This window comes from Lygodium microphyllum, chromosome 22 (genome assembly GCF_053477565.2).
Source record: "Lygodium microphyllum isolate KBCC chromosome 22, Lygodium_microphyllum_v1.1.10, whole genome shotgun sequence".
Taxonomy (NCBI): Eukaryota; Viridiplantae; Streptophyta; class Polypodiopsida; order Schizaeales; family Lygodiaceae; genus Lygodium; species Lygodium microphyllum.
The window spans coordinates 96,914,347-97,202,704 of NC_141156.1; the positions used below are offsets into that span (position 1 = coordinate 96,914,347).

At 41.6% G+C, this 288,358-nt stretch overlaps 1 protein-coding gene across 1 annotated transcript; it reads left to right on the forward strand.

Moving 5' to 3' along the window:
- Positions 1–16,675: 16,675 nt before the first annotated feature.
- LOC148017425 (callose synthase 9-like) lies at positions 16,676–218,876 on the forward strand. Its single transcript, XM_087662494.1, has 51 exons — positions 16,676–17,199; positions 54,251–54,348; positions 54,622–54,779; positions 87,142–87,268; positions 87,674–87,781; positions 93,865–93,987; positions 94,066–94,155; positions 124,879–124,976; positions 125,085–125,196; positions 135,401–135,523; positions 135,613–135,689; positions 135,834–135,912; positions 150,022–150,144; positions 150,270–150,372; positions 150,516–150,639; positions 150,934–151,123; positions 151,201–151,253; positions 151,548–151,608; positions 151,771–151,852; positions 153,475–153,524; positions 153,686–153,772; positions 155,446–155,519; positions 155,633–155,657; positions 157,367–157,467; positions 165,549–165,648; positions 165,729–165,889; positions 166,059–166,179; positions 168,099–168,196; positions 168,413–168,503; positions 168,988–169,148; positions 180,395–180,504; positions 181,349–181,489; positions 181,645–181,704; positions 181,811–181,982; positions 182,060–182,174; positions 182,327–182,446; positions 214,697–214,824; positions 214,920–215,003; positions 215,171–215,283; positions 215,383–215,435; positions 215,593–215,769; positions 215,852–215,899; positions 215,986–216,144; positions 216,230–216,343; positions 216,438–216,526; positions 216,672–216,827; positions 216,938–217,040; positions 217,138–217,257; positions 217,346–217,396; positions 217,476–217,658; positions 218,284–218,876. The coding sequence occupies exons 1-51, from the start codon at positions 16,971–16,973 to the stop codon at positions 218,518–218,520; spliced, it is 5,760 nt and encodes a 1,919-aa protein (XP_087518620.1). The 5' UTR covers positions 16,676–16,970; the 3' UTR covers positions 218,521–218,876.
- The last annotated feature ends 69,482 nt before the right edge of the window (positions 218,877–288,358 follow it).

The window sequence follows — 288,358 nt, forward strand, 5'->3', positions numbered from 1 at the left end:
GGTTTTATGCATTTAGTAGTTTAGAATCAACTTTGTGGCTATATGTGCTTGAGTTTCATGCTAGCTCAACAATAGGTTGCTTGGCCTTCCTGTGTGCATTGACAAGGTTGCCTCTACCAAAAGTCATGATGATTATCTTAACACCAAGCAAGGTCGTGTTTATTCGATGTGCTCAGTAGTCCACAACGCACTTTGTGGCATGCTTGAATGGTTGTTCAAGTAGAATTTCCTTTCCCACATCCTTTGTATTAGGAAGCACATGGAACATAGTTGGCAAAATCTCAGTCTCGAGGGTCATTATAAATTTGCATTTACCTAAGAGAGAGTATGGTGATCCTATGTAAGGATTGACTATAATATCAGTAAGCACAAGCTCAGGTTTTCCTATGTAAGTACAAGCATCATAACTGAGGATATTGTAATTAGCTCCTTCATCAATGAGAGCTTTAGTGATGTATTCTCACTTGTAACTAATTTGACCCTAAGGTAGGCAAGTGGGATTATCTCATCATATTCCGGGTCAATTGTGACAACCTTAGCCATGCAAGTGGAGATATCATGCCTAACATGTATGTGAGAATCACTCTTGGGCCTCCTGCATTCAGAACAATTATACATATATGAGTGGATTTGCATTCAATACACAGAGGGTCATTTGCAATGGGTCAAGGCATAGGGTAGTAGTGATTGTCGTGACCTAATTGATAGCAATTCTAACAAGCTTTAAGCTTACAAGGTTGTGGGAGGGGTGATTTATGGAGTAACTTTTGATATGATTTTGTGGCATCTTCAGTTTGTATTGTGTCCCTAAATTAGTCACATATATTTTGGATTTGGCATTGTAGTCATTTCTAAGCATGTGTTTCCTTTCCAAGTTTCAATCAACTCAAGAATTAAGGGTTCCTTGTTCTATGTCAAAAGCATTGGTGGATTCCACTATGGCAATATTAGAGCACTCCATCTTCTCACTTCTTGCAATATCTACTAGCCGATTTGTGCCGTGATCATTCTACTTTATGAATTTTGGGTTCATTGTGGAGAGGTTTGATTTCATAGTGTGTTGAGAAGAATTCATGATCACTAGGAAATCATCCAATACTTTTTACTAGCACAACAGTTTCTTTCTTGATGGGGAGTAGAATAGACGAAGAGAGTTGGAAGTCCTAGGTTTTGGTCATATGTTGACTATCTTAAGCAAAGATCGCACCTTTTCTTGATTTTAATCACATGCAAGTGCGTAGTGCGCAAGTAGGCTTTCCTTCCTTGCAAGCACTTCTGAAGAACTTGTAGCCCTTTTAAATAAGCTATATGTAGTCAAAAATGATGTCAATGATTGTATTTTTGCTTTTGCTTTACTTGGATCCTTGCATTCATGCTTTTGGTTTAGTGTTCATGTCTTAAAGTTCACTTGCACAACAAAGTTTATATGTGTGATGGTGCAATTCGACCTATGTGCCCTAGAGCTATATATGTGTGTGGATATGAGATGCCAGAAGCTAGGTGAAATCTAGGATGGATGCATGGGTTAGCATGTGTGTGTGCACTTGCCAATGTCGGAGTGTGTGGGCCACATTATACAAACATGTGTGATAGTAGTGCACTAAGGAGTTGGCTACATGTGAGAGAGTGTGTATCTATGTATGATGTATCAAGATGAGAGGGTGGTGCATTAATGCACAAGGCATATGCAATGGACTATTGTACTACTCTAGTATATGTGTGCCTTAGATGTTGCGTACTTAAGTTGTGCACTTATTCATTGAGGTAATACCTTAGGGGATTGCATGGGTGCACCGAAAGATATTTTAGGGTTGGGAATGTGTGCCCTAGAGTTTTAATCCCAAAGCACAGTGATGATAAGCAAGGATGGTGCCTCTCTTGCAATGTGCATGCATGCGTGACTCATAATGCAAGGTAAATGCAAGTTACTTATGATGGTTGTGGCATATGATGGGTGGATGGTAGTGTACACTCTAAGGGTGACTACATGGATAGTGCAAAAAGTGCACTAATTAGGTATTCTTACTCTAGATGCAACATGAGCTACATGTGACTACAAGAGCTTGCGCACATGTGAGTGCGAGTGCTTAATGCAAATGCATGATGCACAACTAGGTTTAAACAAGTAGTGGAATGGGTGTATATGAGTGCAACACTTATGTGCACAAAGGTATGATTGCATGTTTATGTGTGCCTAAGATGGAAAGAAGCTTAGGTTAGTGCAATGCACATACCCTTAATGCATGTGCACCCTAGGTGTACTAAGTAATTCGGTGTGCTATGAAAGTGCGAGTACATGCAATTGTATAATCCATTCTAAGGGAAAAAAGTGCACTAACCTAAGGTGCAATGGTAAGGTGTTTCGTGCGTGGTTACGCTAGGTACCCCATGATGTGGCTAAATGCCGATGTACTTGTGCCTAGCCTATGTGTAGTAAAGTGGGATGTGCCTAAGCGTGTACATGGTCAACTATGAACGTAAATGCACTAGTCGTGTTGCTTTTGTGCACATGTGCACTCGTGAGCTCTTAAGGTGTATTGAACTTGTGCACCAATATATGTAGGTGTGAACGATCACGAAAGCTTAGTGTGTCTGAATGCATTCACAGGGGCACTTTAATGTGTGTGGTGTGCCTTAATGGGTGTAGTAATGAGGTATCAAGTTCATGTGAAAGATATAATGCATAAGGTGCCTCTAGGTGGGCCCATAGTGCATTAATGCATTAGGTATAGTTAGTGCATATGTGCACTATGTGAGTGCATGTGAATGGATCATATGTGCAAAGAGATGTGGTAGCACATAGTGTACACTAGTGTAATGCACCCGCACCCATGCGCTTATGTGCACTTGAATGCACACGCATATCTTAGTGTGTGTATGAATGCACCCAAAGCTAGAGTGAGTGCACTAGGTGTAGTGTGCTTGGTTAAAGGCTTAGGCACACATGTGATAAGAGAGTGTTGCATTTTGTGGGTTCTAGGATGGACGTAAATGCAATTGTGTGTGTAACTAGGGTGCAAGGGTGCATGTAGGGGTATTGTGTCTATATGTGTATGCACAATGCACCATGTAGTGCTCTAAAAATGCAATGTGTGTACATGTGTGAGGTTAACATGTAGTGATGCGAGTGTAGCATGTGCTGCACACGTGTGTGCATAAATGTGTCTATGAGTAGGGCTATTGTGTGCCTACACAAAGATCCACGTGCATGTGTGCACATGTCTATATGCATGGATGTGTGCATGTGCACGTGCATGTGTGGGGGTCTACATGCAAGGGTACTATGCATGTGCCAGGGTATTGTGCAATGTCCTAAGTGCTAGTACCTATGTGTGATGACCTATGTGCATGTGCACGGGTGCACGCGTGTGCACATATGGGAGACTTGTGTATAGGGGTCCTAGGTGCAAGGAGTTGTGCACGGGTGTACATGTGCATGTCTGCACATGTGATAGTTTATGTACATGTGTGATTGTGCAAGTGCACAAAGGCTATGTGCAGGGTATCTTATGTGTGTGCCTAAGCATGTGCACATGGGTCTTGAGCAAGTGCACAAAAGTTGTGTGTACATACACATATGCATGTGTGTGCCTCTGGGTATAAGTGACTATGGGTAGATATGAAAGTGTAAGAATCTTAGGATTTGTGTGCACAAATGTAGGGGTCTTGTGTATGTGCACATGCATGTGCCAATGCGTGCAGGTCTATGTGTACATGTGCATGTGCATGTGCAAGGATGCATAGTTGTCTAAGTGCAAGACATGGGTTGTGTGCACATGTGTAGGTCTATGTGCACATGTCAAGGTGTGTGTGCAAGGTTAGTGCATGCATGGGTATGTGTGCATAGTTCTATGCATGTGTGCACATAAATGAACAATGGTGTGTAAGTGTCCTGGTGCATTTGCACATGCATATGTGCATGGGTCATCACAGTGCAAGTGTACAAGGATTGTGAGCACGTGCACGTGTGTGCATGTGCATGTAAGGATCTACATGTAGGGATATTAAGGGTCCTATGTGCAATTGCATTAGTGTGAATGCGAGAATCTATGTGCCTAGGGATGTGTGTGTGCGCACAATGTTCTTTGTGGTCTAGTGTCATGTATTGTGGTGTGTGCATGTGTATCATGCATGTGTGTCTAGATGTGTTTTGTGTGCATAGTGTGTGTAGGTGGTGTACGGTATGTGCATAGTTTGTGTATGGGTGTGTGTCCACGTGTATGTCTATGAAGATATGTGTGGGGTTTGAGCATGTGCATACAATGTGTGCATGCATGTGTGGATGGTGTGCCATGTGTGTGTTTAATGTAACGTGTGTGGTATATATCTATGAAGTATGTGTGGGATGTGAGCATGTGCATATGGTATGTGTGCATCCATGTGTTGGTGGTGTGTCATGTGTGTGTTTAATGTGAGGTGTGTGTGAAAGAAGGTGTGTAACTAGGGTGTGAATGCATTGTGTGTGTGGATGCACAGTCCATGTCTAGGTAGATGTACAAGGGGATGCACTATGTATGTAGGCAGATGGACACAGTGGATGCACTAGGAGTTGTGTGTGTGTACAATGTAAAGGTTTGAATCATGTTGAATTAAAGAAAAAGTAATCAAAAAGCCAAATTTTTAAAAATTAACCCATTAATGGCGTTAAAGAGAGTCCACCACCACCGCTTGAACTTCCCTCTCCCCTTCCCCTTGTACAAGTGAATTGAGAAGGTGCTAGGGTGGAAGAAGCCCCCCCTCCCCACTTGATTGACAAATGTAGCCAATCAACCCTAAATGTTATGCACCATCTCTTAATAGGTTCTCACCTCCTTGATCTTGCAAGTGATGGATGCTCTTCTTACCTCTACTTATGGTGGTTTTGCTCTTTCTTCTTGGTGGTCTTCCCACTTTATGTTGGCTCTTTCTTCTTTTACTTTGGTGATTCTTGGCTCCCTTGAAGGTGGCGGTGGTGATAGAAGGGGCATAGAAAGTGGTAGAGGAGGGAGAGATAGTGGATGTGGTGAGTAGAGGGAGTTCAAATAAAAATCGAGAAGGGAATGGAGATAGTGGAGAGGTTGGTCATGATTATAGTAGTGGAGGTGGGATTGTATAGAGAGAGAAAAGAGTTTTGGGGTTAGTGGAAGGGGCAGAGGCAGAAATACTTCTCCCAATATCAATTCTAGTATCATCAATGTATCCGATGCCAACACACCAATGATATTGATGACTCTCGCCTTGATCTACTATTACATTATTCGGTGCCCTCTCTACTTGTAACCATGGTTTCTTAACCCGAGTAATTGGTATCATCATGCTTAAAAGTGAAGCCGTCTGCCTCCTGGGGATTAGTGGCAAAATTCTGTCATCCCTCTTGCTCAGTTTATGTAGTATATAGTAAGGGGGTTATGCTATAAATAGGTGTTACACGACTTGCTCATGTAGACAAAGGCTTGACACAAATTTCGACAAGTTATTTCTTAGTTTTAGGGGTAGAAGTATTGGCTTGATGATGGTGTAGGTAGGGCAGTTGCAATCTAGAATTCATAAAGGCACTTGGTTGGGGCGAGGGGAGAAAGTCGAGGCCCGAGGGCCAACTTGGCAGAGTAGATCGGTGTTGGGGCGGCCTAGGTGGCTGCTGGGGGTGGAGGCCGATTGGTGGTAGCAAACTAGTGGTAGAAGGCTGGTGGTTGGTGGTGGCGGCGGATTGTTGCTGTTGGGAGGGATTGTAATAAGGGGCGTAGATGGCCAACGAAGGCGGAGATGAGCAAGCCTGGTGCAGGCAACACTCGAGCAGTTGGGATGAGCTGGAGAAGTGGGCAATCGTAGAAATGGGGGGTGCAAGCGGCGCCCAAGAGGCGAAGGTAGCAAGGGGTAGGGGATGAAGGTGGGGGCATGTTAAGACAGGTGGGCCGAGGTGATTGGCGACACAAAGCCGATGGGAAAGGAGGAGATGGAGGTGGAAGAGTGGGGGTGGAGATGGAGATGGAGATGGAGGCTCCCCCCAGTTCGTCTTCTCCTCCTCCTCCTTCTGTTTCTCCTCTAACCTAACCCTAACCCTATTCCTTTTCTTATCTTTCTTTTCTCTCTCTCCTCCTCCTCCAATTCTTCTTCTTTCTTTTCTTCATCTCCTTCTTTTCCTTCTTCTTCTTCTTTTCTCTCTTCTTCTTTCTTTGTCTTCTCTTCTTCTTCTATTTTGTCTCTTCTACTTTTTTCTCTCTCCCCCTTTAAAAAAGAAAAAAAATTCTTCTCTTCTTTTTATTTTCCTTTTCCTTTTTCTTCTCTTCTACTTCTTTCTCTCTTCCACTTTTTTCTTTGTCTTTTTCTCCTTTTCTTTTTATTTCTTCTATTTTCTCTCTTCTACTTATACTTGCTTGTTGCAAGCATTTTCAAGTTCGCACATTTGTGCCCCTCCTATTCCACATTTTAAAAAAAAGAAAAACCTAAACTATCCCTCACATACATTTCAAAGCCAATGCATAAGCATCTCTCCTATTCAAGATAGTTGGCCTTCTTTTCCAAGAAGAAGGTTGGTGGACTTTGGTTGAAGTTAGTTTAATACTAAAGATGTTATCATAGCTAAGTTGTGCACCCTCCAAGTAAATCGCAAAGAGGATAGGATACTAAAGATGCATGGCTTTTGGAGCAAGTATTATAGAAGCTTAGTGCTAAAGGCTTGGAAAGCCACACCATTTCCTCGTATCATTTTTAATGCAGAGAGTATTGATGCTAAAGTTACCAACAAGATAAAGAATTAGCAAATGGAAGCAGATTGATCCCCATTATCCCTTGTGTGGATGCTTTGAAGAGAATCCATTTCATTTGTTTTGGTCATGCAAAGTGATTAGAAGATCTTGGAAGAAAATCCAAGAATGGCTTGTCAAGGCTCAACTATATGACATTGTCACTTGGAAGTTGGCTTTGCTAGGAGGTATGGCAAATCATTAGGAGTATGGGACTGTCCAAAATTTGGTTGGCTCATAATTCCATGCTCTTTCAAAGAAAATCTCGGGTCTCAATTGAGCCAACTTTTTTTTTTGAAAGATTTTATATTTGGATAATAGCTTTCCTGAAATGAAAGAAAGGAGATGCTAACTAGAAGATTATAGTTGCTAGGTTGAAGCCTCCCCTAGGAGGATACAAGCCAAAAACAAGTTTGTGAAATGCCATATGACGCCTAGGGTAAAGGAGGTAATAAATTGATACCCCCCAAAAGCAAAACACACGCCACTCCAATTTAGTTTGTAAAAACAATGCACCTTTTTTAGCTACTTACATTTATGATACAAAATTTTCATATTATATATAACTTTGATTTAGTTTGCAAAAACAAGGCAACTTTTTTAGCTACTTAGATTTATGATATAAAATTTTCATATTACATACAAGCTTAATGTGAGTCGGACAATTACAGCATGGAAAGTTTACTATATTTTGGATTTTGTAAAAACCTTAAAAAAGTACATATTGCATGTCACTCTATTGGTCCCTCTCATTGTTACTCTTTAGTGAACCCTCCATTATAAGTAGGTCTACTTGAGAGAAATATCAAAAATGCCTCAAGATGAAATGTAAGAAGTTGGGAATAAGGATTTAGTGTAAAAATAATATTGATGTTATATCATGTCACACTGACATTGATATGAAAGAAGAGGACATGTAATTTTTCATATCTTTTGACACATTAATACAATTACTGTCATTCTCTCCCATCTTGCTCATAGCTTCTATGGTTTCTCTCTCTTTCCTATCTTTCTCTATCAAATTGTAGTCTTTCTCTCTCCTCGTCACTCTCGTTCTCTCTTCTACAGTCTTCTCTCTCCTCTCTCTCTCTCTCTCTCTCTCTCTCTCTCTCTCTCTCTCTCTCTCTCTCTCTCTCTCTCTCTCGTTCTCTCTTTGACAAGTGGTATTAGAGCATTGGTCTTCGATCCATTTTTCCTTTCTATTTTCAGTCATATTTTCCTCCATCAAAATCAATTTCATATAAGTATTGTACAATATAGTGACTACTGGAGTATTATAGATCATCTACAGTTAGTAAGAGACTACATCTGGAGATCTCTAAGGTCAGATATGGTGGAGGAGGGCTAAAATGGCAGGTCGTCATTAAATTTCATGCAAAACTGAAGGTAACTAGGGTAAAAGAGAGTTAACTAGGCTTAGTTTGGGAATAAACTGTGGTTACTTTAAAAAGAGGGAGTCCTCTTTCCCCTTTCTTGGAGTTTCTTGTAGGTTTCATCGAAGTTCATCAGCAAGATATACTCATATCTCTCAAATCCTTGATCTTCTTGGCCAAGCACCATCTGGAATAGATTCCTTGCTTCAATACCTACATGATGATTACTTATTTGCTCAAAATTGGCTCAGCAATAGAGCCAAGAGCAGCCCCGAAAATTGCGACGCAATTTTTGGGCTGATTCCAGCCTGTTTCCTGCATCAGATGCTTCATCTCTAGCCCTTGGCACTCTCTCTGATCATTGATAAGTGTAAATTATCAGTGATCTTTGAAGATTGAACTCTATTCAAGAACTTTCAGTCCTCTTATAAACCCTAAATGAACAGTCCATGTGGCAACCATGAAAGCTTCAGTCCAAGCTTCCATTTCTCATGAATTTTTTGAAGATTCTTCATCAATCCAGCTCGTGGGATCAAGGCAGTAAGGATTATTCAATAAATTGCAAAGATTTCAGCCAATGGAAGACATTGGAGCTCATATTGAAGGTTTATTTTGGGGATTTTCTTCAAGACACTTGAATTTTTGGTATTCAAGTGTTCAAGCAAGCTCGAGGCATTAATTCTTCACGGATTTGAGCATATTGGAGCTCATATGGACTGATTTAGTGGATATTTCAAACTTCATGGTGGATTTTGAAGAATTCTTCCATCAATGGGATTGGTGCTGACATTTATCATTTTCTTCAAGCTTAATCAAGGTATTTCTCTCGCTTAATCTCTAAAATCTCTCAATAATCCACTTGCTAATGCTTTTCCACTTGTTGATGAGAGATTATTGATCAATTAATTCTCTGAATTGATCATAGATCATAGATTAGTGTTATTTCCCATTAATCTTAGCCCATTCCATTGAATTTCAGTATTGATTCAATCATAGCCTCATCATAGATATCATTTGCCAAGTTTGATGTATAACTTTGACTTGTTTTGGTTGAATTCTCTTGCCTAAGCTGAAATATTGTAAAAGGGTAAGTACTAAAGCAATCAGTGAGTCATTGAATTACATTGGTAAGACCCTTTCCCTATCCAAATTTTTTAGATTTCATTCAATTGCATCTAATGAAAAGGGTTGAATGAATATTCCAGCAATGCATTTCATACTGGTTGATTAGAATAGAATGCCATTGCCATGTTGATATACCCACCGAGGAAAAAGGTGGCTGCCAGGGGGGAGATAATGGGACAAAAGAGAGGTGATCCTCCCTCACTATCAAAGATCCCGAAGGGGTGCAACCGATCGACCTGGGGGGAACTTTGCCCACCTCCCGATGATTCGGAGCCCGTGTAGAGAGCCCGTCATGCCATTTTATCCCTCACATAGGTACAACGAGTGGAGAATTGAAGATTGAAGAGTTTCCAAAGACACAAGTATCTTTAGGATCAAAACTGGGTAAAATAGGGATTTTACAGGACACTACAAGGCATTTACAGGTTGTTACAGGTATACCCTTCATTACTGAAATACAGGTGCATGTACTACATGGTACCCACAGGTATTATCAGCCTTCTACAGGGTTTGGTAACCATTTGGGGTTACTATTTTACCTTACATGGTCAAAACATGGCATTTACAGGTCAAAACAAGGTGCAAGCCTGGACAATGCAGACTCAAAGATTAAGTTGTATAATTTTTTTTCCTAAATTTATTATAGCGTGCTATAGCTCATCTCGAAGAGGCCATTCTTGGCTTCAATTTGAACTAAAAAATTTTGAAATCGGAGTTCCCTAGCAAAAGTTATAGCCATTTTTCTGACATGGGGTACTGCAGGACTGGACTATTATGGCAGGGCATAAGGGTAAAAATAAGGTCAAGGATGATTATACTCACCAAATTAGAGATTCCATGTTGGATAATGTACCTCAAGAGAGCCCTGAAGAGCCAGTATGCTCAATGATACCTTGTGTGTACATGAATAAAGGCATAGAGAACGTCATGAGGTCCTATTATCAAGAATGAAGCAAATGGTTTTGTCTACTGATCAAACGAAGTCTTCCATTGAGAGGTTGGTAGATTCAACGACTCAAACAAAGGATTCTATTGACAAGTTGGTAGAATCTAATACTCAAATTGTGGCTCAATTCTCCCAATGGATGTAGATGTAAATGGGATCTAAAAAAGCCAAGGAGAAAGCCGATTCAAACTGTGAGCCTTCAGTCCCACTTCAGCCATCTAACCAAAATGGTCATGGTCATGGAATTATTGGACGAAGAGGTATTCCAAATAGCCAATATGAAGTATGTCAGATTTCACAAAGGCATGATGACTATTTGGGCAGTTTGAATGGAGCCAACTCTCAAGCTTTCGGGTTGAATACTCAACTTCCTAGGGATTCTCTACCAATAGGAAGATTGCATAGTGATTCTCAGCCACCTATTAGGAGATTTCCATCTCAATTTGGGGGTTCAATGCATGGTACTCATGATCAGTCTATTTTGGGATAGCAACCATTCCATAAAAGAGAGCTGAAGGATAAGATCATTTTAGCCAAGTTTAATGGTCAGTCATCTTCACCATCTGATTTAGAGGAGTGGACCTCTAAGATGGAATCTTACTTTGACACATTTCCCAAAACTAATGACATAAAGATTCATTTTGCTTCGTTGCATTTGGAGGGATTTGCCCATACTTAGTGGAGATATATAAAAAGGGAAAACATACTTGTAGAGAATTGGGAAGCTTTCAAGGTACGTATGGCTGAAGTATTTGTCTTCTCTCTTGAAAAAGAGAAATTGGCACGGAGATGGTATGGTTTGGAACAAAAAGGCTTAAGTGTAAGAGAGTACATTAACCAATTTCTCAACCTAACCATGTATGTAGAAAGCATCGGTGATGAGGCTAAGCTCCACAAGTACATGTATGGTTTAGAGCCATCTTTATCAGCTGATGTCATGGCACAAAACCCTATTTCTCTCCTTAAGGCTATTGAGCTTGCAGAGCGCTATGGAAGAAAATATAGAAGAGAATCTTTATTTCAGCCTGATTTTGGACAGCCAAGGACTGTTTTTAAATAGGGGCAAGTTGGTAATACTTATGGCAACAATCGTGTGCCAAATGGGAGCTTAAGGGTGCCAACTTATTCACCATTCAATGCTTCTAGACATCAAAGTAATTTCAGGACAGCAAACAGTCCTAGAGTTGACTTCAAACAAGGGGACAACAAGCCTAAATCCATTTCAGCCAACATGAATCCTAAGTCTATTCCTATGGATATTTACAAAGACAAAAAAGAGAAATGCTTATGTTTCAAGTGTGGAGAAAAGTATACACCTGATCATGTCTCAAAGTGTGTATATAAAAATGTCAAACCCAAGCTTCAAAGTATGTTAGTCTTTGAGGATCTTGAAGATGAGATGGATGAAGCTAATGCAATTGCACTTAATGTTGAAAATAAAGATTTACAACAGCCCATTAGAGTTCAAGTGGCCAATGGCGAAGAAGAAATCAGCACACAAATATGCCCACAGGTTTCTTTATAGCTGGCTGAAAATTTTGAAGCAAAAGTAAACCTGATTACTTTGGAAATGGGGCCTATAGACATTGTACTCGGTTGTGATTGGTTGATGACATTAGACAGGATCACTATGGATTTCTCACAGTTGTATATGGAGTTTATCTTCAATGGACAATTCATCCATTTACAGGGGATTCCTAGTAGATCAGATTTTCAGCTTATTACCATTCAACAACTCAAAAGGGAGTACAAGAGGCGCTCACAAACATTTGTTTTGCATTTGAATAAAGAGATACAAGATCAGCCGCCCAATAATTCAACAAACCATCCAGCCTTGACAGCTCTTCTTGAGGAGTATAGGGATTTGTTTGAGATGCCTACTTCATTGCTTTCCAAGAGAGCAGTAGATCACCCTATTGATTTGGAGCCCAACTCAAAGACAATCAATAAGACACCTTACAGATCATCTAAGTGTGAACGAGAGGAAGTAGCCAAGCAAATCAAGGAACTTCTTGAGATGGGATTCATTGAACCAAGTTCTTCATCTTATGCATCTCCAGTTCCGTTAGTTAAAAAGAAAGATGGATCTTTCAAAACGTACATTGACTACAGGGATCTTAATAAGATCACAGTGAAGAACAGGTATCCGATACCCAGGATTGATGATTTGCTTGATGAGCTTAAGGGGGCTCGATTCTTTACGAAAATTGATTTGAGGTCAGGATATCATCAGATTTGCATGCGAGAGGGTAATGAAGTCAAGACTACTTTCAGGATTGATCGAGGGATCTATCATTTCTTAGTGATGCTACTTGGGCTTACAAATGCTCAAGCTACTTTCCAGAGCCTGATGAATAAGATTTTGCAGCCCTTCCTCTTTCAGTTTGTCTTGGTGTTCTTTGATGACATTTTGATCTACAGTAAGACTTTACAAGATCACTTAGCACATATGAGGAAGGTTTTTGATGTATTTAGACATCACATGCTTTTTGCTAAGGAGAAGAAATGTTCTTTCATGTAGATTGAAGTGGAATACTTGGGATATATTGTCAGTGAAAAATAAATACAGACTGATCCCAACACCCACTACTACTACCTCTCTTAGAGGATTCCTTGGTTTATATTCATTCTATCGCTAATTCATCAAGCATTATACGGCTATTGCAGCTTCTTTAACTGACATGTTGAAAAAGGAGGCTTTTTTTGGGATGCTCTTGCAGATAGTAGCTTCAACCAGTTAAAGAGATTCTTTACCTCTGCTCCTATTTTAGTATGCCTAGACTTCTCCAAAGAATTTACCATACATTGTGATGCTAGTGGCCATGGTATTGGGATTGTTTTGTTACAGGAGTATGGAGTGATTGCCTTTGAAAGCCATAAGCTTACATATAAAGAAATGGCCATGAATGTTTATGACTAAGAGATGTTGGCTATCTTGCATGCAATTAAGAAATGACACCATTACTTGTATGGCATCCGATTTAGAGTCTAGAGTGATCACAAGGTTCTTAAGTATTTTAGAGTCCAGAGTGATCACATGGTTCTTAAGTATTTCCTTACTCAGTTCAATCTTACTCCTAAGCAGCATCGGTGGGAAGCTACACTACAGAATTATGATTTTGACATCATTCATATGAGGGGCAAAGATAATATAATGGCTGATTCTCTTTCTTGTATATGGGCTTGCAAAGTTTCAGCTATGATTGAATTACATAATGATTAGATTGAAAAACTACAGGAGACTTATCTTTTGGATGAAGAATTCAACCATATTTTTCAGAAATGACAGCAAGATCTTATAGAAGAAAACTCGCATTATCAGTTTAAAAATGGCCTTATTTGGTTGAAAGGCAAGATTGTCATTCATTCTATATCTTCTTTTACATGGAAATTTATGGAGGAACTACATTCTTTGCACTTAGCTAGATATCTAGGAGTTTTCAAGACCTATGACAGGATCAATAAAAGCTTCTATTGGAAAGGATTGTTAAAAGATGTCAAGGACTTTGTCATGAGGTGTATGCCTTGTCAGCAGAATAAGGACAACACCCATAAGCCAGGAGTTTTGTTACAGCCATTACCTATTCCTACAGGTAAATGGACTCACATTACTATGGATTTTATTACTGGCTTGCCTACTACCAAGAAGGGATGGAATAGTAAACATGTGGTGGTAGATAGACTCACCAAGGCAGCCCATTTTATTCCAACCAAGATCTAGTTTATTGCCTCTAAAGTGGCCGGTCAGTTTATGGAGCAGATTTTTAGACTACACGGATTACTGCAGGTGATTGTTCATGATAGAGTCTCAAAGTTTATAAGTAACTTTTGGCAGGTGGTATTTATATCTATGGACACTAAATTGGCTCTATCTACGGCCTATTATCCACAAACTGATGGACAGACAGAAAGAGTTAATAAATGATTGGAGACTTATATTCGCCATTTTTGCTATGATGTCAAAACTTCATGGGATTCTTGGTTACACTTGGCTGAGTTTGCTAACAACAACTCTACCTATACTAGTATTGAAGTTTCACCCTTTGAGGCAGCCTACTACCAAGAAGGGATGGAATAGTAAACATGTGGTGGTAGATAGACTCACCAAGGCAGCCCATTTTATTCCAACCAAGATCTAGTTTATTGCCTCTAAAGTGGCCAGTCAGTTTATGGAGCAGATTTTTAGACTACACGGATTACTGCAGGTGATTGTTCATGATAGAGTCTCAAAGTTTATAAGTAACTTTTGGCAGGTGGTATTTATATCTATGGACACTAAATTGGCTCTATCTATGGCCTATTATCCACAAACTGATGGACAAACAGAAAGAGTTAATAAATGATTGGAGACTTATATTCACCATTTTTGCTATGATGTCAAAACTTCATGGGATTCTTGGTTACACTTGGCTGAGTTTGCTAACAACAACTCTACCTATACTAGTATTGAAGTTTCACCCTTTGAGGCTCTGTATGGCTATAAGGTGCCCTTACCCACAGTCATCTTTAATGAAAGGATCAACCCTCATGGGAAGGAAGAGTTAGAAAGAATACAAACCCTTCTTCAGCAATGTAAGATGAATCTTAGGAAAGCTCAAGACCAAATGAAGATATATGCTAATGAAAAGAGGCGGCCTTTAGAGTTTCAAGAAGGAGAGTTGGTCTTACTGAAGGTGCCCAAGTCTAGATACTCTACATTAAAAGATGGATCTAGTAATAAGCTTGCTCACAGGTTTTATGGCCCCTACCGGATCGTAAAGCACATTGGAAACTTGGCATATAGATTAGAGCTTCCTTCTTCCACAAAGATTCACAATGTTTTTCATGTCAGTCAGCTTAAGCCTTTTTATGGTGATCCAGTGGATATAATTGATGAGCTGCCACCTATTGATGAAGATCTTATTCAGTACATCCCAGAGGCTGTTATATGTCAGTGTGAGAAGAAGCTCCGATCTTATTCTATCATGGAATATTTGATGAAATGGAGAGGTTTACTACTCGAGGAAGCTTCTTGAAGACTTGATTCTATAGTGGATGAGTTTCCTTTTTTAAGGAATACAATAGTGGGGCTGAAGCCTATTGATTATGGAGCTAGTTATGGTGCAAACAGGATCAGGACAGCACGCTGTTTTAGAATAGTTTTTATTGTGTCCAATTTTTAGAATCAAGCCATCTACATAGGCTTAAAGCACTCTTCAAGAGCTACGTTTTGATATATGGCATGCCTCATTTGGACACTTCTACTAGAAGTTACGACAGATTTGGTCTAGCAAGGTGTGTTTACACAACAAGTTGTCTACTTCATTTTGAGATTATCTGTTGAAGATTTTACGGCTTCATATACTTTTTAAGTATTTCAGATCATGTATATTGAGGCCTACTCTTGTTCTTCAATTTTAGTCCATATGTTGAATATTTTTAATTCATTTTTTCATTTTTAAAATTGTAAAAACAGAGTGGTACTCTGTTCTGTCCACCCTTTTCTAGTCTTTCAAGTTTGTTTTTGAGTACAAAAACTTTTGGGAAGGGATGGATTGTAAGAAGCTGGGAATAAGGATTTAGTGAAAAAATAATATTGATGCTATGCCATGTCACACTGATATTGGTATAAAAGGAGATGACATGTAATTTTTCATATCTTTTGACACACTAATATCATTACTGTCATTCTCTCCCATCTTGCTCACAGCTTCTATGGCTTCTCTCTCTTTCTAGTCTTTCTCTCTCCTCGTCACTCTTTTTCTCTCTCATCTGCAGTCTTCTCTCTCTGACATGAAAAAAAAAGAAGCTTGATAGAGTACATATAGTTTGACTATTAAAAAACATTTATGTAACTCACTTAGGGGAAAAAAAATTATAATGAAAAAATGCTAGATGACACTTTATCAGTGGCCCTTTACCCTAGGCCCTAGGAAAAAATCATGCAAAGTGTCAAGTTGTAGGTTATGTTAGAGTAAAGGGGCCAATAAAGTGATGCCTCCCCAAAATAAAACCACATCCACCCTAATTGAGTGACAATTTTGTTTTAAAAAAAAGGGTTTTTAAACTACTTAATATTATGATATAAAATTTTTAAATTAGAAAGATGAGCTTAATATGAGTCAAGCAATTGAGTCACACAAATATTTTTTATATTTTGAATTTTGTAAAATCTTAAAACAAGTATCTTTGAGTGTCACTCTATTGGCCCCTCACTCTCGCTCTTCTTTGAACCCTCTGTTTATAACTACGACTACTTGATAAAAATATCAAAATGTCCTAATATTTTTTCTTTGAACTCCATATAATTTAAATAGTTTGACCATTAAAAAACATTTATAAAACTCACCTAGGAAAATAAATATTATAATGGAAGATTGTTAAAGGACATACAATCGACCCTTTTTACTCGATGGGTTCTCGAAAATGTTTGTGAAAAGGAGATAAGGACTAATGTGAGTTTTCTATAGAAGGGACGTCGCGTTTAAAGTGTTTTCTTGTAAAGCAACAGAGAGCCTTTACGTATTGTGACAAGCACTGGGCGGAGGGGAGTTACAAGTAGGACGGGATATTGTTCCGAAGGTCCGCGTAGGCAATGCGCGTGTGAAGGCGCGCGCTTACGGGATCGTGCGTCGGGATTCGTACTTCCTCCCGATGTGTGTCTCTCTCTCTCATTCACAGGTTCATCCTTAGTCTTCCCTCCTCTCACGAGCTCTAGGACTCCACATCAGTGCGCACAGATTTCTGCCTTTTCCAGTCCCTCCATTGTGCCCCCGCGAATGGTCTCCGGGTGAAGAAGAAACCCTAGCGCCCCCCGCCATCGACATGCCCGGCCGTCAGGCCTCCCGCCGGGCCGTTGCCAACTGGGAGCGGGTCCTCAATGCGATCCAGCGTCGCGACCAGCTCCATGGTCCCGCTTCCTCCTTCTCTCGATACGACAGCAATGAACTCGGCGGCTTCGTTCCCCCGTCTCTCGGGCAGGCCACTAACATCGACGCCATCCTCCAAGTCGCGAATGAGATCCAATCGGAGAATCCGACCGTTGCTCGTATACGTGAGTTTCTGCTCTCTCTCTCTCTCTCTCTCTCTGTGTATGTGTGTACGGTGCGTGCGTGCGTGCGTGTTTATCGAGGAGCTCAACTGCAATCTGTCGATACAAAGATAGCGCCAATGGCTGCCTGTTCGAAAAGATACAAAGATAGTACCAATGGCTGCCTGTTCTAAAAGGCTGCTGTGCAGTTTTTCCTTGTTAAGATAGTGCCACTGGCTGCCTCTCCATTGCTATTGTATAATCGTTGGATAGCTTTAGAAAAAAAATAAAGGTACTTGTCACCGATTCAGATAGGGTCTTTCGAGGAGCTCAACTGCAATCTGTGAGCCAGTGGTTGACGGTTTGAAAAGCCTTCTTCTCAATACGTAGTTCCTACGATAGGGCCAATGGCTGTCTGTTTGGAAAGACTTCCACGTTTTGTCATTCCTATCATAGCACCTATGGCTATCTTTCCATTGCACTGTGTAATAACTGAGTAGCTTAAGAAGAATCATAATCATTTCATCAGCACCTATGGCTATCTTTCCATTGCACTGTGTAGTAATTGAGTAGCTTAAGAAGAAAAGTGGATATGCAACCGATCATAATCATTTCATTAGGACAATGGAAAATCAATAATATGCAAACTATGTAGACGGCAGGATGGTGATGTACATGGATATGAATTTCAATCGACTGCTAAGAGGACTCCTCTAGGTCTTGGAGGAGGCACCTCGCATCTTTTTTATATCAAGGTTCGGTTGTATGGTCTCATTTACAACCGGACATCCTTGTTTTCCTCCTCGAGGATGGTTGCAACAAGTCTTGGGTTTCTTGCCCTCTTATTTGGGCAATTTAGGGCAATGTGACCAAGGTTTCCACAATAGAACACTGCAAAAGAATAAAACTCAGAGATATGCTCGAGAAATGGAATCCATATACCAAACACAAGAATGATGCATACAACAGTTAGTCATTGATTGCATGGACACTGGCATCGAGATGCTTTAATATTGTTGATAACATTTGATTAAGTTATTAATCAAATCTGCAAGGTTATTTAGTATGTGCTGCCTATGGGAGTTATTTCATGGTAACAAGCCAAGGACTCCAGGATGCAGTGGGTGTTAAAGGCAAAAGTTGTGATAAGTTATGCCAGTTGGGTTTTGGGGGTCAATTGGTATCAACTTTGACCCTAGGAGAGTTACTTGGTCAATAAGTGTTGGTGGTGACACTAGGGACTAGCATTAATTAATTAATTAATTAATGCGAGTCTAAGGGTCAACAGAGGTTAAGGATCACTCTAGGTTACAAATGGCCTAGCCAATTTAATTATGGATGGGCACGTTTAATTTTGGGTAGGATTAGAAGGGTTGAAATTAACTTTCAAGATGATTAATTTTTTAAAATTAATTAAATGATTGGATAATGCTATAAAATGGTTTTAAAAGGTTGTCACTTGGTAAAAATACCCATACAAACTGAGAAAACGTTTTTGGAGGTTGGGTCTCAGGCATTCAATTAGTTTTATAGCTTGGGAGAGGGAGAGAGAGAGCTGTTGGTTCATTTTCTGATTAGAGAACATCAATTTGCTATAGAAGATAGCCATTTGGGGGTCTTAATAAGCAGCGGACAGCACAGAGTTACCTTCTAGGGATTGATAACAACATTGCTAATTAGGTGGCAGTATTTTGGAGGTATTTGACAATAGATGATTGCATTAAATACATGCTGGAGCAGACAACAGGTGGATTTTAGAGTTTCCTTGTGAAGAAAATCAGATTTCTCTCTTATCTTGGCTTTCTCTTACTTTCTCTGACCCATTCTTAGGAGACCTTAGCATTTCTTAATCATTTTGAGTAGATCTCAGCCAAATTTGGTGGACAACAGAGAGATTTTTATTGTAAGCTCTAATTTTTTGCAGAAATTAGGATTTGACAGCCATCTTAGGACTTGTGCCAATTAGTAAAGGCATTGTATGCTAAATTTAGTACCTAAAATTTGTATAATGGTCAGAAAATTCAGATCCGGGTCCATTCATTGTAATTTGGGACAGTATTTGGCCAATTGGAGGTTTCATTTGTGCAAGTCTTGGGTGGAAAATCAAGGGTCAATTTGCTTGAATCGATTGTTGATTATTGGTACAGCAAAGAGGCTTTTGGAACATCAAAGGAGATTGTAAATCTTAGCTTGTACTCATTCCATTAACAATTAAGTTAAAGAAATACCGAAAGAAGTGTTTATTTTGGGGCCAATAAGGTGTCCAATGTCTGAGATTATTAATGTAATTTCTGCATTTTAAGTTATGTTCATTTGTTGATTGATATAATTAAGTGCTTAATCATGGTATTACCACCCTTTCCAAGAAGGAAGGTTGGTTGCACAGACACAGAGAGAGAGAGAGAGAGAGAGAGAGAGAGAGAGAGAGAGAGAGTGTGTGTGTGTGGAAAGTCATAACAATTACAATGTAATATTGGCCATCTTATTTAATAATCACTAAAAAAATAAAGAATAAAGTGATAGTGATGGAAGCCCGCCACTTGTAATGTACAGGTGTTTGGTCATGGTGTGTAAAGTAAATAGAGGGAGACATGGTTATAAGTGTCTTTATCTCCAACAATCTTCCGCTTAAAGGTGAATGTGTCTCTAGTGAGAAGAGAATAAAAAAAGTGACAAAATACAAATGTACATAAAGTACAATAAGATGAGAAAAAAAAGATGTTATCTCATCCTACGTCCATCATCTTTCAAAGGAAGGCAAGGCATTCTGTTGAGAAACTTTTAGTGAGTAGATTTGCAAGATTCTCGTCAGTTGAGATTTTGACAAGCTCAATAGAGCTGTCTTGTATCACCTCCTCGATGGAGTAATAGCGCACCTTAATGTGCTTTGTGTTCTATGGAAGATTGGATTCTTGGCTAACTGAATAGCACTTATAGATTTGAATGCAGTGTAGGAGTAATAGTAATATCAAGGTTTGTCACTAAATGGCCTAACCATATGGCCTCCTTGTAAGCCTCAGTGATTGCAACATACTCTGTCTTAGTAGTAGATAAGGTTGTGTATAACAAAGAACTGAAAACCATATCGAATTAACTCTATGATTACTTAGATCTGTAGTTCTCATTGCGCGCTCCATTTCTAGCTATCAAACCTCTGAATTCAATATCATAGTTAAAAGCTATGCCCAAAATATGAAACTTGTGTCAAGTTGCCATAGCTGTCTACGACTTCTATAGTATACTTTGTATCCACTCAAAATGGATAGAATGTCCTGTTATAAATACAAGGCAGTGTAGGCACTTGTGCCACTATCCCCAGCAAGGAGAATAAGCAAAGAACCAATGGGTCATCAATAATACTCAAAATGGACAGAATGTCTTGTTGTAAATACAGGGCAATGTAGACACTTGTGCCATTATCCCCAGCAAGGAGAATAAGCAAAGAACCAATGGGTCAGTAATAATGCCAAATAGCAATAAATAAGCTAGTCATTATAGTCAAATGACTATAAATCCTATGCTTTGAAAAGGTGTCTAGACTCTGGGATATAGGTGTATTATAGTCATAGTGATATTCATAAAGTTAGAAATAGTGATTGAGTATCCCTTGTAAGTGTGAATGGGGTTTGGATCAATGTAATGCTAAAGCCTAAGAGAAGAGAGAGAATATCTCAGTCATGCCAATAGCAAATGAGCAAAAGGGGATAGCTATATAAACAAATGTGATGGGTAGGTTGAGTGAAATAAGATGGTACACAAGAGGGTGTATCTTTATAAGCAAAAGTGATTGATAGGTTGTGAGTGAAATAAGATGGATTTTCATTTTTGTGATGCATAGGACCACCATGGCAATCAAATTCAGCAACAAAATATAGTGCATGTCTTTGTCATCTTTAAAAGTGACCTTGTTCCCATGCAATTGCAATTCAGCTTTGCACCTCTCATAGGGTGGAGTTTGTGATTGCACTTGTAAATTTGGTTGAGGTTGATGTGATAATCGTGATTCCACCAAGTTTGTTTCCAAATGTGATTGGCAATCATGAAGTTGGGTTTGCAATCGTGAGTGGGGTTAGCTTGTGGGAATTTGTGTTTGCAATTGTACAAACCACTCTATCTTGGCAACATAAACTTTAATTCGCACTCACAACAAGCTGGGCCTAAAGTGTAAACTTGATTTGATAATGCAAGGAGAAGACAACCTCTCTCTCTCTCTCTGTGTGTGCCTTTTCTATACTACATACAAACTTGTAAGATGCCTGACCTTGGGACTCAAGAATGTGGAGCAAGTAAAATTAAAGGCCTTAATTATTGGAAAATTACCATGCCCTTTGGTCTCATTTAACTCCATAAGAATGCCCCAAAAAAAGTATTTTATTTGATGATAGGGAAAAGGTCAAAAGATTGCCTACTAAAAAGGATATGTTTTGCGCATTCCATCCCATCCCTCACCATGATCTATTAGTAGGTAGTTCATGAGTGAGTCTGTGTATGTATTTGTGGGCTAGGTACAAGACTATACTTTATGCACTTTTCTTTGTCTATTTTTTGTGATTTTATGCCATTATTTTATGGCTGACCAACATTTATGATTATTTTATTGTTGGTCAACCTGATCTAGATTTAGGCATGTTTTTGCCTATTTACTGTGGATCTCCCTCTATCAAGCTAAGTGATGAGACAGTATGCACTCATGCCATATCACCAGACAGTAGGGTTTGTGGGGAGAGGTAAACACGGAAAGAAGAATGAACTTAGAAGAAGAGTGAAGAATGATGAATACTGAATCATTTGATACAATGGAGCAAAGCTCGAAGATGAATGCACTTTCTTGGTTGATTAGGCAATAGCACTTGTATGGAATCTACACAGAGAAGGGAGCGAAATGCAGTCTCTGTATGCTATGCTTTTGCTACTCGATCGAAGTCTTCTTCGTCAAGCTCTTACTTAAAGGACTATGTTTTGTTGCCCGTGTTGTTGACATCATTGTCATTTATGATAGATTGCTACTATTTTTGGGATCTATCTTGGGATTAATATACTATTGGGGTAGTTGTTTGTATCTTCAATACCTTTCTTAGCTCATATTTACCTAGAGTTGTCCACATATGATGGATGGGGCTATAAAAAATACTTAAGGATAGAAGATAATCAAAAGTGTATGACAAAACACAAAGTCATAACAATAGAACTCAAAGGTGAAGAGTAATTTATAGATAATGAAGAATGAATGAATGCTAAATGTAGTAAACACACTATACAAGAGTGAATACAAAGACCTTGATCCTCCATCTAAATCAAAATCAACGGGTCATCCGAGCATTTTGATCATTAATGATCTACTCTGGCATACCATGATACTTAAAGATGTGTTGCAAAAACAAGCGTGCTATATGATCTTTCTTTATTTTCTTCGAATAAAATGGGCTTGTTTATTGAACTTGCAAATAATAGTACATATTTCATCATTTCCTATAGGTATACTAGGAAGCTCTAAAATTAAAATCCATAGCAATTCTTTGCCAAGGCTTGTGTAGAATAGGTAAGAGTTGTAATGTTTGGATAAAGGCCCGGTTTAACCTCCGTGTATAATACACGCACATTGTACATATAAATGCATCCTTACGTTCCCTAAGTATAAATACATTTTATTCTTTGTGTACCAATACATTGTTGGTATACTCTTATCGAATCATACTTGACTTTGCTCTCTCTCTCTCTCTCTCTCTCTCTCTCTCTCTCTCTCTCTCTCTCTCTCTCCAGCCGTTACACTCACGCTCACTCCTCGACCTCTTGTCACTCTCAACTGAGCTCCCCAACAACTGGTATCAGAGCATCAGGTTTCGCGCGCTTCTCGAGATCTGATGGGATCAGTTGACAATGCTGATGACCAGTAGGCAGTTGGAGTGCTTGTGCCCATCGGTGATTTTGAAGTCAAGAATTGTAGACATTGCATGTGGTGACCTCAATTAATATGGGGATTTTGCCAAATTAGTCAGAATTTTACTCCTTTGAGCAAAATTTCTTGACATTGGATCCCAAAAATTTGGGGCTTTTCATGTATTGGCCAAGTTTTGCTCAGTTGGGTTTGATTGGTTGATATCTATGCAATTTTGGACTTGAAATTTTGGGTATTTGGGCAGAATTTGATAAATTTCTGCATTTTTGCTTGTGTGGTGGCTCGTTCATGTACAAATAGCAGAGATTTATTCTTGGTTGAGAAAGAGCAGCAGTGTATTTTGCTTGTTCAGCTTGTGCTTTTGCAGTTTAGTGCATTTACTTTTGTGTTCGTGATAAAATGGCTGCAACTTCTTCCAGTTCAGACATCAAGAGTTTGATGGAGATCAAACGGTTTGATGGTTCTGGCTTTGACCTTTGGAAAGACCATATGCAGGGCATCTTGTTCCTAAAGGATTGTGAGGATGCTTTGCAGGAAGATAAACCCGCACTAATGTATGATGCAGATTAGGCCAGAGTAAATAAAAAAGCTGTGGCTTACATAAAGATGGGTGTCATTGATGATATCTTGACAGACATTAAGGGTTTAGATACAGGTTATGCAATATGGGAAAAATTGAAAACTACCTATGAGATCACCACACTTGTTAATCAGGTGCATTTAATGCGCAAGTTGGTGAATATGTGATTGGATGAGTCAAAGCTTGCAGCTGAGCACTTGAGTGGATTTATAGGGATTCTAAATCAGTTCAAAGATACAAATTTGGACTTTGATGATATGTTGAGGGCGATCTTCTTGGTCATGACATTGCCTGACTCTTGAGAGACCTTGGTGGTTTCACTAAGCAACAACCCCAATCTCTCATATGATGGGGTGAGGGGTTCTATCTTGAATGAAGAAATTAGAGGTATGTCTAGTGGAGAAGGCAGTAACTCAGCTTATAATAGTATGCTTGTGAAATCATTGGGTGGTGCTGCATATTTTGTCTCCTTTATTGATGACTTTTCCAAGAAGATTTGGGTATACTTGTTGAAAAAGAAAAGTGAAGTGTTTGTTGTTTAAAGCTTTTCATGCATTCGTGACAACTCAGACAAGTAGAAAGCTGAAATGCTTGAGAACTCATAATGGGGATGAGTTCACATCGACTGAATTCAAGTTCTTTTGTGACTTTCATGGTATTAAGAGGGAGCTTGCAGCTCGTTAGAACCCTTCTTCAAATGGGGTGGCTGAAAGATATAACAAGACTTTATGTGAAAGAGTGCGGTGCATGCTGTCCACTGCTAATCTCCCTCATGAATTTTGGGGAGAGGCACTCAAAACTGTGGTTCACATTTGCAAACGCTCTCCAAAGAGGTCCTTAAATAATGGCATCCCTGAGGAGGTTTGGTCTAGCAAATCGGCTTTATATAAACATTTACGCATATTTGGTTGTGATGATTTTGTGCATGTTAGGGATGAGTTGAGGAACAAGCTTGATCCAAAATCCACCAAATGCATTTTCATGGGCTATGGTGATGAGGGTGAATTTGGCTATAGAGTGTGGTTACCTTAGTCCAAGAAAATTATTCGCAACCGTAATGTTGTGTTTAATGAGGCAAAATTGCTGAAAGACACTTTAGCTTCTAATGAAGATCTGAAAAAGATGAAGTTTCAGAGTTTGTAGCCACCTATTACTTCAGAAAATGAGCCTCATGGTGCTGTACCACAGGCTGAAACTGATGATGAGCCGGTTATTTGTCTGATTTGTAAAATCAGCCCCTAACAAATAGTGTTTCCACGTAGACAATGCATGAATTACAGCCAAGAGCTCTTTCTCATAGACCTACAAATTCTTTTCTGCACCGTGGAGAATTTGGTTCTCATAAGCCATAACTTGGCATTTCTTTATAAGAATAGCCCTAATACTGTTACTATATGCATCGCATTCAACTACGAATGACTTCCTTAAATTTGGCAACACAAGCATAGGATTTGAAGTCATCTTTTTCTTTAACTTTTCAAATGCTGAAATTTCCACTGCTATCCATCTAGATGGCATATTTTTCTTTTGGAAAGCATACAATGGATATGCGATTTCAGTAAACTTGAGTCCATACTTCTTATAGTAAGAACATAAACCCAAGAAGCTCTGGATCTCATGCACATTCTTCAATGGTGGCCATGAACGTATTGCCTTAACCTTTGTGGGGTCTATACGTATACCATCAGCCAATACAATGTGCCACGAAAAGTGGATTTCATGCAAAAAGAATTCACTTTTCTTGTCATTAATGACTAGCCTATGCTTATACAGCTCATTGAACACAATGTCCAAGTGCTTTCTATCCTTTGTCTCATCCTTTGAATAGACAATCATGAAAGTGTCCACAAATCCCCTAGGTGGTTTGAAAATGTGATTTATCATCCGAATAAAAGTGGCAGAAGTATTCATAAGTCCAAAAGACATGACAAGAAACTCATACAACCCAAAAGATCTCTTGAAAGCTTTCTTAGGCACATCCTTCTGTCTAATGCGTATCTGGTGATACCCAGTTTTCAAATCTATATGGGTAAAAAATATGGCTGGCCCTTGCAATCTATCATATCATCAATCCGAGGTATTAGAAACCGGTTCTTTATCATGATTTTACTTAGACACGATAGTCAATATAGATATGCCATAAACCATTTTTTTCTGCACAAAAGCACTTGATAATAAAAGGGGGATGAACTGGGGTGAATTAACGCTTTTTCTAATAGCTCATTCACTTGACTCATAATCACCTCTTGTTGGGCTGCATCAACTTTGTAGGGTGGCTTATTAGGTCCTTCCATTCATGGATATGTGGCTGAATTTTTGCTTCAATTGTGTCTTTCTCACATGAGTGACATGACCATAATTCTTCATCAATAAGTCCCAAGCAATTTTTGGTGAAGTACAATTTGCAATTTGCATAGCTTATGTGTCTGACATACATAAGGACAGCCAATGCAAGACCTTGCTAGCCTTTTCCAACCATGTCCTATGTGCCTTTAATTGATCCTGTGTTGGAGGTTTATCCTCTGGTAACTTGGGCTCATCTTCAAGACCTGTGACTAGGTCCCAATAGCCTCTTTCAATTAAGAAATTTAACATCCCGAACTTCCATAAAACAAAGTTATTGTAGTCCAGCTTCTCACCTACTATCTGGGTGATTATGCTTATGAGCATCCACTTATTTAGCAACATGGTCATGATTATGCTTATGAGAATTCATTGATTTAGCATCCTAGTCATTATGAACATTGTGATAATGGACATGCTTCAACTTTACATCAAGTGTGAGAGTCTTTCCCTTATGCTGAACAGTGATCAATCATTGAATGCATACGGTGACAACATGGCATACCAAGTAGCATATCACAACCCTCAAGTGGAGCAATTAAGATCCCTTCATTGTTCACATATCCTTGAATGTGCAACTGAAGCTTTTCAATGAGCGGTGTGACAGGCTTTGTATGGCTTTTACATGCCATTTTAACCTTTTCCACGGGTCCCATCTCATCCCCTTTGATGCCTAGATAGGCTGTCATGCCTACAAAGATGAAGTTGGCTCGTGCATCATTATCAAAGAATATCAATGCATGCTGATTACTAACAACAGTGGGCACCAATCCCATTGATGTTTTGAGCTTCTTTCCCTTAGGATCTCTCTGACTTTTTGATTTTCTAGCTTCTTGACTATTAGGATAGTCCTTTGCAATGCGACTCTCTTGTTCACAAATAAAGCATTTGTTTGGAGCCATTAATTCTCTATGTTGTGCCAATGATTTCTAGCACTTTCTTTGCTGTTTTGGCCTCTTTTTAGGCCGATTTTCAGATCTTCCCTTTTTCTCAACCTTAAATAACTTTTTATTCGGCTTCTCCCTACTTTCTTGGAAGCTCTAAACCTTCCCAAATAACAAAGCATTGGTTGTAGCAATAGTCTCTATGAGTTGAGATATTCTAGACATGGTGGATTTTATGCAAATAACCCGATTCTTTTGGACAACCCACATACATGTTTTTTCACTTGATCACGAGGGGGTATGTGGCGATAAGAAGTAATGGGCAGCAATGCATCCCAAAACTTCTTATTGTCTTGCTCTAAATTCTTGCATTCGTTGGCATGAAGCTTATTCCAAGCTATCATGATGTCCACCTCAAAAGTACTTGTCAAGCAATTTGATGCAAACATTTACGTGAATTGTACCCATGTTGATGGTGCTCTACCTTGTATCAAAAGTGTGGACCACCATTGTAATGCATTGTCCTTCAAGAAAGTGGTTGTCTTTCGAATCTTAGAGGATTCGTTTTTGTTTCCCCTTGAATAGGTTGCATCAAATTGTTGAATGAACGTCAAAGCTTTTAGTGTATCTTGTGTATCACTGAAGAACTCAAAGTTCACTGCTTTACTATTCTCATCATAGTCTTTTGCTGCCATTTTGAGAGTCAACCACATTCCTTGACCACCATTAGCATTTAGGAGTGCAGATACATTAGCAAACATGTCACTTTGTGCCTTAGGCATTAGACCAATGCTGCCATACATTGGATTATGGACATTGTCATTCATACCCGAATACATTGGGCCTTGCATACCATGCATTAGTTGCTGCATATCATAGGGAGTTGTGCCATACATTCTTGTATGCGGTCCTTGTCTAACCATTGCATGAAAAATTGTGCTGCCGCCAAAGTATCTTTGGCTGTCCTATCATTGCATGCTTGCTCGGCTGTCCAAAATCCATTGGATTGGCACTTCCATGATGGCCTTGCATTTGCATACCTTGCCCCATAGGTACCAACTTTTTCTCAGCTTCTTTGAGTGCTTTAAGTGAAGGCTTTGGCACTATCTTCAGTGCACCTTACTCTCTCGAGGTGTAGAATATGACTTCTTCTTCTTGCCCTTGTTGTCCTTCTTCGGAGCAGTTAAGAATTAAACAAATTGAGGATCCTTTGCCAATTCAATAAAGAGATCTGCTACTGTTCTCATCCGATTGAATTGGTAATCAAATTCCTCTTCCTATTTTTGGTCATTAGTCTCATTTTGCATTGAAGACCTTGTATCTTGCCTAACAGCAACGTTTTCAGCTGCTTGTGCATCATGAGAGCCTTGTCCAAGATCAAGCATTGCATTTCCTTCTTTACCATGTGAATGTCCATATTGAGAGGCATTATCTTTGTTTTATTCCATCTCACTGTATGAAGACATCTTGTTGTAATTTCTCAGCTGAGCACAAAAATCAGCACCGGCACAAAGCTTTGGCGTGCAATTAGGTGTCTCAGGTGTACCAAATCAAGGGATTGAGTGATATCTCGGCAATGGAACCATGAAACTGGCCTTTCTTCTCGGATAGGGTGGTAATACTAGACTAAGCACTTAATTACAACAATGAATTAATGAGCGTAAAATTGAAATACACACTTTACCTCAATAATCTTGGACAATAGACACCTTGTTGGTCCCAAAATTGGCCCCCCTTTTGGTATTTCTTTAACTATATTGGCTAATGGTTTGAATATAAGCTGAGATTTCACAATCTCCTTGACTGATTCAAAAGCCCCTTGCCGTACCAACACACAACAAACAATTTGGGCCAATTGCCCCTTGAATTTCACCGAAGACTTGCCCTAATGGAACCCCAACTGGCCAAATATTGCCCTAAATTCAAAATGGATGGGCTAGCATTTGAAATCCTTAACAATTCTATGAATCTCAATTGTTGATTTCAGTGTATGATGCCTTTGACTAATGGCATGGGTCTCGAGGTGGTTGCTAAACCCTAATTACTACTGTAAATTAGGGGTTACAGCAGAATTTCTCTTGCTGTCCACCAAATTTGGTGATCTTCTCCAAATAGCTAAGATTTGCTGGGATAACTTGAGAATGGGTTGGAGAAGGTAAGAGAATGCCAAAGGCAAGAGAAATTCTTGATAGGTGCCATGTGCAATAGATAGGCCACTAGTAGCAAACACAAAATTTGGAATTGGTTGACAAGTGACATTTGATGTGGATAGCAGAGTGCGAAGGAAGGTTGGTAGACACTCATCACCACAAGGTAAGAGATGGTGATGGGTTGTCTGGCTGAGATATCCTTTGCGAACAAGGTGTGGATAGCGAAGCTACAACACTTGCAAACTATCAAAACATTATTGGACTGATTGGGAGGGCAGATTGTTTATTTAGAGAAAGTTTGGAGCCTCCCAAATTAGGGTTTACATGTGGGGCATTGAATCTCTCTCAAACCGCATTTGCTTAAAAGAAATGGGTAAAATTCATTAATTAACTTGATTTCTAGGGCTGTTTAATCAAGGCTAATGAGAATTTAGCTCAACATGATGGTAAGTTTCTATGTGAATGAGGGACTTGGGGATATTAAAAATTAATGTTAAGTCTTAGTAAGGCTCTAATTGAATGAAATGACCGCTTGGAAGGTGTGAGATGACGGGAGCTGCTGAAATAAGCCGAAAAATCATTGCCACGTATAGGATTAGCAAGTCTATCATCTTGGATGTTTGGTGAAACCAAATTGATGGGCATAAGAGGATTTGACAGGTGGATCAAGGTTGGGAGCTGTGCACGGAGGACAGTTGGTGATGCCATTTTGAAGCAGCTAAGAGCTGCAAACATGATCTAAAAATTATTTAAAGGCCTTGGAAGGCTTTCCTTTTTTGGGAGGGAGGGGAAATGGTCCCCATAGTCAACATGATGATAAGTTTTTATTTGAATGGGTGGCTTGGGGACATTGAAAGTTAAATGTTAAGTCTTAATAAGGCTCTAATTGAATGGAATGGCTACTTGGAAGATGTGAGATGAAATGAGCCGTCGAAATAAGTCGAAAGATTGTCGCCATGTATAGAATTAGCAAGTCTATCTATCAATGGAGTGTGCGAGGATCGAGACACGCGATGCTGTGGTTCACACACACACACACACACACAGGATGTGGGTGCAATCTCAAAAGTATCACGTTAGGTTATATGTATGTATGTATGTATGTATGTATGTATAGTATGTGTAAGGGTGCGTGCACACCTGAATACCGTAAAAGGCACGGTGATCCTTTATTCCTAGCAACTGTTAGCAGAGTATTTGTCAGCTCGTGTGAGTTTGAGCTTGATCTGGGCTGGGCATTTTTATTAGGTATTGTAGGTATTTTTCTGGTGTGGCATTTTATGCTAGTGGAGTATTTTTATGCACCAGTCGGCCAACATTAATGCTGTCCGACCAGCATTATTGCTCCCCACTTTTTCAGCCTATTTATACTCAGTGCTCCCTCCTCAGTCATCATCATCATCATCATCTTCTTCACCATCTGCAGACTCTGTGGAGAGAGGAGCCAGAGCCAGTGCCAGTGCCCACACAGCTAGTGACTCACTGTTGTATGCGACTGTCTTAGCATTAATGCTGTCCGACCAGCATTATTGCTCCCCACTTTTTCAGCCTATTTATACTCAGTGCTCCTCCTTAGTCGTCATCATCATCATCATCATCATCATCATCATCTTCACCATCTGCAGACTCTGTGGAGAGAGGAGCCAGAGCGAGTGCCAGTGCCCACACAGCCAGTGACTCACTGTTGTATGCGACTGTCTCGTGTTCAGATATATGGATTCCATTTCCCGTGCATACATCTGAGTTCTCATCTGTATCGTGTTCTTTTCTTTTCTCTTTTTGTCTTGTGTTTCAGCAGTTTATTTCAGCACATGTTTATGCTTCCACCGCTGCTCCACTTCTGACATGGTATCAGTTTTCAGGATGTGTGTTTCTGCTGTGTTTTATTGCTGATTTCCAGACTGTTTTGTACCCCTGCTGATCAGACGACTGCTGTCGCAGCCAGGCGACCTGTTTTGGGGCTGTTTTCAGCCTGCGTTTTTTGCAGTTTTGCCATCGCCTGCTGCCTACGCACCCTCTAGTGCCTGCGTTTTTCATCTGCAGCTGTTGGCGACAGTTTTCTACCTGTTTTTCTCCCATTTACAGCCTGCGTTTTGTTGATTCAGCGTCTCTCGTGGCTGGGTGACTGTTAATTCAGGCCGTTTTTGCTATCTTAGGCAGTTTTTGACTGATTTTTTGACTTTCTGCAGCAGATTTTGTCTTCTATTGATCAGATTTTGGGTTGTATTGCATGTGAACTCTCATTTTCTGCAGTCTGCGCTTGTGGTTTGGCTGTGTTTCCTCTCTAAATTCCATCTGTTCTCTACTTCTCTTCTTATCCTCTCCATATGGGTCCTCCGTGCACTTCCACTGATGATAAGTTACATGGACCTGATTATCTCACATGGAGTGCTGTCATGAAAGCTTAGTTTGTGCAGAAGCGGTTATGGTACATCATCTGTGGAGCTCTTCCTCGACCTCTCCGTCCTTTTCCTCTTCCTCAAGACTTTGATAAGGACAACCATGAGGAAGCGGTGCTCACATGGGACTTGGACGATGCCCGTGCTTACTTGGCGTTGCTTCGGTGTATTTCTAAAGCGGTCTTACCGGCGGTTACCTCCTGTAGGACATCTCCTGAAGTATGGCAGAAGTTGCAGCAGATGTACGAGGCACCTTCCACCATGCGGGTCATCACACTTGGCCAGCTCCAGCAGATGGAGTTTGAACCGAAAGATACTATTCATTCTTTTCTTCTTCGTGTTACGCAGGTACAGGACCAGCTTCGGCACATGCAATCTGCTCTTCCCGAGGCGCATCTCGTCGGGACGGTCCTCTACAAGCTCCCCTCGGAGTTTGATGGGGTGGCCAATGCTTTGCGGGCGCAGATGTCATCGTCTCCTGTCAGTTTTACACATATGACCTCGATGCTTCTTGAGCATGAGACATCCTTGAGATTACAGGGGCGGCTTCTGGCACATTATGGAGGCGAGGCTTATGTAGCTTCAGACAGGGGTGACGGGAAGAAGAAGTCGAAGGCCCAGTGTTACCACTGTGGCAAGAAGGGACACTTGCGGAAGGACTGCAAGACATTAGCGGCTTCCAGGAAGAAGGCGCAGCAGACGAAGCGGGATATTGACTCTACCGATGTGTCCTTTCCTTCATCAGACTCCGACTCCAATCCTCCGACCAAGGTGAAGTCCAAGGCGCGGAAGGGATCCTCTTCTTCGGATTGTGGGAAGGGCTTGGTGGCCTCTTCCTCAGCTACTTTCTAGTGGTGGTGATGAGGTCATCCCTCACGACTCTCTTGTGCCAGAGAGGGAGTGTGAGCGGGTGTTCAGATGGGGCAATCGCGCCTCATCTCTATTTTTCTACAGGTGCACAGGTTCCAGAGAGGGACGTCCCTGACGCATCGACTTCAGTCTGGCGGAATCAAATCCTGGAGCTGGGATTTACATCCAGGTTCATGATGAGCTGGTGATCTGACAGAGAGCGGGAGGCTTTCGTTTGGAGCTCACATGAGGGGACACTTTGGCGGTCTGGCCAAAGGCAGGGAATCCATGGTCACCTATGTTCAGGGGCATTTTTGACAGGACGGTCTTGTATGCTACTGCGAGACATTGGTGATGGACACAGAGACATGCTATGATCTTCTCTATTTTTAGGTGTTTGGTACGATCGACATCGACATCAGGTTCTCTCCGAGGCACCTTGGTGGTGGCTTGATCACCCACTTCTTGGGTATCCATGGTTCTACTTGGTGGTTCTATGTTGTATAGTTTCTGATCCCTTTTCATTGTACTATTGTTTTGTATCAGATCACTCATGATCTGAGAGAGGGTGTTAGGAGAGTATTTGTCAGCTCATGTGTGAGTCTGAGCTTGATTTGGGCTGGGCATTTTTACTAGGTATTTTTCTGGTGTGGCATTTTATGCCAGTGGAGCATTTTTATGCACCAGTCGGCCAGCATTAATGCTGTCCGACCAGCATTATTGCTCCCCACTTTTTCAGCCTATTTATACTCAGTGCTCCTCCTCAGTCGTCATCATCATCATCATCATCATCATCATCATCATCATCTTCACCATCTGTAGACTCTGTGGAGAGAGGAGCCAGAGCCAGTGCCAGTGCCCACACAGCCAGTGACTGACTGTTGTATGCGACTATCTCGTGTTCAGATATATGGATTCCATTTCCCGTGCATACATCTGAGTTCTCATCTGTATCGTGTTCTTTTCTTTTTTCTTTTTGTCTTGTGTTTCAGCAGTTTATTTCAGCACATGTTTATGCTTCCACTGTTGCTCCACTTTTGACAGCAACCTCCCACCTAAAAGCAACATGCTTGAAGGTAGAGGAAAGAATGAGCTAAGTTTATGTATGTACAAAGCTGAAATACACATATACTATTCAATCCCCATAATCTGGCGGCAATGAGCAAACCGCTCTATTGGAAGACCCTTCGTGAGAAGGTTTGCAAGGTTATCATGGGCATGTACCTTGACAAGCTCAATGCTCTTGCTATGAAGGACATTCTTGATAAAATGATACTTCACTTGTATATGCATTGTCTTTGCATGAAAGACAGGTTTTTGTGTTGCATGATAGCACTCTGACTATCACAGTGGATGATAAGAACCTTTGTAATGCCAAGCTCTCTCACCAGACGTGAAACCCATAAAGCCTCCTTCTATGCCTCAGTGGCAGCTATATACCCTGCCTTTGTAGTAGACAATGCAATACACTTCTGTAGCTTGGATATCCAAGAGATTGTTCCCTTGTGAAGGTGAATATATATCCTGAAGTAGACTCTTACTGTCAGGATGACCAACATAGTCTGCATTTGTGAAGCCAACAATAGATGACTTCTACTTCCCAAAGCAGATGCACAAGTCCTTTGTGCCCTTAAGGTATCTCATGATACCCTTCACTGCTTCCCAATACTTTTTGCCAAGACATGCCATGAGCTTGCCAACCCCTCCCATTGCAAATTCAATGTTAAGACGTGTAGCAACCATAGCATACATCAAGCTATGAACAACTAAAGCACAAGGAATCTTGGCCATCTCAGCCTTTCCATCATTAGATATAGGGCTGTCATCTACACTAAGTTTCACATATGGAGGCAATGGTATATCAATGGCTTTTCCCCCTCCATATTGAAACGTTGCAAAACCTTAGTAACATACTCATGTTGTGATAGATAGAGAAGACCTTGCTATCTGTCCTTGAGTATACACATGCCAAGAATATGATTGGCCTCACCAAGATCCTTTATATCAAAGTTACTGTGTAGGCTTTGTTTCAAGGAGTCCAAAGCATGAACATCCTTGCCTACAATCAACATGTCATCCACATACAAAACCAAGAGAATAAGGCTGCCATCTGCTGTCTTCTTGGTGTATAAGCAGTGATCAACTTGAGATCTATGGAATCCTTGAGATGACATAAATGTATCAACTTTATGGTACCATTCTTGTGGAGGCTGTTTCAGCCCATACAAACTCTTGTTGAGTTTACATACCATGTGTCCTTTTCCCTTTGCAGCAAAACTCTTAGGTTGCTGCATATAGATCTTCTCATATAGATCACCATATAAGAAAGCTGTTTTTATATCCATTTGTATGAGTTCCATATCTTCACATGCAACCAAGCCCAAAATGGTTTTCAAAGTAGTCATTTTGACTACAAGAGAACAAATTTCATCAAAATCAATTCCATGTTTGTGCTTGTATCCTTTAGCAACTAGTTGCGCTTTGTACCTTGGCAAAGAACGAGAAGTGACTTTCATTTTGTAAACCCATTTGCATGGTAGCAATTTTCGCCCTTTAGGCAAATGCACCAAATCCCAATTGCTATTTTTCATAAGAGATTCCATCTCTGACAGCATAGCCTTATGCCATTTCTTGCTGTCTTTTCTGTCCATTGCTTCCTTGAAGCACGATGGCTCACCACAATCTGTCAACATGACATAATTAGCATTTAATTTACACTAGGAACAAACATATCTGGTTGTCTTTGCATTTTGGTCGACCTATGGACCCAATGATTAAGATTTGATGGCTGTTCAACTTGCAAATCTGCATTAACAGCTTGTTGTTTTGCAGGTTTAGCATGTTGTATAGTTGGTTCTGGTTGTTCCAAAGGCATCTGTTCTTACTGAAATTGTGGTACATCATGGATAGTATCTTGCTGATCATTTTTAGCATCATTTCTTGCATTTTCAGGGCCATTTACGACAAGTATCAGCGGGCATTTCTTATTATCCTATTGGTACATGTTCCTAGAATACAACCCTTTTGACTTCCTTAGTCTTTTCAGGCTGTTTGTGTATGCGATCTTCTCAGAAGATAACATCATTGCTGTGTACAATTTTCCTTTTTTCGGGATCCCATAACCTATACCCCATTTCATCCTCATCACCATATCCTAGGAAAATACATTTGCAAGTTTGTTGTATTTTTCCTTGCGAATGTGCACAAACTCCTCGCAACCAAACATTCTCAAGTGAGCATACGAAGGTGGCTTGCTCGACCATGCATCTTGAAGGACCGCCCCCCCCCATTCTTAGACCTGTTTGGAAACCGATTAATCAAGTGTACGCCTGTCATAATAGTCTCTTTCTAGAATCCACGAGGCAGAGCAATATGTGATAGCATTGTACGGATCCTGTCTTAAATGGTCATGTTCATATTGCAACACCATTTTGGGGTGGGTTGTGAGGGGTGGTGAGTTTCCTTTTCAACCCTTTGCTGTCACAAAAGTCTTGAAAGGCTTTGATATATATTCCCCACCATTATCAGAGCGAAGAAAATTTAATGTCTTGTTGATTTGATTTTCAGCAACAACTGCTACAAATTTTTTAAATTTATCCAAGATCTCTTCTTTACGATAGATTGGATAAACCCATACTTTGCGTGTGGCATTATGAACAAAAGTAATGGAATACTTCTTTCCCCCTAGAGATAACCTTGGCATCTCATATACATCTGAATGTACCAACTCTAAGGGTGAAGACTTTAGAGAAAGAGATTTTTTATGTGACGTTTGAGTATGCTTACCATAAATACAATGATCACATTGTTCAAAATGCGCATACCTCAAATTTGGCAAATAACCCAAACAAGAAAGCACTTTCATTCGAGTTTGACTTATGTGTCCCAACTGGCTATGCCACTGAGAAACACTTGGCTGCTTGGTTATGGCGATTACATAGTCATGGACGCTAGATACATACAAAGGATACAAAGTATCACTTTTGGAACCCTTGGCAACAATGCAAGAGCCCTTACAAATTTTCCATTTGCTATCCCCAAAGATGGTATGATAGCTTTCGTCCTCTAGCTACCCTGTGCTTATCAAGCTCTTCTTGAGTTAAGCTACATGCCTCACATTATGCAAGTCAAACATGGAGCCATGTTGAAATTCCAATTTTACCCTGCTAATACCTGCAATTTGACATGCATAGTTATCCCTCAAGTGGACAATACCATGTGCATCACCATTATAGTCAGAAAACCACTCATGATGTGGTGTGACATGAAAAGACACACTTGAATCAAGTATCCAAGTGTGCATGTTAGAATCTGCAATCAATGCATGCGCACTCAAAGAAGAAGAAAGGAGTACATAGCCATCACTATCATCCACAATCAATTACAATCAGATTTATAGGCCAATGCACTAATTGCATGTGAAATTCCCAAAATTTTGTTGCAATTTCTTTTCCAAATGCATTCTCATGCACAAATTTGATGATTGCGGTTAAAATCCCCAAATTTTCAAAGGCAAATCTGCCCACATTGCATCAATACATGTACCCAAGTGCATATACCAGGCAATTCTTGCAAATTTGATGAAATTCTGCAAAGCCCCAGTTTTCTTGGGTTTGGTGTGCACAAATTTCAGTGAAATTGACAAAAATTCACTAAAATGTGAAAAGCCCCAAATTTCCTGGGCAAATGTGTACCAAATTTGCAAATTTTGAATCAAATTGTGTTGTTCTACATCAAAATAACCAAATTTGGGAAAAGCCCCAATTTTTCGGCTCAAAATTTCACATTGTGCTTACACATGCGAAGGCGTGTTGGTGGGCCAAAGGTTTAATTGAGAAAACCTTTGAAATTGTGAAAAATAATGAAAAATCTGTCCCATTACCTTGATTGTCTACCGCATGCATCTTGAGCTGTCTGACAGATTGACGCGGTCTGACGAGTTGTCTGACATGGCTTGACGGATTGATGCAGTGTGATGGAGCATCTATGCAGCGTGAGAGATTGACGGAGTGCAACGCACTGTTTGATGCAGCTTGAGGACCGTCTTGATGTAGCTCTGATGATTGTCTTGACGCAACTCCAGCAACCTAAGCTCTGATACCAGTTTGTCAGCAGAGTGCGCGAGGATCGAGACACGCGATGCTATGGTTCGCATAGAGAGAGAGAGAGAGAGAGAGAGAGAGAGAGAGAGAGAGAGAGAGAGAGAGAGAGAGAGAGAGAGAGAGAGCACAAGACTTGATGTGGGTAATATATATATATATATAGATAGATAGATAGATAGATAGATAGATAGATAGATAGATAGATAGATAGAGAGAGAGAGAGAGAGAGAGAGAGAGAGAGAGAGAGAGAGGGAGGGAGAAAGGGAGGGAGGGAGGGAGGGAGGGAGGGAGGGAGGGAGGGAGAGAGAGAGAGATCCAGATCCAAAAGGCGCGTTGGCATCCAGCGGAGGACCGCGTGCATACTAACTCCTTTCAACTGGAATTATTGGCAGTCTCGAGATTACTTTCGTGGGAAGACAAACATGAGCTTAGACCAAAATTTAACCACATGGCCCGTCTGGGTGTGACTTCAGTTGCAGATGCAACCCTTGCCAGTCGTAATGTCTTCGTATCGTTTCGTACGGCCAGGAGACTTTTCAGAATCCCGCGTGGATACCATGACTTATGGGAGCAGCTTTTGTTGGTGCTTCAGGGTAGGCAACCCTTTCCTACCCTTGCTGTGGATCGTCCTTGGCAGGACTGGGACCTTGCAGGTCGGTTGAGTCTGGAAAAGGCCTCTGCTAATCAAGTGTATCATCTTCTGATTAAAGACCATCAATGGCTGGGTGTTAAAGCTAATACTGTATGGGGATTGCGGAAATCTCTGTCATGGTGGAAGGCAACTGTGATGGAGAGCTGGTTGAATAAGACTCCCTTCAAATATAAGGTCTTTCTTTGGCGGATGATGATTGGTGGTCTTCCTCTTGCCTCGGCCCTTTCCAAGCGTTGAATTTCGAATGGCAATTGTTTCTTTTGTATCACTACTATGGAATCGGCCCGACATCGATTTATTTCTTGCCCGCTTGCCAAGAAGATCTGGTCGCTCTTGTCACAGGTTTGGCGTACAGTGGTGGGGTCCTCTCTAACCCCTTTCAATTGGGTTTTTGTGAGGCCAAAATACCCCACACCACCACAGTTGCATATGAAGATCTTATTCCACTTTTTCAGATACTGGGGATGCTGGCACAATTGGACCACTCGGAATGCCTTCCTTTTTGATTCGGCCTCTAATGTACCGATACACATTGCCCGGCTCACAGGCCTCTTGCATTGGCAGATAGATCTCATTCGGCTCTCCAACTTGCTCCCTCGGGAGGACTTGCTTCCCTGCATATGGCAATTTCCTCTGGGTCTTTGTCATGACTTGTGTACCTTTTTGGTGGCTTAGTCCTGGGATCTTACACACGATTGGCTTAGAGCCCTCGTGTATCTTGTAATCATGTAAACTTGTACCTTTTTTTCGTAATTAATACAATTACCTTAGAGAGAGAGAGAGAGAGAGAGAGAGAGAGAGTACATGTGTAAGGGTGTGTGCACTCTTGAACACCGTAAAAGGCACAATGACCCTTTATTCCCAACACTATCTCTATCATCTTGGATGCTTGATGAAACCAAATTAATGGGCATAAGAGGATTTGACAAGTAGATCTGGGTTGGGAGCCTTGCATGAAGGACAGTTGGTGATGCCATTTTGATGTAGCTGAGAGTTGCAAACATTATCTAGAAATTATTTAAAGGCGTTGGTAGGGTTGCTTTTTTTGGGGGGGGGAGGGGCGCACAGTGGGGGGGGGGGGGGGTGATGGGCCCTCGTATTGCATCATCACCTTCTTCTAATCCCTCTCAGAGTAGCCGATTGTTTGAAGCCTCTTTTCCTCTTACTTCTCAATCTTTATAATAGACCTTTAACAAAATAATAATCCTTGAGGCCTTTTCATGTGGCCAAGCACCCTTATGGATGGAAATTGATCATATGAGAGCAATAAGTGTGGTTCGAAGCCTATGCTTTGCAAGCTCCTTTTTGTTCTTACTCATAATTGGAAATTTCTTTTGATGACTAGTTTACTTGTTTTCATGGGTGAAGCAAGAGATTGCAGCTAAACCTCAACTTGCAAATTCAACCGTGGCTATCAAAGTCTCAAGTTCCTCTTACAAAGGGAAACTCAAAGGCTTATTCCATCACTGTAGGACTTGAAACACTGATCCCAAGGCAACATGTTGGTCTTGAAAAAGCAAAGTTCATGTTCTATGTTGTGTGTCTAGAACCATGGGTCTAGAGAATGTGTGAAAGGTGTCTCTTTTGAGATTTTGTTTGAAACTTGTTCTCCTTATGAAAGGTTTATTGTAATATGAACTCTTACTCACATAGTAAACCCTTGGAGTCTCCTTGGTGGCATAATTAATATCATACCCTATGTTGGATAAGTTTGAAAAATAGGTTATCTTCTATCTCCCACTCTAAGCTCATGACTTTATATCTCAACTTGGATCTTGTTCCCATGGTTTCAAGTGTGATTGTGTATGGATGTCCTTGCATGGAGGTAATTTCTTGGCCTTTTTCAAATGAGTGGACACTCATCTTGGAGTCACATGTGTCAAGAGTGTTAGGGTTTTAGAAGAATTGCCAGATCTGGTTCTAGAAGAGGAGTTTGCCCTCTAAGCGACTCATGTTGAAGATAAGTTTCCCTTGTACAAGTTTATGAAGATGTGAAAAGGCTGTACACTCCAATGTACATGTATGCACTTTAAAAAGAATAAGGTGTTTGTAAAGAAGGTTCCATATCTTTTGTGCACATTTTTTAGCTTCAGGTAAATTATGAGCTTTTGTTTATGTTTTCTTGTGTTGGTAAACAACTATAGAGGCTTGTGTTATTTGTCTCTACCAACTCCCAATGTTGTCGGCATGTCAACTCATTACTCAAACTTATAGCTTGGAGGGAGGTGCAAAATGGATGAGGCTAATTATTGATGAGAATTTGGAGCTCCCAATTGAAAGAGGACACATTGACATCAACACAATGAGCTATCCAATGTCTATGCTTTTATGAATGTTGGTGCAAGTTGTGTATGGTTTACATTTTGCTAGTCCTTTTATTATTCTCATTGAGGTGCAAGCTATTGGTACAAGTCACCATGGAGACCAAGACTCATACCAATATGTAAATATGAGAAGGGGCGGTTCTAGAGGTGAAATGATAGGTAATACTCCTTAGAAAATTGCATTTTGTGACGAGTTTGCTTGTGGTGCATCACCTTCTCACACTCAAATTCCATGTATCCCATTGTCTGATTCTCTCATTTTGTTTTTTGTTGATTTTATTTAAGATCCATCTCTCCATTCTCACACTACATTCATGCACTCGGAAGCTCATATTCCTTTAGACACAAACCCAATTGGTCAAACTCCTATCTATCAATTAATCAATGAAGGTGCAACAATGGTGGGAGTTCCATTTCCAAGCCATGTGCTCTTGGGAGCTCAAACACGAGGGTATCCATCTCGAGCATATCAAGGTGCGAATAGCACTCATGTGGCAACACAGTCTGCATGTATGCTAATGCTTAACAAGCCATCTTCTACTTTTTAGGCAAGCCCTCTTTCATTGGTCATCCAATTGGAGGATACACTCTAGGCCCTCTGGTGTCGCATGTAGTACCACCTCAACTATATTTTAATGTCCTTGCTATCCACTTATCCTTTATGTCACTCCTCTTCCCACTCTACCTACATTTAGTGATAAGACATGCTTCAATGGGTCGAATTGCATGATGTAATCTAACCATATGCGGCATGAGTTGGATTATGAAGATTTATGGGACTTCATCCAAGAAAAGGAACCCCAACTTGATCAATGATGGTCTTCATTTGAGGTGGTTTGCTCTTGGAGAAGAATAGTAATGCCACATCTATGGTTGGGTTAATGATGGGTCCCATGCCCGAAAATGATCTTTAATTACAAGTTACAACATTGTCATTTGAGTATTGGGCATGTGTGATTGGCTGCTATGCAGCTCATGATTGTACCCATGTGAAGATATGCTAGGCTTTGCATAAAGAAACACAATGTACTAACACAACAAAAATATAGTGAACTTAGATGAGAACATGAATGGAAAGAACAAGAAAGTAATGAACTAATGTGTGTTGATAATTAAATGAAGAAGGTATAGATGTGGGTGCTCAAGGAGCGGACTTGTCCTACAGCCATGGACCCTCACATAAATGTGTTGGAGAGTGTTGTTCTTCGTATATGGATCCCATGTGCGACAATACCACCAAGAATGAAGTAGATGTAGTTGATTGCAAGTGAGGGTGATGAAACGTGGGTGTCATGTAACCAGCCTTCCTCTTTGGATAGGGTGGTAAATAACCCGATTAAGCACTATTTACAGCAATTAGCAAATTCACAAAACTGAAAAGTACACTTTACCATATAATCTTGGACATTGGACATCCTGTTGGCCCCAATACTGGCGCCCCTTTCGGCATCTATTTAACTTAATTGAAGAAGAAGTTGATCTACAATGGGATTCTCCCAATCCCTTTTGGTATTCCAACTCCCCTTGCTGTTCAAAATGACCAGCAAGTCTTTAATCTGATTTGCCCCTTGATTCGGGCAATCAATTGGTCTTCGCCCTCTTTGATGGAGATGGAAAATGCCCCAAATTCAATTATTTGTTGGTCCCTCCACTTGAATAGGCTAAAATCAGCTTCAGCCTTGTTGAATCCAAGTGTTGGAGCTTCCAATTTTAGGCACGCTTCCTGAGGTTGTTGCTAAACCCTAGTTTCTATTGCAGATTAGGGTGTAGCAACATAAATTAGGGTTTACAGTAGAGAAATTTGAAATTTCTCAGCCTTTGGTGATCTTAATGCTACATTCTTTGGAGCAAGACTGTAGAAAGGTTGGGCGATGAGAGAGAATACTGAGGAGAGAGGAAATTCAGACTTTCTTTGTGAAGAACTTAAGAAAATCTGTCATTTACTGCTGTTGCCTTGTCTCAACAGCTTGTAGATGCAAAGAATTGAAGAAAATCAGTCATTTACTGCTGCTATCTTGTCTCAACAGCCTATAGATGCTGCTGTCACCTACTGTTAATTAGTCTTCTCGTGCCCCTGGTTGCCTCATAAGGTCCTCCAATGGCTGCAAATCAGACCAGTAGCATCTCCTCCCTCTCTCTTGTAAGTTGAATACACTAAAAATGCCTCTCTCCAGCCTCTAAAGACGTTTTTCAGACTTGTATGGGCATTTTTGACAAATGACAGCCTTCCCAAATGGTTTTTCCAGTATTATCCATAATTAAATATTAATTTTCAGTCATTAAATACTGAAAATTAATCTAAATTTTATTTCAGTGCACTGAAAAATAATTAGATTGACCAATAATTAAATTGCCTAGGCAACTTCCATTCCTGAGTGTCTCTATGTCATCTTTGACCATCATTTTGGCGTTAGCTACCATTAAATGCCACTTTCTTAGTGTCACCAAAACTGACACTCATGGCCAAATGAACGACCTAGGCCAACAACTGGCACCGGATGCCACCAAGTACCGGTGCGGCATAACCTATAGCAACTCTTGCCTTTAACATCTTGTGATTTCCTTGGGTCTTGGGCTTATAAATTTATTCTAACCTCAGTTTCACCTCACATGTGCAACATTTATTTAACCATGTGATTAAAAATTAATCCACATGTTGAGTGAGGTTTCAAAAATACATGTTCTCATGACATGTCAAGCCTTAGTCGGTGAAGAGGATGCTGAATATGAAGTTGTGGATGGAGGAGCAGCAGAAACACAGATCTGTAGATGGTTCCTGCTCAAGGTAATCGCGAAGCTGTTTCACCCTTGAAGCATAGTGTTGTGTTTCAGCATGAAACATTTCACCTCTAGGCAAATCTTAGTGAAATACCACTTGAAACAATAGAATAACACATTTAGAATGCATATATTCAACAATTTCTTAATAGAATTGTCTTTTTTTTCTTGGAGTGCAACACTCAGGTGAAATGTTGATATTGAAACATATATTTGTGAAACAAGTTTCATGTTTCACTACTGGTGAAACACATTTCATGGTTACTATGTTTCCAGTAGTTTGAATCAATTCTACGTGATGAAAATGAAACGGATTGAGTGTCATGGGATAGGCTGAATAGTCAACTACAAGCTGAAGCAAAAATGCAGCTGACCTTGTAATGTCCAGGGGCTGGTGACAGTAGAGGGAACCTCTGAAGAGGCTAATGGTAGCCAAACAACAATGGAGGACAGGTTGGGAGCATGGGCACTACCTCCAAGACAGTGGGCGGTAGCACTGAGAGCAGGGTGGCAGCCTATAGGAGTGGTCAAAGCTTGTCTAGTGGAAATAAGGAAGGGATGAAAGTGATGAGCACTGAATTCCTATGTTAGAGCATGTCGGAGCTAGAAAAAGTCTTGAGTGTTTTACAAAAAAGCTAAAAAATCCTTTTTGGGACTGTTCATTGAATTCAAGATATGCCAACATCATAATCTAGGAGGCAACTCTGCTCAACAACTTGTTGCTGCTTGCATCAACTTCACCCTTGATCTGGAATTCAAGATCACTGAGAGGGACAACTTGAAAATGCAAATGTTACTACTAATCTTGGATAATGGACACCTTGTTGGCCCCAAAACTAGAGCCCCTTGCGGTATTTACCTCCTAATCTTGGATAATGAACACCTTGTTGACCCCAAAACTGGAGCCCCTTGCGGTGTTTAGTGACAAAGCTTGATCTTCTTCAATCTTCAATACATCTTGTTGTCCATAACAATTAGCAAGTCTTCAAACCAAATTGTCTCTTGGTTTGCTTGGGAATTGGCTTTCAATTTGCTCCTTGGGTAACAAATGTTGTCCCAAACTTAATATTGATTGGTTGGCCTCTTGAAATTCTTTGAAATCCCCAAATTTCAATTGTTGAATTTCAAGCACTAGGCCTTGAATTCTAAGCACTGTTCCTAGGGTAGTTGTTAAATTCCAAATTTTGTTGTAAATTATATGGTTTAGTAGTAGAAATTGCACATTGGGATTGAATTTGGTTGAGATCTTTGGTGGGAAGCTATGAATTTGTTGAGAGAATAGAGAGGAATTTGGAGATAGATAAATTTTAGAGTTTCATCACCAAAATTGGCTGAAATTTAATGTTGCCTTGATGTGAATGGCAGATTGACTAGAACCTACCATCAATAGAACATCCACATGCAGTCACTTGCCCTTATGGGCCCCAAATTTGCTGTTACTTGCCCATAGATAGCCGATAGGGGCTGTCACCTGCCTCCAATTGTCTCTTGATCAGTTGAGGGCAGCTCTTTTTGATAGCCTCCAATGGTTGGAAAATTGCAGCAACATCTCTCTCTCTCTCTCTCTCTTCCTCTTTTAACCTCCACAATGCTGAAATGAGACTCGAACAGCCTTTAATAGCCTTTTCCTTGCTTACACTGGCAAGTTTTGCCAAGTCAGCCTTCTAATTACATTTTTCAGCCCAATTAGATTAGTTTTTAGAAGATTAATCTAGAAAATTATTTTAATAATTATTTCTTGCTCAGAAAAAAAAAAACCAACCAACAATTAGATTAACTAGGCCAAATTTCCATGCAAGCATTTTTGAGCATGATTCTATTAGCCATTAATGTCAATGGTGACATTAGGAACTAGGCATTAATTTTTTTTTTCAAAGAGAAAAGTAAAAATTCTATTAACACACTTTAGAACAAAGTGTCTCAATGTTGGGATATAAAGGCCCGGTGACCTCCGTGTATACAGTACATGCACATTGTACATGTGAACGCACCCTTTACGTGCCCTAAGTATAAATACATTTTATTCTTTGTGTTCCAACACATTGTTGGTACACTCTTATCGTCTCGGACTTTCACTCTGCTCACACTCTCTCTAGCCGTCACACTCATACGCTCACTCTTACTCGATCTCAAACTCTCTCAGTTGTGTCCTTCCAGCTCCAACAACTGGTATCAAAGCCAAAGGTCCTGCACGCTTCCTAAGATTGGCAAGTCTGGTCTGACCTGACGGGATCAGCTGACAAGAGTTGGGCATAGCTGTCAGGTTGACGTGAAGGACCAGGCGGGACTAGGACCAGTCGAGGTGCTGAGCGTGTAGTTGACGACAGGCAACAACAGCGTGACAACTGGGCGAACTAGGAACGAGGTAGCGTCTTGTCCAGGCGGTGTGTGACTAGGAACGAGGCGGTGACTTGTCCGGGTGGTGTGTGACTGGGAACGAGGCAACGTGCAGGCGACCTCTACAGGCGGTTCGCGATTGGACAAGCGGGCGATGTCTGAGGGTGACGTGATGCAACAGGGGTCAATCGGACACCACACCCCCCCTTGGTTAGTTCCTTTATTTTTTAAAAAACAAATCAAAATTTTTCTCTAATCCCCTCATTACCACTTGCCACTGACGGGAGTTCACGCGCCAGAAGCACATATCACAGATTTGTGAGGATTCTAGCCAGAAATTGGGGGCTTTTCCCAGATTTGATATAGTTCATGCCTGTCAGTGACTTTTGAGTTAGAAATTGCAGACATCGCGAGGAGTGACCTCAATTAAATTGGGGATTTTGCCAATTTTGTCGAAATTTTGCATTTTTGGGTAAAATTTCTTGACATTGGATCCTAGAAATTCGGGGCTTTTCATGTATTGGCAAAGCTTTACTTAGCTGGGTCAGATTGACTGACATTCATGCAATTTTAAACTTGAAAATTTGGGAATTTGCGCAGAATTTTGGTAAACTTCTGCATCTTTTGCCCGTGCAGTGGTTGGTTAATGTATAAACAGCAGAGATTTATTTCTGGTTGAGGAAAAACAGTAGGGTACTTTGCTGGTTCAGCTTGTGCTTCCGCAGATTAGTGCATTTACTCTTGTGTTCGTGATAAAATGGCTACAACTTCTTCCAATTCAGACATCAAGAGTTTGATGGAGATCAAACGGTTTGATGGTTATGGCTTTGACCTTTGGAAAGACCGTATGCAGGGCATTTTGTTCTTGAAGGATTGTGAGGATGCTTTATAGGAAGATAAACCCGCACTAATGTCTGATTCAGATTGGGCCAGAGTAAATACATAAAGATGGGTATCACTGATGACATTCTGATAGACATTAAGGGTTTAGACACAGGTTATGCAATATGGGAGAAGTTGAAGACATTAAGGGTTATGCAATATGGGAGACTACTTATGAGATCACCACACCTGTTAATCAGGTGCATCTAATGCGTAAGTTGGTGAATATGCAACTGGATGAGTCAAAGCCTGCAACTGAGCACTTGAGTGCATTTATAGGGATTCTAAATCAGCTTAAAGATGCAAACTTGGATTTTGATGATAAGTTGAGAGCGATCTTTTTGATTACGACACTGTCTGACTCTTGGGAGACCTTGGTGGTTTCACTCAGCAATAACCCCAATCTCTCGTATGATGGGGTGAAGGGTTCTATCTTAAATGAAGAAATTAGACATATGTCTAGTGGAGAAGTCAACAACTCAGCTTATAATGTAAGAGGCAAGTCTAAAAAGAAAAATGCATATGCAGGGTAGAGAAACAGGAGCAAGAGCAAAGGAAAGAAAAAGAGTGACATGTGGTCGGAAGGGCCACAAGAAACCTGATTGCAGGTACTACAAGAAGGAACAAGAGAGAAAGAAGAATGCAGGAGATAAAAAGAAGGAAGAAAATACGGATGCATTGGAGACATCCAAAGGCAAAGAAAAGGCCAATGTGGCCTCTAGTGTGGTCATAGAGGAGCTTTCAGATACAGAGGCTGATGTATTATGTGCAGTTGATTATGATGCCCTTGTATGTCACATGCAGGATATGCAGATTACGAAGGTTGATGTGATTGATGCACTCTTGTTAGTTGATGATGGTGTCACTCAGACTTGGATTGTAGACTCTGGTGCCTCTTTCCATGTAACTCCTTGCTTGGAGTGTTTTGCTATGTTCAATGCAAGCAGTTATGGAAAGGTGTACCTTGGAAATAACCATGCTTGCAGCATTGATGGGATTGGCACAGTACACTTGTCTTTAGACAATGGTCAAGAGATTGTGTTGAAAGATGTCAGATATGTGCTTGGCATTAAAAAGAGTTTACTATCTGTTGGTCAGCTTGAATTGCATGGCTGCACCACATTGTTTGGTCGTGGTTTCTGGAAAGTAAAAAAGGGTTCCATGGTGATTGCAAAAGAAACCACGAAGGGCACATTGTATTGTTTGCATTGTAAATCCTTGAATGGCAAGTTTCTTGCAGTTGCTGAAATTTGCAGCCACTTGGAGTTATGGCATAAGGGATTAGGCCATATGAGCCAAAAAGGACTTGATGTTCTTACCTCTCTGAAGAGGGTTGATGGAAAAGGCTCTAAACTTAATTTTTGTAATGAGTGTTAGTTTGGAAAGCAAATAAAAAATTCCTTTTACTTTGGTGTCTCTCGTAAGTCCAATGTCTTGGACTTAGTGCATTTTGATGTATGTAGTATGCTTGTGAAATCAATGGGTGGTGCTGCATATTTTGTCTCCTTTATTGATGACTTTTCCAAGAAGATTTGGGTGTACTTGCTGAAAAAGAAAAGTGAAGTGTTTGCTGTTTTTAAAACTTTTCATGCATTTGTGACCACTCAGATAGATAGAAAGCTGAAATACTTGAGAACTGATAATGGGGGTGAGTTCACATCGACTAAATTCAAGTCATTTTGTGACTTACATGGTATTAAGAGGGAGCTTACATCTCCTTACAGTCCTTCTTCAAATGGGGTGGCTGAAAGAGATAACAGGACTTTATGTGAAAGAATGCGGTGCATGCTGTCCACTGCCAATCTCCCTCATTCATTTTGGGGAGAGGCACTCAAAATCACGGTTCAAATTTGCAACCGCTCTCCAAATAGGTCCTTAAATAATGGCATCCGTGAGGAGGTTTGTTCTGGCAAATCGGCCTCATATGACCATTTACGTATATTTGGCTGTGATGCTTTTGTACATATTAGGGATGAGCTGAGGAACAAACTTGACCCAAAATCCACCAAAGGCATTTTCATGGGCTATGGTGATGAGGGTGAATTTGGCTACAAAGTGTGGTTATCTTTGTCCAAGAAAATTATTCGCAACTGTAATGTTGTGTTTAATGAGGCAAAATTGCTGAAAGGCTCTTTAGCCTCTAATGAAGATTTGAAAAAAGTGAAATTTCAAAGTTTGCAGCCACCCATAACTTCAGAAAATGAGCCTCAAGGTGCTGTACCACAAGTTGAAACTGATGATCAGCGGGTTACTTTTGAGCCAGATGATGATGGACAGCAAATAGAAGCACAAGGAGGTCATGGACATCAAGATGGGCTTGCTGATTATGAAAATGCAAGTGTTGGAAATGAAAATGAAGGTGCTGTACAGCATGAACAGCATGCTGAAAATGTTTTACAGCAACAAATGAATGCTGAAAATAATATACCTCCTGATGTAGACCCAATTCCTGAAAATGTTGATCATTGGGTACGCAGGTCTACATGCGTAAGAAGGCAATCACATAGGTTTGACCCCTCCTTGCTTTATGTGATGCTTACAGATGAGGGTGAGCCTCTTACATACAAAGAGGCGAAGTCATGTGAGTTCAGCAGTAAGTGGGAGCTAGCTATGCAGGAAGGGATTAAATCTCTATATGCAAATGATACTTGGGACCTTGTGTCATTACCAAAGGAAAGGAAGCCACTTCCAAACAAATGGGTGTACAAAGTTAAGACAGTTGATGGGAAACCCAAGTACAAGGCAAGGCTAGTTGCCAAAGGTTATGCACAAAAAGAAGGGATTGACTTCCAAGAGGTCTTTTCACTTATTGTGAAGATGATCACTTTACGTGTGCTTTTTGCTCTTATTGCTATTTTGGATTTAGAGCTGTATCAAATGGATGTAAAAACAACTTTCTTGCATGGTGACATTGATGAGGAAATCTACATGAAACAGGCCGAGGGCTTTGTAGTTCTTCGAAAAGAGCAGATGGTTTGTAAGCTAAAACGCAGCCTGTATGGGCTGAAGCAAGCACCACGGCAGTGGTACAAAAAGTTTGATACTTTTATGCTATCTCATGAGTTTACACACAGCCATGTAGATCATTGCTTGTACATGAAAATGGATATAGATGGCAGCCCCATAATACTTGTTTTGTATGTGGATGATATGTTACTAGCTGGGAAAAGAAAGACTAGCTTGGATGCTCTAAAAAATCAGCTGAAATCAGCTTTCTCCATGAAAGATTTGGGGAATGCAGAGCATATTTTGGGCATGAGGATTCGTAGAGATAGAATGCAGAAATTGTTGTATTTATCTCAAGAAAAGTACATTGGAAAGGTATTGGACAGATTTAACACGGCTGAAGCTAAGCTTTTTGGGGTACCCTTACTTCCTTATCTCAAGCTTTGCAAAGCCAACACCCCGAAAGATGACGTGGAAGCAAATGCTATGAAGGGAGTTCCTTATGCATCAGCTTGTGGCTCTCTTATGTATGCTATGGTTGCTACTCGTCCAGACATTGCTCATGCAGTGGGAGTTGTTAGCAGGTTTATGTCAAATCTTGGCAAAGCACATTGGGAGGCTGTCAAGTGTATTCTTCGATACCTTAAGGGTACACAAAGAAAAAGTATTTGCTATGCGCAGGGTGCACTTAGTTTGCAAGGTTATTGTGATGCAGACACTCGTAGATCCACCAGCGGGTATGTCTTTACAGTTGCTGGTGGGGCTGTTTCTTGGTGTTCCAGGTTGCAAAACATTGTTGCACTGAGTACCACTGAAGCTGAATACATATTAGCTACTGAAGCTTCTAAGGAAGCTTTATGGTTGAGCAGACTTGCAGATGATCTCGGCATGTCTATGGGTACTGCAATTTTAGGATGTGATAGCCAGAGTGCTGTGTATCTGGCTAAAAACGCCATGTATCATTCACGCACAAAGCATATAGATGTGCAATATCACTTCATCAGACAAATTCTGGAAGATGGTCAAATCACATTGACCAAGATTAAAACACAAGATAACCCTACAGATGTTCTCACTAAAAGTCCAAGCAGAGCTCAGCACGAGCATTGCATTCGCCTAGTGGGAGTTGGTTAGCTAGAGGTTCATATCGGACCTTTAAGTGGGAGGTTGTTGGGATATAAAGGCCCAGTGATCTCCGTGTATATAGTACACGCACATTGTACATGCGAACGCACCCTTTACGTGCCCCAAGTATAAATACATTTTATTCTTTGTGTAGCAACACATTGTTAGTACACTCTTATCGTCTCGGACTTTCACTCTACTCACACTCTCTCCAGCCGTCACACTCATACGCTCGCTCTTGCTCGATCTCAAACTCTCTCAGCTGTGTCCTTCCAGTTGCAACACTCAAGGCCAAAAAACAAGTACATAGCAGCCCTATAAGGGACTTCCATATCAAGAATTATATAACAAGGGGAAGTTTGTTAGAAAGCTTGAGTAAATAGACAATCGGGAGGTCTCTAATGCCAAACCATGTTGTTCTGGAAGAAGAAAAAGATGCTAGAATCGCAAGTCTTGAGGAAAGCATCTCTTCTCTTCCTCATAGTCTCGGAGCTGTCGTGTATTCTCTCCCATCTCCCTTAAAGGGTATGCACAGTCTCTGTCCAGATCTTGGAGAGAGTCTCTGCAGTAGATATGTCCAAAAAATCAATAGCTTAGCTACTATATGGTTGCCCAGATGTATCAAGCAATAATGCTAGTTATGTGCTCCCATTTGTGACAATGCCCCTGAGTATATATCGTTTGTGAGAAATCTGGCATGAAAGTCCTGCTCGCAAGCTACTCCGAGATGAGATAAGCATGACACCCCTGTACATCCTCATACCCACAAGCTCGGCCTCTCTTAGTGACCCATGCAAGTGTCCCCCATGTAGCAATCATAGAATCTGTAGTGCCATGAAACACCATCATAAGGGCTCTCCTTCAGACATCTTGAGCTTGTGGGAAATCCCATAAGCAATGCCTTTGAGTCTTCTCATGCTCCCCACATGTAGCGCAAGGAATAGGGTCTTTGCCATAGCCAAGCCATGTACTAACTGCTAAACTCTTGTGTGCTAATAATCAAAGAAAGAGTGAAATCTTCCTTGGTCTAAAGCTGATCGCCAATTTCCTCGAGAAATTTGCAAGGAAAGGCTATGATATACATTGGATAGTCCAATGTTTAGTTGCATTCTTCTTTCTAACCTAGTGGTATAGCTAAATGAGGGGATGCTACAGATGGATCTCTCCATACCCACTTCTTGAGATCCCACTAAAGCCTTTGTAGGGGCCTTCTCCTATATGCTCAATGTCTCCATCCATCTTCCATACAAGTCCCAACGTCGGGGTCTAAGTACCAAGTCCTATCATAATGAGCCACAACTCTAATCCTTTGTCGAGAGCATCCTGTGAACTCTAACTGATCCAGATTCTCTTGCCTAAGTTTGTCGTCCATCTCTACTAAAAAAGTAAGCATGCTCTCTCCATTGGTGGCTTCCATTGTAAGAAGGATCTCTCCTCTAGTAAAGAGCCCTACCCTTGTCTGATTTGTCATTGTGTCATTTCTCCACTTGAGTAACCACCTCCCTGATGCTCTCCATTATGAATTTGATCCCCTTGATACCTCGAAGTCTTTGTCTTTGTATATGAGCCGTTGGAGATGAAGGATATGTTGAAATCTCTCCGGATGATGGTTGCTATCAAATAGATTGCTCGCAGCTCTTTGGGAGTGAAGAAAGCACAAAAATGTAGGTATTTGACACAAGCTTGGTAAAGAGGGCATAACCTACTGTAGATGGCCTAAATTTGCTGCAAATGAAGCCTCCATAAAGTGGCTAATGGCTGGGAATTGTCGTTTGGGTGTTGGGGTGTTATGAAACCACTCTTTCAGTTTAGTTGCTTCTATAAGGGTTTCATCACGGACAGCCCCAAAAAGGGCTAGGCAGCCACATTCTAGGGCACCGTCCTAAGAGTGATCGGTGGGGCGCCACCCTAGATAGACTGGTGCTTATATATAGGCCACCCCTTACCTAGTTCATTCCATCTCTTGGTCACTTTTCCTCTCTCTAGCCCTTTCATTGCCCTCACACCCCTTGAGGAGGATATTACGGTTTGTGGCTTGTGGCTCTTCTCTATCACCATCTTCTCCCTCAACTTTAGGCCATCACCCTTCCATTGCCCTCACACCCCTTCAGGAGGATATTGCAATTCATGGCTTGTGGCTCTTCTCCCTCACCTTTAGGCGCAATCACCCTTTGTGTTTGGAGCATCTTCCACCTGGCATCACGATCCCTCTACTTGGGGTCAGCACCCTTCTCCTTTTAGCTCCGCCTTCACTTGCATTTTTCGGCCTGGAGGCCGCCTCCACATCTGATGTCACCTTCCCTAGCTAGGCGTCAGCATCTTCTTTCCTTGCGTCACCCCTACACTTGGCGTCAGTTTTTGCAGCCCTAGGTACCTGCGTTTTTGGGTTGATAGGCCTTCATGGGCTGTATTTACCCTCTAGGTGGTTGCCTCTTCATGTGGCAACCTACATCTCATCAAGTATCAGCTCATATAGGCTTCTGGCATCTGCGCTTGCAGCCTTGGCCCACCTCCTAGCATTCGAGGACTGATCTTTGACAGTTGGTGATCATTTCCTTTCTCCTTGATGACATCAGAGGACCGCGGTTCACTCATGCTCAATAGTGTTTCTTCATCTTCCAGTGATTACTTCGATAGTCCATTGCTTGGAGGATGCGTTTCACTCCCTTCACCGTGCAGATTCCCACAAGTGCTGTCGCCTGATTCAGATATGGCAGTGCAATCATCTTTTGAGCTTTGGCTTTGCTGTATCAACTTTTCTTCACATAGCATGATTCAATGCTTCGTCATCTTGTTCTCTTGTGTTTTTGAGTTTGTCTTCTCTCTTAGTGTTTGCCATACACACTGTGTTTCTCCCTGCAAACCCTACTGTCTTGATATTTTGACATGGTATCGGAGCATACCTATTATTCTAACATAGGGTGCCAAGAGGAGCTGGAAACACACAATAATGATGAAGATGATTTGTTGTACGAGTTGAGGGAGGAGGGAAACCAATGAATGCAACAAAGGAGATGATGAAGAAAAAGCCGGTACGGTGTGTGGATTCCAAATGCAGCAATTTGGAGTGTCTGGAGCTGATGCCGATGTGAAGAAGACCTCTAGAATGAAAGCACTCGTTGGTATGACACCATGATCATGTGGAGGGCACTATGAACTGAGATATTTGCTAGGATAGGGGTGTGGACAGCAGTGGTAGAGGGCTGAGGCTGAAGGTGTGATGGGGTAATGATGAAGCATGAATGAGAGAGTAAGCGTGGAGGGAAGATGGATTAATGCCCGCGCTTTGTTTATAGGCACGGGTCATTGATCTCTCTAGGGTGGTGCCGCGACACTAAAAAATGATACTAATAAAGCCATTTTGGGGCAGTGGATGGAAACCAAAGCAGGAATTAATGGAATACAATGCACTTAGTGACTTTGGTATCTCAACAAACCATGGCATCGATTGATGCTGTGGTGGACAATGTTTATTTTGGCATCTCGATGGCAGAGTACCAACTAGAGAACACGCAGACAAAAAATGGCCAACAAGAGCATATGAAAAAGGGCTTTATTTTTTTTGCCACAACATAAATTAGAGCAATGCTCACAATTGAGCAAATACAACAATAAGCTATCCTGCTCAATGTAAACACTTGTTATAAAGATATGACTTACTGTTAGAATATTGATGTACTTAGCCTCATAAAGCAACATTCTGTGTACATGTCTGACCTATTCTACTCTGATTGCAGTGTTATGAACAAACTTTTATAAGAACTTCTGTTTGCATGTTTCACAATATTCTGATGTTCTGATTTGGAGTTTTGTTCTGGTTTGTGGCAGTTTGCGAGCATGCATACTACCTATCCCAAGATTTGGATCCCAACAGTGAGGGTAGGGGAGTGTTGCAGTTCAAAACAGGGCTTCTATCAGTTATCAAGGTGTGCCAACTCTAAGTAACTTGCTAGTTTAAGGGCATTTCTTGATAAGTTTATGTAAAGGTAGTCCTGAATGTGTCTCAAGTGAAAATGTGTTGTCTTACATTATTTATCGATGATACAAAGTGATCAAATTTCTCTCGCATTTGTATGTAAATGTGTTTGCCATTAGAAGCAATTTTCAGATTTATTGTATATATACTGCTTTTTCTGAGAACTTCTCTTAGACTTGGTTGGCCTGCTTTTTTTGTGTGGACCTTTCTTAACTTGCTGCAGCAAAAACTTGCAAAGAAGGATGGTGAAAAGATTGATAGAACAAGAGACATTGCATTATTAGAAGAATTCTACAAGGAATATAGGAAGAGAATAGATGAGATCTGGAAAGCAGAAGGTTCATGGAAGGCATCCAGTCTTAATCGAGTGGATTTAAATGAGTAAGTCCTGTTTTTCTTGTACCTTTGCTTATTATATCTGAGTGTTCATCTTCAACTGTGTAACTTTTCTTGGCTTAAAACCTTGTATATGGGGTTTAAAAGACTCCTTTTAAAATTCTGTATAAAACCTGCATGGGAACATTAATTTATACACTCATACCCATGCGGCTGCACGGATGTGCTCAATGTAACACTTATTTTCTATGGAAAATCAATGCTTATCCTTTTTGCATATTTTATGGGGAAACTTGACACATACATGCATGTGTACCACCCGAAAGAAACCCCAGCGACCCACCTCCTACCATCCAGACACCACCATTGCCCCCACCCAAAAAAAAAAAAAAAACTGCAAAAGAGGTGAAAATCTAGTTGAGGCAAGAGGCAATGAAAATTGGCCAAGTGTGCACAATACCCTCTAGATACCCAGCCAGCTGCCCACGCATCGCATCCACCAAATCAACCCCTACAAACCCACCATCACCAGCAGACACCACAAATCCCTTCCCCCCCCCCCAAAAAAAACGCCACACACACACACACTTCTTGAACACCCACAAAAAAAACACCCCACAAAAGAGGTGGAAATCTAGTTGAGGCAAGAGGCAATGAAAATTGGCTGGGTGTGCACAATACCCTCTAGATACCTAGTCAACAACCAACCCCAATAAACCCACCACCACATATTAAAATGGGCACAATTTTTTTATAGTGCAACCATATTATTGTATAATAATATCATACAAAGATAGTTGTTAGTCATTAACAACACAAGCAAGGTCAAAAACATTGAAGCTTATAGCAACCGTGGAGTCAACTTCTAAATCACCAAAGACCATGTGATTGCGAGATTTCCAAATGGTTAGAAAGCTTGTAACTTGCACCAAGCAAAGAATTGAGAGAACCCCTCAAAGGAGCTCTGAAAAATCACAAACTCTTCACAAACCTGTAAGAAGATGTTTATGAAGTTTTTCCGATATCACTGTCAAATATTTTCCGTTATACTAATGATGTATATGCCTGGGTTTTGTAACAGTCTTCTAAGTGGATTATACAACCACAATAGAGGACTACACATATCCTACTAGAGAGGCTCTACTCATCATTTCTTTGTGTGGCTCACTTCATTGCGCAAGGCTTTGGGTAAGGCATAATTTATCTCATTAGGTGTATCTACTTTTGATAAAGAATTTGACACCGTGACATGCAAGAGTTCGAGTCATGGCTGTTCCAACCATCCACTGGGCTATACCAAGTGTTAGCCATGGCTTGATGCATGATCTTTACCCTTAGGATGGTTATATAGGCAGTTCTCAAGCGTGACCTGAAGAGGTATCATTGGTGTCTTTCACGTTTTGGTCATTGTTCATGATCACGCCTAGATGTATGACGGAGATTTCTGATTATCTATGAGATCTGACAATTGGTGCCATGTCTTTCTTTGTGTTTCTAATCTATTTTCAGCATACTCTCTGATTTCTCTGATTTGCTGTTATGAGTGTTGTGGGATGTATTCTCATGCTCCTATGCCATTATTTCTAGGTTTTTCTATTAGTTGCATAATACAATATGACGTATTTACCATATTGCCTATAGCAGAGTGCTATGTTCCTGTATGAGGCATTGCAGTTCTCTTAAGCATTCCACATAGATTAGGGGCTCAACAAAGGTGTTGGAGTCCAAGTCTGTAGATAGAATGCATTCGTGGACCCCCCATCCCCGAAACAATTGTTCCGTTCCATGGCCCACTTCACATTGTTTCTTGCCCATTCCCTTCTAGTTCCCCACTCTTTCTTAACTATTCCTTGATCACTCACAAGTATACTAGACCATATTATACTCTGCTCTCCTCTCTCGCACTCTTTGATTCCTGAATTCTCACCTCTCTCTCTCGGTCTCTCTTCAAACTTTCTTTGTTCTTTATACTTCTTTCTCTTATTGACACCATGACTTTCCACGGGGTCTCTCCTTTTGATGCTTTTGCTTCTACTGAACCTCAATACATGGAGAATGCCCGTTCGGCTTGTCTCAAACCTGAACATACACATGAGCAATGTCTTGAAGTGTTTTTTTCCATTGCCATGAAGTTGGTATAGAAATTACAACTCCACCCGGTATCCCCTAATCGAGTTTATTATCTGTTATGAGAGGGTCCTATAGTGGATTGTTATGAGAGGGACCAGATTGTGCTGACTTTGGATCTTTTGATCCAGCAATGCCATTAGCTCTTGGACTTCTGATTGATGAGCCTTAACCATGTCAATGTCATGCTTGGCATACCATGATATTTTGGTAAATATTCCTCTTTGTATATTGGGTATAAAACTCATATACTATTTTTTGAACTTGATGGTTGTTGCTATGTGATCGAGGGTTGTTTATTCTGTGGGATCAAAGAAACTAATGTACATGTGATTTTAGCTTTGGAATTTACTAGATATTTTTGTGACCTAGATATTATTATTTTTGTTTGTTTCATCAAAAAAGTTCAATCACTTGATTTGCAATGTAATTTAATTTCTTTTAATAATAGTGCTAATTTGAATTCAAGTGTAAGCAAATATTTAGATTCAATTCGAATCAAATACGTAGATGTTTTCTTGTTCGAATTACTTACGACAGACTTTTGTCATCTCATGATACATTAGACCATAGGATCGAGACGTTGCTTGATAGTCATCCTATCTCTTGATAGCCTTATAGGTTTAGCTTGAAAGAGGAGGAGAAAATAGCCAGGCAACTTTACGATTACCTAGCTAAGGGTTTTATTGAACCAAGTAAATCTCCACGGGGTACGCTTGTGCTTCTTGCTAAAAAGAAGGATGGCATGATGTGGTCTTGTGTTGATTATAAAGGTCTCAATAAAGTGACCATCAAGAACAAGTATTGGTTACTACGGATTGATGACCTTATAGATTGACTTTGTGGTGCGTAATATTTCACCAAGATTGATCTTAGGTCTGGTTACCATCATATATGGATGGCTTCAGAGGATGTGGAAACTATGCTTCAAATGCAGTGTTGACACTTTCAATGTTTGGTCCTACCTTTTTGATTAACTAATGCTCCCAAAACTTTTCAAAACAGATATTGAATGATTTGTTTTGTTCACATCTTGGAAAGTGCATTGTCATTTTCTTCAACGATAGATTTATCTATATCAAAATGTTGGAGGAGCACACGATTCATTTGTGTATCGTCTCATGTCTCTTAAGATAAGAGCAATTGTTTGCAAAACTATCGAAGTGTGATTTTTTTCGTATTGAGCCCTATAGCTTGGACATGTCATTTCAATTAATAGCATTTGGATTGATTCCAAAAAGGTTGGAGCAGTGCTTGATTAGTCTATTTTGGGGAACATAAGGCAAGTAAAATATTTTTTAGGTTTTATTGGATTTTTCAAAAGTTAAGTTTATAAAGGACTATGTGTTAGCTTGCCACTTTTAGTATTGTTTGTTTGTCATCTCCCGGTTGTGAGCTCTTGTCAGATTTTGATGGAGACATGGGAGCTTTGGCATTTAGTATGCATTTCTCTTGTTTTGGGCCCTTTCCCTATGTTTGTTAGTTGGTTTAGGCCTCTTGCCAGTGCCTGTTTGCTTCTAGACTGTCTAGGATGCCATGGCATTATTTGTTGCATTTTTCCATGCAGTCGGACTACATTTATTGCAGTTCTACGGTCTTTTTCAGCAGGTTGGCCATATATAGGCCCTCTTTATGCAAGTTGGTCAAATTTAGGGGACTTGAGCTATTTATAGCTGGTCCCTCCTCACCTTCACAATCATCTTCTGTTGGCTGCTCCTCCGTCTTTGGGCATACTCCTCTGTCTCCAATGCTGCTACTGTTGCCAATAATCTGATGTGTAATGTGCAAGTACAAAGTACAACACTTAAACCTTAGGGTTGTAAGAGGGTGTTTACATGGGAAGAGTGTAAAACACGATAAGTGCCCAAAACTTTGAACATAGGCACATAAAATAAAAGATATAAATGTGGGGGAAAAAACCTCTCCTATAGAGAGTAAAAAGTGCTCCAGTGTCCTACCGAAGATCATCGACATGAAGTGACAGGTTAGGCCCGAAGATCGAGACAGCAGGTGTTTGTTGCGCGGAGAGACAGAGAGAGTGAGAGAGAGCAGAGCAGAGAGTGAGCATGTTTGTAGGTACAAAGAGGAGAGTGTACCTTTAGGTTTTTAGATAGATATATATGTGTAAGTACAAGAGTACAAGTGCTAAGGGTGTGTTCACACCCGAGCATATTTAAAGGCACAAGGGCCTTTATTCCCAACAACCGCCCACCTAAAGGCAATGTGCCTTGAGAGGAGAAAAGAATCAGCTAAGTAGTCTATCCAACTCCCATCATCTGTCGGCAATGAGTAAACTGCTTTGCTGAAAGACCCTTCGTGAGAAGGTCTGCAGGATTATCATCTATATACACTTTGACAAGCTCAATGCTCTTGCTGTCAAGTACATCTCTAATGAAGTGATACTTCACCTGTATGTGCTTTGTCTTTGCATGAAAGACAAGATTCTGTGCTAGCATGATAGCACTCTAACTATCACAATGGAGAATAGGTAACTTTGTGATACCAAGCTCTCCTACCAAACGCGAAAGCCATAAAGCCTCCTTGCATGCCTCAGTGGCAGCCACATACTCTGCCTCTGCAGTAGACAATGTAACACACTTTTGTAGTGTGGAGATCCAAGAGACTGCTCCCCTGTGAAAGTAAACAGAGCATAGTCTGTATCCGTAAAGCCAACAACAGATGTCTTCTGCTTTCCAAAGCAGATGCACAACTTCTTTGTGCCTTTGAGGTATCTCATAATACCTTTCACTGCTTACCAATACTTCTTGCCAGGGATTGCTATGTATTTACTAACCACTTCCACTGCAAAGGCAATGTTAGGATGTGTAGCAACCATAGCATATATTAAACTGCCGATAGTTGAAGCACATGGTATCTTAGCCATTTCAGCCTTATCATCATCAGGTGTAGGGCTGTTCTTTGCACTGAGTTTCACATATGGAGGCAATGGAATCCCAATTGTTTTTTCCTCCTCCATATTGAAACGCTGCAAAACCTTGGAGATATACTCCTGCTGAGATAGATAGAGTAATCCTTTTGACCTATCTCTGAGTATTCGCATGCCAAGAATGTGATTTGCATCACCAAGATCCTTCATGTCAAAGTTGCCATGAAGACTTTGCTTCAGTGAGTCTAAGACATGAGCATCCCTGCAAGTAATCAGCATGTCATCTACATACAAAACCAAGATAATCAGGTTGCCATTTGCTGCCTTCTTGGTGTACAAGCAGGAATCCACTTGACTTCTATGAAAGCCTTGGGACTGCATGAATGTATCAAACTTATGATACTAGTCTCTTGGTGCTTGTTTCAGCCCATACAAGCTCCTTTTGAGTTTACGTACCATCTTTTCTTTCCCTTTTTCCACAAACCCTTCAGGCTGTTGCATATATATGTTTTCATGCTGATCACCATGTAAAAATGTAGTCTTTACATCCATCTGTATGAGTTCCATATCTTCAACTGCAACCAAGCCCAAAATGGTTCTCAATGTAGTCATCTTGACTACAGGAGAGAAAATCTCATGAAAGTCAATTCCATGCTCCTGTTTGTACCCCTTTGCAACCAATCTTGCTTTGTACTTTGGTGAGGAACCAGAAGTGACCTTTATCTTGTAAACCCATTTGCATGGAAGTGTTTTTTGCCCTTTAGGCAACTGCACCAAGTCCCAAGTGCCATTTTTCTCAAGAGATTCCATCTTTGACAACATGGCTTTATACCATTTCTTGCTGTTCTGTTTGTCCATTGCTTCCTTGAAGCAAGACGGGTTCACCACAGTCTGTCATCATGACATAATCAACCACATAATTTGCAAAGGACAAATCTATTAGGTTGTCTAGTAGCTCTAGACGATCTCCTAACCCAATGATCATTGTTTGTTGGTTGTTCTTGCAAATTTCTATTTTCAGCATGCTGTCCTGGCATTTCAGCCTGCAAATCAGCATTAACAGCTTGTTGTTGTGGCTGTTCTTGCACATGTGGTGGTTCATTATCATGGGCAATAGCTGGCTGATCATTTTCAGCATTATTTTTTGCATTTACAGGTTCATTTACAGCAGGTATTTGCTGTTGTACAACGGGCACATTTTGCTGTCCAAAAGATATCTATTCTCGGAATACAACCCTATGGACCTCCTCAGTCTTTTCGGGCTGTTTATGCATGCAATCCTCTCAGAAGATAACGTCATTGTTGCGTACTACTTTTCTTTTCTCGGGATCCCACAATTTATTCCCCATTTCACCCTCGTCACCATATCCTAGGAAAATGCATTTACAGGACTTTGGCTCAAGTTTGTTGCGTTTTTCTTTACGAATATGCACAAAAGCCTTGTAAACACTTTTAGATGAGCATATGAAGGTGGCTTTCCTAACCACACTTCTTGGGGAAAACAACATACCTGGTGACCGATTAATTAAGTGAATAGTTGTCATAATAGCCTCTGCCCAAAAACCATGGGGTAATGCAGCATGAGACAACATCGTACGGACCTTATCCTGTATGGTCCGATTCATAGGCTCAGCAACTCCATTTTGGGGTGGATTATGAGAGGCAGTGGGCTCCCTCTTTATCCCTTTGCTGTCACAATATGCCTAAAAGGCCTTGGACACATATTCCCCACTATTGTCAGAGCGAAGACACTTAAGTGTCTTATCAGTCTAAATTTCAGCCAATGCCAAGAATTTTTTAAACTTGTCAAGCACTTCATCCTTGCTACGAAAAGGATAAACCCATACCTTCCTTGTAACATCATCAACAAAGGTGACAAAATATTTCTTTTCCCCTAAAGATAGTCCTGGCATCTGACATACATTTGAATGTACTAACTCTAGAGGAGAAGATTTCAAAGAAAGAAACTTTTTGTGAGACGTCTGCACATGTTTACCATAAATACAATGATCACAATGCTCAAAATCAGCATAATGAAGGAAGGCAAGTAACCCAAACGAGAAAGCACTTTCATTTCTGTTTGACTCATGTGTCCCAACCAGCCATGCCACAAAGAAACGCTTGGCTGTTCGGTCACGATAACAACATGGTCACGCACACTAGATACATAAGTGGATACAAAGTATCACTCTTGCAACCTCTGGCAATAACTCTAGATCCCTTACAGATATTCCATTTTCCATCACCAAAGGCGGTATGAAAACCATCATCATCTAGCTGCCCTGTGCTAATCAAGCTCTTCTTGAGTTGAGGTACATGCCGTACATGCTGAAGTGTGAAGACAGAGCTATGCTGAAACTGTAACTGCACACTGCCAATACTTGCAATGCCACATGCATAGTTGTCCCCAAGATGGACAACACCATGTCGACCCCCTGAATAGTAGAGAATCACTCACAATGAGGGGTGACATGAAAGGAAGCACCTGAATTGAGAATCCAGGTATACTTGTCATCGTCTGTATCTGCAAGTAAAGCATGTGCACCAAAGTGTGAAGAGACAAAGAGTATGCCACTCCCACTATCACTGTCATGAGTGACTACATTTACCACTTCAATTTTGACATTGCTTTTCTTAGGCTCACTATCTTTCTTCTCTTCCTTGCTATCATCTGTCTTCCTGCCTTTTCCTTTCTCTTTCTTCCATTTGTAGCAGTCACGTTTAAAGTGATCTTTCTTGCCACAATGATGATATTCAACATCTTCGCCACGTGTTTTACTGCATCCCTTGCTATCATATTTGCCTTTTTGCTGTGATCTGCCCCTAGTATGCAAAGCACTGGAAGACTTATTGGATGCATTGTTTTGCCGATTCATTTCTTCCATGAGTAGAGCACTCTCTACATCAACATACAAAAGGATCACATTAGAATTGCTCATAGCAGTCCTGAATGTATCCCAACTCTCTGGTAGAGTGCAAAGCAAGAAAGTAGCCTTAAATTCCTCATCAATCATGAACTTCAAGGCAACCAGTTGGCTGAAAATAGAGTTAAACTCACTCAGATGAGTAGACATTGTTGTACCCTCTTTCATACACGAATCCATAAGCTTTTTCAGCCAATATGCTTTGCTTGCGGCACTTTTTTGTGCATACAGTTCTTCTAGTCGAGTCCATATAGCATATGTAGAATCCGAACCTTCAATGTTAAATAGCAAGGCATCAGAAATCGATAGCTTGATGGTTGAGCATGCAAGCTCATTTAACTCATCCCAATTGTCCTGTTCCATATCCACGAGCTTATGCCCCTTTGGTTTTGATCGGCTTTGCTTGCTTCTTTTGCAGCAGGATATTGTAGTACTGTTTTTGCCAAACTGCAAAGTTGTGTGCTCCTTCAAGCTTCTTTATGTGCATTAGATTAATGTTGTCATTGCTGCCAGCCGTGATTCTCAGCCCAAATGTGACAAAAAAACAGCAAATGCAGGCCCAAAACTGTCACCCAAGTGACCAAGGTACAAACAAGTACCAACTAGTAATAAATAACCACATAGAAGCACAGATTTCAGATCTATAATTAAATTTTCAAAAGCACCAAACCATGTGCTACAGCATTCTACAACTGATTACAGCTGTTCCAAGGGCATATACATCACATTACATGAGAAATCCCAAGTTTTAGCTGCAATTTTTGTTGTACATGTACCCACGGGCATAAAATTTGACACGCACGGTGAAGAGAAGCCCAAAATTTTGTGCTCAAAGCATCAAACACATATTTGCATTTTCTCTATCATGCATAGAACAGGTCAATTTTGCCAAAATAGAGCAATTTCAGCAAAACCCCCAAATTTTACCAAGTGTTGATGTCCAAATTGCGTGGAATTAAACCTGCATGTACATAAACTGACCAAATGCTGCACAGATTTTGCCCGAACTGTGAAAGCCCCAAATTGCACGGGGTTCAATGTGCATCAATGTCGAGAAATTGGGTAAATTTTAGCCCAATTTGTGCTTGTACATGAAAAGCCCCAAATGTCGGGGAGAAAATGTCACAAATTCTTGCAATTTCTGAGACAAATATTTATGTTGCATCTTGCTCGCACCAAATTTGGATAAATCCCCAAATTTTCCAAGTTATGTATGCATTAATTTTAGTGAAATTGAAAGAATTTCACTAAAATGTGAAAAGCCCCAAAATTCTTGGGCAAATGTGCACCGACTTTGCAATTTCTGAGTTAGATTGTCCAATTTTGTGTAAGATCCCCAAATTCGGTAAAAGCCCCAAATTTTCGGGCCTAAAAATCTTCACAGATTTGCACAGTGTGCGTGCGCGCGCGAACATCCGGAGGAGAGGAGGCAAATTCAAAGGGGATTTTTAAGAAATAGAATTTCTGATTTAAAAAAAATGATTGGGGGGGCCGTTGACCTGTGGGGTGGGTCGCGTGACGTGCCATCATCACGTCGCCTGTTCGACCGCCGTCTTGTGATGCCACGCGTTGGCGCTTGGTCGCTGGCGTGGTGTGTCTGGTGCCTGCGTGCCTTGTCGTCGTCAACTCATCTACAACGTCGCCTTTTGCATGCTGTCAGCTGTGGCCAGTCTGCCGCCTTTTATCTGTGACTCGTTTGCCAATTGTTGGCCCACTCGCTAGTCAACAGTCGTCCGTGTGTTAGACGTCCATTACGCCTGTACCTGACTAGTCACTTGGCACGTCGTGACTGGTGCTGTCCTTTGAATTTTTGTATCAGTCGATTGTCTCCTTTGCTCACGAGCCTGCTTGCCGCAACCAACTGCTCGACTGTGACAACTCCTGCTCGTCGAGTCCACTTGGGACTCTTGCAACACTTGAGCTCTCTTGCTAGCTTTGATACTAGTTTGAAGTGACGGGTCAGGCACGAAGATCGAGACAACAGGTGTTCGTTGTGCGGAGAGACAAAGAGAGAGAGAGAGCAGAGCAGAGTGTGAGTACGTTTGTAGGTACAAAGAGGAGAGTGTACCTTTAGGTTTTTAGATAGATATATATGTGTAAGCACAAGTGCTAAGAGTGTGTTTACACCCGAGTACACGTAAAGGCACAAGGGCCTTTATTCCCAACACGGCACTCCTCTGTGAGTGTATGCGTGAGTCAAACCCAACAAACCCCCCTGCAGTGAAGAGTGATCAAGATACAAGGGTCATCCACCACCAAAGGAGATCAAATTTAAAGCATTGTGAAATGCTTCAAATTTGTCACGAGAAAGAGCTTTGGTGAAGATGTTTGCCACAGTACTCGTGCTAGGACAGTAGACAAGGTTGATATCACTTACATGTAGCCTCTCTCTGACAAAGCGATAGTGGATCTCAATGTGTTTTGTGTGTGCAGGAAACATTGGGTTCCGTGCCACTACAATGGCACTTTGATTGTTAGTAAACAAAGGAGTAGGCTCTGTGACAGATACATCCAAATCAGCCAACAAGCGTTTAAGCCATACGCATTCAACTGTGGTAGTGAAAGCTACATTGTATTCAGCTTCACATGACAATGTGGCAATAGTGGATTGTTTCTTGCTGAGCCAAGAGATGCAAGGTGCACCAAGAAAGAAACAATTGCCACTAGTGGAGTGATGAGAATCATAATCACCAGCCCAATGAGAATCACTATAAGCATGTAAGTGCAGTGGTCCCCCCTTGGCATAAAGCAATCAAAGAGTCCTAGTGCCTTGTAAGTAATGGAAAAATGCTTAACAGCTTGCCAATGTGATATGTGTGGCTTATGCATATATTGGCTCATGACTGAAATTGCAAACTGTTTGTCTGGACTTGTGTTGCAAAAGTAAATAAGATATCCAACTTCTGGAGCATATGTATGGGTATCAAACAAGTCATTGTCATCATACAATGATAGCTTTAGTCCACGTTCCATTGGTGTACAAACTGGCTTGCAATCTTGTAAGCCAAACCTCTCAAGAAGTTTACCAATGTATCTAGACTGTGACAATCCAATGCCTGTAGCATCATGAATGAACCCAATGCCCAAGTAATAGTGTAATGGCCCCAAATTTGACATCTCAAAAGTTTGCTACAAATTTTGTTTGAATGCTGAAATTTGATCAGCATGTGTCCTTGTAAGTGTTGGGTGTAAATGGCAATTTATGCTCTCTAGTGGATCTCCCGTGTATATACTGCTTCACACACGTGAACTCACCCTAGCGGGTGTAAGTGTACTGTACCCTAAGTATAAATACATTCTTTTATACTTTGTGTGTACCACATGGGTATACACCTATCCGTTGATCCACTCTCACACTCTCAGTGTTCAGCACTATTCAGCACCTCGATTAATGTGTGCTCCCTCTCTCTCTCTCTCTCCCCCCTTCCGCTTCTACTTGACAAATTGGTATCAGAGCATGGTTCACGCAAGCAGCTGCAACACTGACAGTGACAAACAGTAGTCGTGAGCCATAGTTGACAGCCACGGTTGGCGCACATGCACTAGCTGTGATCAGAAACAGTTGTTAGGCTAGGTTGCAGAGGCAACAGTACTGCTGCAGGTGTAATAAGCAGCGCGGGCTGCGGGGAGCAGGTTAGACGGATGGCACGACAAGACCAGCGTGGGCTGCGGGGAGCACAGGTTAAACGGACAACACAACAGGACCAGCGCGCAATGGGATCTGCATGACGTCCGTTGGGAAACGTGTAACATGCCGATGGGGCCAGGCGGCAGTCGAAAGGACAGTCAACACTCATTTTTTTCCCCTTTAAAATTTGATTTTTTTTCTTAGTTTCCTTTCCCTTCTCTATCGGGAGTTCATGCGTACAAGCACAGAATATAAATCTGTGCAAATCTGCTTCCTGAAATTTGGGGCTTTTTCCAGATTTGGTGCTAGACAAATGTTTTAGTGATTTTTGAACCATAAATTGCAAACATTGAGTGCACGAGTCTCGGAAATTTTGGGGATTTTCTGATTCAAGTGAAACTTTTGCTTGGTTGAGCCAATTTCTTGGAAATTTGGGCACCCTTGGACCCTGAAATTTGGGGCTTTTGCAGAATTCGTGCTTCTTCTCCTACTTCACATCCCATGTCTATGCCTACTTCTATGCCTATGCCTATTCCTGTGGCAATTGTCAGACCATCTGCCAAAGCAACTATCGAAGACACGATGGAAGAAATTTCAAAGAATTTGAAATATCTTCAAATAAAGATGACCAGAAGAGATCAACAACTAGTTAACCCAGCTCCTATTTTCTGTAATCAATACTTGAGACTGAAATTGCAGCTAAACATTTGCTTCTTGGACACCTTGGACGTACAAGAGTGTGTACTTGCTGTTTCAACTCAACAACCTTGCTATTGGCTGAAAGCATTTAGCCTTTTATTGCAATTGTATATTGCTAAAGATGGCTGGCAGTGCATCTACATCTAACACAAATAATCTCTTTGAGATTTGTAAATTCGATGGCAATGGTTTTGATCTTTGGAAAGATCGTATGCACGGTATACTCTTTCTCAAGGATTGTGATGATGCTTTAGCAGAACATAAGCCTGTTGCTTTGTTAGATGAGGATTGGGCTAAAATGAATAAATGGGCATTACTTACATTAAAATGGCTGTCACAGATAATAACTTGGTTGATATAAAGGGGCTTGATACTGCCTATGTAGTTTGGGAGGAACTCAAGGCTACTTATGAGAATACAACTCTTGTCAATCAAGTACATCTCATGTGAAAGTTGGTCAACTTGAAGCTTGATGAGTCTAAGTCTGCCTCAGAGCATTTAAATGCTTTCATTGGTACTTTGAGTCAGTTACAAGATGCATGTTTGCCACAATAACCCCAACTTGACATTTGTGGTGTGCGTGGTTCTATTCTAAATGAAGAGATTAGACTCAATGCAAGTGGGAAAAACAATGGATCAGCCTACAATGTAAGAGGAAGAACTGAAAAAAGATCTAATGTTGCAAATAAAAGCAAAAATAGCAGCAAAAGCAAGGAAAAACAACAAGATGTAATTTGTTATCAATGTGGTCACAAGTGCATAAAAATCTCGATTGCAGATACTTTAAAAGGGAACAGGAACGCAAGAAGTAGGCTAATGCAAAAGGCAAAAAGAATGACAAGGATGGCAACTCTACCCCTAAAGAGACGGAAAAAGCAAATGTGGTATCTAGTGTTGTTATTGAGGAAATAGATGAGGATAAAGATACTGATTTGCTGGTTACATTTATAGATCTGCTTGCTATGACAGTGGAGGATATGTATATCACTAAAACGGACGTGATAGATGCTTTGTTGTCAGCTCATGATGGCTTGTCACAATCGTGGATTGTTGACAACGGTGCTTCATTTCATGTAATTGCATCGTTGGAGTTTTTTTTTCTTATGCAGAAGGTAATCTTGGAAGAGTCTATCTTGGCAACAATCATGCATGTGATATTGAAGATGCATGTGATATTGAAGGAATGGGCACCATACACCTGGCTCTAGAAAATGGTGAGGAATTGATTTTTCATGATGTTAGGTATGTACTCGGCATCAAGAAGAGCTTGCTTTCTGTTGGGCAATTAGACAACAAAGGTTACTTGACTACTTTTAGTGGTGAAATGTGGAAAATACAGAAAGGGTCTATGCTAGTCACTAGAGGTGGTAAAAAGGGGACTTTGTATTATCTCTATTGCAAGGCACTTCTTGGAAAGTTTGTTGCAGTTACTGAAGTACAGTCACACATGGAGTTATGGCACAAGCATCTTGGACACATGAGCCAAAAGGGTTTGCAGATACTTTCTTCACTTAGAAGAGTTGATGTGAAAAACTCAAAGCTTGACTTTTGTGATGATTGTGTTCTTGGTAAACATGTAAAGAGTCCATACTCTCATCGAGCCTCTAGGAAGATATGTATCTTGGATTTAGTCCATTCTGATGTATACACCATGCCAATAAAAACTCATAGTGGTTTCTGTCATTTTGTGTCTTTTATTGATGACCATTCTAGGAAGCTACGGGTTTACTTGTTTAAGCAGAAAAGTGATGCATTGGATGCTTTTAAAAGGTTTTATGCTTTGGTTAGTTATTCTCTCGCAATCGTTTTGGGAAGAGGCACTTAAAATCGCGGTGCATATTTACAATCGATCTCCACATTGTGCACTTAAAAGTGGTATCCCTGAAGAGGTTTGGTCTGGCAAACCTGGTTCATATGACCACTAAGGGTCTTTGGCTGCAAATGCTATGTACATGTACCTGTTGATAGTAGAACCAAACTTGACATGAAATCTCATAAAGGCATCTTCATGGGTTATGGAGATGAAGGTGAAATGGGCTATAGAGTTTCGGTTCCAAGCATGAAAAAGGTGCTACGCAGTCGGGATTTAATGAGTCAAAGCTGCATGAAAAAGGTATTTAATGAGTCAAAGCTGCTGAAAAATGCCACTTCTAAAGACTCAGACAAAAAGAAAGTTAAATTTTAGTATGATCAATACCTTGAGTAGCCATCGGCCATTGAAAATTCAGCTCCTTTTGATGCTGATTATGACAATCGGCATATCATTGTTGAGCCAGATAAAAATGGGCAGCAAGGGGATGCTGAACATTAGCTTGAGCACCAAAATCAGCATGCCGAAAATGAATTACAGCAGCCTAAAATTGTATTACAGCAACCTGAACATGCAGTTCAGCAGCCAAACAATGAGGTCATTGACATTCCCTTGTATGTGGATCCATTACTTGATAACACAGATCATTGAGTAAGGTCTACACATGTCAGATGACCTATACAAGGATTTGATCCTTCTTTGGATTGCATTTTGCTCACAGATGAAGGTGAGCCTCTTACGTATAAAGAGGCCTTATCATGTGAATTAAAGAAAAAGTGAAAGCTAGCTGTGTAGGAAGAAATGAAGTCATTGTATTAGAATGATACTTGGAATTTGGTTACATTGCCCAAGGATAGGAAAGTCATTCCTAACAAATGGGTCTATAAAATCAAATATGTGGATGATAAACCCAAATACAAAGCCAGACTTGTGGCTAAAGGCTATACACAAAAGAAGGGCATTGATTTTCAGGAAGTGTTTTCTCCTGTTGTAAAAATGACCACTCTTAGAGTGTTATTTGCCATTGTAGCATCTATGGATCTTGAACTTGATCAAATAGATGTTAGAATTGCATTCCTGCATGGTGATCTGGAAGAAGAGCTGTCTATGAAATAGCTAAAGGTTTTGTTATACAAGGAAAGGAGCATTTGGTATGTAAGCTTAAGAGAAGCTTGTATGATTTGAAACAGGCTCCTAGACAATGGTATGAAAAATTTGATGCCTTCATACTCTCACATGGATTTAAAAGGAGTAGTGCAGATCATTGCTTATACATTAAGAAGGCTGATGATGGAAGCCTTATTATACTTGTGCTTTATGTGGATGTGATATGCTTATTGTTGGTAAGCATAAAAGCCAGATTAATGCATTGAAAAGACAGTTGAATTCAGCCTTTTCCGTGAAGGATTTGGGTGCAGCTGAACATATTTTGGGCATGCGTGTGACACGAGATAGAGAGCAACAGCTCTTATTTTTCTCACAAGAAAAGTACATCAGCAAAGTACTTGATCATTTATCTATGGTTGATGCTAAGTCCCTTGGTGTACCTTTTCCACCTTATCTTAAGCTTAGCAAGGCAGATTGCCCAAAAGATGATAAGGCAGCCAACTCTATGAAGGGTGTTACTTATGCTTCAGCTTGTGGTTCACTCATGTATGCTATGGTTGCCACTAGACCTGACATTGCATATGCAGTGGGAGTTGTAAGCATGTTTATGTAAAATCTTGGCAAAGCACATTGGGAAGCAGTGAAATGTATCTTACAATACCTTAAGGGCACACAAAGAAAATGTATTTGCTATGGCAAGGGTACGTTAAATCTGCAAGGGTATTGTGATGCATACATGGAAAGTGACTTGGATACTTGCAAGTCTGCTAGTGGGTACATCTTTACCTTGATTGGTGGGGTAGTCTCTTGATGCTCTAGATTGCAAAAAATAGTAGCACTCTCTACCACTGAGGCTGAATATATTTCAGCCACTGAAGCTTCAAAAGAAGCAGAGTTGCCTACCAAAACACTTGTACTTGGATGTCATAGCCAGAGTGCTCTATGCTTGGCTATGAATGCCATGTTTTATGCATGTACCAAACGTATTGATGTTTAGTATCATTTTATTAGACAGGTTTTGGATGATGGTCTAGTCACCCTAAGATTAAATCACAGGATAACCCTGTAGATGTTCTCACTAAAAGTCTTGCAAAAGCTCAACATGAGCATTGCATTAGACTTGTGGGATTTGGTTAAAGGTTCGCTTAGGACCTTTAAGTGGAAGGTTGTTGGGTGTAAATGGCCCTTTACGCTCTCCAGTGGATCTCCTGTGTATATATTACTTCACACACGTGAACTCACCCTAGCGGGTGTAAGTGTACCGTATCCTAAGTATAAATACATTCTTTTATTCTTTGTGCGTACCACACTGATACACACCTATCCGTTGACCCACTCTCTCTCTCTCTCTCTCACAGTTCGGCACTATTCAACACCTTGATTAATGGAAATTTGCAAGAATCACAGAATTTTCTCTGATTTTGGCAGTACAAAGTACAAGCTGAGTGGCTTTGCACACAGAGTGTGTGAGAGATGGATAATGTAGACAAATGCAAGCATCGAACCGTGGAAAATGAATATCTGGGAGACGAATCTGATCAAGAACTAACACTACCGTCCATGGAAGCAATGTTCAACACCCCTTCTAAGAACACATGGTACAAGACGTATGGCTGTAGGGTCCATGATTGGACCGTCTCCCCAGCATCTGACAAGCATGGAAAGACCTCACGCACCATGAATGAAAAGAAATATGAAGAAATTCATCTCATGATTCGCTGTGAACTACGAATTATGAGACAAGAATCGGAGAGAGAAATATGAGAGTAGGTCAAAGCCAAATTGATAGTAAATCAAAGGGTAGAAATGCAAGATATGCAGATAAAGATTAAGAATGACTTACAGGCACAAATGCTGTCCGAAACACACATGCTGAAAATTGAAATGCTGAAAGTGGTAGATGCCTACAAATCTGAAATCTTAGAACTAGAGAAAGAATTGAATACATTTAAGAAAAAAGAAATGAACGTGCAAGAAGAACTACAAAAAGAGAAAGAGGCTTTGAAGGCATGTGAAAGGGAGGTTCACTCATGGGCAGAAGTGGCAAAGATAACACAGAAGCAGATAGAAGAAACCAGCCCATGGATTAAGGTAGTAAAAAAGAATAAGGGAAAACCCGTGAACAAGACTGAAGTAATGAATGCTACCTTGGAAGAAGAGGCTAGAAGACGGGCTAGGGTTTTACACGTACGTGTAGTAGGATGGGAGGAGAAGAGCAGCCCACAAGAAGATGCTACAACACTTGCTGACAAAATTGGGGCTTCAAACGTACCTATCGTCAGTGCTTGGAGAGTGGGGAAGGAGGACTCTAAGTCCAAGGCTCTAATTCTTCGCTTTGGGGACATAGAGGAAAAAAAGTCATTCCTCTCTAAGAGGAGAGCCCTCAAGGGTGAGAAGATTTATTTGGATGAGGACCTTACCTCAGCACAAATAGCGCGTCGCAGAGAACACATGCCCGAGGTATTGGAGGCTCGCAAAGGGGAGAGTGGGTTGTTTATAGGGATGGACGAGTCATCATCATTGACAAAAGGACTTCATGACGGTACGAGGCCTATGAGACACTTTGGATGTCAATATGGAACTGTAATGGAGCCCTACGCTTGGATGCTGGTTATTTTAAAGATTTCTTCCGAAACATAGATATAGCAATGTACACAGAAACACACCAATGTAAAGGTAGCCCACTACTAGACATGCGGGGATACAGGTGGGAAATTGCATTTCGTCCAGCAGCAAGAAAACCAGGAAGCACTAGGGGTTCTGGAGGTGTGGCCATACTAAAATAGGAAGACCTCAAAGGGATAGTGCAAGTAACGAAAATAGATGATGATGCACGATATTTATGGATTAGGATACATGCAGGAAGACCACGAGATATATTCATCGCAATATGCTACTTTCCTCTTGCAAATTCTACCTATGCCACACGTGATGGATCTCCCTTTGATGTACTTTATGAGGATATCATGAGATATGCTAGCATTGGGGACATATTATTAGTAGGTGATTTCAATGCACGCACTGGAGATAGACAGAGTGACTTTTATATGCATGATAATGTCATGTTCAAAGAGATCAACATAGATGAAATAGGCATATGGAGGAAAGCCCAGGATAAAGAAGTGAGTACCTATGGGACACACCTATTGACTTTGGGAAGTTCACACAGACTAGCCATCTTTAATGGTCTACCACAATCGCTAGGATCTGACAATTTGACATGCTGGAATCACAAAGGAGGGGCAAGTACTGTGGACTACATGATGGGCTCACCAGCATTGATACCAGACATCCAAAAATTTAAGATATCTAAGAGACCAATTGGCATAGCAGCAGATCATGCTATTTTGACATTCATGCTCTCTTGTGTACATATGAAACATGAAATACCATGCCTCACTAGACATCCCAAATACTACTTTACAGAAGACACCTCACACATATACATTGGTTCTCTATAGACCAGTTTACATGATTTAGATTTGAGTAGATCGTTGGAAGAATGTACAAGGGATTTAGCAAAGGCCATACATGGATCAGCCATGTATGCATTCCCACATACCTCGCCCCGAGGTAGACCCACACGATCTACTGCTCCCCAAAATAGCTGGTATGATGATGAGTGTAGAGTCACCTGAGCTCGCTTACAGAGAGAAGTGGAGCTAGGCACTTAGACACATCGCCAAGCAAAGGCGTTTTTTAAACGCCTTGTGCGAAAGAAGAAATGAGACTACTTAGTGAAAGCAAAAGTAGAGATATATCAGCTATTTTTGGGGGCGGGATAGCAAGAGCGCATGGAAGATGTTTCATGAAAGACAGCCCTCCCATATAGATTACATCAGCAGATGCTTGGTTTGACTATGGGAGACAACTGTATGACCTGCCAGTACAGCCACCTATGCAGCCGCCACAAGCTTGTAGGCCAACAGAGTGGTCTTTCTTCACATGAATTGTTAGAGATGCAATTTATAGATTACAAAATGGGAGGGCACAAGATGAGGATGGACTAGTAGCAGAACATTTCTCACATGCTTGTGACATATTAGGACCCATATTAGCACATATGTATAATAGAGCAGTATGTGAAGGTTTCCCTATGAGTTGGTCAAACAATACTATAATCCCGCTATTTAACAGTGGGGATCCTTTGATTCCTAGCAACTACAGGACTATCATGATCGGTCATGCTTTGGCCAAGATATACAGATCTATATTGGAGCATGAACTCAGTGAATGGGCTGAAATGCAAGGCCAAAGAGCACAAGGACAGTCAGGTTTCAGACGAGGATATACCACGCTGGACCACATTCTCACACTTAGAGCCATTATTGAGGAGGGTCGAGCGCGAGACAAGAGGATCTATTCTTGCTTTGTAGACTTTCACAAAGCTTTTGATATAGTGTCTCATACATGCATCATGTAGAGATTGCAAGACATTGGAGCACCAGAGGGTATACGATGGGGTGTCTATGCATTATATGAGGCAGTGATAGGTCATGTACGAGCACCTGGGGGCGCTATCAAAGAGGATTGACAATACCATAGGAGTGAAACAAGGATGCCCACTTTCACCCACATTATTTGGTCTATACATAGATGAAGTGTCTGATTACATAGACCGAGGAGGAGGAGCTGGAGCCAGCCTGGCTGGGGTGCTGATACCGATATTATTGTATGCAGATAATATTGTTCTCATTTCAGAATCACCGGAGGGATTGCAGTGCCATCTAGATGCTTTGCACATCTTTTGTAGATACTAGAGACAAAGACCTCATAGTGAACCTTGGGAAGACCAAAACCATGGTTTTCAATACTTCAGCAGCATGGGTGACTAGATCTATGTACCAGATCACATTTGGGGGAGACGTATTGGAGCATGTGAGGGAATATGTCTATTTGGGAGTCACCTCCTCTGGCCCACGTTTTTCGTTGAGAGAGGCATCAGAGGCATGTCTGGCATGTGGATATGCAGCACTAGGGGCACTCGAGAGTCAATATGCTCACATACAATTCTAGGAGCCCTGTACCAAAGTCTGGTTGTTTGACACCCTAGTCACACCTACATTACTATATGGAGCAGAGGTATGGGGTTGCAACTCGTACCACAGGCATCTTAGCCCACTCACTGATCAGATTGGAGTAGAGAGGGATTATTATGATGGTTGGGATAGCATGGAAAGGCCATTGATCATGATGATAGCACGCATGATTAGGAGTAAGCCCTCCACCCCACATTCCATTGTCAGAGCAGAGCTAGGGGCAACCCTATAGTTACGGAGGCACTCCTCAGAGCAGTGAGCTTTTGGCACAGACTATGGGAACTTCCACGCCATAGATACTCTAGGTTTGCACTAACCTCATCTAGACAACTAGCAATAGCAGGCGAGAAAAAGTGTTGGTTTTCACAGATGGCTATTTGGATGAGCCTACATGGTTTGGATATTGACCGTCTTCCACCTTTGGATTATAGCCTTGACTGCCCTACACTTTCTCTTAGCCGATCAGAGCTGAACCAGGTGATTAGAGCTGATATCTTGAGGATTGGGGCAGCAAGGACATGGATCCATCCACCACTCTCTCTAGGATCGAGGACTGAGTTCTAGAGGAGTCATTTATTGTGTCTCTTTGATGATGGTTTCACTATTCGGCCAACATATATGGACACCCATCTCTCCCATAGCGTACGGGTTGCGATCGGACAGATTCACACCTCCTCACATAGGCTTCAGATGGAGACAGGCAGATGGACAAATACCCTAGCAGAGGATAGGACTTTCCAGCTTTGTGGTCGAGAGCTTGAAACGGAGAAGCACTACATATGCAGATGCACAGTATACTATGACATACGAGGACGGTACCATTGCCTCTTCCGTGATGGATTTGGACCTCTTTGTCGCGTCATGGAGTACGAGGACCAGAGATACCTAGGTCTTTACCTCCTAGAGCTCGAGAGGCGCCGAACTGTACTACTACAAGACAAGGGGCCAGCTCATCCAGAAGGACACACATAGAGAGCAATGATAGACTTCTTCTGTAGAGCTGACCCTACTGACTCTAGCAGTCTAGTAGAGACAGAGCCACCCTGCCAGACACCTTCAGGCTATGCCGTGGAGTCACATTGGATAGAGCCATTTCCCTTAGTCGAGCACGATGACCCCGTCTACAAGCACCACGTCCGAGAAAGCCACACCACAATCGGATCAGAGCCATTATCACGAGACACCGAAGACTCACCACCAGGCATATCAGTGAAGCAGCTAGGGACCGCATCATAGCTGAGATCATGTGCAGATCTTGAGATCAACTACAGTCCATAGTCTCCACCACCATTATGTACATGGCTCTATTAGATCTGGTTCTCCTTTCCTTTCCTTTTCTTTTCTATTGATGGAACAACACTACACATGGTTCAACCCTAGTAGAGTCCCACCGTATAGTTATTTTCAGTATTGTTTCATAGGCCACCCATTTATTTGTAATGTTATCTTTACCTTACTAATGAGATGACATTAGACACGAACGTACTCTGGATTTTGTCTCATAGGCCACATTGGCCTTATGTAGATGTTAATATATCTTTCTTTCTTTTATTTCTCTCTCTCTCTCTCTCTGAGAGGAACATTGATGGAGAGACCTCAGGTGATCATGATATCTAGATTGATTCGCAGCAAGGCCTTAGTCCCACATGACATTGTGCGAGCAGAGCTTGCCACACCGCCCATGCTAGTCGAGGCATTATTTCAGACAGTCTGCTTCCTACACAGATTTCAGGATATGGACAGAGATCGCATTGCATATAGAGCATATATGGCATCTCAGGAGATGGCTCGAGCGGGGGATACCACATCATGGTATGCACAGACTAGAGCTTGGCTTGACAGACATGGGCTGGACATTGATAGACTCCCACCTCTTCTATATGATACTCAGGCTCCCACTTACACCCTCTCTCTCTCTGAGAGGAACAGAGTCATCAGATAGGAGATATGGCATATTTATATACAGAGGACATGGGTCAGCCCTGCACAGCCACTGCCATCGAAGATGGCACATTATTATACACAGTTCTTGAGGATATCAGAGCAGGGATTCATAGAGATTCCGAGATATATGCAGATCTATATGCCACATCGATTGAGAGTTCTTATTGGACAGCTCAAGGTATCATCACATCAGCTTATGATTGAGAGTGGCAGAGTCAGTGGCATCCCGCGGGAGGAGAGGATATGTCCCCTTTGCAGATCAGAGGTGGAGAGTGAGGAGCATTTTGTTCTTAGATGCCCGGCATACTCAGAGTTGAGATCTAGATACACATTGAGCAGCTCACTTCAGGGATGTATGACTGATATGGATCAGAGATCATTTGGCCGTTTTCTGGGAGAGGCATGGCACATCAGAGAGCAGAGCACGCAGCGGGTCCCAGTCAGAGAGGGGCCCACCCAGACGACTATTACACAGTTCTTTCAGACAGACAGAGTGAGAGCTACTGTACCAGCCTCGAGCCAGACCTCCGGGCTCACACTACAGCAGGCTGAGGACCAGCGTACCCGACGCCGCACGAGGATTCGTGGGTTTCGGACCCCACAGCCACACCGACAGGAGATCCGGAGGATTCTTGATCTACATCGACAGCAGACTGAGATCCGACGACACTCGACACATTGGATCTCAGATCTCCAGTTTGCTCTTTCTCCACCGCCGATGTACCACATCCTGCATCCAGGAGGGATCACCTGCTATTAGCGACTTCGACGACTGCTACTACATCCCAGGATAGTATATCTCCCTGCATCTGTTACATATACACATCGCACCACTTTATCACAGCCGACAGTTGTTCCCCTATCACAGCCGACATTTGTTCCCCTTTTGTAGCCATTATCTGGAGTACTAGAGCTACATACGCACATACACATACACGACACTTATCACACTCAGCACCGTATTTTCAGTTTCCAGTTTTTAGCTTTTCATTCAGCACTTTTATTTTGGATAGCTGGACCTCATCAGTTGTATCACAGTTTGTCTCATAGGCCAGTTTTGGTCTTTAGAAGACGTTAATGTAACTTTCTTTCTTTCTTTCTTTCTCTCTCTCTCTCTGTGTGCTTCCACTTCTACTCGACAATAAGCAAAAGATTATCAACATATAGACATATGGCCAGCAAGGATCCCCCTCTTTACATACGTAAAGGGTAGACTTTGATGAGCTTTTTATGAACCTTTGGCTGAGTAAAAAGGCATCAATCTTTGCATACCAAGCTCTAAGAGCTTGCTTCAAACCATATAAAGCCTTTTTCAGATTACGCACGAAGTGCTCGGATCCCACAACTGCAAAAACAATGGGCTGCGGTATATACACTTTGTCTTGAAGTTCCCCATGTAAAAATGTAGTCTTTATATCAAGCTGATACACAATCCATCCATAATGGGGAGCGAAAGCAACCATAGACCTAATGGCAGCCATGCGGGATATAGGAGCAAATGTCTCCTCATAGTCAATGCCTTTATTCTGTGCGTAGCCCTTGGCCACAAGCTTGGCCTTATATTTGTCACTAGATCCTTTTGTATTCCTTTTCAGCTAATGGACCCACTTTGTACTAGTGGCTTTGTTCCCAACAGGCAAGGACACTAAATCCCATGTTTGATTCTTTATGATGGAATCAAAATCAGCTTGCATTGCTGCCATCCAATGCACACTTTGTTGTGCATTCTCAAAACATTTAGGCTCCTCATCAAGTGTATAATGCTGCCATAATAAACTCTATGGTATGTGCACCATCGTGCATACAAGCTTGCCTTCTAGTACAACCAGCAATAGGAGCTTCCAAAGGACTATCTTTCATAGTATGCTGATACCATCGTAGTCATTTGCCTAGCCTCTTGACCTTGCTAAGTATTAAGATCAGCCATGGGCTGATTTTCTGCATTACCCAATGGAGCAGCTAGCTGAACATTAAGTTCACTTCTTGAAGTTCCAACGGTATCATCGAAAGAAATAAGCAGCAGCCCTTCAAATACATCATTGGTAGCCTGATATGTCTCAAAACCAGCAAGGGATAATTCTGATTTTTCATCGAAAACCACATCCTTGCTGACAAATACCTTTTTAGAGGCAGGATCATATAATCTATATCCTTTGCTGTCCCTGTTGTACCTCATAAAGATGCATTTAATAGCCTTGTTAACCAACTTCTTCCTGAGTACCTTGGGAATGTGTGCATATGCAAGACACCCAAAAGTACGAAAATGTCCAACGGAAGGTTTTTCGGCAGTTCCAAGCCTCAAAAGGTATGGCATTCGCCTTAGTGGGACACTTTTTCAAGACATGGCGTACACATAATTGCTTCCATCCAAACTGTGTGGCAAGCTCTTTGCTTTCAGTATACATCTGGCCATCTCCATGAGTGATGGATTCTTCCTTTCTGCAACTCCATTCTGTTGTGAAGTGTAAGCAGTAGTATACTGATGAACAATGCCTTTCTGCTTCAAAAATGAATTCAGCATGGAAGACATGTATTTTCCCCCTCAGTCCGAATGCAAAATCTTTACCTTGAACCCAAATTGATTTTCAGCAAGTGCTACAAAAGCCAAAAATGCATCATACACTTGACTTTTTCACCAAAGACTAGACCTAGCAAAAACGAGTAAAGTCATCAATGAAGGTGCAAAATAGTATCAGCCATCCAATGACTTTGTCTACATAGGGCCACATACATTTGAGTGCACAATTTGTAATCCAGCAGTTGCTCTAAAGCAATACGACAAGAAAATGAAAAACGATGCATTTTTTTCAAAATACATACCTCACATATATGGACAAGGGTTCTCTCCAAGAGAGGTAAACCATCAAGCATTTGTGTACGTTGTAGAAGCATCAAGCTACTATAGTTTACATGCCCCATGTGAGTATGACAATACTTTGCTTGTGACATAGCAGGAGTATGAGGAGACGCTAGATAGACCGATTGATGAACTGAAAAAGCATCCAATTCATATAACCCATGACATAGAGTGCCAGTCAAAACCAAAGCGATGTGTTCCTTATCTCTGACCATACATTTGTCATCATCAAAGGTGACCTGCAAACCACACCTTGCCAAAGAATAAATAGATAACAAATTCTTCTTTATGCTTGGCACAAGGAAGGCATCTTGCAAGCGGAGAAGGGAGCTATCAATGGCTGTCAACACAATCTCCCCAATGCCTCTAACAGGGCATGATGCATTGTTGGAACTTGGCACACTGTACAAACTTGCCAACTGGGATTGTAATAACAGAAGCAAACAAATCTTTGCGAGATGTGATGTACCTGGAAGTACCACTTCAAAAGACAATGTGCTCACTTCCTTTGTAGAGGTAAATGCTCTATCAACCCCAGAAGAGTCATAACTGCATGTGTAAAAATAAGTCCCTGTCTGCAACAAAGGATGTGGACTCAGTGGCAGTAGTGGGTGCATCAGAAACAGACATCCAAGACTCCTTTTCCTTGGCTATGTGCTTTCTACATTTAGTTATGGAGTGTCTCAGTTTTTTGCAATAGTGGCGCTTGCCCTTCTTGACTTGCATATCCCTCCTTGTTTCTTGCTACTTTGTGAAGCACCTGATGCCCTAGAGCTCTACGGAGCTTTTTTAGCTTGGCTACTCTTGCTCTTCTGTCATGCCACAAAAGCGTGCTCTCAGAGGCTATGACATCCGCACCGCCATTCTTTCTTGTCTGCTCTTCCTCTAAGAGCAAATTGACCAATTGAAGGAAAGTAAGTGGCTGTGGAGAAATCCACATGGTGAGGTTCAAGGCCGTATGAAAGGCCAAGTATAAGGGCGGCAATGAATTAAAGGTAGTAGATATCAATTGCGCATTTAAGTAATACTTATCTACATTCATAAGCTGCTAACGCAAGTCCTAAATTATATTTAGATGATCCTGCATAGAATCACCTTCATCCGTCTTCACAGTCTCAAGAAAGAGATGTGTGTCTCATTCTTTCCAACAAACATCTGCTCTAAGGTCAGCCATGCTTCTTGTGAAGAAGCTACAAACCAAATGTGAGGGATGATAGACTGCTGAACTGCCAATGCAATCAGCGACAAAGCTTGTGCATGACGTGTGTCCCTTGCCTTTTGTGCTGTTGATCTCTAGGGAAGTGGCTGAGCTAGAGCGGGCTTAATATGCTGAGTTGCTCGTTGTCCACGTCCTCCTGGAGGAGTAGCAGGAACCACGACTCCAGGCCTAACTTCTTCACTGTTGACATAATCCCAAATATTCTTTGCAATCATCACATTCTTCATCATAAAGGACCAGAGGGAATAGTTGTTGCTATCCAACCTATCCTCCTTGGATACATATGTAAATACATCACCTCCTTGATTTGCCATGATAAATGTCACTGATCAGAGAGTAAAAGAGCAATATCTCAAGCTCAATCAACCAAGAAATCTCAAAATTTCCAGAAATTACAGCAGTACTTTGGTATAATTAGCAAATTTAATTACACTACTCTGTTAAAAACTGTTTGAAATGCACGTTGTCCAAGGTGCAATAAATGCTCAACAGCATTGAAAATGCAAAAGCCCCAAAATTTCAGACTGTCACAGATGTACATTTGCCAATCTTTGAGCTGACAACAAAAGCCCCAAATTTTGACCCAAAATTGACAAAATCTCTGCAATAATTGCATCCCAGACACGTGCACGAATAGAGATTGTTTGCACGAGCAAAAGCCCCTTCCAGAGGATTAAAATTGAATAAAAAATTAATAACATTTTATTTTTACCTTTGTTGCAAGTTGTCCAGAGGCAAACTTGGATGGAAACCTAGAGGACCTGGTGGAGCAGGTGGTGGTGCTGGTGGCGAAGATGGCTGACCGGGCGGCTCAGTTGGCAAGTTGGGCAGGCGAAGCACTGCTCAATGGCAGCATTGGCAATCATGCAGGTAGCTGGCAGGCGGCTCTAGCGGCAGCGCCCAGAGCTAATGGGTGCTTGTGCAGGTGCAGGTGCAAGTAGTCATGGGTGGGGTAGTGTTGAGGCGCTACCCGTGGCGCAGGGCATTGGACAGTTGGCCGTGACCCATGGAGGCAGCACACAGAACTTGCAGACACCTGTGGCGTTGGCGAAGGCGGAGGCATTGCCTGCTGGACGTGGTGGTGCAGACTAGTGTGCTGGGCTTACTGGGGCTACTTCGGGTGATTGGGGGCTGGTGGCGGACTTGGTGGTGATGCAGACTGCTGTTGCAGACAGAGGCAGTAGCTCACCAAGCTGAAGCTCGAGTAGGACAATTGAGTGCTGACTGAGCTGAACTCAGCTTTGATACCAAATGTAAGAAGAAAAGATAGATCGAAGCTTGGCTAAGAGTACAGTTGATAGTGAGAAGAGTGTGAGAGTGTGATAGCACGGCACCCAATGCAATAATCTGAAGTGTAATGTACAAGTACAAAGTACAACTCTTAAACCTTAGGGTTGTAAGAGGGTGTTCACTCTTGAAGAGTGTAAAACACATTAAGTGCTCAAAATTGTGTAACATAGACACATAAAATAATTGAAATAAATACGGGGGAAAAAACCTCTCGTACGGAGAGTAAAAAGTGCTTGAGTGTCCTACTGAAGATCACCGATAGTCCTATCTGAGCATAGACGTCAATCAAACCCAATAGTGACTGCATTAAATGCAGTCAGCAAGCTGGCAGTTGGTTGGCCAGTTTGGCATGTTTTTGGCTATTTATAGTAGGCACTTTTGCTCGGCAGATCATCTTTTGCAGACTGCTCCTTCAACTTTGGGTATACACCTCCGTCTCTGGCGCTATTGATGCTGTGATTATTTTCAACCAGATTTGGTGCTCTCATTGATGCCTCAGGCTGTGTGCAGGGATTGATAAGTCCTTCTGTTTGTATTCAGCATTTATTTCTGACAGTGCAGATTTCTTTCTTTCTTCATCTTCTTGGTGTCTCCTTCTCTTTGTATTCATCTTCCTTCTTCCGTTGTACACTCTCACATGGTATCATTGCGTAATGAGAGATCATGGAGTTGATTTTCATTGCGGAGACCACCTTAGATTGCTAGGCGAGCCCTTCCAAATCTGCATTTGCTGCAAACTCAGCCTTCTTGGGATCAGATGACAACATCTGGCTGCAGGCAACTCCATTTACTGCCCAGGTGATAGCTGCCTTCTCGTGGCGATAGCTTTTGGATGTGAAAATGTAGGTTTTCTTGCTCCTTGGCGACTGTTTGGGACCGTTGAAAGTCCTTGACTGTAGGTGACTTCTTTTAGGCGCAGGCAATAGCCTTTCTTGTGTAGCTAGGACATATACATTCTGACTGTAGTTGGCTTTCTCTTGTTTCAATGCTGTTGATTGTCAAAATGCAGCTTCTTTGGGTGTTTGCAGGATTTCAATATGTCTCATCACTAGTCTTTCGGCTTTATTGACTTGGAGGATGAGGTCTCTCATCTTTTCTCTAAGAGACGGCAAGATTATCGATGCTGTGTTCGGACTACTCATTCAGAGAGGCTCTCTTTCCCTCTCTCGCTTCATGTTTTTGTAAGGCTTGGTCTATCGGCCTTATGATGCCTTATATGGCACCTGTTGTATGACTAGGAAGGGCTATCGGCTTTATGACCCAATGACTCGCAAGATCATGGTGAGTAGAATGGGATCTTTGATGAGACTGTGGCCTTTGGAGATCCGACTAGATTAAGAGCTATTTCTTGGAGCCGTAAGAAGCAGCTTGCTGCAGCCATTTTCTCTATAGAGTTGAGCATCATGCCCTTTTTTCTATAGTTATGGAGATAGTTCGACTCCATAGTTGTTAGATAGGAAAGGTATGATACGGTACAATATGATATAATACGGTACTAAATGGTACCTTATGATTTTATAAGGTACAATATGATATTAGTACGATTTTTTAAAAAAACATGATTATGAAAAAACCATAAATAATTAATTGATAGAACACATGTTTAAAGTGGAAGCCATTTCATTACAAAATAAGATGAATACATGAGGATGGGCATTGTGGTTGCATTGGTTGCTCGCAACATGCGATACAACTAGAGTCTAGTGCATACATGGTCCATAGATGATGCATCATAGTGGCATGTGGATACAATGATAGTAGATATAGAAAAGAGAGAGACTTGTGAATGATCATGAGGCATCATTATCATCATCATTATCATCACTAGAATCATCTAAGTGCTCATTAAGAGAGTTTGAAGATGACTCCTCGGCGTCGGATGATGAGACTCTCTCATACTCACCTTCATTGATGAGATTACCGTCATCATCAAATGATGGCTCCCTAGGCATCGATTGTGTAGGCAAGGAGGGGATGTCATTATGAGGCATAGGATGTGAGGTACTAGCGCCGCACCTTACATATGTGTGCAAGCTACTTGAATGACCCCTCACATGTTGACTGCGAGTGTCATGAGTATCTACTGTTATAAGCTCTCTATAGAGCTCTGCAAAGATCATCTCCTTCTCATCCACCTACTGATGTACACTTGAAAGAGTGTAACCTGTCAACTTGAATGTATGAACATTCACCTACACAATACACATAAGATTGTAAATGCTAAATTCTAAATTGTAAAGTATAAACTTTAAAGCTTAAAACAATAAAAATTAAATTTTATGGTTAAGTGTTTATCTACTTTGGACTATCCATGCTTATCATAGCCCTCATCATGCATAAATCAGTGCGGCAATAGACTAGCCGCTTTAACTATTGTGTGCTAAGCCGATCGTGAGTCTTTGTGTGAATGAGAGAACATGCACTCCGGTTTCTCTCACATACACCTTAAGATCCACAAGGAAGGTTGTGCCCATAAGGTACTTGGCCTATCCAAGGGAGGTTGTGCCCATAGATCCACAAAGGTTGGTGTGAACCAACTCATGCGGGATAGATACCCTTCGAGTAGCAACTTGTGGTTGAGCTTGCTTATGTTGCTTGCCCCCTTAAGTAGCTAGGGCATAGTGTGTGAACGGGAGGGAGATTTGGATCTCTCTCCACCATCTTTTGCTGTGAAGGGTACCGAATAGCATCAAGGTTCAATTGTCCATTTCAAAGCAGTCTGTGAAGACCGCGTAGCAAGGGTTGTGAGAGTGTAGAGTCCACCCTTGTATGTACATGTTCAAAGAGTAGGACCTGAAGATGCATCGTTCACTGTGATTGCATCTGGGGTAAAGATGACTCCAGTACCTAGCTATGTAAGACCTTAGACATATAGAAGGCTAAAACCCAAATTTGGTACAGAGAGGACTTTGGCCAAAGAGGAGTGTCGATTGGGCAATAACAGAACGGTCCCCAGTCCACCCACGGAGATGGAAGAGTTGTCACCAATGGTGATGGATCCCCCTCTGAATCTCATGCCCTGAAGCCAATCCTAGCGGTAAGTCATGTGGGAAGAGGCCTCACTATTGAGGAGCCAAGGCTTTTACTTCAAAGAAAAAGTAAGTGTCGTATTCTCCACTCCAAACAAGTGTACGAAGATAGACTTTGTGGTACCAGGTATGGCCTTTGGATCCTTGGACCCCTTCTTAGACTTCAAATGGGGGTACTTTTGTCAACACTTCTCCTCAGGATGAGTGTCCTTCCCATAGTGTGGGGAGTTGGGCTTCAAATGGGGGTACTTTTCTGAACACTTCTCCTCAGGATGAGTGTCCTTCCCATAGTGTGGGGAGTCGGGCTTCTTGTTCTTCTCATCCTTGGGATCATCCTTCTTGTTTCTTGTTTCTTATTGTGGGGATTCTCCTTCTTTCCACCCTTTGAACATGCAACAAAAGCCTTCATGGAGTTGGATCCACTAGTCCCCACCTCTGTGAGATGCTTGTCGTGCTCCAAGACAAACAATCAATACTTCTCTCAAATAAGCGATCTTGGGTCCTTCGTGTCAGAAGGTTGGTGTAGACAACATCGTACTTAGGAGATGGTAGCTGAGGCAGTAGACTTAGCTTGCCTATATCCTCCAAATATAGGCAAGCTCATTTGGTATATGCTCTAGTTTATTGATGTGATCCTTCATGGAAGAAGAGTCATCAACATGGAGTATTCAAAGCTTCTTCTCTAAGGAGATCCTGTGGGCATACATCTTTTGATAGTAAAGAGATGATTATATATATAGAAGGGTTTTTTAAATTACAATTTGGAAAAAAAATTTAAGTTTCGTAAGGAAAAATGGGTCAATTTATTACCTTATAGCATGTAAGGAAAGGGTATTTTCTTACTAAAATGAGTACATTATCCAACCTAAATAATAGAGCATTATTTTTGTTTGTTTGGGACTACATCACTCGTGGATCTAATGCTTGTTAAACCATCCATCATGCAAGCTTCTTCCACACCTTCATCGTAATCTTAAATTTGTGAACATGAACCAAGAGAGAATAGTGTAAACTCATAAAGAGAAATGATCAAGCTCGAGAGTTGAGCCAATCCCAAAGGGCTGCATGATCCATCAATGTCCCGTGTGTAGGATCTTCCATGGGATGGGGAATCGGGAGAGAGGAACTCCCAAAGGTCGAAGGTGTCAAGAATGCACTCCACCTTACACAACCATAGAGAATAGTTGGAATTATCCAACTTGCCTTCTTTGGGCAAAGAAGGAAGTGTGGGCACCTGTACAATGGGTGCCATGTAAGGCATCTTCAAGCCAGAATACTTAGGAGGTGGTTGTGACCTAGAGTATTGCTAGTTTCCTGGCTCAAGGGTGAGCTTGTTTGGCTCTATGGCTAGGAGGTGAGTCTGATGTGTAGTCCCTTATATTCGTGAACTTGTCATGTCTCGTGTGCAAGTTGGGTCCTAAAAGGATGTTTTAGAGCCTTGCTTGATTCATTCAGAGTCGGAAGTTTTAGATCTTTAGTTGCCTTGTGTTATGGACATAAAGAGTCATTATGTTTTCTTCGTTTTATCACCTATAAAGACAATTCTAGTATTTGTTCGTCTTTGCACTTGACATGTTGAGTTTGTTATGTTCTATGATATATCCAGCTTGATATTTTGTATGAGCTGGTAGTTGGTGATGCTTTTTAGGTTGTTATGTTTGCCACGATACACCAAGGCTTGTCTTGCTCTTTTCCAAAGTTGTTTAGGTGATGCATATTTTTGGTGTTCTAGAAATTTGAACGAAATGCCCTTCTAGCAATTAGCGTTTTGAAGGGGTTGGTTGTTATTCAAGTGCTTTGATGTGTTGTCATTTTGACGGATCTTTGGGGTCTGTGCTGTAAAACAGAATGGAAGAGCGAAAAAATAGAGAGCTGAAGAAAATTTATGGAACTTTGAGTGTTTTGAAAGATGTGATAGATGCCCTCACACGAGGATCTGCTGCTGATGGGGGGGACTTGGTCATATCTCAAGAGGTATACAAGAAATCACTTTCTTATAGCTTTGTTCTTGCTCCTCCCTCCCTCAGTGCACATGTTTTTTGTTTCTCGTGATGAACTCCCTCACTCCTTGGTATGCTGATCCAGAAAGGACTACTTGGTTGCACTTATATTTGGGATGGTAAAAGGAGGTGAGATTGAGCTAGGATTATTCAAGATGTTGGAAGAGGTTAATGTTATTAATTAATGGAAAGATGTAGGGAGATGTCTTTCCACTGCATACATTTTTAAAGATGCAAGCTTGCTTTATTTATTTTCTGTCTTTTTACATGATATCAGAAGTGCTGCTGCACAACTTAATTAGTAGCTGAAAAGAAATTACTATTTTGTCATGCTAAGCAAAAGTTTTCTTATTTGGAGAATGTTTTCCATCATGTGCAGCTGAAGGACATGATGAAGAATGATGCAGCTGCTATAGAACAATTCAAAGTTTATAATATCATCCCTTTGGATGCACCTGGCATGTCAGATGATCTATTTTCTGCAGAGGTATGAATGCACACCTCTCAAACAATATCCTTTTCTTTTGGGAACTCTATTGATTCTTATTACTGGTTTCTGCAGAAGTTTAGAACTCTATTTTGACAGGCAACTAGTGGCTGAGGATAGGTTGTCTCACAAGGTTCACTTCTGCATAAGTGCATAGAATGGGTGCTATGTGAGTGAGCACTCTTTTTGTTAGCACTCCCTTATCACCTTCCTTGCTTTTGTCGCAAGTATTGTTAAGCTACCTTAGATTTTAACCTCAAGTTAATCTCAATTATGGGCTAATCTCAAGCTCACAGACAGCTCCAAAATAAAATTCTAGATGAATTATTATAAAGACCAGATTCTAATGTTTCAGTATGATAATTGGCTCAAAATTTTTTATAAAAGGAATTCATAGGCTGGCCTCTCTTTTCACGGAAACCATTTCTTGAATCTATCCTTTGCTAGCTATCGATTTCTTCACCAACATGCCATCATCTCTACCATCGCCATTGGCCTACCTGTGTTTGGCCCTTATCAGTACCCTGCTGCCAACTGTCACTATCCTCATTTCAGCATGCTGCAGATAGGATCAACTACTGTTGCTGCTGAAAATAACATTGCTGTTGCATGTTGCTGATGCGCAAATCGGATGCTGTATGCGCGTGTAGTGAATGTCGGAAGGTCCTAAAAAACAAAGAACTCTACAAAAGCTCATAAAGCAAAAAGAAAGGTTTGCACGACATGAGACAAAAAGACCAATTGGGTACAATCTCCCCCCATGCCTTGTGTGAGCGCTTCACAAGGCATGTATTTATAAATTTATTAATCTTCAAGCTAAAAAATAACCCAATTTACAATTAGCATGCTTTTGGCTTTTGTGTTTGCTTTTGCCCAAATAAAGAATAAAGCGATTGGGCGTTCCAAAAGTCGGGCCCAAATACAATGTCAAATAATGGAATATTTAAACTGAGTGCGTATGCGCATACAAAATAATAAATGTTTGTCAAGCGCTTTAATAAATAAGCGCGCTTAAATAAATATTAGCACCACGTCTTTAATTATAAGGCGCGTGTCCATAAAAAATGATAATTTCTTCTAGGTAATCTGAATACACGCCATTGCCCGGTGCTTCCCAACGCCACCGTTGTTTGCTCTACACATTAACTGAAGCATTCACAATTGTTAGAAAATAATAAGATAAAACACACAAAAGTGAATACCTAGCAGTCTTCAGCTACAAAATAAATGAATAGGTTGGAACTCTGTCCTAACCTTAATTTAATACGAATGCACTTTAAACTCATAAACGTCCATTAATTTAAATATGTATTTTGCGGAATCACTCGCTGTGGAATCATCCACGTGCACATTAAATTAATCTGACGTGCGAAAAGGACAGACGTTCCCATCAACTTCTTGCACAAGAAATCCACCTTGTATACGAGCCTCGGCAAATAAATATAGTTTTACTGAATCCATCGTGGAATATGTCTCCTAGCATTTGTTGCCCCCAAAATGAGCCATCTTGTTGCTAGTATCATCATTTCAGCTTGCATTTTCTCTGCTCCAGCCTTGGCCACACCATCCTAGCTCCTAGAGGTATCCAGACAGCTGCATGTTGAAGGCTGCTCCTGCCATGCTACTGTTTTTATCATCTTGTTGCCGCATTTCAGCCTCAACCACTCGACATCAATGATATGTTGTGTTTTGCCGTCCACACTATGTTCCTCAACCTCAATACCCACTAGTGTGGTAGGACTGTTGTATTCGTCCGTCAGAGTATGACATGCTAAGATTTGCAAGGAGACCAAAAGCATCTCAAAACAGGTAGTTATCTTCATCAGATCTCACAATAAGCTGGTCATATGCAAATGAATTGTTGACTCTCAGTCTTTAGATGGCATAATAGACATGGCTGTCTTCTGACTCCAATGCTATTGTGCTATATCTGGTTGTCTCTACATGCAACTAGTAGGAGGAGATGCTGATGTGACTAATCATAAAATCTGAACTTTGTGATGGGCTCTCCAAGTAAACTCATACAATTTGACATCTCATCAATTTAGATGCCAAAATGGGAAAGCAAGAGAGAAGAAAGAAAGAAACAAAGAATTACAAACGTTTGCAAAAGGCCAAAGTGACCTTTGTGACTTGAACAAATCATACAAGTGAGTAATGATATTGTCATAGAGTTTATGATATGTAAAGAGCAATGGAAAACTAGGTGAAGTGGTAAACTCTCGTGTTTATGAAACGATGAATAGTAGTGTGTTTGGCCTTTAATATCCATCTCATGGACTACAAGTGGAGCTCCATTGCCTCAGCAACTTGTGAGGAATGATGACGACTCTAGGGCCAGAAGATAGATTCTTGGGTCACTATGGCCTTAGTTGCATGACTAGATCGTTGAAGTTTGTCCTCTTCTTGTCACCCTCTCTGCAGCTGCAATAGTGAGATGGCAATTGCCCTTGTGATGTGAGTGTGGACTTATGCACCAATAACATAGATGTCATATGCTGAAAACTCAGTGGATTTGATGGAGTCTGAGTACTTAAGGCATTGGCAACACCACCAAACTTAAAAGGGAGCTTGCACATCACAGTGTTGGGCGTAAAGTCCCTTAATCTCTGTGTATAAACTTATATGGGTGTGAACACATCCTTATTTGTACAGGTGTGAACACACCCTTATTTGTACAGGTATGAACACACCCTTAATCTTTGTGTATAAACTTATACGGGTGTGGATATACCCTTATTTGTACCCTAACATATAAATACATTTTATTCTTTGTGTACCATGACGAGTTGGTATACTTATCTTGGGATTCTCTCACTCACACACTCAACATTGCTCCTGCTCCACTTTTGACTTGCATTCCCATTGCGTACTCATCCCAACAAACTGGTATTAGAGTTGTGGCAAAGGTGTGCAAGAGGTTTTTTCACTAGTGGTGAAGATGACTACGCTTTGTGTTTTGTTTGCTCTCACTGCATCCTTGGATTTAGAGTTGGATCAGATGGATGTGAAGATTGCTTTTCTTCACGGTGACTTGGATGAAGAGCTATACATGAAACAACCTGAAGGTTTTGCTATTCCAGGGAAAGAGCATTTGGTTTGTAAGCTGAAACGCAGCTTATATGGGCTGAAACAAGCCCCTAGATAGTGGTGTAAAAAGTTTGATACCTTAATGCACGGCCATGGATTCAAACGCAATCATGCAGATAATTGCTTATACACTGAAAAGGTTGATGATGGAAGCTTTATTGTGCTGGTCTTATATGCGGATGACATGCTCGTTGCAGGAAAGCATAAGAGTACTTTGAATGCTCTTAAAAGGCAGCTGAGTTCAGCCGTCTTAATGAAAGATTTGGGGGCAGCTGAACACATTTTGGGCATTCGCATTAAACAAGATAGACTGCGACACTTTGTTATTTCTCTCACACATCAAGTACATCAGCAAAGTACTTGACAAGTTTAATATGGCTGATGCTAGGCCTCTTGGTGTGCCTTTAGTGTCACATACAAAGCTTAGCAAAATTGATTGCCCAAAAGATGATGCAGTTGCTAGAGCTATGAAGGGCATACCTTATGCATTAGCTTGTGGATCTTTGATGTATGCCATGGTTGCAACTCGCCCTAACATTGCTCATTCAGTGGGAGTTGTTAGTAGATTCATGTTTAACCCTGGCAAACCACATTGGGAAGCAGTGAAATGTATCTTTAGATACTTAAAAGGTACACAACAGAAGTGTATATGCTATGGAAAGGATACACTAGAGTTGCATGGATCCTATGATTCGGACATGGCAGGAGATCTCGACACTAGGAAATCTACCAGTGCGTATATATTTAGTTTGGCTGGTGGGGCTATCTCTTGGTGTTCAAGGTTGCAGAAAATTGTGGCATTGAGTACTGCAGAGGCTAAATATATTTCAGCCATAGGAGCTTCTAAGGAAGCTATTTGGCTTGGCCATTTTGTCAAGGATTTTGGTCTCTCTTCACATACTCCAGGGCTTGGTTGTGATAGCCAGAGTGAAGTGTGTCTGGCTAAGAGTGCCATGTTTCATGCACGTGCCAAACACATAGATGCTCGGTACCACTTCATTCGCTCTTGAATGATAGTCTTGTCACACTGACTAAGATCAAAACCCAAGATAACTCTACAGATGTTCTTACTAAGAGTCTTGCAAAGGCCAGCATGAGCATTGCATTTGATTAGTGGGAGTTGGTTAGCTTAAAGGTACCACTTCAAGCCCTTAAGTGGGAGGTTGTAGGGTGTAAAGTCCCTTAATCTCTGTGTATAAACTTATACAATTGTGAACACACCCTTATTTGTACCCTAACATATAGATACATTTTATTCTTTGTGTACCGTGACGAGCTGGTACCCTCATCTTGGGATTCTCTCTCTCTCTCTATCTCATACTCAACACTGCTCCTACTCCACTTATGACTCGCATTCCCATTGCGCACTCATCCCACTCATCGTGACACAATCCCTGTATGATGCGCTTTGAGAAGGGCAGCTTGCATGTCGTGAAGTTGGTCTGGGAATTCAGAGAAGAAAAGATTGCCATTGGCTTGATCATGATGGCCTCGAGCTGAAAAGATTGACAGCTTGCATGAGTGATGAAACCATGTAAATTTGAGTAAGCTTCGCCCATGCCTCGGGAGATGTTCCACATGAGGTGACCATGGTAGAACCTCCTTTTATATGCATTGGAGAAGACCTAAGTATGCTGCAGCATCATCTGAGTCGGAATTGTGGATTATTTCCATGAATTCTTCCTCAATCTGACCAAATGGTAATAGTGAAGGTTGTTGAGGACCAGGAGCTGATCCTGAGATGATATACTGCCATCACTTTTGCACAAACCACACCTCCTAACAGCATGCCCTTTAAGGTTATCATCAATATTAGTACACAAAGGTGTCATAGGAGTAAATGCAGGGAGAATGGTGATACCTAGGGAAGTTCCCATCCAACAGCCCAAGCAATCAAGAGTTCAACAGTTCAATCATACACAAGCAGTTGAGAAAGCAGAGAGAATGGCACAATAGTGAAATGTAATGTGGGTGTATTGAGAAATCACAACCACCAACACATGAAACCCTCTTTTACCTCAGAAAAGAAAATGCAAGTGTGAAACTGATTAGACAGTCAAAACACAGCACCCAAAACACAGTTCCAATAGGGTCAAGAACAGTAGATGACACTTGTAGCGGCCCTGGTGATGAGAGTACTAGCCCTCTTGACAATAGCAGCCGTAAGAATGCAGGGTTCAACACTTGATGCAGCAGGAAAACAGGTCATCTGCCACAAGAAATGAGTCACCCAGCTAGTGGAGAGGCTGTCCTGTATGAGATGATGGGCTGAGAGTGAAAATGTGAAAGTATAGCAGCTCTGACAGCAGTAAAACACAGGAGTTGCAGACCGGTAGGAGTCAGTAAACAGCACCAGAATCAAAGATTCTAGCAGTGTGATAACATGAGGATGCACAAATGAACGGCAGCGCGGAAAGGCAAAGCATAAACATTGACACAATGAGCAGTGAGAGATGAAGACGGAAACTTCAATGAACAGGCAATTAAATCTGTAAAGAGAAGCATGAGATGACTAATACAATACCACTGGGGTTCCAACAGAGTGATGACCAATAGTAGTGCTTGTAGTGCCCTTTGCTCCAAGGATACAGTCATGCGAAATGATAATGGAGAGTGATGACCAATAGTAGTGCTTGTAGTGTCCCTTGCTCCAAGGATACAGTCATGCAAGATGATAATGGAGAGTGAAGGGTGTGAATAAAAAGCCCCTCAAGACACCACCCTAGAGGATAGTTTGGCCATATGAGATGGGCTGATCAGCATACAAATTCTAGTGACATGGGATGACCATTTTCTTGTTGTGGTTCTTGTCCCCATCCTAGAAACGTGTCTCATGTCACTATATATGCTGCCTAATTAAAAGCCAAATAAAGTGCCCTATAACTTGAGAAATGTACACTGTGCAGGAGAGAGAGAGAGAGAGAGAGAGAGAGAGAGAGAGAGAGAGAGAGAGAGAGATTTTGGCAAACATTTTTCCATCATGTATGTAATAGATTAAGGCTGCTATGAAGGAGTTAGACAGCTCCAATGAATTTCTGCTCCCAGAAGATTTTGACATGCCTCAACATAGGCCTGTTGACATTTTTGATGTTATGGAGTATATTTTTGGTTTTCAGGTAAGTGTTTGTACTTGGGGTCAACTAAAGAGTAGCTTTCAAGTTGCTGTCTTTCCATAACTTCACTTTTTGTGTCAGAGAGATAATGCAAACAATCAACGGGAGCATCTTGTCCTTTTGCTTGCCAATGCTCAATCACGCCTTGCAACACCTGAAGTGAACAACCCGGTAATTTTTTAGTGTCAGATAATGAAAAACATGATTTCTGAAGTGTACATTAGTTTAGTAGTGTATGGAAGTGTGTGAATACTGTTTGTAGAACTCGCAAGTGTGGAGAAAGCTGTGTATAATAGGTGTGCATTTGATCTTAGCGGTTTGTAAAAGAAGAAAATGGTTATTCATGTTTTAAAAGTCATAATTTATTGCTTTATTTGACCTTATGTTCCATTATATTCAAACTCTTTAGGGTGGTTATACACCACCATGGTCACTCAAATGGGTGTCTATTCCTGTGTAGGGATATATACCAAGTCAATCTCTCATGCATCGAGCCTTTGTTTGACACCATGATAATGCACTCAATGTGCTAGTGCCAACATGAAATACTAGGTTTCTTGTAACTGCCATAGTGCTATGACTGTTAGAAAAGATAGGAACATAGTTGTTTCTAGACGCATTTGAAACCTGAATTAGATGTTTGTAAATGTTGGTAAACCTAGAGTATGCAGTGTGGGTTTTAGAATAGGCACAATTTTGGGGGAAAAATATTTTGGAAAAAAGTGAAAAAATGTGCTGCTAGGTGCTTGAAGTTATTGTTAGCAGTCATGTTTGTCATGCCTTGTCATCTCTTGCTTGTGAGCCTTAGTCTGAGTCAGATGAGGACTTTTGGAGCTTTGACAGGTCTGTCATGTGTTTGATGGGGCAGGCTACTCATTCTAGAGTGGCTATCTGGGTGCATTTCTTTTGTTTGTCGGGTTTCAGTGTGTTTTCGAGGAGCAGTTTCTAGATTTCCTAGGCTGTCCACATGTGTCGGATATTGTCTTTTCGCCAGTCGGATTTTTTGGTAGCTATTTGGCATTTTCTAGGCATTTACTATACCACAACCAGCATTAAATGCTGGTCAGCCAGCATTTATGGCATTTCTAGATTTCACTAGGCTAGTTTAGGGGTTTTGTGGCTATTTATAGCCATTTTCCACTTGGCAGTCATTCACATCATCATCTTCCTTCTTCCTTGGCAGGTGCACACTCTAACCCTGTCATCTTCCTCTGTCTCTGGTGTTGCCGTCACCATCAGCTTGATCTGGTGCCCTTACTATTGCTGTGGGCTGCCTGCAGGGACTGATCAATCTATCATCATTGTATCAACATTGTTCTTCAGTCAGTGCAGTATTCTTTCCTCATCTTTTGCTTCCTCTCTCTCTCTCTCTCTCTCTCTCTCTCTCTACTTCTCTTTGTGTTTATGTTTCTCTTCCTTTGCGTACTCTCACATGGTATCATTGCCTAAGTGAGGATAGAGTCTGAAGATTTCTTGTAGAAGAGCAGGTTTTCATCGCAGACGAGCAGCCCATATTTCCAAAACTTAGATTTTTCAGCTTGCATTTATTGCTTCGATAGCCCGAATAGGTGGTCCACTACCTGTTTTGACTCGCAGGCAGCTAGGCGACAGTCTCCAAGGACCAAGCATAAACTTTTTTGTATCATGCAGCTTTTTGGGAGTCTGTTACTAATCCTATTTCTCGTCCAGTGGAGGACCCCACCGTTGGATCATCGATGGATCGTGCAACCTTATGGGATCGGCTCAACTCTAGAGTTCGATCTTTCCTCTTTATGACCTTATAAGATTCTGTCCTAGTACATGTGTGCGGGCTGCGGAAAGTAACAGAAGGGTGGACAAAGCTTGCTTCTTTGTACGATCAGAAGACATTTGTCCACCAGATTACTCTCAAGAAGAAATTAGTGATGCTCGCTATTGATGATTCTTCTTCCATGAAGGATCATATCAATAGGTTGGAGGACATGAAGGATAATATCAATAGGTTGGAGGGCATGAGGGATGAGCTTGCGTCCCTTGGTAGGATGATCTCTTTAGAGGATATGGCTGTGATTCTTTTGACTCAGCTATTGTTTGATGTCTTCTACACTAGTCTTCTTACACTGAGGATTCATGAGAAGCTTCTATGGGAGAAGCTTGCTCCACTTGTTTTGGAGAATGACGAGCGCACCAAAGAGGTAGCTAGTGGATCAACCTCTACCAAAGCTTGTGTTGCAGGTTCAGGAGGGGGGAAGAAGAAGAAAGGAAAGTCAAAGGCTAAAAGACAGGAGAGTTCTTTAGGCTCTATCGGAGTAGCCTAAATGCTCATACTGTGGGAAGGGGACATATTCATAGGGGAAATGGTGGAAGAAGTATCCTCACCTTTGTCCGAGAGTGAAGGCTAGAGCTAAAATGATAGAGCCTTCTACCTTTACTCGAGTGGTTATTCATGAGTCAGTGTTCATTCATATTGTTGCCTTGGAGGAGCCTTCTTCAGTGGTTGCCTGATCTTCGGAGAGACCTTGGCTGGGTAATAGTGGAGCTTCTAGTCATATGAATCCGTGAGGTGATTTGTTGTAGCATCTATGCGCTTCAGAGGGTTTTGTCACTGTTGATGACATTGTTTCGGTACCTATTTGTGGTGTTGGCACTTTGCCTTTATTTCCCGACTATGCTTAGAGCTCCCTTTCACATGCCCTTTATTTTTGAGACCATAGTACCCCGAAACGGCATTTCGGGGTTGTCGAAACGCAAACGGTAGACCAGCGATTCGGCATCCTGTGGTCCGTTTTGGGGCACTCCAACTCCCGCCTCCTCTTGCTCCTCCTCCAGCTCCCGCCGCTGCCGTTGCGGCTGCCTCCTCCTCCTCTTATTATTATTATTATTATTATTATTATTATTATTCTTCTTCTTCTTCTTCTTCTCCTCGTCATTATCTAAAGGCCGGATCCATGTTGAAGGCACATCACTCCAATCAAGGTATTTGAGGGCTCCAATCTCCTCCTCCTCTTCTTCTTCTTCCCATTATCTAAAGGCCGGATCCATGTTGAAAGCACATCACTCCAATCAAGGTATTTGAGGGCTCCAATGGATCAAAGAAGTAGCGGTGCAACTATTGTGGATTGGAGAAATCAGGGAGCGTAACGCGGGTGAAAGACCACTTGACATGCATTTCCAACAAAGTCCTTGGGCCTTGTTGTCCGAACTACAGTTGCCAGTTGTTCATTAATGTTGATACTTATTAGTCAGTAGTTACTAGAGTCTAGAGACTAGTACACAGTGCTAAGTGCTCACCTGATTTTGGAGTTTTGATAGATTATTCACATGACGTAGTTACATGTATCATTGTATCTTGATTTCACTTATTATGCATCTTGATTCTTGTTCCATTGTTCTTGACGTCAGTCTCCTCTGTTCTTGATGTCACTTTTCACTGCTCTTTAGATCATAGATGATTGATGATATAGTTCATTTTGTTGCCTCAATTGTGTTAAGCTATCTTAAGTTTCAACCATTGAGACTTGACTCTTCAATCTTTACTCGTGAGTCTTGACATGTGTAATGAATCATGATTTCAATCGTATGACATGAAGACTTAAAGTTTTGTATGAAATCTGGGTACATCTTATTGTAGGCATTGATTTATTTACATACCCATATGATACTGTATTTATTTTAGTGTACAATCTGAAATGCCATTTTGTATGAAATTTGGGTACATGTTATTGTAGGCATTGATATATTTACATATTGAGATAATACTGTATTTATTTTAGTGTACAATCCGAAACGCCGTTTCCCTGTTTTCAAAATTTGGCCGAAACTCCGAAACTTTGGTTTTTTTTGTTTCCGTTTCTGAAACTCCCCCATACTATGTTCCGGGCTTGGGCTTTCGCCTTCTCTCACTTTATGACCTTACTAGGGCTGGTACCCAAGTTGTCTTCATTGAGCAAGCCATTTGTATTGAGGATTCTCCTACAAGGGTTGTTATCCCGACAGGTTGGTAGAAGAGTGGGCTTTACAGGCTCCATTCTTCCCCTTCTCTTATGTAGGGTTTTCCGAGGCCGTTGTCTATTGCTATACCTGTTTCTTCTTGTGTACCATCTTTTCGATAGGTTCCTTCCCATCCCCTGCCCTCTTCGATGGTTCCCTCGTACCCCCCATTCCTTTTAGAGGGGGATGATCTCGATGATTTGGCTATGGATTCCCTAGCCCCTAGTGTTTCAGAGGAGGTTTTCCAAGGATAGTGAGGAGCTTCTTCATAGACAGTTTTTATCAATGGACTTCATCGACATTGGCATTCCTCTTGCCACCCTAGGATCCGTTTCTTCCTTGGCCTTGTGCCACATCCAGGATCTGAGAGGGGGTGTTAGCAGTCATGTTTGTCATGCCTTGCCATCTCTTGCCTGTGAGCCTCAGTCCGAGTTAGACGAGGACTTTTGGAGCTTTGACAGGTATGTCATGTGTTTTAATAAGGGAGGTTACTCGTTCTAGTGTGGCTATCTAGGTGCATTTCTTTTGTTTGTCGGATTTCAATGTGCTTTCATTAGCAATTTCTACATTTTCGAGGCTGTCCATATTTGTCGGATATTGTCCTTGCTAGTCGGATTTTTTGTTGACCATTTGGCATTTTCTAGGCATTTATTATGCCATGACCAGCATTCAATGCTGGTTAGTGAGCATTTATGGCATTTTCAGATTTCAGTAGGCGAGTTTAGAGGTTTTGTGGCTATTTATAGCCATCCCCCACTCGGCAGTCATTCACATCATCATCTTCCTTTTTCCTTGGCAAGTGCACACTCGGACTCTGTTATCTTCCTCCGTCTCCGGAGTTGCCATCATCATCATCTTGATTTGGTGCTCTCACTGACACTGTGGGTTGTGTGCAGGGACCGATCAATCCATCATCAGTGTATCAATATTCTTCTTCAGTCAATGTAGTATTATTTCCTCATCTTCTGCTTCCTCACACACACACACATACTCTCTCTCTCTCTCTCTCTCTTTCTGCTTCTCTTTATGTTTGTGTTTCGCTTCCGTTGTACACTTTCAAGTTAGATACTTATTATTTAATACATGGTATCTATTGTTTGATAGTTGCTCATTAGTTTAGTACTCAAATATTGAAGTTATTTGTGTTTTCTAAAAAATTTTCAATATATGTTGAAAAGTTAGGCTCACCTATGATTCAGCTCAAGGGTTCAATCATACTCGAATCATACTTTCATATATGTTTGTGTTTGATATTTGATGAACACATGGAAAACTAAAGATAGGGGTGGATCATAGTATCTGAAAACGTTGTTTTAGGCACCCTAAAATGGAATGAGTGTTTCAAATAGAATTGGAAATACTGAAATAGGTTTCCGCCTATTCTGTGAGAGTGCGCAGCGGAAGAAGAACACGAACACAGAGGAGAGGAGAGAGAAAGGAGAGAATGAAGGAAGAAAGTCTGCACTGACTGAGATGAATGCTGAATACACTGGAATGGACAGAACAGTCCCTGCACGCAGCCCGGAGCGTCAGTGAGGGAACCAGGACAGACTGGAAGCAGTGGCAGCACCAATGCCGGAGACGGAGACGAAGGGAGCAGTGCTGTACCTGCAGAGAGCAATGCTGGACTGACTGGGGGGGCTGATATAAATAGCCCCCAGGCCAGCAAACTGGCCGACCAGCCAAACTGGCCGACCTGGCCAGATTTGGCCGACCAGCCAGATCTGGCCGACTATGGCCAGATCTGGCCGACTGCCCAGAAAAATGGGCAGTCAGGGCAAAAACAGCCCAGTTTGGGCTGGAACAAACCCGGGACTGCATGCTGAACAAAAATGTCCTGACAGAGCTCCTCTGTCTCCTGTCAGACTCTGACAGGAGCTCACAACCAGGAGATGACAGACTGAGACTGAAAGAAGAGCAGGCTAACACCCCCTCTCAACTCCTGGGAGAGTCTGAAGACCCAAGAACCGCATGTGATGAAGCAAAGAAGCCTGAGGCAACGGCTTCGTAAAGAGATCAGCTGCATTGGCCGCCGTAGGATAATAGACCACCAGCAGCTCTTAATCCACGATCCGCTCTCGAACATAGTGATATTGAACCTGAATGTGCTTCGTACGAGCATGAAACACCGGGTTCTTAGCCAGAGCAAGAGCACTCTGGTTATCCACGCGCAGCTCCGTAGGTCCGGTCTGAGAAAAGCCAATCTCCGCGAGTAAGCGACGAAGCCAAACGGCCTCCATAGCGGTCGAACAAAGGGCCCGATACTCAGCCTCTGTAGAAGAAAGTGCCACAGTAGGCTGCTTCTTGCTGCTCCAAGAGACAGCACCAGATCCAAGGGTGAAAGCATAACCTGTAGTGGATCGTCTCGAATCCACATCACCTGCCCAATCAGAATCACTCCATCCAGAAAGGGTAATCCCATCTCCATACATGATCCCGAAGGATCGAGTCCCCTGTAAATAGCGAAGAACCCGCAAGGCCGCCTGCCAGTGATCCTGTGTAGGAGTCTGCATAAAAGAAGACAATAAAGCCACCACAAAAGAGATATCCGGCCGAGTGTGAAGCAGCCAGATAAGAGAGCCGACAAGGCACCTATAACGGATGGGATCGGTAAGAGGAACTCCAGCTGTGAAAAGCTTGGACTCAGGGTCCATGGGGCACGAGATAGGCCGACACGTAGCCATATCAAACTCCGAAAGAAGCTCGGAGATGTACCTGTGCTGTGAGATAAAAATGCCCTGTGCCATCTGATAGATCTCCAGACCTAGAAAGAAGTGAAGGATCCCTAGATCCGTCATGTCAAACTCCTGCTGTAGAATGGACCGTGTAGGCTCCACCTGCTGAGTGTGTCGCTCCCTGTAATGATAAGATAATCCACATACAAGATAAGGAACACCGAAAGAGAATCCACAACCCGTAAGTAGAGGTTGGGATCATAAGCGGAGCGCGCAAAGCCACTCTGTAGAAAGAAGCGGTCAATCCGTTGGTACCAAGCACGAGGAGCCTGCTTTAGGCCATAAAGAGCCTTCCGCAGCCTGTAGACATGATCCTCCTTCCCCTGCACAAGAAAACCAGGAGGCTGTGAAACATAAATCTCCTCCTCTAGAACGCCATTCAGAAAAGCAGACTTGACGTCCATCTGAAAGACAGGCCAACGGTGGTGAGCAGCAAGAGCCAAAAGAACTCGGATGGTAGACATCCTGGCTGTAGGAGCAAAAGTCTCAAAGTAATCCAACCCTGCATGCTGTGCAAAACCCTTGGCAACAAGCCTAGCTTTATGCTTGTCCAAGGAGCCATCTGCAAGATATTTGGTCTTAAAGACCCATTTCACACCAATCACCTTCCGTTTCGCGGGACGCGGTACAAGTTCCCACGTATGGTTTCGCTCGATGGAATCGAGCTCGGCCTACATAGCCTATCTCCAAATATCCTGTGCAAGAGCCTCCTCCACAGTGGAAGGCTCGGAATCCTGAAGAATCTGTGACATAAGAGCATAGTTCACACATAGTGAACTATCCCGCTGGGCCTGTAAACGGGCTGATCGTCGGGGACCTGTAGAAGAAGCAGGAAAGTGAGTAACACCTGAATCTTGCATGAGCCGGCGATACCATAAAGGAATCCTGAGAGACTCCTGCGGCTGTGAGGAAGACTGGGGGGCCTCCGGAACCTGTAAAGCACTCGAATCGGAGAGGGACTTCCCCTCACCGAGGGAAGGTAGATCCTCCGCATCTGAAGAAGGCTGTATATCCCGTGAAGATCCCAAAGTGGCGGTAGAAGAGCTCGTAGTAGACGAAGGCACATCCACCAAAGGGGAATGGGAAGCCGAAGGAGGAGGAATAGGGGGGGTGCTAAGCGGCATCCTGGAAGGAAGTGAAGGGAGAGAAGGTGGGGGGGGGTCCATGGACGATGAAGAAACATCTGTAATAGAACCATCAATCGGATCGTCAGAGGCCGAAGTCTCATCAAAGATCACATCCTTGCTCACCTCAACCGTCCGCGTCGTCGGGTCATAGAGCCGATATCCCTTCGTGGTCGTACTATAACCAACGAAGATAAGCTTTCTCGACTTAGAGTCGAACTTCGTCTTCCTCTTCTTCTTGTCCACATGGACAAAAGCATCGCACCCAAAGATGCGAAAATGGGACACGGAAGGCTTCTTGCCAAAGAAAGCCTCATATGGAGTCATGTCCTGTAACGCCGAAGTCGGAGAGCGGTTGCGTATATGCACCGCTGTAGCCACCGCCTCACCCCAAAGGAAATGAGGAAGACTCCTATGCTCCAGCATAGATCGGGCCATCTCAATCATGGTCCGATTCGCACGCTCCACCACACCATTCTCGGATGGTGTGTTCGGATGGGAATACTCCACCCGAATACCATGATCCCTGCAAAACTGAGAGAAAAGGTGAGAAGTGAACTCTCCACCGTGATCAGCTCGAACACCACGAACCTTGGAAGTTGTTTGGGTCTCCACAAACACCTGCCACTCACAGAAACGGGAGTACGCCTCGCTCTTGTAATCCAAGAAATAAGGCCACACATAACGACGAAAGTTGTCCACAATCAGCATCAAATACTTGGCCTTCCCAAGGGAGGCCGTGCCCATAGGTCCGCAAAGGTCGGTATGAACCAACTCAAGCGGAGAAGTAGCCCGCCGAGAAGCAACCTGTGGGTGAGGCTGCCGGTGCTGCTTGCCCCTCAAGCAGCTAGGGCACAAAGTGTGAAGAGGAGGGAAATCAGGAAGTCCCTCCACCATCTTCCGCCTAGAAGCCCGGCGAAGAGAATCGAGGTTCAAATGACCATACCGAGCATGCCAAAGCAGCCCAAGCTCATGGGAAGTCCGCGCAGCCAAGGCTGTGAGCGTATAAAGCCCACCCTCCTGTGTACCTGTCCAAAGAGCATCACCTGTAGAAGCATCCTCCACTGTGACTGCATCCTGTGTAAAAATGACTCGGGTACCTAACTGAGTAAGACCATGCACGGATAATAGGTTAAAACCCAAATCAGGCACATAGAGAACTTTGGCGGAGGAAGACCGCCTGTCAGAAAACATAGGTAAAGTCCCCACTCCTCGAATAGGAACTGTAGAATTGTCACCAATGGTGACTGTACCCCCTCTGGAACAAAGATCCTGAAGCCAATCCTGACGGAAGGTCATGTGTGAAGATGCTCCACTATCGACGACCCAAGGCTTCTCCTGTGTGGTAGAAGCTAGGGCAGTGTCTTCCTCAACAAAGAGATGCACAAACACAGATTCTGTTGTGGCTGGGGCCGCCTTCGAGTCCTTCTCCTTAGGCTTCCAATGGGGATACTTCTGCCAACACTTCTCCTCGGGATGAGTGCCCTTCCCACAATGGGGACACTTGGGCTTCTTCTCCTTCGCATCCTTCTTGTCCTCCTCCTCCTTGTCCTTCTTGTCCTCCTCCTTCTTGTCCTTGGCCTTCTCCTTCTTTTGTTTCTTCTTCTTGCCGCCACTTGTGCCTGCCGTAAATGCCTTGGTGGAGCCACTGGCGCCCACCTCTTTGAGTCGCTCGTCATGCTCCAAGACAAGCGAGGAAAGCTCCTCCCATAGGAGTGTCTCACGGGTCCTCGAGGTGATGAGGCCGGTGTAGAAGACATCATAACAGGGTGATGGCAGCTGAGTCAACAGAATCATCGCCATATCCTCAGACGATATCAGACGACCAAGAGAGGCTAGCTCGCCTCGCATATCCTCCATCTTCGTGATGTGCTCCTTCATGGAAGAAGAACCATCAAGACTGAGCATCCGCAACTTCTTCTCCAGGGAAATCTTGTGGGCAAATGTCTTGTGCTGATACAAAGACGCAAGCTTTGTCCTTCCGCCGCGGTCTTTAACCTGTGAACATGTACAAGAACAGAAGCATGGAGACTCATAAAAAGAAAGGAACGGGCTCGAGAGTTGAGCCTATCCCATAAGGCTGCACGGTCCATAGAGGTGCCATCGGACGAATCCACGGGGGGTCGGTCGATGGGCGAGGAAACAAGCTCCCACAGGTCAAAGGTATCAAGGATGCAAGCCACCTTGCATGACCATAGGGAGTAGTTGGAACCATCCAACTTGTCTTCCTTCGGAAAGGAAGGGAGAATCGGCACCTGGATAGAGGGAATCAAGGAAGGCATCCGCACATCTGATGCAGTCTTCACTGAAGAAACCTTCGCAGTAGATGGAACCCTCTGAGATGCATGGACTGAAGAAGGACGAGTGCGAGGAGGGTCTTCCCGATGTCGAACTTCACGATAGTCCCGCCTCCGCTCAGAGGAATGATGAGAGAGAAGCTCATCCTCTGAGTCTTCAAAGCCTGAAAACTGGTAAGACATCTTCCAATCTGCAAAATACCAAAGAAAGTTGTGCCGCTGTCGAAATAGGACCAGCAATGGGGTCACCAACCACCAAGACGCAGGCAGGGAGTGCCTACAAACACCTGGATCTGCAAAACGCAAAGAATACTGATGTCGAACACCAGAGAAGAGACCACCAGCACCAGGAAACAACTCAGACAGAGGTCGCCTGCAGAAAAAGAGCCGCCTGAGGTGGAAGCGACCTGCAGAGCAGCAAAATGCAGCCTGCAGGGAGGTCGCCCAGCAGCGGGAGAGGCCGCCTGATGGCAAACGCAGGGATGCTGTGTCGCTGGATGACGTGGCAGCCTCTGCAGTCAGCGTGGACTGCAAACGCAGGCTGAACAGCCTCCTGTAGCAGTCGCTTGGCTGTGATGGATCTGTTGGCAGCAGCAGTAAGGTATTTCTCTCGTCCTCCGTGCTCTCAATCAGGCGATGATACCATGTGAGAGTGCGCAGCGGAAGAAGAACACGAACACAGAGGAGAGGAGAGAGAAAGCAGAGAATGAAGGAAGAAAGTCTGCACTGACTGAGATGAATGCTGAATACACTGGAATGGACAGAACAGTCCCTGCACGCAGCCCGGAGCGTCAGTGAGGGAACCAGGACAGACTGGAAGCAGTGGCAGCACCAATGCCGGAGACGGAGACGGAGGGAGCAGTGCTGTACCTGCAGAGAGCAATGCTGGACTGACTGGGGGGGCTGATATAAATAGCCCCCAGGCCAGCAAACTGGCCGACCAGCCAAACTGGCCGACCTGGCCAGATTTGGCCAACCAGCCAGATCTGGCTGACTATGGCCAGATCTGGCCGACTGCCCAGAAAAATGGGCAGTCAGGGCAAAAACAGCCCAGTTTGGGCTGGAACAAACCCAGGACTGCATGCTGAACAAAAATGTCCTGACAGAGCTCCTCTGTCTCCTGTCAGACTCTGACAGGAGCTCACAACCAGGAGATGACAGACTGAGACTGAGAGAAGAGCAGGCTAACATATTCACCCTTTGGTAAACGTGTGTTTATCTAGAATGTTTTTGAGGACTTCTTTTCTTGTTGCTTGTGCTGTGTTTTTGCTCATCTCGACTCCTCAATTGGGCCATCTCTCATCTATGCAACTGCTAGCTCTTCTCCTCCTCCTCCTGTTGCTCTTCCTTCTCCTTTCTTCTTTGGCTTATTTTTCTCTCGCCTCCTTCTTTGTGGTGCCAGTCTTGTTTTGGAGGCATGTTACTTCACTCTCTGTATATAAAGGCTCCAATGATCTAAGAAATGGTAATATAACTTTTGTGAATTGGAGAAATTGGATAGTGTAACCCATGTAAAGGACCTTTTGGCATGTTTGCCTAATAGTGATATGGGGCCTTTGGCAAATGTGTGTGTGGATGTAATGGAAAATGGGGCTTATGTTGCATGAGGAAGAATTCTCTCTTCATGGTGAGGATGAAACTAATGGAGCTCAAGCTAGTAAAGAAGAGACTAGCCAAATAGGAATATAAAAAAGTACATTTGGATTGGGGTTTGGTCCAAGCATGAGAAAGGCTGCTTTGCCATCGTAATAGTGCAGTAAGTGGCTTCTTGCAAGATGCAAGTATCCATGCAAGATTTCAAAAGCAATGCATTACAGCTATAACTAGATGATATCAAAAGCATGCTGAAATTCAGCCTTTAAGGTTGAAATCTGTTTCTCATAAGGTCGAATTAACATCATATCATCTATATAAAGAATGAAAATCCAAGGATTATCCTCTTTGTAGACATAAAATGTGCTTTTAGTTGTGAATTCTTGAAGCCAAGAGCAATCAAATATGCATGTAATCTTCTTGTTATTATGCGCTAGGTGGTTGTTTCAAACCATAAAGGGCCTTATGCAATAGGCACATGCTATTAGGTATACCCTTTGGCAACAAGATGTGCCTTGTGGTGATCCAATGTTACCATTGGATTTGTGTTTTAACTAGTAAACTACTTTGTGTTTGTGCCATTTTTATGGATAGAATCCAACTCTAATTGCATAGCTGTCATCCAATGCTCATCCTCTATTGCATCATGTAAAGAAACAGGTTCCTCGTGGCATGTAGTAGCTACAAGTGTCTATGCGAAGAAGCTACCATGTGGATAGTGAGTGGTCACTATAGTTCTGTCGGGAAGTTGAATAGATTGTTTCTTGTTCAGTAATGTATCCAACCGTCATATAGGGATTGTTTTAGCTTCTTGAATAGCAGCCCTCTCATGGGCCTCTTCATTATCACCAATGCCTTGATTAATGGGTTGAAAATCAGGCTGCTATTGAGTATGTGTTTGCCATTGTAAACCCTCAATAGGGTGCTGAAATTTACCAAAATTGGCTGCATTTGTCGAAACAATGGCAAAAAACTATCAAACATATCCATAGGTCCCAAATTGGGCTGATTTTTGCAATCAATGAAGGGTTGATGAGTATGTTCGGCGAACACCAAATCTTTACTAACAAAAATCTTATTCTTGGAGGGTTGGTACAAGCAATATCCTTTACTTTATGCATTGTAACAAATGAAACTGCATTTGACAGCCTTGTCTTGCAACTTATGTCTTCATGGTTGTGGCAACAAAGCATATGCCAAACAACCAAAGAGATGAATGTGTGACACCATTGGCTTTTGGTCATTTCAAGCCTCATAAGATGTACATTCAGCCATACTTTAGTGGGGTTGTGATTTAGTACATATTGTACACATAATAGAATCAAGCAAGAAATTAGGGGGCAACTTATTGTGTGAAAGCATACAACTTTCTATCTCCATCAAAGTTAGATTATTTCTTTTAGTCACACCATTTTGTTCAGGTGTATAAGGCATATTACTTTGATGTTTAGTGCCCCTTTTAGCCAAAAAGGAATTAAACGCTAAAAGGGGCATTAAACTTCCATGACATGATGGGTCATGCCGTTAATGAAGTTAACAAAATATGAGTATCCTTTGATGGATTTGGCACGCATGGGTCCATAAACATCACTACAGTCATAGACACTATAGTGATCCATTTGGAATTTAACCACAAAACTAGGGCATCCCCATCACTATAGTCATAGATACTATATTGATTCATGTGGAATTTAACCACAAAACTAGTGCATGCAATGGTTCAAATTGAAAGCAATTTCTTCTCTATGCAAGGCACATAAACCTTTTTAAGCATGGTAGTCTTTCCATCTTTGCAGTAATGGGAATGTATCCATGCCTTGGATTGCATAGGAAGCATTATTTGCACATGCATATGATCTCTCCTTTTTTACATTTGCATATAATACAAACAAGTCATGAAAAGATGTTATGGGCTTGGAGGCACCATTGTCGAAATACTGTGTGTTGTTGTTTTTAGCAATTGTTAAGCCACGTGCATAAAAAGAAGGATCATATGAACAATGCACAACAAAAGCATAAGACTCTGACCAATATCTAGACTTGCTAAATATTTATTGCACAATCATAAGGTCTATGTTCTAGTACATACGTGAATTTTTCTTTTCAAACACATTCTTCAAATCTTTAAAAGATGCTACCCTCTTTCAAAGATCCCTAAACATCCATTGGCTTCTCCATTGAAATTACAAAAATAAACAATGGTGGATTCTTTGATGCATGAATACCTTTGCTCCAATGTATATCCATAAAAAATTCTTCGTTTTATTACTTTATACTAGCCTTGGTTCAACCTCTCTAGACTTTCAATTGATATCAAGGTTATGCAATTCTAGCTATGATAGCCTAAGAAAAATGGAACTATTTGGGAAATGGATGATGTTGAATGCTATATGTGATACAAGACACCTTAGGATAACTTTTATGGGTTGAGTCTCATACTTGATATCTCTTGAAGTAAGAGATCAACAATCAATTACTTTTGCATATGCTAGATTTTCCTTTCTTAGAGGTCGTATACCATGTTGCTCTACAAATTTCTCATCCGTGAAGCATGTTGTGGCTCTAGAGTCTAACAAAGCTTATCTATCTATCCATCCTTCCTCACTAGGTTTATTGGTAATATAAAGCTAAACATTGATTCTATAAATAGAAAGACACCTTGTTTTAGGTTTCTTGAAGTTTTGTCTAGTTGTATGGTGTCTCTTGAGGCTGAATGTCAATGTTTCTTCAGAGAGATAGAGTAGTAGAGTAGGAATGATCATATTTCTTTTGTTAGGACAATGTTTAGGTATGTGCCCTGACTTGTTGCAATACATAAATAATCCATTAATAAGCTTGTTAACCGTTAGATAAACAAGGTGAAAAATTTGAAAAAGCTAAAGTAGAAGAAAAAGGCCAAGGCAAAAGTGAAACGGAAGATGAAGGCGCGCCAAGAAAAATATGGAAGCACAAGAAATGCAGAAAAGTTCTAAATAAAGGAAAAGGGCGCACAAGAAAAAGTGCGAATCAATACTTTTGTAATAGAGCGTAAGCGCATCATGGTTTAATTTAAAGAGCGCCGGGCTCTCACCCGTGCAATTTGTAAAGGTAGATGGGCGGTAGGAAGGAAGCTAGGAAGATAGAAGGACAATGGGAAAAAGGGCCTAGGCCACGGTCGGCCATGTAAAAAAGGGGTTAAGGGGATGACCGCCCAAAAGGGATTTAGGGTTTTGTATATAAAGTTGAAAAGTGAATGAGAAGCTCATTCTTGTGTGTGGCAAAAAGTGGCTCTCCTCTTCTTCTTCTTCCTCTTATTCTTGCTTGCTTGAGCTTGTGCTTGAGAGAGGGAGTGTGAGAATGTGAGGGAGTGAGTGTGTGAGGGTGAGGGACCGTGGGTTGGAGAAGCTCTCCATCTTCTCCTCTCTTATTCTCTTCTCTTCTCTTCTCTTGTCTTGCTCGCGGTGATGGAGCTTGAAGCGTGGAGCTTGAGGATGGAGCTTGCTTGAAGCTTACACTTGGATCGTGGAGCTACCGGAGTGCGTGGGAGAGGAGGTAACTCGAACGGCATGGAGGTAAGCTCACTACATCCGTAGGTATGGATGGCGCGTCGGCTATGTGAGAGGTAGCCATTAGTGCTCGGCTTGGAACGCTTGAAACAATAAGCGGTCCGGGGGTCTTGGCGGTTGAGCGAAAGCTCCCACATTTTTGTTCCATTGCCGGGACCAATGGATTTAAGCCTTGAGCGCTTGCGCGCTACAAATCGAGCATTGAAGTAAGGGTTTTCCCCCCCAAACCGGTGCTTGAGGTAGATAGGTAGGAAGCGAGGGAGTTTGAAGAGGCATTCGATCTTCTTAGCAAGTATGTTTTTGGTTTTTTGGATTTGAAAAAGCATGTTGGAGTAGGGTAGTTATTTGCTTTGTGATTTGGATGCATTAGGGTAGGAAAAAACAAAGAAAAAGAAGAAAAACAAGCATCAGGGTTTCTGTTGTCATAACAGGGCATGAGGGTTTGATTCGTTTGCCGATTTGCATTTTGGAGTTTTTTTGCTATTTCAGGTATATACAACTCTTTCCCTCCATCCATAGCTTTGATCTGGAGGTGTGTATGACAGGCCGTGACCTGAATCGTGTGATTCGGGCGATTTATCGTTGCGCAGACAAAAAACGTGCCGCGCTCGGCGTGTCCGAGTGACGGCGATTTTGGACCGAGTCCCAGAATTGGCCCTCGGCCCACTACCACTCGGACTACTTGACTCTGCCCACTCAACTTGGATACCCGCCGCTCGGCCTGTCCGAATTGATCATTCGGACCAACTTTGAAGTTCGGCCCTCGGTCCACTCGACTTGGCCCTCGGACAACCAGACTCGGACTGGCCGAATTTGACATTTAGATCAGTCACATTCATCCCTTTCTACTCGACCCTCGGACGGGCCGAATCGGGCACTCGGCCCTTGCAATTCAAACTTGTCGGACCAAATTTAAAATTTTTCAAATTTTAGCATGAAGGTAGTGAAACAGACCGAGAAACCATATAGAGTCGAAACCATATCGTAGATCGATCACTGGGCTAGAATTTAGAGCACGTAGTTCAAAATTTGGGTATAAACGGTCCTGCAAATTGCCCGCCCCCCCCCCCCCCCCCCCCCGCAGAGAGGGCTCTGGCCCCTCCGCATCTCCCCCAAGTAGGTTGGAGAGAAAACGTGTGCCGTGACAGGTCGTCGAAATTGGACCCTGGTATAGTAATGGCTGTATACGAGCATGGATTCTCACTTGCAAAAGAGCAACCAAAAGCCCATACCCGAACAGAGAGAAACAGAGACCCTAGAATATCAATGGGCCAATCTAGCCATCAAGGGCAAAAAGGCCATACTACGAGAACACAAAGACATTGTGTTCAGACCATCTCTAGTCAGAGCGAAATGCAACATCAGTAAGCTACAAATGCCAAGATGACTAGACATGACACTCTTGACGAGAGGTACCTTGAGTAACACTGCATAGACGACCCAAGACATTGGTGGAGAATCCACGTCTGGTCATGCAAGTGGGGACTCAAGGGCATCTGTCAGAAGGCTTAAATTTACAAGCCAAGACCCAGAAGATGAAGACATAGTACCACATGCTTATCTTAGGGTCAAACTCACCATGAAAAGAGATCATACTGTCAATGCTCTGATTGATGAAGGAGCAGATTTTAACATCTTGACCTATGAATCATGGACTCTACTAGGCCAACCAGAGCTCACACCGACTAGTGCAACTCTTAGCCCTTATGGGGGACACCCACAAGCACTCATAGGGAAGTGCAAAATCCTTGCAACAATTGAAACGGAAAGCTTGCCTATCCTATTTCATGTTCCTCCAAATAGTGCTAGCTGCGGGAAAGAAACCCTCCTAGGAAGACCCTTCAAAAGGGCGACCAAGTGTGAGGCTGACTATGTAGCACAGAGGATACACTTGACACTACCGGGTGTGAGGATAGTCACAACCTTTAGCAAGGGTGACCTCATCAAACCTTGAGGGAAAGGTAAGGAAGGTGCTGACGTAACAGTCAAGCCTACTAACGAGAGCAAGGACTTGTTGGAAAAACTGATACAAGCACAGGTCGAACAATGAGAACCAGTGAGTGAGGCCATGTCTGAAACAAGAAGGTCAAGAGACAATGCCAAGGACAGGCTTTGGACTTACAAATATCGTAGAAGATCCCAAAAGAAGCCCAAGCCTTATAGACGTAGGCATCTATGGAGGGTCAGCACAACGCTACGATGGATATCCAAAGCGTTGCTACGTACTGAAGGGTATTATGCAGGTAACCGATGGATTTGGGTACCAAAACCCCCTGTTAAACCTTCTTTGTCGACTGAAGGCCAGATTGTATCAAGAGCAAAGAAGCGTAGGACGAGATCTAAACGAAAAACCAAGTCTCAAGTCAGAAACAGTGGAGTGACCGAGCCTCTCATGGTCGAAATCAAGAAACCCACCGGGACCAATTGGAGGGTAGATCCTCAGCCTAGCGTGCTTGACAAGCAGACATCAGATGTAATCATTGAGGATACGCAAAAGCCACTAGTGCCCAAGGAGCGTTTTATTCCCCAATAGGATAGCAGGCATCATAGGCACAACATTGCTCATGGCAAGGTTAAATGCTCAACAAAGCAAATAGCAAAATCATCTAACAGCCACGAGAAAATCTTCCAGCCAGTGTCAAAGCCACTTAGGAGTCCCAAGCATCCTACACCCTCTTCCCCTAAACGGACACAGGAAGCACAACACTCATCAAGTGCGGCTACTCAATCCCAATCTCTACCTACATCAGAGCTTCCAAATGTCCAAGAGGCAGGACACGACACCAGCCCTAAGGACTTGACACCGCAATCCACCAAGGGTAGCCAACCCACTAAACTAGCTGCTCTTACTTCCAATCAGGGATCACAGCAGTCACAGCCCTTGGCCGTGACAATGCCCCTTGTGGAGAGTAGTTTATCTGTGGAGGAGGTGTCGCAACCAACTTCCTCGACAACTCCAACACGTTCAAAGTGCCTAAAGCTTAGGCTAGAGGAGTTAAACACAAGGGAGTTGGCTGAAGAGCTAGACTCTCCGAAAAGGGAGGCAGTTGTGCTCTCACAACCTAGCGAGGCTATTCAGCAGGCCACGGCCATGTCCCATAAGGACACACTAGAGAAAGAGAATGATGAGGCCCAATGTGGAGAGAGGTTGATGGGTAGATCCATCTTTAAAATTGAATATGGTGTTGGACGGATCCCTGTGTAAAGAGAGGCTAATGGGCGGATCCATCTTTAAAATTGAATATCGTGTTGGACGGATCCCTATGTGAAGAGAGGTGAATGGGTAGATCCAAAGTTTAAAATTGAATATTGTGTTGAATGGATCCGTTTCTTGGTCCTTCGCGGTTGCCTTCACTTGCGCTATTCCAAATGAGCTTCGTCATTCACTTTTTGACTGGGGCTATTTCGGTCCTGCCCGTGGTTTGTTGCGCATGCAGTCTCCTCTTTTTCCTCGTCAGTGAAGGTGCATCTCTCAACAACACAGGACCTTGGACTAGGTCAACCGTTGGTTGTGGATCCCAAGATGGATCCCAAGAACATTGACACAAAGAGCATTGGAGAGCTGAGGAATAAAGCATCGAGTCCATCCACCAATGACCCCATTGATGCCTCTCCTAATAGCAGTGAAGCCTTAGACACATTCCGTATGCTCTGAAAAATCAAAGCAGTCGTTACCATCAATGGCTGCTTGCAACACTCTATCCACTGACAATAGAACTTGCATTGACAAATCAGGAGTGGATACAACGCTGTCACAATAGGGTGACAAATTCATACCAGTCACATCCAAGGAGAACCGTGACGCAATAACGAAGCCTCAAGAGAAACATGGAAACCCCAAGAGCATAAGTAATGCTAGCGTTGACCAATCTTGCTCATCTAGGCCTGAGCTTCCAGCTATGCTAAAGCCTAGGAAAACTCCTAGAACCTCGCATGAGATAGCAACCGAGCAAGCCCTCGTTGAGCATAGAAGTGTCGCAGAATGCTTAACTGAGTTGGATACTAAGCTCAAGGTGTTCGCACGTGTCTACTTCCTTGCGGACATGGGCGCGTTCCCTAAGGAGCAGCTTGGAGAATACTTGCCATTTTCCCTATCCTGGGAAGAGCAAGAACATCTTAACGAGCACTATGATAGGCTCCTGCATGAACGCATGCGACTCATCTCTGACGAGGAAGCCGTCGAACTACGCTTAATTGTAACATTCAATGATGCGCTCTACCAACCAAATCTCTTAGAGATAGAGCAACTAAAGCGACAATCGAAGGGTCAAAGTCAATTTGAGAAACGTTGGTTTGAAAACCGTGTTGCAATGGCCGTACTAGGAGCCCAAATCATGACAGTCTCAGAAGAGCGATTGGCCAAATGGCGGTCTCAAAGAGACCCAACCTATGTGGCGCCAACTTCCTTTCGAGTGCTAACTGCCATTCGGGGTACGAACTTAGCTGGAACGAGGCAAGAGAAGTCTTTGGCTGATAAGGTTCTCACTGAGGAGGAGCTACATGTTGCCAGTGGACTTGGACAAGGTTCAATGCTACTCGATGTTGCAAAATATCTATCGATATTGAGTAAGCTGCCAAGAGTACTAGATGCGTGTGCCACACTTTAGTACAATCCGGAGTTCTACAATTAGCTTTTATCCTCGTGAAGTGACATGGATTCATAAATATGTATATAAATAAACAATGATTTTTGTGTGACCCTGTATAGACAATATCAACACACAAGCAATGAAAGTCAAGCGCAGGGCGAAGAGTTGGGTTTGATAGGCTAAGCTCCTTAGGTCCTCCTCTCATCACACATTTAAAAGTCGTGTGACCATCCCCACCTCCAAGTGAAGGGCATGCAACCCTCATTACCGCCATAGGAAGCCTTGACCAACAACTTTGATGGTGTAGACGGGGTACCGTCCCTTTCTATACACCTTTCCCCCTTTCCGGTCTATCCTTCCGAGGATGAGCCTTGCCCCACTCCATGACAACTAGTTCTCACAACTTAGCATAAGCCAATATCTGCTAATGGCTGGAGGCAAAACGAACATCATCATGGGGGCCATCCCTCTACAACAAACACTACATGCTCACCACTCCCCTCCTCATCATATGCGCTTGATAATCCACTATATAATCCCTTCCATGCAAATAGTTTTATCCTGCCTGGAGGCCTAATCCTTGGTTCGCATTTTGTAGGTCCCCCTACAATAGCCGACATGGAGCACCGAGTGCAGTTGGCTTACAAGGACGCTATCTGCCGTCGAAGGAAGCATGTAGCAAAAGTGCCTCCGCCGGAACGCTACGTACCTACCCTTAAAAGGTACGCAAAGAAACGAAGTGATACCGGCTCGGACGTAGGCCAAAAGATCCCCAGGCTAGGGGAATAGAAGCTCAAGGGAGTACACAGGGCATGGCAACACCAGCCGTGCAGGCTCCTACCAGACGCTCGAGCACTAGGTGCTCGAAAGAGGAGAGGGTAGCTTGAGACAAGCAAGAATTTGACACATTGTTTAAAAGCATTCTGGAAACAGTTGCAACTAGGGATTACACCATCCGGGTCCCAGCCGACATTTTCCCCTCGCAGCCTCAGAGGAGCCCCTCACCAGCACAGCCTCAGTCGTCCGACCACCCAGACTCGCCCTGCCTTATACAAATAGACTAGTCCCATGTTGTATAAAAGGCTTATCAAATGCTACCTGGCCATGACTTTTTGTCTTTAAATGGTTAAGTGTTGACATGTTTCCCAATTATACAAACTTTTCATATCTGCGTTTAATATATATCATGACTTTAGCAAGAAAAAAAGCTAATCAAGTGCAGGTGATAAGTATTTAAGTCAACACCATGGAATTCAGATAAGTGATGTCTCCTTCCGTTGCACTGGTTTATTATAGTTGCGGCATATACCATGCATGTACTCTCATGAAGTGACAAGTGGATGCAGGATGATACAGGTTTGTGCGAAAGTGTTCAATGCCCGATCACCGCAAGACCATCGATCCCACAAAGAGCAGCGACAAAGCCACGCTGCCGAAAGCAAAAATCACCCTTACCGACCGCTCACATCGCAGGGCCCAAAGTATATTCATGGGCTACGCTCTCTTTCTGGGTCAAGCTCTATAGTTGGCTCACGACAGTTGTTACCTCAATTGTACCAACATTGCGTGTCGCAAAGAGGTTTGCAATATCTCAAGTGTATCTCCCCATCTCAACAACTGCTTCTCTAACAACGAGGCTAGGGCACAATCATCACTGTAATATCCGTTTCGTGAGCCTTCGAAGCTTGACATTTTCCAATCCATTGAAAGGCTGATAGCCTCAACATATTACAATGGTTGTACTCAGGCAAGTCCCAAAAAAAAAGAAAAAAAAAGAGGAAAAAAGAGAAGAGAAAGAAAGAAAGAAACAAAAAAGCACAAGAAAAAGAAACAGAAAAGAAAAAAAAAGAGAAGAAACGAACGAAAAGATAAGAAGCACCCACGATCACAGCACAGTACCTAGGGGTCCTCAAATTAGGTATGTCCAGTGACCTTGGTTGACTGGCTCCGTCCCTAGTCCCCTAGCCCTTTAGCATCACCCACAATTGTTCAGGGCACATCAAGGGCAGGACATACCTAGGGAGCTTGTTGTCAGAAGTGGAGCAGCGGTGGAAGCATAAACATGTGCTGAAATAAACTGCTGAAACACAAGACAAAAAGAGAAAAGAAAGAACACGATACAGATGAGAACTCAGATGTATGCACGGGAAATGGAATCCATATATCTGAACACGAGACAGTCGCATACAACAGTGAGTCACTGGCTGCGTGGGCACTGGCACTGGCTCCTCTCTCCACAGAGTCTGCAGATGGTGAAGATGAAGTATCTGACTGAGGAGGAGCCACTGAGTATAAATAGGTTGAAAAAGTGGGGAGCAATAATGCTGGTCGGACAGCATTTAATGCTGGCCGACTGGTGCATAAAATGCTCCACTGGCATAAAATGCCACACCAGAAAAATACCTAAAATACCTAATAAAAATGCCCAGCCCAGATCAAGCTCACACTCACACATGAGCTGACAAATACTCTGCTAACACCCTCTCTCAGATCATGAGTGATCTAATACAATACAATAGTACAATGAAAAGGGATCAGAAACTATACAACATAGAACCACCAAGTAGAACCATGGATACCCAAGTAGTGGGTGATCAAGCCACCACCAAGGTGCCTCGGAGAGAACATGATGTCGATGTCGATCGTACCAAACACCTGAAAATAGAGAAGATCATAGCATGTCTCTGCGTCCATCACCAATGTCTCGCAGTAGCATACAAGACCATCCTGTCAAAAATGCCTCTGAACATAGGTGACCATGGATTCCCCGCCTTTGGCCAGACCGCCAAAGTGTCCCCTCATGTGAGCTCCAGACGAAAGCCTCCCGCTCTCTGTCAGATGACCCGCTCATCATGAACTTGGATGTCAATCCCAACTCCAGGATTTGATTCCGCCAGACTGAAGTCGATGCGTCAGGGACGGCCCTCTCTGGAACCTGTGCACCTGTATAAAAGTATAGATGAGGCGCGGCTGCCCCATCTGAATACCCGCTCACACTCCCTCTCTGGCACAAGAGAGTCGTGAGGGATGACCTCATCACCACCACTAGAAAGCAGCCGAGGAAGGGGCCACCAAGCCCTTCCCGCGATCCGAAGAAGAGGATCCCTTCCGCGCCTTGGACTTCACCTTGGTTGGAGGATTGGAGTCGGAGTCTGATGAAGGAGAGGACTCATCGGTAGAGTCAGCATCCCGCTTCGTCTTCTGCTCCTTCCTGGAAGCCGCTAACTTCTTGCAGTCCTTCCGCAAATGTCCCTTCTTGCCACAGTGGTAACACTGGGCCTTCGACTTCTTCTTCCCGTCACCCCTCTCTGAAGCTACATAAGCCTCACCTCCATAATGTGCCGGAAGCCGCCCCTGTAATCTCAAGGATGCCTCATGCTCAAGAAGCATCGAGGTCATATGTAACTTATCATCAGTGGAAGTGCACGGAGGAGCCATATTGAGAGGATAGGAAGAGAAGTAGAGAAGAGATAGAATTAAGAGAGGAAACACAGCCAAAACACAAGCACAGACTGTAGAAAATGAGAGTTCACATGCAATATAACCCAAAATCTGATCAATAGAAGACAAAATCTGTTGCAGAAAGTCAAAAAATCAGTCAAAAACTGCCAAAAACAGCAAAAACGGCCTAAAGTAACAGTCACCCAGCCACGAGAGATGCTGAATCAGCAAAACGCAGGCTGTAAACTGGAGAAAAACAGGTAGAAAATTGTCGCCAGCAGCTGCAGATGAAAAACGCAGGCAGCAGAGGGTGCGGAGGCAGCAGGCGATGGCAAAACTGCAAAAAACGCAGGCTGAAAACAGCCCCAAAACAGGTCGCCTGGCTGCAATAGCAGTCGTCTGATCAGCAGGGATACAAAACAGTCCTGAAATCAGCAAGAAAACACAGCAGAAACACAAATCCTGAAAACTGATACCATGTCAGAAGTGGAGCAGCGGTGGAAGCATAAACATGTGCTGAAATAAACTGCTGAAACACAAGACAAAAAGAGAAAAGAAAGAACACGATACAGATGAGAACTCAGATGTATGCACGGAAATGGAATCCATATATTTGAACACGAGACAGTCGCATACAACAGTGAGTCACTGGCTGCGTGGGCACTGGCACTGGCTCCTCTCTCCACAGAGTCTGCAGATGTTGAAGATGAAGTATCTGACTGAGGAGGAGCCACTGAGTATAAATAGGCTGAAAAAGTGGGGAGCAATAATGCTGGTCGGACAGCATTTAATGCTGGCCGACTGGTGCATAAAATGCTCCACTGGCATAAAATGCCACACCAGAAAAATACCTAAAATACCTAATAAAAATGCCCAGCCCAGATCAAGCTCACACTCACACATGAGCTGACAAATACTCTGCTAACACTTGTCTCGCCTATGGTTAGACCTGTCACTCTGACCCACTTGCACAATTTCCTCTTGCACTCTGCCTTAATACCATTGTAATTAATTGTGGTAAGCTTCGCACGATTGGCCATGAAAAGTACACCGTCCTCATCAAGCAAGTCCAATAGCTTTCAGCTATCGAAAGTGCGGTGTCTCTGTATTCAATTATGCTACGTCGTGTAGTCACAATGCAAAGGATGTCTCATATACCTTCACGTACATTCAATTGTGGGAAGCTTTGCACCATTGGCCATGAAAAGTACACCGTCTTCATCAAGCAAGTCCAATAGCTTCTAGCTATCGAGAGTGCGGTGTCCTTGTATTCAATTATGCTACGTCGTGCAGTCACAATGCAAAGGATGTCTGATATACCTTCACGTGCGCTTCTTCTCAACATGGACAACTTTGCTTCATCCACACATTGTTACGAGAAACTAGCCCGCGGTTCTCTAACTACGTAATATCTAAGTATGCACGAACACTCACATAAGATCTGCACCGAAGTGTATACACAGTTTGGGTCCTCAAGTGTAGGACAATACTCTCAGCTTACTTAGAGTTCGACCTGTCTCCCAAACTAATTGCACTATGCCTTGTGCACAATAGAGAAGACTAGCACTACCCCTAGGGACAATGCAAAGGATGTCTCATATACCTTTACGTGCACTTCTTCTCAACATGAACAACTTTGCTTCATCCACACATTGTTACGAGAAACTAGCCCGCGGTCTTCTAACTACGTAATATCTAAGTGTGCACGAGCACTCACATAATATCTGCACCGAAGTATATACACAATTTGGGTCCTCAAGTGCAGGACAATACTCTCAGCTTGCTTAGAGTTCGACCTGTCTCCCAAACTAATTGCACTATGCCTTGTGCACAATAGAGAAGACTAGCACTACCCCTAGGGAGAGACCACTTATGAGAGGTTTTTAAGTGCAGGCCCGCCAAGAATCGTCATGTGCTGAATCCCCAACAAGAACAGCCCTACCACCAACTCCAACAACCCTACCACCAGCCACCTAGGCCACCAACGTCCCCCCAACAACCTTCCTCCACACCACCACCAACTCTCCTCCATGGCAGCCACCAATGTCCCTGCCACCCACGTCTTCGATGTATGCTAAAGCCTACTACCTACGACGGTGAGTGCCATGGGACTGGCACTCGTCTAGGAAAGGGGTAATGTTAACCGTTAGACAAACAAGGTGAAAAATCTGAAAAAGCTAAAGCGGAAGATAAAGGCCAAGGCAAAAGTGAAACGGAAGATGAAAGCGCGCCAAGAAAAATATGGAAGCACAAGAAATGGAGAAAAGTCCTAAATAAAGGAAAAGGACGCACAAGAAAAAGCGCGAATCAATACTTTTGTAATAGAGTTTAGCGTATCATGGTTTAATTTAAAGAGCGCCGGGTTCTCACCCGTGCAATTTGTAAAGGTAGATGGGCGGTAGGAAGGAAGCTAGGAAGATAGAAGGGCAATGGGAAAAATGGCATAGGCCACGGTCGGCCATGTAAAAAAGGGGATAAGGGGATGACCGCCCAAAAGGGATTTAGGGTTTTGTATATAAAGTTGAAAAGTGAATGAGAAGCTCATTCTTGTGTGTGGCAAAAAGTGGCTCTCCTCTTCTTCTTCTTCTTCTTGTTCTTGCTTGCTTGAGCTTGTGCTTGAGAGAGGGAGTGTGAGAATGTGAGGGAGTGAGTGTGTGAGGGTGAGGGACCGTGGGGTGGAGAAGCTCTCCATCTTCTCCTCTCTTATTCTCTTCTCTTCTCTTATCTTGTCTTGCTCGCGGTGATGGAGCTTGAAGCATGGAGCTTGAGGATGGAGCTTGCTTGAAGCTTACACTTGGATCGTGGAGCTACCAGAGTGCGCGGGAGAGGAGGTAACTCGAACGGCATGGATGAGAGGTAGCCATTAGTACTCGGCTTGGAACGCTTGAAACAATAAGCGGTCCGGGGGTCTTGGCGGTTGAGCGAAAGCTCCCACAAAGCCACCTTTTTTTTCTTGAGCTATCAAGCACATCACATCAATTTGCATCGGCTTTGCCTGAAATACTTTGTCTTCTTAGGCAGTTTGGTCTTCAAAAGTCTTCATCATGCTTGAACTTGCACTTCTAAAGAACACCTCAAAGCAAAGTATAACACCTCAAAGACAAGTACAGTGTATACAATTCATATAGCACTATCTTTGTTATCAGCTGGCTCTTACAACCAAACCTTATCCTCACAAAATGTTGAACTCCCATGATGAAAGTAGGAGAACATAGTTACAAAATGTATGTTGAACTCCCATGATGAAAGTAGGAGAATGCTTTTTTGACACATAGTTATACTAAGAAGTTCTTATGAGCTTCATGTGAACTTTAAGATCATATAAGAAAAGCTTTGAAAACATAAATCCTTCCACATAGGCCAACAAATTTTTGTTAATTGGAAGGACGATAATCACAACCCATAATATAATTGTAAAACCCCATTTAATAAGTTCTATTGGTGGTTCATTATTATTCGGCCAAATCTACAGATGAATTTGTGATCAATTGAGGTTAATTTTGAGAAAAGCCCTAATTTTTTCCAGGTTGTGATTGAAAAGGGGCTCTATGTATGAACATGGCCTTGCTGACCTTAAAAAAAGAGTTGATAGTAATAGGTCTTTTTAATTGAATTGGGCTTGTGTCAAAGGAAAGGAGACAAGGCAGTGAGCAATCTATCCATGAGGAGAGGAGGTAGACTGAGGTGGCATAAAGACGTGTGTAGGTGGTTGGTTGGTAGAGAGGTGGTGAGTCGGTGACCTGTGTGTGGGCAAATGGAGTAAGGTGGTGACGTCGAGGAGTCACAACACTATGCAAATGGCGATTCTAGGAAGCATGGGCTGATGTGGTGCAATAGAGTTGAACATGTATGCTGTCTGCTCACTAGGTGTCATAGCTATAGTTGTTGGCTAGTAGGTGCAACACAAAGTGCAAGAAAGAGGGCGGTAGCAGTACGATAGACTGACTTGGTAAGATGTCGATCAAGATCTACACCTATAATTGAGGGCAGTAGCTAAAAGAAGAAATGCTCTACCATTAAAAACACACAAACACTTGTACGACAAATGCACATACTGATAAAGGGATACAATTAGGGTTAGGGTAATGCAGAGACAATGAACACGGTGAAATAATAATGAGTGAATTTTGAATAGAATACAATGTTCAATGCAGCAAACACACTATGCAGTAAAGAATATTGACCCCCTGAACTTATGTGTCATGAGGATTGGGGTAGAGAGTATGAGTTGGAGAGCGTGTCATACTTTGACAGATCCAAAAATGCACCTTCATCCATCTTCATAGTCTCAAGCTCTTTCTTCAAGAAAGAGATGTGTGTCTCATTTTTTAAGCAAACATTTGCTCTAGGGTTAACTATGCTTCTTGTGAAGAAGCTGTAGACTGAATGTGTGGGATGATGGACCACTGAACTGCCAATGCAATCAATGCGCATTTGAGTAATACCCATCTACATTCATAAGTTGCTCATGGAGGTCCTGAATGTTATTGAGATAATCTTGCATAGAATCACCTTCATCCATCTTCACAGTCTCAAGCTCTTTCTTCAAGAAAGAGATGCGTGTCCTATTTTTTCAGCAAACATTTGCTCTAGGGTCAACTATGCTTCTTGTGAAGAAGTTGCAGACTGAATGTGTGGGATGATGGACCGCTGAACTACCAATGCAATCAACGACTATGCCTGAGCATCTCGTGTGTCCCATGCCTTTTGTGCTATTGATCTCTTGGAAAGTGGTTAAGCTGGAGCGGGCTGAACAGACTGAGTGGGCTGAGTTGGCCTTTGTCCATTGCCCTTTGTCCATGTCCTCTTGGAGGAGGTGTAGCAGGAGCCACAACTCCAAGCCGAACTTCTTCACCGTTGACATAATGCCAAGGATTCTTTCCAATCAGCACATTTTTCATCATAAAAGACCATAGAGAATAGTTGTTGCCATCCAACCCATCCTCCTTGGACACTTATGTGAATACATCACCTCCCTGACTCGCCATGGTAAATGTCACTAAGATCAAGGAGTAATAGAGCAATTCTTTAAATTGGACCAACTTGGAAATCTCAGAATTTCCATAAATTACAGCAAACACTTTGTTGCAATTAGGAAATCTAATCACATTGTCAAAAAAACTTTATGATGTACATGTTGTTCAAGATTCAAATAATGCTCAGTAGCACAAAAAATGCAAAAGTCCCAAAATTTTTTGTCCCAAAATGCACATATTCAATCTATTACAGAGTGTCATATACATTTGCCAATCTTTGAGCTGACATCAAAAGCCCCAAATTTTTGATTTGAAACCCAGACACTTGCAAGAACACAGATACGTTGCATGGGCAAAAGCCCCTTCCAGTAGAACAAACGTGAATTAAAAAATTGAAATTTTTTTTCCCTTTTTACCTCTGTTTTTGGTGATTGAACTAGTGGCACCTTTAGCCAGTGGTGGTGTAGACCAAGTTTTTGGGTGGAAGCTGACTAAGGAGGTGTAGAGAGCTGTGAACTGGTGGGTTGGTGACGCACAGGACCATGTGTTGGTGTTGGTTGCACAGGCAGTTGGTGGGCGTATGTGGTGTCGGCGCACAGGACTAGCGGATGCTTGTGGCGCTGGCGGCGAAGATAGAGGTCGGGTGCAAGAAGAGGCATTGCCTAGGGTAGCTTTGTATGGAGTTGCACGGTGTGGCAAGTGCTAGTGGGCTAACTTGCTAGGCAATACAAGGAGGAACAGCTAGAGGCTTGGGCGGCACTGCTGGTGATAGATAGAAGTTGTCGCAGACAGTTGGAGACTAGTGAGTTGAGTCCTGTGGTGGTGGACTTGGCGGTGTAGGTGGTGGACCTACTATCAAAAGCCGAGGAGCTTAGCTGAAGGTGGTGGGCACAGGTTGAGCTGAGCTGAGGGCCAGCTTTGATACCAAATGTGAGAGGCGAGAGAATGCACAAAGATTGAAGCTCAGTTGAGAGTACACTTGATAGTGAAGAGAGTGTGAGAGTGAAGGCATGACTCCCTTTGCAATAATCAAAGAGTGTAAGTTGCAAGTACAAAGTACAACCCTTAAACCTGAGGGTTGCTAGAGTGTTTTCACACTTGAAAGGTGTAAAACACGATAAGTGCCCAAACTGTGTAACACATACACATGAAATAAAAGAGAAAAAAACTTGGGGAAAAAACCTATGGTAAGGAGAGTAAAAAGTGCCCTAGTGTCCTTTCAAGGATCACCGACACTCCTCTATGAGCGTAGGCATGAGTCAAACCCAACAGGCTGCAAACCTCAAAACGGAGCATTGGGGGTCTCCAAATAGAGTAGACGGCAGCATAGAAGGTAGAATGCGGGACCAAGATAATGTTTCAAGGCATGGAGGTATTTGGAAGGCAAAAAACAGCCAACGAACTCGTGGCCTACTGTTGACGACAGCTGATCAGCCCGAAATGCAAAGTTTCGGATGAAGGTCATTTGTAAACTCTAATTTTGAGGGTAGATTGCAGCTGCCATGATGAATAGCAGGGAGATGAGGGCTGAAAACAGTCCAAATCTGCGGGGAATGAGAGACGGGCACCTGATGGTAGAAGACAATGGTGGATAGCTTCAACTCAGATATCCTCCGCGTATAGGGTGTGAACAACAAGGCTTTGGCACTTGTAAGCCGCCAAAATGAGATTGTACCTGAGTGGAGGGCACCTTGTCTGTGTATAGAAAGTTTGGATGCTCCCAATTAGGGTTTGCGTTTATGGGACAGAGACACTCTAGAAATGTGTTTCTTTCTAATAAAAGGTTTAGTTCATTACTGAATTGAGTTTTGGGGTTGTTTTAATAAAACTAATGCAGTCTTAGCTCAACTGTAAGTGGCTCTAATACCATTGTTGGTTCAGGTGCGGAGTAATTGTGTGATTAATTTAATAGAGAATGAATGAGAATGGAAGAATTAATCGATGGACAACAATACTCAATCACAAATGAGAACCAATGTATTAATGAATGAGAGAGTACAATGCTCAATGCGATCACAATGAAAATGACACCTTTACATGCTATCGTCATAGGAAACCCTAACTAAAACCCTAGCCCAAGTGTCACTTAGTGCCAGAACACGAGGAGCAACAATTGCATTTAATGACAGTTTAAATGCCTAGGTAGCCTGGATCTTGGATCAAGATTTAAAAGGCATCAACATGTAGCCCATGAGATGGCCTACGCAGAGCTCTAAGGCTGAGAACTGAAGGCTTGCATTGGATTTCTTAGTGGGTTCTTTCCTTGAGCATGCCAATTGTAGTATGCAGACCTCTACTTCAGTGAAAGAATGTGTAGGTCTGCAATTACCATCATTTGCTAGCTTATGTTTTAATTGGTAGGGTCCTCGACAAGCTTGTCACTTATTTAATTTGCAATTGTTTTGAAGATCTTTCTTTTCAGAAAATGGGACCTTTAGCAAAGATACATGACCATGTTAGTCATGCAATCCTTGTCGCTGTATGAACTTGTGGATAAGAACAGCAAGCAGGATGAAATGTTTGTTTATGACTTGTTCAGCTTGATCCTCTTCTATCTGTCATGAATTTTTGCAAGTTTGAACAGATTATAGTTTGTAGGCTGTAAACTCATGCTTTCTTATACAGAAACTAGATGAAAGTGCAGTTAACAAAGTTTGTGAAAAAATTCTGGACAATTACAACAAATGGTGCGAATATTTGAGGGAGATTTCAGTTTATAAAAGGTCAGTACAAGGTGTAGATGTACAAAATCTCTGTGGTTAAAATTTACTCAGACAGTTCCTGCACTTACAATGTGTAAATGTATCAAGACTATCTTTTTGTCCTGGCAGTGCTGATACCAAAAAGAAGAAGCTGTTCTTAGCATCTCTGTACCTATTGATCTGGGGTGAAGCTGCAAATGTCCGGTTTCTTCCAGAGTGCCTGTGTTACATCTTCCACAAAGTAATTTCTTTTGGCATGACTACTAAATTTCCTTGTGTTTCATTTGTGAAGAACTTTTTGTGAGTCCAAAATCAAGCAACGAATGCATGATAACATGTTATGATATGGCACTTGCTGTATTCTATTATTAAATAAAACTTAGATGCTCTTTCTCTTTTGTTCTAAAGACGGATTTTGAGAGCTGTGTGTGTGATTGAGCCTCTTCTGGCTCAGCTTGGCAGTAAGATACTTCATTAATTTCAATGACATCAACTCCAAGGAGCTAAATAGGAAGGTGCTCTTGTAACTTACAGGCATTCTGTTCAGATGGTACATGCACTGAGATGGTAAAATGTCAGGTTTTGTGCTTCAGGAGTGCTTTATCTTGCATGCATCTATGGTGTTGTGTTAATCAATGCATGCGTGCATGTATGTGTTTATGGATCCATGCATCATGCATACACACATACATGTATGCATGTGTTGGTATGTGACAAAGAGTGTGTTACACGTGTGGTGGTCATAATATTAGAGAGTACTTGCTGCTTTCCTACACCTAGGATGGGCTTTCACTATCTGACTCTGCCTGATTGTCATGCTTTACCATATTTCTTCCTAGTTTTGTTTTAGTACTGGCTGTCATTTGTTTCACTTGGACATCTGGACTTTATTTACCATCCTTGCTTTGTTCATTGGTTCGAAATTCAAATGGCTGCTCTTCTGCTTTTTATATATATGACATCCACCTTTGTGATAAACCTGCAGAGACTTCTGCCTTAATTGAAGAGGAAACTATTTCACGTTGGAAAAAAATCTGGCTGGCTGAGTGACATGCTGAGAAATCACCCAAACATGATGGTTCCTCATTTCCCCTGCTGATCTTTCTGCTGAATGTATTGCACTTTTTATGTGCCCCCTCAATGTGATAGGCTTCTATGTATGGAGCTACTGAGATAGACTCTATCCAATCTCCATGAAGGAATTACAGGACTCGAGTATGCTTGCTTTTTACATGGGGCACATGGTAACAAAACAACAGTTCAAAGCCTGGGTCAAGCATGTTGCTGCTGAAAATTGGATTCCCTATTGTAACTTCCTTGGCAAAGGTTTGTAGTGTGTCCAAGAAAGTTGATGGATACATATGTGTTGTACAAGCTGGTCAATCAGGGAGTTGCTTGACTCTAGAGTTACGGCGTGACTTAGGACCATACCTTGGTCTGGCTCTGGAGCTTGTGTTTCTGGCCTGTGTGAGTCAGACTCAAGTCCTTGGTAGTTTGTCATGGGCTACCGTAGTCTAAGGCGACACGATTGTTGGGACAAGCAGGTTGTGAGATTGGTTAATCAGGATGGAAAGAAGAGCAAGTTATGGGTTGGATAGGTGATGAAAAGAGAGAGCATGATGATAGCTCGATAAAGAGAGAGAGAAAGAAGAAATATATTTTAATATCTACATAAAGCAAAGGTAGCCTGTGTGACAAAACCAAAGTATATCTATGTCTAATGTCATCTTAGCTGCCTCCCTTAGTGAAAATCTTGGGCTAGAAAAAGTGACTCCGAAGTATACATACTCTCTCATATGCTCCACATCTCCTTGGATTGTGAATTGATAAATAGATTGGGTTACCCATGTTGCTGAAACACTGGATACCATGACCTTGGGCTTTCTAAGATTCACTATGAGATGCTTTTGAAACATTGAACATTGTAATCTTGGGCTTTCGAAGATTTACTACGAGATCTCTTATCTTTGCTAAAGGCATGTAGTGCATCCAAGTGACATTGCAAGCTCTCCGGTGAGTTTTAAACGAGTACAATATCATCGGCATATAGTAGTATAGGTATTAATATTTCAGATAGACTAGCTCAAGTCCATCTCCCTATCAATGTATTTAGAGACCTTGCCTATCTACAATTCTCAAGTAATGTGGGTGAAAGTGAACATCTTTATTTTACTCCTATGGTGTCGACAATCCTCTCATCCCTCTAGGTGTGTGTAACGACACGTCACTTTCTCGTACAATTTAGAAATGCCCCTTTGCATACTCTCTAGCACTCAAGTCTCTTGCAATCTCTACATGGAATGTGCTTGAGGTATTGTTCTACATGCCTTATAGAATTCCACAAAGCAACTATAAATTGTCTTGTGTTGACCTCAGCTCTCCTCAATGATCGCATGGAGTGTGAGGATATGGTTCAATGTGGTGTATCTATGTCTAAAATGAGCGTGTGCTTGTGCTCCTCTATCTTGCATTGAGCTCATGTTTGAATATAGATCTGTATATCTTGGCTATCATGTGGCGGATCATGATGGTCCTATAGCTACTAGGGACCAAAGGGTCTTCACTCTTAAAGAGTGGGGACTATAGTATAGTTTTAAGACATCCATCACATACCTATTTGTTGAACGTACATGCTAATATGGGTGCCTATGTGTTACATACATGTGAGAAGTGCTTTGCTATTAAAGTGTTCTTATCCTATGTCTTGCTGTTTTGTAGTTTGTAGATTACCTCTCTAACCATCATACTCGTGAAGAAGGACCAGTGTGTTGGTTTGCAAGCTTGTGGAGGTGCATGGGTGGCTGTCCAGGCACATCATATGACGTTCTCCCATTATGGAGCAAAGCATTAGGTGATGTAATTTGTATGGGGGGTTGTGTCTCATAAAACATTCTCCATGCTCAGCTATCCCATGCCCAAAATAGTTGGTATAATTTTGTCTCAACTTTTGCCAAGTAGTCTTATTGTTCTTCAATAAAAGGCATTTTGAGTATCCTTGCTTGGCAATGTGTTCAAATGCCCAAAGAGATCTCTCTTTGTAGGCACATGCGAAAGTCCTTGCACTCATTATCATACTAGCCATTTTGAGGGGCTTTAGAGCATGGATGTTTGCATGTGGCCAAGGTGTGTGGAAATGCTAACGTAGCTAAAATATGCAAGGACTTTGCAAAATCTCTCGCGATGTTTTCGTGAAGTCTCCTCTATAAAGTGGTGCTTGGGAAGATATGATATTGTATTTCTCATGTGCATGCAAGAGATTGTAAAAGATAAGATAGTGCAATCCATTGCTATCCCAATTGTGACCATCAATTATGACAGACACATTTGGATGTCATGGGAGGGAAGTACCATATGACAATATACAAGGAGTGTTTCTACTCTTGCACCCTCATTGACATGCATTGGCCTGCTCGTCTTGATGGACTACATGGATCTGCAAGTAGAGTTCCTCCTTAAACAACTTGCTACTGCTCTTAAGCCTCAATTGTCATGCATAGCATGGTACATGCCTCCATCTTGTGTGCTTACTCCCACCTATATTTAGTTAAGTGTGGAAGTGTGCTATATGGTCCTTGGTTTGTCTCCAAATAGAAGATGATATCCCGGTCTCTAAAAGTCTCCTTGAATGCACCTATATCTAGTGGTGATGATCCATTAGAGGTCCATGTTACTAGTTTTAGGTTGGCCACGTAGGTCTTGCACCATCATTTGGTGCGTTTCTATAGGATCACCCCTCTACCTCCCCTATAGAAGGCCATCTTACCTTCCTCCTTGGCTACTTGAATTTTGGGCATACACTCTCTTGTGAGGACTAGCTTAGTGGCAGTGAGGTCATCTCCAAGAACACACTTATTTTCTTTAGTGTCATGTGCTTTGCTAAGAATTTTTTCCTAGCCTCCAATCTGTGGAAATGTATACCAAGGTGCCCTCGCTATCAAAAATTTGTTGATAGTGTACCATCAAATGTGCTGACTTGTGAGGCTCCCGATGATCTCCCACACTTTTTATTGCTTTGTTGTAGGCTTCAGCCAAAGTTGAGGGAAATGAGGAAACGGAAATGGAAACATAAATGACACATTTGGAGGAGGGGGAAATGGAAACACCACACCATTAGGGGGAAGGGTAAAAGGGGGGCAATTTCGGTCTCGTATAGCAAGTGGTGAACTTGTTGGCCGCTTGCTAGTAGAAGATCCCCTAGAATATGCAGTGCATGTTGGGTGCCTTATGAGAGAGAATATGACAAATTTCTCTCCTCACGAATTGGATTGCCTTGCATGACTAAAGGCATTGCGTTAGAGTTTCCTAGCATTGATGTGGAAAATGCTTATGGACTCCGTCTTGCTACAGCTTGGCTAATCAGCTCCCCACTACCACACCCCCATGTGTGAGAAGCTAGATGAGGTAGGACACCCTCCATAGTGTCTAGCTATCTTGAAGGCATCGCTAGAAGCTTTGACAAAAAGCATTTGGGATGCTTTGCTCTACCTAGTGCGAGTTGTGTGTGGACAATGCTTTTGGAATCCATCCTTCTACATCTTGGCTAATCGACTCCCTACTACCATGCTCCCATGTGTGAGAAGCTAGATGAGGTAAGACACCCTCCATAGTGTCTAGCTATCTTAGAGGTGTCGCTGCAACGTTTGACAAAAAGCATCTAGGATGCTTTGCTCTTCCCAATGCTGGTTGCATGAGGGTGGCCAATCCATCTCCTTCTACATAAGAACTTGTTTGTTGATCCTAGTTGTGTAGGCCAAGAAACTTTTTGGCTTCTTGGTGACTCTTGTGGTTGGCCAAAGCTACTTTCCAGGGTCTGAGTCCAGCTCATTTAGAGGCCAACTCTTCCAAAAATTTGAGAGGTGCCACTCTTGGAACTTAGCCTAGGGTACGTACAGGTCTAATTTGCTCAGTCTTCCTATGGAGGCCAGTGACATGGATCCTCCTCCAAGGGATGGTTGTGAGATTGCCATCTTGTTCTCCTTTGTCAATGACTAGCCGACCACTAGCTTGAAGTGTGAAGAAAATGTTGTGGGAGCACCACCCACTTTGCTTGCCACTTGCAGGGGGATGCCCATTAGTGAGAACTGAGGATCCCACACCTCTTCAGGCTGCAAAGGCTCACTAATGGAAGGCTCTAGCCTCTCGTATGGCACATGGGATAGTTGCATCTATGTGTATGGGCATGCCTAGTTTCCCATCCAGCCCACTGGATGCAAGCTTGCTCTTCAAGTTGTAGCTTGTCATGGGCTTGAACGTGAGGGTTCTAGAGAACAAGTTGGCAATCAATCTCCGGAAACCTCTGTACGAGAGCCTTATGCAAGCCTTGCCAAACCCATATTTTAGGCTATGAAGGAAAGACGATCTGGGTGGCGTGATCTATGTTATAGCGAAGATCCAGCTTAGGGATGGTCTCCACTCCCACCTAGTTGAGGTCTGCACTCTTGAAAGTCCTACTAGAGGATTTTCCATGCATGTCCATGTGGGTTGAGTCCTTGGACCACAAGCTGGCCTAGTAGGGCTAGACTTTGATACTTTGGATCAATGATACCCAACTGGCCCTTAGAGCAATGATGGATGATAGTCTCCCAAGTCACCTTGGGATGGGAATTTGTGGACCCATTTGAACAAGCCCAAGGGGAGTTCTGCACTAGGCAGCATAGTTGAACCACATGTGCAGAAGAAACAACAATAGGAAGCAATGGACCACATTGTTACCAAGAGAAATTGGTTGACCATGAGGGTCCATTCATACTAGGGAGAAGTGGATCATGCTCTAATATGTCAGCTTCTGTTTGATGGCATCGAGTATCATGATGAATTGTTGGGTTGGCGTAATGCCATGTCCCACTTGGAATACAAGGTATCTGATTGTCTTGCCCTCGCTCATCAGTTGAAACCCTAGGGAATTCTCCACTTGGGTTGGGGTAATGCCAAGTCCCACTTGGAATCCAAGGTATCTAATTGTTTGACCCCTCCTCACACATTTGAAATCCAAGTGGATGCCCCACTTGGTATTGGAGGTTGGGTCTTTAAGAAAACCAACTAACTTTTGCCACTTGATTATTACACTTGTAGCATGTAGAACACCTCTAGTGCTAGTCTCACTCTCTCTAGCATCATCTCATCATCCTTGATGTAGAGAGCTGTGTCATGAGCATACTTTGAGTCCACTGACACTGTCTTTGTGCTTAGAGGGGGCTTGAGACCTTGTGTGCCGCTCACTCTCAAGAAAAGGGAGTAGGACATCATCTCCGTGAGGAGTAGGAAGAGTTATGGGGCTGGAGGGCAGCCCTAATGGATGGCTCCAATCAAAACTTTGCCCCCCTCTGCGCTATGATCACTCTCCTGGTGGTGCGGATTAGTATAGTATAGACATGCCTTTGATCCACACTTGAGGGAAGCCTAGTAGTGCCATGGTACCCTCTAGGAAGTCCCAATTAGCCCTACCATAAGCATTCTTGAAGTCCAAAAGGAGCATAGCCACCTATTGACAACTATGTTGTGCCCACTCTCTGGCCTCAAAGAAGGTGAAAACATTGTTTGAGATAATCCCATCTTGGATGAAGCTTGTTTGTGTATCATGATAATATCTGGGAGGATGGGATGGCATTTGTTGCCAATCATGTTAGCTAGTGCCATATAGGCAACTAACAACAAGGCGATCGGCTGCCACTAGGAGAGTTCTAAGTGGTCTCCCTCTTTTGAGAGGAGGCTAACTAGAGTTGTTGACATGCTACCCACAGAATGGAAGATCTTGAGAAATGCTCATAGCAAATGGTGCTTCACCGCCTCCTAGTACATAGATAAGAAGGCCATGGATAGCCATCCTCTCTAGGGCATTTTTACCCATCCTGTGAATGGAAAGCCTAGGCCAGCTCCTCCTCGTTGAAAGGGGAAGGGAGCGACCATTCCTTCTTCTTTGTGACATGGGATGGGATGCGGTTCCCATCTTGTTGTTTGTAACGTGTCACTCAAGCTTAGATTGCCTATCGCTAAAAAGGCAATATTGTGAAGTTAGGGGCAAGTTCCATCACTTCCTCCAAGTAGGAGCGGACCCTCCCATATTTGCTTGGAAGGATGGGATGTGGTCCCTTGAGGCGCATGCCTGATGCACTTGGAAGAACAATCTACACATTTTATTCCCTTTTCGCACACTCAAAAAGTACATGAGGTGTGGAAGGACAACTTTGACCTCTTGTCCTCTAAAGCTTGCAAGAGCCATCCATACACATAGCTCTTGGGTGTGGAGAGTAGGATCCTTAGGTGACCCATATAATAATAGCCTCGTCATAGTTGCTAGATCCCTTTAAAGGGTCCTCTCCTCCTCACAACACTATTGACAAGCATGGAGAGCCCCCTCTTGACAAATCTTGCTTGATGGCTCTAGGGCCTTTGCAGCGTCCACCACAATTCGTCCATCTTGTGTCCAGAGTACTTGGTCTAAAGCTATTCTATCTATCTTCTCACCTCGTCACGTCCATAGTTGGAACTTGGGACATGGTGGGAGGGAGGATCCAAGGTTGAAGCAGGGCATCAAGTGTGAGGAGAATTGGGGTATGATCTAATAAGTTGATCCTTGCCTTATGTCCATTACTTGGTCCAAAGCTATTCTCCCTATCTTCTCAGCTCCTCATATCCATAGTTGGAACTTGGGATGTGGTGGGAAGGAGGATCCAAGGTTGAAGCAGGGGAATCAAGTGTGAGGAGAATTGGGGTATGATCTAATAAGGTGATCCTTGCTAGCTACCCCACTTGCCCTCCTCAAGTGCACCCCTAATCCTTATATAGAATCAATCCAATTGCTCCAAAAGTACACCACCTAGTCGCTTGTATTCCCAGGAGAAGTGCAAGGAGCTATCTCATCTATGGAAAGTCGACTCCCTCCAATCATTTGAAGCTTCTTTTGCGATAATGAAGGCTTTTGAGGCCCCCTACTCCTTATCTACCATGCCTTGGAAGTCCATACCTTGGTTTGCTGGTCCTTTAATTCTCCAAATTGTTGAAGTTGCCTCCAACAATGTAGGATTCCACCTCAGGAAAACTGACTAGAATCTCCAACCAAAAGCATGTGCGCACACATGCCTTCATGGGTGTATGGACATTAAGGATCTGAAGGCACTAGTCTCCAATGTCTAGCCTGACCTATATGACTCTCCCAGCCACAATGGCCACCTGGTCCTACACACAAGCTAGCAGCTTGAGCTAATCAAAGTACAAACTGCACCACACTCATTATGGGCGTCAATAGAGTACTCGGAGTATGAGTGTGAACCGCTTGGGAGGATCTTACCCACGGGCCACCATAGTACTGGTTTGGGAGGAAGGGAGCTTATGCTCTCATTATGGGCATCGATAGAGTACTCCCATAATGAGTGTTAACTGCTTGGGAGGATCTTACCCACTATAGTACTGGTTTGGGATGAAGTGAGCTTACACTCTTGTAAGGGGTAGCTATAGCTCGTGCATGCAGCCTAATAAACTACTTCCTAGGATTCAAGCCCATGGTGAAAATCAAGGTTTGCAAAGAAGCACCTACTCAATGTGGTTGAAGATGATGAAGGTGAGGTATGCGGGCTTAGAGGGCAAACTCGACTCGCCCATGGTGGAGTTGGGATGGAGGAGAGTGATGGTTGCTTAGTGAACCACTACAAAGGCCCCGAAGAGCTAGGTTGAAAGGTGCACCTTAGAAGTCCGGTAGAATTGGGCAGCCTAGGCAAAGAATGGCTTGAGCAGATCCATCGGTAATATCCATTATGGCAAGATGCGAAGGATATTGGGGTGTGGGATCTCTACCTTGTGCTACGAGTTAATGTCCATCATGCACCTCCGCCATTGCTCCAGCGATAACTCTAGTTAGACTTTCCCAACTGAGAGATGCATTGATACCTAGTCCCTTAGAACCTCCTCCACATGAGTCTTCATACAGTTGTCATATTGGGAAGTCTCGAGGAAGAAGTCATAGTTTTGTTCATTTGGGGAGCTAGCAAATGTGCCATGCCACTTCGCGACTTGCGAATAGCGAATATTTCCACCTTCAAAGGAAGCAGGAACTTTGCTAGACTTGCAACCCTCTTGTAGGACCGAGGGCCAATGGGAAAGAACTCCTGTGGGAGGAGTTGCGTGTCACGGGGGAAAGTGCGGTGTGCTGTTTGGACCGAGGAGCTAGAGGTGGTGTGGGATGGGTGGGTTGCTTGCAAACGGGGGAAAGATATTGGTGTGTGAGGCTCGTCACTCCTTGTGGATAGAGGTTGAGTGTGGGGGGGATAGGGGTGGTGCATGTGTGAATTTTGAGGGAGGAGTCCAGTGCTGTGGAGAAACGTGCAATGGGGGGTGGGTGGTGTGTTGACTTAGGGGGGTGGTGGCGGGGAAGGGGGTTGGTGGGTCAAGTTAGGAGGTGGGGGTGATGATGAGGGTTTGGGTGGGGGAGGGAAGGTGGGTATGTGAGGGTGGGGTGGGCTGTGCTGGGTGTTTTTTTTTTTCTTTTTCCAGCCGCGGCGGGGGGGGGGGGGGGGGGGGGTAGGGGAGTGCTAGTGATCTTGTGGTGGGGGGTGCTGCTGCTGTGGGGGGGAATATGGTAAGGGGCACCAGAAACACCACCTGCCCTTGGCTGAGGGTGTTGCAGCTGTATGGCCGTTTGAGGTCATGACATTCCCACATGCTTGGACATCTGGATGGGCACTAGCTAGTAGCATTGGTCACAATTGTCATGAAGTGACTTAGGGCGAATGCACAAAGGGCATTTCAGGTTTAGGGCAAGGGAATCCTATCAATAGGACTCAGCTGCCCTAACACTGGAGTGCTGAGTTTACCTCGTTGCATGCTCATACTTTCCTGCATTGTTCTTTGTCCAAGATATTCTTTGAAATTGTAGTGGTGGGAGTAGAGTTTATTTGTTGTTTCTCCCTTGTCACTACTTGTATCTACTATTCAGTTTGCTCCACCTGTTTGTGCATGTTTTTGAGCATCTCTACTCAAGAGTTTGTCTCCCCTTGGGTTTAGGATTTTGCTTCTAATTGACTGAATATGGGCAATTTCATGTACTTGTGAAATGAGGGAGTTTGTTTTTTGTAAGTTTTCTTGTATGAACCGACTACATTGTGCGTGAAAAATCTTTAGGTGACCTTTGCTGTACAGGTGGATTTGTTTGCAAGATTCCTCTCTAAAGTCGTTGCTTACATTATATAAAAAAATTCATAGAGGCCCCTCTGCTTCATTGCTGCATTCTGACAAGGTAAGGGTCTGTTAAATGTACAAGGATTATCTGTCAGTGCAATTGCAAACCACTGTCTCTTTGTTTGTTGCTCGTAATGAATTGTTGAACACTTAACTTTGTACATGTTTTGAAGGCAGGCTTACAAACTTGTCTGAAGTGGTTTTTGATCTTTGTGTATTAAGAGTAGTTAATGTAAATTTATGGGCATTTATCTGAAAATCAAACATACATGCAGATGACAGAGGAAATGCATAATATTCTTGAATCCAGAGTTAGTAGAGCTAGAAGCTGCACAGATGAATATGGTACATCATTTTTGGTCAAAGTGATAACGCCAATATACACTTCCCTTGCGGCAGTAAGCTTGTTTTTTTGGGACCTATTGTATTTAATCTCTTATCTTGTATGTTGAAGTGCATACTATAGCTGGCATTTCATTGCTGGCAGGAAGCTGCCAAGTGCAATCATGGAAAAAACCCACATTCAAAATGGCGCAATTATGATGATTTCAATGAATATTTCTGGTATGACATGCGAGCTTTTGCATCCTTTCATGTTACATTTTTGAAGTGCATCTTCGACCTTTTTTCTTTGTGGCAGTTGGAAATCCATTTGGCATGGTTAGTTCTGATAATTTGCAATTAATTGCTTTGTTGATGGAATTGCAGGTCTTCATCTTGTTTTAATCTTAAGTGGCCATTGGACTTCAGTTTACCGTTCTTCTCCACTGGCAAAGCTGATAAAGAAGTTAGTAGTCTTCTCTTTGTTTATAAAGTTCAACAATTACGTGGATTAGGATTTCAAGTATAATGTTGTTTTGCAAGTTTAGAATAAAGCTCATAATTTTTTAAAAAAGCAAAGAAGTTGATGTTGCAAGAAATGATTTGGTACACACTTAGTAGTTGTATTTATGCATCATCTCAAAATAGTTGGATTGAAGGATCGTGACGTAATGCTAACCACCATCTAACATTCTTTTAGATAAGGTATCTCTTTGCCTTTCTTGGATGATTTTCAGAGAAGAGGTTGTTTCATAGCTTTAGATCAAGGGAGGTTTGACTCTTCTTGTGATTAGTTCTAGGTAAGAGTTTTGTAGTCGGTGCATTGCTTAGCTATGGCAAGCTTCCAATGGCTTGAATAATATGTAAGGAGCTAGCGAAGGTAGAAAGGCAAAGCATATGGGACTGTTATAAAGCCCAAGAAGCCTAGAGAAGAGCCTCTAGGATGCTTTCATTGTATAATTGAGACCATAACATGGATATAGGGGCGTCGAGGATCATAGCTTGTGTCATGGATAGAGGGCCATCATGTGGATATGAGGATTTTTAGGGGAGTCATTTGTTTCTTATTGTTGACCATTGCTTGAGCATAATTCCTGTGCCAAATGTCTTGCAAACATAAAGAATGCGGGGCAATGCTATTTATTGATTGGGAGCTGATAGCTAGTGGAATCAACCTTTTGTATATCAAATTTTACCAAGACGATTGGCTCAATGATTCAAATTAATTGATGCTGCTTATATACTTTTAAAAGCAATTTGTATTATTTGAGTGTTTCAAAATATGATTAAATGTTTATCTTTCTATTGAAGGGCGGCCAATGGCCATAATGCCCTATAATTATACTTGGGTTGTTATTGATGAGATGTCGAAGAGAAATTTAAAATCTAGTCAAATGGTTAGATTGACCAGAAAGTTGAGAAGCCTAAGACTTTTACACTTGGATAGTCACATTGACAAGAAGCCCATATAATGAGTGGTTTTAGAATGTGAAACTAGATACTAATGATCAAAGAAACGACCAGGAACCGATGAACCTATACAGTTAAGCGCTCTAGAATCTAAATTTTTTGGAAGTTACCCAAATGGAAATTCTGTTCGTGTCAAATGATCTAAAATTTTGCAAGGAACCGTATCTTCAATGACTATATTAAATTCTTAACCATTTGAGAGAATTTTAGAGTAGAAGGTTTAGAAGCTTATTTCTTTAGAAAACTGACATGTGGCATTTATAATAGGACGTGCCATTTTTAAGAGACAAGTGCCTCCACACTTGCCATTTTCAGGAAATACTTGTTATTTGTAGCCTCTACTTTACACTTTTGAGCACCTAAGTCATGCACCTATAATTAGAGGTATTTCTCTTCATTTCAAATAATCTCTCATGTTGAAATTTCAGCCACATTCTTTGTACTCTTCTATCCATCACTTATCCATGAATCACTTTCTACTTCGTTGGATCTAGTCCAAGTTGCGCGGAGTATTACGGAAATTAGGATTTCGAAACCCTAACATTTAGAATTGTAGTAAATCAGTCCTTGTTAGGAAATGAGTTATCCTTGATATCATGTTAGGAAAGGACTGTTGTAAAAGCAAACTAGACAGAGAGTAGGATATGTGGGGAGATTCGTAGAGTATATACAATAAACACAGAGAGAAGAGAAATTCAGGAAACATAGAAAAAGAAGATGATGAATCACTGAATCATGCTAATAAACAAAGTTGATACAACAAAGCCAAAGCTTTGAAGATAACTGCATTGTCCTGTTTCAATTAGGTGGTAGCAACTTAAAGGAAAGTTGCATAGTGAAGGGAGTCAAATGATTCCTGCCAGGTATACCGATGCCCATGAGTTGGAGACTCTGTAGTCTCAAACAAAGTGAAACTACAGTCCAGATCTATAGAGATCAGTTTAAGGCCTTGAGAGGATAAATGTCTCCAAACACACAAAGATTGTTGAAATGTTGCACTCTCTATATGTGCAAGGATTTAACCGCGATATTTGTAAAGCTTTGGCTTTGGAAGATCTATTTGTTAGTCCTTTGATAGTCGGATGTCAAAGATGAATGTTGAAGGCGAAGGGTAGCTGTCAAGGGAGTGGAACATAGTCCTTAGATGTTGTCGGAGTCGAGGAAGAAGAACACTAGCTATGAACGCGTATTCTAGAAGATGATGATCAATAGGATGGCCTTCTATATGAGGAAATCCAACCCTTGATGGTGGAGGAATTGCAAAAGTGTAGGTGTTTGAGGTAGGGGATGCTCGTCAGAGCCGTCGGCGAGGTTAGGGAGATGTTAGATTATGAAACATAGCCTAATAGGCTGGTGCCAAGTATAGAGCATTGTCACTAGGCGGAAAGAGGTGATATGGCAGCAAAAGTGCACGTATTTGTTTATGCCAGATGGAGATGATGCTCGCTAGGTAGGAGAAGAGAATTGTGAAGAAATACCCTAATGCAGAAATATAAATGAAAGCATATGACAAAGCATAAATTTAACAGAAGGAATGAAAACTGTACTTTGAACTCTCGTGTCTTGAGGACTAAGGCAGAGGTGATGAGCGGAAGAGTGTGTCATACTCTTGACGGATCGTGAAATGCAACAAGGCAGCCTCCATGTGTTGAACAACTGCAAACGTAGCAAATAGTGATGTTGGATGAGTATTGGATAGGTAGAAAAGAGAGAGAAAATTGCCAATGCAGATTTAACTAATTATGTGGCAGTTGTTTGCATAGTAAATTAAGTAGCAGATGATGTGGTAGTAGCGTGCATAGTAAGTGCATGTAGTCAATTGATGGCAGCAGTTGGGATGAGGTCGTTGATAGCTGGGTGGTAGCTGGGCCTTGCAAGCGCAGCAGTTTGTTGACGTGGATAGGTTGTATGAGAGCAATGTAGCAATCAGCCGCAGTCGCTTGTTTGGAAATAGTGCGAATCAGCAAAGAGGTTTGAAACATGAACTAGACTCATGTAGACAGCAATTGATAGCTTCGGTTGAGATGTCTTCCGTGAATGGGGTATGAGCAACGAACCTGGAGGGTTTGAGACTTGCAAAACGAGATTGAATTGAATGGGGGGATAGCCTACCTATTTATAGAAAGTTTTGGGACCTTGTACCATGTATCATTTTAACACTCTCTTGAACCACACATCATTTTAGGTTTTTCATTAATTAAGCTTTTTTAGGGCTGTTTAAGAGACTAATTCAGCTTGTAGTGCCTATTTTAACTTATCAAGAATTTGCAGAAAACAAAAACAAGTATAATTTCACACTAGATGGTGGACATGGTCACTAGATGCAAGAAGAGAATCTACAGCTGAAACACAGCTTGGAAGGTGTGGAAGATAGAGTACTTGGTTTAGGGAGAGGTGTAGACGACGAATTGCTATATCTTTTGGGTGGGGTGTAAGTAGTAGTGGAGAGGAAGAGAGTGATAGAATACGGGAGGAATGAATATGAAACGGATACATGGGTGGAGTCAATGCCATACATATAGACATAGACTGTCTAGAGTGTCGTCCATGGAAGTCTCTGGAGTGGCACCTCAGCTCTCTTGGAATGCACGTAGAAAGTCTTTTTGGGGCTATAAATGGAAATTAAAAATAGAAATGGAGGAGGGAAACAATACTGAATGATATGGTTTCTCAACAATCGTTTGTATATGGTTCAGGCACTTGGTGCCCGTGGTTTGTTTCAATAAATTCCTATAAAGGGGGAGGGGTCAGTTCCTCTCTCAATGTGGAGTCGACTCTCTTCTTTCTCTTTCTCCCTGTATGTGTACTAATTTTCATTGTGATAATTGATCAAGTTGGTTCAGTTCTGATACAAGGGTACCATAGCACAAAGGAAGCCTTGGAGTGCAAGAAGACTACCGAAGAAGCCTGTGAGATTGAAAACATAGGATGAGGAGGTGTCGCTTGGAGCAGGGAGATTACCCTTGAAGGGTGAGGAGCCTCTGAAACTATAAATGCAAGGATGAAGAGTGGTACTTATGAGCAGGGAGACAGTCGATGATATCTCCGTCGGCAAACGCAAGCTTGATGAGGTGACGCTATAGCTACTGGGAGTGACGCCAGGTGGTGAGAATGACCTAGATGCTGAAAACGTAGATGAAGATAGCCTCTGGGAGTGACACGCCAGCTGTGGAGTGACGTCAGAAGGGTGGGAAACAGCCAGGAACGAAATGCAAGGTGCAATTGCCTCTGAGATGAAGGTGACGCTTGCTCGAGAGAGATGCTGGATGGTGAGGAACCTTCTTGGCAGGCGAACGCAAAAAGGTGGAGCCGCTAGAAGGGTGTAGGATTATGGAAGATAGCATAGATGGTGACGCCAAGACAATGTGGACTCGAAACGCAAGGTATAGGAGTAGAGAAGATATCGTCTCCAATAATGGAGAATGGAGGCTAGCTGAAGAGGAGCACACTGCCACCATAAATGCTACCAACTGGAGATGAAGGTTGGTGCCAGGAGAGTGTGGAGATGGTGGTAGGAGAGAAGAGAGAGAGTGTCAGAAGACTGATGAAGAGAGAGTGGGAGTGACGGATTGAAGGATCAATCGCAAGGAATGAATGAGAGTGGCCTATAAATAGGCACAACTAGTCTAGGGTGGCGCACCTTTTTGGGGCTGCAAACCCTAAATGCAAAAACACAAATTGTGGATGAAGGGTTTCTCAACAAATGCTTAACTTAGCATGAACCAAAGTATCATACTCAAGCTGCATTCTCTTGTCCTAAGAATCCCTCCATGGAGAAGAGCAAGGAGAAAGTAAAAGAACTGGCTATTTTCATGGTGGCTAAATCTCCAAAGATGCTTTCAGCAAAGGAAAATGATGCTAAAGGAGACTTCAAGTCTAGAGAGAGGAGCATCAAGTTTGATGTTTTCAATGGTAAGAAAGATTCTCAAGAAACTGTCTTCTAGTAGACAATTTGACGTTGCTTTGGGGGGTGGTGATTATATAGAAAAATCAAAGATTAGGATGGTTAAAATGCATTTGAAGGATGTTGCTTTAAATTGGTGGCTCAAAGTTATTCAAGAGGGAAAGAAACTTAAGCCTTGGAAAGAGTTTAAGAAGTTCAACAAGAAGTTTTTGCCTTCATTCTTTGAAGCTATTTTGCAACAAGAATGGGATGAGTTGAATCAAATCCAAGGAGACAATGTTGGAACATATATCAAGAGGTTTGCAACTCTTCTCTTAAATTTATATCTCTTAATGAAGTTCCTTGCATTACGGAGATGAGAAAGTTTATCTTGTTGAGAAACCCTTCACCCACAATTTTGCGTTTTGCATTTAGGATTTCGCGTATTGCGTTTAGAGTTTCATAGTGAACAACCCCAAAAAGGGGCTGGGTGTTGACAGTGGGGCGCCAACTTAGACAGCCGGCGCCCTCCCTTTGGGTGCCACCCTAGACAATCTCTTGTCTATTTATAGGTTGCCTCTGTCACTCATTCTTCACGATTGATTCATTGAGTCTGTCAACTCCTCTCTCCAATCTCTCCACTACCCTCACACCCCTTTTGGAAGACATTGCGGTTCATGGTTTGTGGCTGTCTTCATCATCTTCCTTGTGTTACGGCACCCTTGTTCCCTTGTATCACATTCACTTCATGATTCAGATCTTCATCATTTCATTCATAAGAGTTTCTTCTCTCTTCTATTTTGTTCTTAGTGATTATTGAGTTCACTTCGTGTTCCTCCCCGCAAGCTCTATCGTCCCGCTGGTACGTCGTCTTTTGATATGGTATCAGAGTTGGATTTGCTCAAAAAGTGGCAAAGATCCTCTCTCCAGTGAAGGCAAAGACTCGTGGCAGGTTCATCATCCACTTCTCTTCTTCTTCTGCTGCATCAACATCCTAATTGGTGGATGCTCCCTCTTGCGTTTGCTGTTTTTCATCTTGCGTTCAAGGATTCTGTTGCCGCCTCCACCTCTCAGTTTGTTGGTGGATCCTCCTTGCTATCTGGTGCTGGCTGCTGTTCTTTGATGTTGGCGGCTCAGCTAGATTGTTAGCGGCTCTTCCCTGCTATTGGCGGTTGTTCTGTGCTATTGGCGCTTCTTCCTGTTATTGGCGGCTTAGCTAGACTGTTGTCTGGCGACTCCTCCCTACCGCTGGCGGCTCATGGCGGTTGTTCTCTGTTCTTGGCGGCTTAGCCAGACTGTTGGTGGCTGTTTTCTGCAACTTGGCGGCTTAGCTAGTCTGCTGGCAGTTATTCTCTACAACTCGAGAGCTCCACCATATTGTTGTACCTTGCGTTTTCTACTGGTTGCAACCTATTACTGCTGGTGGCATCCTCTTATTGCTGGTAGCATCCTTCTCCCTCTGGTAGTTTACTTTAAGCCCTTGCACTACCCTCACACCCCTTGAGGCAGACATTGCAGTTTATGGTTCATGGCTGATCTCTTTCTTCTTCAATAAGGCACACTGGTACCCATGGCTTCTTTCCCAACAGATGACTAGACTACTGGGTTCTCCTACTATGGGATCACCGGACACACCATCGATGCTTGTCTACTTCGACCTTCACTCCTTGCTCCCCTGGAGTATATGGGTCTCCCACTTGGCACTTCTTGTGCCACTTGTCTTTTTTGGGCCATAGGGATCATTTTGCATGGGCTATCGGAGTATTATGCTCAAGGCAATAAGCCGCAACCAACACGCACTAAGTCCTTTCAAGCACACCGAGGCTCTAAGACGTTACGAGGCGATAAGCTCCGCTAGAGATCACCACACTGTGCGGAGGTTTCCTCCACCCACTTTCGGGTATAGTGGCTTCCACGACCCAGATCTCCTCCATAGTCTATACTCCTGAGAGCTCGCGACTGTTCCCCACCCTTGGTTCATCTTGAGCCTCCTTCCCTACCCTCTTTCACTCAAGTTCGAGAGGCCACTTCTGGGTGCTTTTCGGCTTCTTCTTTGGAGCCTAGATACCTTCTTTTGCATGACCGACGACACTCTTTCGTCATTAGATGCTTTGCAGTCTGCGAGCCATGAATGGTTGGATTCCCTTTCTCTCTCAGAGGGGGCTTCTAGTTCTTCTTCGGCTTTAGAGGGGGACTTCTACTTCTACTCCTTTCAATTCAGAGAGGGACCCTATGTGCCATTAAGTTCTTTACACACCACCACCTTTCACTTTCGAGAAGTAGTTCTCCTTTGAGCAGTCATTTTCTCTACTCATACCCATGATCTAGAGGATCTACCTAGATTAGGACCCTTGGGTCTTTCGCAACGACTTATTGGCTAAGCGTTCATATTCCTTATAGCATGGAGTCACGGAGCTAGTGGCTTCTCTCCTGAGGTTGAGTTTCAGGTTCTATAGCTCATCCAGTCTCTTGACTATCTTCAAAGGTCTTCTTTCAAGTGGTATTCTCAAATTACAGGGTGGATCTTCTTTGTCCCTTGGTTAGCATGGAGCCAAGTCTGGAGATTAGAGTATGCGTATATTCTTATGGTTCTCAGTACCACATAAAGTCCGACATTCCTCCTATGCATTGCATGTTTTCATATTTTTTGTACTAGGGCGCTTGGGTAAGTAAAGAATTTTCCCACGAGGGACATTGTCTAAGTGGCACCTGATGCATGAGCATTCTTCAGCATGTAGCATTTCATCTCCACCTCACTCTTCTCTTGTTTCCGCTTTTGGGCTTGAGAGTAGGTGTTGAGAAACCCTTCACTCGCAGTTTTGCGTTCTACGCGAGACAGTAGGGTTTGCGGGGACGAACACAGAGTGAACTCGGCAAACACAGAGAAGAGAAGAGAGAAGAAACTCTGATCAATGGAATGAATGTGATATAAGGGAACAAGGGTGTCGTAGCACAAGGAAGATGATGAAGATAGCCACAAACCACGAATCACAATGTCCTCATGAAGGAGTGTGAGGGCAGTGGAGAGGTTGGAGAGAAGAGGTGATAGAATAAATGAATCAGCTGTGAAGAATGAGTGATAGAGTCAGCCTATAAATAGGCAAGAGATTGTCTAGGGTGGTGCCCAGAGGGAGGGTATCTTCTGTCTAGGGTGGCGTTCCACTGTGGGTGCCCAACCCCTTTTTGGGGTTGTCCACTATGAAACCCTAAATGCAAGACACAACCCTAAATGCAAAACACAGAACCCAAAACTATGGATGGAGGGTTGCAAAAGATGACGTACCAGCGAGACAGTAGGGTTTGTAGGAAGGAACAGTGAACTCGGTAAACACTGAGAAGAGAAGAGAAGAGAGAAGAAACTCTGATGAATGGAATGATGAAGATCTGAATCATGGAGTGAGTGTGATATAAGGGAACAAGGGTGCCATAGCATAAGGAAGATGATGAAGAGAGCCACGAACCACGAACCACAATGTTCTCCAAAAGGGGTGTGAGGGTAGTGGAGAGGTTGGAGAGAGGATGTGACGGACTGAATGAATCAGCCGTGAACAATGAGTGATAGAGGTAGCCTATAAATAGGCAAGAGATTGTCTAGGGTGGCGCTCGGAAGAGAGAGGGCATTGGCTATGTAGGGTGGCGCTCCACGGTGGGCACGCAGGCCCTTTTTGGGGATGTCCATTGTGAAATCCTAAACGCAAAATGCGAAACTCTAAATGCAAAGCGCGGAACGCAAAATTACGTGTGAAGGGTAACTCAACATATCCATGGATTACATCGAACCGTATGGCGTGCTGTCAAGACAACAAACCTTTGTACTTTGGAAGCAGCCCAAGATACGGTCCTAGAAGCCGAAGGGCTACATATGCCATGGATGCTTGTCAAAGCCTCAAAAGAAGAATCAAAAGCAAGAAGACTGAGATATTTGACCAAAAGTAGCTAGATAAACAAGATCCAAAGCATAAGGATGGAGGTACACCACCTTTGCTATCCAAAAAGAAGCTAACATATGAACAATTAGCAAGATATACAAGAAAAGGGCAATGAAATTGGCTTTCCTTTTAGAATCGGGAAGTAATACCTGATTAAGTACTTAATTACATCAATGAATTAACGAGCTTGAACTGAAATGCACCTTTACTTTAATAATCTTGGATAGTAGATACCTTGTTGGCTGCAAAACTAGCCCCTCTTTCGGTATTTCTTTAACTCTATTGACTAATAGATTGAGTACAAGCTGAGATTCCACAATCTCTTGGGCTGATCCAAAAGCCCTTTGTTGTACCAGCAATTAGCAAACAAATTGGCCCAATTGCCCCTTGAATTTCACGGAGGACTTGCTTTAATGGACCCCAACTAGCTAAATGCTGTCCCAAATTCACGATGAATGGGTGGTATTTTATGTCCCTGACAATTCCATGAATCTCATGTGTTGATTTCAGTGTACAATGCCTTTGATTGATTGCATGAGTCCCCAGGTGGTTGCTAAACCCTAAATACTGCTGTAAATTACGGTTTAGAGCAGAATTTCTCTTGCTATCCACCAAATTTGGCTGTGATATTTTCCAAATGGCTGAGAATTGCTAAGATAACTTGAGAATGGGCTAGAGAAGGTGAGAGAATGCTAGAGGCAAGAGAGATTCTTGATTTGCATGTGGGAAATGGCTGAATTCTGCTTGTTGCATGTCAAATCTGCTCCAAGAGCTGTTGCCTACTGTTAGGAATGCCCGAAATTGCTGTCGCCAGCCATCTATTACTGTCACTAGCTCCTGTACAATTGAAATTGCTGTTGCCTGACCCAAATTGATTTGTTGCTGCTGTCACCAACGTCCAAAATGTTACCGACAGTAGGTAATCAGACCATCAGCTTCTTTTTAAAAATTTTTTTATAAAAAAATTTATACCATCAGCTTCTCTCTCTCTCTCTCTCTCTCTCTCTCTCTCTCTCTCTCTCTCTCAAGGCTGAAAACTGATTGAATGGTTGAAATGAAGCTGAAAAAACGTTTTCACAATTTGCATGGGTACTTGTTCCAAGTGGCAGCCTTCCAAACCCAATTTTCAGCATTATCGAGCCATTAAATTAATTTTCAGATTTAATTAATTCTAAAAATTGATCTCACCCTTCTGATCTTGTCGAAAATTTAATGTGCCCATTCGTAATTAAATTCGCTAGGCCATTTCAAATGTGGAGTGGTTCCCAACCTTTGTTGACTTTTAGATTGACATTAATTAATTAATTAATGTGAGTCCCTAGTGTCACACTGACACTAATTGGCCAAACAACTCTCGTAGGGTCCAAACTAATAGCAATTGACCACCAAAACCTAGTTGGCATAACTTATCACAACTTTTGCCTTTGACATCCATTGCATCCTCAGGGTCCTTGCCCTATTACCATAAAATTACTGCCATGTGCAATACATGTGGTTAAAAACCTTGCACATTGAATAGTAGCTTAATCAAATGTTACTAGCAAAATTAAAGCATCTCAAAAGTTCACATCCCTTTGACGGACCTCCCCCTTGAAATCCGTGTAATTGTGCTCGATCCCATTGCATTGTGCCAAAGCAAAAGTCTACCTCACCGAAATTTCCATAAGGCATCCTAATCTCAACATTGGCCATTGTTGTCCAATCATGCCATATGCCCAAAACTTACTGAAAATTTCTAGCTAGTATAAATATGACATAATTTTGATAAACAGTCTAGGACTATTGCTAGGAATCCATTGTATACATGCATAACTTATGTTCAATTGTTTTGACTTCACAATCATAGAAAATCATAAACTCAGCATTAACCATGGCTGAAATTGTCAATGGCATTTACTAACATGTTGCTATCCATGGAGCCAGCTATAAACCATTGAAAACTTAGCATATATTATTCGTGAATTAATCACTTTGTTGATTAGAGAAGTGATTACAAAGTGTTGCAAATGCGACCCTAAACTGATTACAAACTGATTGTAAAAATTGATAAAAAACTGATGCAAAAACTAATGCAAAAGTGATCCCAAAGTGATCATAAACTATTCTCAAATTGATAAAAAATGAGCTGAGATTGATTAGAAATTGAAAACTCAGGGAAAATCTCATGCCAAATTGTTCATGAATTGATCTCAAATTGATGCAAAAATATAGTCTCAGAGCTACAGTAACAACCATACTCATCTACATACATCTCATAGTGGCTAGCACACTAGATAGTGACCTCATCATTGTTGCCTCGTGTTTTGGAAACGGCAAAAAAAAAAAAGTGTTTCAGAGTTGCAAAATGGAGTTTTGGCCCAAGGGTAAAACAGTGAAACAAGGATATAGATTTTACATCTATTTCTAGGAAGATTTTAATATTAGGTATATATAAATGGGTAATACCATTTATATGTTGAATATTTATACCAAATCACTTAAATTCCTTAGCAATATAGAGTATACATGTAATTGAAGGAGAGATTTGACAAGTATAGATGATTCTACAAAAGATCTAAGACAACAAGACTGCAAAATCATAACCCATGAGTTTAAAAAACTTTCAAGAGCAAGATTTAGAAGTTAGATCCTTGTATAAAAGACTATAGTATGCCATGGCCCATGAATGATGATGACATATGTTAAGATTGAAGATTGAAGAATGAACAACCATAGACTCATATTATGTCATATAAACTCAAGAAATAGGGTGCTCGGTAAAGAGTGCGTGAAAAATAAATATAACTATGTTACAATAGGATGTGCTTTCGTCATGGAGTATCATCCTTATTTGCCACATTGACCACAAGGCGTTGTTGCCTCCAATGCTCTAAACTAGCAAACTTAGCATCAAGCACACTAGGGCAATTATCAGTACCTTGACCACTAATACAAGCAAGATGATCCTTCATTTGTGTAAGGCTCCCCATGCGTATGATATGGTAGTAGTTGCATTTGCATTGCTTTGAGCCACCGCTAGCTCCATAGTTGCTACTGATGTGCATGTGGCTTCAAAATGTATCCTTCACCATGGTTGTTCCTTGCTGAAAATAGAGGAAACCAGCAGAAAAGTTATGGAACACCTGTTTGAACTAGTGTGGACAGTGAAGGACAAAGAGAGGAGAGGAATTGCTAGCTGGAAACACTAAAAATCTGCTCCAAATTTTAGGGAAAATTGTTGTAAATAGTGTGGATAGGAAAGGAAAAGGATTGGGCAGTTGAGGGATGAGGAATGTAGGGTTTCAAGGTCGTAGACAGTACTAGATGTGAAAGGGGGGAAAGCCAACAATAGGTAGAGAGAGTGATCAGCTGATAAAGAGGGTGGAGAGAAAACAAAATAGGGTGGCGAAATCTGCACATAGTAAGGCAAAATAAAGAGTGGGTCACAAAATTGAGCGAGTTACCTTGTCTGTCCCAAAACGGCTGTCTCGAAACACATTTTCCAACCGAAACATTTTGGGCCGAAACATAACTTGTTTGGGCAGCTCAGAATGCCGTTTTGGGCAGCTATGGAGCTCATGGTAGATATATTCTCAGCAGAGTACCTTGGATGCATGCTGAGTACATGATACATCCGAGATCCACTCTAGATGAGAGCTGTCCAAGAATGGCGGAGTGGAAGGGCTACCTTCCCCTTGACCATTAGGCATTGCTTTGGACCCTTGTTTTGCTGAACGTGATTGAGCCCAAACCAATGTTAGCTCCAATTGAAAGGCATCTTGATAAAGTTGCAACGACTAAGGATGGTTTGCCAAGTCATCCTCTTCCATCCACTTAGCATCCATTGATGAATAGTTCTAAAACTTCACCAAATATTTCTTGGAAACTTTATCCTTGAACTTTTTTTCCTTATGTGCCAAAATCTGCTAGGGTACCAAGATCTCATCCAGCTCTTGAACTTGAAGCTGAATTCATTTGTGTGTCCAAAATGTCCTCCTCTGCGTAGGTAGGAATAGCATGATGGTTATGCTCGACGTACTCTTCCAAGAGATTCTTGCAAATTTGAGCAATTGTTTCCAATTTGGTTCTTGCAAATCTTGGGAAGTAGAAACCAGTTGAGGATACCAGTGAGGCAGAGAATCTCCCAATTCAGGGGCCTTAAGAGTAGTGACAGATTCAATATGGAGATGCCCACAGCGTTTTGACAGACAGTTGAACATTGCCCGGGTTTTTGGGGGGTGGGGGGTGGGGAGCCATCTTGTCGGTGCATGGCACCATGTCTTCTTCCACGTCCCTGTCTGGACCCAAGGTTGCAAGTCAAATCCATTCCATCGATAGATAGAGCTGTCAACAGCTCATTCTCTCTCTCTCTCTCTCTCTCTCTCTCTCTCTCGCTCTCTCTCTCTGTTGAGCTGCTTTGCCCCTATACACAGCAGTGCAGAATAGCAGGTGCACAGTCCTGCCGGCATGCCAGACAGGACAGGAGGTGTGCTTGCCTGCAGTGTGGAGGGTTCCTCTCTCTCTCTCTCACTCATTTTCTTCTGTTTCAGCTATATCATTTACATTTGTATCATAGACATACACTTTACATAAGTGTATTGCCTGACATCTCATTTCATAGGCTTGTTGTTTACCACTTTAGATGAGAGACAGACTTCATTGTATTTGATGGCTTGGTCTCATAGGCCACATTAGCCTTTCAGAGATGTTAAGATACTCTGTTTTTCCTTTTTTCTTTTTATCTATCTGTCTCTAATTTGACAACCATTCTGGCTCCCTGTCTATGAGGTTGGATGGAAAAACATGAAAGATAAGTTGTAGTTTTCCAAAGCTTTCATCTTTTCTGCTTTATCCCTGTGTTTCAATATCACATATTTTCCTACATTGATGTTTTGTGCGTGTGTGCATGTGTTTTTTTCTTTGTTTTGTTTTTTTGGACTATTAAGGTTGGAGTGAAGAATAGAGTGCAGTATTTTCAAGCACATACTTAGATCTGCATTATGATGAACATCGGCAATTCTCAATGCCTATGACTTTCCCTGTCCCTGGAGACTTATCTGTTGGAATCAGAGTGTTCTTCTTCCTCCCTTTTTTGAGGGGCTTTACTGCTGTGTTCTCTCAGTGCTTTCTTGCCAACTCCAAAACCTTGCTGCTCCATTTCCTCAAGATGGTCACCAACTTCGTGATTAATGAACTTGATTTGTGCTATGTTTGTGGACATTTGTTTGTTTATTTTGGGAAGCCTGATATGTTCTAGAAGGTTACTAAACCTGGATAAGTTACTTATTGATGAATTGTTTTATTTGAGTTGCAGGCAACAAAGCAGTTATTGAAGGGGAGGAAAGTTGGTAAAAGCTCTTTTGTGGAGCATCGGACATTCTTCCACCTCTATCATAGTTTCCATCGACTCTGGATTTTCCTAGTGATGGCTTTTCAGGTCTTTTGTTTGTGCAATTTTCTCCTTTAGGAATAAACGATTTTCCTTTATTTCTAATGGGGATGTATCTGCTTTTAAATCCTTTCAACCAAGCTTCTTTTGAGAGCTGTCTTACATGTGGGCAGGGGCTGGCAGTTATAGCATTTTCAGAAGAGTTGTGGGACTTACGCACTGTGAAGGGATTGCTTAGCCTTGTTCCGACTTTCCTTGGAATGAAACTCTTGGAGTGTATGGCTCAATTACTCATAGCTGGAACCTCTTAGTTGTGAGCTAGAACTGGATTGATATAGCGAATTGTCTTACCCTTTCTTGTTTTGAGGTTGTTATAGGGATGGCAATTATTCCTAAATGCTGACTGCCTTGCAATGCAGCTGTTCTGGACATTATTCTGATGGTTGGTGCATATAAAGATGCACAATCCAGAGCTGTTGCACGAATTTTTATCCGGTTTCTTTGGTTTACAGTTTGCTCCGGGGTTCTTACCTATCTTTATTTGTGAGTACCCTGAAAAATTATAGCAGAACATCATCCATTCTTGTATATTTGTAAAAATGTTGCATGAATTGAATTGAGCCTGATTGTGGGTGGGCGTACTGCTGTGCAAGTGAGGATTGTCTCCCATTCAGCCTTCTTGTGTGCTTTAAGTTCAAACATGCAGATGAAACAATCAAAATAGCCAACTTCAAATTCTTTTTGAAATGCTGAAGAAATTCAAGCGCTAGAAATTAAAGTTTCATTAGAGTGCATTATGTGCTGATTTATATACCCAAGTTGAAACTTTGACTGTAGGTTGGTTCTCAAGGAAGGCAATTCCAATCTATCCAGTTCTTCATTTTTTAAGTTCTATATGGGCCTTTCAGTGGTTTATTTGGTTGCCCATGTGTTCATAACACTACTTTTACGAGTACCTGCATTTCGTGCCCGCACACGCAAGTGTGGTCAAGCTCGCATCATTGAGTTCCTAAAATGGATGCATGAGGTAGGGTTTACTGAGGAGTTTTGTATCTGCTGAGTTTGTTCCACATTTTGCTAAATGTTGACAGCTTGTTTGTACAGGAGCAATACTATGTGGGACGTGACCTGTATGAAAAAACTCGGGATTACTTAAAGTAAGTTCTAAAACATTAATGCAGGGGTTCAGGAATAGATATTTTGGGGGTTATCTGTTCTGCAATGAAACTCTTTCTGTACGCCATCTGAATTGAGGATTCTTGGCTATCTTTTTGCAAGTTTCATAGTCTCCAAGCTCAGTAAACATATCCATGAGACAGTTTTGATGTTTAAACGCTGTATTTGCATGCTCCACTTTCAAAAATTGTGCAAAATGCTATTTTGTCTCCTTTTTCCCGGATACCCACACTAACCTTTTCATTGTTGACGATGAATTGCTTCATTACAACCAGGTATCTTTCATTCTGGATAGTTGTTTTAGGGTGCAAGATGACATTCAGCTATTTCCTTCAGGTAGTTTTTTTTTTTTTTTTTTTTGTTGGTTGGTTTATTTTTTTTGTGGGGTGCCTAAGTATGAGCTAAGTTTCCCATGTTGATGTATCTGCACAATCTAGAATGCATATTCCACTGTGTTGCTTTCATGGCCTTCAACTCACTTTCAAATTTCTTTTACAGATCCATCCACTGGTGGCTCCAACTAAGACAATCTATGAGTACAGAGACCTCACGTATACTTGGCATGACTTTATATCAAAGGGTATACTTCTTATCAATTCATGATTTAAGAGGGAAAAAAAAAAAACACTAGACTTAGGATGAGACACAACATCCCACCCACACAAAAAACAACAGAAGAAAAAAATAAGAAACGGATCTAAAGTTAATAACATGGCTACCCCTGCAGTCCAAATGAACCAAGCAATGATACTAGCAATCAGCTCTCATCTATGAAAAAAGTAATCCATTACTTTTGCCCCTCAACAAAAGGAAAGGAAAAAGAAACACTGAAGACAAAATCATTTTCATACACTATGTAGTTTTGGAGAAAACGCGTCCTATCTTGGGAGCTTAGTCTTCTTTGTTACAAATTTCGTAGATGCTTGCTGTAACAATCAGTATATGATAGCTGCTATGTTAGTGATATATTCTACTTGTGTGGATGTGTTTCACAATTGTTGTTTTTTTGTGGAGAAAAGAAAGTTCACTCAATAACACCTAGGAGAGAATCTGCTTGAGATGAAATACAAAGTTCAAGGAACTATATAAAGAGTATCTAAGTACATAAAAAATACAATGGTTGTTTGAACCACCAATTCGATGGTCTTAATGCCAGACCATCAGAGGCGTGGTATGGGAAAAGGTGCTTGAGTCCTAGGTGCATAGTAAGGCCACTCTCCTCCTCATCCTCTTAGAGCCACCATGTATTCTCTTCTATCTCCCCCATAGAGTGGGGGCCATCTCTATCCAAATACTTGAAACAGTCTCAATTGTGCATACTACTTGAAGATCTATAATGTGGCTACACTTGGTGGTCAAAATTACCAGGCTACAGTAATAGCATTCAGCTCCCATCTGTGACAATGTCCAAGGGTGAATTGTGCCTTGAGTAATTTGGATTGGGTATCTTGCTCAGATGCTATGCAGCAGTGATGGGGAAAGAAAGGCTCCCCTAAACATCCTCATAGGCTAATTCTCGGCCTGTCTATGTGACCCAAGCTACAGCCTCCCAAGTTGTGACCATGGAGTTCTTTGCTGTGCTGTGAAATATCATTTCATTTGTGGTCTTGATTTTTTTAAATACAATTTGTCATAAAGTCTCTTGGACTTTTAGATTAATTAGGTAATCAACAGTGTTTTACACACAAAAAAAAAGAGGCAGGGAGGGAATGGTTGGTTTGCATGCACTTACGCATGTGTTTTTGTGGAACTTAATGGAAATCTCTATATGATTGCTTTATGTCCATTTTGGGTGAGAGTATCATTACTTTCTTCTGTTGTCCCTTTGTTTCTGATATATGTGTATGTGTACATATACATACATATACACATATGTATACATATACATATATGCATGTCTACATGTGTGTCCACTCTCTCTCTCACTCTCACACACACAAACACACACACACGTACGTGTGTGTAGTCATGCTAGCATTGGCAGCATTACCTATTGAACATTAAGATAATGAGACCGTATGTTTTATAAAAACAAAGAGTGTCTGTCTGTTTTATTTTTCAGAGGGTGTACTTAATGGACTGCCTTTCAAATTGTTTTCCTTCATAGTAGTAAACCCACCCACACACACCAACACCACCCCCACACAGCCTCCAGGGGGGACTCTCTTTTCTCATTGAATTTATTTTTCCCTTTTTACGTAGGTAATCATAATCTCCTTACAATTGCCACCCTTTGGGGTCCAGTAGTTATGGTAACACGTCTCAACTCTCAACCCTTATTGTTTTGTGATTTTCGTGTATTGGAAATCTAAGGCCTCATATAGTGCCTTTTGTCAATATCATGCCAATTGATGCAGATTGGGCCTGTTTGTTTCTGATATTTAAGTGTAAACTTTGAATGGACAATTTGCAGATCTATCTCTTGGACATACAAATATGGTATACCATATTTTCCTCAATTGTGGGTGTCCTTGTTGGAACTCAAGACAGGCTTGGGGAGGTATGCTATCAGCAGTGATGTACATATTGAATATACTGAGGCTCAATGAAGATGTTTTACTTCTGAATAATGAATATGTTAGTTCAAGATGACTGCTCACAAAAATGTACGACTGTGCCAAAGCACGAGTGTTTTGTGGACTGTATTCCACTGGCTTTAAGGTGAGGGGGAGAACTGTAGTAAAGGTAGAGAGGGGGGCGGGGTGTGAGGGATCTCTGAAGGATGTCACAAACATACTCATTTCCGATGATGCATGTGCTGAAGTAGAGGACAAGGTGGTTATTCAGTGTCTATGGACATGGATAGAGCCTTATAGGGATAGGCGAGTTGTACATAGCCTGTACAGTCTGCAGAGTTGGAAGGCTTCTCATGGCAGGAACAGTGCAGCTGGCTAATGGGGTGCCAGTGATATGACAGGCATCTCAGCTGCCACGTGGCAGATTTGGAACATTTGGCAGTGGTGAGAGATGATAGCCTGGATCTTCAGGTAATCTTTTGGATGTCTCAAGGGCAGGGATGAGTGGTAGAGCCGAATAGATCTGTATAACAGTGTATCTCTGTTGATAGACACCCTGGATAGTCTGTTATTGAGTGGAACCATCCGGGTGGTTGAGCCTGTACTGGTGATGCCAGTGTCGTGAGAAGCATATGAGTGTCTGCTGTATAAGTTCTTGCACATCTACTGCTGCTTGGGGTTGATTAGTCAAAGTTGAGTGGCTAGAAATCTTCAAAAGGAAACTTGGGTGGCTACAAATCTTCAAAGGGTAGAGTCCCAGGGATCTTGGGTTTGGGAATGACGAACTGAGAATAGAGTGGTTTTGAGCTCCTTTCAAAGTTATGCACCTGATCTAGGACGACATTCTGATGTAACTGTATAATCATTGGTTATTATGATGCTGACCAGGTGATTCAAAATTTGAAGTACATTATCAAGAATTCGTAGGCCTGACGAGTAGTGAACGTCACAGGCTTCAAAGCAGCAGTTAAAATTTTGCAACATTCAGGACATTGCCACTTGGAAAAAGATGCTGCAATATGATGGCTATACCAAGAAAACCTTCCCAAAATTTTAGATAACTTTAGGCAAAGCTCAGTGTGTCATACGGGACTGGGATGGGAAACAGGCAGGGGTGGACATTCTGTGTGACTATATAGTCACACGTTACGGGAAAGTGCTATCATCCCTAATGTTCCTAAACTCAAAACCAGCCAGTCTTGTGACTATTGTGCTCAGGTTGCTAGGTATCTGTCATTTGCATTGGTAGCTTATATGACCGGTTGGCCGATGTACTGTGTATTTCCGGGTTTTATTGTCATACACATACCCAAAGCTAAAGCTTGTTGAGCACCGCAAATATTGGATCACAGGCTCTTGTCACCCATTGATCAGTGTAAGTGCAAAATAGCCAGGCAGTGGTGACTTAGCTGTTGCATAATGCAATCAAGTTTTTACCAGAAAAAGTTGAACTTTCTATTTTGCTCACGTGGAGCCGAATTTGGGAAGCAGCTATAGTCATATTGAGATCAGGGAGATTTTGTAGAGTGTGACCTTGCTTACTGACTTTGCTTATGTAATTGCTTGGATTTAGTCATGAGAGCTTCTGATGTCTGTCTTTCATTTTCTTATTCCTTCAAATCTGAGGGTTTGGGTCTGCTTTATCTTGAGAGTTCAGGTTCGGTCTCTTGAGATGCTGCGGAATCGATTTGAGAACTATCCAGATGCATTTGTACGAAATATGCACCCCTTGTATGTATTTCAATTTTTGGATGTACATATCTTTTGTTTGAGAAAATAAAGGTGGTGTGGAATTTTAGTTCGAGCTAGTTTTGCATTACTGACACTCCTTTGTAAATTTTCAGGTTGGCTACAGATAATCAGGGGCAGGTATTGTGAATGCAATGACCTCCTTTGTCTAATTGGTTTTTATATTTGTTTGTTGTGCTTCTTTTTGTGTATTGCTGTTTTGATGTTTAAGAATGTTATGGTGACTTCCAACCATGGTCGGTCCAAGGATAATCTCAGATCAATCAGGAAGAGCCTAAACACTGCCACATACTCTTTGTGATCTTAGAAAATTTGGTGGGTGTATGGTTTTAGCAAAGGAGGCTATTCCAACAGGGCTGAAACAAGGGACTGTTTGACCCAGTTGAATGGGCTGCATTTTCCTATGAAGCTAAAACATTAGACTGGTTGACCCAGTTGAATAGAGTAGATTCTCCAGTAGTAGCAGTACAATCTTTTGGAATAATTGAGAGCTTCTGCCCTCAAAAGCAGATGAGGTGAATGCATCTTCCTTTGGGGAGAGCTCGATAGCCCTTGCGAGGGTTGTTTAATGCCAACCTCTTGTGGAGACTTCTTGGGGTATGATCTGGACCACACAGATAGCCTGGCTGTTTAGCCCTAAGTTAGACTGTTCAAACCTAATTGGACCGTTTCTGACATTTTGAATGCCCTTAAGGCCATTAGGTTTCTTTAATTGAGCCTTTGGTTTCAGATGCATTCATGCAAACTTTTATTTCCTTTGTGAAGCTCACCTGTTTGCTCTATTTATTCGACTCAAGCATTTTTTAGGGTTGGTTAAAGAGGAACTTTGCTCTACTAGCTTCAAATTCAAGGATTACAAAGGAGAAGAACAGGATAGACATGAATCCCTCTCTTCATTCTGGTTCCTTGAGAGCTCTCACACACACAAGCATTAATAATAAGGGAACTCTTTAGGCTTTCCTAAATTGTCGGCACCCTTCTAATGAATGGTCATCAACACTCAATCTTTTTAGGTGAATCGATAAGCATTTCATTTTTTGACCAAACATCATGTGCTGAAAATATACAATCTCTCAAATAACACATAAAATAAACAGCATGCCTTTACAGCACCTGGTGTAAGATTCTATGACATGTATAGTGGATACTTTTCATGATACACGAAATGTCCTACTGAAGATTGTTAAGCAGGGTAAAACAGCAGCGAGGAAACACAACAGCCAAGTGTTGGAGTGGGTGAAGAAGTGGTGTTAGGGAGTCAGTATTAAGCAGCAGCAGTGCAGGCAGGAGAGGTTAAAGAATACTCATATCTGTATTATGCAGATGGAAAGAGGTTAAGGAGGGAGAGGTTGATGATGGGCCCTCATCTGCAGCTGATATAATTTCTATGCAGACTTTTCTTATCTATGACAACCTTTGAAGTGTTACAACTAGGGTTTCAATGCGCTTGTTATACACATTATGATGCCAATGCCAGGCCTTAGAAGGAAAAAAATTGATTGTCTTTCAGTGCATAGAGTTAAACGTCATCAAATTTTACCCGAGAACTACGTTTGTAACAGTCCATTTTAAGATGATTACTCTTTCAGTGCATAGAGAGAAAATTCATGAAATTCCACCTGAGAACTAGGTTTGTAACAGTCCACTTTGTTTACGTAGTCAATGATATCATGATGAGCTTTGGTGAGAGCGTCAAAGTAGTTCCTATGGTATGAGTTCATTGTGGTATTCATTCGTTTGAAGACAAAGTGCAAACTAGGACACCATTTATCAGGTGAAAATTAATGAATTTTCTCTCTAAAAATAGCTGAACAATTCGATGGTTGCAGCTCTCAAATCCAGGAATGTCCAAAGCCAATGCCATCAGATTTGCTCCCTATTGGAATCAGATTATAGTTTCACTTAGAGAAGAAGACTACATAAGCAACAGGTACCAAAAGTTCCCCACTCTTAGAGGATGATTATTGTTTAACCGGACTAGATATGAGGATGATTGGTTTTTTGATCCAATAAATAATTTCTGTGAAAGTCCTAGTGCCCAACCAGAAAGGTTATTTATCTTTGATAGTGGATAGCTTGTTACTGTTTTTAAGATTGATTTCGCAGCTGGTAGATTTTGAAAGTTTCTATTGAAGAAATTGTGCAGAATGTTGGCAGATTTCTTTGAGCTTCCTGAGGGGGTTACTCGCACCCTTGAGGCAACAGGGCCACTACCTTGTGGGCAGTGGGCAGATAATTGGCTGATGTGTTCTTTAGTAGGGGGTAGATATGAATGACAATTTCCTATTTAGGGGTTACAGCTTTACTTATATGAGGAGAGTGATCAGCCCAACATCTGTGTTTCAGCCCACACGACTTAACTGTGTGCATTAACTGTCACTACCACTGTTGGTTCCCTTTTTTGTTGGCCATCAGCCTCCATCCCTCTCCCATGCCTCATCTGTGCCTTTTGAGGGCTGCCTCTCTCCCTCTCTTGCCCTGCTGTTCCCTGCTTCCTTCCTCGCAGTCACTGCAGCCAACATCTCTAGCTCTATAGGCAGATTTAGGGTAAGATTGTCAGGCCTTTTGAACCAATCCTCCTCTTGATCCACATTTTGGTTTGGTTGATTGGAGTCTACAGTATAATTTGCCCAACGCATTGGCTTAACTTCTTACATGCTGTAACAGCAAAAGTGGTCTATCAGCTTTATGTACAAATATTCCCGTATAGGAATTCTGTAACTGGATCAATGATGCAGGGATTGTATTTTGGGATATTTTCAAGGCTTCTTTGCTATGTGTCCCTTTTCTATAGAAATATCTTTTAGTTGGAAAGAAGCCTCTGTGATATCAAATGGACAGTTAGGATTGAGGCCATAGCAGCACTGGATGGGTGGAATGGGCCCTTGGAACGTGGGAACACTGTTCTGTAAGAAAATGGGACTCTGGTGGGGCAATTGGTGGCTGTTTTGTTAGGGTTTATCCGTGCATAGTTTGTTTCGACTATCCTATTTGCCTCTTGATTCTCTTGTATATCAACCAGAGAAATCATAAGGGGCCCAAAACCCATTGTATACATTAAGTGCCGCAAAAATGACCAACTAACATGATCAAATGCCTTCTCAATATCCAATTGAAGCAAAACAACCTGTTGGCTAGAAGCTTTGGCATAATCAATTCCCAGCTGCACATTCAAAATGTTGTGCATTATATTCCGACCTTTAATGAAACTGTATTGACGTGGATGAACGAAATGTGGAAATACTTTCTGCAATCTGTTGGCAATAATCTTGGAGAAGATTTTATATAACAATCCCATAACTTAAATGGCTCTCCATTGTTTCAAAGAGGTCGGAGAGGGAACATTGGGCAACAACCTGATGACATCTCTCTCTCTCTCTCTCTCTCTCTCTCTCTCTTTGTGCCTTTTAGGTCCCTCTTTTTTGTTTTTTTCCGTAATGAAGTTGCTACCTTAGTGAGAAGCCACATGCTTTATCAACCCACTAACCGGGGTTCAAATATCTCTTTTTTATTCTTGTACTGAATAATCTTGTGGACATAGGAATTGAATTCAAGACCATTTGGTCACCATGCATTCAACTTAACCAATTGAGCTAGACTTGTTTCAAGTCTATCTCTCTCTCTCTCTCTCTCTCTCTCATAATGGGTAATTTATATTAATTATGAAGGGTGGACTGATCTAGGAACAATGAGAAAATCCTAGAAAATGAATGGAAATATAAGGTCATGGTTGCACAAATTCATTCAAGTGGACATAGCAACCTATGAAAGTACAAAGTATGACAGATCATGGAACAAATGGAATCAAGTTCAAGGCGGTCAAGGAAGAGCCTTCGTGAAAAGATATGCCAAGTTGTCTTCAGCGGGTATGTAAGACAATTCTATTTCTCTAACTGACATTGGCTTAGGAACATAGTGGTAATGAACATCTATATGCTTTGTGTAGGCATGGAACATTGGGTTCTACGCAATGGCCAAAGCACTTTGGCTATTAGTATAGATAAGTATCGGAGCTCTTTGGTGCACACGAAGATATGCAAGTAACTTGCAGAGCCAAACATACTCCATTGTGGTTGTGAATGCTGCATTGTACTCAACTCACAATTGGAAGTGGCATATGTAGTTTGTTTCTTGCTGAACTGGGAAACAAGAGATGTATCCAAGAAGAAGGAGTTGCCACTATAAGAAACGTGAGAATTTGAACATCTAGTCGAGTCAGAATATCCATACAAAGAGAGTGAAGAATCAGCCTTGTAGAAAAGGCCAAGATCTTGGGTACCTTTAAGATACCAAAATACACGCTTCATTGCCTGCCAATGAAGTACTGAAGGGCTCTGCATACGAAGAGAATATCCATACGAAAAGAGAGTAAAGAATGAGCATTGTAGAAAAGGCCAAGATCCTGGGTACCTTTAAGATACCAAAAGACACGCTTCATTACTTGCCAATGAAGTATTGAAGGGCTATGTATAAATCTACTCAATTAGGAGACATAAAATTGAAGATGGGGCTTCATGTGACATAGATAAATAAAGCATCCAATAGCTTGCTGCTATAAAGTAGTATCAAAGGATTCCCTACCATCATCAAAAGTGAATTTGAAACCAGGCTCCAAAGGAGTAGACATGTGCTTGCAATCCTCAAATTGAAAGCATTGAAGAAGCTATCCAATATACTTGGATTGTATCATGGTGATGCCCCCCTCAATGGTGGCAACTTGGATGCCCAAATAATAGTGAAGTAGACCAAGATTTGTCATGGCAAAGGTTTGTTGTAAATCGGCCTTAAATGCTACAATTCGACCAACATTGGTTCTAGTAACAAGCGCGCCATCAACATAAAGCACATGAATAATAAATGAGATCCTTGATGTCAAATGTAAAGAGTAACCTTGCTAGGGCTATTTTGAAATCCAAGTGTTTATTAGGCCAATCTAGTAGCTTCGAAGTGTCCAACACTTTGGCTCTAATGAATTAGTCCTCTTTCCAAGATCAAGGGGATGCCAAGCTGTGAGTTGGAGAATCTCCTGCGAGGAGCCAATGAAATAAGTAAGAAGAAAAGGATTGTGAAATTTCAAGAGACTGTGTTAAATTCAACATGTCACCAAGAAAGCTAGATAACTATGCGACCGTGTGACACACTGGTCTCCTTAGTGAAAAATTTAGCAATATCAGTCAATAGATGACTATTCAAACATAGGGCTTGCAAAAGCGCCATTCCAAATCTATCATATGGAGATTGACATCCAACAAAGCACCTCCCCCAACCATTTTTGAGTAGTGACATGCTGCCAAGATATCCACACTTGACCCAAATGATATTGAGCTAAAAAGTGTTATATGCTGACTAGCCTTTTAAAACAGCCCCAAAACATGCTTAATTAATCAATTACCAAACTTTCATTAAAAAGAAATGTGTTCCTAGATTGTGTTTGTGTCCCATAAGCCAAACCCTAATTTGGGAGGACCCCACTACTTGTCTTAATCCTTTTTTGTAGATTGCTAGTACTCGTCTCTATTGTCCACACCCCATGAGGATATCTGAGTTTGAGCTATTGTTTCTTGCTAATCTACACCTGACACTTGCTATCTAGGCCCTAACTGCTATTGGCGATTGACTCTAGCATTTTGCCATAGCTTGCTTGGGTACATTTAGTGTTGTACTTGCCTTTCCAACTTGTGTTTGGACTTGCACCGTTGTGGCTAGCTGTTGACATCACCATACTAGGTTGCGTTTTGTAGTTGACACTTGACGTACAGTTGCCATGTCATCATTGCGTGTTGCGTTTTGGTGATACCCAGCGAACATGATTGAAAGCCTTTTCAATATCTAACATAAACCATCCCCATCTAAACATTTAAAATATTATCCATGACATTCCGTCCCTTAATGAGACCATATTGACGTAGATGGATGAACTACGGAAACACTTTTGGCAATTTGTTGGCAATGATTTTCGAAATTTTTTGTACAAGGAACCGATAATATAAATGAGTCTCCACTATTTCAAGGTGCTTGGGGAAGGAACCTTAGGCAGCAAATGAGTAATTGCAATCTTGCAACCTGAGGGCATTGAATTGAATCCCGACACGTGTTAAAGGCAAGTGAGAGGGTCCTTAAGTTGTTCAACATGGGTTGAAAACAACTCATTAGGGAGCTTGTCCCAACCAGGGCTTTTCTTGCATGGTAAATGGGATTGCATATCCTTCAGTTCAGCCTTATCAGCTTCCATCAAATCTACCTATTGAGGAGTACCTAGATTTCGGACCAAGTCACAGATGTATCGAGGGGCAATGCGCATAGAATTAATATCCATGTCAGCTTTCCATTCATTAAACACACAATATTTCTTGGGCATATTTTTGGCATAGACGAGCAAAGAAATGATGAGTTTTGCAATTATTATTACGCGAAGCATCTAGATGGGCCAGAAATTTATATTTAGCATATTTCTCCTTTGGAAGAGCTTGAATTTTGCATTTGGACCACTTAGAACATGTGACCAAGTCATTGGAGGTAACATCCATACATCCATTGATTGCATGGATACGGAATGCTCCGACAAGGATTGCCAATGTTGCAATTCAGCTTGAAAAGCAGATGCATGCTGAATGCTATATTGTTGGAACAAAATACATGCATCATCTTGAAAAATGGGCCATACATCGATACATGTGGATAGAACTTGCATGCTAAATAAAGCAATAAGTTGCTGCATGCCCTCGAGAAAGTGATCATGGAGCAAAGAAGACTGATAAAAACAAAGAGATAAGTGAGCAACTAGGGTCTTTAAGGTATGCATTGGCCAATGAATCATTTCCAAAGCCAAAGGTGCCCAAGGATAATGGTTTGAGAGAACATGCTGTCACTCCACCCACATGTCAATCATTGGTGGGAGCAAGGAATCACTTTGGTAAATGTACATCCTATCTATCTAGCTCAAGTATCCAAATGCTGGATGAATTGGTATGCAAATTGAGATAGAGAGGGATGGAGCCAAGACCACATGTCTTGTTTCAATGACGAGGTAGCTAGAGCATCCCATGTCTATGATGCTTGAGACTATCCATAATGGAGTGAGGGGAAGTCACTGGGTTTATAGACACAAACATCAAAATCACCCATTACAAGCCCTTGATGGGGCATAGAAAGACATTGCAAATTTTTCTAGAGATGGCGATGGCGATTTGGGATTGTATTAGAGCATACACACCCACTGACCATAAAAACTTCCCCTGATTGATTATCTCTAGAACTAGGAATGTGCCCCAAATGTCCTAATGGATCAATGTTGGCTGCAAAAAAGAAGGAACAACCAATATAATTGTGGATTTAATCCAGTCACTAAAGAATATTGGATAATCGTTATAAACATAGGTGCAACCAACCAATGAGTGTTGCTTATGCTCCACTGCATAGAAAGCATCCCAAATACTAGGAAAAATAGTCCTTTAGAACTTGTACTGTTTACTTCCGATGCAACAGTCCTCTTGAACCTATACTGTTTACTCTTGATGAAACCTCTTTTAATATTCCAGTAGGCAAGTTGCTTGATGAGCAAAAGGGGGTGGGGTTGGGGAGAAAGACCAAATCACTGCTTTCCCTTTTGCATCCAACAAGATTAATAGCTTGAAATTTCTTTATTTCGCCACAAATCCCATCCACAAGTTCTGTCCTTTACAAATGAGCGATTGATGCATAGGGAGGAAACAACTGTTGTTGAGTATGGAATACATACCGAGAGGGCAACAACCTTGCACAAGCATCAAACTTCAAAGTAGAAGCAGAAGCACCTTTATCAACTAGTTGCAGGAACACGAGACAATTGAGGTTTAGAGTAAAATCCCTTGTGTTGAAAAGTCTAAGTGACCATGTGAGAAGTTGGATGTGTAGGAATCGAACGAGATTCTTGTTGAGCATGGCATTTAACCACAGTATCTGAGGAAGGATCCTTAGATGTGTTCTTGACAAGCAAGACACGGATCACCCTCAATCCTAGTTGGGGTGAATCTTTATTTCCATTTCCATGCAAGCAAGAGGCATAGGGGGCGAGACACCTTGTTGCAGAGAGATATTTTGGGGTTCGCACTGGTACATATCCACCTTAGAATCTAGAGATCGTTGCAAAATCTCATAACTGCAATCACATTCAGATATGAAATGGCCCTAGTGGCCACATCTAAAATAGTGTCTTGCAAATGTCTCCCATTTCAGCTGAAAAATTAATGCAAGCAGCTCTGATGCCTCAAAACGAATTTGATTGGGTTGAGATTTTTTAATATCCTAGAACATACAAGCTCTCTTTCTATTACGGGAAGCCAAACAAGGCTCCACCAAAACTTGACCAAGGGATCTCAAAACCAGTGGAAAGAGTTGCCAAAGATGGGAAGGGAAGTTAACCACTTCCAATTAAACTAGGCACGCCAGCCTAGGAACATCCTAGAATTCAACCATTGGCATTTGTGGGACCACATGAACCAACAAACCATCTAGAAACAAAGGAATACACTGCATTATCTGTGCACGAGCATCTCAAGTATGAAAGAGGACCTCAAAGAACCCTTTTAGTCCATCGTACACAAGAGGGACTTGCAACTTGGCCATTATCATTAGTTTGATATGTCTCTATGCTTAATAGAACCATGAGAGGTATCTTGAGATGAGAGTACCCCCAGAGCCATTCCATGTTTGATTTGGTTTAGACATTATTTTGTACTTATCAGCTATGTATTGTTTATTCTCCATTTAGTTAGTCATAGCTTTAGATGACAGCTATTTTGGGACTTGGGAAAACTCCCCGACTTTCAAATTTAACATTTGGATCTCATAGGCCTATTTGGCCTTTTATAGACGTTAATATAACTTCCTGCTTCTTCCTTTCTCTCTCTATCTCACAGTTTTAGGCTAGATGGTATGTGCTTTGGCTTTCAAACATTTGCAGATTGTGGCTGAAGTCTCTAGTTACTGGATTCTTGTTAGTTGTGTGTGCTGACTTTGTAGCAGCAATGGTTCTTAAGATATTTTGCATTGTTCATTTTTTAATGTGAGGCAATATGATGTTAGATTGTGCTTTTAGAAAGTCTTTGAATACTGGTGAAGTTGATTATTGTAGACTTCTGAAACGATCCTAGTTCTCTGTATTCATTAATTTCCTGTTCCCTACCTGTTCTTAGAAGCTTCATTGCAGAAATCTGAAAAAAGCCTATATCTATGTATCTGTTAATGTCCTGTTCCCTCCCCATTCTTGAATCGGGGCATTCATGTTGCAATCATGTATCTTGTTCCCCATTCCCTGTTCCCTGTTCCATCTGGTTATGACTGAGATGGAAAGAAATTCTCTTGGCATGAAGTTTAGAGTGGAGAAATTTTTTTGATGTCCCTTTGGCTACTGCTGAGCTAGCGAAGGCTCATTTCTTGTCAATTTATGACATTTCTAGGCTGAATGATGTTGTCATTCCTTAGGGTACGATTGTTAGATTTCAAAGAAAGTGTGTGCCTGGTGTGAAAAGGAAATACCCAAGCTATTGTGCCATGTTAAATGTTGACAATTTGACAAATTGGGAGATTGGTATGTGTACACATGCTTGCATGTGTGTGACTGTAGCAACCCTGCTTGCATGTGTGTGACTGTAGCAACCTGTGTGTAATTGACTGACAACTTTGCCATGAGGATTTGATAGACCTTAATATGGTGTATCTCATTAGTGTTTCAGAGTTTCTTTAGGGTTACACATGTCAACAGTTTTTAGCCATTTTAACTTTATCAGAACATGGGATTCACAAACTTCTGTGCACATACATGAAATGATGAGCAGTAGTTCACATTAAACAAAGTGTGCCTGTTGGTCATACCAACACCTGTTAGATAGTTGTATCTTAACACTGTGTCTGGTTCTCTTCAATAGTCTGTCATGAACTTGTGTGTGCGTGTATTGTTAGAGAACAGAGTCTCAACATGATTTGTAACTTCAAAATATGAGACTCAGGGTGCTTTCAATCATTGGCTTGTAGGGAGAAGGAATTACTGCTTATGCCTCTGAATCTAATACCTGAAGGAAAGGCAGTTCCATGGAGTTCAGTGCAATGGCCATTGTTTTTATTGGCAAGCAAGGTAATAAAAGTGTTGAGAATGTTAGAAAGTGGGTAGTTTGAATGTGATCACTAACAGAGGACCTTATAATTTTCTGGCAGGTTTTCTCTGCAGTAGAGCTTGCTGCAGATTTTGATGGTAGCCAGGCAGACTTATGGGAGAGGATTAGGAAGGATGAATATACCAGTCATGCTGTTGAAGAAGTGTATTATGGCTTTTGTCAAATTCTGATCAACCTTCTAAATGAGGATGCTCTGGCCTGGTTAGTTCAATTTAGGAGAATATTGTTTTAATTGTAGTAGCAGGAGTTTTTCCCAGAATGATCATTGAATTATTGGTTGTTCTTTCTGTTGTCATTAATTGTAGTGGCAGGAGTTTTTCCCAGAATGATCATTGAGTTATTGGTTGTTCTTTTTGTTGTCATGGCACAGGATTGAGTCTTTAATGGCTGCTGTACAAAATAGCATTCATCAACAAGCTCTGCTGTCCCATTTTCGATTGAAGAAGCTTTCGGTTCTTCTTACAAGAATGGCAGTTCTTCTAGGCCTCTTGGTAAATATAAGGACATCTTTAGACTGCCGTGCCAGCATTCTTTTTTTGATACATAGACTGTCACTTCTCCATCTCTTGTACATGAGCATCATCTAAGTCTATGTATCAAAGTCAATAGGAGCAATAATTGGGCAGACATCACCAAGAGATTGTAGGCCAACATTTATGGCATCAACTAAAGGAATTCATAGTGTTTCCGTGCTATCGGCTCCTCTCAATAGGAGCAATAATTGGGCAGACATCACCAAGAGATTGTAGGCCAACATTTATGGCATCAACTAAAGGAATTCATAGTGTTCAATACATTCATCAGCCCATTGAAGGTTTGGTTGTCCATGAGTTGTTATGATGTTTAAGGTTGATGGTGGTTTAAACTTTGTCTATCAGCATGAAAGCAGTCCTTTGTACACTCTCACACACACTTTTCGTGGCAAACATGGTATCAAAACATATTGTATCAATGTGTCCAGGCTATGCTCGATGTGAACATAGTCAAAGCCAGAAACATTTGACAATTGAGAGAGTATTAATTTTCATCAGATACGTGAATTTTATAGCAGTCATATAGGGATTGCCCCAAAGATATCTTGGATAAGGTCAAAGTACCAATGGTATTGTCAAATGGCCTTGAAATGTCTTCTCCACCACTTCAGTGGCTTGTCCAAACACCTTAGCAAATAGGGTCATCTTTAATGAACAGAGAGTATGCCAGTTCTAGTAGAGCATACAAGTGTAATGTAGCGATCGAAGTACTCAAGATAGTGTGTGATGCTCAAGTGAATGGCAAACTAAAATTTGTATATGTGAAACTAATGTTGAGGGTGTTGTAAATAGAATAGAGCCAACTTACATGGGAGTGTAATTGGAACTGCCACAACTGAATGGGGTCCTCTAAACCCTCATTGATTTACACACTTATGTTAGCTACAACTAAGTCAATTCTAGGATCCTGATACCACTCTAAACTAAAAACAGAGAATTGTCTAGCTAATTGGGGTCGAGTGTAGTCACACCTATTATGGTTGTTGAGATTTTGACCCACTTTTTCAAAAATGTAGATATTGTTCAGCACATAGTATACACACAATGGAAAGGTTCCTTTTCTTAAATATATATTTTTTGTCCCTGATGGCCAGTGGGAGAGCACAGTTTGGGCCACCCTCATCCAATCTCTACCCTGTGCTGGTCACTCCATAGGAGGTGGGTATTTTAGTATTTTGAGGCTTTGGAGGATAGAAGGGGCAGATCAATAGACATGAAAGCAGGCAGCTTCAGAGGAGGGACGTCTTCCAGATTAGGGGACAAGATCCTTGATGATGACAGAGATTAGTGGATTGGTTGAAATTCTTTTGTTCTCCAAGAGAGAAAGGACTGTTGGGGCCAAGACTTCCTGCTGGATTGATAGGTTTTATTTGGATGACTTGGCATGTGGCAAAGGGGGTTTAGTTGCAATTGTTGTTGGATCATGCACTGGTGTAGTTGGTTCTTTTGGAGGGGGTCAGGGGAACCATTACTAGTGTCAAGAGTTCTTGGTGTCTTTATTACAATGGGGATCTCAGGGGGGTTATCGCTAGGATTTGAGGGCTTGCACAAGATCTGCTCTTTTTGAGAGAGGAGGCCAGGAGCAGGAGAGAGGGCCTCCTGGTCAGACATGAGAAAGTGCTGCAAGAGCTTCATTTGGAGATCATCAAAGAGGAGGGAAAGCAGGTACGATGGAGGTGGGTGGCTGAGGGGATGGTTGCTGCCAAAGCAAATATAGATGCTATGAAGGAGGCCACATGAGTTTGTTAACATCGTAGTTTCATTATCCTAACTTCAATTTACTTTTCAGCTTCTAGTGTTCAACTAACGTATGGAGCAGGCAGTTCAAGATTGTTAAAAAGTTACTTTTAAGTTTTAATATTGTTGTGATTTTGCAGGGCCAGGAGAAGAACACTGAAAGGGAGAATGGAGCAGTCAAAGAACTGATAAACCTCTATGATGTTATAGTGCATGATGTGCTGTTGGAGGATGCAAGGTTCGGTTAGTACACATAAGTTGAGAGTGAAGCTTCAAAAATTATTTCCATAGTGTTCACTTTGCTAGGATGAAGTCGCTGCTTTTTGCCTGACAATATTTTCTTAGCTGTTTTTTGGAGGGGATATTTTCATGAGCACCGGAGCTTAAATAGCAGAGAACCCTCTAATTTTGCTGCTCACTCATAATTTTATCTTTGTTCCCTCCATTTGAACAGAAACATCTACAACAATCAAGGTTCTATCACAAAATCATGGAAGGAAGGGCGTTTGTTCAGTGCATTAAACTGGCCATCATCTCCTGTAGATGTAAGTGAAAACTTTAGTCTAATGTTGAAGCTGGAGCTGTATTCTAATGTTTGACGGGTGTTTAAAGTAGTCATATTATTAGGTTTATTATATATTGGCATGCATAAAGAAAATTGGAGAGTTATGTTGCTATGTTGAAAAGGAAGGAGAAGTCAAGTAGTTGGTTGCAACAGCCTCAAGCTGTTTGTATAGTTGAGACTGATGTTGGTTGATGTCACGGTATAGATTGATTCCTGCTGCATGTTTCTTGCAGTAGACAGATAACCAAGTGAATTTAATGATTAGTTTTTGAAAGTGAAAAAGACAGAAGAAGAATTAACAGCATTGTGAAATGTTGTATGGAAAAAAAAATTCTCTGCTGAAGTGACGACTCTGAAAGAGAATGACATTCACATTTAATAGATGTGATAGCTTTGAGGTGGTATCACATACTATATTGACTTCATGACTTCTAATGATGGTTAAAATTGTTTGCATCTATCAGAAAAGCCTAATTAAACGGCTGTACCACCTTGTAACAATCAAAGAATCAGCTGCGAGTGTTCCAGTAAACTTGGAAGCGCGCCGTCGTCTGCAGTTTTTTACAAACTCTTTGTTTATGACCATGCCGAAGGCTAAAACTGTTCACCAAATGAGATCCTTCTGGTTTGTTCCATCTTTGACAAGGCCTTTGCTATAGTTTGAGAACATTAACTAAGAGTTCACAAACTTCTGTATCGTAATGAAGTGTTTCATGCTGATGCCATGGGGCTGTTTGCAGACTGATTTTGTGTTTTCAGATATTTGATCATGGAGCTAACTTTAGCTTTTAGACTTTCTTTTTACAACCTAAGATATTATACAGTTCTGTAAGTTTTGTTGTGAAGCCAAAATGGGATTTATCGAAATAACTGAGCAAGAGATAAATTAGAGAGGATGTACAAACTGAGACTAAGCAATATTTATGTCGCCATAAATCTGATCATGTTCAACAATCACTGCTGCCTGAACCATAGCACAAAGCATCATAGGCACTATGGCCATTATTCATGAATAAAAGACATCTGTGAGATAATGGAGCTTTATCCAAATCCATGCCAAAGAAGAGACCCAACCTTGAAGGAGCATTACAGAAAGCAATTGTGGTCGACCAATCCAGGTAATAAAGACACAAGCCACATATTGGTTTGCATGCTTGAGATACCGATGATTCTATCTAGATCATTCATCGTAAAACACACTATGATAAAAAGCAGAGTCTGATTGAGCAGAAATTACGTTTTTGCCATACATTTAGAGCATTTACTAGAGCAAGCATTTGAACCCAAATGTGCCTTTCCAAAGCTAGCATATGTGAGAGCCTAGATGTGTTATTAGAGAAATATTAGAGAGTCACTGGAATCTCCCCAATTAAAGGCATTATGCAGCCAATGTTAATTTTGAATCTCAGCTCACATTAAAGCTCTTCCTTGGGATGCTTGAGATGCATACCATGCTGCCAATTCAAGTATTTTACCATGTAATAGACATTTAATAACCATCCATTGTTCATAAGGATCATTAAACACAGCTTGTGGCTATACACATGCTTTTTGTTTTCTTCATTTTTGTTAACCAATAGTTCATTATATCATAAAGGTATAAACAAGTTAACTTGATTACAATGTCTACTCTGGAAAACTAGAAACAATGGTAGACCTGATCTAAAAGATAAGCATTTGTATCACCAAGCTGACAGCTATCATAGAGAGATTGCTGCATTGAGTTGTGAAATTAGTTATAGAGCTGAAATGACTAGTATCCAAAGTATTCATGATTTCCTTTCTTTCAAATTGTCAAGAGAGGCGAAAGTCTAGTCTAGTGGAGGAACTTGGTATATTGAGGTCACCAATACAAAAGTGTTTGCTTAATAAAACCCCCTTCAAATTCAAAGTATATATTTGGAGAATGCTGGTGGCTGCTCTCCCTAGTGGCTTCTGCTCTCTCAAGACACAATATTTCCAATGGTTCTAACTTCTTTGTACTACAAATGAGGAGACCTTTGGTAAAGATGTTTACCACATTAGTGGTGGTAGGACAGTAGACAAGGCTGATATCATGTGCATGTAGCCTCTCTCTGACAAAGTGATAGTAAATCTCAATGTGTTTCGTGCATGCATGAAACACTGGGTTCTGTGCCACTCCAATGACACTCTGACCATGAGTGAACAAAGGAGAAGGCTCCATGACAGATACATCCAAATCATTTAACAAGCGTCTAAGCCATACGCATTGAATTGTGGTAGTGAAAGCTGCCTTGTGCTTAGCTTCACATGACGATGTGGCAACAATGGATTGTTTCTTGCTAAGCTAAGACATGCAAGATGAGCCAAGAAAGAAACAATTACCCCTAGTGGAGCGATGAGAATCATAATCACTAGCCCAATCAGAATCCTTGTAAGCATGTAGGAGCAGCGGTCCCCCCTTTGCATAAAGCAATCCAAGAGTCCTAGCACGCTGCAAGTAAGGAAAACATGCTTGACAGCTTGCCAATGTGAGATGCGTGGTTGATGTATATATTTTCTTAGGGCTGAAATTGCAAACTGTATGTCTCGCCTCGTGTTGCATAAGTAAATAAGACATCCAACTGTTGGAGCATATGTATGGATATCAAACAGGTGACTATCGTCATGCAATGATAGCTTTAGTCCACGTTCCATTGGTGTACAAATTGGCTTGGAATCTTGTAAGCCAAACCTGTGAAGAAGTTAACGAATGTATCTAGACTGTGACAGTCCAATGCCTCTAGCATCATGAATGGACTGAATGTCCAAGTAATAGTGCAAAGACTTCAAATCTGACATCTTAAAAGTTTGTCGCAAATTTTGTTTGAATGCTGAAATTTGATCATGTGTCCCTGTAAGCAAAAGAACATTAACATATAGACATATGACCAGCAAGGATCCCCCCTGTTTACATAGGTAAAGGGTAGACTTTGATGAGCTGTTTATGAGCCCTTGGCACAGTAAAAAGGCATCAATCTTTGCATACCAAGCTCGAGGAGCTTGCTTCAAACCATAGAAAGCCTTTTTCAGCTTACACACTAAGTGTTTGGATCCCACAACTGCAAAACCAATGGGCTGCTGTACATAGACTTGTTCTTGAAGTTCCCCATGTAAAAATGTAGTCAATGTAGTCTTTATATCAAGTTGATGTATAGTCCATCCATAATGGGTAGCCAAAGCAACCATAGACCGAATAGTAGTCATGTGGGATGTAGAAGCAAATCTGTCCTCATAGTCAATGCCTTTCTTCTCTGTGTAGCCCTTGGCTACAAGCTTGGCCTTATATTTGTCAATGGATCCATATGCATTTCTTTTCAACTTATAGACCCACTTTCTACCAATGGCTTTCTTCCCAATAGGTGAGGACGCTAAAACCCATGTTTGATTCTTTATGATGGAATCAAACTTAGCTTGCATTGCTGCCATCCAATGCACACTATGTTGTGCATCCTCAAAACATTCAGGCTTCTCATCATGAAGTATAACTCCATGGTACGTGTACCATGATGCATACGAGCTTGCCTTCTAGCACAACCAGCAATAGGAGCATCCAAATGACTATCTTTGATAGTTTGCAAATACCATCTAGGCACTTGCGTAGCCTGCTGACTGTGTACAAGCTCTTGCTGAATTTCAATTTCAGTACCTTGCTGAATATTTAGATCAGAAATGGGCTACTTTTTTGCATTAGCCAATGGAGCAGCTAGTTGAACATTAAGTTCACTTGCTGAAGCTCTAGCTGTATCACCAAAAGAAATGGGCAGGAGTCCTTCAAATACATCATTGGCAGCCTGATGTCTCAAAACCAGCAAGGGATGATTCTGATTTTTTATCGAATACCACATCCTTACTGACAAATACGTTCTTAGAGAGAGGATCATATAATCTATATTCTTCGCTGTCATCGTTGTATCCCACCAAAATGAACAATGCCTTTTTGCTTCAAAAAAGAATTCGGCATAGAAGACATGTATTCCCCCCCTCGGTCGGAATAGAGAATCTTTACCTTGTAGCTAGATTGATTTTCAGCAAGTGCTAAAAAAGCCAAAAATGCATCATACACTTCTCACTTTTTCAACAAAGAGTAGACCTAGCATAAATGAGTAAAGTCATCAATGAAAGTGACAAAATAGTAATAGCCACCCAATGACTTTGTCTGCATAGGGCCACATACATCTAAGTGCATAATTTGAAATCTTGCAATTGTTCTAAAAGTGACATCACAAGGAAACCAAAAATGATGAATATTCCCTAAAATACATCCCTCGCATATATGCTCAGGAGGTCTCTCCAAGAGAGGTGAACCATCAAGCATCTTTGTACGTTGCATAAGTACCAAACTACCATAGTTTACTCCTGGTCCGCCATGTCTCTGAATCTCTCCATCTGATCTGGAGACATGTGCGTGAAGATCTCCTGCAACTCCTCATTGCTCATCCCTCGACTCAGCCTGATGTTCTACGTATCCACAAAGGTCATGTCCTAGAGCTTTGCGGAGCATTTTTAGCTTGGCTGCCCTTGACCTTCTACTGTGCCATAAAAGCCCACTCTTTTTGGTCAACTTTTCCTCTAAGAGTAAACTGACCAACTGAAGGAAAGTAAGTGGCTATGGAGAAATCCTCATGGTGAGGTTCAAGGTTGTATGAAAGGCCAAGTACGAAGGCGGCAATGAGTTCAAGGTAGTTGATATCAAATGCGCATTTGAGTAATACTCATCTACATTCATAAGCTGCTAACACAAGTCTTGAATTATATTTAGACAATCCTGCATGGAATTACCTTCATCCATCTTCACAGTCTCAAGCTCTTTTCTCAAGAAAAAGATGCGTGTCTTGTTCTTTCCAGCAAACATCTGCTCTAAGCTCAACCATGCTTCTTATGAAGAGGTTTAAATTTTAATAAAAAATTAATAAATGTTTGTTTTTGCCTTTGTTGTAGGTTGTGCAGAGCTGATTGTGGTGGGCGGACCTGGAGAACCTGGTAGAGTAGGTGGTGGCGTTGATGGCGAAAATTCCAGTGGTCTTGGTGGGCTGGTGGCGGAGGAAACTTGACTGGCAGCGTTTGGTAGAGGCGTGGTAGGCTAGGAACCAGGCGGTGGTACAGAACAGGAGTGTTGGAGGTGTAGGTGCAGTGATGAGCAGGCTTATGAGAGTTAGGTCGGCATTGTTGAAGTTTTTGTAGGTGGCGCTAGGTGGGGTTGGCTAGCGCAGGTGGCGGACAGGGTGGGTAGTGGAGGCATTGGCAGCGGTGCTGGTGGTGACATTGACAGAGCTAGCGGCGTCTAGCTAGAGCAAGCGGCTGCTTGCTGACTTAGCAGTGATGAAGACAGTTGTTGCAGACAAAGGCAGTAGCTCATCAAGTTGAACTCGAGGAGGACAATGGAGTGCTGACTGAGTTGAACTCAGCTTTGATATCACATGTAAGGAGAAAGGACAGATCAAAGTTCAGCTGAGAGTACAATTGACAGTGAGAAAGAGAGTGTAAGAGTGTGATCGCATGACACCCAATGCAATAGTCTGAAATGTGAGGTGCAAGTACAAAGTATAACCCTTAAACTTTAGGATTGTAAGAGGGTGTTCACCCCCGAAGATTGTAAAACACGATAAGTGCTGACTAAGCTACACTCAGCTCTCTGATACCACATGTAAGGAGAAAGGACAGATCAAAGCCCAACCGAAAGTATAGTTGACAGTGAGAAAGAGTGTGTAAGAGTGCAATAGCATGACACCCAATGCAATAGCTTGATGTGTGAGGTGCAAGTACAAAGTATAACCCTTAAACCTTACGGTTGTAAGAGGGTGTTGATATCCGAAGAGTGTAAAACACGATAAGTGCCCAAATTGTGTAACAAAGGCACATAAAATAAAAGAAATGAATATGGGGGAAAGAACCTCTCGTAGAGAGAGTGAAAAGTGCCCAAGTGTCCTATTGAACATCACCAACACTCCTTTGTGATTGTAGGCGTGAGTCAAACTCAACACCTACCATAGTGTCCTTGAGTCAACTGAGCATGTGTGTAATTTGAAGCGGGGATTTGGCTCAGATGTCGATGAATGATTAGAAAATAGTGCCTGCCTTGAAAATCTCATGGACCTTTGTTTGTGACCCAAGTTACACCTCCCAACTTGCAAGCATAGTCTGTGATGTGCCATTAAAGACCATCTTGAGGGCTTTCCTCCATACTATGTGAGCTGTGGGAAAGTCATGTAAATTGTAGTGAATCAATGCACTTTAAGTTTCCACTGCCTTGCTATAAAAAGGAAGTTTGGTTTCATGCCGTGTCTTGGTGTAAAGCTAAAAAAGATGCATTACACATGAATCTTCGTTAGCTTATTAAAACAACACTAAAACTTAAAGGTTGCCAAAGTTTTTGTGTTCCATAATCCAAACCCAGAATTTTGGGAGGATCCACATCTAGGAAACTACCCAGACAATTGTTTATCGCTTCTTCTGGTCATCACTCTTCTAGTGGCTGTCCTGCTATCCATGATTGTTGCCATGTCATCACCAGCCTTGATGACCGGTGTTTGGTTTGTGCCTATTGTCTCCTTTAGCTGGCGACCTGTCTAGGAGCCCCAAACTGCTGTGTTTGCTGTTGTAGCTGGCTGCCCTGCTCTCCAGCCGATCATGCACCTATTTCTAGGTTGCATTTTGCTGTTGGAGCAGGACACTCTGCATCAGATTCACCTCCACCTAGTTGCAGCACTCCTCTCTAGGGGGTACATTGCTGTGTTTGCCAGTTTTAGCCCTCAAAGCTCTTCGATTTTGGTTTTGGGTCTATTGCCCTTGACTTTTAGGATCATCTTAGCTCAAACTTGTGGTTATAGGCCTCAAGATCCGTCTCAGTTGGATGTCACTCTCCGACTACTCCCATTGCTTTGCCTTTGAGCATTTGTACATTTACTTGTTGGTTTACAACATTCATTCATTCACTTCAGGTGTCCTCTTTCTTCTTTGTTTGCGTTGTGTTTTTGCGTTTATTGTATTCTTGTTTGACTTCTTGTGTTTTAGTTGTGTTTATATGTTCTGTGTTTTCTCAATGCAAACCCTAGCATCTCTTCACATGTTATTGGAGAGCTTGGTTTATGCGAGATGCACAAATGACATAATCTATTCACAGTGGCTAAGACTCCTTTCTCTTGGGGTTCCTTGAGTGCCTTTTTAGGTTTTCCCATCCATAGCAGTTGAGAAACGTGTTTCTTTGAATTTGAAACTTACGAAACGTTTCTTGAAGTATGAAACGTTTTTGAGAGTAAAAAACATGGGTTTTTTTTTTGGTGAGTTGGAACCAAAACATGGTTTTTTTTTACAAAAACTATTGATCAATGTTAAACATGATGATGATGATGCGTAATGACTCGTGAGGGCTCAAGATTTTGGATGAGACCGATTTTTTGGTGATTTTGTTTAGCTATTGGACTTAGTCAATCTAGTATCTATTCTTGTCTTGAGATTTGAATATTATACGACTTAAGTCTCATTTATGAGTTTACTTATGATATATTATGATTCATTCTCGATTTTGACATTTTGTCAGTTTGTTTTGAAATGAGAATCATGATGTTGCAACTTCACTCGGTCCATATTATAGATAGGCTTTTTACATGTTAATTTCAATTTTCTTTGTATGATATGTATGAATCATAATGTTTGAGTTCTAAACCATAGTATGGCTTGTCCAAAGACTTAACTTTGACATAAGTGACAAGTCAATAATGGATGATAGATATGTAATGTATAATGTATTATTCTAAATTGACTAAAAAAACCCGTGTTTCTTATTTTACCCCCTCTTGAAAGAAACTTAAGAAACACGTTTCTGACGTTTTGTTTCTAAACGTTTCTGACGTTTCTGGCTGCTATGTTCTCATCTTTGGAGTCTTGAAATAGACATTATGGCCTCAAGGAGGAGGACAACACATCATCACTTTCCTCTTCTTGGCCAAATGTAGGGCTCATGACAGAGGATTTGAGTGAATTCTTATGCATAAAATATTTCCGCCACACTCCTTGGGCATTAGTGAGGATCAATCGGTGAGGTTGGGCACCTCTCCACTTAGGAAGGACATGTTGCATTCTTGATGACCAGCAACCCATCTTCTTCATCATAGCCAATGTTGGTGTTAGGTTTGTATAACCCTTTTCAGTCATATGAAACAAAACCCTTTCTTATTTCTTTTGATGTGCAGGATCTTGATCATGAAATGTTTGATAATGTTAACTTCAATAGAGGAGGCTCTAGATGTAGATATATATCTACAGGTATACATGACATTGTATCCTCTATCCTTTTTGAGCAGAGATTTGATATTTGTGGTTCACAAATCCCTTCCATCCCACCGTCTTTTTCGAACTCTCTTTCATTGGCTTTTAATAGCTTAGCATTAAATTCCATAAGTGCATCAAGTACATTAGTATTAGGATCATTTGTTTCTGTTTCTATTCTTTTCCAGTATCTCATGTTAGCTTTCCACATGTGGCTACTACTTTGTATCCTGGTGTGTCGTCTCTATTAGAATGCCACCCATTAACATAGTGCCACACACACACACACACACACACACCCCTTCCTCGCCCCACCCCCCCCCCCCCCCCCCCCCCCCCCCCCAAAATGCCTTCTTGCTCCGATGCTCCCCCATCTTGGGATGGTTGTTATATGTATTCCCCTCACTCCTCTTGGACATTCACTATTACTTCCATTAGGTTCTCAGATGTAGGATATCTTCCCTCTACTTATGATGTGCCATCACACCCTCCATGGTCACTCCCATGTAGAGATTTTTATCCTCTACCTACTAAGTCGCAATCCATTTTCCTCAGGCTACTCATGCGGCTACCATACCCTCGCCTAATGTTATAGCTACTTGCATCCATTGTGCACACATGATGCATGCATGGTGGGCATTGTAAGGATCATTCCTAAGTGTACTTCAGTCCCTAATCCTACTCACCTTACCTACCCTACCTAATACTACCACCCCTATTGCGACAACCAAGAATGTCTTTACGTACAAGACTGATATCAACGGCTCAATTTTCACCTGTTGGTCTAACCTAATGTAAGAAGTATATGAGTCTCAAGATCATTGAGACTTAGTAGTTGGCTAGAGCATATGCTGGACTCTTGATTGATTCACCTTGACCATACTCGTTAATGGGAAGCACGTAATGCTACAATCAATGTCAAGTTAATGCAGGGGTTATTTTTTAAATTTCACTCTCAATCAGAGCACTTGCCCTAGATCTGATCATCTCCTTGGTCCCTACGCGGCAATAAATTGAACACGACATATTAATCTTGATCCTGAGTTGAAAGAGTTTTCTATTAAGAAAGGAGATGATCTGAAAGGCAAGTTGGCTGAAAATAGATGATTACTTCTTGTGTTTTCTATTGTTGGCTCATTGAAGTTATATGACAATTTAAACAAGCTTATTCTAAATACTTTCACTTTATGCAGCTCATCATTTAGTTTCTTCGATCGCCAACCTGATACGAGTTTGAATGCCAGTTCTTGTGTTATGTAAGGCTGTATGACGAAGTCTTCAATAAGTTCTCTTTCCCATTTTCACATTCAGAGCGGGCTTTGGCAACCACTCCTATGAAGGGGAACACCGGAGGTGACAATGACTCTTAAACCGGAAACGCAAGGCAAAATAAGGGTGCGACTGCATGCTCAGATGATACCAAAGAAATTAGAGAAATAAAACCCATCTGGCAATACCTACCTGAAAGATTGGATTTTGCATATACTAGCAGCATTGGGGCCATGTTGATAAGGAGTGTCATGCATAGAAACAGGAAATGGTTAGAATGGCCCCTCGGCACGTGAAACCGTCGTCCCTAACACGAAGTCGTCACGGGACGCGTTGCGAATTGATGGAATGTTCTCTGCCCCGTTTCAGACAGGGAACGCAGCAGGAAACACGTTCCCTGTTTGAAACGGGACTTTTTGGGATGATATAAAGTGGATAGATACTCCTATAGGTATCTTATGCTTGGAGAAAGCAAATAACTGCACTTTTTGGGATGATGGAAAGCGGATAGATGCTATGGTATCACCTATTGTGCATTTATTGAGGGTTATGGATGCTATGCAACCTTGCATTGGCAAGGTATATGAGGCTTTGGATAGGCTGAATGAAAAGTTGCAGGAGTTAGCACCAAATGATGAGGCGTATGAGGAGATATGCTATTAGTTGTGACGAGGTGGAACTCCTATAGCTCACCCATGCATGTAGCTGCATTTGTTGTGGATCCTCAGTTCTAGGGCAAGGGTCAGGAGAATGACATTGAGGTTATGGATGGAGACTTATATTGTCTGACTCAAAATACGGATGGCTAGTTCCTGCAACTCAGGACCATCCGAACCATAGTCCTCCCACCACAAAGCTGCCCTAAGCTTACTGCAATCCTCCTGTGCATCCCCACAACCAAAAGAACCCCAAAAGCTCCTATAGCATGAAAGCCGATCTCTGATCTTTCGTTTAATGCCATGATCACGCACTAGACTTAGCTCCTCTTGTTTGGAGCGATTGTGGAGTACATACGTTGACATTGCTTCAAATAAGAGGAACTATCTTGGTGTGAAGAGGGCAAATGATCTAGTATTCGTTAGTGCCAATTTGAGGATGTTATGTAATAATATGACAACAAAGCCCGATCCATTCACAGAGTGGGAGATGCATCAAGAAGAGGAGACACATGCTGAGGTTGAGGGAGATGCAACAATTCATGGTACACATGATGATGAGGCTGGCACTTCAGGAGTAGCTAGAGGAGCCTCAGATCATGATGATGATCTTTGATGTAGTTTACTTATCATGAGTCTCATGATATATGACACATGTACATTGTATATGATATTATGATCATTGATGACAGGGTGACACTTGGGCTGTCGTACTATGCCGATATTATATTTGTACTTGCGTCTTGTAGTCTTGCAGTTGCCCTTTGGGCTATTTTGGCATGCGACATTTTGCTTCAGTCTTTTTTGGGGCAATGAGCATGTTCTTTCAAAGATTAGACTTCATATTTGTAATCTTTAAAGTTTTTTGGCAATGGGACTATAGGCATGTTCTTTCAGCTTAGACTTTAAAGTTTAGTTCATTGTTCATTGTTTTATCATTTATGGCATATGCATTATGCATTTTATTATTTATAATTGAATGGCTTACGCCTTCAGTCTTGTAAGTTGCAATTGAATTTCTAATGAGTAGTTTTAGAATGATGCATGATATCTTAAGGTTAAAACTTAAAATGATTTGTCCTTGTGGATTATATACTTTGGTTTTAACACTCCAGAGTTTGAGAGTCCACATGGATTATGAGTGAAATATTAAAAAATTTTCATGAATTTTAATTTTTTAAATGCTGTTCCCGTTCCCACGTCCCCGTTCCCTAGGTTTGGTGTCCCTGTGACCGTCCCCATCCCTATTTCCGGTTCCCATTCCCCATTTCATGTTTCTATGAAGGCGTGGGGTCTTGAGCTAAGAAGCCACAACAGGATGCAATTTCATCCACGGGTGGTACTCCCCCGAACAATGAAGTGGGGCTGTGCCTGTAGTTGTTGAAGCACTTGCTCCTTCTGACACACATGCTGTTTAACATGCAGCATATGGATGGCCCCCTCATCCTTGCCTTATAGGTCTCTTGAAGGTTGTGATTCACCCCCTAAACAGAGAAGTTGCAGGGGACTCTAACATCTTTTTCTTGTGTTGCCTGATTCTAAATCAATTTGATAAATGAAATGGAAAATGTTGGATAAATGAACTTATAATGGAGGGTGGTCATTGATTGCTGCTTTTTCCTCTTTGCTTCTGATTACACATGCTACACTTAATCATTTTATGATTGTGATTTTGCAGTGTTTTTACACCTTACTATTCTGAGGATGTTATGTATACTACTGAACAACTACAAAAGCCAAATGAGGATGGAATTTCAACACTATTTTATCTTCAAAAGATTTTTCCAGGTAGAACTGATTGGAATTTTTTGTCATACTGAATTGCTGGCGGGAAGTGTGCTTTGGTCTAAATCCAAACAAGAGACTTTTTCACATTTTACCAAGTCTTGGTGACAAGAGTATTGATAGGTTTCATTGCCTGGAAATAAGTCTATACTGGAATAAATTATAATAATATAAAAAGATGCGCATTGCTTACTAGAGTTAGAAGCATGCAGGAAATAACATATGTTCAATCTGCATTGATAGTCCTACATAACATTGTGGCACAATGTTGACTGACAAATCAATGTGACACCTTGACTAGATGTAGTGTTTGAATGATTACTGGACCCTAATTTTTACATCACACTCACAAAGATCCACAATTTAACAGGGTTCTGGAAATTCACTCTTGTGGAGCCTTAGATGTACTCGACTAAAACTGCTAACATGACTGAGAAAGTAAAAAATCTAAAGGTGAACTTGTATATTGCTGAAGCAATATTGGAAACCTTATCATGCTCAAAAAGAATTTTGAGCATCCTTCCTAAGTGTATTTGTTGTCTTCCTAGATCAAAGGAAGAGTCTATTTGTAAACCCGACAGTTTTAATTTAAAAGGAAAATGGAATTGTACAATTCAATCTCTGTTGAGGACAGCAATGGTACATTGTGAGATGACTTGACAGAGTCTAAGATAAGCGCTATGTGGAAAGCCATTCAGGAGGTCTATAATGTGGCAATGCCAGACTATTTGTTTCTACCTTACCTTGAAAATAAGGCACATTATGGTTCTTCTGAGATTAGGCATTACAAATTTACAGTTTTGGACTAGGAGGTTGGCACTTATAAGAAAGTTCTACTTCATACTAGATGAGTGGAAGAATTTCTTGGAAAGGAGGGGCTGCAAAGATGAGGACGATTTCGAGGCAAAATGTCGCCCAAAAGGATCACCAGAGGCCTTGGAATTACGGTTGTGGGCATCATACCGTGGGCAAACTTTAGCTAGAACAGGTAATGATTGTGCTGTTACACATCTACCAAATCAATGATGGCCAGTAAGGTACATACCAGTGCTGGTAGAGAAGTGACATTTTTCATTTTTACTTATTCATTTATTTATTTACTTGGTTTGGTTTGGGGGGGCGGGGGGCAATATAATGTTGCAGTGAGAGGAATGATGTACTATAGGAGAGCACTCATGCTACAGAGCTTTATGGAAGCAAGAAGTAAGTATAACGTAACAGTACTCCAGAAGGAATTATGAAAAGCATCAGCCATATCCTGTGTTTTTTGTACCAAGTACACACTCATACCTTACTCATACCTTAACAGGGTCTGGAGAAACCAATGCTCAGTCTTTCAATTATGAGGTGTACCAAAGGGATCCATATGCCCGTGCTGAGGTAGACAGTAAATTTACCTATGTTGTGACATGTCAAATCTATGGCCAGCAGAAACAAAAGCAGGATCATAGAGCAGCAGATATTCTGTTTTTGATGCAAAAGTATGCATACTTCTATGATTTTCCAATTTGTTATTTTACCTTTGTCTATCTTACTGACTGATTTTCTTGTAATGAAGAAATGAAGGTTTGCGGGTTGCATTCATTGATACCGTTGAAGTCCTCAAGGAAAAGAAAACTCACAAGGAATATTTTTCAAAGCTTGTAAAGGCAGATGTAAATGGCAAAGATCAGGTTGGAAGAATTCTATATGGGGATGTTATAGCACAGGATGGGCACTCATGTTGTCAACAGAACAGAGTCATTTCTTGTGGATGCTTGAGTAATGTTGATGTATGTTCCAGTGTTTGCACTCCCAACTTGACCTTTTATGGATATTTTTGCAGGAAATATACAAAATTAAACTTCCAGGAGATCCAAAATTAGGTGAAGGAAAACCAGAAAATCAAAATCATGCCATTATATTTACTCGTGGGAATGCAATTCAGACAATTGATATGAATCAGGTTATCTATTTGTCTAAGTACCCTCTCTGCAGTTATCATTATCTTTGCATAAGATTGGAAATTCTATTAATAACACCTTAGACAAGTTCCCCAGAGTTAAAATACAAAGTAGTTCTTAGAACTTTGTAGAGAGTAGCTTAAGTACATGGGACTCTCTGAAAAAGGTATCAGAGTCTCATGCTCACAAGGTCTCTCCTCAGCCTCTCAGAGCTTCCCTATATCCTTTCCAAGATGCTGCAGAGTGTGGATGATCTCTGTGCGAATCCCCAAAGTTTCTCTGCTGTGGTTACATCTTTAAGGTCTATAGCATGGTTGCACCTTGCGGTCTAGATGTGCCAACCAACAACAGGAGCAATCAGCTTCCATCTGTGGCTGTGTCCCTAAGTCCATTGTACATGCAAGTAATTTGGAGTGGGAATCCTCACAAGTGCTGTCAAATGATGAGAAAAGAGAGGCTCCCATGTGTTGACCTAAAAAATTCGTTACCCATTGATTAGCTCTTTAAAAGAGCCCCAAAACAGTAAATTATCAAAAGTTTCATTAAATGAGGAGCTATTCTAGAAAGTTTGTGTCCCACATGTAAAACCCTAAGGTGGGAGCATCCTTCCACATCTAAAAATAGACAGGTTGCCCACCACTCAAGCCCAATCCTTGTGTGCAGGTTTGTCATTCCCATGTGCGGATTTCAGCCATCAGCCATCAGCCATCAGCCATCGTCCCTTTGCTGTCCAGCCCTTGCTGACTGTATTGCCATCCTCTTTGGCACTTAACGTTTTGCATCCGTGTTGTGGCGTGGCTTGGAGGCCTCACATTGCTACATTCTCAGTTTCCAGCTGTCACCCTCAATTTCCCCATATCGACACCTAGATCAGCTTGCATTTACAGCTTGAGACTTGCTGGCAGGCTGATCTCCATCTAGCAACAAAATCAGCCTATGTTTTTGTAGTTGGTGTGGCTGCCTTCATCATCCTCCCCCAACCTTTGCTGTTGCCTGGCTCTCCTATTCCCCATATCGACACCTAGATCAGTTTGCATTTACAGCTTGAGAGTTGCTGGCAGGCTGATCTCCATCTAGCAACAAAATCAGCCTATGTTTTTGTAGTTGGTGTGGCCGCTTGCATCATTCTCCCCCAACCTTTGCTGTCGCCTGGCTCTCCTATTGCCTTTGTAATCAGTGTTTTGCCGTTTCTCACACTCTGACATCTCCAACTGGTGGTTATATAACTCGGGATTTGTGTTCTGTGGATATCACTCTTGACACTCTTCAGCTCTGCCATTGAGCATTCTGTACACTCATGTGCATTTACAACATTCATTCAATATAGAGTTATTCTTCTCTCTCTCTTTCTCTGTTTGTGTTTGTTTTTGTGTTCTAGTTTTCAGTTTTGTGTTTCGGCTTCGAGTTTTGCACGTTATTGTGTCTGAGTCTTTGTGTTTAAGTTGTGGTTATACTTTTTGTGTTTCCTTAGTGCAAACCCTAGCATATCTTAACATGGTATCAAAGCTGGTGCTCTTGTAAAGAGTATCTTGTGGATATTTGAAGGCTTGGTTTGTGCGAGCCACATGAATGGCATATAATTGATATATAATGTTGTAGAGATCTTCTTCTTGGGATTCCATGATGTCTTATCAAACTTCTCCATCATGGAAGGCCTTGAGGAGGCATTATAAACTCGATGAGTAAGACGACATCACACCTTCGCCTTCACCTACTTTTTCTTCTCCTATTCCAGATTTGAATCACATGACAGAGAAGTTTGAAGAGTACTTGCACGTCATCTATAGTCGAGCTTACATCCCTCCTACTAGCTTTGCTACTACACTAAGACCTGTTGGTGAGGCTGGCCATGTCTCCAATCAAGGAGAATATATGACATTTAGGACGATCTTAGTGAACCGTCTTCCTTAGGGTCAGTGGCAAGCTCATATAACCCCTTTGAGTTACATGAATCAAAACCCTCCCCTTGTTTCTCCTTTTGGTATGCAAGATTTGAATAATTTTTAGTATGTAAACTTCAATAGAGGGGGCTCTCCAAGTAAACTTCCTTCATTAGCCGTATGTGCATCATTTGTTTCATTGGAGCATCTAAATCAATCTTCTCAATTGCCTCCCCCCACCCTCTTCTAATCCACAACTCGATTTTCTTTCTTCTTTATTCTAAAACCTTAGATTCCACTCCACATTCGCATCCAGTATACTAGGAGTTGGATCTTTCATCTCCCTCCTAGTACTTGCTCTTTCTCTACCTACCCTCACTTTACTACCTCTTTGCTCCATGATACATCATTAGAGGAAATGCCACTCTTTAGCATTGCCTTCCACATAGCCACAACTAAGTACTTCTTTTCACCTTGGGATAGCAGTAATGGCTATCCCTTTGACTTCCCTTGGACTCTCACATCTTGATCTATTGACCTTTGAAATACATGAAATTTTATCCTCTGCTTATGAGTTGTCATACACTCCATGGACCACTTGTACACAAGGATTTCCATCCTCTAATCTAGGTGTCCCTACCCCTCCTCCATGGGCTACTCATGCGGTTACCTTGCTTATGCCTAATCACATACGTGATGGGTACTCCTCACATACGTGATGGGTACTCCACTATTCATTTCCAAGTGTACTTCACTTTCCTATCCTATGCACTCTACCCACCCTACCCCCCTTTTGCACCCTATATCACCACCACCCTTGTTGCTATGGCCAAGAATGCTTTCATAGATAAGCCTAGTTTTAATGGGTTGAATTTGACTACTTGGTCGAACTTCATGCAATAAGTGCTTGAATCTTAGGGTCTTTGGGACCTTGTTGTTGGTCTTAATTCTATGTCGATTAGCTCACCCTAATCACATCTGTCAATGGAGAGTCTGCAATGCCATAACCAATGTTTAGCTTATATAGGGGTTCCTTGATGAGTTCCACTCTTAGTTACAACAGTTTTTCCCTCGCATATAAGCATTGGAGTCATCTCATGATTGCTATGTGGTACGAGATTGCACTTGATATCTCAATCTCGACTTTGAGCTTTAGGAGTTTTTTTTATTAAGAAAGGGATGATTTGAAAGTCAAGCTGACTAGATATAGGTGGTTACTTGTTGAGTTTTGCCACTATTGGCTTACCGAAGTCAAATGATGATCAAGTTATATTCTTTTTTAATAAGCTTCTTGAAAAGTATCTCATTGCTTTGATTACCAAACTTCTACGAGTTCAAATATCTGTTCTTGCATTATGTGAGGCTGCATCATCATGTCCACAAGTCGTCCTCTTCAAATTCTTATTCAGAGAGGGGTTTGGTTGCCTCTTCTTGCCAAGGGTAAACTTGACGTCACAAAAACTTTCAAGCTGTGAAGGCAACCCAAAACAAGGGTGAGACTCCTTCCTTAGCTGGACCCAAAGAAACTAAATTCGTCAAGCAACAACTCCCTAAAAAGAATAGGTTTACATACATTGCTAGAGGTCACGGTATGTGGGTGAGAAGTATCGTATCAAGGCTAGGGTGGTTTCGTAGATTGAGTGTGATACGATTTGTATTGAAACTAGTGTAGTATAGAACGTACACAAAAACTTCAAAAATAAAATATGTTGTTTTGAACGTTCATTAAAAGATACAAGTTTAATAGAAAATGTGCAACTTAAAGATATATCAATCATTACAAAGTTTCATGAATTAGAGACTAGAGTTTAGAAATCAATTGCAAGGTTGTATAGAGCTAAAGAGTTGAAACAAGAGTCGTATATTGAATACTCTTAAAAGATACATCAATGGCAAATACTCATGAAAGGACTCAAAATGTATGGTGACAAATGTACTAAATACAAAATGTCTAGACTCGTGAGAACTCCTCATCATTCGGCTCAGACACATCAAAAGTAGGTGGAGAGTGGCCCTCACTAGAAGAGCCCTCCGATGACTCACCAACGGCGCCATCACTTACAACATTCTCATTATCATTATACTCAAGGTTCCTAATTGGAGCATCCTCTATAACAACTGTTCATGCAATAGAGGAGCTCCTAGAGCCTCACCTCACATAGGTCTTGATGGTTGGTGTAGGGCCAGTCCTAGTGCTTGCAACTTGAGCAATAACTCAACAGCCCCTACACGTGCATGAGACTCGATGGTCGATCTCTTCCAACTCCATGTAGAGATCCTCGAAGATGGCCTCTTGCTCCTCATTTCACTCCTTGTTGACACTCTTCAAGATAGCCCCGCTTAACTTGATCTTATCAAAATTCACCTAATTGAAATAAAATGATAATTTGCATATTTAGAATCTAACTCATTATTTAGAATACGTAATAAGTGGAATACAACCTGTTACTTCTAAGTTCTAACTTACCTATAAAGCCATGGGCATCTCATTCATAGCTCGAAGCATACAAACGTTAGAGTGATAATAAATTAGTCACTCTAACCAGCGTGTGCTCAACTTGTTTTGGATCTTGATGTGAATGAGACAAAAAATTCAAATTCAATGATCACACAACAATTCAACTTTAAGTGACAACTTACTAGTGGCTACTTACAACTTATATCTACAAGCATTCTTAAGGGCAATCATTTGGACAATGGGTACTAGATATTGAAAAGATTTCTAAAAAAATAGGCTTGACCAAAGAGCCCCTCTTGCGGTATAGAGTGGTGGCAAAAGCGGTTTTTCTTTGGTCACTATAATTGATGAATTTTTGTAAAAAATGCGGCATGCTGGTCTTGATCCAATGCCTTCATGGGGTAGACATCTCTATCAGCTGCTAACTCTTCATCCATGAGGAGTGGAGCTTTATAAGTAGGATAAATGAGGGCACCCGATCCATGGATGGGTTTTCTCATCCACCTCCATCTTTTCTTCACTAAGTAAAGAATGACATCACGACTTGGCGTGGCATCTAATATGTCAACTCTACATTAAAAAAAAAGATTAATATAGTCATTTGAATTTGAAAATTGAAATTTTATTAACTTATACAACAAATGTAGTTACCTTGGGTCCTCCGTATCTAGTACTTTTCATGCCTTGATCTCGTCAATGGCCTTCGTCGTGAAGTGCATGAGAAGCCCCAAGGTGTTGCTCTCCATGTCAATCATGAGTAGAACACTATAAAGGGGTAATAGCAATGACTAGTGCTCGTACATCATTCCAAAATGCCTCTCTCAATTAAAGCCTTTGAATCACTTTCCTCTCGTCCACTGTTGCAAGTGGCTCCTCTTATAGCCCTGCCTTGAACTCCTCCGAGACCATGTCTTGCTGAATTTTGTTTTCCACATCATAGAGTCACTCTGAAAGCAACCACAGAGTAGAAAAACGGGTCTTGGAGGGCTTCTTTAACTCTATACCATTGTAGGCATGGTAAATAGCCAAAACTTTTACTTTCTTGGTAAAGGGAGTGAGTCTTAAAGTGGAAGCATAGAGCGGAAGCAAGAGCTATGAGAGAGAGAGAGAGAGAGAGAGAGAGAGAGAGAGAGAGAGAGAGAGAGAGAGTATATGGGAACTTCAACAGTCATAATGTGTGACTAGCCTTTTCTTTATTCAAATGTCACTGAAAGAATAAAGAATGAAGTGACAGTGATGGGCGCCCACCACTTGTAGTGTACAGGTGTGTGGATACTGTTAGTATATCTAATATACGCGTGGCTAGGCACAAGTGCCTTTACCCCCAACAACCTCTCACTTAAATGTTGATGTGTCCCTTGTGAGGAGATAACAAGAAAAAAGTGACAAAGTACAAATGTACACAAGTACAATAGGATGAGGAAAAATGTCATCTCATCCAACAGTCATCAACATCCTAAGGAAAAACGCTCTGCAAAGAAACTTTTACTGAGCAGATCTCTAGAATTTTGGTCAGTTGAGATCTTGACAAGATCAATGGACTTATCCTCAACGACCTCTCAAATTGGTGGTAATGCACCTCGATGTGCTTTGTCTTTACGCATTTTATGGCACTGTAGCCAAATATGGCTTGCTTTTCCACATTAATGGCAAGTCAATGAGGATTGGCGGCCACATGACTTACTGCAAGACTGTCCACATGACTGAGAGCGAGTCTGTTGATAGTCTCCTTCACAATGGGCATTATTTCCCCTACTATTATTGCCTATAATTGTCAAAGCATGAGAGGTGTGGGAAGCATCGACATTCTTTCTGTTAACCTCTTCAGAGATAGTGCACCCTCTACATGTCGCAACTATATCCCATTAGTGGGCATGTTGGAAGACATAGTAGTACAAAATGTATTTCATGATTTAGGTAGTGTAACTAAGAGGAACAAGGGGAGTAGAGTACCCTTGAATTCAATCCCTTGCAAAGACAAATGATTGATAATGGAATGAAACTCATTCAAGTAAGTTGACATAGAAGTACCCTCCATGCAAAGTTCAATGAGTTGCTTAAGTCAATACATCTGAGAAGCGGGACTTTGTTAGTCAAAGACATTGCGAATCTTTTCCCATAAGTCCCATTGTGTACTGCCCATCAGAGACAACATTGTAGAACACCTTCTTAGAGAGAGGGACAATATGATGGTGGACTTACATAGCTCATTTAATTTGGCCCAATCCTTTGCATCAATAAGCTCGGGTTTAACACCCTTATGTTTCAAAGGCCGAACTTGCATTTTCTGCACTAAAACTTGCCAGATTTGGGCCTTCCAGTAGCTATAGTTGTTGCCATCCATCAATATTAAAGAGAGCACTATCACTTGAGCCACCGACCATAATGAAGGCAAACAAGTGTACAAACTATCAAAGCAGGATGCTGTAACTACTGCAAACAGTCCTAAAACCACTGCTAAATCAAGCTGAAAGCAAGGGATATTGACCAAGTAATGAACTGTCCACAAACTCAATGCAAAGAATTGTCAAATGGAGGTGATTGCTCGCATAAACAATGTAGTAAATTGCAATTACAGCATACTGAAAATGAAGTATAACAGTAAGAAATCAATGCCAAAGATAGGCAATCATTGATATAAGACAAACTGCAACTGCCAAGGAATGGCTCCAACTAGGAGTGAGTGAATATGCAACTGGCATAGAGAACTATTGAAGAATCAGTGTCAGATTGAGATACATTCCACAGGCATAACCATCATGCATAGAGTGGGTCTCACGGGTAACAATGGTATACCCCAATGTAGTATTCAAAGTGCTCGGGAAGCATCAACAAGCGATAGGCATAAAGTTTCTTTGATAAAATAGCATTCAGCCCTGCTTATCACAGCAGTAAAAAACCTCTGTAAAATTGAGCAAAACAATGCTCAAATCAGTCCTATAGCATTCCAATACAATTGTATAATATCCCTAGATGATCTGGCATCAAATAGACATCGCGGGAAGTATAAGTGATCTCTAGACAATGAGTGAAGTACTGTGCAAATCTGTATGACAGCAAGCTGTCATATACCATGGGCCAATGGTTAATCCTGAGGGCTTCAAATCACGCCTAACTCAGTCCGAGAGTGTTGAATACAATGCCAAGTGAATGCCCAAGAGTGCTCATCATGAGCTCAAGGGCTGGAGATGAGGAGCAGAGTGATCAGAGATGGGGGCCAGCAAATTGGCACAAATCACGCTGACTCGCTGGCCACTCTTGCTGCCATTGCTGAGTTGAATGTGGCACTAGGGAAGCTCTAGGAGGTCTCAAGGAAGCCCTAGAACAAGCCTCAAGTGACAAGAAGAAGTCGGGAAGAAGGTAGAGCTCAATGCATACCTCGGGGTGAAGATTTCATGGTTGCCATTGAAACTATGAGTTGAAGCTTTTCTCCACAAATTGAAGCAATACCAAGTTGGGCTCGGCCTCTTAGGAAAGATGGCTCTGATTCAAGTTGAAGGGAGTGAGCCGTGAAGTGGAAGCACAGAGCAGAAGCAAGAGCTATGGTGGAAGGAGCAAGAGCAAGAGAGAGATACACACGATGTGGGAACTCTAACAATCACAATGTGTAACTGGCCTTCCTTTTATTCAAATGTCACTGAAAGAATAAAGAATGAAGTGACAGTGATGGGTGCCCGCCCTATGTAGTGTACAAGTATGCGGGTATGCGGATACTATCAATATAACTAATACACAAGTGGCTAGGTATAGACACCCTTACCCCCAAAACTTGGTGATGAAATCTGCTATGAGACAAGCATTCCAAACAATCTTCCTTGCCCATTCCAATGACCCTATGTCTTTCACGAGGAGGTCAATGCAATGGGTGGCACATGGGGTCCATACAATGAACAAGAACTATGCCTCAAGCAAGAGGCCCATCCTTCGACAATTGGAAGGATTTTCAATGACCACTTGCATCATGTTGGTCACAGCAACCTACATGGCACAAATGCAAGAGGGGATAGGTTTGAGTTATGATGGCTTTATGAATCATGATGGAGAATGAAAAGATAGAGGTTATGAAGAGAGAAAATGAACTACGATTTATGAATATTCAAATATAAAATGAGTAACGAATCATTGAATCATAAACCAGAAAAGGATTACCTGAATGATAGCTTGGCAAATATGTGAGTATATGAATGCACCCATGGTTCTTCATCCTCTTTCTTTGCATCCACGACCTGCAAGAAGAATGTGAAAAGAGATGAAGAAACACGTTGATGATGCCTTGTTTTTTCCGCTCGCTCTATCCATCGAAGAATGTACAAGGGATTTAGCAGAGGCCATACATGGCTCGGCCATGTATGCATTCCCACACACCTTGCCCCGAGGTAGACCCACACGATCTATTGCTCCCCAAAATAGCTGGTATGATGATGAGTGTAGAGTCACCCGAGCTCACTTACAGAGAGAAGTAGAGCTAGGCACTGAAACACATCGCCAAGCAAAGGCATTCTTCAAACACCTTGTGCGAAAGAAGAAACGAGACTACTTAGTGAAAGCAAAAGCAGAGATATATCAGCTAATTTTTGGGTGGGATAGCAAGAGTGCATGAAAGATGTTTCATGAAAGATAGCCCCCCATACAGATTACATCATCAGATGCTTGGCTTGACTATGGGAAACAATTGTATGACCTGCTAGGTCAGCCACCTATGCAGCCCCCACAAGCTTGTAGGCCAACACAATGGTCTTTCTTCACATGGAAAATGGTTAGAGATGCAATTTATAGATTACAAAATGGGAGGGCACAAGATGAGGATGGACTAGTATCAGATCATTTCTCACATGCTTGTGACATATTAGCATCCATATTAGCAGATATGTTCAATAGAGTAGTATCTGAAAGTTTTCCTATGAGTTGGTCAAACAATACTATAATCCCGCTATTTAAAAGTGGTGATCCTGTGATTCCTAGCAACTACAGAACTATCACGATCGGTCATGCTTTGGCCAAGATATACGCATCTATATTGGAGCATGAACTCAGTGAATGGGCTGAAATGCAAGGCAAGAGAGCACAAGGACAGGCACGTTTCAGACGAGGATATACCACGCTGGACCACATTCTCACACTTAGAGTCATTATCGAGAAGGGTTGAGCCCGAGACAAGAGGATCTATTGTTGCTTTGTAGACTTTCACAAAGCTTTTGATACAATGCCTCGTACACGCATCATGCAGAGATTGCAGGACATTGGAGCACCAAAGGGTATACGATGGGGTGTCTATGCATTATATGAGGCAGTGACAGGTCATGTACAGCACCTGGGGGGCTATCAGACAGGATTGACAGTACCATAGGAGTGAAACAAGGATGCTCACTTTCACCCACATTATTTGGTCTATACATAGATGAATTGTCTGATTACATAGACCGAGGAGGAGGAGCTGGAGCCAGCCTGGCAAGGGTGCTGATAGCGATATTATTGTATGCAGATGATATTGTTCTCATTTCAAACTCACCGGAGGGATTGCAGTGCCATCTAGACGCTTTGCACATCTTCTGTAGAGACAAAGACTCTTTGCACATCTTCTGTAGAGACAAAGATCTCACAGTGAACCTTGGGAAGACCAAAACCATGGTTTTCAATGCTTCAGCAACATGGGTGACTAGATCTATGTACCAGTTCACATTTGGGGGAGATATACTAGAGCATGTGAGGAATATGTCTATTTGGGAGTCACCTTCTCTGGCCCACGTTTTTCGTTGAGGGGAGCATCAGAGGCACGTCTAGCACGTGGATACGCAGCACTAGGGGCACTCGAGAGTCAATATCCTCATATACAGTTCCACGAGTCCCGCACCAAACTTTGGTTGTTTGACACCCTAGTCACACCTACATTAGTATATGGAGTAGACATATGGGGTTGCAGCTCGTACCACAGGCGTCTTAGCCCACTCACCGATCAGATTGGAGTAGAGAGGGATTATTATGATGGTTGGGATAGCATGGAAAGGCCATTGATCATGATGATAGCACGCATGATTACGAGTAAGCCCTCCACCCCACATCCCATTGTCAGAGCAGAGCTAGGGGCAACACCTATAGTTACGGAGGCACTCTTCAGGGCAGTGAGCTTTTGGCACAGACTATGGGAACTTCCACGCCATAGATACTCTAGGTTTGCACTAACCTCATCTAAACAACTAGCAGTAGCAGGCGAGAAAAAGTGTTGGTTTTCACAGATGGCTATTTCGATGAGCCTACATGGTTTGGATATTGACCGTCTTCCACCTTTGGATTATAGCCTTGACTGTCCTACACTTTCTCTTAGCCGATCAGGGCTGAACTAGGTGATCAGAGCTGATATCTTGAGGATTGGGACAGCAAGGACATGGATCCATCCACCACTCCCTCTAGGATCGAGGACTGAGTTCTAGAGGAGTCATTTATTGTGTCTCTCTGATGATGGTTTCACTATTCGGCCAGCATATATGGACACCCATCTCTCCCATAGCGTACGGGTTGCGATCGGACAGATTCACACCTCCTCACATAGGCTTCAGATGGAGACATGCAGATGGACAAATACCCTAGCAGAGGATAGGACTTTCCAGCTTTGTGGTCGAGAGCTTCAAACGGAGAAGCACTACATATGTAGATGCACAATATACTATGACATACGAGGACGGTACCATTACCCCAAACCGCACTACTACAAGACAGGAGGCCAGCTCATCCAGAAGGACACACATAGAGAGCAGTGATAGACGTCTTCTACAGAGCCGACCCTACTAACACTACCAGCCTAGCAAAGACGGAGCCACCCCTTTAGACACCTTACAGGACACGCCGTGGAGTCACATTGGTCAGAGCGATTTCCCTTCGTCGAGCACGACGACCCTGTTTACCAGGACCATGTCCGAGAAACCCACACCACATTCGGATCAGAGCCATTATCATGAGACACCAAAGACTCACCACCAAGCATATCAGTGAAGCAGCTAGGCACCGTATCATAGTTGAGATCATGTGCAGATCTTAAGATCAACTACAGCCCATAGTCTCCACGACACTTTTTGTACATGGCTCTATCAGATTTGGTTCTGCTTTCCTTTCCTTTTATTTTCTATCGATGGAACAATACTACACATGGTTCAACCCTAATATAGTGCCACCGTATAGTTATGTTCAGTATTGTTTCATAGGCCGCCCCCTTATTTGTAATGTTATCTTTAGCTTACTGATGAGATGACATTAGACATGGATGTACTTTGGATTTTGTCTCATAGGCCACATTAGCCTTATGTAGACATTAATATATCTATCTTTCTTTTTTTTGTATTAATTACAAAAAAAAGGTACAAGTTTACATGATTACAAGATACACGATGGCTCTAAGCCATCCTGTGTAAAATCTTAGTACGAGACAAACCAAAAGTTACAAAAGTCATGGCCAAAACACAGAGGAAATTGCCATATGCCAGGGAAGCAAGTCCTCCCGAGGGAGTAGGTCAGAGTGCCGAATGCGATCTATCTACCAATGCAAGAGACCTTTAAGCCTCACAATATGTCCTGGAACATTAGAGGCCAAATCAAAAAGACAGGCATTCCGAATGGTCCAATTGTGCCAGCATCCCCAGTATCGAAGAAAGTGAAACAAGATCTTCATATGCAACTGTGCCGATGTGGGGTATTTTGCCCGTACAAAAACCGAGTCAAAAGGGCTTAGCGAGAAACCAACCACTGCTCGCCAAACCGCTGACAAGAATGACCAGATATTCTTAGCAAGAGGGCAAGAAATAAATCGATGACGGGCCGATTCCACAGTTGCCGTTAGAGATTCGACGCTTGCAAAGGGCTGAAGCAAGAGGAAGACCACCAATCATCACCCTCCAAAGAAAGACCTTGCATTTGAACGGTGTCTTATTCAACCAGCCCTCCATTACAGTTGCCTTCCACCATGACCGGGATTTCTGCAATCCCCATACAGTTTTAGCTTTAGCAACCAGCCATTGATGATCTGTAATCAGAAGATGATACACTTCGTTAGCTTAGGCCTTCTCCAAATTGAACCGACCCGCAAGGTCCCACTTCTGCCAAGGACGATCCAAAGCAAGAGCAGGAAAGGGTTGCTGTAAACGCCCCGAATAACGTAGTATGCTTAACAATTATGATATTCGCTCGTTTTCGAGATTTAATATAAAAGAGAATGAACACTTAAAGCTGAAAATGAAAATTACTCACAAAATTACAGCCATGCAAATGTAAAAGTAATGGAGACAAGATTGAGGGTTGAAGATAGGCAAAACACCCCTCCCTTCCCCCCCACACCCCCTCTCCCCCCCCCCCCCCCACCCCTGCCCCGCTGCCGCGAAGGAATGTATTTCTGCTCAACCCAAGTCCCTTAGGGAAGAGCTCAATTACAATCAACCTGAGAGTGAGGAGAAGTAATTCTCACTCTCACAAGATCATGCAAATATGTACAAACACAAATGCATTATCTATTATGCAATGATAAGAACTGATTTCTTTACAGTATGAGAGAAGAAAGAGGGGAAATCAGCCTTTTTTCATTGTCGATCAGCAATACATGGATACGGCTTGCTTCCTGTTGCTAAAATGGAAGAAAGAGCTCGAGAAGGAGGTGCTGTAATGAATTTACAGGCTTGCTGTCCTGTAAAACAGCAGTGATAGAAGAGGGAATATGGAGGAATTTGATAATGGAGAAGTGGGGGATGATGATGGGGATGGATGGGGCCAGTTTCTGGCTATCTCTGTGTGTTGTACATGAGTTTACAGCAAAGAAAAATGATGCTGAATGAAGAAAAACGAGCTCTTATTTACAGGAGAGGGAAGAGCTAGTACAAAAGGGGAAAGTGGAGTAGCACAAGACAAGTGTTCAGCCACATGTCATGGGATGTGACAAGTGGTGGGACACTTGGAAACTTGTGTAACAAGTGTCTTGACATTTGTCTCTTCTCTATGGCCTTCCTTTTTGGGCTGAATACTGTCAAGAATGAAAACAACCAAATTTAGTAAGCACAGTCAGAGTACAGAATTTACTATTTTTAGAATGACATCCCTATTTTTTAGGACTAGGATTTTTAGGCTATTTCGAGGCTCCTAAAATTTAGGGACCCTCCAATATGGGTGCCATATAAAAGTTTTTTCCGTGTACATCGCAAAAACAGTATCAGAATCTTCATGTGACTTTCCTATGGAAAGAAATGTGCATTTCAAGCTTTCAGTCCACACATGCACATTGTACAAGCATTCATGATTATGCCATCTTGTTGATTGTAACTGTCTGTTTTGGTGGATCTAGCCCACACCTCAAGGCATCAATCCTTTCTGTGTGGGAGTCTAACCCTGATATGCGTGAGTTTTGATCACAGGCGCCCAATCGGGCCATATAGGTGGAAGTGTGAACTATCTTTTCTCTAACCCACCGCATGGGTCCACCATAATCTGTGACCACTTATCAGTGGCTTGCTCCAATGCACTTTTCTTTATATCTAATTAGTGCAAAGTAAACAAATTTAATAAATCGTTATATAGACAAATTAATGAAAAAGGATACAAATTCTGTTTCTATAGAGTTGTAACAGCCCTCTGGCTTTTATTCAGCTGCCCTCAGCTGAAAAGCTTCTTGATATGGCTGAAGAATGTCTGGGTAATCCTTCATGAATTTTTCATCTACCCACTATGCATCTGTTGTGGGTAGATTCTTGAATTTTAGTAAGAATTTTCGTGTCACAAGGCCACTTCTCGTGGTTCGATCCTTGTGAAACAAAATCTGTTCAGGTTCCAAGAGTTGCTCTGTTTCTTCAACTTCTGGGGGATCTTCAATAATGGGTTCCTTTGGTTCTGGTCCTATGTAAGGTTTTAGCAAACTTACATGAAAAGCATTGTGTACTTTCCAATGAGTAGGAAGCTCAAGTCGATAAGAAACTTCATTTATTTTCTCAATCACTTTGAAGGGTCCAAAGTATCTACTGGAGAGCTTTGGAAAAGATGAATTTTGACCGGAACCTTGTTTGAGCCTGCTTTTATCAAACTTTAGCAAGACATATTGACCTTGTTCAAAAGCCAAAGGTCTTCTTCGTTTATCTGCTTGCTTCTTTTGTTGCTCTTTGGCAACTTTGATAGTGGCTCGAACTTGATCCATTGCTGTTTTTAAATCTGAAGCAAACTCATCAGCAGCAAAAATCTTATCTTTAGTGCGAATAATTGGAGAAGGAATCACTTTACCCTGTACTATTTCATTTGGAGCTTTCTCTGTGCATGAGTGCGCTGTATTGTTGTAAGCAAACTCTAATAATGGAAGATATTTCTCCCATTGTGACTTATGTTCACTAACATAAGCTTTCAACATATCCAAAAGAGTAAGATTCATCACCTCTGTTTGGCCGTTAGTTTGAGGATGAAAACCTGAGAAGAACGTTAAAGTGGTTTTCAAATTCTCAAATAAAGCACGCCAAAAGTTACTTGTGAATTTGGAGTCTCTATCTGAAATGATCTCCGAAGGCATACCATGTAATGTGAAGATAGGTTGAATGAAAATTTTTGCAGCTTGTGCGGATTTCAATGTTTTATTACATGGAATAAAATGTGATTGCTTGTTGAATTGATCAATGATGACCCAAATCATATCATGACCTTGAGGTGTTCTTGGAATACCCGAGATGAAATCCACTGTGATAGATTCCCATGGATCTTTGGGCACTGGAAGAGGTTGCAACAATCCTGGAGTCTTCTGCCTATCATACTTGGATTTTTGGCATACTAGACAAGCCTCAAAGAAGTTATGTGTATCTCTTCGTAATGCTGGCCAATAAAAGTAGCGCTCAATTGCACTTAGAGTTGCTGCCCTCCCTCTATGCCTTGCATAAGGGGGTTCATGACTTTCTTTAAGCACCTTTTGTCAAACAGGAAAAGTGACACAAAGGCGATTGTTCATGAGAAGGCAACCGTCTTTGATGGAAAAATCTAGATGAGAACCTCCTTGTTGTAAATTTGACCAAATTGTTGCAAAATGAGTATCTTCATCATAAGTATTCTTCATTGTTTGAAAATCTTCATGATGAGCCACTGTAATAGTTGCAATGTGAGGCACTCTAGAAAGTGCATCAACAACTACATTTTGTTTCCCTGGAGTGTACATAATTTTAAAATGAAACATAGATAAGAAATTTTCCCGTCTTGCATGTTTCTCTTTCAAATGCTTTTTAGTCTTGAAATTGCTCACGAATTTGTTGATTCTCCTCTCTAAGACTTTGAATGGCTTGAAGGATAGCACTCGACTGATCCATTGAGACTCTAAGAAAAATACGCTCAAGCACTCAATGCAAGGGCTGAAAACAAACAATCTTATAATTGTAAGCACTACTAATGTTGGGGTGAGGACCGAGTCAAAGCTCTGATACCACTGTAAACGCCCTGAAGGAATGTATTTCTGCTCAATCCAAGTCCCTTAGGGAAGAGCTCAGTTACAATCAACCTGAGAGTGAGGAGAATTAATTCTCACTCTCACAAGATCATGCAAAGATGTACAAACACACATGCATTATCTATTATGCAATGATAAGAACTGATTTCTTTACAGTATCAGAGAAGAAAGAGGGAAAATCAGCCTTTCTCCATCGTTGATCAGCACTACATGGATAGGGCTTGCTTCTTGTTGCTGAAATGGAAGAAAAAGCTCGAGAAGGAGGTGCTGTAATGAATTTACAGGCTTGCTGTCCTGTAAAACGACAGTGATAGAAGAGGAAATATGGAGGAATTTGATAATGGAGAAGTGGGGGATGATAATGGGGATGGATGGGGCCAGATTTTGGCTATCTGTGGGTACTGTACATGAGTTTATAGCAAAGAGAAATGATGCTGAATGAAGAAGAACGAGCTCTTATTTATAGGAGAGGGAAGAGCTAGTACAAAAGGGGAAAGTGGAGTAGCACAAGACAAGTGTCCAACCACATGCCATGAGATGTGACAAGTGGTGGGACACTTGGAAACTTGTGTGACAAGTGTCTTGACACTTGTCTCTTTCCTATGGCCTTCCTTTTTGGGCTAAATACTGTCAAGAATGGAAATAACCAAATTTAGTAAGCACAGTCAGAGTACAGAATTTACTATTTTTAGAATGACATCCCTATTTTTTAGGTCTAGCATTTTTAGGCTAATTCGAGGCTCCTAAAATTTAGAGACCATTTCTGGCTATCTGTGGGTGCTGTACATGAGTTTACAGCAAAGAAAAATGATGCTGAATGAAAAAAAACGAGCTTTTATTTATAGGAGAGGGAAGAGCTAGTACAAAAGGGAAAAGTGGAGTAGCACAAGACAAGTGTCCAACCACATGTCATGAGATGTGACAAGTAGTGGGACACTTGGAAACTTGTGTGACAACTGTCTTGACACTTGTCTCTTCTCTATGGCCTTCCTTTTTGGGCTGAATACTGTCAAGAATGAAAACAACCAAATTTAGTAAGTACAATTAGAGTACAGAATTTACTATTTTTAGAATGACATCCCTATTTTTTAGGACTAGCATTTTTAGGCTATTTCGAGGCTCCTAAAATTTAGGGACCTCCTAAAATTTAGGGACCCCCCAATATGGGTGTCATATGGAAGCTTTTTCCGTGTTTATCGTAAAAATGGTATCATAATCTTCATGTGGCTTTCCTATGCAAAGAAATGTGTATTTCAAGCTTTCAGCCCACATATGCACATTGTACAAACATTTCATGATCATGCTATCTTGTTGATTATAACTATCTGTTCTGGCGGATCTAGCCCACACTTCAAGGCATCAATCCTTTCTGTGTGCGAGTCTAATCCTGATATGCGTGAGTTTTGGTCACAGGCGCCCAATCGGGCCATATAGATGGAAGTGTGAACTATCTTTTCTCTAACCCACCGCGTGGGTCCACCATAACATGTGACCACTCATCAGTGGCCAGCTCCAATGCACTTTTCTTTATATCTAATTAGTGCAAAGGAAACAAATGTAATAAATCATTATATAGACAAATTAATGAAAAAGGATACAAGTTCTGTTTCTATAGAGTTGTGACAGTTGCCTACTCTGGAGCATTAACAAAAGTTGTTCCCATAAATCACGGTATGCATGAGGGATTCTGAAATGTCTCTTGGCTGTATGAAACGATATCAAAACATTACGACTGGCAAGGGTGGCATCGACAACTGAAGTCAAGCCCAAATAAGCCATACGGTTAAATTTTTGTCTGAGCTCATGTTTGTCTTTCCAAGAAAGTAATCGCGAGGCTGCCAACAATTCTAGTTGAAAAGAGTTAGTATATAAGCGGTTCTCCACTGAATGCCAACGCGCCTTCTGGAGAACCAATTTCCAGAAGCAAACCAAATGAACAAGCAGGGATGAAGAAGGACTAGAAAACCCTGAGTTTGCATGAAGAACATGCCACCAGGAGCTCCGAATTTGTGTATTAGTATGCACAAGCCCGTGATCCTCAAGTAAATAGCGGGCTATAACGACCCATGGGTGATGATCCACGCATATGGCCCGAAAAAGAGACCAACGAAGTGCCAGCATATGAGTTTCAGTATCCAAAATAGCCCCACCACCCATGCGTTTGGGGGTACATGTATGCGACCAAGAAATCCATGAAATGCCTACATGCAAGAAATCCTTCTTCTATAACATGAAACGAATGTGCTGAGTAAGAGCATTCGAAGTAGTAGTAGTCCAGTGCAGCAAAGGCAAGAAATATGTGAGCATTGGTAATATAATTGTCTGAGCCACTTTGAGGCGAATATGGAAGGGCCAAGCCTGCGACTTCTAATATAGAAACTTAGCTGCCAGTTTTTGCGAAATCCACTCTAGTAGTTGCTTTGGCCGAATATCAACACCCAAAGGGTACCCAAGATGCCTGACAATGGAACCACGGGGAACCACCTATCCCTGCCAGCCCAATGACTGTAAATCAGACTCCGTACAACTGAGAATGATTGATTTGAAAGCATTGATTTGAAGACCAGAAGCATGACCAAAGAGCGTCCAAACATCTAATGCTTTGCGAATATTGTCCTTGTCTGCACGCAAAATCATAAAGCTATCATCAGCCAAAGATTGAGCAGTGAAGTACTGTCCAAAAGGAAGAGACAATCCAGCCAACTGAGTAGAAGCTGCCATAGAAGATAACATCGAAAGAACCGGACGAGTCGCAAGGGCAAAGAAGAGAGGACTCAAAGGGCAACCCCATCTCACAGAGCATGCAAGGACAAATGGCTCGGTAACACCACCATTCAGCATAACTCGCGAAGAAGCCGCAGCACTAATGGTGTAGATTAAGCGGAACATCCGAGTACCAAAGCCCATAGTAGACATAAGTTCTGCAATGAAAGACCAGTCCAAGTAATCAAAAGCCTTTTCCAGATCCAATTGAATCAATACCACTTGCTGATCAGAGTGCCTTGCATAGTCAATAGCCATTTGCACATTTAAAATATTATGCGGAATATTTCGGCGCTTAATGAAACCATATTGAAGAGGATGCACAATGGTCGGAAGATGCTTGTGGAGCCGATTCACCATCACTTTGGAAAAGATTCTATACATCGAACCCATCAAGGAAATTGGTCTCCAATGTTTCAACATTGATGGCGAAGGAACTTTTGGAAGCAATTTAATAAGACCTTCTTTCCATGAGGAAGGCATGAACCCCAGTTCCAAATTTGCTGAAACATAGTCGTCAATGGTTTCACCAGTTGGGTAGCAGAAATCTCAAAGAATTCGTTGGTGAGACCGTCCCAGCCGGGACTTTTATCCTTGGGCAGGTGTAACAAAACATCCATAACCTCCACCTCACAAATATCTGTCTCCAAAGTAGTTTGCATATCAAGTGGAACCTGATTGCGGACCAAATCATAGAAAACTGAGCATGCATGAATAACTTGGTCAAAAGGTGAAGGAGAAGAACCAAGAAGGTCCAGAAAATAATTCTTGCACATATTCACAATAGTCTGAGGATCAATGACCATTTGACCTTCTGGATCCTGGATTCTAGTCATATTTTCTCAAGCAGGAGATGGATGTAGAGCTCGAAAGAACTTATGAGTCTAACAATCACTATCTTGCAAATTCTCAGTCAAATTTTGGAATTTGGCCTGCTAATAAGATTTCAACTGAAACTCTTTGATAAGATCAGCCAAACACATCACCAGTGACAGAAAAAATACATCATCTGGAGTGTCCACCAGCAGAGAACGAACCAAAGCCAGTTTGTCCTCCGCTTCTTGTCGACGGCGCCGATAAAGAGAGGCATGATGAATCCCATACTGCCGAGCAACCCGCAACACATTAGAGAGCAATCGTTCAAAAGAAGCATTGCCCTCAGAGGCGAAGTCCAATAAAAATCTATCAATCAATTGCTGCATATAGTCTTGAAAGATTGAATGCTTCATATAAGATGAGTTGAAACGCAAAGGGAGTCTATCTAGAAATTGCTTAAAAGGTGGAATAGGTTGAGCAAGTATCTCAAGCTGTAGAGGGAGATGATCTGACAAGGTATATTGCTGCAACACTTTCATTTCCAGCATCTTAGGAAGAAAATCATCATTCAGCATGATGTTTATGCGGTTCAACCGCGACCATGTAGTTGCATACTGCGCAAAATGGAAAGTAAACCCTGTAGAAGAAGGGTGTAGCCAAGACCAAAGATCTTGGTTAAGTACAGCAAGAGCAAACACATTCCATACACGACTTTCCAGAGCATCCATCACCGAATGCTTTGATGTGGACTGTGAAGAATCAACACACATATTAAAATCCCCGATCAAAAAACCCCGTCTGCCTAGTGATAAGGAGGTTTGCAAAGTATTCCAAAGATCCCGGTGGGATAGAGGGTCATTCGGAGCATAGAGGCCTAACAACCATAAGATCTCTCCTTCAACTAAAACTTCAATCACCACAAAACGGCCATGTACATCATTTTTAATAAGAATAGGCTGGTATTTCTCATGTACAATCATAAGCACACCAGAATAATGCATGGCATGTGTCCCTGCATAAAACAAGCGAAACCCATGGCAATCCACAACTTTTCCTGCTTCACCGTGACTCTTGTGCTCGACAGCACACAAGACATCCCACTGATTCTCATGCAATACAGTCCACATGGCATGTTACTTATGGCGAGAACAAATTTCTCGCACATTCCACGTGGCTATCTTCATGTGTATTCAAAAAGAAAATCAAGAACGAGGCACAGCTTGCCTCAATTTAACATTTTCTGCTAGAATGTCAAGGACTCCCTCATGCAAAAAATCAGCTAACACGGCAAAGGAGTTCTGACGGACGGCTTGAGAGGTAGACGGACTATCCACTGTCTTGTGGATGGAATGGGGATAACAACGATCCCATGGAGTAATCACATTATCTCTAGTATCAAAAGCCAACTTAGGAGGTGGTCCCTTTGGACCGTCCGTATATACTTTCCTAGTAGATTGATTACGGGGAGCAGAGGAAACCGTAGTATGAGCATTGTGCTCTGAAGACACCATTTCTTTCTTGCGCATATAAGTGCGCATAGAATCTTGTGAAGCATTAGGCCCAGTATCCGCCCGGCCAACATCAAACCTTTTACCTTTTTTGGCACGCACATCTACCCAGTCATTGCCACGGGAATCCAAACCCGAAACGTGTTGTTTACCTTTATCCAAAACTTTAGGTGGCTGGGTTGCATCGTGCGATGGAGCATCAAGCACCATATCTTCCATGGGTAGCACAACATGCTCAGCATCTGAAGTCGGTTGCTTCTCTGGGCATTTGGCCATAAAATGCTCCAATTTTCCACAGGAAAAGCAATGGCCTGCAAAGTTCTCCCATTTCAAAGAAAGTGCAAAGGATGTATGCCAGAGCAATTAAGACATAACCAAGCAGGCCTTTTCCTAGCAGTGTCCCATTACATACACAAACGGTTATGATTCATGGCCCTTAGGCTCGCGGGGACGAGAACAGTACCCACAACGGCCATGGCATCCTTTAACAGTGGCCAATAGATAACCGGACAATTTTCCACTTCAACCCACACCGGGCATTCACGTTGAAGCAGGCGTTAAAAATCTGCCATTGGGCACCATGGCACAACATGGACCAAACGGCGATAAAAAAACAATGGCAGTTTAGACAGGAGATCAGCACAGTGCTTCTCAAATTTCAACAGCACCTCATAGAAGCCTCGGGGCCCAACAAAAATCTCCTCAATACACTCCCCTTGTAGTAGATGGTGCAGCCACTGGCGAATATGGGAAAGCACTGGTATCTTGCCAGTGAAGAAGAGTATAACAGCAGGTCATAAAACACCGAAAATGAGCGCAAGATATTTTTCGGGTCCACCGTGGCTTCCAGAACATCTTCAGCTCCTGAGTAAGAAAAAGCTTCATGATTATGTTGGACATAATCGCGAAGCAGCATGTTTGCAAACTCCAACAAATGCTCCTAGTCAACATCATGAGAATCCACAGAATGAGAGGCAACCTGAGTATAAGAACATTCCTGATGATCCATTGTCTCTTCCGAAGTATGCATGGTGCGTTTGTTTGCAGGCTGGAAGTTAGGACCAGGAGGCATCTCCTCTGTGCAAGGAACCATATCCTCTGGTTCCTTTGTATCAATATTCGGGCCAAGGGTTGCCACCATTTGGTCGATTAAAGCCATATCCAGACCAGCCATGTTGTATCACCACCCGATTAAACCTGGCAAATCTGCGATATGCTAGTCAGAGCATCCATGCTGTGGCACAGCACAATTGACGGTAGGCAGTATGCAGGACATGAAAAACGGGGCTGGCCAGGTCAGCAGAGTGCAGGTCACGCGGGCAGGCGCCAGGGGCCAGTGCAAGAACAACTTCCACATCTGCCTTTGTTGCTCTTGCTCTGTCTCTCTGTCGCCGCTTCTTTTGGTTGACGAAAACAGTCGAATTAGGGTTTTCTGCAGCAAGGCGCAGATGCAGGCGATAGCAGGCCTAGGTCCAGGCAGTGGCAGACGACAGGCCTCCAAACGACGGCGATGGGCCTCCAGATACAGGCAACGGCGACGGGCCTCTAGATGCAGGCGACGTGGCTGCAGGCGACGGCAACAGGGCGCAGGCAACAGCAACCATGGGGCTGCAGGTGACGGCGACGGGGCGCAGGCGACGGGCCTGCAAGCGACCTCTCTCTCTCTCTTCTCTCTCTCTCTCTCTCTCTCCTCTTTCTTTCTTTCTCTCTCTCTCTCTCTCTCATCGAGCTTCTTGGTCCGCATGCGATTGTAGCTAACACCATACCATGCTTGCATGGACCAACCGTAGCAATGGCTTTGACTATTCTTTTCCACCTATCCACTCGAAGTAAGTGGAATGGGAGATTGCAGTGAATGATAGTGCATGCAAACTCTATCTCCACATTCCTTTGCCTCTTTTTGAAGAAAGACAAAGGACGGGAAACCTCACCCATAGCTTCTTGTAGTGCGGCTTTTCCATAGAGTCTTTTGCATCTGACAATGGCAAGGGAGCTAGAGCCCATTGAGGTGCATTGGCTAGGAAAAGGTGGAGTAGGTATAGAAGTCGGTATTTCAGAAGCATCCACTTACATGTTTAGGCAAACCACCTTCCCTTGAGCTTTGCCATGCTCGATAACACATAGCAGCTTTGACAGGAGAGGGAACAGTACTTCTTCATAATCTCATTTGCTACGGATGAATGAGCACATTGAAGAAGAGCAACCGCATGTACTAAGCCTCCCTTTGCAACCAGAAGCACAACTAGAAAGAACAAGGGGAGGAAGCCATATCACTTGAAAGAATGGTGGAAATGAGACACAAATGAAGAGACCAGGTAGAACTAGCACGCAGAAAGCTCCAAGCCAAGCCATTGCTAGTTCCACATGTGGCCATCCCTCAAGGAGAGGAGTGCGATCCTATAAACTAGAGCCAAGAACTTGGAGTGTGGGAGCATTGGGAAAATTGTAGCCGCCCCTTCAAATTCGCCTTTACGTTCCCTCAAACGCTGGACATGGTATTGTCTCCAAGGGTGGTGGGCGTAATAAATCTCTCAGTGAGGCTGGGGAGGAGATGGTTGGAGAAAAGAATCAGACATCCGACGAGGTGGTAAGAAGAGCATGTAGATTATTAGAAAGACAAGACCATGGAGATGCCCAAGAGAGTGGAAGGCTATGAGACACAACCTAAGTGACGTAGAAACATCTGGGACTCTAACTTAGAGGCTTGGATGGCTTTCTATAACACCCTATCACACGATAGGGATGATTCTACCTACATGTCCTACTTACGGAGGATTGGATTTGATTTCAACCGGGAAGGGCATGGTAGGTATGATCTCCCTATGATCTACAATGTGAATGTTGCAAGGATGGAAGGACATGGACTGCATCGACCACCCACCTTGGTCAAGTGGATGATGAGCGTTGTCACACTACTAGTCATCGTTTTTCCACAAAACTTACAAGTCCAACAGTTGCAAGTTGCATTGCTTGAGGCCTTCGCAAGATTTGTGGTGTAGAGACCAAAAGCTTTATGAAGAGGCTTTGGCATTGTGGATAGGATAGGGAGAGGAAGAGGGAGGTGGATAAAATGAAGAGAGAGGGAGAGAGGGCAAGTGAGAAAGAGGAAGTGAGGCAAAGGGATAGGGAAAGAGTGCAAGAGGAAAAGGAATAGTGGTAGGAGACGGAGAGGAGAGGAAGAGAAGATGAGGGAAAGGGATAAGGAAAGGGAGAGCAAGGGGAAGAGGAATAGGGATATGGCAAGGTATTGGAGTGGAAGATTGAAGGAGGAGATTGGTTTTTTGGACAAAGTGGTGACAAGGGGAGGCTGCCCTTTATAGTGGGCTGAGGTGAGGGAGAGGATAGGAGAAGTTAGAAAGAGTAGAACAACTTTCAAAGTTTGGAAAATGCTCATCAGTCAATGTTCATGTGTGCAATGGCTAGAAAAAACGAGCAGAAGTTTGAATGCGTGCAGTTTGCAACGGTCGGGATTCGCTACGCCTACAGGAATATGCAGGATCGTACGGAAGGTGTGTACAGAACGTTCCATGTAGACATGGAATGCAACAATGATCAAGGCCCAAGGTCTCCCACCCAAAAAACCACAGTAGGCCACTGCAATTGCTTCCACTCCTACTAGACAATTGAGTAGGGCTACACCTCCCATTGCTGCCTCATTTGTTCTTTTTGCTGGAGTCGCCATTGGACATGTGGCACGTGGACAGCCTTAGTAGCCTATATCTTTTAGTATTCTTAAAGGATTAATTAATTGGTCTGCTAGTTTCTCACCCATTGCAATCTTTGCATCATTCCTAGGTCATCCTCTACACCTTGATCTAGGACCACTTCACCTCCTTAGACGTTGCCTTGGTAGCATTTTGCTGATGGATGTATGCGATGGTGGCCATATCCTTAGGTTTTCTATCTTTAGTCTTTTGTTGCATTCACTCATACATACATGTTCATTGCATTGTTTTTTCATTTAGCTCTCATTTTTTGTTTTGTCTTTGGAGCATCTCCTATCAACCTCTCTTTTGTAGATTTTGGTCTCTTTTGTAGGGTTTTACTTTTTAGTGTAGGGCTAACATGTAGGTTTGCACTGGTCCTTGGGTTGCATATTTCATCTTCATTGGAGATTTACTTTTCTATTGACATGGAGGCTTTCCTCCCAAGGTGGATCATGCAACATCTCTCTTAATGCTATCATGGTGGTGACTTTTACCTTGCTCTTCTCGTCAGGGTGCTTCATCTTCATCTCTCATCAAGTTTCTGGATATCATAGGAAGTGCAACATGAGGCTCCTTTTCCTCCTTCAACATTGACATCTAGGGTTGAAAGGGGGTTTCAACTTTGTGTCCGTTCATGTTGTTCTACAAGGCCGGCCCTATTGTACCATCATCTTTGTAAAAGGGGGCTTGGGCAAGTGAACCAATTTCCCACAAGGGATATTGTCCGATTGGCACTTGTGGCATGTGCATTCTTATCATGTAGGACACTACTCTACATCTCATTGTGTAGAGCATACTTGAATGGATCTTGAGCTGTCTCCAAAACGGTTCCTTACCACCACACCACCATACTTTATCCCCCTTTACCTCATCATTGACACCCTCGAGTGGTCGAGTTAGCTTGTCTATTTTGTTATGTTGAGGATCTAACCGTCCCTTTTCATTGTCGCCATGGGAGACATTTGTTAGGCCACAAACCATATCTTCTCACCCATCAAAAAAGAAGAAAAGAATTCAATGTGGTTCCATCCACCTTTATAAGACTTGGTACGCTAGAGGGTAGTCAACGAGGAATATCGGATGCCTTGCTCTTGCTGGGGGCATCACTTGAACTCCCTTGGTAAGATGACCATTGCCTTTATAGTCTTGGTAGGCCTTTGGGCAGCCAACATGGGCCCTTTGTCCCATGCCTTGGCTATATTTGGTTGGGATGCCTTGGGTAAAATTACGCTTGAGCTTTTCTTCCAATCCCTTCTTTGTTATAGTTTTGGGCCCAAGGTTGTCTCCGTACGTAGTACGGATTGATCTGTACGGTATGGTACGGTGCGTATCTGTATGATTTAGTAAGAAAAAATGGGCACTTTTTGGCCACTCTACTTTAAGTCTACAACTTTCTTTTTTTATTTTTCCTTTGTTTTTTTTTTCTTCTTTGTAAACGCCCCAAACAACGTAGTATGTTTAACAATTATGATATTCGCTTGTTTTCGAGATTTAATATAAAAGAGAATGAACACTTCAAGCTGAAAATGAAAATTACTCACAAAATTACAGTCATGCAAATGTAAAAGTAATGGAGACAAGATTGAGGGTTGAAGATAGGCAAACCCCCCTCCCCCCCCACCCACCCCCATCCCCAACCCCAACCCCAACCCCAACCCCCCGAAGGAATGTATTTCTGCGCAACCCAAGTCCCTTAGGGAAGAGCTCAGTTACAATCAACTTGAGAGTGAGGAGAAGTAATTCTCACTCTCACAAGATCATGCAAAGATGTACAAACACACACGCATTATCTATTATGCAATGATAAGAACTGATTTCTTTACAGTATGAGAGAAGAAAGAGGGGAAATCAGCCTTTCTTCATCGTTGATCAGCAGTATATGGATAGGGCTTGCTTCTTGTTGCTAAAATGGAATAAAGAGCTTGAGAAGGAGGTGCTGTAATGACTTTACAGGCTTGCTGTTCTGTAAAACAGCAGTGATAGAAGAGGGAATATGGAGGAATTTGATAATGGAGAAGTGGGGGATGATGATGGGGATGGATGGGGCCAGTTTCTGGCTATCTGTGGGTGCTGTACATGAGTTTACAGCAGAGAAAAATGATGCTGAATGAAGAAAAACGAGCTTTTATTTATAGGAGAGGGAAGAGCTAGTACAAAAGGGGAAAGTGGAGTAGCACAAAACAATTATCCAACCACATGTCATGAGATGTGACAAGTAGTGGGACACTTGGAAACTTATGTGACAAGTGTCTTGACACTTGTCTCTTCTCTATGGCCTTCCTTTTTGGGCTGAATACTGTCAAGAATAGAAACAACCAAATTTAGTAAGCACAGTCAGAGTACATAATTTACTATTCTTAGAATGAGATCCCTATTTTTTAGGACTAGCATTTTTAGGCTGATTCGAGGCTCCTAAAATTTAGGGACCCCCCAATATGGGTGTCATATGAAAGTTTTTTCCGTGTACATCGCAAAAACGGTATCAGAATCTTCATGTGACTTTCCTATGGAAAGAAATGTGCATTTGAAGCTTTCAGCCCACACATGCACATTGTACAAGCATTTCATGATCATGCCATCTTGTTGATTGTAACTGTCTGTTCTGGTGGATCTAGCCCACACTTCAAGGCATCAATTCTTTCTGTGTACGAGTCTAACCCTAATATGCGCGAGTTCTGGTCACAGGCGCCCAATCGGGCCATATAGGTGGAAGTGTGAACTATCTTCTCTCTAACCCACCACGTGGGTCCACCATAACCTGTGACCACTCATCAGTGACCAGCTCCAATGCACTTTTCTTTATACCTAATTAGTGCAAACGAAACAAATTTAATAAATCATTATATAGACAAATTAATAAAAAAAGATGCAAATTCTATTTCTATAGAGTTGTGACAGTCCTCTGGCTTTTATTCAGTTGTCCTCATTTGAAAAGCTTCTTGATATGGCTGAAGAATGTCTGGGTAATCCTTCATGAATTTTTCATCTATCCACTATGCATCTGTTGTGGGTAGATTCTTGAATTTTAGTAAGAAGTTTCGTGTCACAAGGCCACTTCTCGTGGTTCGATCCTTGTGAAACAAAATCTGTTCAGGTTCCAAGAGTTGCTCTGTTTCTTCAACTTCTGGGGGATCTTCAGTAATGGGTTCCATTGGTTCTGGTCCTATGTATGGTTTTAGCAAACTTACATGAAAAGCATCGTGTATTTTCCAATGAGCAGGAAGCTCAAGTCGATAAGAAACTTCATTTATTTTCTCAATCACTTTGAAGGGTTCAAAGTATCTACTGGAGAGCTTTGGAAAAGATGAATTTTGACCGGAACCTTGTTTGAGCCTGCTTTTATCAAACTTTAGCAAGACATATTGACCTTTTTCAAAAGCCAAAGGTCTTCTTCGTTTATCTGCTTGTTTCTTTTGTCGCTCTTGGGCAACTTTGATAGTGGCTCGAACTTGATTCATTGCTGTTTTTAAATCTGAAGCAAACTCATCAGCAGCAAAAATCTTATCTTTAGTGCGAATAATTGAAGGAGGAATCACTTTACCCTATACTATTTTATTTGGAGCTTTCCCTGTGCATGAGTGCATTGTATTGTTGTAAGCAAACTCTAATAATGGAAGATGTTTCTCCTATTGTGATTTACATTCACTAACATAAGTTTTCAACATATCCAAAAGAGTAAGATTCATCACCTCTGTTTGGCCGTCAGTTTGAGGATGAAAAGCTGAGGAGAACTTTAAAGTGGTTCCCAAATTCTCAAATAAAGCACGCCAAAAGTTACTTGTGAATTTGGAGTCTCTATCTGAAATGATCTCAGAACGCATACCATGTAATGTGAAGATACGTTGAATGAAAAGTTTTGCAACTTGTGCGGATTTCAATGTTTTATTACATGGAATAAAATGTGATTGCTTGTTGAATCGATCAATTATGACCCAAATCATATCATGACCTTGAGGTGTTCTTGGAATACCCGAGATGAAATCCATTGTGATAGATTCCTATGGATCTTTGGGCACTGGAAGAGGTTGCACCAATCCTAGAGTCTTCTGCCTATCATACTTGGATTTTTGGCATACTAGACAAGCCTCAATGAAGTTATGTGTATCTCTTCGTAATGCTGGCCAATAAAAGTAGCGCTCAATTGCACTTACAGTGGCTGCGCTCCCTCTATGCCCTACATAAGAGGGTTCATGACTTTCTTTAAGCACCTTTTGTCGAACAGGAAGAGTGACACAAAGGCGATTGTTCATGAGAAGGTAACCGTCTTTGATGGAATAATCTGGATGAGAAACTCCTTGCTGTAAATTTGACCAAATTGCCGCAAAATCAATATCTTCATCATAACTATTCTTCATGGTTTGAAAATCTTCATGATGAGCCACTGTAATAGTTGCAATGCGAGGCACTCTAGAAAGTGCATCAGCAACTACATTTTGTTTCCCTAGAGTGTGTACATAATTTGAAAATGAAACATAGATAAGAAATTTTCCCATCTTGTATGTTTCTCCTGCAAATGCTTTTGAGTCTTGAAATACTTCAAGCTCTGATGATCAATTTGAATAAGAAATTCATTGCCTAAAAGATAATGTTTCCATATCTTCAAAGCATGAACCACTGCTAAGAGCTCCTTTTCATAAATGTCATACCTTTTCTCCACATCATTTAGACGGCAGCTTTCAAAGGCTATGGCATGGTCTTCTTGATTTAGCACTGCACCAATACAATCACCGCAAGCATCTGCTTTCACCACAAATGGTTTTACCAAATCTGGAATGATAAAAACAGGTCCAGAAGTAAGAGCTCTTTTCAGCCTTGTGAGGGCTGCTTTCTCTTTTGCCTTCCATTGGAAAGACCTCTTTTTCTTTGTAAGGTCATGAAGTGGAGAAGCCATATGTGCAAAATGCTTGATGAAGCGGCAATAATAAGAGCATAAGCCAAGAAACGATCGCACCTCATGTACATCATGAAGATAAGGCCATTCTTGGATTATCTTGATCTTTTCAGGATCCATCTGAATTCTTTCAGAAGAGATGACATGCCTAAGGTAATTTATTTTATGCATGAAAAATTCACTCTTTTTACCATTTACCAAGAGTTGATTTTGTTGAAGTAATTGTAGAACAATCTCCAAGTGCTAATGATGCTCCTCTTCATTCTTGCTAAAGACAAGAATATCATCAAAGAAAGTACCGACATATTGTCGATGCTCTCTAAAGATGCGCTCCATTCGATTAAAGGTGGCTGGTGCATTGGTTAATCCGAAAGGAACCACCAAGAATTCATAAAGACCATATGAAGTGCGGAAAGCAGTTTTGGGTACATCTTGTGGTATTACCCTAATTTGGTGATAACCACTCTTTAGATCAATGCAGCTAAAAACCTTTGAGCCTCCTAGACGATCCAAAATTTCGTTAATTCTGGGAATAGGAAACCGATTCTTCATAGTGATTTTGTTGAGGGCTCGATAATCAATGCACATCTTGAATGTGCCATCTTTCTTTTGAACAATAAGAACCGGTGAACAAAATGGTGAGCTACTTGGCCTAATTAGCCCACGGTTGAGCAGGTCTTCGACTCGCTTTCTGATTTCTTCTTGTTGAGGATGGCTCACACGGTATGGTGCTATATTAGGAGGAGAACTGCCCGGAATAATATCAATATGATGGTCTTTTGGCCTTTCTGGGGGAAGCTGATAAGGAAGATCGTCCGAAAAACAATCTTTATACTTTTCCAAGAGCTGAAGTCGCTCTTGGTTTTCAGCATTCATATTATCTTTTACATCAGTGACATAAAACAAACAACATTGAACACAATCCTTAATTGCTCTAGAGACTTGCATATGGCTTACCATATGTATGGTGTCTTCAGAAACTCCAGCTTGGATCTCATACTTCTTGCCTTTGTTGGTGAGTTCTACCTTCTTTTTCTGAGAGAAGATGGTTGAATCTACTCTATGATTCCAGGGCATGCCAAGAATCACATCGCAACCATCAAGGTCTCCGATACAGAAGGTATCTTCGTCACTGTAGCCTTGAATTTGAAACTTGAGCTTGCCAATGTAGGGTGTCACAGTCTTCACTGTGTCACTTTCATCGGTATTTAAAGCTTGGCGAACTTCTGCCGGAGTATCCAGCTCTTTATTCTTTAATCCAAGCTCTTTAGCTAATTGCAAGGAAATGACATTTTCATTCGTCCCAAGATCTATCAAAAATAGTGTTTGCTTACCTTGCAATTGTCCCCAAGCTTTTAATGATTTGCGCATCTCTGAAGTGTGAGTTGTGTTTGCAACTACATCACTGATAGCATTGATTTTCACTGGCGACTTAGGCTTGTTGTCAGAAACCTTGCTTTGTCCTTTGTTTGGACATTGCTTCGCTATGTGGCCAATTTGTCCACATTTAATATCTATTCTATTATCTTTTGTCTAAAATAATCAAGTAATTTTTTTGTCGTACTAATATCATACCGTACCTTATAAAATCTTAAGGTACCATTTAGTACCGTATTTTATCGTACTGTACCGTATCGTACCTTTCGTACCTGACAACTATGTTTGGGCCTTAGAGGGGGTGTTGAGCCAACAAAACTCATTACTCATTAATTAGCTCTTAAAAACGGCCCCAAAATAGTAAATGATCAAAATTTCCATTAAATTTGGAGTCATTCTGGAGAGTTTTTGTGTCCCACATACAAAACCCTAATTTGGGAGCATACTTCAACATCTGTAAATATATAGGTTGCCCACCATTCAGGCCCAATCCTTCTGTGTAGGTTTCTTACTCCCACGTGCAGATTTCAGCCATTATCCATCGTCCATCTGCTATCCAGCCTTTGCCAACTGTAGCACATCCTCTCCAGCATCTGGCATCTCCATCCGTGCTATTGCCTTGTTGCTTGGAGGCCTCATAATGCTACGTTTTCAGTTGCCAGCTGTCGCCTGCAATATCCTCACACGTGTCATTGGTCCCTGCCATATCCTAGCCAAGTGCTAATCACTAAGCTCATGTGATCTAATAGACATCCTTCGTCCTTGAAATCGTCATCGTGCACAAGGTCAACTAATCCATTTATAACTTGTATGTATCCTCCACAGAATCTATCTTTGGTTCGTCATACCTCAAATCAAGCTCATTGGAATGTAAATTCTTTGTAAGCTAACATCATCATCACCAACAATGCTACCTCAAAAGCCGTTGTTACGTTAGCTATAATTAAATAAATTCATTTCAATAAATCAAATCAGCTCCATAGATTCACTACAAGGGTCACTTTCATGTGGGTGATCATTCGGTTGGACACTTTGAAATTGAATGCAACACATTATGTAGTCTATGCAAAGTAACCTTCTTCTAACTGTGCAAGTTTTGGACCTAAAACATCAACCAACTCATTGTAAATCTGTTGGCAATCTACATGATCCGTGAAGCTTGAGGGATTGTATGTGCATGTGTGCATTCGCACACACGTGTGTCACTTTGTCTGTTTGTTTGTGCATGTGTTTGTGTGTGTCCATCTGTGCATGTGCATGAGTGCGCGCATGCGTGTGTCACTTTTTTCTTTGGGGGCCTGTTGACCCCCGGTGGAGGGGAGGGGAGGGAGTTAGCAAGGGATGGATTTTCATAATTAATGCCAAACATGAAGAGGAGGATATTGTATCTGACTTTAATAGCATTTTTGAAGGATAACTATTTTGAAGAGGCATTGAAGATTCGGAATCTTCTTGAAGAATTTGGTGAAGTAGGGGATCAGAAGCACGGCTTATGGCCAGTGTCAATCCTTGGTGTGCGTGAGCATGTATTCACAGGAAGGTGTGCTTCTCAATGAAAGTTTGTACTGTTTTTATTAATTCAGGTTAAACAGGAGATTGTAATGTTGACTGTCTGATATATTTTTGAAATATCAGTGTTTCTTCGCTGGCATGGTTCATGTCCAATCAAGAGGGAAGTTTTGTAACACTTGGGCAACGTGTACTAGCCAGACCATTGAAGTAAGCTTGATTTCCTGAAGTGAACGTCTGTTATTTCTTGATTGAAGTTTTGTAACACTTCGGCAATGTGTATTAGCCAGACCATTGAAGCTTGCTTGATTCCTGAAGCCAATATCCATTATTGGGTAGTTTTGTATTATTGACTCGCCTTCTCTTGTTTCTTTCAGAGTGAGGATGCACTACGGACATCCCGATGTCTTTGACAGAGTTTTCCATATTACTAGGGGAGGCATTAGTAAAGCTTCCCGAATTATCAACATCAGTGAGGATATCTTTGCAGGTTAGAGAAGTCCTTTCAGCTCTTGTTGTCTGCCATTTTGAATCTTGGTTAAGAAGTAAATGTGGTAAGGACTTATTTATAGAAATCAATGGCTTTCAGGTTTCAATTCAACTTTGCGGCAAGGAAACATTACTCATCATGAATATATTCAGGTTCAAGGGGCAATTAGCAGTAGATCCTCTGGTTTTCAGTTATCTTAAAATATCCATCCAGCAGCAGATAGAATACTAAGAAAGTGTTTTCGGATGGTTCCCTCATCTTCTCTGCATTGAATGTCCTTTTCCATCATCTTTTTTAACTTTTGGGCAGGTAGGGAAAGGACGAGATGTGGGTCTGAACCAAATAGCCATGTTTGAAGGAAAAGTTGCTGGAGGGAATGGAGAACAAACATTAAGCAGAGATATATATCGATTAGGACAGCTGTTTGATTTCTTTCGCATGCTGTCTTTTTATGTTACATCCGTTGGTTTCTATGTGTGTACAATGGTATGGATAATTCCTTGTGCATTGTTCTGCAAATTTGATTTTTTATCCTTTTTCAACATCTGAGCTATTTATTCTTGTGCAGATGACTGTTTGGACAGTCTACATATTCCTTTATGGGAAAGCCTACTTGGTTAGTATTTTCAAGACAACTGAGTGTGAAGATGCACGTGTAAATTAGCCTCCAGAATCTATTGATCATTTCATTGTTTTTTGCAGGCATTTTCGGGAATTGGAAGTTCTCTTGAGAATAGAGCTGAAGTAACAAGCAATACTGCACTCCAAAGTGCTCTTGACACTCAGTTTTTGTTTCAGATTGGTGTATTTACTGCTATACCTATGATCATGGGCTTTATACTTGAGCAGGGAGCTTTCAAAGTAACACAGTTCACCTCTAGCTTCATATATGCTGTTCCCATTTGTATGGAAGATTGGTCTTATATATTTTCTTAAAATAATGCAGGCTATCATAAATTTTGTTACAATGCAACTGCAGCTTTGTTCAGTGTTCTTCACTTTCTCATTGGGAACAAGAACTCATTACTTTGGTAGAACAATCCTGCATGGTGGTGCAAAGGTGATTTTGTAATGTTATGAGTAGAGAAACAGTGTTCCATTTTAAAATTTTATGTCCTCTTGCACTTTGCTTTACATGTGGTAAATTGCTGCAGTATCGTGCAACTGGAAGAGGTTTTGTGGTTCAACATATCAAGTTTGCTGAGAATTATAGGCTGTACTCTCGCAGTCATTTTGTCAAAGCGTAAATATTTTTCCAGCCTGCCCTAATGGTTCAAATAGTGATCTAGATGGACGACATCTAGCAGTTTCAGGCCGTTTGTCATTCATAATATGTTTTAATCAAATGGGATGCCTCTCATTCTGAAATCCATATTATGGCTGCGCAGGTTAGAAATTGTCATACTTCTCCTGGTATATGCTGTCTATGGCTTTGAGACATCGACTGTGGGATATATTCTCCTCAGCTTCAGTAGTTGGTTTCTTGCTATATCCTGGCTATTCGCCCCCTACATTTTCAACCCGGCTGGTTTTGAATGGCAAAAGTAAGTTAAAGATTATGGTGTAACCTTTGCTGCTTTTCCATTTTGGAGGTTAAGGAGGCCTTCATGTAACGAGACCTCTTCATTCATTGTCTGTTAAACAAACTGGACAGGACTGTTGAAGATTTCTCAGACTGGACAAATTGGCTCTTATATAAGGGGGGTGTGGGTGTCAAGGGAGAAGAAAGCTGGGAAACTTGGTGGGATGAAGAGCAGGCATGCCTTTTTTACACAATATCTCATTAATATAAAAGTATTGTTCTCAATTCAGATAGTTTTAGAAGACGATTTGAAAAGACTGTTCTCACTGCAGGAGCATATCATCACTCTTAGAGGAAAAATTCTGGAGACCATTCTAAGTTTGAGATTCTTTTTCTTTCAATTTGGAGTTGTCTACAAACTGCATGCTGCAAACAACAGCACTAGTTTGGGAGTAAGAACAATGTGGAATTTGTCTTGCAGTGTTTAGAAAGGTTTAAGATATTTCAAGAAAGGGCCTTCAAAAATTTCTTCTGATGCAGGTCTATGGTATTTCGTGGGGTGTGCTAGTAGTGATTGTTCTCTTATTCAAGGTTTGAAATGCTGAGTTTCACTTATGCTCATTCTTTGTAAGGTTTTAGCATTTTCTCTGACTTGGGGAATTTGATGCAGGTGTTTACGTTCAGTCAAAAAGCCTCGGTGAACTTCCAGATGATCCTTCGTCTTATCCAAGGAGTAATATTTGTGTTCTTGATTGTCAGTCTGACTCTATTGGTCGTGTTGACAAGAGTCTCACTTGGTGACTTGTTTGCTAGTTTGCTAGCTTTACTTCCAACTGGCTGGGCGATTATCTCGGTACTTTCGTTTCCTTCTCTGTTTAGTAAAGTTTGTGGAAATTAAAGAATAATCAGATGCACAAGGGGCTGTCTCACACACATGCATGTGTGCGAGACACACACACACACTCTCTCTCTCTCTCTCTCTCTCTCTCTCTCTCTGTGCGCGCGGGCGCACGCGCGTGTCTCAACTTGAAACGTCAGCTAGAATTCTTTCACTATTGCTTTTGATCGTAGTCTCAACTTGAGACAGGAAAACAATTTTGCTTTTGACTGCTGATGGACCTTAAACCATCTTTTTATCTGTAATGACATCTTCAACTGGATATAGTATTCCACCCAAAAGTATGTGGTTGTGCTGGAGCACTGCACTATGCTGCTCTCTCTCTTTGTCTAGTGCTAATTCTGATGGATTCTAAGAGAGAATCAAGCCCTTGAAAACGAGTAAAAAAAAAAAAGGAAGGAAGAAAACCTACCAAGTCAAGATCAGGCTAGATCCACCTAACTATTCCTATGACATGCCCTTACGGGCAATGCAAACAAATGCTTGTCTGGTTTGTGTGGAAGTATGCATTGCATGTATAATATGTTTTATTTGATATAAAAGTTTAAACATGCATATGATAAGTTGTTGGTGGTTCCAGATTGCTATTGCATGGAAGCCATTTGTGAAGAAGCTGGGTTTGTGGAAATCCATACGCACAATAGCCCGTTTTTATGATGCTGCCATGGGCCTTGTCATTTTTCTGCCCATTGCCATGCTCTCCTGGCTTCCATTCGTATCGACCTTCCAAACACGGCTGGTCTTTAACCAAGCTTTCAGTCGGGGCTTGGAGATTTCTCTCATCCTTGCTGGGAACCAACCCAACTCGCAGATGTAAGATGGAAGACAATCTCTCTCACATGGTCTGCATGTACATCATGGAAGATCGTCCTCAGAGCGAATATGAATTATTGGGTCCAGGATATGGAATCCGCAAGCTTTTCTTTTTTGAAGATTGCTCTCAGCCTCAGGGAATTAAGATCAACCTTGGGTTTTTGAGGTGTAACGTATGTATGGATTATAATGAGCAGATTCAGAGACTCGAATATGGTGTGTGCAAGGAAGGGTATTGAGTAGACCTGGTGTTCTTAATTTGCCCTGGCAACAAGAGCTGTAAAATATTTATGCGGCTGCATTCTTCTTGGATATTTGTAAAGCTTTACTCATCATCTGAATGCATTGTTGTTGGATATTTGAATAGCTTTATTCATAATTCAAATACATTGCTCTTGGGTATTTGTAAAGTTGTGCTCCTTCAGACACTATATTTGGCCTTGTTATAGATCAGATAGGGTCACACACACATACACACCCACACCGTATACAAATGCACGCATGATTTATATGAAAAGGACGGAAGTTTGTGGGAGTGCTCAAGATCTCTCACGGATGTATATTAACAGTGAAGTAAATGCCATTGGAGCACATGTGCGAGCATGCACGCATGTGCACACGCACACACACACATCCCCACACATGCGCACGCGTGTTTGACCAAATGGGTGTAGCTCTGTTGGTTAAATTGAATAAGATGGTGACCAGAAGGTCGTCGGTTCAATTCTTGCATTCTGCACTGTCATTTAGTATAGGTGTTACAAAAAGGCAGTACTGAACCCAGGTCAGTTGGGTTAATAAAAACAAGTGACCGCTAGGGTTGCTACTTGATTTACGTTAAAAACAGAGAGAGAGAGAGTGTGTGTGTCTGTGTATCTGTGTCGTTTATTCTTCTTGCAAACCCCCGTCCATTCATGGTTGTAGTAACTGTACCGCGATGCGAGAGAGAGACCATAACTGACAGAGTACTAGCAACAAAACACACACCCGCGCACACGCGCACGCACGCACAAAACTGTGAATGTATAATAGGGCGTAATCTAGCACAGGCTGAGTGCGTAACATAGAGCAGATACTAGGTGCAGTCAGCTTGGGTTGACTGTTTAACATAGAGCAGCCTGCATGCAGGGTTCGAAGACAGCAACATCTTGAGACAGACAGTTCAGGGTTGACCATGCCAGGCAAAAAGAGAGATACAGTTGCTGTGACTTGGAGACCTAGGCAGGCAAACAGTCCTGTGCGTCTCCAACTCTGCCTCACTACATACAGACTTGTCACAGAGAGAGAGATCCTTGTGGGCAATGCTAAAAAACATACAACTTGAACTCATGGTTACTAATAACATTGTACCAATAATAACCAACATACTTCATAAGATCCAATAATATTACATTAGACCAACATTTGTGTCATAAACTTAGGATTTCTAGAAATGGGTATGCTCTTTACACAAGTGGGGAGTTCCTTATTGTATCATCTCGTTATCCCCCATATACATGATAGTACACTTAAATAAACTAGGTTGTAGCTTTTGGGCATTGTTTAATTCAACATTTTGCAGCCTAAATTGAATCTTGCATTGAGTAGATCTAGCTATGAATGAAGGTTTACGAAAGAGCGACATTGAGGGGCTAATAGAGTGGCATTCAAGATTGCAATCCTCTAAGGTCTTATAGAATCCAAAATGTATAAGAATTTACATGGCTTAATTGTTTGACTTACATTAACCTTATATGTATACATAAGAATTTATATTTTGGCTATTTGGATTTACAAGAACGTATATTGTATGTAAAAGTGTCACCAAGTTGCATGGCTCTTTTAAGGATGGTTACATGGCTTGTGTGAAATAAAAAATTGGGTGGCCTCTTACACCTGTTAATACCAATTACACAGCTTTCCTTTTGATGATGAGAGGATGTTTCATGGAGTCTCAAACAAGGCTATGTATATATAGTGGCCTTGTGTAATGGTTTTGTATCTCAATGGTAAGAGGGAACTGGGTGGTCTTACAACATTTTTGGCTAGACCATTGCTTCGTGGGTTTTCTACATGTGTGATGTAGTTTTACCTTGGTGTTGCGGCAATTATAACCAAAGTTGAAATTATGTGATGTTCAAGTATACTAAAGGCTTGGGGTTCAACTATTTGAGGCTTTAGAGTGCTATTTAACATGAGATATCTTTGTGTGTTGATGATGCGAGACTTTTTACATTTAGCATTTATGATACTATATTGAAAAGCTTCCTCTACAAGACCCATGGATGCTTGGGGTAACATGGTTGAGCAGACAAGACAAAAAGGTTTCGTTTCAAAGTTAGCATGTGAACATGAGCTAGTGGCCTTAGTTAAAGACTCAAGGTACATTTTTCTTAAGAAACGCATTACTAATTTTCTATCTGTTTGAAAAATCAAAGTGTCATTTTTTGAAAGCATAAAATGAATGTTGGGATAAATGCACAAGAATCGGGGTATTAGACATAAGTATTATATTAGAAAGCTTCCACCTCCTTTGCCAACTATCTTTACATTTATCTCACATTGTGATCCAAACCAATTATGCGTCCTTTCTTCCTACCCAAGAAAGCAAAGAACACAATACTATCTTTAAGGTGTAGTGGGCTCATTATAGCCAAAGCTTGAAGACTTGAAAATAGTTCTATGAACCAAGTGGTATGCTCTTCATAAGCAAATGCCTCAACTCTTTGGCATCCACATCAAGCATGCCTATGATTGAGAGGAGAATATGGAAGAAGGAGAAGGAGAAGAAGGAGAACAATATGGATAAGAAGGAAAGAAAAAGATGAAGAGCTTCACTTCTCAAGTCCCTTACTTATGCACACACGCACACTCTCTCTCTCCTTCACTCTCAAATAATGGTTGTTGAAGATGTAAGAAGAGAAGATGAGTAGTTGCTCAAAGTTCGCACACACATGAATAGCTTCCTTCATTTAGTTTCAAGCCTTGTATACATGAAAATTAGGGTTAGGATCTAGTCCCTCTATGAATTGTGGTTAGGGTTAGGCTCCTTACATTTTAGGGCTTCCACCACTTTCCGGGTGCCCTGTCCACTTTGTGGGGTCATGACTTATCCTACTCTTGATGTAACTTCTACCTTAGATCAACTAGATCTAGTCTATGCTGAAAATTAATAGAGTACATTGTGGAAACTCTCACATCCATTGTGTGTTAATGAATAGATCCATGGAAAATATTACAATTTGCACCTAGCTCTCAAAAAATAGTACAATAATAATAATGATGTCCATGAATAAATTACAAGTATCCAAAACAATATGATGGATCTCGAAAAAAAAGTACTTTCAAAAATAAAATTCGGTACTTCTAGTTTGACTTCGCTTGTTGAGTTTTTACTTTGTCATCTCGAAATTGTAATTAATATTAGCCCCCTTCTAGATGAGTGATAGTCCCTTGGCACTCACCATTAAAGGTAGCATGTTAGAGCTTGCAATGTAGGAACGTAATGATAGGATGGTCGATGAAGTGGTTCTTTAAAAAATACTTCCTTGTACTATGTGATGTAATCCCACTAAAGAAGTATGGTTGATTATTAGGGAAAATATTGCTACCTTTGGTGCACTATTAGAGGGTAGTTGAAGTTGTAGTTGGTAGTAAACATATGTAGAAGATGGTGATGTCCATACTTTAGATTGTTGGTTTTTTTGTTAGATATAACTTGAATGGTCGTGGGGAATTTTGTTGGAGATAATTAAAATGAGATTTTTTCTTGAAGTAGAAGTGATGGCATGTGAGTCTCCATGGACTTGTATACTTGCACAGTAAAAAAGCTCACGTGCTTTCACCTCCTAGGGGGAAATACTAGTCCTTTTTCTTATACACATGACCTATGTTGGTGTTGGGTTTGGTGATGAGTTGCATTCTAAACAAGTGTGGAGTACTATATCACACTTAAGGACCCAAAACATGTTAAGGTTATGCTATAGATAATATGGGAGTCCATGTGCTTACATAGGCAATTACATAATTAGAGGACAACTCCATGGATTCTTTTGTTGATTATGATGCTCAATGAAGCAAGGGAACTTGGGTTGATTAATATGGGAAAAGTAGTTGTCAAGGAAAAAGTAATTTTTGAAGAAGATTATGGAAAAGATTAGCACCACAATGGACAAAAATAAGATTCCAATCCAAATAACTCTTAAAGTGCATGGTTCTCTAGTTCTCCTCTCAATCATAGTAGGTAGTAGTTGATGTGATTGATATCTTTTTATTAAAGTACTTTTTTTGCATTGCTATTGACGTTGATTTAGTAGCACTACTGTAAATGTGGTGGAGGAGAAAAGTGCAAGTGACACAAGGATAGAGGTCTAACCAAGGTGAATTAAGACTTCCTAGGTATATCCTACCTTTGATGGGCTTGGAGTAAATGTGGAGAAAGTTAAAAAGAAAGGCTAGGGGATTAGAGACAGTGCCAACCGACCAAGACCATTTGATATACCTAACTGGAGGACCCCTATGTGTGGTGTAGCGCTCATTAGTGCACATTTATTTTTCTTTTCTTCTGTAATTTGTTGTTTATTCCCCCTCTTTTTGTTTCGAGAAAATGAGTATAATGACATACATTAGGCTAGGAGTCTTACTTAGCATGAATAGGAGTTGTATGAGATTGGAAGTCATATTGAAGATAGTAAAACTAGACCTCAGAATGGTTGGTACTTCAAGTGCATACAATGAATACTAAGCCAAGATATTGAAGCACAAAGCCTTGTAAATGCAAATGTTGTTGAAGAAGAATTGTAATTGTTAGTGAAGGTTCTTGTTGGAGGAAATTGTGACTTCACTCGAGGAGGTCATTGGCCATAAGATGTAGAAGTTGAGATATATTTTGCTTAACGAGGTTGCAACCTCAATGTTAATGACCCTTATATGTCTTTGAAGATTCTTGATGTGTTAGGGTGATGTTTTGTCTTGATATTTCCACAACTTAGGGCCTTAAGAGAGAGTGTGTTGGTGATGTCATCTCCAAGAAGTTTTCACTGCTTTGCTTATTACTTGTTTTAACCTCCAGTCACTCAATGAAACATTGAGAGCATGTAGCTAATTCTAGTTCCCAAGACTGAAAATATGGATCATGCCTTGAGGCTTTTACCACTGTACTTGTATGATAGATTTGGGCTCGTACCTTGTACCTCACCATATAAAATGTGGGAATGTCTTTTAAGTGTCCATAAATGTGTAAAGTGAATGGATGGTTGCATGTGCTAAGGTCATGGGACTTGTGGCTATGGTTAGCAATCCTCACCTAGCCTACAAGTACCATAAGAAGCTCCATGTATGCAAAGGCCTAGGAGTAGCTAGGGTGACAAATTGCCCTGCCTTTGGTGAGACACAAATGTAATTATGCTAACATGCAAGAGATGTGTTGAGACACGAATGCAATTGCACACTAGTATGCAAGAGACTTGGCCTATGAGATATTGTAGATTATCTACCCTACAGTTTACTGAGAGTTTCATTTAAGGCATCTCCACACTTTTTGATGGATTTTTTGAGATTTTAATGACACCCATGACATTGTAAGAGTCCCTAGTATGGAAAAAAAGCATTAGGTGACCACATTTTCAAGAGTGCCAAAGGATTCCTTTGTGAAATTTAGAAATTATAAGGTAAGATAGAGGTTCATGAAAGATAATATGTAGACAAGAAATCCATGTTCAATGCCAAAGACCATGAAAAACTTTACATTTGCATGCATTTGATTTGCAAAGATGGCCTTGGAAAAGGAGTATGAAGGATCTTAAAGAAATCAAATGAAATGAAAATTTTCCCTAAATGATGCAAATGGAGAGTCACAAGGAGAAAAATGGTGGATGGAGGAGGTGTGGAGAAAAAAGCATGATGTCACTCTTCTTCTTATTTGAGGCAATCATGTTGGCCATTAGGATGACAAAAGTGCTATGGATTGGAAGCCTATGAATCAAGAAGAGGATAAAGTAATTTAATGGTGTATTTATATTTTTATGTTTTATTTTCTCCTCCCTTTGCTTCTCTCTCCTATATATAGCCATCTCCTTTATGGGGGCTATTCCTACATATGTCTTGTATTTCATTAAGAATGCATAGAGAGAGTGGGTGAGAGCTAAGAGAAGGAGCCATGATCCAAAAGCAAAAGGAATTTCAAGTTGAAGTGGAGTGCATTAGTGTCCTTGAAGGTGTCACTTGTGTCTGCCCTTTGTTCACATGCTTTTGAGGTTCTTGGGAATCATGATATGTGTAGTTTCTACAAGTAACCAAGTGTATTTATTGAATATTTCATAAAAGTGGCTGAATATTTTGTTCTTATGGTTTCTTTTAAGATGATCCTTTGTTGAAATTTTTTTGGCATCAAAGAACTCATGAATATACTAATTTTTTAGATATATATATATATATATAAATACCTAAAAGTATCCAAAATTGCATAAATGAATACCAATTTTAAAAAAAAGAAAAAAAAAAGGGAATGTATATACAATGATTAAGGATCATATTTCAATGCATTTTCTTTGCTATTACTTAGTTCTTTATGTCATATATGGTTTTTACACAAGTTCAATAACATGAGGTTAGCCTAAGTGCCACCCATTATGAGAGTTCAAAGTATATGATGCATTGTTATAAAAGCATGAAAATAAGATGAAAGCAATTGAACTTTATTTTGGGCCTTTTAGCTCCCTCCTTCTATCCTCCTTAAAGCAAGGAAATGTGGAGAGAAAAATACTAAAATAATACCCTTGTCTCTAAACATTTTCGATCTCATTTTTTCTTTTTTATATTACCTATAAATGGTTTTCTTAGATTTCTTCTCTCTCCTCATTCAATAGCCATTTTTTCATAAAATTTTATACTCAAGAGAATAGATATATGATTGTAGTGCTTTATTTTCAATGCCAAATGATTAGTACATGTGGCATAATTTATTTTTCAATAGAAAATAAAAAATGTAAAAAATCAAGAGTTTCTTTTATTTTTTGGGAATTTTTAATATATAGCTTAAGATCAAGAAAAAAATTTATTGGTCAATTTTCATGCTTTTTTGAAATGTATTTGGAGGTAAATTTGAAGATGCTAAATTTCTAAAGCCCTTGAATACCACTTAACTCTAAGCTCTTCTGCTCCATTCCACTTCTCTTCTAAAGTCAAAAAACCCTTGGACATCCCTTCCCTCTGAGCTCTTCTACTCCATCGCATTACTTGTAGAGCTCTTGTATGTCATGTTCTTTATACCTCTCCAATCTAGATTCTCACAATGAAGTAGCATACTTTCTTTACCTCTCATGTATTCTTCTCTCTATTTATTCTATAAAAGTAATATATAAGTAATACAAAAGGAGTTGTATGTTAAGCTAGAAGGTGAGTATGCTCATTTTTTCAAGATGTAGATAGATGATATTGACGAATGTAGACTTTTGTGTATGTGTATGTATATGTGTGTATATACAAGTCTTAAATTTTAAGCACTACATTTTAGGATTTTGCTCTTACTCTTGTGTTGTAAGTTTTTGGATCTCTTTTTGTGCAAGAAAGATGATTATCTTTAAAATAGTTGTGATGAAGCTTCTACTCTAAGTCCCATCAGGGAAGTAAGTCAAAGATTGTATACAAGGATTTGTATATAAGGATGGTTCCAAAGTCTAGCTTCTCAAGGATTGTATACAAGATTGTGCAGGATCTCTAGCAAATAGAAAGCAGGAGTTACTTTCTATTATAGGGACAAGATAGACGCGCTTCATAAAAGGGTGTTTTCATGCTTTCCATGAGGGTGCAAATATTTTTTTGGTTGATTGAAATGAATGTAACATTATATAACACATGCAAGGTGTATTACTATAATCCCCAAGATATTCAAGCAATGATAGATGCATTCATTCCAATAGAATGGATATTGCTTATAATGTCTTGTCCAACTATGAAATTGTTGTACTAGCTCCAATGTTTTAATATGAAGTAAGCTAGTTTCCAATTTATCAAAGTTTAAGGTATTTAATATGTTTACTAATATTAATCAAAATAAATTGATTAACTAAAGTTAGGTGGTTAATTAGTATTAATATATTAGCATTACTTAAGGTATATTAGTACATTATATTTTATAATATAAGGTTTTATAAAACTTAGCTAATTAAATCCCTTTCTATCCCCTTTTATGATACTAGCATATGCCATACATGCATCTTTTGTGTCACAATCATATCGCCTTCTCTAATCTAGTTATCTTGGCTAGAGATGGGTAGATCTCACATAGTATCAAATAAAAACCTAGTCATGAATTGGTTGATATCATTAACCATCAAGAGGAGGACATCTCAAATTTTTCAAGGGGAAGAGGATATAAATATACTTGAGTTATCCCTCAGGTATGGAGTTTACAAGACCATTTCTTACTTGGAATCGTGTCATGCTTACATCACAAAATAACACAAAGATGCATAAAATTCAAGATATAAGGGTTAATCCTAGTAGCATTATCTAGTTAGTCAAATTAGATAGTTAGGTAATGAAAATAACATGGAGATTACGTAACTAGATTTAGTATTGTGGTATTCATGTCAAAGATTAAATTTTCAATATATAAGAAGCTGGCCCAACACCCCAAGTTATCAATATTAATGAATAGGGTTAGTCATATCAACCACAATAAATTAGTTAGCTAAGTTAGATAGTTAATTAGTATCAATAAATTAGGACTAATTAAGTTGAGTTAGCAAGGTAGGTTGAGTAGAGTAAGATTTTATAAATCTTAGTAAACTAAATTTATTTCCATTCATTTATAACAAACTGGCTTGTATCATCTATGTCCCACTATCAAAATTATGTCTCACTTCTTGTGGCATGATTATCTTGGCTAGAGATGGATACATCCCAATTGATTGAAACATCTAAAACATGTAGAAGTTACCAAACTTGTTACATACTTAATTCTTATCGGAATTGCAAAGCCTAGATGGTCTAAAATTTCTAAGTATCAATAATTGTGGAAAATCAGGAAAAAGCTCACAGAATTTTAGTAGAACCTAGCATATGTGGAGAAGGAGAGAGAAGCTCGATGAATTTTAATAGAACTTCAATGCATGTGGAGAAAAGGAGAGAAGATTGATGAATTATGGTAGAGCTTCTATCTATACACGTGTGGAGAAGAGAGGAGAGGTTCAATGCATTTCGGAAAAGCTTCTGCATGCATTTGGAGAAGAGGAAAGAAGGTTGGTGGATTTTGGTATGCTCTATTGTGATTTTCGCTACATTTCAAAAGTTTTCAAAATGCATTCGAAATACCTTGCTTAACCACCTTGGAGCATGCTATTTTGTTCATTTACCATGAGACCTACCTAAAGCCTATTATAAATAAACCTAATGATGGTTATTGCTACAATATAACAATATCTTAACAATCTAGCACTAGACCTATCACTTGGCTTATGTTGGCCACGATAATTTGACATAAATGTGGTCTCGTCAACGAGCCGCCAATCTCCACTGGTTTCTACAAGATTTTATTGAATATAGTTATATTTATTTGATTGGAAATGCATGCCTACATACAATATATATTACACTTTTCACTATTCTAGTTTGATGTAGCCTCGATTTCCATGTATGGATCTCAAAAACTAGAGCTATGAAGTTGTGACTTGCTTTTGCAAACATAATAAGATTATAACTATAGTTAAAGCATGGGGAAGCCTTATAATAAGGATCAAAATCACAATAATATGTGTAGCATATAGCTAAGGCCTAGGGAAGCCTTATACTAAGTATAAACCTCATAATACATGCGCTACTACCTACACTGTGCTAGCACGCTCATCTCATTCAAGATGTTGAAATGCATACCTAACCTTATGCTATTGCATGTGGTAGATGCACCATGGCACATCTCACCAAAAAATCTAGGTGTGGGAATGACCTTAAGTTGCCTTATGTTGTTGCCTAAGATAACACCACCAAGGCATTTAGCCTCTTACCCTCTCATGGATTAGGAGATATCCATGAGCTAATGCAATTTTTTAAGACTATATGCAAAGGACTGATGTACCCCAAACTATGGGTATGGTTAGAAGGTTGTTTTTTCTTACCTTTGTTGTTTATTTTACCAGCCCATTATAATATTTTTAAGCCATGTCAAAATACATTTTGGCTTTACTATACATTGGTTAGGATAGTTATTCTTCCAACTATAGTATTAAGGCTCAATGATTCAACTCATGGTAGCAATCAAGCCTCAATTCTTTTTCTCTTTTCATATGCATAGCCCACTTGCATTCTGAGACTTGCAAACACATCCCTTGCACTAGCACTCATGTTGTAGAATAGGAACAAAGCATGTGTTGGTCTTTCATTGAGAAACTTAAACAAGGTATTTGGTATTTGATTTGATATGGCAAAGGGGATGTATAGACTTGTGTCATTGACATAGGAGTATATTTGTGTTAATCCTCACTAATCATCTCCTTGATTGATTTTGTAGGTGCCATGAGAGATCTCTCCATATCTCATCTATTGGAAGAGAGGGAGAGAGACAAAGTGGAGCAGAAGATGAGCCTCAGCAGCTAATTGTTGTTCTTCTTCCATTATTCTTCCATCATACACACTGAAAGAGACTTACATACATAGGTATGACTAACCAGGACTAGCTATGGTTAAGTCATTGACTACATCAACTTATTGAAAGTCACACACATGTATAGCTGTATCCAGCTAATGTCGGTCACACACACATAAAGATAGACTGACTAAAGAGTAGTGGGAGCTTGATATTCTAACACTCCCCCTCAAGCTCAAACCATTTGATAAACTCCAAGTAGCTGTCTGAAATATATAAACTTTTCTTTACCAAGAGACTTGGTAAATATATTTGCTACTTGGTCTTTTCAGTCTTCACATGAATCAAGTCAATCTACCCTGTAAGAACCATTTCTTTGATGAAATGGTAGTGAACCTCAATATGTTTGGACCTAGCATGGTAGACAAGATTACTAACCATCATAACACTGCTAAGGTTATCACAATGCAATCTCACTATGCTTTCCAGTTGTATTTCCAAGTCTTTCAATAGTTTCATCAAACAAATGTTGAGATATCGAGCTCCACTCGTGATATGCTAGGGTGACTGTTGTGCATTTATGTCACCGACTTGTCAATTGCAGATGCGGTTGGTACACCGCCCATGAATAATAGCTAGATGATAGCTATCCTTATCTACTCTAGTTCGTGGCTTAGTTAGTATGCCACCTTAGTTAGTTGAGTTTGGTTTGAGACCCATATATAGGGTTCTTCTATTTCTATATACTTGAGTTCTTTGTATTTCTATATAGGATATATTTCATGTCCCGAATATCACCAAGAACCTAGTTTCTGTTGGTCAAATGGTTGAGTAAGGCTTGCAGGTCAGATTTAATTCTCATGGATGCTTTGTTGAGGATATGAAAAATAAAGGTCGCTTGATATCAAAAGGAAAGAAGAAGGGCAGAATGTTTACATTGGATGTAGACATGCCTAAATTGAGTGCAGCAATGTTTGCACATGGGACCGGTGTAGTTGCAGATATTGATATCTGGCATAAACGCATTGGTCATGTTAATGTACAACGACTTAAATCAATGCAAGCCCAAAATATTGTTGCAGGATTGCCTAAATTCAAGGTTTCAAAAATGCATAAGGTATGTGAAGCCTGTCAATTTGGAAAACAAGCAAGAAAACCATTTCCTAGACATGTTCAAGAGAGTAAGAAGCCATTAGAATTAATCCACTCTGATGTGTGGACTACTAAAGCTGGATCTCTTGGAGGCTATCACTATTTTGTTACTTTTATTGATGACTATAGCAAAAAAGTTTGGGTGTATTTTATGAAAAAGAAAAGTGAAGTTTTTGGGCATTTCAAAACTCTTAAAGATATGGTTGAAAAAAAAACAGGCCTTCAAATAAAATGCTTAAGGTCAGATGGAGCGGGAGAGTACCTCTCAAATGAGTTTGCAAGATTCCTGCAAGAGCATGGCATAAAGCAGCAATATTCATGCAGTCATACCCCACAACAAAATGGAATTGCAGAAAGAAAAAACAGGCATATTGGAGAGGTATCTCGTGCCATGCTCAACGAAGATGACTTGCCAGATTTTTACTGGGCTGAAGCAGTTGTTACAGCAGTCTACATAATGAACAGGACTCCCACTGCAGTAATATATGGGATGACTCCAGAGGAGAGGTATACTGGTAGGAAACCAGATATTTCTCATTTGAAGATTTTTTGTTGCATTGCCTATGTTCATGTGCCAGATGAGTTGAGATCCAAGTTGGATCCAAAAGCTAAGAAGTGAATCTTTATTGGTTACTCTCTGCAACAATAGAAATGGTATAGATGCTATAACCCTTCTACTCGTAAGTTTACAGTGAGCAGAGATGTTTTTGATGAGATGAGTAGCTGGTATAAACCAGTAAATGTGATTGATGATGTAGATGCACAAAATGGTGAAAAAGAAAAGTGAAGTTTTTGGGCATTTCAAAACTCTTAAAGATATGGTTGAAAAAAAAACAGGCCTTCAAATAAAATGCTTAAGGTCAGATGGAGCGGGAGAGTACCTCTCAAATGAGTTTGCAAGATTCCTGCAAGAGCATGGCATAAAGCAGCAATATTCATGCAGTCATACCCCACAACAAAATGGAATTGCAGAAAGAAAAAACAGGCATATTGGAGAGGTATCTCGTGCCATGCTCAACGAAGATGACTTGCCAGATTTTTACTGGGCTGAAGCAGTTGTTACAGCAGTCTACATAATGAACAGGACTCCCACTGCAGTAATATATGGGATGACTCCAGAGGAGAGGTATACTGGTAGGAAACCAGATATTTCTCATTTGAAGATTTTTTGTTGCATTGCCTATGTTCATGTGCCAGATGAGTTGAGATCCAAGTTGGATCCAAAAGCTAAGAAGTGAATCTTTATTGGTTACTCTCTGCAACAATAGAAATGGTATAGATGCTATAACCCTTCTACTCGTAAGTTTACAGTGAGCAGAGATGTTTTTGATGAGATGAGTAGCTGGTATAAACCAGTAAATGTGATTGATGATGTAGATGCACAAAATGGTAATGTTGCACAGAATTCACAGCAGCAGTCACAAAATATTAGTGGACTTGGAGTGTCCTCTAGCAGTGGTTCACATTCTTCGCCATGGACAGGCAGATTGAGATCAAGAGAAACTCCTCAAAACAATGCAGATAGTGGTACGCAGGTTTCACGAAAAGGAAAAGAGAAGGTAGATCAGCCCATGTTTGATGTGAATGCAGGTCAGTCTTATGTGGATGGTGAATCCAGTGGCTCAGAACAGAGCATTGATGATGAGTTGGGTATTCCTTCTATTGTTACACCTGGAGTAAGGAAGACCATGGATGTTTTAAGAGCACCTGGGAGTGAACCTACTTTGCGCAGGTCTACCAGAGCTAGATATCATGTGGACAGGCTGAAATATGATGGATTTACAGCCATTCACTATGCCTATATGGTCAAAGTGATACAGGAACCAGAACCCACTTCTTTTGAGCAAGCCATGGGAAAAGAAAAATGGGAGAAAGCCATACATGAAGAAATGGATGCCTTGGAAGCAAATGCTACATGGGAATTGGTACCTTTGCCTAAAGGTAAGAATGCAATTGGTTGTAAGTTGGTTTATAAGGTGAAGCACAATGTAGATGGTTCTATGAACAGATACAAGGCAAGATTAGTAGTCAAGGGGTATGCACAAACATATGGCATTGATTATGAAGAAACATTCAGTCTGGTTGCAAGGATGGCAACCGTAAGAGCAGTCATTGCTATGGCTGCATCAAAGGAATGGTCTTTACATCAGATGGATGTAAAGAATGCCTTCTTGCATCGTGATTTACAAGAAGAGGTATATATGGAGCAGCCACCAGGTTATGTGCATGCTGTTCATCCTGAGTTTGTTTGCAGGTTGAAGAAAGCCTTGTATGGCTTGAAGCAAGCACCTAGAGCATGGTCTGACAAGATAGGACAGTATCTTGTCACTATTGACTTTCAAATTTCCAAGGCAGATTTCTCACTTTATGTGAGAAAAACAGAGAAATGTATTATGCTACTTGTCATTTATGTTGATGATTTGATTATGATAGGTGACAGTGATGAAGATATCCTTCATGTGAAAATGCTATTGAAGCAGAAGTTTGAGATGAAGGATTTGGGAGAGCTGCGTTATTTCTTGGGCATTGAGGTGATTAGATCACCAAGTGGAATATGGCTCTTGCAGAGGCAGTATGGATTGGACATGCTATCCAAATATGGGATGACAGGCTGTAAGCATATTTCAGTTCCTTTGGAGCAGAATGTGAAGTTGAGAACGCAGATGCAGGTGAGCTTTTGGAAGACCCTACTATGTACAGACGCATAGTAGGAAGTTTGATTTATATGACTATTACCAGGCCAAATTTGAGCTATGATGTTGGATTGGTAAGTCAGTTTATGCAGGCTCCAAGGAAACCACATTTGGATGTGGCTAGACGCATACTCAGGTATGTGAAGTCCACATTGCAGTATGGACTACTTTATGAGACTGGGGTTCAGAAACAGTTGCATGGATACACTGATGCTGATTGGGCTAGTAGTATTTCTGATAGACGATCTACCAGTGGATATGTGTTCTCTTTTGGGAGTGCTGCAGTCACTTGGAGCAGCAAGAAATAGCCTACAGTTGCCTTGTCGAGCACAGAGGCTGAGTATAGGGACGCAACAATGGCTACATGTGAGGTAGCTTGGTTGCATAAGCTACTTTATGATATGCATCAGCCTCCTACAGATGGGCCAGTTGTCATTTATTGTGACAACATGAGTAGTATACACTTGGCAAATAACCCAGTCTATCATGCTAGAACAAAGCACATTGAGGTGCATTATCACTATGTGTGGGAGAGGGTTTTACTAGGTCTTATTGATCTAGTTTATGTCAGCACAGAGGATCAGGTAGCTGACATATTTATGAAGGCATTGGGCGCAGAGAAGCTGCGCAGGTTCAGAGAAGCTGCACAGGTTCAGAGACCTGCTTGGTGTGTAGGAATTGGGATTGAGCTCAAGGGGGAGTATTGAGATATCGAGCTCCACTCATGATATGCCAGGGTGACCATTGTGCATTTATGTCACCGACTTATCAGTTCAGATGCGGTTGGTACACCGCCCATGAATAATAGCTAGATGGCAGCTATCCTTATCTACTCTAGTTCGTGGCTCAGTTAGTATGCCACCTTAGTTAGTTGAGTTTGGTTTGAGACCCATATATAGGGTTCTTCTATTTCTATGTACTTGAGTTCTTTTGGCTTACACAACTAAGAAGAGGAAAATTGTTTTCAGCCTCCACCTTTGTGTGTATTCCCTCATTGCTGCAAGCAAGAAAGCTACAAGTGAGACTCCTTCCTTCTCTCCCACAATCTTGACACCAAATTGCTTCGCAAGCCACTAAGGCAGCTTCTCTGTACTCAGCTTCTGTACTAGACAAAGCAATAGTAGGTTGTTTCTTACTTTGCCAACGAGTGATCATACTGCTACCCAATCCAAATTCATAACCACTGATTGACCTCCCTCCCGTCATAGGCATAACCAGCCCAATTAGCATCAGTAAACCCTGTTAAGTCAAGGGACTTTCCATATGCATAAAAAAATCCATAATCTTTAGAACCCTTTATATATCTCATGATCCTCCTGACTGCATCTAAGTGTGGTTTGTGAAGCTCTTGCATTAATTGACTAATCAGCCCCACTACATAACATAAGTCAGGGACGAGTAATAGTCAAAGTATATCAAGTTGCCCACCATCTGTCGATACATGGTCACATTCTCTATGTCATTCCCAACATCAATCTGTAGCTTGACATTCTGATCAAGAGGTGTCTCTATAGGCTTGCATTCAGCCATACCATTCTTTTGTAACCTGTCATGAGCATATTGCTTCTGTAGCAGTCATATACCTTGAGGCGTAGAGAGTACCTAAATTCTAAGAAAATACTTCAACTCACCAAGGTCTTTGACTCTAAATTTAGCTTGTAAACATGATTTAATTTCGACAATGCCCTCTTCATTATCTCCAGTGATGATAAGATCATCTACATAAACCACTAGAAACACATATCCATGATCTGTCTTCTTTGTGAACAGATTGTGATCTGCATCACCCAATCTAAATCCATGCTGTTGTAAATAACTACGATCCGATCATTCCATGCTCTAGGTGCCTGTTTCATCCCATATAAAGCCTTTTTCAACGTACATACATGTGTAGGAAAGTCCGGGTGAGCATAGCCTTCAGGCTGCTCCATATATACTTCCTCAACCAAATCACCGTTCAAGAAAGTATTCTTGATATCCATTTTCCATAATTTCCAACCTTTGCATGCTGCCAAAGCAATGAAAGTTTTGACTATTATCATTTTAGCCACCGGACTGTAAGTCTTCTCATAGTCAAGGCCATACTACTGTGCATATCCTTTTGCAACTAGCTTGGCCTTATAGCATTCTAACGAACCATTTGACTTGCACTTAACCTTGTATATGCATTTGCAACCAATGGGTACTTTGCCTTCAGGCAACTCAACCAATTCCCATGTCTCATTTTCAGTCAGGGGTGCATACTCCTCATCCATGGCACCACACCACTATAACTGCATCATCAAACTTTGTAGGTTCTTTGTAACCTGTCACACTAGCCGTATATACATAATGGTAGGCTAAATAACTAGCGTATGTAAACCTATCAATTGGTTTTCTGACTCTCTTAGATCTCCATAACTGTGGCTCACTTTGAGCTTGCCTCTCATGAGGCAGTACATAACGACTTTTCCTTGCTCTAGGTGTCATAATAGACAAAATGCCCAACTCACTATCCAAACTATCACTGCTTGATGACTCATAACCTGCTATAAGTGGACCTGTCACATCCTCAAGCATATTTTCTTTTCCCTTATCCAATCTCCCCCTCACTGACATATCCGTGTCAGTGGACGTAGAAGTACGACTCTGCAAGCATCCTGACCAAGGACTTACTATAGGTGACCCATCACCTGTAGGACCACTCATAGATGTACTCATTGTAGGTGTATTTTTAGCATTACTAGTGCTGGTTGATCCATCAGTAGCCATTGCAATAGGATTACCATACCACGATGCTAGCTCATAAAAAGCATCTCTACTAATCAATGTCTCATGTGTAGATGGTGCATAACACTTGTAAGCTTTTTGATCTTGTGCATAACCAAGGAACACACTCTTGACATCTTTAGGATCCAATTTCTCCCTCTTTTCATCAGGAACATGCACATATGCAATGCTGCCAAATACCTTCAAGTGTGAAATGTCATGCTTATGACCATACAACCTCTCATATGGAGTTATATCATGAATCCCTGTTGTAGGGGTTCTATTCAACACATAGATAGTAGTCACTACTGCTTCAGCCCAATAACCATTTGGCAAGCTCTTCTCATTCAATATATCTCTTGTCGATTCCATTAATACCCTATTTTTCCTTTCTGCTACACCATTTTGCTACATTGTATAGCTACAAGTTAGCTGTCTTCTTATCCCATATTTAGCAAGATACCTGTCAAAGTAATTAGAGATATATTCACCACCTCCATCTAATCTAAGACATGAAATTTTACAGCTCAACTCATTTTCAGCATGCTTCTTGAAATCCTTGAATGCATAAAACACATCATCCTTATGCTTCAGTATGTAAAGCCAGGTGTACCTGCTGAAATCATCAATAAAGGATACATAGCAATGAGCACCACCAAACGAAGCATTATGAGACGGACCCCATACATCTAAATGTATCAAAGCTGCAAGGGTCATGAGCTATTCTGTACATGTCTCATAAATGGAAACCGTGTCTGCTTTCCAAAATAACATGCATCACATACATGTCCAAAGTCATGATACTTGAACTTAGGCAGTCTAAGCACAATCTCCTTCTGCTACATAGATTTGAGATTTTGTATATTCACATGGCCAATCCGCTTATGCCATATCTCAACATCCTGTATAGCACCACCATCATGTGCAAACATGGTTGCTTTCAATTATGGAATTGACGCATCAAGAGTAAACATTGTGCCATCTCTTCGGCCTCTAGCAATCAATTTGCAGTCATTACCATATTTTTCAACAAAGCATCCATCTCTATTAAATCTCACCTGTAGATTCTATTTTTCCATCTGTCCAACTGATAAAAGATTCTTGGTTATTGTAGTACATGTAATACATCATGCAGGCTCTTTTTCTTGCCATCAGGCAGCATCATCAACGGAACAATTCCTGTGTGCTGAATAGTATGCTAGGTGAAAATATGTCCATGCGAACCTGCAACCATCTCATCAAATCATTCTCCATGGGGTGTCATATGATTTGAAGCCCCTGAATCAATGTACCATCTCTCATCTCTATTTTGCCTAGATGCATTCTAAGACACCTGCTACATGGCAAACAACCTGTCACCTTGATCATGAGGAACTCTGCTAGATAAAGCATAATTTCCATGATGTCTACCCTTGGCTTTCATGTCAACCTACTTCTCATGAAAATATTTGGCTATATGCCCATATCTACCACAATACAGTCCTTATCCCTATTGGACTAATCTACTAGGATCCTCCTCTGCCTCTAGGGAGTCTCCCCCTTCCTCAAAAACTTCCAGATCCATGCTAGCCCTATGTATTTGTGCCATGCTAGGCATTTTGTTGTTGGTGTCCATAAGTGTTTCGAGTGTCTCATCGACCTCGAAAAGAGCCACGGCCTTTGCTACCTCTGCCACACTGGCTAGAGTTGTGTCTCTGCTTTGAAACGTACTAGAACCTGTATTCAGCCCAAGCTTAACTTCCTCATGCAGGAGCAAAGCAATTAGCTCATCCCAATCAGGGGATTCAGCTCTCACAGAAATAGATGTATCAAATGCTTTATACTCTTTGTCAAGTCCATTCAATGTCACTGCAATCATATCATCCTCAGACACTGAAGATCCAATGATGGCAAGCTGATCCGCTATGTTCTTGATCTCTGTAGTGTAGGCCTAAATGCTTCTACCATTCCTAGACATGTTATTGAACTGTTGCTTCAGCTGAATCTTTCTTGCATGTGTTACATTTCCATAAATTTTCATGAGTATGTCCCATGCATCCTTTGGAGAGCTGCATCCAATAATTTGTATAACCATAGCATCTGATATACATAAGGAAAACCAATGTAACACCTTGCATGCTCTCTTAGTCCACAGCTTATGAGCCCTTTTTTGATCAATTGTTGGATTTCTTTCAAGCATTTTAGGTTCAGCCTCATCACTTGTACATAAGTTCCAATAACCTCTGCCAACCAAAAAATTATTCATACGAAACTTCCATAAAGTAAAATTTTTGTTGTCCAACTTTTTTCCCACAATTTGAGTGATTTTGTCAGTGCCTTGAGCATTTGCCATAGTTGCAGCTTAGGTATTCAGTGATGTATACCACCTGTAAGTATCAGACTCCTTTTCTTATAGTTCAGGTCCAATTTCTTTCTATTCAGGACAGTTTCCTACAGTTCAGGTTAGTTTCCTGCAATTCAGGATAGTTTCCTGCAGATCAGGACAGTTTCTTGCAATTTAGGACAGTTTACTACAATAATTTTTTGCACAAAAAAAAGGGTATTTCAACCCTTTACAATCTCTGAAACATCCACAAGCATGTGGGATAACCCGTAGGTATTTTAGTCAGTACATAGACTCTGTAACTACTGTATCTCTATCTCATGTATTCTTACTGTAGTGAAGAGAATATGTAGTCTAAAACCTACAACCTGACATTCAAGATATCAACTCCTTTGAGATCCTGAGTAATAAATGATGTTGTTTTCTTCAAGAGTGTAGAGAGGCAATGTCATATACTACATTTATTGTAAATGACTAGTCAAGTAGATGTCAAGGCATTTGTTTCATCTCCAAATTTCAATCCTTAGTTGCATCCAATGCTCTCTTTAGTCTTCCAAGCATTCAACATGCATATATCAGGTCATACAAATGATAGGAGCTCCAAAATGACATGCAATGCTTCAGTAAGAGAGACAATGCTTGTTGCCTACATTCAGTAACAATTTTTAGCCATTAAAAAAATTCCAGATTTGAATATTTTTCGGCCTAAACTACTAGCTCCAATGCATGACATCAAGTCTATATGACTTCGTAGCATATACCTATGCTTCAATGGTACTCCTGAACAAGTTTGAGAGCTCCAAGCTCATGTTAGAGGTGCATACATGCTATAGATTGTCTGTATACAGCAGCAGACCATTGTTATTTCAGATCTGTAATCAGTTCTTCAAGCCCCCAGATGAGCTCTTAGTCAAGCTCTCAGTCAAGCAATGATACTATCACCTGCTATTTATTACAGTAAACAGTTAGTATGCATAGGTCTGTGCTAAATATCTCAAAATCTGTGAGGAATATGAAAAAACTTTCTTTTGCAAAGTTGTAGACCACATCGAAGCGGTCAAGAGTAGTGGGCCATTTCTCCAAAATCTATTTCTGTAGCAAGATATAGCTTCTGCAAAAAAACGGGCTATAGGCACAATATCCTTTGATGACGTTTTCTTTAGATCTGATGTCTTGATGTCAAATGGCTTGAATGCTTGAAGATGAGCCTCATCTCATTGTTGTTCTTCTTCCATTATTCTTCCATCATACACACTGAAAGAGACTTACACACATAGGTATGACTAACCAAGACCAACTGTGGTTACGTCAATGACTACGCCGAATTGAATGTCACACACATGTACAGCTGTATCCAGCTAATGTCGGTCACACACATAAAGATAGAGTGACTGAAGAGTAGCGGGAGCTTGATATTCTAACATCATTATATACTAGTTGCTTTTGATTTAGTTACTCTATTGTCATGTATACTATTGTTTCTAGGATGTAGGTGATTTGATCTACTCATAACTCTGAACAATATGCAAATGAAAACATAGTGTTGGTTATATGCATAATGGGCTAGCTAGTATTGCCATCTCCTTGTTGTAACACATACACACATACACACAAATATACACAATAGCAAAGGAGAAGAAGAAAACTTGAACTCAAAGTTGGCTCATACTAGATTATCTCTTCCTTTGATTTTTTAGCTTTAATACATAGAGTTAAATTTTAGGATATCTATTTAATATTGGGCACTCTACTCTCTTTTGAGGCTCTTTGGTTGGACATTTATGCATGTCCTTTGTTTGAAAAAACCCATTCCTTTAAAACTAAATGGGATCATATATCCTATCACCATATAGTTTTACAAATTGTATGGGAGTGAGATCACGTAGATATTTACAACCACATTGCTAACTTCAAGGATTTTAAATTGCACATTGAATGGATAGTGACTAAGGTGATTCTTTATTTTCAATCTAATTTTTAGTGCTTGGTTTCTCATTTCTTTATTTTTTATCTAAATTTTGGCACATGGCTTCTCCTTTGAGGGTCAACATTACCCCACTCCTAGATGAGTGCTAGTCTCATGGCACTCAATGTAGATGGTGATGCGCAAGTGCATCTACAATGGCTGTCAGAGGTTGGGGAAATTTTCTATTGCATAAGGATGGTTGACATTGTGGTTTGTGAAGTTGGAATTTACCTTTAGTTATTGATGGTGAATGACTTCAGTTTTGGTGATGTTTGGTCTATAATGATGATGTTGCAAGAGATGAAGGTGATACCCAAACCCATTGGTCTTGATGGATCTTCATTGAAGTTTTTGGAAGTACCCTACAATAATATGTGCTCCTTGGGGGTCTGGTTATCTTATTATGTAATGGAGCATGTGTTGTGCAAGTGTGATCAGGAGATGGATCAATCCTAGAGTGTTGCCCCACACGTGAGGACCCAATTTATGCAAGGTTAGTCGTCCAATGATATTCTCAAGTTGACAAGTTAGTTGTGTGAATTTGGAGTCTTGTGTTTGATGTGCCTTTTGTGTGGTGGGGGAAGGAGCTAGGGTTAGAACCCCCAAGTGCAATAATGTGAGTGCATGCCTGCTCCTTCCCCCCCCTTTTTTTATTACAATGCTTTTATGATTCATGGAGGGGCTACAATGTTCTTGACATGCACTCTTTGTTCAACAAATACTCATTTACAAACTCCAACAACTTGATGGTGGATTGTAGAAAGAATTGATGTGTGAATTTGGTAAATCTATTGGCGAGTATGTTATGCAAGTTGGCCATGCACTAGGATAATAAAAGTAGTGATTTGGGGTGTAGTTATACTATAGTGACAAGATCAATACTTGCATTCACATCAAAGAAGAGGGGTGATAATATGTCATTGTATGGTTGTGGGTGGATATTGTAGAAGTTTTATTAGCAAATAGAGGTAGTGTCACAAATGGTCATGATCATCAAGTTCGAGTTGTTATTGCTGAGTGTTCTCACAAAGTTTCTCAATGAGGGTTTAAGATTATTATTCTAAAATAAGTAGATATTTTCTTGTTCTATTTCCTTTTTGTTAGGGACATTTGAAAATTTGTACCTTCGAGGGACTTGCTTTTCATGTTCCACCATGTCTCCTTGGATAAAGATAGTGAAGCATGTCAACTCATGCACTATGAGGTGAGTAGTAGAGGGTGTCCTAGGCATACTTATCAATCTCAAGAATGTTGTGCTTCCACTCTAGTTGACCTAGCCAAGCCTCTCTATGCCTTAATCTAAGACACTCAATACTATGTTTTCCTTGAAGCTACATGCTTTATGAAAGGTTGCTACATCTTTTGGGTGAGCTATTTTTTTTTCAATACTCTTCCATATTCTAATGAGTGCTTATATTCTATTCAAAATAGAGATTGCCTAAATCTTAGCTCTTTCATAGGCCTTGAAGTCAAATATCATAGCCATATTAGCCCTTTGTTTCTCTTAGTATTGGTTCAACACCTTCTTTGAGCTCTCTCCTTGGTCTTCATGAGTTGGCATGTCCAATGGTGCATTGGTTATCGAACTTGCAAGATCCTAATCATCTACTTTAGGGCAGAGATGGCACGGGTATACAATAAGGGTGTGATTTTGACATGGAATACCCCAAGTGGATAAGACCTCCGTCCTCTGTCCTTCGGACCCACCATCTTTCAATAGACCCCACACCAAAGTGCTTTTAACACTTTGCCTCTTGCTTCCCCATTCAAATCAAAGAGGTGGAATGATGATAATATTTGCATTGTTGTTGCCTTTGTTTGAATCTAGCCTTAAGAGCCCTTTCTATTATTTATTGTGTGCGATGAGGCTCTTCCCATTCCCTTTTTATGGTGCATAAAAAATAAGGACTCTATAATTTTAATTGTGGGTGTCATGACTACAGGTGGCTTAAAGGGTATTCTAGTTGGTGGTTGGTGAATACCACTAGGCTACAAGGATTCTAGTAACTAGCTTCCTATATCTCTTTTGTATTGGTCATCATAGCCAAAGTGACAGAATAGATTCTAATGACTAGAGTCCTATGTCTCTTCGGTCTTGGTCATCATAGCCAGTGTGGTAGAGATGGTCTAGTAGGGGTCTCCTTGGCCACTTCATAGGTGGTAAGTTTAGACTTATGCCAAAGTCTAGTTACAATAGCAAGTACAAATGGAGCTCTTACCTGTTGTACTTAGTCTATTTTTTTCTTCAAAGTAGTCATTATTTCATTTTTGTATATTTCTTATTGAAGCAAAATGGCATGCTTACATACTATCACATGTTCCCTAAGTTAGCTTTCCTAGAATAAAGAATTGGCTACATCTAAAGCCATTCAATGAAGTGTCTCATCACATGAGACTTTCTAACTTCTCCCTTCATCTTAGTGTGACTACCCTTACTAGATCTGTTTCTAGTGTGATTATCACCAAAATTTAAGCATCGTCTATACCTTTGGTTCTTTAGCATTTTATGCAATTCATGACTTGTTGGATTAAATATACAAAAGCAATGCTACAAATATGAAAAATCCTCAAGCAATTGCTATCATGAGGTAGAAGGCTCTAAATCTAAACACATTATGTGTTTTTGAGAGCCCAAAAAGGCACACACAAGGGTAAAAGAAAAGATCATTTGTGAGTGATAATGTGAAACTTGAATTGTGCCAACACACTCCCCTAGTTTGTCATGACACCTACTCTAACCAACTTTCTTATGCAAAACCATTGCTAACAAAGGTTGAGTGACAATCTATTGGGCCTTTATCATCACATAAAAACAAAAACCTTTTGGAGTCCATCACTTTATCAGGCCTTGTACCCTACTACTAGCTCTGAAGTTGGTGGAATAGTGTCCCATTTTGCAACTCCTCCCTCTTTTTGTGAGTCCTACTCTCCCATTTTTGAATATTTCCTATAAATAAAAATAGTTAAGGCTTCCTATTAGAAACAATAGAATTCCATCTAGTTAGCACTATAAAAAAAATATGAATCTTTATGCCAATCTTAAATAGTAGTTAAATTATTTCATTGTAATAGTAAATCCTCCATGAAAATTGTGCCACAATCCCCACTTTGCATTGTTGCATAGCGCTCACATGTCTAGGTTTTTTGTCTAAATCTTCTAGGTGCAAAGATTAAAAATCCCATCTACAATTGAAGGGTTATGTATATTAGTAAAATCTCCTTGAAAACTGTGCCATGCCCTCCCTTTGTGTTTATTCTCTCACATATTCACTTTTATAGTCTAATTTTCTTAGTTACCAAAAATAAGAATTCTCACGTATGATTATATTGAATTAATTGTGTTGCATAAGTAAAATGCTTGAGAAAATTATGCGAGACTAGTGTCTTGCTATGCACTAAAGTGAAAAGATTCTTAATCATCAATAGGGAAAGACTCATATATCAAGTACAAAAAGCATAATGAATGCACCTCAAACGATGAAAGTTGCTTTAGAAAGGTAGGGGAATATCTTGACCCTAAGTAGCAATTGGTCACAATCAAAATGGTGAAGGAATGGGTGGAGGTAACATAGAAGAAACTACCATTTGAGATTGTTCTAGAGACCATCAATCTCCCCAACCTCTCTGACTCTTCACAAAGCCCTTGCCTACTCAATTCCCAAACCTTGGGAACTCCACCACCACTAATCTACTCTATTTTGGCCAACAATCACACAAACAAGAGAGCACAATTCTACACAAGGTAGAACAATGCAAATTCCACTAAGAAGAAATAACCCATGTAATCTTAGCCCTTCCATCCACCAACATCTCAATTCCACTTGGAATCTTGATTAATGGAAGCCCTATCATATGGCAAGTATTTAAAAGTTGGATGGATGGCATAAACTTTGCCCCATTAAACCATGAACCACAACCTAACTATCCAAGTGCACCTATTCTAGAAGCCTAGGGGGTTAACACCTTTTTAAAAGAGGAAAATGTCATGTAGTGCTCCTAGTAGAAGCCCTTGGAGACACAGTGCTCCACACTTGGGGAAACTGTCTAATCGAAGATGTGCTCTTCAACCTAAGTGTCATTGATGGATTTAAGAGCTATCCACAAGTTGTATTAAAAGATTGGCCACTCAAAAGAGCTGAGATATAGTTTTTAGGGTTGATTATGATTTGTTGCTCAAATATCTTTTGATGCAAAACACATGACTCATAGAGGACTCTCGTGTGATGGTCTAGTCTTCCTCAAACATAGAAATGATGTAGTATGAATAGCAATGGAGACTTTTAAAAAAACTCTAGTTGAATTGCTTACAATTTCTAATATGTTGTGAGGAGATACTAGTTTTCTCCTATCCATAAACCTCTTAGGAACTATGTTTTATCCCCCAAAGATAAGCAAGACTAGATGCATATACTTTCTACTCTAGAATTACCACTCGTAGAGGAACCTAAGTATCAAGTAGGTCATGAATGCCTGAGTTAATGAAAAGTACGAGACCCCATAGTCCAAAAAATGAATTCTAAATTAGACTATGTCTTAATGCCTCTCTTTATGATGACCCCTAACTCAGTGTCACAATTTCTTACCAAGGACTATCCTATTCCAATGAACATGCTTGAACTATGCAAGTTGTTATGCTAGTGGAGGCCATATTTTCATAACAAATAAGAAGTAAATCTCATAATCTTCAAAGAATTTATCAATAACCCCACACTTGACAATGGATGAACTGGAGGCCATGTTTGAATATCACTATAGCTTCTTTGTCTTCTAATATACAAGCAGGGGGCTGAGATCAAAGATGAAAGTGATGAATCCAAGAAAATGAGGAAGATGATGATATAATCGACTATGATATTGATTGTCGAATGATATATTGGATTTCATGTGACCTAGGATTCCCACATATAGAAGGTTTGCTCATTGATGCATGCATAGTTAGACTAAGTTTTGAGCTTAAAAGGCTAGAGAAACTAGAGGTATTAGACTACAAGTGAATGGGATGTCAACCCACTGAGTTGATTCTCACTTCTAAAATACTCTTGGCTGATAAGGGAATAGACATAGCCTTTGATGCTCCAACAATAGAAAATATGACATAGAAACAAATGGGAGAAATGATTCAGATATTAAAATACCACTAGCATCCAAGTCTTGCAAGGCGAAAACAAAACTCCTAATTCATCTCAAGCATAGACACCTTAAAAATATCACACTTGAGAATGAGTCAACAATGAAGAGCTAGAAGAATCCACTAAATACAAAAAAAAGGGATCAAATTATTATGTTTCTTGGTGCAAAAAGGGAAGGGAAAAACAACAAACCTGTTGAGGACTTGACAAAGGTCAAGTAGGTCAACCTTGTTGAACCAAGGGAAACCCCTAAACTAACCTACATAACCGAGGACCTCCATGCAAAAGTCAAGTAGCAACTAGTCGATCTACTCAATGAGTATCACCTTATGCTTACTTGGAATTACTCTAACCTCAAGTGCTAACATATAAAATTACTTTAAAACCAAACACCAAGTCCACTAAGCAATGGCCCTACCCCACAAGTCCTCACTACATACACCACATGCAAGAAGATCTTGAGAAATTGCAAAAGTAGGATTTATTTACAAAATGAAAATATGGATTGGGTATCACCCATCATCATGGTACTTAAGAAAAATAACAAAATTCAAGTATACATTAAGTATGAGAAATTAAATACTACAACCAAAAGAGAGCATTATCCCACTATTGTACACATACCATATGATTGAATGTGTGGTAGGGAAAGAAGCTTACAGCTTCTTGGATGGCTTCTCATGCTATAATCAAGTACAAGGATACCTTGAAGATTGACCCAAGATTGCCTTCACCATCGAATGAGGGGTATTTTCTTGCATTGTCATGCCTTTTGGTTTAACAAGTACATTGGCCACCTTTTAGAGACTCATGCTTGTTATTTTCAAGGATGTCTTTAGATGTTGGCTTCAAGTATTTTTGGATGATCTCTATGTCCAACTCCACCTAGGAGAAACACCTTGAAAAGTTTCAAGTAGTCTTCAAGTGATGTCAACGGTATCACTTATCTTTGAATCCCTTGTTGTTCCAATTATTGGTTAAACATGACATCATTTTGGGCCATGTGGTATCTAGAAATGGCATTGCAATGTAGAGCCAAGATTAAGGTGATAATGGATCTCCCACCACCCACCAACCACAAAGGCATCCAATGTTTCCTCCTCGGATATATTGGTATTAGGGGAGATTTGAGGTCTCAAAAATGCCCTGTAAGCGATCCTAGAGAGAGAAACTATTTTAGAAAATAATTTATATATATACTTTTAAAATTTTATATTTTGATAATTAAACATATCAAAAATATTTAATAAATCATTGTCATGATATTCTCGTGGGGTCACATCAAACTTAGAAATCTAAGTTGCCATAAAGGTGACAAAGGTTATCATAATGAAGATCTTACTCATCCTCATTAAATTGAAAATTGAGATTCAATTTGAATTATGTTTGATGTTTCATTGCTTCCCTCCATTCTCACTCTCTTTTTTCTTTCCCCTCCTTACTAGTTTCTTCTTTTTTTTCCTTCTTTTTTATAATTCACATGGTTTCTTAATCCAATCTTGTAATCACATCCTTAGCTATGGATCAATCATCCAATGATCTTTGTAGCTCTAGTAAAAGACCTCTGTATCATATTTATATTGACTTGGATAGTGAGTACTATAAACTAATAAGGAAGAGAACAAAAACCATTACTATTATAGAGTCTACAAAACATATGCTCAGGTTTGAAGGAAAGAATAATCTTGATCTTTGGTTAGATGGTAGGCTATATCTCAAAGATCCTAGCAAAATAACACTCCATATTTCTATAATAGCTCCTCATTGATGAGGTTCATTGCTGAAGGTTATAATAGCTCCTCATTGTAGCTCTAGTAAAAGACCTCTGTATCATATTTATATTGACTTGGATAGTGAGTACTATAAACTAATAAGGAAGAGAACAAAAACCATTACTATTATAGAGTCTACAAAACATATGCTCAGGTTTGAAGGAAAGAAGAATCTTGATCTTTGGTTAGATGGTAGGCTATATCTCAAAGATCCTAGCAAAATAACACTCCATATTTCTATAATAGCTCCTCATTGATGAGGTTCATTGCTGAAGGTTATAATAGGTTTCTAGGTTATACACTTGGTTGCAGAAAAGGATGTCCTCATATTGGAGAACAATCCTATATCAAAACATAACAATGAGTTATCACAGAAGCTAGAGGGCTATCAATAGAGGATTCATTTGTTGGAGAAACGCGTCAAATCTTGTCAATGAAAGAAAACTATTTTAGGCCTTCGAGATTGACAAAGGTCTCTTAAAAATATTGAGAGTCTTAGATAAGGAGGAGCTGGTTGTAGTAAAAGAATCCAAGCAGCAAGATAATTTTTTTAATTTAAAAATATTAAATATGGTTTTTATGATTAATTATATCGATTTGTATTGTTAATTTTGTTTAGGTCTCTTATGCAACTAAATGCAAGTGAAAGAGATTCTTTGAAAGCATCTTAGTTTTATTATTATCTTCTTCCTTCAGTAAGTTTAAAAGATATTTTCGAGAAGAAGAAAATTAAAAAGGCAAAGAAACAATGCTTGGAGTCATTTATAAACAATCATTCTTTGGATATTGAGTTAGTGCAGAATACACTAGATAGGATTGGTATAAGTTGAGATGCTTATATGCAACTTTTACAATCAAATATAAAGCAAGGACATGTATGCAATTGCATATTTCCAACACTATGTGTGGTTATAACTATCAGGCAGAGAGTGAATAACAAACTGATAGAGATTTTGGGTGAGCCTTTCCATTTCAAGGCTAGCTTCAAGTACAAGAAAAATGAAATTGTATTCAATGAGTTTAACAATATTTTCCTTGACTTGCCCACCCTACAATATTTAATGATCAAATTCTATGACTTGTCACTAGAAGAGGTGCATGGAGTGGCTAGATTTGTGGTTAAACTTAATGAAAGTGAGATTCTAAAATGCACAAAATTAGAGAGGTTCTCTATTACCTTGATGAATAGAGAACTTTTATCAAGTCATTGCAATCACTCAATGTCATTTAGTGCTCAATCTAAACACAACATTTGGTGGCTCTAGGAGCATTTGAAGTAGATATGTAGAATTTTGATATATTATATTGGGTTTTCCATCAAACACCAATATCTAATGTTATTAAGAGACAACAAGCAAGAGAAGAGCTATTTGTTGAAGGATTTGGATACTATAAGATTAACTAGCACATAACTGCTGACTTAAAGACACTCAAATGTTTGTACAATGTGTCAAAGGAAGCCAACTCCAGATCTCCTTGCCTATATTGCATGTCCCAGCCATAGAGTTGAGCTCAAGAAATTGGAATAGAGCTCTCTCTAGAACATTATATTAGGGAATTTGAAAATTCTCATATAGTTCAGGAATTCTCGATATAGTTAATATTTGGCCACATGATCGAATCTTGTCCTCTTGCTTGAAAGTGGAGTCTACCCTAATTACTATATAGGTTGTCTTTCCAAGTCCCACTTTGAAGCATGGGTTAAGATCTAGCCACATGGCCAAATGTTTACCCCTTATTTGAAAGTGGGACTTTGGGGATTCCCAAATCATCTAATATGGTATTCTAGGCACAAGGATCCACAATTTAAGTCAATCTTAGATATTTCTTTAGTGAATGCCCATATGTGTACACTTCATGCACTTTGTAAGATAATTGGAATGCTTATTTATATTTATATAGGGTTTTCATGGAAGCTAAAACCATTTATCAGCTTGACTAGATTTTGTAGTGTGGTAATGTTGTTATTGAACTAGATCTTCAAAAGTCTTGGGATGACAATTGTGTCTCCACAAAGCCATCTATTGGTTGAGTGAAGGCTAGAAGGTTCCTAGGCTTTCATGGGAGACTTCCTAAGATAAGCTCTAAGAATGGTGACTCAACTATTACATACAATTAGGGAAAATCCCTACATAATGCAATTAAGGATCATGCTAATAATGGACAAGCTCAGAATAGAAAAGCCAATGTTTGGGAAACACTGGACAAAGTATTCTTTTACCGTGATAAAATTGAATGGAATAATGATTATCTTAAAGAATTCAAAAACCAATTGAACGTTTTTAAAAAGGCAATGAGAAAAGCTTGGGATGATCAACACTTCACTCACTATTTTATATGGTAAGAAATTTGCATATATATGTCTCTTCATTGTTTGACTCATATAAGGTTTTTTATTAACTTTCTTTATTTGTTAACTATGTAGCATATTTTATATAATCATGCTCCATATTTTATCAAGAAATATGGCTCTCTATTTATCTGGTCTATAAAAATCACATTATCAAGCAAGAACAAAATACCTTAGACACACGAGACATGGAGGTGGAAGACACAAAGCAAATATTTTATTAGAGGTCTTCCAATGGTTCTATAGACAAATCTGGCACAAATTCAAGCTCAAAGACACAGCCACATCATGTAATACGTCATCTTTGGCAAGGGCTATACAAATTGTCACCCAAAGAAGAAAAGAGGGATAATTTAAACTCTTATGCAAAGCAAAGATATTCAAAATGGTTGCAAATTAGACAAAGAGATGGAAAATGATGGGTTTCAAAAAATCCTTTGTTAGAAACACAGATCTAGAGCATGGTAGGAGCTATGGAGGATGGAAGATGAAGACACTACTCATGATGATATGGAATTAGATAGACTAACTGTTACACGAGTGAATTAGGTTCCAAGATGGAGGCTTGGACTCATAAACACGTTCTTGTGTAAGATGGACGATGACAATGATAAGAAATGGGATTGCCTCTTGCTTTGAATTTTGGAAAGGGAGGTATGCAAAAGTTGTTGGAAGACTTGGCTATTCGAAATGCTTATGTGGTGGTATATGCTTCTACTTTTGGTCTACAGTTGGATAGAATGCATGTCCAAGTGTGATCCAAAGGCTGAAATATGGAGATGTGCTTTACATGTAGCTGAAAAGAGAAAAGTTACTGATAGTGAAATGTCTCATGTATGGCAAGACATTCATGACATAACTGGTTGAGAATCACTGGTAGATGCATATTCAATGTATGCATATTTAGCAAAGGTATAAAACATAGATGTACTTGTGGAAGAGAAATGAAAGAGAGATGAAGATAATGTAGGGACATCTAAAAGAGTGACAAGAAGAAGCGTGGATCAATCTAAAGATACAAATCAGCCACCTCCTGAGCATGTTATGGAAGAGGCTAGTCAGGAGCAAAAACGGGATAGCAAACAAGAGGGCAAAAGTAAGGGCAAGCAGCCAAGATATAAGTTGCAGTCTGACATTGAGACAACCATAGATCGTAAGAAGATTCTTGAAGAAAGGATCTTAAATAGTCGGGTGGAATTCACCTTGGGAGAGGTGCTTGGCATCATCAAGAGAGAATTTCATGTGATGAGATCATGGACATAATTAAGAGGAAGCATCAGTTTCTTGGTGATACCACTAGTGCATTGCTGCAATTTGAAGAGGAAGCTAGTTTGTTGGGTATTTGGACTGAATATGAGCATGAAGTAAGTACTGGATTATCTTGGTGATACATAATCAGTGGACAACATGTGAAAAAGAGAAGAAAGTGGTTGAAAATGTATTATCTTATAGCAATATGCATGGTGGAGTAAGGTAGATGCAACAATATGGGGAAGAGACTCTAGGATTTATTCCTCGAAGTCATTACACAAGAAATCATTGGGCCAGGGCTACCATTGAAATGGTAGTGAAAATAGGGGAACATGAAACTCCTTGTGTTGCTTTACTTGACCATGGGTCTGAGATAAATGTCATTGAGCGTGGATTGTATGAAAATGGTGCATGGCCTGTGGACACTGATCATGGTTGGCATATGAGGGCTGCAAATAATTCTTTGGGAGAGCTTTATGCTACATATCCTAATGTAAAAGTGACAATTGGTGATGTTTAAGAAGAGCAACACTTCTTTGTGCAATTCCTCATATGCGGTGATTTTGGGATAGCCCTATATTACAGGAGTGCATATGGAAACAAAGGTGCTTGATGATGGTTCTGCTTATGCAAGAGTCAGAAGCAAGGATGGGAGGAAAGTCGTCCAATTTCTTATTGTTTGTGTAAATAATCCTAGAAATTGGAATAAGCTTCGAGAGTCTCCTTTGTCTCCAAATGTAAGGGAATTCAAAGACTTGGATTTTCATTAAGCACTGCTGTAATGCGGAGCTACAGTAGTGCTCTTCAGAGGAAGTACTCACCTCTTGATGGAATGAAGCATGCATTTACTATTGGTTATTCTCAATTTACAGTAAATAGTTCATATTGGTTTAAGCCTATGGAAGCTATGTGCAAGGCTAAACACATATCTATGAAACGGCCTACTAAGGAACTGAGAGCATTGGGACTATTAGCTGAACATGAAGATATTTTAGGCATCTTTTAATGGGACAAATATTAATGACACTATGGCTGAAATTTCAGCACCTATATATGCAAAAAATGAGGCTGAAAAAGAGTGTTGTCAGTATGTTCTTTAGACATGTATGATGTTATAGCATTGTTTGCTCAGCAGAAAGGATTGCAATGGAGTACTTGTAGAGACAAAGTATAAGACAGCTGGCAAAAAGGTGAAACTGATTGCTTTGCCACTTCCACCAGAAAGTGAGGGTTTGTATGAAAAAGCTTCAAGGCAGCCAAGCTTACGTGATCCTAAAGATATAAGTCATCAGTTTACATCTAAAACATTACAGGAATTGAAAGTTGGTGCAAAAGGGTTTCTTTTACATGCTAAAAGAGACTATTTTATGCGGATGTTGCCTAGGCATGGAAAGGCATTTGCATTTCAGCCAATTGAAATAGGTTGTGTGGATCCAAATGTTGTCTCTCCTATGGTAATATTTATTGTGCCACATGTACCATGGAACTTAAGGCCTATTCCAGTGCCTAAAGCTTAATTACCAAAGCTCATGGATTTGTTAAAATGAAAAGATTTGCATGAAGATCTTGGAGCCCTCTTCAACCCTGTACTCAAATCGTTGGTTTATTGTGCCAGAAATGAATGAGGCTTTGAGATTTATTCAAGACATGCAACCGGTCAATAAAGTGACCAAAAGAAATGTGGGTGCATGTCATCCTGTGGTTGATGAATTTTCAGAGGCTTTTGCAAGCAGAGCGATCTATTCTTTGGGTGATCTTTACTCGGGGTATGATCAATTTCAGCTTGCAATTGAAAGCAGGGATATCACAACCATGAAGACTCCCTTGGTGTTAATACGTATGTGTACTCTCCCGTAGGGTGCAACAAACTCAGTGGCACACATGACAAATGCTATGAATAGGGTACTCATGGATTTTATACCACAATTGAAAATGCCCTTCTTGGATGATGTTCCAATCAAAGGGTGTGCAATGGATGAAAATAATGAAGAGATGGATGCTCATGGATGCAAACAGTTTGTTGCGGACCATATTGTGGATTGTGAGAGGATTTTGACGCATCTAGAAGAGGTGCATTTAACTCTTTCTGGACAAAAGTCTATCTTTGGAGTTGAAGAGGTTTTGATTGTTGGGCATATGTGTGGGACCTATGGGCATAGACCATCACCAGCAAAAATAGATGGGATTGATAGAATGCAAGATATATGCACAAATGTATCAGAGGTGTGTAGATTCTTGGGTGCATGTGTGTTCTATTTGATATGGATTCCTCACTTTTGCACATGTAGCTGATGTTCTATATCAGCTTTTAAGGAAAGGTCAAAGATTTCATTGGGAAATGAAGTATCAGAAAGCAATGAAGAAATTGAAGCAGCTCTTAAAATTTGCTCCTACATTGAGAAAGGTTGACTATTCACATGGAAAGCCTATCATTATTACTATTGATACAAGCCCAATCAGGATTGGATGGGCAATTGGGCAAGATGATGAGGAAGGGCAAACATATGCAATACACTTTGGTGCTAAAGTATTGACTGAACGACAGAGAATGCATCCACAGGTAAAAAGAGAATTATGGGGAATTGTGATAGCCCTTAAATGTGATAAGGAGTATTTTATGGGTGGTTGTGTAGTCATTGAGACCGATTGTTTGCTGCTATTGGGTATGATTACTAGTTGTGCTATCTTGGACATTGCTATGCTCCCCGGTGGATTGTATACATCAAATCTTTCAACCCTGAATTTTAGCATATTGCAAGAAGAGATAACCCAGTGGGGCAAACATGTTATCTTGGGCACGCTGTGAGAATGAAGATGGGATGATGGATGAGGAGGAAGAAGATGACTTTCTTGTAGCTGAAAATGATGTTGTAAGAGTGAATTTAGCAATGCAAGGTATAACTACAGCATTAATAGAAGCTTGAACAACAAAGAGAAGACACTTTAGATGTTTTGTATCTTGTGTAGAAGTGTTTCTAGAAGACAAATATGTAGGAGAGTGGTTGAGAATTGGTCAATACCTCAGTACATTAACAAAGAGAGATGAATGGTCAGATGAGGAGTTTAAGAAGATCAAGAGAAAATCCAATGGGTTTTTCTTAAAAGATCGATACTTATGAAACATGCTAAAAAGAAACAGGCTATGCCATTGCGAGTTTTGGGTGATAGAGCTTCACAAGTAAATGTTATGCAAGAATTTCATGAAAGCTTATGGGCTGGTCATAGAGGTGTTTGGGGTACTTTTGCAAAGATCAAAGAAAAATATTGGTGGTAGGGTATGTATAAGGATGTTGCTCACTTTGTGGAAACATGCACAACATGTCAAATGTATTCATCTGTGAGACATCAGGATGAATTGCAGCCCACATATCCACATATCCATTGTCTCTTCATTTTAAGTGGGTGGTGGATTCAATCACAATGCCTACAGGTCTTTGGCAAATGAGGTATCTTGTACTTGCCCATGAAGACTTGACTAATAAAGTGCAAGGGAGAGCTCTTACTAAGACAACAAATGCTGTGTGTACTTTTCTCTTAGAAGAGATCTTTTGTTGGTATGGCTGTGTGGGAAAAATTATTGCAGATAGGAGTGAACTGGATGCAAATGAAGCTCATAATTTCTTTGCATGGTTGGGGACAAAGCTTGCTTTAACTTCAGTTTATAATCCTAAAGAAAATGGCAAAAGTGAAAGAGGTCATCCATCTATTGTGAAGGCATTGGCAAAAGCATGTGCAGAGAAGGTAAAAGAGTGGCCATGTGGAGCCCCAAGAGGAACACCAAGGAAGAGGGGATTCTACTGCAAGAAAATCTATCTTGTAACATCAACAAGCTTTTATTTCATTCTTTTGATGACCAAAACAAAGAAAACAACAAATCTTCACGCAGCATCATAGTAGATATCTCCCACCACAGATGTGATAGAATCAACCATAATCTTCAACATCTTCATAGAATCCATCAATATAATAAGGAACATAAAAGAATACACCATTTTTGAATAGAAATCAATCACATAGTATTCATCTTCAATGTCTTCATAGTTTTCTCTCTCAATCTCTCATATACAATTACACTGTTTTAATAGAATTGGCTATCTTTGGCTCTCTCTCTCTCTCTCTCTATCAATAATACATCATCTCCTCACTACAATACTCTCATCATGACTCTCAATAATCCTTCTTAGGTCATGGATACACCTCCCAAGAGGTATGTCTAATGTGAAGAGGCACCAGAGCCACTATAGTGTCTCTTCACAGCTCACTACTGTCACTGTCACTTCAGTCTTCTCTTTAGTCTTCAGCAGCTGCTTCTTCCATTTTTTTTAGCTCTTTTGAACTTAGATTCATCCTTTCCAAAAGTTAGAAAACTTTCCCAAAGTCACATATACATTCTATAGAACACTTGCAGAATATCTATAGAATAGTACAGTACAGGACCAGAGTAGATACAAAACAATTACAGAGCATAGACAGATGCTCTACAGAAGGTTTATAGAGGATTACAGATGGTCATCAGAGAATACTAGATCCTCATAATTCATACTAAAAACCATTCCAAACTATCGAAGACTATTCAATAAGCTTCCAAAAGATTTCAACCTTCATCAATCATCAATCCATGCTTCATACAGAAGAAAATCAGAACAAAACAGAAGCTTTACAGAAGGTATACAGAACCAATCAGAACCTCAACAGAACCTATCAAAACATCATAGAGCTTCATATCTCCACTAAAAATCATCATGAGATTCCAAAACATAATCAATATCATCCAAAACACTCTCAAACACTTCCATTAACAATCATACATCACTCTAAATCCATCAAAAATAAATCATTCAGATCTCAAAAACAACAAAAATCAGTCAAAAATTCAATCTTTTTTCACTCTCAACATATCTCCACACTTAGAAAGGAAGCGTTCTCGCGACCTAAGGAAAAGAAGAATATAAGTTCACTAAAGAGCTCGATTTTTATCTTCTTCAGTATCTTCAATAATCTTGCCAAACCACGACCCCAACTTATCACCTGTATATCTAGAAAAATACTTCTAAAGGAAAACTTCGTTATGTATTAACACATCTGATAATCAATTAAAAGTCATCACAAATTTGTAAAGGATATAAGAGGTTCTTCTTCAGCTTTCCACCATAGGCTTTCCATCCACCATCAATAGTTTGAAAAGAGCTCTCGAACAAATTATTCAACCAGCACGAACTCATCACATAAGATTAACCCATAACACATACACAAACACAACCATGTGAATGACACCTCAAAAAGAGATATATATATATCATTAAGAATCATCCAAAATACATTGCAAAGGCATCAATGAAGGTGATCCCTTTTGAAGGCTTGGTGGTTTTGAAAACGATCCATGGAGAAGGACTCATCCACAAAAGTCTTGGGAGGATTTTGAAAGAACTGAAGGAAGCACATCCTTTCTAGCAAAAACAAGGTATCTTCTAGGTAGACATAGGGTATGAAAATATAGGACATTCAACTGTTGGGAATCAATGGTCACATTGATATTCATACAAAGCTTTGGAACGGCCTTTTGATCATTATGGGAATGCCTATGCATATATGCTAGATACCAAGCAAAATGAGCTATCAATCTCACTGAAGGATCTAGAGATTATGAATATTGGTGAGCAAAATGAAGATAATTCTGGTATGCTTGGCTAGCAGTTGTCCAGTCCCCTGGAATTAATGGCCAGTTAATTTGTGGTCCCGTGAGAGAATCACTCGAGCTCCATCCTCTTCTTCTCGGAATCTGCTAATCAAATCCTTCGTACCCACTAACCAACTGAGGGTGTTGAGAAATAGAAGTGGCAGGAGATGGAAGTGAAATAAGTAAAAGAGGATGAAGAGATGGATAGGAAAAATCATAAAAGGAGGAATAAGCTAAAGAAGGAGTGGCTGAAAATTTAAGTGAATCAGTTAGGAAAGGTGTCAATTGATAAACAGGAAAAGTAGAAGGTATATGAATAGATGGAGAAGGACATGGCGGAGAAGGGGAAAAGACTCGATCTTCGATGAAAGAACAATAGGTAAATATAGGAATTTGAGGAAAACCCTGAGGTTGGAAACGAAGAGATAAGATAGTTGCTGAGTTGGTTTGATAAAGGGAAAGATAAGTATCATAGCGATGGGCCATTTGTTGGTAGTACAATAGGCTAGGAACAGAGGGATCTAAAACAGATCATCTCTAATAGGCATCAAAGAAGGATGAATCAAATGGATGGTTCTTGGAAAGATAAGCTAGGAGATCCACCCTCAGTTGGTTAGTGCTCTGTACATAAGTAGATGCTGTATTCTGACGTTGATTCAGGACCACAAAATCAATCATTAAATGCCATGAATTGTCAAGACAAGTAGCCACTTTAGAGGAATAACACTGGAACATGTCTTCTATTTTCAACTCCAAATAGTTGACATATAAAACAGCTTGTAAAACCACATCCCCCACATACCAGGCTAGATCTACATCATCTGAAATCAACAGATCACCTCGTAGATACATGTAAGACAGCAACATGGTATCCGTCATCACAGAATCTTCAAAAACCATACGGACCACTTCTATCAGCAAATCAAGAGACCAAGCTCCACTCCAACCATCCTCTAGAAGAGGGAGATCCATCATTGAAAGCTTCATATAGAAGGCCAACTTCTGTAACTGATAGTGGATAAAGAAAGAATGACCCAAAGGAACATACTCTTGAAAGTGCTCAAATGTAGACCATAACAAATCGATCCTGGACTGCAATCTTTCCACTTTATCTTGAAATGACAAACACAATGTGGCCTATCTCTAGAGAACTACCAAGTCTTGAGATAGAAGGAATCATAGGAACATTGGGGCTTGAAGGAATGGACCGTGACTGTGCCAATTGGTCATGCAACTGCTTAATCTGGGAAGCTTGAAATTCCACTGTATTATGAGTAGTCCGCAAAGCTAACAGTTTCGTATCTAAAAGAGTCTGAAACTCTTGAGCTTCTTTGGACATTTTCTCTTTCTCTTTCGAGACTCTAGTGACCTTTGACTAAGCCTTCTGCTAACTGAATCTTCAAAGAAGATATTTCTTCTCTCTGGGTCTCAATCGTTTGGGTCTGCTGCTCCATCTTCTTAAACAGATCAGCAAGTGTATCTTTAGCAGAGGCTAACTCTGAGGTTTCCTTATGCAATTGGTCTTTGGATTGCATCAATTCTTCATAAAAAGAAGCATATAGCTGTTGAACACAAGTTGTCACTAAAAGTTCAATCGAACTCTGGATATCATTACAAAGGAATGGAATAGCATCTCCTGACAGTAAACTATTCAGTGAAGGAACTGATGTTTCCAAAGAACCCTCTCTATGTGCCCTGAATAAATTGTTGCATGTGAGGTAGGCATAAAGGTCACTGCGAGAAGTAGCAGGAACTCTGACTGAAGGAAGGACCGAGGGAGTTTTATCTACCACACGCTTCAAGCGCTTCCATTGAATGACCAATGGAGGAGGGGAATCAAGATCCTCTATGTCAATAGGTTCTAACTCTTCTGAAGGTGGAGGGGGAGGTACTGGATCAGATGGAGGAGGTGGTAGCACACCCTTTTTAAGACTTGAATATGTCAAGAAAGCATATAAGTAGGAACCATAAGTGACGTTCCCTCTGGTCACTTTGACAAAATGTTGGTCCATCTTCGTAAGCAAGTAAGTACTCCAATCAATGGCCACCCCTTTTAACACCATCCTGGAAGCTGTGAAGAGTTCTTTAGACAAACAATGAGATGGTGTCTTGGCAGGCATAAACCTGTCTTAGAGGAATTGGCAAACTAACTTCCAAAGAGGATCAGTGATCATGGAAAAAGACACTCTGGAAGTGTTAATCACTTTCTTGACATCCAGAATCTCTTTGATCTTCTTATGTAACAGCTTGAGAATCTCATAATTGGAGAATAATTGTCTGGTTGTAACAAAGGGTTCTCCTTTGTAGGGAAGAGACAAAGCCTTCCCTAACCCTCGGGGTGTCAATACCATGGAAGCACCATGAACCAGGTTCGACTTCTTACTATATGATACAAGAAACTTATCACACAGGGATGGATCATTTGGAATCAGTGAAGCAGCCACGAAAGTTGCAAGGACTGCTTTCGCTATAGACTCAAAAGCCAGTAGGGAAGAATAATCCTACTGATCAATGGGACATACTGGATAGGAGGAGGAGCGTGAGGCGCCATTCAGATGGAAAACACACACACCACAAACACAGACAATCACAAAGAATTCTTGCGAAACAACCAATAGCTATAAAAAAGAAATCGATCAAAAGAAGTACACACACACAAATGTAACTAACCAATTTACCATCCCAAAGAACCCACATCCTAGAAAAAATTCGGCATGACCTCTACACATATGCGACCGAAAACTTTATGCTATGCAACAAGCAAGAACCCAAGACCCCGTATCAGGCAAAAAAGAAAGAAAAACTTCAAATTGCACCCATAATTGTATCACATAAGCAAACCATTATACCATAAAAATCTAATCAGGACCTAACCATAACTTTGACCAATAATTTCAACTAAGAGGACTTTATGTGCCCATCCCACGAAGTGTGTTTATTAAAAAGTGGAAAAAAGTGCAGTGAGGGGAAATGGTTTTAATGAAGGGTTCATTTTAAGAAATTATTAACAATGGGTGACATTTTATTAGGTTATAAACCTTAATAAGAAAACGGCGATTCATTCTTAAAATTTTAATTACAATTTATTAGGGTGAAGCGGTGCTTTAACGAAACCCGGACTACGATTTCCAGATTGGGGTATCTAAATGAAAATTTATTAATTAAAAATTAATGGTGATGTGGAGCTTTTTTTGCCAGTGCGTGCTTTTTTGTGACGACTGGTTTATTTTTTATTATTAATTAAAGTGTGTTTAAAGTGCACATAGCGCGTGCAAAGTGAACAGTTGGTTGATTTTAAATTATTAGAAACTGTGTGTTTAGCACAAGTGCGCGTGAAAAAGTAGGTGAATATAGTTCATTTTAGCAATTAATTGTGGTTAAGGGATGATGAAAATGAATAAAGCTCAAAAAAATAAATACCTGGTAGGGGTGTGTATGCAAGAAACTGAAGGTGCACTGAGTAGTCCCAAATGAAAGGAATCCACTCAAAAAAAGCAAAAACCATTGACTGGAAAAAATAAAGTACCTTAGTATTTTTATTTTTATTTATTTATTTATTTATTTATTTATTTTGTTTTTTTATTTTTCTTTTTAAAAAATTTTATTTTAGGTGTGTTTGTATTTTGTATATTGTGTGGTTTTTTTTCTTCACTTTTTTATTAAATGATTAAAACGGGATATAAGACACATGAATATGTTGTGAAGTGTAATGGTGGGATTTTAGAAATCCAACAAGTGTCAACAATGTGTTTGAATGTATCAATGATTTTTAAGCTGATTTTTGGAATTTAAAATGAATTTTCATGAGGTGAAGTATTAAATTTAGGATTTTTGCTTCAAATAATACTTTGGCAATTTATGAAGGCATTTCCAATTGCGAAATTAGTGGCAAAAGGGGCAAGGGGATTTGTGAAATTTTTTGAAATTTTTCTAAAAATATTGATGAAATTTAATAATTTTTTAATAAATTTTGCTAATTTTACATGTATTTTTAAAGGAATTTTAAAGTTGTGAATTTTTTGCAATTTATTTTCTTGAATTTCCACTTTATAAAATAGTGAAAATGATTTTAGTAATGTTGAAAATTTTTTAGAAAAATTTTTGCATTTTTTTTTGGATTTTAAATGAATTTTAATAAAAATTTGAAGTTTTTTGGTGTTTTATATGTATTTTTATATGTTTTTAGGGGTTTGGAAATTAAAAGGCAGTACTCGAGCTGCGTGTGAACAACGGAAAATGACCATGTGTGAACGATTAACTGCAACACACCACTGCACGGACAAGTCGAAGGTGCGTCCTCACACGTGAACGCTCGCTAGCCACACCCGTACACACACGCACACCGAGAGGTTCGCATGGCGTGCGAACAGGGGAGGGAGAAGGGAGAGTGGCTGCGGGTGGAGAGGGTAGGGTGGTGGGTGGGAAGAGGGGCTAGGAGAGGGAGAAGTGAGAAGGGTAGGAAAGGGGGCTTGGGTAGGGGTAATTGGGGGTTAGTTAGGGTAACTGTGGGTTAGGGGGGTGGGTTAGGGGTTAGGCTAACTATGGTTGGATAAGGGGGTTAGGCTAACTGGGGTTAGGTAGGGGGGCTAGGCTAACTGGGGTTGGGTAGGGGGCAGCTGGAGGAGGGGGGTAAAAGTAGTGGGGGGGGTTAAAATAGTGAAAGGGGGGTAATTTGGAGGGGGGATAATTTTGGGCGGCCAGGCGGGCAGGTGGGGAGGAGGGGGGAAAGGAGGAGCTGGTGGAGGAGAGGGGGAAGAGGTGGTGGCAGAGGAGGAGGAGGCGGCAGAGATGGTGGCGGGGGCCCAAGGCGAGGGAAACGGTGAAGGAGGGCGAGGAGGAGGGTGGTGGAGAGGCAGGAGGGAGTTGGAGGGGCGGCGAGACGGAGGGAGTTGAAGGGGCGGTGAAGGAGGGAGAGGAGGAGAGGGAGGGGAGGGGTGACGAGGAGGGTGGCGGAGAGGTAGGAGGGAGTTGGAGGGGCGGCGAGGCGGAGGGAGTTGGAGGGGTGGGGAGGCAGAGGGAGTTGGAGGGGCGGCGAAGGAGGGTGAGGAGGAGAGGGAGGGAGGGGAGGGGTAGCCAACCGCGGGCACACAGGTAAGGCCGTTCGTTTTTTTTTTTTGCCGTTTGGTTTTTGTTTTTGTTCTTTTTTTTTGTTGTGTTTTTTGTGAATTTGTGTTTTTCGTGTTTGTTTTTTTTCTTTGGATTTTTTTTTTTGTGTTTGTGAATTTGTTGTTTTTGTGTTTCTTTTTTTGTTTTGTTTTTGTTTTGTCTTTTTGGTTTTTTTTTTTGTCTTTTAAAGTTCGTCTTTTTTTTGTGTTTAAGTATTTATTAGTGGTTTGTGTATGTATGTTTTGTTTTTTCGTTTTTGTTTTATTTATATTGTGATTTGTATGGGGTTTTGTTTTGTGTTTTTTTGTTTTTTGTTTTTTTATAAATCTGTTAATTGCTATGATTTTTTTATTTTTTTATTTTTTTATTTTTTTGGTTTTATGGGTATTTGTTGGTTTGATGGTTATTATGGTTAAACAAATTAAGCACACCCCGTCTTGCGTACATGCGCGGGACGGGGGTAAAAAAATTTGCAGCGGCGGGATCAGACGGGGCGGGGACGGCAACTCGTTAGTCACAAAGGCCACGCTGGCATCCCGAGGCATGTAAAACCAAAAATAGGCGCGTTCACGCGCGAAACGAGAAACGCGGCCACACGGCAAAAAGAAAGAAAAATTAATAAAACCCAAACTGTACGTCGGATTGAAAAACCGTAAAAAGAAAAAAGGTGCCAGAAGACGAGGGGAAAATGATGGAAAAATGCAACACTAGTTCTGGGGAAAAATCAGGGTGTTTATATGGGAAAAACACCAAAAATACACCCGAAAACACACGAAAAAATTAATAACTAAAAATCCGACAGTCGAAAGAGGGGGAAGAAAAAAGGAAAAAGTGGGGGAAAGGCTGATGGGATAAGGCTGTCAAATTAAAATGAAATTCCGGTGCAAATAGGGCATGTTCACATGGAAGTAAAAAATAGGCCGGAAAACCCGCAAAAAATAATAACAGACCAACCGTGCATCGAAATGACACGGAGTAAAAATGAAAAATATCAGAGGGAAGGGGTAGGACAGGGATGGTACATCAGAGCACTGTTTTGAAGCAAAAAAGATGCATTCACATGGAAAACCGGCCAATTTACAGAAATTGCTTCAAAAATTAATAACTCAAGAATTGTCTGTCATCAGAACAGGGGTAAGTACAAAGGAAAAATGGGCAGTTCGAAGGGATGAACACGGTTGTAAGGTTAGATTGGGATTCCGGTGAACATAAAGTACATTCACATGAAAATTTCTCAAAATAAGGAATAAGGGCAAACATTCAAGGATCAGCTCCGAGGACAGAGTGAAATAAAATGGAGGAGTGGGGAAGGGACCCCATCAGGGTAAAATGAAGTCATGGCAGAGATGCATGATCATAGCAGGGTATATACATGGAGGTATGCAACATAGACGCGCATGGACGCGTCTCCACACTTAAAACCATAGCAGGAAGGGTAAACCGAACATCAAGGACCTAGTACCACACATTAGACCAACCATGAACGTCCCCACACGTAAGACATGACTGTCACTGAGAAACAGAAGGTGTAGGGTTAGAAAAACTTGGCTCAAATTACCGAGGAGTAATGTTGACTATCGAGGTTGCATCTTGTATCGTTGTCGGCTCTGCAGGAGGTACCTAGGTGTCTTCACAGCACACGTTCTTCGTGGCAGGGACCACGCGGCAGCACCCAGGGAGGTAGCTGGTTGAAGGAATCGTAGGTTATTCGTCGATGACGAGGGATATTGCACTCAACTCATGAGCACTCAAATGGAATGAAAGAGCAGTCACTCACCCCATTACTAACATCACTCGAGGAAATATATGATGAAACCCAAAGCTCACACCCGGTTTAGGAATCGACAAGGGAATGGTGCAAAGGGAGAATGCCAGGATGCACAATTGATGGTGCATCAGTGAGTCCAACCCCGTCTGGCATAAGTGCAAGGAGAAAGGCCAGGGAGCCTTGTAGTGTAGTGTACATAACAGAGTGATATGTCCTGTGCTAATGGTAGAGACCCATCCCGTGGGTGTAGAGGGAAATAGAAAGATACCTAACTCCAATGGTCGCAACATCCCTCAATCCGCACCTCTTAATAATTGATTGAAGAAACACCAGTCACACTTAGCCCACCCTCTGTCTCACACTCTGTTTTGATATAGAGGGTAGCCCATTCCTGAAACCCATTGATGTAATCCTCACCGTCACTTGTGCAGAGCTTGTATGCCTTGTGCACAATTGATGGTGCAATTGTGCATCCCGCCTTGTGCCGGCATACAGTGCAAGAAGGAAGGCCAGGGAGCCTTATGGTGCAGTGCACAAGAACAGATCGTGCATTGTGCATTGAGAGGCCCAACCCATGTGTACAACACTCCGTTCACACATCTCACCTCTCATTTGATTGTGCATTGAGAGGCCCAACCCATTGAGAGGCCCAACCCATGCGTGCAAGTGCAACACTCCGTCCACACATCTCACCTCTCATTTGATGCGTGCAACACTGTTCACATATCTCACCTCTCATTTGATTGGAAAGGAAAGGCCGGTCACTTAGCCCACCCTCTGTCTCATGCTCTGTGGAAAGATACAGAGGGCAGCCCATTCTCACGTCCCCATCATCCTGTTAGGATGAAAGCTCACATCACTCAAGGGGTTGGTGATGAAGATCGTGTCGACTGTTGTTATCATCAGGATTTTGAAGATGAGGCGTACCTAGGAAGGTAGCCTACAAAGCTCATACTTCAATGATTTGTAAAAAAGGTCATCTGTTAAGAAGAGCAGACACATTGATATTGCAGAGACAATGCACCAAGGGAGGTGGCTTCGAATTACTTGCTGAAAAGGTTCTATTGATGAATCAACTATCTTGAACTGCGGGGTGTTACCACCTTTTCCACAGTCAGCGTCCCGTCCAAGGGTGTTTCCACCTTTTCTTGGAACGAGACCTATTATGACAAGGAATTTCTTCCTCCCATAACAGTTTTGTTTTTTTGTTTTTTAATTTATTTCTTTCTTTTTTATGAAGAAAGAGAATGGTAGAAATACCATGTGTTAGTACCAACCTCGCCACCATTGTTGGATCAGACAAGAAGAGAACAAGGTCAGGTTGAGATGTATCTGTGAGAGGCTAGCAGAACGAGACAGCCTCATGAGGAGAATCATAAGGGTTATTAGAAGCACGAAGAGAATGACAGTGCGGCACCTAAAAGGGAGAGGGTAGGTCAACTGTGATTGTCAAGATCCCCAAGGAGGGAAGTACTTCTTCAGACAATAGCCATTGATCAGGAAAGCATCATCAGAGGCATCAATGGTCTGCACCTAAACAGAGCCGTTAGGATTGATAGCAAGTACCTTGTATGGGCCCATCCACCGTTGCTAAAGCTTGCCAGGAAACTTGCCAAATCTCGAATCATAGGCTAGGACAAGATCACCTTCATTGAACTCCTTGTGCTTGATAAAACTGCCATGATAGGCTTTGCGTCACACTTGAGTGATTTCCATGCACTGTAGGGCCATCCACCATATCTCATAAAAGCATTCCAAGTGCAGAAGATGGTGTTGCAGTGACTCATCATCTCCCAAGCATTCTTTAACTGCCACTCGCAAAGAGGGCAATTTCAATTCAACAGGGAAGACAACTTCTGTACCATACACTAGCTGGAAAGGGGTCTGTCCTGTAGCTACCTTATGGGAGGTTGTGGGAGGCTTCGCTCAACCGCCAAGACCCACAGACCGCTTATTGCTTCAAGCGTTTCAAGTGAGCTCTAATGGCTATCTCTCACTTAGCTGACGCGCCGTCGATCCTATGAGTGTAGTGAGCTTACCTTGATGCCGATACGAGTTGCCTCCTCTCTCACACATCCCGGTAGCTCCACGATCCTAGATGTGAGCTTGAGCATCGTCAAGCCTCCTCCATCTCCAAGCTCCATCCTCCATAGCCTTGTGCGCAAGAGAAGAGAAGAGAAGAGAAGAAGAGGAGAGGAGATGGTGAAGAGCTTCACCCTCTTGATCCCTCACTCTCACACACTCACTTCCTCACGCTCTCACACTCCCTCTCCCTCTCTCAAGAGCATACACAAGCAAGAAGATGAGGAGAAGAGAAGGAGAAGAAGACTCTTGTTGCCACACACCAAAAGAATGAGCTCTCATTCACTTTTTGAACTTTATATATACAAACCCTAAAATCCCATAGACACACATCCCTTTTTTACATGACCGACCCTTGTGGCAAGGTTTTTTTTTTTTCCGTTTCCCTCTTCTAGCCTTATGCCTCTAGTCTACACCCGTCTCATATTTTACAATTGGCTCAAGAGGGAGCCTGGTGCTTTTTTACAAGAGTTTTCCGAGTTTTTTGAGGTGCCCTTCATTTAAAATTGTGCTTTTTGCTTCGGCTTAGTTTTGGAGGTCGCCTGCGTGTCTTTGCTCTTTTTCCATGTTTTTTTCTGCTTTTTCCTTCCTTTTTTTGCCATCTCGACTTGGGGTTAACATTACCCCCTCCTAGATGGGTGGCAATCCCATGGCACTTCTGTGTTGTTGTAGGTTGGCAGGCAATTGGCCAAGTGGTGCAATGGTGAGGGCCACTTGGAGACTTAGGTGCTTGTAGGAGCTATGAAATTTTTATCGGAGGAGCCAAACGGGTATTGTGTGGTTGACGGGGCCTCCGAAGTCAGTGGTTTGTTACTCTTTGATGTTTGGAAGGAGAAGGTGCGATGTTGTTCCTAAGGGGAGTGCTTACCTCATCGTGTTAGTGCATTGTGCTCGTGCTAGTGGAATGGGGAGGTGGGTCAGGCGAGCCTGGGTGATGTCCCACACTTGAGGACCCCATTTATGCCAAGGAGGGTGCGGTGTAAGTGGCTTAGGGTGACAAGTCTGACCATAGGCGAGTATTACCTCCCTAGGTATGTCCTGCCCTTGATGCGCCCTAAGCGTGAAGGGGGGAGCAAAAGGGCTAGGGGGTTGGGAGTGGAGCTAGCCGACCAAATCCACCGAACACGTCTAACTTAAGAACCCCTATGTGCATTGATCGTGATTTATGTGGTGGTAAGTGCTTCTGCAAGTCGGTGATGTTGTCCAGTCAGTGTTTTTATTGTTGTTGTTTTCTTCGCTGTGTTTTTTTTTTAAAAACAGTAGTGGAATGAATGACAGCCATGCCTAATCCTCTTCATCTGAATAAGGGGGGAAAGGAGGGCGGATGGATTTGCGCAAAAATTGGTGGCTTTGCATGTATCCTTTCAGATTCATGCGGATGTGGAGAGAGGTGGTGGAGAGGAAGGGATGATTACACCTAGTAAATTGGCTGTCACTCATGTCCTCTAAGAGAGCCAGGCAAAAGGAGGGGAGTAGGCTAGCTCTCATCATTAAGCGTACCATAGCACATCTATCAATAGCATTGGGATCAAAAAAGAGGGGAGCAAGCCATTCTCTTGCTGTGTCGGATCTTGCTTGAGTAATAGCTTAAGAAGCCTAAGGTAATTACATGTAGTTATAAAGGCGGGATCTGGACAGGAGGAGAAGTCTGCAAGAAAGCGCATCATGGAGTCACTTAGTCTTCCTAAATAAAAAAGAAGGGCATTCTCAAAGGAGGTGGCATTGGAGTTGTAGATGATGGAGAAGTCATGCCGCCCATGGAGGGTGGTAACAAAATCCACGCAAACCCTACGAGGATATGCCATGAATGTGGGGTCGTTCCTCTCGTAGGGTAGGGTGTTGCAAAATGCCATCCAGGCGAGCATGTTAATATCGCATATTCGCCTTCTCCAGAGAGGCTGGTAGTTGTAACCCCTTACAGTGTGTGGCACCTCGAACACTTTGTCTTGCCAAAACTCTGCTTCCTCCGTGCCCCACAGAGTGGGGGTCTTTGCCTTGTCTTCCAGCCATTTTTGGCCTAGTCAGCTGCCAGCCGCGATCACCTCCTCCATTACCTTAATTGGCAGGACGCTTCTCAGGATGTTAGGCATGAGGAAACTGAAAGAAAAATGGTCCTTTTCGATTTCCTGCCGTTCCCAAATCACCAGCTCCGCGTGGAATTGCGTTGGGAGGTTATCGGGGCATGGTGGGAGGGATACAGATGGCCACACGACTGGCTTTTCTTGCAACTGCCTTCTGGCTTCTTCCACTAATTTTCTCCATCGCTCCTTGAGCATGGTTTGTCTGTCCAGGGGCGGGTTGAGTTGGTGCTGTTCTTGATCGTGCGGCGGGGGGGGTTGTGGGATTATTTCTTTGCTAGTTCTTCTTATGACGAATTCAATGTCAATGTCCTCCCCCTGCCGATCGTCTAGCTGCGTCCCTTCCTCAAAGCCAAGTGCATTTGCCTCCTGGGAGGTTAGGCCGGCCAATAGCAGGTACTTTCGTTGTTCTTCTAAGCCTAGCCTAACCTCCGCAGGTTGGGGTGGAATCTGTAGCCCCGCATGCAGGGCTCTGCGTGCGATGCTCAGTTTCTTTTGCACCACCTCCAATGACTCCTTTCCCTTCGGCCGGCTTGTGTCCAGTAGTGTGTTGAGGAAGGCCTATTTGCTGGGCAGTGAAGGCTATCTGGGCAGCATCCGCTTTGCTTTCTGCCAAGATTTTTTCTTTCTCTACCAAGGCGAGGTGCCGCACCAGTGCCTTCACCTGTTTCTTGTTCTGTGTGGCCCATTCCTCGGCCCTTTTGCTCATTCCTTCCATGCTCTCCCCCTGCTTTTGTGCTAGGGTTACGAGCTTCTGCTCCTGGGCTCTGAGTTCTTTGCTCATGCTCTGTTGCTCTTTCCTTCCGAGGTGTAGTTGATCGGTCATGGACTCGATCTCTTTTCGCTGTTGCTCCCTCTCTTGTCTTCTCTCCTCTTCTTTGGCATTTAGTTCCTCCATCATCTGCTCAATGATGGCGGTTTTTGCCTCCAGTTCCTTATGTTGCATCAGGAGGAGCTTGTATTCCTGCTGCATTTGCACAAGTTCTTGATTCTCGTCCTCAAGCCGTTGTTTGTAGCTTTCTTCCATGTCCTCTTTTACTTTCAATTCTTGCTTGAGTTTAAATATTTGACGTTGTTGCATGGCTATGATGCGGGTTTTCTCCAGTTGGAAGGCCGCCACTGACTCTTTCTCTGCCACCAACTCAACCACCGCCATTCTTTTTTCCTCCTTCACCCTCTCTAGTTGGGAGAGCAGCTCGGCGACGTACTCATCGTAACTGGCTGGTGGCGTCATTGTTGCGTGGGTGGGGGTGGTTAAGGCCTCCACACGTGGATGCTTCTGGTCCTGTCTCGATTCTGTATCTGCGGTTGGCCTTTTTGGCCCCGTGGTCATGGCTTCTGTGCTCTTCCCTTGGGCCATTTCTTTACTAATGAAGTATTGCATTCAGGCCACCAGGTTGGAAACTTCCAAGCTGGTGGGGATGCTAGGGGTGAGCATAGTGGGTTCAGTGGAGGGTGCCATGAGGGTGGGGATAGGATGGAGGGGTGCTTTGCCTTTTCCTTCTAGGACTGTGGGCGGCGCGGCTTCTGGTGCCTGCGTGCTGGAGCTAGGCCCTTCTTCCCTCGGCTGGTTCCAGGCTTCTGGATCATCTGCCTTGCATTGCTGCTCAATGGACCGGCGTGTAGCCTCGGCCAAGTCCTCCTCTTCCTTTCTTCTTAATTTCTCTTCCTCCTCCGCAACTCTTCTTTTTCTTTCCTTTTCGGCCTTTTTGTATTCTTCCTCTAGTTTCTCTTTTTCTTCCTGCTCTTCTCTTCTTCTCCTTTCAGCCTCTTGCTTTGACGTCTTTTTAGCCCACTTGACTTGCTCTGTTGTTTCTTCTTCTTCCTGCTTCCTCTTCCTTTCTCTCTTCTCGGCCTCCCTGAGGGATTGTCTTTTTACTTTTTCCAAGTCTTCCTTCTCCTTCCTGTGGCCTTCATCCTGTTTCTTTTTCTTCTACCCTGCCTTCTTCTTGGTTTCCTTGACCTGCTTTTTGCTTTTATGTTTTTCCCCTTCTTCCTTTGTCTCAGACCTGTCATTGGACCTCTCCTGGTGTTGATGAGGGGGTGACCTGTCAGACATTTCCCCTTCCCCCTCTTCTGCATCCTGCGTCTCTTTCACGGCTTCTTGGATGAGCGCTGTTAAGATGCTCCCGTAGGCAATGAACGAGGCTTTGGAGGAGACCTTCTTTCTTTCTGTGGCCTTAGACGCTGGGGATTCTCCTCCTATGAGCATGCTTCCTAAGGCTAGCGCTCTAGCTGCCTGGTTGATGGTTTTGCGCACGTAGCTGTTCCAATCGACTTCATGCAGGGTATGAACCGCCACATTCTCCAGTACTAGCACACTGATTCGGTGCATCAATGCGTTGTAGCACTGGCTGGAAAAGAGTGCATGTATCAGTTTTGCATGCAGTCTGGTCTCTGCATCGGGGATATCTTGGATGCTGATGCCGTCGTTTGTCAGCACATCCTCCTTTCTCATCCCCAGCATGGCGTACACATCCCTCTTTTGCTTCTTTTCCACTTTTGGTTCTAGTCCCAGTGCCTTTTCCACCAAGGTCGGGGTTAAGCGAACCAATACTTGCTTGGCATTTTGTCCCCTTCATATTGTGATAGTGCCGCATTCGTTGTCGGAGTCGTAAGACTTGAGAAATTCCACATAGCTTGTGTGGTCAGGTTCTTGTGCGAATCTTTCCAGGTACTTGTTGAAATTGCAGCTTTCAACGACTCTCCTGGCCGCCTCTTCCTTGGCCACTAATCCTTCTATATTATGAATAGTTTGGAATTTTAATTGGTTGTAGGCGCAGCTCTCCAGGGTGATGCTGTACTGCACTCTCTCCTCTTCTATGAATGAAAGCTGGTGGGCATGGTCTTGTTGCGACATTTTTCGTTCCTATCATAAACCGAAATTTTCATTAGTGCTTTCCACATAGTAATTTGCTGATTGCTGAAAAAGAGAAACTCTATGATTTTTGAATGAATTCATTAAGAACCATTGTAGATTTTTCTTTTCAGCCTTTGACTTTTTGCCAGTTTTTCATAATATATGTTTATATGTTTCACTAATTTTGATTTGGTTGGCCTGATTTGATTCACCTCACTCACCCCCTCCCCTTCCAGCTTGAGAAGAATCCTTCCTAGGATTTAGGGTCAGAAGGGCAAGAGCGTTTGGTGTGGTGGCATAGAAGTTACTTATGAAGGAGCCAATTATAGAACTGGGGGTTGTACTCTAAGTGAGCGTCGCGGTCCAAATTAGAGGGTTGAATGCCCACTTGCGTGATGTATGTGAGAACATCTGTTAGGAAGTCACCAGAGTTGGCATGGCTAGCAATGTGTAACTCTTCCTCAGTCAACAAGAGGTCGAGGTAGGGGTGTCCTTTGATGTGTTCTTCCATGGGGCGGCCCTGAAGAGTGGTTAACACTCGATACGAGTTTGGTGTGACATATGTGGGTCGTATTCCACTGTTTTGATAGCGCGGCACTGCTCAGCGTTGGTCATTATGTAGCACCCTTCGACTTCCCATTGCAGCCTAAGAGTGTACCAATGCTTCAAGAATGGGGAGTCAGTATCAGCGAGCTTTGATAACATTGTGATTTCTTGATCAGTGATAGCAGAAGTGGTTCGCTGATCATATGATGTGATGAGGCGCTGCTTGATGGCTTGCTCCCTAGAGATCTCGCTGTTGAGCAATTCAGCAGCGGAGCGAGAAGCGTTTGCGAATGCAAATTCAAAAGTTTCCCAGGAGCAAGGCATGGTTTGAACTTCCGTTGCAAAGGGTTCCTCCGATAATCCTAAGTCCAAGTGGTCGTAGCTTGGTGCTAACGACATAAAGGTGGTGTCTAGTCATTTAATGCATTCCACCACATCATTCCCGATGTCCTCAGCGAGGTCGGCGGCCAACACTAAAAAGAATTTGCGTTCATAGGAGGGTGTAAGGCCGACGGGTGGTCGCGGTTTGCTAGAACTAGCACTGGTGGCAATGAGGAGTTGCGGTTGGGTGTGTGCTCAAATTGAGTCTGTGGTTGATCTGCTTGGATTATGGATGGATTAGAAGCAGCCACGACGGACGGGCCGCTGCATTTAGGGTGGATTTGGGGAGTCGGGCTGACTTGGTCGGGTGATGACTCATGTGACGGAGTCTGTTGTTTGGGCTGATAGGCTTGTGTGACTTTCTTGGGTTTAGGCATGGATGAGTCGGATGGCTGTGGTTTTGGAGGGCACTATGGCAAATGGTTTGGAGGGTTTATGGGGCTTGGGTTGATCAAGCTTGAGGGTGGCATATGAGTAGTGCCTTTGGCCATGTAGGCCTTAGGGATCCACAGCCAGGTGTTGCCCATGTAGTAGCCTTGCGCATGCAAGAGGGTTTTAGGGACCCATCTTTTCTTGATCATGCGACGCTTGTTGTGACTATGTCCTGGCCTCTTAGATTTAGCGCTTTTGGTTTTATGAGGATAGGAGCGGCAATTCCTAGGCGGTAGTTGTGGCTGCTTAGGCTGCCATTGAGATCTAGGATGTTGGGCTTTAGGTTTTGCTGTTGTGGGCTGTGATTCATAAAATCTGGGCGGTGTCAGTCGCTCACTAACCCCCTCCTTAGAGTTGGTTATGGATATTTCTACTAGTGGCGTTATGGACAGTGATGAGGTCACGTAGCCCTTGCTGAAGGCTGTGACAATGCGAACGTTGCCTATTGCAAGGTGGATGCACTGTGACTCATAATGAACATTGCAGTGAGTTTGCTTTTTGAAAGTTCACCCCAGCAGACAGCAACTCCATGCCTGCATGTTTAACCTTTGGCAATACGTAAAAAACCATTGGAACAGTCTCAGACTCGATAGAAATGGCGACTCTGCACTCGTCAAGAAGTGCGTAGGAATGGGCCCCACATGGGCTTAATTTCACATTAGTGGGTTGAAGTGGTGGTTTGCCAAATTGAGTCCAATGATCGTGGGTTAAGACATTGAAGTCTGCTCCCTCATCAATCAAGGCGTTGAAAGCGCATGTTTGTTTTGCATTGACCGTGATATGGAGGTATGCGGGCTCTACGGCTTCCTCATCCTCATTATCAATCTCCCTGATTGTGGCCACTCGTATCTTGACAAGCGGTTCTAACATCGGGGGCTCGTGCAAAGGATGGGTGGGAGGGTAGTACTTCTTGACACGACTACCATTGAAGAAGCTTATGCCCTCACCATCTAAGGTCTCGAGCTTGACATTGCTTGTGTGGCTGATCGCACAAACCTTGAAAGGCCCAAGACCTCTAAATTTCATTTTCTGCCTATGCCCCTTAACTGAGTAGAGGAGCACTAAGTCACCCTGTTCAAAGTCGCGCTGCTTGACATGCTTATCAAACCAAGTCTTGCATCGGGCCTTCTCACATATAAGTGCATGGGTGGCTAGAAGGCGAGTCTTTGAGAGGTGCTCGAGTTCGACCAGGCATTGCGTCCATGCCTCCTTCCCTTCCCATCATTCTTGAAGTGCTATTCTCAGGCTAGAAACGAAGAATTCTAATGGTAGAACCGCTTCAGTGCCATAGGTCAGTGTAAAGGGGGTTTGATTGATAGCCGTTTTATAAGCTGTGCGGTAAGCCCACAAAGCTGCCATCATCTTGTTGTCCCAGTCACTGCGTGAGGCCAAGACCACCTTGGTCAGGACATTGATAAGAATCTTATTCGTGGATTCTGCCTGGCCATTTGCCTGAGGGTAGTATGGCGAGGATTTGCAATGGATGATGAGAAAGGTGGACAGGAGATGCGCTATCACTTTGTTGATGAAGTGCATGCCTTGATCACTGACCAGTTCGATGGGGCAGCCGAATCGTGAGATCACCTGCTTCCATAAGAACTTGGCAGTCGTCTTAGCGTAATTTTTTTGTGTCGCTCTTGCCTCTGCCCATTTCGTGAGGTAGTCCATGGCCACAATGATGTATTTGGCCTATGAATACTGGGCAGCAGGACTGATGGATCCTATGAAGTCAATTCCCCATTTTTCGAAGGGTTGTCGTGCAATAACAAGGGTCAATTCTATCTGATCCTTGCGAATCAGGACTTTTATCCATTGGCACTCGTCACAATGCTTGAAGAATCGGGCTGCATCGCGGAAAGGCGTGGGCCACCATAGTTGAGATTGCAACACTTTTCGTGCTATCGTGTCTCTGCTAAAGTGCTCTCCAGCAATGCCGCCGTGTGCCTCTGAGAGCACGTTGTGCATCTCATGTTTGCATATGCATCTGCGCAGCAATCCGTCTTTCCCCAACCTATAGAGTTGGCCTAGGATCAGCTGATAGGGTTGGATCTTAAGGATTAATCGCCTAAGTTGGGCTTTTTCTATCGGTCGAGATTAGGTAATCTGTGTTCAAGCGCTTGGACTATATCATCTGCCCAATATGGCGTTAGATCAGCCTTGAATAAATCTCTCTCACTGGATAGGTTAAAGAGATGGGCATCGGGTAATTCGTCAACAATGCCTTGTCCAGTGGCCTCTCCCGTGGGAATGTGCGACATATGGTCAGCCATGTAGTGTTGTTTTCCTTTTCATACAATCACGGAGAAGTCAAATTCCAAGAGCAGAAGGAGCCACCAAGCTATGCATCCTGTAGCACAAGGTTTGTTTACTAGATAGAGCAGGGCTTGATGGTCCACAAAAAAGGTAAAATGTGTGGCCAATAGATAGTGCCAGAATTTCTTCACAGCAAACACCATGGCTAACCCTTCTCTTTCTATCATCGAGTAGTTCGTTTCCGTCTCAGTGAGTTGTTTGCTAGCAAAGCTCACTGGATAGTCTAAGTTGTGTTCACCAGCAGGTTGGCACAACACTACCCCCATGGCAAACTTAGAAGCATCGATATGCGTGTGGAAAGTAATGGTCCAATCTGGGGCTCGTAGAATTGGTGCTATGGTTAGAGCCTTTTTCAACTCTTCATATGCTCGTTGGCATGCCTCGTTCCATTCGAAGACGATCAGCAGCTTGTACAAGGGTCTCGCGATCAATGCATAGTTCAGTACAAACCGCCAATAGTACCCTGTATGGCCTAGGAAGCATTGAACTCCCTTGTAGTTAATTGGGGGTGGAAAGTTGCCACGTGCCCTAAGATGCATCCATGCTTTACCCAAAACTGGCACTTTAAGGGGTTCAAGGAGAGACGATATAAGCGACACCGCTCAAAGACTGTGCGGAGTTTGTCTAAGTGTTTGATCCAAGTCGAGTAGACACAGAGGTCGTCGACAAAGACTTCCAACTCCTTGTGAAGCATGTCTTTAAAGATGGTGCACATGAGGTGTTGGAAGGTGGCAGGGGCATTAGTCAACCCAAAGGGCATGACTATGTAAGCAAAGATGCCCCACTCAGTGGCGAAGGCAGTCTTGTGCCTGTCCACAGGATGCACTTGCACTTGGTTGTACCCTGAGAAGCCTTCCAGAAAACTGTAGGCTTCCTTGCCACCACTCTCTCAAGCATGTGCTCAGTGTACGGCAATGGATAGTTGTCCCTCTTAGTAGCAGCGTTCACCTTCTTGTAATTGATGCACGCTCAGATTTTTTCATTCTTCTTCATGACGATGACTATGGGTGATACCCAGTCTGTGTGTTCAATTTTGTAAATGAATCTCACTCTCATAAGCTTATCGATCTCCTCTTTGACAGTGTGAGCATGTTTTGGATTCATAGGGTACGGTTGCTGCTTGACCGGCATTGTGTCTGGAGTCATGGGTATGTTGTGAGTCATGACACTCGGATCTACCCTCTTAAGCTCTTCTAAGGACCAGGCGAGCATGTCTATGTACTCTCGCAAGAGAGCGACAAGACTCATTTCTTCTTCCTCAGTCAAGTCATCGGCAATGAAAACTGGTCGGGGTGTTTCCCCTTCCTGGACTTAGGTTCATCTCCTTGACCTTGGCTAGTCCCTCAATTGGTTTGCACATTTTTCCTTGATGCCTGGCACCTAACAGAACTACTACCCTATCCCCTTTTGTGAAATTCGTGAATCGTTTAGGGAGGTCTTGTAGTTTTCGCTATTCTTTCGTTTGTGTATCCCTGAGTTGTTTTGACTTTTTCTGCCTTAATCGTCAGCGCCTCAGGTGGACGGGTAGATCCCCCTTGGTGTGTCTAGCCGTAGGCGGCCTAGGGATTTCTGGATCACTATCCGGACTAATCTCCGACTCAGAGTTGAATTCCCCACCGTCGTTAGAAGAGGTGGTCTCCCCTGGTGGGCACAGTTTGGACGATGACTCTGTCCTAAGCACTGATGTCGTTCCTAGCTGGGCTAGGCCTGCTTGCTCAAGATCTATGGCCCCTACGTATTCCAACCAGGCATGATCACATTCCATGCACATGACTCCCTGCTCTATCCTGAAGATACTATCTTTCTGCAGCTTGGAGTCTGCTCGTATTTGCTCTATTTCTTGCCCTTTAGTGTCGTACTCCACAGTGTCTACCTCACCCTCACTTTCGTCACTGAAGGATTGGCAATCTTCGTATTCGTCATTAGAGTCCTCTTTGTCAGACTGCTCATCATCTCCTAGGGCTTGGTATATCTCTTGTCATTGGTCAGGAACTAGGGCCCACTTATACATGAGGTTTAAGTCATGCACTCTGGTCCATTGCCACTTGGGTTCATTTAGGAGATCCTGGAGGGGTTTGAAGTTGGTAGTTGGATTGCTAGAGCTAGCTTGTCCATTAAGTATTCCAGTATCTCCTAGAGTTCCCTTTTGTTGGTTGGGACTTGGAAGTTGACAGGTTTAGATTTCCCCCGAAGGGTTCATGCCATCATGCAGATTGGTGCGGAGGGTGTGTCGTTAGGCTTGCCGATTGTTTTCATGGCCTGATCATACGCCTCATGATCAGAGAATGGCAGGTCGATTGTAGCAAGAACGCACATCCAATCACGCTTATCCTCTGGGCATGGGATATACTTGGTCAGGGGTCCATAGGACTTCTTAACCTGGGTGTTACCCTTAAGCATAGCAGAGATGGCATCTAAGTCGACCGGTGAGGTCTCCCAAGTGTCCATCTCTATTCTCACAGCGTCCCTCCTATTGCCAAGGAAGATCAAGCCATTATCCCAATCTTTAATGACTCTAGCATTGCGCATCTAGGGTCGGCCTAATAGGATATCATAGTCCACTCCCTTCATGACTACAAAGTCCACAGAGAATTGGACACTTGCGATCTTCATTGGCCAATTCTTAAGCACCCCGAATGGCTTGACTCTCATACCGTTTGCTAATGTGACATTAAACCTAGCAATTTCGACAGGCGGGTTTCCCCAAGTCTGAAGCACCGTGTAGCTAAGCACACTAACCCCAGCTCCCATGTCCACGATCCCCTTTCTCGTTGTATCGCCTAGGGCTAGAACCGGTAAGACCACATGCATCTCAGAACCTTCCTAGAAGGCATTGACATGTAAGGATTTAGGCACAGAGTGCAGAGTCAAACTTGGTATCTGCGTCTCTGCATCATGGTCATGAGGGTCTGGCGTGACCTGCTCTCGTGACCCTTCAACCCACTGCTTAAGATCTTGCCATAGGGTGGGGTGCTGCCTAATCAGATCTCCCAGGCTAAGTGTTACAGGGGTAGTTACCAACATGGTCAAGAGATCGTTGGGTGCTCGTCTCTCTCCTAACCTGGATCGTCCTAACCAGTGGCTGTGATTGAACCGCAGCCCTGTAGCACCAAGGCTTGGCCTTAGCGGCACTGCTTGTGGTGCGGTTTCTTCTCACGACTTTGGTTGAGGAGGTGAGGTTGGTGTGCTTATGCTGGAGAGGTCATCGATTTCGTCCTCTATGATGGGCTCAGCATCTTTTAGATACTCTTGAGCCTCCTTCACCCATTCCTTCACTTTTTCTATGGCCTTTGATTGTCGCTTCGGATGTAGATATTCCCCTACCTTAGCGCTTCCATTTTTGGCCGTCTTAGGGGCTAAAGTCTCTGCCTCTGCGTTAGAGACCTTCTTTCCAGTAGGTAGAGTTGTAGCACTCTCCTTTTTTAATGCAATTTTAGCTTTCGACCTCTTCTTCTTCCGCCTGCAACTTTTCTTCCCTATTGAAGCTGCATCAAGGTTGCTAGGTCCTAGCAGTGATATCCCAGCCTGCTTTGTCTGGGCATGTGTCATGACTCGTAACAGAATAGGTGTCGCCTCCCCATCGAGGTTCTCGACTCCAAATAGTCCCAATGGGATAGATGGTACGTTGGCTGAGCTAGAAGACAGCTTTCGCTTTGGGCAATCGACGAAGAGATGGGTGATTCTGCACTCAGCACACCTTTCGTCAGTCTTGTCACTGTTTTGCTGCTCCATTTCAGGGCAGCGTGATGAAACATGACCTGGGTGACCACAAGTCCAACAAGTGATTGGATCCTGCATCTGCCCTCCTAGGCCTCTACCTCATCCTCTTCCTAATATCATCACCGGCACGTGGTGATAATCCATGAGGACAGCGTTTCCCTCATCATCATGTGAGACGTAAGGGCACACATAAGTTTCTTCCTCATTTGGTTCTTCCACGTAGTAGACTGGAGCAGGTGGGATGGGTCACGTAAGAACCAGGTGGTTTGGGTATGCTAGTAGGGTTTATGTCCATCCTAGGAATAGTTGGCTTAATATCATTAGGCGCAGGAAGGGCTAATGGGGCTCCCCTTCCGAAGAATGGCTGCGGCTTGTTCTCTAGGTAGGGCTGGCCATAGGGTTGCAAATACGGAAGTCTTCTTGGTAATCTACAATGCGTGATGTCATGACCAAACCTACCTTGTTAGCGCAAGGTCTTGACCTAGGGTCTTGACACTCGGCTGGTAAGTGGTTTCTGCCACAGTACACGCATTGGACGTGTGGATGCGTTGGTCGTCTCAACATGTCTTGCAACCTGGTTAACTCCATCTTTACATCAGCCAAGTCTTGATTTGTCTCGGTGGCCTTTCCCTTATCTTGTGATGATGGGACCGATCGCTCACTAGAGGCTGACGCTCTCTCTAAGCCTCGCGAGTTGGTCTCTTCTAGGTTCACGCTCCTGGAGCTCTGCTCCTTCAGCTAATCATTGAGTCTCATGGCTTCCTCAAACACTCTAGCTAGCACGTCTCGCTGCAAGCTCGAATTGCCTCCCAAAGCCTTATATAACTCCTCATCTTGAATTCGTTGATGAATACAGTCGAAACTACTCTTTCAGTCGGTCGCTTGCCCATAGGGATTCTCTTGAAGAGACTCCTCACGTAGGTTACGTAGTCGCGAATGTCCTCCTTCTCTTTCTACTTGACGTTCATTAAGCGTACTAGAAGATTGTCGGAGTATCCAGGCTCGGCAAATCTCTTAATGAAGAGATCCTTGAGGCTACTAAAGTGGTCTCATTCTGCAGCATCTAGGCTTGTATACCAAGTCCTTCCCTTGTCACCTAAGCAGAGTCCGAACCCTTGAGAGCATTAAATCAGGTCGTTGAGGCCGTTGGCTTTGCAGACTTGTTCAAACTGCTCTACAAAGCTGTATGGATCCTCATGGGGTTGGTATTTGTCGAGTTGCTTGGCAATGATAGGGATTTTAGACTGGCTCTTTGAGCCTTGGTTCGCTCCTAATCTTGCGAGCAAAGATGTCGCTAGTGCCGCAGCACTTTGCTCTGTTGTCGTGTTATCTAGTAGCCGCTTCATGAGAAGCTCACTCAACGTCAAGTCTCCTTCTAGGGCTCTCTTGTGATCTGTTCGATTTCTTCCTGCTAAGTTTAGCACTCACTGTACCTCACACAACTCCGTGCTTTGCCTTTGGCTTCTAGCCTATTGGTCCCTATTGTATTCGACTATGCTTTGCAAAGCCTTGCGGGCTAGTTTCCTCTCTTCATCTAGGTCTGTGATGATAGCGTCTGCCGTCCTGCCGTGGTGCTCGTACCAAGCAAGTGCATCGTAGCCACCACTGTGACCAACTGTTTGCTGGATAGCCTCCGGGAAGACGTTTAAGTTGAGTTCCTCGTTAGACCTATGATGTGAGCCTTCTTTTGCCATAGTCGTGTTGTTGTGCTCCGCCATGCTGTTGATCAGGTTGAGTGGATTTGTCAGATCCATGTCGTTGACGCCACCTGCCTGGTCCTACTTCGCGCGTTGATGGTTTGTCTACTTCTTGGGTCCTCTCCTACTGGTGGGTTCCTTGAGTGGTTTATCTGAGTGAGTTCCTTCAGTTGTTGAATACAATCCTCAATTTATGGTCACTCCGCGTGCGTGTCGGTCCTAGTGCACTTGTGCTCAACCAGGCTTTCAATTTCTTTAAGTGCATTCAAGTGCGGAAATTCAAGGTGAGTGCAACAAACAACCTCGAAGCGTCTTGTGCACTCTCGCTTTGTTTTGGGCCTGATAGGCTTGTTGGTCAATTTTCTGGCCGCCTTGATAGGGTTCAAGGTCTTTCTAGTATGTTGCCTTGTTTGTTCTTGGCCAATCAAGTTTTAACTGCTCAGCGCTTTGCATCTAGGTCTTTGGGTCTCACTGCTACCTACTTCAAGCTGCCAAGCGGCTACTCCCTATGATTCCATCTATTCCAAATGCCAAAATCGACTTCTGAGTGTCAGACGGACTTTAGACAGTTTGTGTTGCTGAGCTCCAACCGGATCAAGTCAAATTTTTGAGAAATTGATAAAAATTTTCACTCGGCCCAGTTGGTCCAAATTGCAGGGTTCGAGTGGGTCACTCAGACGTGCTAAGGCGCATAGGCCGAGGGCCGAATTCGGGACTCGGACAGGGTAGACTCGAATGGGCCGAGGTGAGGACTCGGATGAAGTCACTCGGATAGGTTGGCTCAGATGGGCCGAGTGGTCAATTCGGACGAGGTCACTCGGACGGGCCGAGGGCTGAGAATGACACATGGCCAAGGGCCGAATTGATCGATGGTCCAAATGGTTGACTCAGACGGGCCGGGTAGGTCTGGGCCAAGGGACGATTAGGGTTTCGAGCTGAGTGGGCCGAGCGAAAAAGGGCCGAGGGCCGATTCTGGGACTCGGCCCAGAAGTGACCATTCAGACGGGCCGAACGCGGCGCAACGTCGACAACGAGAGTTTGATTTCGGTCATTTCTTGCGATTTACTCAATCATATCGAGCACAAATCTCCAGATCCTATCTAGGGGGTAGAGGAAGGGATTCATATACCCATCTAGTATTTTACAATTGGCACAGGAGGGAGCCTGGCGCTCTTTTACAAGAGTTTTCCGAGTTTTTTGAGGCACCCTTCATTTAAAATTGTGCTTTTTGCCTCGGCTTAGTTTTGGAGGTCGCCTCCGTGTCTTTGCTCTTTTTCCATGTTTTTTTTTGCTTTTTCATTCCTTTTTCCGCCATCTCAACTTGGGGTTATCAAAGGTTCTGTATGCCCAGAGGGCCTCTGTAAGTCGACCATCCCAGTCGCGACAATGTGCGGCAATCGTTCTTGTTTAGGATCGAGCAAAGGATACGATTGGTGACTTCAACTTGGCCGTTGGCTCTGGGATAGTAAGGACTAGACTTACGATGGCGGATCTTATACAATTTTGTCAGCTCCTCCATAATTGTGTTAAGGTAATGAGTACCTGTGTCACTTACCAGCTCAAGGGGACTGCCACAACGGGTGATAATATTCTCGTTTATGAATAGGGCTATGCTGTTACCATCATCCTGCTTCAGAGCTTTAGCTTCACACCACTTTGTGACATAATCCATACATACTAAGATGTATGTGTTCTGTTTCCTTCTTGTAGGTGGATCAATGGGACCCACGAAATCAATCCCCCACTTCTCGAACGGCTTTAGGGGAAGAATACGTTGCAGTGGCATGGCACTTGTTTTGGTGGGTTTCCCCATTCGCTGACAAGCATCACATCTCTTGCAATAATCATATGCATCCTTGTGGAGGGTCGGCTACCAGTATCCTGCTAACAGAGCCTTCCTGGCTGTCGCTTCCCCTGCGAAGTGTCCACCACATGGTTCGTCATGGCATGCTTTCAATACTATGCCGATTTCATCCCCTGTAACACATCTTTGCAGCACTGCATCTTTGCCTCTCTTGTACAATGCACAGCCTAGCAAGGTGTAGGGGGCTAATCCTAATAGAGCTTCTTCTTCTCACGGCTTGAGATGCCAGGAGGATATTGTTGAGTTGCCAAGAGGTTGGCTATGTCTGCATACCAGGGAGTAACTATTTCAACTAGAAACAAAGAAGCATCAGGAAGGTCAGGATCATCATGTTCCTCTTCTTCTGTTTGAGGGATCTGTGATAGATGATCGGCTAGGACATGGGAATGGCTAGGCTTAGTGACTACTTCAAAATCAAAATCTTGGAATAGTAGCAACCATCTCATCAATCGTCCTTTAACATCTGCTTTGTTCATTAGGAAGGACAGGGCTTCATGATCCACATAGAACTTGAAATGTGTTGACAATAAATAGTGTCAAAACTTCTCCAGTGCAAACACCATTGCCAAGCACTCAAGCTCTATCACTGTATAGTTCCATTCCCTATTAGTGACCTTTCGGCTTGCATAATATATTGGTTGATCTAATTTAGAAGGGCCCTTTTGACATAGGACATCACCTAGCCCTTCAACTAATGCATTTGTGTGCACATGGAACTCCTTCGTCCAGTCTCAGGAGGCTGCAATATAGGTGCTTGGATAAGGCACTGTTTTAGGGTATTAAAGGCTTCTTCACAATCATCAGTCCAAAGAAAATCCGCATCTTTTCTTTGGAGCTTATGCAGAGGAGATGAATTGGTTGCAAAATGTGCAATAAATCTTCTGTAGTAGCCCACATGGCCAAGAGATCCTCTCAATTGCTTGAGGTTTGTTGGTGCTGCCAAGGTGGCAATCTTCTCAATCTTTGCCGGGTCTGTTGCAATCCCTTGTGCAGAGACAATATGGCCCAGAAGAAGAACTCCTTATGAGACGCCAAAGATATATTTGTAGAGGTTGAGAGAAATCCCATACTCTCGGCATCTGTCAAAACATTACTCTAGGTGTCCCAAGTGCTCACGGATCAAACTATAGACACAAAAGTCATAAAGATACACCTCAATGAAATCATGAAAATGATTCTGGAAGGCAACCATCATTACTCGTTGGAAGGTGGTAGGAGCATTACAAAGCCCAAATGGCATCACTCTATAGGCATAGCTCCCCCATTCTGTGGTGAAGGTTGTTTTGGATTGGTCTTCTTTTGCAATTTGGACTTGGTTATATCTGCTGAATCCATCCAAGAGGGAATAGAGCTCATGGCCTACCATTGTGTCTAACAGTTGGTCTGTAAAAGGGATAGGGAAATGATCCTTCTTCGTCTTCAAATTGAGCTTCTGAAAGTCTACACATATTCGAAGTTTCCCGTTCTTCTTGGGTACTACCACAATGGGCGAAACCCATTCATTTTTAGCCACGAGATAAATGAACTCTGCTTCAAGAAGTTTCAAGAATTCAGCCTTCACCAGAGAAAAGTAATTAGGATTCATTAGTCTTTGTCTTTGCCTTACAGGTTTGGCATCAGGATCTAGGTCAATGTGACGTTGGCATACTATGGGATCAATCCCCTTTAGGTCTTTGTATGACCAAGAAAACACATCTAAGTTCTCCTTTAATAAGTCTCGCAGGACCACTAGTCCTCCTTCTGGAAGATTGAGGCCCACTTTCAGGTGACGTTTGGTACAGTCAGTATCCAAGAATGTCACTTGTTTTTCACCTTCCACTTCATGGATAAATGTCCCACGGATGGCTTCTGGATAAAGGTCTGACTCTTTCAAGAGAGTAGTGTCCTCGTCTGATGTTCCACTAGAACTAATATCCTCCTTCTGAATAGATGACTCATTTGTTTGTTGAGGTTGCTGGAAGGGTATCGCAGCTTTGTTTGCTTCTGTGTGAGGGGTGATTTCTTCTGGACTTAGGGATTCATCTTTAGAGGATACATCTAGGAATGTCACATAGCACAGACCTTCTATGGGCTGTGGCTTTGAGGGCTTTGGCTTCTGTTGACAAGGGGCATCATCATCATCTTTTCTCAGGACTGAACAGTCAGGGCGACAAGAGCCACTGGTGAACTTAATTTTTATGCTTTTAATCCATTGCTTATATAGATTCTGCATACTTTGTGGTCCATTGGCCAACCCAAATGGAACCATGGTCATTCCATCCAACACCCTGAGATCTTCGGCCTCTGAGGTCTCTGTAGGGACATCAACAAGATCATCCACTATTAGAGGAAATTCTTCATCTGTACTTTCATAACCTGCTTCATTTTCTTCCTCATCATTTTCATCCTCTTCCTCTAGAGGCTCTGTCTCAGCTTCTGTAGAGGCTCTGTAGGAGAAGAACATATCTTTTACCTCTACATCTGCATTTGCATTTGCTTTTGTCTCTGTTTCCACTCTGTCTCTATTCTACATCTACTCTGTCTCTGTATCTGTTACTACTCTGTATCTGTTTTATCTTTGTTCTATCTCTGTGACTGTAATGTAACAGGAAGAACAGTACATCCATGCTTCTATTTCACTGTCAGAGATGATTTCAGAAGTCAATTCAAGTTGAGGTAGGAGGTATTCTCCCATGGACAAGGACTTTGCTTCCCCTGGTAGTTGGCTTACAGTGCCTACTGTTAGGGACTGTGCCTTTGTTTTCTTGGGAAAGATTTGTTTGATAGCCTCTTCATCTCATGATGTACCATCTGTTACCTCATTGGAGGAGTCAGTTATGACTTTGATGGATGTAGATCCATTACCTTTTTGTGATCCATACAACTTCAATACCACTTTGTTGGGTCCTCTGCCTAGGGTTAGGGTTCCTTTGAACCAGTCCGTCCTGGCTCTTGCTTCAAAAAGCCAAGGACTTCCCAAAAACAAAGGGTATGAATTCCCATAAGAATTTGGTTTGACCACCAGATATGTCAGTCAATAGTCTCTTCCTACAAGGGTTGTTTTAACGTATGGGAGGATACCCAATGGTTTGATTCTACTTTGGTCTACCAATCTAATAAGCCACTATGTAGGTTGAATTCCTTGCAACCCTAAGTCCTTCATTGTCACATCCATCATTATGTTTACTGATGAGCCTCCATCAATCAATGCATCTGAAATAAAGCATCCTTCAATCCATACACTAATCTCTAGGGTTCCAGGATCTAGGAAGGCGTTAGCCACATCTACTTCCTTTACAGGCTCCGGGGCGTTATTGGTCTTGGTCGCTGTTGAAGGAGCTATCCTTAGTCCACATCTTCTTGTCAAGATGCTTTTGAATTTCTTTAAATAGCTAGGAGACAGCATCAGTAAGTCGGAATGTTAAGTTTGGTTTAAAAGTGTCTAGGTCTTTTACCAAGTCATAATCTTTGATAGGATCCACAGGCTTCTCCAGTCACTTGGGGAATGGGGCTACACCCATTTTCATCTTTCCTTTTTCTTCTAGTAATTGCAGCATCGGCACTTCCTCTATTTCTGGAGGTTCTTCTGTATCATCTATCTCCTGGACCTTTGGTCCTATTTTTGGGACTGTCTCTATGACTCTCTATGGCACTGCTATGCTCTGTAGTGTACTACATTGTTCTGTCCGTACTGCTCTGTTACTCTGTTGGCAGGTTGAACTTCACAGTCTTGGCAAGAGAATTATTTTTATTCTGAACAACTGGTTCCTTTTTCTTTGTGTGTGACATCGGCAACTTCCAACTCTACCAAATTGGAGGTAGGCTCTTCTGCCTTCTGTTGGCTATCAGTGGCATTGACCTTTATAGGGGCTGGACTTGGAAAGTCCTTTACAGTGTGGCCTTCTCTTTTCCATTGGCTGCATAAGGTCTTGTAATCCACAGATCGTCTAGGGTTTGGACAATTTGGGGAGATATGACCCTTTTCTCCACACTTGTAACATTCCACCTCTGATCTCTGACCACCGTCAGACTGTCGTCCTCTGTAACTTTGAGAGGGAAACCTTCTTGGACCGAAATTAGGGCCAAATTCCCTAGGCTTTGATCCAATATCTTGTGTTGTCATTTTGGATTTTAGCAAGTTGAATCTTGCATTTTCATCCTTCTATCTTTGTTCATGCATCTCTTTTAGAGAGCAAATATCCTCTGTATGGTTCTTCCACAAACTATAAGAATAGAAGGCTCCAGGAATGGTTGGTTTTCTGGTACATTCAGTGGCTAAATGTCCCGCTTGATGACACTTTCTGCACCATGTATTAGAGCACATCACATCTCTTCCAGCTCCCGCAGGAGTGGATATATATTGGCAGTATTCACCTTCAACGTATGTAGCTGCTCTGTGATCACATCCATAAGATCTTTCTTGATACTTGCAACTGAGTTGGATAAGTAGTCCTTTAGATTTTCACCTCCTGAAGTGCTTGTAGTAGGGTTTTGGGAAGCTTCTATAATTACTACATATACTGCTTGGGTCGATCCAAAGGGTCCTCTATTCTGGTTCTGATTCAGAGCTCTTATTGAGACTTGGGATTGTTGATTCCAGTTGGTAGGATTCCACTATTTTTGAGTCACCATTGGAGGAATTGTTTGAGACCACTCTTGTTGTGGTTGAACCATCATTTGAGGCATTGTCGTCTGTGGTGACCATAGTGGATTAGGTGCATTATACTGCGGCATTGTTTGCATCTGGGGATAGGGGTAGGGAACTGTTCGTGGGACTGCATTTGGTAGGTATACCATTCTTGGCATGGGAGGAGGTAAGACTCCTCATCCTGGAGTCATTGACAACCTTGCTTCAACTTCGTTATACAATCTTGCACCTTCCACTGCAGCTTGCAGACTGATTGGTCTTCTCAATTCCACGAACTTGCAAACTTCTGGTTGTAGGCCTATGAGAAACACTCCTTTCTGAATGTCTTCGTCCAGATGATGGTTAGTCCATCTCTTCAGGATGGATTCCATTCGCGAGACATAAGCTTTCTACTCTTTCTCCAGAGGATTGACTTAGGTTCATGAACTCCTCTCGCATCCGCTCTTCAAAAACCTTCACACCCAAATTTAGTGAGGAAGGCCAACTTTAGGTCGTCCCATGTGCCAAAAGTTCCTGCTGCTTGTCTCTCATACCACTGAAACGCTGCGCCTTTGAAAGTAGCGGGGAATATTGCTAACTAATGCTCAGGGGTTCTGGCATTGTTAGCCACACATGCTACCATGAATTCTGCTACATGAAGATCAAGGTCTTCATTGTACACTTCCTTAAAAACTGGCAATAGGACTACATTTGTTGGCCTGTCATTAATATTTCCAGGACGAATCTGGCTAGGGAGGGGACCTTGAGTTGCCATGGGGACTTCTATAAAGAGTGCTTTTAGGGCATCAAAGGAGGCTTTTGCTGCGAGCTCGTTCTCAGCTTTGATTTTTGGCTTATCTCTTCTCACGTACCTTTTCTCTCGTTTTAACACTTGCCTCTTGATTGCGTCATTCATCAGGAGGTTGGCTCCAACCAGTTGGTCTGTACTCAATAGGATAGAATCAGAGAGGGGCTTCAATCTCTGAGGGATTCTCCAGCCAACATCTCTTCTACTTATTTCTTTTCAACATCTCTGAATTCGGTTTTCAAACCACTACAGAGGGGGAGATATTCCATTCTGAAAGTATCAAAACTCATTCTTCTTAGGATTTTTGTTGTGTCATTATAATAATGCCAACTTCTGAGGGTTTCAACAGTGTATGTTGTGAAAAACACTATGTCTACCAACTTCTAGTGGATTGCTAATTGGACAAACAGAAGATTCAACAGAAGATTCAACAGAAGATTGTCAGTGCACCAAGCATCCCACATATCTTACTATTGAGCATCCACGAACAAATTCCAACTCTTTTCCTTCTTGTTTTTATGAATCTCTACAGACCACGACTCCTGAAGCTTCTTCACAATCTCCCACTTGATGATGTCTGGAAACTTCTCAATGAATACTAAATCTTCCATGGATAGTCTAAACAATTTTCCACCAAGATGCAAGTTTCTGCTGCTTCAACAAGAAGAGGAAACAGTCTACCACATAGAGCATGCATCATGATGGTGATATGTTTCCGCCATTGTGGGATGAACTTCTTGTGGAAAGTGGCTTTGATAATGAGAATCTCCAACTCTTCAGTGGAAGAAGGAACTTTGCAAACATCCATTGAATTATTCTCTTCTTGGCAATGCCATTTCCTTCATTTTCAGCCTCTTCTGATGCTTGTTGATGGCAAGTTTCCCCGGCTGCGCACAAAAAACATGGAGCCCCAAGAGGAACACCAAGGAAAAGGGGATTCTACTGCAAGAAAATCTATATTGTAACATCAACAAGCTTTTATTTCATTCTTTTTATGACCAAAACAAAGAAAATAACAAATCTTCACGCAGCATTATAGTAGATATCTCCCATGGATTTGATAGAATCAACCATAATCTTTAACATCTTCATAGAATCTATCAATATAACAACATAAAGGAATACACCATTTTTGAATGGAAATCAATCACATAGTATTCATCTTCAATGTATTCATAGTTTTCTCTCTCAATCTCTCATAACACACTATTAGTGAGTTTGGAAATCTCCCAATTCCCATTTTTTGAATACTAAAAATATGGCACATGGATAACATGCCCATAAGTTTCTCAAAATCATATGATGTGACCTATCATTGGAAAGCTTCTGAAAAATGGAATCTATTGAGCTACAGAATGCTCGATTTGGAGTTATAGTGTTTAAGTTATGACAAATCCAAAGATTTGACCATGTGTCCCAAACTTATGGGAAATTCCCATATTCCCCAATATGGTGTTTCATATACAGTTACACTGTTTTAATAGAATTGGCTATCTCTGGCTCTCTCTCTCTCTCTCTCTCTCTCTCTCTCTCTCTCTCTCTCTCTCTCTCTCAATAATACATAATCTCCTCACTACAATAATCTCATCATGACTCTCAATAATCCTTCTTAGGTCGTGGATACACCTCCCAAGAGGTATGTTTGATGTGAAGAGGCACTAGAGCCACTACAGTGTCTCTTCACAGCTCACTACTATCACTGTCACTTCAGACTTCTCTTCAGTCTTCAATAGCTGCTTCTTCCATTTGTTTTAGCTCTTTTGAACTTAGATTCATCCTTTCCAGAAGTTAGAAAACTTCCCCAAAGTCACACATACATTCTACAGAACGCTTACAAAAGATCTACAGAACAATACAATACATGATTAGAGCAGATATAGAACAGTTACAGAGCAGAGATAGAGGCTCTACAAAAGGTTTATAGAGGGTTATAGAAGGTCATCAGAGAACAATAGATCC

What these genes read in the sequence shown, in the direction of transcription:
- LOC148017425 (XM_087662494.1), top strand. Translation starts at nt 16,971, where the DNA reads ATGCCCGGCCGTCAGGCCTCCCGCCGGGCCGTTGCCAACTGGGAGCGG. An exon ending in TCCTAAAATGGATGCATGAG is followed by an intron (nt 151,124 to 151,200) that starts GTAGGGTTTACT and finishes TTGTTTGTACAG; the next exon opens with GAGCAATACTATGTGGGACG. An exon ending in GCATGACTTTATATCAAAGG is followed by an intron (nt 151,853 to 153,474) that starts GTATACTTCTTA and finishes CTTTTTACGTAG; the next exon opens with GTAATCATAATCTCCTTACA.